Genomic DNA, 232,795 nt, shown 5'->3' with positions numbered 1-232,795 from the left:
TTCTGCCCAAGCAATCACTTCATTTTCCATGGCTCCTAGTCATTATTAAAATGGTCAACCTTATAGAATCCAGTCCTTAAAATATTTTTTTCTGGATAAACCTCTCTTAGGATCAGGCTTTTCACCTTTACCCAGATAACTTTCCTCCTGTTGTCTTCTCTACCCTCTTTTCACTGCCCACTACCAAACAAAGGTCTGGTCCTCAAGAGTTAAGAAAAAATAACAATCACTATACATACACAAATATTTATATCTAAAAAGCAGAATTCATAAGAAGCAGTCCAAGCCTATACAATCCTTCTATAAACTGTTCCTTCTCTTCCTGTAAGTAAGAATTCCGTGAGTTCTGTGAAGTTGTACAATTTTGTATGACTTCAAGATTAAGAACTCTGAGTGCAGATTGGAGTTTTTCATTAATTCTGCACAATTATCTTCCTGTAGCTGTAACAGTGGGCTTCAAAGTTTTACAGAGATCCTACAAATGCATCTTAGAAACAGAGAATCACATGAAGGAAGGATCCTAAGCCATCTTCCCTAGCAGTCTTGTGAAATTACAGAGCAGAATAATTTAGGCAATTGCTGCATTCATTTTGCCAAGATTACTGCCCCTTTTCCTCTCTCCTGCATGAGGAAACCTAAAAGGAATCTCTATGTATGTCTGTAATACGACCTGAAAACCCAAGGCATGGTCAGAAGCTGATAGGGAATAATAGCTGATAGGGCATCCTAATGTGCCAACTGATGCTGAGCTGGGAGTGCATCCTGGACCCCTGAATCTCTTTGGGTCTGAGAGCTCTATAGGCATTGGTGATGTATAAATTCACCTGGAGAAGGTGGCTTGAGCTGAATGTTGTTCTGTGCTGGCATCCGTACTGTAACTGCAGGAACAGACTCTATAAATAGCCCAACCCAGTTACCTTTTTCAGAACTTCAGGGATGGCTAATCCCCAAAATAGATGAATTACATAACTCTGTGCTCTAAACATCCTCATTCACTCTGCAAATTGGGTTCTTTGCACTCCACTTTAAAATGAGTGCATCCCTCTGGTTTACACTCAGCACTTGCTGGAGCAGCTCTTGGGTTGACACCAATTCAAAGGAGCAAATGCTAATTTTCAGTATCCAAGGATTTGGGCCTTGGTTGTAGATATTTGTGAAAGAACATTTTTAAAAGAACAGCAGGTCTGAAATATCAGACTATAAAACTGACTCTAAAGTGCAACTGGATAGGGTCAAAAAGGCATATTTTTGACGCACTAGGCTGGATGCACATGGTTGAGTTATATGAGGGGGAGCAACTATTCAAACAGAATGAGACACATTTGCAAGGCTGGCCTTGAACTTAAGGTTGCATCAGAAGCCAGAAAAGTTTTTCTTCCTCTGGAAACCATTAGTATTTAGTAAGCATCATATGCTTAAAAGGAAGATTTCATTCTGGAGCTCTGATATCTCCTTAAAGGAGCCACTGGACCTGGAGTATGCTGAGTGGAAAAGCTGTTCTTGGATGAAATTCTAACTCTCTAAAACTCTTAGGACTTTCTACAGTGGAGCTGTGTCTTGGAAGCACTTGCAAAGAGAATACCCCAGGAGTCCTTAGTTCTTGCAAAGATATGTCCAGTTTCTGCCTCCTCAGGCTGAGCAATCACAGTGGCCCAGCATCCTGATTAATGTAAAGAGGGGACAGGGCATTGGAATGGACAGATCCCAAATGGAGGTGGACATGCTCAAATATGACCTCATCACACTGAGGGCATCCTTAGAGAACAGCATCCTTCTGGACAGGGTGCCCTACAGCTGTGTTGTCACTAATGCCACGACAGGTCTCTTGCTCGTGGTAATTCTCATCAAACAAAACCAGGAAGAGCTATGTGTGCAAATTCTCAAAGATGAAATCTGCCTGCAATAATAGGAAATACCAGCCAAGGGTCCCTGCAGCCCTCCTGTGAGTGGAGAGACCTTTCCATGGCATCATGGTTGTGGAGACCAAAAACTGACCTGGTCTGGTGTGAGAAGTGGCATTCCAGCCATGGGGCTGCCAGTCTATTGCTGCTCTGCTATGTAACGTGTGCCAGCTTTTGGCACAAGGGGTCTGACATCTGCAAGAGGCACAGATTCCCCACTCTACCAGGGCTGCAACCTCATCTGGTCTTCTCTGTATTGATCTTCACAGAGGAGTTACACAAAATTTGCAGGCTGGATATTTAAGCTTCTTGAGTGTTACTAGATTTTCACTTTATGTGTGTCGTATGTTTTGTGCTCTCCAGACACATTTGTTTTCTTCCCATCAGCCTTCACTATTTTATCCATCTCTGTTGAGGTTCTCTCTGGGATTTTTATTCCTAATTTATAATCAGCCCTATGTCACCCTATATACTATATTTCTGGAGAAATATGAATAGATACTATTCTGCTTAATTTATAACTGTTCTTTTGAAGCATGATGTAAAAACTCCTCACAAAACTATGAACACTGGAATGATTGTCATTTTTTGGATTTCTGGAGAGTCTCACACTGACAGCTGTTATTTCTGGTGCCAATCCCACCTCCATGTAATAAAAGACTTCTCTGTATTATCTCACTGCACAAGTATGATAAGTACTTTGTCACAGGCATTTATTACATCCTAGTCCTCCTGTGATGGTGAGACACAGGTGTTAGCTCAGTTTCTGTGCCTGCATTGCAAATAGGATTAGACTAACTAGGTGATGATATCACATCAATATTTTGCATTTCTGCAGAAATGTCTCACATATTTATTTTTTTGAGTACAGACCATGGAAAAATGCAAAGGGCATTTCAAATTTATCAATGTTCAGAAGAGACCACAGTCCATGTAACATCTTTCAAAGAGGAGGCTTTCAACTAGCTCATGTTTCACAGAAACACTGAAATACTCCCATGTCCTGCAGCACAAGTGCTTGCTCAAACCAGGGTCAACAATTAATTCAGAAGACCTAGCATGCTTTATTCAGTTGGGTCTTGAAAATCTGCAAAGAAAAAAATCCTGGAAGCTCTCTGGGCAACATGTTTAATTTCCTTTGAGGCCAACTTTTTTTTTTTCCATAGAATCTTTCATACTTCAAACAGCAGTGTTTTTTCCTGCCAGTCCTTGCCCAGCCATTACTATTGCAAGGTTAATATCTTGCACTAGTCCAGCCCAAGCTGTGACTGAACAGGAACACTGAAAATGCTTGACCTGCAGTTTCTGGGCTCATGCTTCTTGAAGCAAAGGGAAAAAACATATGAAAGTCATGCAAACAACTCAGATTGCAGTTTCCACCGTGTTTCCACTGTGTCTCTGAAGCAATTGGTTTTTTTTAAAGATTCTAGGCTGAGGTAGTTACATAGCAGCATCCAAGGAAAAATAAAAAGCAAGGGAGAAAATAAAGCAAATATCATGTTTAAAGACATATAGAGTGAAGTTGATTGAAAATAATAATGTTTTAGCTGTACAAAAGAAACTGAACTCGGCATTTCAAATGCCATTAATTATAAGCTAAGTGATGCAGTAACTAGGGAAAGAAAGAAGTTACGTAAGGTGGGTAGAGGATCTTCAGTAGTTAGTTTTGTTTACACCAAGCAGAACATTGAATAGAAATAGCCTCTGTTCCAGGGAACAGAGAGCAGGTTGTATCACTCTTTGAAAAAGGCTCTTCGGGTGATCTGGTGTATTATACAACATTAAGATTTATTTAGCTACATTGGTTCCCTGAATAATTAAAATGGAAACCACTGCAAGAATAACCAACATAAACAAAGAAGTTCCTGCCTTGCTGATCTCTCAGAATTGTTTGAACATGCTAAAAAGTGGTAAATAGAGAAGATGGATCTTGAGGATGACCTGATTTAGAAAGTCCTGTATTCCTAAGAATATCACATGTCAAGAGATATCATCCACCAGTGCATGAGTTTCCCACAAGGATTTTGTCCCCTCACTTTCTGTTTTCATCAGAAAAGGAATCCAGACATGGAAAAAATATTTATGTGGAAGTATTTATGTAAAGAACACTTGTGCATTTAGATAGCCTTTCCATTGATGTGTTTTACCTCATTTAGAATTTTTATCATTTGTTCCTCTGTCTGTAAGTTGGCTTTGGCAAGTTTCATAGAAAATTATTGCAGCTCAAGGACTTTCAGCAAGCACTGGCAAAACATTCAAATACAAAAGCTTTTGAAAATCTGATGCATTTGCAGCATCTCAACAACAAGTGTTCCATTATAATTAAAATGATGCCATTAGTCATGAATATTTGCAATCAAGGGCGGATCTGCTGATGTGGAGGTATCACAAAGGTCATTTTTTGCCCAACATGCACTTTTCTTGCCTCATCTTATCATTACATCTGTACATCTAATTGATTTCCCCAGATATCTGTCTCAAAACCAGAAAAACAAAGCAAAAGTACAAAAGATTATGCGGGAGGATATGTCATTTGTATTTATCACACCAAATCACACACGCAACAAGGAGAAGCAGCCCTTCATAATGCTTCTCTCTTTGCTCAGTGTATGCACACAGTGCATGAAATGTTGAATAATTAAGTTTGCTGACCCAAAACAGCTGGGACAACACTTCCAAGAGTTGCAGTGGCAGTGACTTCCTTCAGTGTAAATTCAGTGGACCAAATTTTCCTGGGTGGTTCTTCAAAGCAGACTGTCAGGGTGTTGGGGTTTTTACTGGTACAGTTTCAAGAGCACAGACTCTCGTGTGAGGTTCCTCTGAGAGCACTGCTCCCACAAGCCAAACATTCTTGCTGGGAAATGTTCTCTGTGCCAGTGATCTCAGAAGGAGAACCTGGCCTATAGATCATATTCCCCAGCTCCCAGCTTTCTGTTTGGAGAGGCAAGCAGGCATTCCCTAGTAAAGACAGTTCTTTAAATGCTGGAGAGGCAGGGATGCACAGCAGGAAGCTCAGCCTTAGCAAAGGAAGTTTTTTAAGTCCTGATATCTGCTGCGAGTGTATTGACGTCACCAATGGATTCATACTTTGTTCAAAACCACGCAAGTTTAAATTTTAAAAAAAGGTCTGTAAACTGTGTGCCTGAAGAGCTGGTGACATTTGAGTGAGGCCACGGGTTTCTAAGAGACTTCCTCTAACTCTTGTAGGGATAAGTTCTGGAACTTTGAGTTTAACTGATGTTTGGCCTGGGGACTTTTCTTTTCTATGGTTGTTTCTTTTGATGACATCCACAGTAAAAGATACAAGAGTCCCATGTGCTACCAGCAAGGATAGGGGTTTGCTTACTGGGGAAATGAGAAAGAATGGTAAGAATATTGAGGGGAAATTGCTTAGCAGCTTTACATAGATATTCTTCAATTCTTGAATATATTAGGAAGATATTTTTCTATTACTGCTGCCCTCTCCTGGGCGCAGGGGATCAGCAGGTGCACAATGAAAGGGTTTTTTTCTTCTGCTGAAAATTGGATTCCTTATTCATGTCACTGAGAAAAACATCTGTCACATTTGTGAGAAGAAAATAGCCAAAAATCCTATTCCTAAGAAAAAAAATCTGAACAATTTGCTATTCAAATAATACGGAATATAGAATTATAGAACCATAGTATGGATTGGGTTGGAAGGGACTTTTAAAGGTCTCTAATCCAAGAGCCCAGCCAAAGACAGTGACACTTTCCACTATCACAGGTTGCTCAATGCCCCATCCAGCCCAGCCCTGAACTCCCAGGGATGGGCCAGCACCAGCTTCTTTGGGCAACCTGGGCAAGTACCTCACCAGCATCACAGGGAGGAATTTCTTTATAATATCCAAACTAAACCTGCCCTTTTTAAGTTTGATGCTGTTCCTCTGTGTCCTGTAAATAGTCTTTATCCATCTTTCTTGCAGGCCCCCTTCAGGCATTGTCAGGCTGCAAGGAGATCACCCCAAAGCCTTCCCATCTCCAGACTGAACAATCCCAGTTCTCTCAGCCTTTTGTCATAGGAGGGATGCTCCATCTCTCTGACCACCTTGGTGGCCTCTCTCTGGGCTGGCTCCAATGGCTCCATGTCCTTCCAGAGCTGGGACCCCAGAGCTGGGTGCAGCTCTGTAGGTGAGGTGTCACCAGAGCGGGATCACCTCACTCAGCCTGCTGCCCACGCTGCTTTTGGTGCAGCCCAGGCGTGACAGAACCTTGCCACAGTCACTGTGATAACAAAGAGAAACTGGGCCAAGTTCACCCTGCAGTAATCCTGATGATGTCAACGAGCTGTGGTTGCACAAAGGCTCGATCTGGACTGTGATGTAGCTAATTTCTTGTTGAATTGAAGGGTTGACAGGTGAACTCCTACAGATTTAGAAAGAATGCTTTCGGATGTTACCACCTTCCTGTTGGCTTCTTCTCCCAGCTAGGTCACTACCACAAACATTGAGCTGCATAAATCGAGCATATGAGTATTTCTAATCAGCTGCAGAGCAAAGACTGACAGATTCCTGGACAGAAAAAAACCAGCAGAAACTGAGCCTATATGAAACAACTTGTAAGTATTTGAAAGAAATCAGATATAAGAAGCAAGATGTAGTGGTAGTGATTCACACAGTATCTTCCTTACACAATAGCACTTAGGTTGGTATTCCAATGCAGTAATGAAGCCTTAACCTAAGAAACCAGCTATCTCCAAAGATCTGCTCAGTCTGAGAACAAACTGTGCCAAACTGTTCCTAATTCAGAAGTGTCACATGGTTTTCATGAAAATATAACTTGTAATACTTCTAAAGCATGCAATTAACAAGCTTTTGAAAAAGTTTTTCCTCCACTTTCTTAGGATTTGAGCTATATAACTTGATGCAGTGTAGAAGATTTGAGAGCTGCTGATCTATGTTAATTTTCCCATTTTCTTCTTAGTTCTTCCTTAGTTCCAGTATAAATAACACCCCCTAAAACCCAAGGCATGCAGAAAACAAATACCCTGACAGCTTTTTGTTTCCCAATAAGAATAAAATTTTAGTTGCATATCTTTGTGCTGGTTTCAGCTGGGGTAGAGTTAATTTTCTTTGCAGTGGCTGGTGTTGTTCTGTGGATGGATTTGTGCTGAACACAGGGCTGATAACACAGAGATGTTTTTGTTGTTGCTGAGCAGGGCTTGCACAGAGCCAAGGCCTTCTCTGCTTTTTGTGGACAATGCTGGTGAGGGAGCTGGGGGTGCCTGGGAAGGGACACAGCCAGGACAGGTGACCCCAGCTGACCAAAGGGAGAGTCCAGACCATGAGACATCGTGCTCAGTGTATAAAGTGAGGGTAAGAATGAGGAAAAGGGGGATGTTTGGAGTGATGGTGTTTGTCCTTCCCAAGTCATCATCACTCATGACAGAGCCCTGCTCTCCTGCGGAATGCTGAACTCCTGCCTGCCCTTGGGAAGCAATGAATTAACTCCTTGTTTTGCTCTGGTTGTGTGCACAGCTTTAGCTTTCCCCATTAAACTGTCCTTATCTCAGCCCATGGTTTTTGTAGCTTTTACCCTTCTGATTTTTCCCCCTGATCCCACTGGTGTGAGAGTGAGCAGGGAGCTGTGTGGGTTAAACCATGACAAGCTTTTATGTTGATTTCCCTGTGGAGAGTCACATATATCTTCAAGGGTATAAATTGATCCTTAGAAAATCATGGAATGTCCTGAATTGGAAGGGACCTTAAAGATCATCTAGTTCCATCCTGTCTGCCATGGGCAGGGACACTTTCCACTAGACCAGGTTGTTCAGAGCCCCATCCAGCCCTGCCTTGAGCATTTCCAGGGATGTAACAACACCAACTTCTCTGGGAAACCTGTGCCAGTGCCTCACCACCCTCACAGGAAGGAATTTCTTTGTAATATCTAAACCTACTCTTTTCCAGTTTGAAGCCATTCCCCCTTGCTCTGTCACTACATGCTCTTGAAATAGTCCCTTCCAATCTGTCCTGTAGGCTTCCCTCAGGAACTGGAAGTCCTTGGTTTCAGTGCTCTTCTGGTATCATCAGACCTGAAATTGTCCTTCAAACCTGTAATTATCCTTCAGGTAAATTCCAACTGCTATCCCAGAAAAGGCTTAAATCTCTTTCAACATTCAGAGGTAATTTTGTTCTCTGCTAGAATTACAAGGAGTGGGCACAAGCACATTTTGTGACATTTTGTCAGGTGCTGTTTGTTCCTAGCACGGGAAGCTAAATCCAGTTGAGCCACATATTGAGCTACCTCTTCAATCCTTTGCAGGTGCTGTGTGAAGGTCACATGATTTCCAGACATAAAACCTAAAAGAAAAAGAAATCCATGACCACTTAGATCTTATCCTCCTTAGCAAACGCTTAGGAACCACTAGAAGTACAAAGTGTAAGAAGTATTTTAATAATCAAATTAAGACCTTTCCTACCTTAGGGTTACTACATTACTTTGTGATGGCAGAAAAGGAGATACTGACATCTCAGAGAATGGAAACAAGAGGCTCAGTAATTCACTTCTCTGGTTTAGAGGAATCTTCATAACCACTGAGAACTGCTCTATCAGTGGGAATACACTGAATTTATAAAGCAGACTGTAATGCCATAAAATGTGTATCTAAAGCATCTCTGCACAGCTAGGTGAAACTGCAAAAGCAAATAAAGCTTAATTAAATAATCCAGCTACTTAATAAAAGAAGCATGATGAAGTCCTGGTGGCACAAGCTTCACCATGGCCTGGCAGCTAAAAAACAAAAAGTGCTCTGCAGATGTTCTTATTGATGCCACTGTGGCTTGAGCCAATCATGTATAGCTGGTGTGGATGGACCTACCAAGCTGAAATGACCCTTTCTCTGGGCTGAATAGGTGTAGGTAATTGGCTAATTGCAAATCTCGAACAGCATTGTAATTGTTTTAAGAGTGTTTGTTAATTTGGGAATATTTATTAAAAGCATATTGAACATAATTCTGAAGGCCCCTGGAATTCTGAAATAAAACATAATTACTTGAGGGATTGGTATGGGTTTATGCTACAGTTTATGTTATTTGCCTCTAGATGGTGCTCTCACTTCGGGATTAAATAGTCCCATCAGCTTTTTATTACGACTGTCAAAATTAATGAATAATAGCTAAACATTTCTCTCAAAGACAAAATTGTCAACATTTTCAAAAGAGCAAGGAAAAAAACTTGCTGGAATGCATACAAGTGTGCCATATGGTAGTTTCAGATAACTGATGTCCCTCAGATGGCTTAAGGAAGGGATTTTAATTCCAGGAAAATCAGCACTAGAGCCACACAATACTTCAAAAAAAGGTAAAAAAATTCTAGAAAAATTTAAAGTATGATCATCCAGCTTTACAAACTGGAAAACAAAGGCAAAGGGATTTAACAGTGAAGTTCAAGGTTTTATTGTAAGAATAAACCCCACTGTTCCCTATGTGGTTTGTGCATATTTCTACTCACCATTCTCCTTCACATGATGCAAGTATTATGCCAGAAAGAAGAGGTGATTTATGTGTCTCAGAGATTTCTCACCATGTCCATAGTCTTTGAGCAGGAGGGAAGCTTTTACATCATTTATAAGTTATGTGAATTCTTCTGGACTCTTTTCTATTTTCAACAAGCAAGTCACCTTACTCTTGTACATACATTTCCAGGTGTCCTTGAGCAGTAAGAGGCTCTCTCAGTCCCACCAGTTGCTTCCTAATTTCTCTGCCACGTGTAGCTGTGACACACACAGGAGCATTTTGGTTAGCAATGAAACAGGAAGATTTTGGAGGCCAGCACGGTCTTGTTGGTAAGTCTGAAATTTAAATTGACTCTTAGGGTGTGAGTAGTTTTGCCTATTCTTTGTAGTTACTTAATATCCATCCTAAACTTCTTTTTTGCCCTCTCAGCCCTATAGAGACAATCATGCAGGGTTCACCTGGTTCCTTTCCTTCTAGGCTCACATTAGGCTAAGCCCTATTGAGACACACCATTCTTTATTCCTTTGCTTCCTTTCCTTAGTTTAAGCTTCTGTTCATACCAGCTGTTCCAGTTCTAGGTAAAATGGAACACCCAATTGCTCATGATGAAGATCAGGATGTGGCTGTCACTGTTCCCACGCATAAAGAGTCTGTTTGTTTTCAGGCAGCACAAGATCAGAGTTGTATATTATACAAAGCTGGCATTTACTGTGCCCTTTACCTTTAACACACAAACGCTTTGAACAAAGCAACAGAGACTCCAGTCTATGCTAACCCTGGTTAAGAAAGAAAAGAAAGCTGAAACTTGGAGATTGCAATGTGAGAGATTCTGGAAAATACTGTATGAAGTGTTGTTTCCTGACAGAAGTTCAGGCTCAGGAGCTGCTCCTCTTACTCAATATGACACTGCTGGTGAATAAAGCTGTACAGAGAGAATGCTCAAGAATATTTGTTCTCTGTGGCTCTAGAATTGAATTTTTTTCCTGCATGGCCTGACATTAGGAATAATTTAACTTCTGTTCTCTAAGATCTGCTCCACTAGCCACTTCTTGAACAAATAGCTTTACAAAAAATCATGGAATCATCATAGGATATCCTGAGCTGGATCAAGATCATCAAGTTCGAGTTCTGGGCTTTTGCCTGCAATAACTCAAAACACTAAATCACCTCAACACAGTAGAATTGTAAAAGCATTCTCAGCAAAGCCTCAGACAAAGTTCTGGTGCGAGAAAAACTTTATGCTTCTTACAAACACAAAAGACATCTCCTTAAATCAACACACCAAATCTTTTTTATCTTTCAAAATTCAAACATGCCAGGAAATCAGTGCACACAGAATTGTGAAAATCCATGCTCCAATATTAATATTCAGTAGTGACTTTGATGTTGGAGCAGCTGCTACTCTGAATTCTTTGTTTCAAAAGAAAAATCAAACGGAAGATACAAGTCTATTGAAACATTTCCACTCCTCATATAGTCTTATCTGTAGAATTCCAGATACAATTAACTAAGAAATATTTTTTTTCTAGAACTTCACTAGAAATAGGGGTACAGATTAGATTTTTTTTTAACAGGAGTGTCTTTAGCATGGCAAGTGTTGCAGTATCCTCCATAAAAGAAATTTTATTAATCTTTCAAAAATGGTTCAATAGCTTTCTCTACACGTAAAACTGAGGTGGCAGACATTGTGCAGAGGGAGAGAGCAGGGAGAAAGGGAGCAGAGGTGAGAATGAAATGACAGGAGAAGAATGACTGTGCCCTGCCCTTGCACTCTCCATTCAGTCTGGCAGGTACAGAGCTGTAATCCCCTCCTTGTGGCAAAGGTGTGAAGCAAGCACAGAGCTCCCACACGGAACACTCATGGGCAGAGGGGGATTCATGACGTGGAGGTTTCAGTTGCAGCAAACACGGGGTCTGTGCACCTCTGCCACACAGGCAGAAAGCATTAATGAGCCAAGCTCAGCCAGAGCTGCTGCTCCAGCTCCTTGCCTTGAGGGATCACATTGTGCAAAATGTGCACCTCTCTCTAGGTCAGGGCACTGTGTTTGGTGCTGCCAGGGGCAGTTTCTGGCGAGTAACTGCTGTTAGGCTAATGAGGTGGTTTGAAGGCAGAGGGAACGAAGGAGCTGAGGCCTGTAAACCATGTCAGGAGTTGTACGAGCATGCTTTATGACATGCAGTCATTTTCTGAGTCAGCTTTGTGAATTGAAAGACATTTCTTTCCTCCTTTCTAAGAATGAGCTTCATTGTTTCCCTGAGAAGCATAACCTTAGTTTAGCATGACTCATACAAATATTCATGTATCCATTTCAGTGGGTTCTGTTTTCTAGGGTCAGTACCTAGTACAGAGCATCATTTGTTGTCATTGAGGTTTTCATCAGTAGCAATCCCACACATACACTTTGCTCTGCTTGTGGGCAGCTCATCATGAACATGACATGATAGTCCCTTGTGTGGATGGCTTTATTAAGTATACAACTTCTGGTCCACAGTAAATTAAATGGAGCAAAATGAATCAAAGAAAACTGACAATTCAGCTGCTTTTCTGGTCTCTGCCCAGCACTGTCACTGTTTGCCGGGAGACAGTAAATGTTTTCAAAAAGAGTCACCTTTCAGACGGAGGCAAACAAAAATGCATGCATTGTGTGAGAGTACACAAGGTTAGTTTTGATCCCACAGAGCATAAACAACTCAAATACCCCAGTAGCTCTTCAAAAGAGTTCTTAAACTATTACAATTCTTGAATAAGAATGCTACACATATTTCCTTATTCTAAATGCAACTTCTCTCCAAGGCTGTAGGACTTTCAACTGCAGCCTTTCTACATTTTCAGCTTTTTAGGATTCCTGGCTACATTTGCTGAAGTCTTTAGATAAACTTAATGCTATAATATTTTTATATGTACGTAGGACAGAGTCAGATTCAGTTTGGCTTAGAAAGAAGAGCAGCAGCCATGGATTTAGCAACCTGAATCTTATTCTTCCCAGGCTGCTTAGCCTTCAGCTGTGAAATTTTCTGTACCTCAGCTTCACAAGCAGTAAAACTGAAATATGAACCTCATCTTGTTGAGTCCAAGGAACCAAATATACTAGAAAGGATAAACATTTGCAAGCAGATATGTGCAGGCCATTGGAGTGAAGTACACTCTCCTCAACCTGCGATCCTGGCTCAGCCTTGAGGAGTCCAGCCCATTCCTGCAATGTGAGCAAACAAGCACACTCAGAAAAGGAATTTCATGCTTTTCCACTTGTCTCCTTGTCAGTATTCATTCTTTACTATTTAATGAGCAGAGCTGGCAAGTGGCATTGTACATAAACACAAACACAGACTATGGCCTTGCTTGTATCAGCCAGTGCCACTGCACAGCAGAAAGGGATCTGTGGAGGAGAACTGCTCATTCTGAGCCTGACTTCACTTCTTCATGTGGCTTGGGAACCTAAAAGTCACATGCCATCATCCTCCAAGTTGTGAAATTATGTCTGCAGCTCTTAATAAGAAAGTGGGCTTGCAGACATCAGAAAGCAAAGAGCTGAGTTCTAGCACACTGTAAGCAAATGTTAGTGAAGTTCCAAATGTGCAGCTGGGTTATCTCCAGTTTAGATCCTACAACATGGCTTTGGATGTGGTATATAGGATCCTTTCTGACTCAGTTTTGATATTTATCTTTTCCTTCCTGGCAGAAGTAGTCAGCTTACTCTTATTTTCTAACATTTCAAGCCTGCCAGGAAAACAAGGATCTGAGTCCTCCCTCTAACACTGTCACTTCTTCCTTCACAGAAGGGCTTAAACTCAGAGGAAACATTCTATGAACCAAAAACTTCCTTATCCTCATAGGACAACTTGAAATATCTAAAAAACCCAGCAAGTTCCAGTGACTTTGTGAGCTCTGTTATTGTTTAGAGCCTCCTGTATCAGTTTTTCTCCCCAGAGCACTCTGTGGAAAAGTAACATTTGTACACCTTCCTTCTGTATCTGGCAACATTGAGGATTTCTCTCCGCTTCCTTCCTCACACCTACGAGCAACTTCTCTGTGCTTCCCTCAGAGTGGACTGTGCTGATTCCATCACAAAACCATGAGCAAGAAAATACATTCTTACCCATGACATCTTCCTAAAGTCTTCATGGATTTTACAAGAAAATTAGATCAGGTCTTTTATTGAGATTTTTCTTTTGTTTGTTAAGAATTACTAAAGAAATGTTTTCCTTCTAGAGAAATCCACTCTGCAGTGATGAGTTTTCTTCTGTGTTTTGTGAGGTATTTCTAGCAACAAAATTACTGGTTTCACCCAAGATTATTTAATATTTACCAAACTGTGCCAAGTAACAACTTTCTGAGGCATCTGTCACACTCAAAGAACAAGTCTCTGTTTCAAGGCAGTAGTGCTTTATTTAATATCAGCAGCCATCTGGAGTATTCCAACAACAATTTTACACTTTCAAATCAAAGATCACTATCACAATCAGTTTCAAAACACAGCATTTTCCTTTCAGACAGGTGAACCATCACTGTCAAAGTTTTAAAAGAAGCCATCAGAGTAAATATGATCCAGATGGGAGTTTTTTAAACACGAGTTTTAACAAATGGGGGAATCAGTGTAAACACTTTAATGTGTTTTAAAATGTCAGTGGGAGCAAACAAATGCAATTTTATTACTTGAAATATGAACTCTTCAGCATTCAGCTGGGATTATATAACTTTGAATTGCATCTGAGAACAAGTCTTCCACCACTGCCTAGGCAGTGGAAAGAGAGGATAAAAAGGACAGACCCTGAATCCCAGAAGCACCATATTGCCCATCATGAGGAAACTACAATCAGAAAGGGTTCAGGACCTGCAAACAAAGTGGGTTTATAAACAATACAGTATTGTGGAGAAAGCTCTGGAATAATCAGCCTCCAGTATGTAAGAATCTGTGAAATTCAGACAGACAGACACAGCTCTGAAATAACACCCCAGAGAAACTGAGGATAGCAGCTCAGAGGAAGGACAGAGGGTGCTGATGGGTGTGGTGAGATTATTCCAGAGACTGGAGTAAATGAAGTTGTGAGGGTTGGCCATGTGGGTAACCTGGTAAATGCTGCCAAGTGAGGCTGACTAATCAAACACAGCAGCCTGCAGTGTAAAAGCTCCTAATGCAGCAGGACTGCATTATTTATTACAGCTAGGCCCAGCAAAGCAGTCCTAAAATGAATGTCCTGCAACAGGGTAAACCCTTGCAGAACTTCCAAACCAAATGCATTTGATGAAGAAATAAGCTGTGGCCCCAAACATAAATTATAAGCAAGATTAGCCTGCCCAAAAATAACATAAAAACAACAAGCAACAGCACCTTTGACTGGATGGCAACACACAGCACACATGAAGAAATACTGTGATGGCTGGGATAAAGAGCAACTGCAGGTTGTCCCAAAAGGAGATTAAAGAGCTCCATGAAAGAGAAGATGGGTAAAACTGTGTGTTGCATATGATAGGTGAAAGCCAAAATGAAAAAAAATACACCCTAACCAACACACAAACATTTTTCAGCCTGATGAAGCTGAAGTCATCTAACAGAAACTCAGAGTCTTTTGCATTAGAGCAGGGTTAAAAATAAGTTCTATCATGTTGAAAAGGTGCTCTCAGGTGTTTAAATAAGGGAAGAAGAATAAACACAGGTTTTCTCTTTATATCTTTGTACAATCCTAGGTGCATGAGAATAGAAATAGGCTTTCATAACTGTTATGGACAACAAAATTTGTCAAAAAATTTAGAAAGAACTGACATAAAGGAATGAGAATGTTAAAAAACACATGAGGGAAAAGCCAAGGAGTCTGTTTCAGAAGCCTTGAAGATGTGCACTGTGGTGGAGCTCAGAGTTCCTGCCCACTGACTGCACAGAGAAGCTAATGAGTGCTGCACTCTCACATCTGTACTTGTGAGCCCAAAGGCATTCCTAAACCATCAGTCTACACATGGATAGGAATATTAAGGATCAGCCAAACCCTCTGCATGTCCAGCAGTTAGATCAGTGTGGAAAGTCCAGCACTGTTTCTTGGCTCCAGGATGACTAAACTCTTGATTTTACCTGATTTTTCTAGATTCTGTCATATTGAAGAGAAAATGCATCCAGAGCACAGGCTTTTGGGAGTACAACTCTTGATTCTTTCTGCTGCAGCATTTAGAATTAAAAGACAGACAAAAGTGATTTTTTCAGACTTCCAGAAAAAAAAGTGCTCATTTGAGTTAAAAACTGTGAAGAGAGATAATTAGGCCACATCCCTTAGAAGGTCCTTGCCTGTTTGTGCTGCAGAGTGCTGAGCTATCAGATCCCCAGCACTGGAGTCGGTGTCGCTGCACCCTCACGGCACTGCACTCTAACTAATTAGCTGGGTGATGAGAGATAGGGCTTTTTCAGCTTGCCAGGTGGTCTGGAACATATTGCAGCTCAAGCTGTGTGTGTCTGCCCTGCTCTGCTCTCCCTGGCACACATCTTTCACCCTGCTGCAGCCTGCCCATGGGTCTCTGTGCACTGTGTGCGTGCCCAGGGACAGGGACAGGGATGGGCACGGTCCTGGAGTGGGCAGAGGGCTCTAAGAGGGAGGGCAAGAAGATCACAAAGGTGCCTGGGCCTCAGACTAGAGGCACAGTTCCATTTAGTGACTTTCCTAAAGCAGAAGAAGTGGACATTGCTCTGTGTGTTGTTGGCTGATGCTCTCCTAACTCTGACAAGCACTTGACCCTGGCAAAAAAAAGCCACCAGGTCAGTGCTGCTGCCATGCTTTGAGAACTGTCTGCATCCTTATCTTCCTCCCATCATGATGGATGGGACACAGGCATTTCAGGCTACACCTTGAAACTTAACCAGAGATCACAAACCCTGATGTGTCTTTACTGCCACTTCCATGGTTTCTGCCTAGTGTCACCACTGACAACCAGAGCTGTGTTTCTCTATCCTGACACAGTTTGTTTCTCTATTTTTCTGGGCTTTCTTGTTCTGTAATGCTTGGATTGAGTATTCATTTCAATATCTCTGTAAAGTATTTTGTCCTAAATTAGTGCTGCATGCTCTTACCTGCATTGTAACACGGGGCTCAGAAATTCCAGAGCCCACAGTGGTGTGGTTGTACATGGGTCTGTGCTCACAGAAGCTCATCAGAGTTCACCACCTACACACAGAGGCAAAGAACAAAATGAAACACTCAGGCACTGTGCTTCCAGTGTGTCTAGTTAATTCCAAAACAACTACAGCTCCTTTATCTTGCATTAACATTTACAGAAACAATAGATAGGATCAGTGTAAATCAGAGTAGCAGAAGGAGGGGAGTTTGCAGCCAGAGAAAACAGATTTTTTTGAAGCTGGTCAAGCTTTGGGGTCGCCTCTGCTTTCAGTGGGGGGTCAGACAAGACAAGGTCCCTTCCAACTAAAATTTTTCTGTGATTTTAAAATATTCCAAGAGATTGTAGCACCCAGTTTAGTAAGACAAAGAGAAGATAAGGGAATGAAGAAACAGGAATGGGACATGGAGGAAATGAAAGAAAACTTTCAGCCTTTTTAAGACAATATGGAGACTTGATTTATTTCACATTCTGTCTACAAAGTGGACTTCTGCCTTCAGGTAAAGTTAGTGAATCCAAGTGTTACAGCTTTCATTTCCATGAAACTCCAAGAAATATTAAGATGTTTAATTAATGGAAACAGTTAAGCTAAATGCAGCTGATATCATGTCACAGAAACCAGGATTTGACAGAAAATACTCAAGCACGAAATAATATTTTATGTCGTAATAGTTTTGGAATGAAACTTAAGCAGCGATAAAGAAAATGAAAAAGACATTAAATTCCAGTATGGCCAAAGACCAGAGATCCTGACCCACTGTCAAGTAAGAACAGCTATTAAAGTGTCTCACTGAAGAAATGTCCAGTTTGATTTCTGCTGCTGCTGAGCCTCAAAGCTCACCAAATCGACCTGAGTAAGGTTTACAGAAGTGTTGCCTTTCAGGCGTCTGACTGCCCCAGCTCCTGATTGCAAACCCTGGCTCTCTAAGCAATGCATTCAACTTTAATCCCACTGCCTGGCCCTGCCAAGAACAGAGATAAATGTAACTGACACCCCAAAGAGCAGAAAGGTGCTTCTCTCCTTAGGAGAGTGGGATTGGTTTTCTGCCCTAGGGAAATCCTAGTTAGAAGGAGAAAAGTGTTTTCAAACCCACATTCTGTCTCTCATCCACATCCTTGCTCTGAAGAATTTATTACATAGAGCCAAACAGTGAAGTAAGAGGTTCCAGAAGATTGGCACTCCGGGTGTATGGCAGCCTGCTGTCGAGGTCACTCTCATGGGCAATGGGACAAAGAATTAGCACTAAAGCCACTCATCAACCCGACTGAGAGCTGAAATCAGGTCTGTCAACACCACTCTTGGCACCTTAATTGCCAGATTACTGGATATTTAGGTTGCTCCAAAATGAGCTCAGAGTTGAGTCCTTCTGTTGGAGTAAGGACTCTTGCATTTAGGCTAATATTTTTAGGTGGGAGGTCTTTGGGTGCTGGCATGTATCCATTGAATTAGTGCTTAAACAGAAAGCCTAACACACTCAGGCTGCAGCAGGCAACCTCTGTGTATTCTTATGGGTGAACCAGGCATTTTTTCTACCTCCTACACATGGAGTTTGCTGGGTTTGTTGTGCTTTTGCAAGCGATAGCTACAGTGACAGCACATCAGATTTGACCCTTCTGAGAAGTGCCAGGGCTGCTGTGGGTTTGTTACAGTGTTTGGGATTTGTGAACACCCTGCTGTCTGCTGAGGACTGAATGCTGGGACCAGAAACACTTGACAGATGTTTAATATGTCCTTTAATTCTGCCCCAAAAGGCCGTATCCTTGGGACCCTGAAGGCCTGACTGCTCTGCCTTGGTTGTCAAGCCCTGTTGGAGGTTGCAGCAATATTGTAGTGATATTACAGCTGCAATTAAACCACAGACTGTAAATTCAAGTGTCTTAAAAAAATAATTTCATGGCAGTGAGTGTTACAACAGTGCACTTGGCGGAGTTTAAATTTACCGTGCGGCCAAGAATATTATTTTCTGTTCTAATAGGGAAAATGCTAAAGTGAATTTAGCAGCTCTCTAATAGTGGCTCAACTGAGTGTAACCTATTTGAACAAAGCATTTTCAGTGTTGGAATTCATATAGTGCATTTGTTGATGAGATATTAATTTTACAGGGGTGTCTCAACATCCATGGCATCTTGCAACCATGTCCCATAAACAGAGTACATTGCTCAACCTTTATAAACGTGTTCAGTGATATTAGTGAAGATAATGACTGCCAAATGAGCCAATATTTTCTTTTCTCAGTGCTACCCTAAGTGTGGCCAACAGCAGATGCTTAAGGAAGCAGTGTGTAAGAAACAAAAGCAGGGTGTTGCTCTCCTTGATATTCAACTCTGTCTTGCAGTGCTACTCACACGTCACCAATAAATTTTCTGGAAACTGCAGATGGCGCTAAGGTTGATGGCTCTAAATCAATGTCAAATATTTATTTGAGCTGTAGTAGCATCTTAAACCATGTGTGGTTCCTGCTCTGTACAACCAATGGCATAATGTAAAATGCAGACAAAAGAATATGCCACAGATGGGTTAATTACAGATACTAATCCTGTTTGTGGACCTTCACTTTCTTGTTTTGCTCTTGCTGAGTTGTGGGTCTCTTTAAGTAAATAAGTTACTTAGATGAAGTTCCACAGTTTCTGAGCTTGGTCTTTATCCTACTGCTACAACTTTTTTACTAATTTTAAATTTCAAATCACATCCCAGGGTATATCACTCAATGAGATTCAAGATAATAAAGTAAAAAATCTCAGAAAGGATCCTGGGACTGTGCCAAAGAACCGAAGGTAAGCATACACCAGACTGATTCTTTCTTCTTTGTGCTGCTGTATCTGCTGCAGATTTTTAGGAACAATTTGCAGGCTCTGGCCATAGATGCTGGCAGAATAACCCCATTCACAGGAGCAATAGAAATCACTTCAGAACAACATTTGCATTATCATGATGTAGTTTCCTACGGTAGGATTTGTATTTTTCCATACTTCAATGTGTGTTACAACCAGGTATCTTCAGCAGGAATCTCGTTCTCTTTCACCTTTGAAGCTGTAATTTGCCATGAGTCTGAAGCTGTTTCTTGCAGGCTGTTTGTGCTATGGCAGCCTGGAAAACTTGAAGAATAACAAAACTTTGTTCTGTAGTAACTACATGAATTGAGTGTTGACAGTGAAGCTGTGAGAGAAGATGTCTTTTTTTCCTCACCCATTCAAGGATTCACACTCAAAATAAAGGAGAGCTTACATGATTCTCCATGTCCAAGTCTGATGGGTTTCCTAAATACCTTCTCCATCTCCACAGTCCAAAGAAGTCAAAAACACATCACAAATTGATTCCATGGTCAAATGTCATTTTTACAACTCCATTTGCTGTTGATGGCCAGTCTTCAGCTCTTCCTCATCCACCTACATATCTTTGTGTTTGAAATCCTTCCCTGTCCTACTTTCTGTTGCCTTTCCCCCTCTCTTTCTTTAATTACTTTTCTTTCTTGGCTCTTTATCTACTTGCTTTTGCCATGTTGAGCTATCTTTCCAATTTCAGAAAACAGAAAAACACCGAAAACTCTGCAAGAGATTTGTCTTTAAGTTTCTCCTCCCCACAACCAGGATCAGCAGTTCCTTGTATCACCTGAGTAAAACCAAAGTAAGTGTAGCACTTTTTGAAATTACTCTAGGGTGGAAAGCATGGGGAAATTAGAACCAGCAATTAGTACAGGGCTGTGGAGAAGTAATGTTTCTGATCATAAAGGAATAGCTCTCTGAGCAGTCCCAGCAGGCAGGGAGCATTGCATGAGCAAACGGGCGTCCAGCAGTCACAATACACCTTGTCTGCATTCAAAGGCCTCACCCAGTCTGTCCCTGGGGTCAGCTGAACAAGCAGGAGTTTCTCTTCACTTTCACCTTTCATTCAGTCCAGGCTACAAAAAATAAGTGATCCCAATTCTCTAAACTCTTCCTCCTTTGCTGGTGTCTCTCAGATTCTGGATTGCCCTGCTGCAGGCACCCACAGGAGGCTTTGCAGCAGACACAGCCTCTTGGGTCACTGTGCCAGCCGTGGCACAAAGGTAACATCACTGTGACATGGATCATCAACTTCAGAACCTGGCTTCACCCCTCTCTCTCCTCTCAACAAGGCACACATAACTCTGTCCCAGTTCTTCCAGAACTGCTGCCCATCCTTGAGAGCATGGTCACTGCGGGGATGGAGGCCCCAGGCAACAGAAGAGTGCCCTGTTCTCACTTCTGCATCTTCCTTTGGCGAAGAGGGCCCTCATCACTGATTGCTTCAGGCTTCTGATCTGCCCCTGTCACAACAAGCTGCAATGAATATAATGCAACATTACCAAAAGGATGAACGGTACAATAACCACCGACAAACTGCAAACTTTTGAAACAGTGTTTATGTCTGAAGAAGGGATTATTTCACAGGTGAGAGCATGAAATGGCTTCCCTTGAAGAGAGCAAACATGATAAATGCATTAATAAGTCTGAACCTACAAAATCAGACAGCTCAAGGGAAAGTCTTTGGAGAAAACACCGTTGAGGCAGGGTGTTCTGCCTATATGAAGGTGTGTCATTAAACTGTTAATAGAACAACAGGAAAAATTGTGATGCAATCATCGTGAGCAATAACAAACTTGTAAACTTTATGTAGTTACCCAGAGGGAGAAATGATCACCCTTGTTTTTGGGAGCCAGATGTGATTGTGTGCCACCAGTGCTTGAGGACAAATCATGCAGCTTATGCATGAAAAGGGTAACTAAAACAGAAGGGAAAACTGACCATGAAGTCAAAAGTGTCGGAACTTGGGGTCTATTATGTAGTTACCCAGCAAAAGAAAGAAGCAGATTCCAACATTTTGATGTGGAAAACTAATAAATAGAGTGAAGAGGCAAATTGAAGCATGAAATGAGCTGACATAAAAAGAAATAGCTGCAAGTAATGTTGATGTTGGATACATGATAATGAAAATTCACTGATAAAGTGAAAAAACACTATTAACACAAATGATTAATGACTACCTATTAGAATTAATACTAAAAGAGACTAGAGCCTAGACTGCTAGAAATGAGAAGAAATTTTATTTATACACAAATGTGTCATTTTGTGCTTGGGAACAAATAGCACCACTATATACTAGAACCTCAGTTTGACATGACAGAAGAGGAACCCAAAATATACTCTTCAAAATCACACTTTTTATGAACTGCTGACATGAAGTAGCTATGCCAAAAACGAATATAAGCCCAAGCTGCCATCAAGAGATCAGATTTCAGTAGAGGTACAAAAATATTTTTGCCATGTAAGATCTCAGTGAAACTTTATCTGGAACACTGTATAAAATTACAAATTTAAACTGAAAAACATGCAAAGATGGGCACCTGGAATGGATAAGAAAGAGATTCTCTATGCAAGAGAAAATGTGCAGGTCATGGTTCTTCTAGCCCTGTAAAATGAGAGCTGAAATGGGATAAGATTGCTCTCCACAAATGTGTCACTGCAGGAGTGGTTTGTTGGCTAAAAAGCCAAGTGCTGGCACAGAAACAAAGGTGTGTATTGGCAAACACATTAGGCTGGAAATTGAAGGGCAATTAAAAGAAGGTTAGAGGAAGCAAAGTACAGCTGTATCAAAAATCACACACTGTCATTTTACCAAGGGGCTTCTGTGAGCCCATGCCTGGGACAGCTGAGCACCACGAGCCCGTTCAGCTCCCTTTAATCCTCTGTTCCTCACAGAGATACCTGTCTTATATTTTTTTCAGCCATCTGCTGTTTCTAATTGAGCAATAATTTTCACATCTTCAATACCTTTGAAGGCTCTTTCAAGAAATCTGTCCTGTACAAAAATTTGTTCTTTACAAACTGTTTTGTTTCAGTCATATGACCCAGACAGCCCAATTTTTAAATGAAGTGATGAGCCAAGCCTCACATGATCAAGTTATAACTAAACCTCCATCATTCTTCTGAAGGATCCCCTCCCCCTGCAGCAGTCCTGACGGATGTCAGCCTTTCCTAGCAACCGCTTCTATCACCCACACATTCATCAATATACTCAGTGTACTAAAGTATAATTATTATAACTCAGTGTATTGATATGCCAAAAGGCAATGAAAAAGAAGAGAGGAAATCTCAAACACAGAAATCATTAACAATCAGCTGGCAGGGCTTGGCACAGTGGCCAGTACAGTTAAGAGGTGTTTTAATCAGTTTTTTTCAAAATAAGATGTATGAAATTAAGTTTCATATTCAGATCTCATGGCGGGTGTTTCTGCTACTTTTAAGTGACGTGGCAAGGACACAAAAGCAGAAATAGTGTTTGTGTTTAGTCATGCAGGAAAAGATAACAATCAGCCAACAGGAAACTCGTAAAGTTCAACAAAGGAAATGCAAAGCCCTGCACTGGGGAGGAAAACCCCAATGCACCAGTACAGACTGGGGACAAAGTGGGTGGGAAGCAGCTTTGTGGGAAAGGCCCTGGGGATGCAGGTGGCCAGCACACACTGTGAGCTGTGTGGAAAAACACATGGGCAGGCAACAGCAGAGACACTTGTCTCAGTAGTGTCCGGTGATAGGATAGGAGGCTACAAAGAGAAATGTGGAATTTCCACCCAAACAAAAGAAAAACCCTTTTCTTATTAGTGCAAAGGAGGTCAAACACTGGCACAAACTGCCCAGAGTGGGTGTAGAGTTTCTGTCCTTGGATGCTCAATGCCCAGCTGGACACAAGCCTGATGAACCTGCTCCAGGCAGGCCTGCTTTGGGCAGGGAGGGTGGACTGAACAATCTGCTGAGAACCATTCCATTCTATGACTCAGAAATCTTTACTGAATATACATTGTAATCCTAACAGCTGCTCCCAACCCCAAATAATTAGCACATTATGAGGGCAAACATAGAAAACATAGTAGAATGTATTCAATTGCAAACCATATATTTGTTACCCACTCTGCTTGCACACTGCTATCTAATAAGCAGTATGTTCATGGTTGAATTTAAAATCACTTAGATCACTAAATAAGTATCCTCAATCAGTTAATTCATTAGTAAAAGACAAAAGAGGTACTTGACAAAAAACTGTATTGACTCTTTGGAGAGTAAAATCACAAATTTCCTCTCATGAGGTGTTTGCCCTGTTTTGAATCCAAAGACATCTTTAAATGCACTAACCAGCTTTAATCCATAGCTAAAAATAAATTCCTGAACTTTTCCCAGACTGGTTTAACTAGTTTTGGTCAGAACCTTATCTTTGAACCATAGTATCTCAAATTAGAAAACAAACAAGCTTTAACTGTGTTAGCTACTGCTCACACCGAGGGAGGTTCTGAGCTTCTGTAGGACTTTTTCTTTCTCACTGCATCCTGTACAGCAGTAAGTCTGCAAATTCCAGCCTATGTTGCTGTGCCTGTAATGCACTGCAGCTTGAGGACAAGCGCTGTTGGTGCTCATTGCATCACAAACACATCCTTTATAAACCCCTTCTTTCCATGTGGCTGTTAGCCCCTACCAGGGTGAGCACAAATGAAATATTACAGGAGTCTAAGCTCACTGAGCAGAACCTGCCTGTGCCCTTTCTTCCGGCAGCACAGAAAGTGACATTTCTCCTGACTAACCTTTAATTAAACGAGTTGCCTTCAGCAAGGAATTGAAGTGAGCATCCCTGTGCCCTTCACAAGTAGCAAGACAGTGATAAACACGTGCCTTGGTTTATGCAAAACACTTCGTGGTGTGTCCACAGGTGACTGAAACAAAGAAACACGACTGTGGCTTGCATAAAACCAGCTCTGTTCCTGAGGTATACAGTGTATATATGGGTACAGAGTGTATATATTTGTAAGAAGTGAAGAGAAACACAGTTTCCATATGAACACTGCTCCTGTAGCACGGCTGTACCTCCTGCTGATCCTTGGTGGCTCCGGTCTGGCATTCCTCCTCTCACACTTCTGCCTGTGACAGCTCTCAGTCCCCAAAGCAAGGAGATTGGGGAACCTTATCCAGGCAAGAGGTGCAAAATTAAACATTTCCATCAGCTGATCAACAAAGGACATTAAATGGTTACAATTGCTGGCCTTGCTTAAAACTGGAGAGATATAATGAAGCAGTCTGGAAAGCTCTAAAAGGTTCCTGTGAATTAAGTAACTTGCTAATACTGCTTAGAGAAGTGGATCTATTTAAAGATACAGTCTGAATATCTTTTTCTTTTTTTCCCCAATAGTGAGCATTTTGGTGTTTGTGTCACTCTCATGGGTAACAAACCAAGATTTTGCCTTGCAAGCACTTGCAGTTTTTACCTATAGATTTCCTGCGTCACACTATCTCTGTGCTGGGTAATAGAGTTTCAAATAGGGTTGGGTTGGGTTTGGGGTTTTTTAAATAATTTATTCAGTGTTCCCAGACTAGGCCACATTGGTGTTGATATCTTCTCTTTCCTGCAATGAAAAATTCACAATGCCACCTTGAATAACCTGTTTGGTAGGTTCTTTGAGAAGTAACCCTATGTTACTACATTAAAATGCAAATGAATCATGGTACTACGTCACTATGATGTTTTCCTGATAATAAATAATTTAGGAGGGATAAATTAATTGTGATTTTAAAAGAGAGATTTTGGAAAAAAACTCTGATTTGCATTATTATTATTATTATTATTATTATTATTATTATTATTATTATTATTATCCAACATTTATACTGAGAGCATCAGTTAATCTACTGTCACCGCATTATAATTTATCGTTAATGGACTCCAATGATCAGAGAATATGGTATTTATTAGAGACAAAGTTTAAACCCCCACCATTTTTTAGCTGTTTCAAAAACCAGACTGGACAAACAACACTGTTGTTCCCACCCTGAAATACTGCTGGGATATTCCCCATGACTACTATTTGGTGTCACAGACACATTTTACTGAGCAACTTCTGAAAAATGTACCTAAATTTAACTGCTGTAGTAATCTGAGAACCTTTAATTTGCATATATCAACTAGACATTAAAAAAACCCCACAACTTAAAAGTTTGTGTGCTCTGACTGCAATTCTGCATTTGTGCTGCAATGGACTCTTCTTTTCTTGGGAATCTGAAATGGAAAAGCCTCATCCCACAGTCTTTTGGGGTGCCTAATACATGTGAGGGTTTCAATACAACAAAAAAAGGAACCTTGGTGCATAACAGGGTACAGCAAAATGGTAAAACCTTTCAGCAGGACAGTGGGAGATTCAGATTCAAACCTTTGCCTGCCTGAGTTGGTTTTCCTGCATGGCTGAATGATTGGATGATGTCCCAGCCTCAGTGAGCAGGTGTTTTCCAAGGGATAGTCTGTGAGGTACTGTCCGCTAGACAGTTAGGATAAGGAGTTACGTGATTCTAAGTGCTCTGTCAAGAAGTACCTAGGTACCAGGTGTAACTACCATGGGGTGAATAAATCATGACAACACACCTAAAAGTAAGTATAAAGTAACTGTTGAGCTGCTGTGGAGGATCTGAGCAGAGCTTCCATTCTCAGGGCTTGGGTCAAGAACAAACCATTCTGAAAAACTAACCTGCCCTTGCACAAGCCAAGACTCTGCTTACAACAATTCTCATAGAATACCTTATTTGTACAGTAATCTGGATAGTACAGGTTGCACAAGTTTATATAGGCTGTTTCCTAACTTTTAAATGCCTCTCTTTTTTTTGTTCAGCTGATGCATGTCCATCTGTGCAACATTTAGTTGTGAAACCAATGGCATATGGTGGCAGGGCATGGCATCATGGCACCAGAGCACCAGGACATCACGTTGCACAGTTTGGAAACAAACAGTGAGGCAAGCACAGCGCAGTGACTTTTGCACACAGATACGGCGTCCATCAATAGCAATCTGATGGTCTCAGCACCGAGCTCAGCACTTCGGGGGTTGCAGCGGCAGTGCGGGCTTGGTGGCTGGGCCTGGTGGTCCCAAAGGCCTCTTCCAGCCTTGGTGACTCCACGGCTCTGTGATTCCACGTTCCTGCCGCCTTTGCCCCATGGGCTGAGGCTGCTCCAGTCCTGCAGTGCCACCGCTGTGGCCCGGTGGGTCCGTGCTCCGAGGGCCGGGCTTGCTCCATCTGCAGCCTCAGCTGGCTTTGGAGCTGTGGGGCCGGGTTTGGACCCACGCTGGCTTGTGATGGCTGCATCCAGCGTTTGGGACACGGACACACCCTGGGAGACCCAGGCACACTTGGGGACACTGCGGGGACACCCAGGGACACACGCAGATACTGCGGGGACACTCCCGGACCTTCACGGAGCAGCCGCTCTGTCCCTCGCAGGGCAAGAGCTGGCAGGGGCAGTGTCTGTGTGAGTGTGAGAGTGTCAGTGTGTCTGGATGTGTGTGTCAGTGTGTGCCACTGTGTCTGTGTGTCAGTGTGGATCTGTCTCTCTCTGCTTGTGTGTGTGTCGGTGTGTCCTTATGTGTCAGTGTGTGTGTCAGTGCATGTGTCACTGTGTCTCTGTCCCTGCCAGTGTGTGTCTGTCATTGTGTGTCAGTGTATGTGTGTATGTCACTGTGTGTCACTGTGTCTCTGTCCCTGTCAGTGTGTCTGTCAGTGTGTGTCACTGTGTGTCCCTGTCATTGTGTGTCAGTGTATCAGTGTGTGTCACTGTGCGTCACTGTGTCTTCTGTCCCTGTCAGTGTGTTTGTCAGTGTGTGTGTGTGTCTGTGTGTATCACTGTCTGTCTCTGTCAGTGTGTGTCACTGTATGTCACTATGTGTCACTGTGTATCATTGTGTGTCTCGCTACGTGTCACTGTGTGTGTGTCAGTGTGTGTGTCAGTGTATGTGTGTCTCCATCTGTCTCTGTGTGTGTCACTGTGTGTCACTGTGTGTCACACTGTGTGTCACTGTCTGTCACTGTCGGTGTGTGTGTGTCAGTGTATGAGTATGTGTCACTGTGCATGTCACTGTGTCTCTGTCCCTGTCAGTGTGTGTGTCTGTCACTGTGTGTGTCTCTGTGTGTATCACTGTGTCTCTGTCCCTGTCAGTGGGTGCGTTTCTGTGTGTCGCTGTGTGTCAGTGTGTGTTTCTGTGTGTCACTGTGTGTGTCTCTGTGTCTCTCTCTCAGTGTGTGTGTTTCTGTGTGCCACTTTGTGTGTCACTATGTGTCACTGTGTGTGTCACTGTACGTGTCACTGTGTCTCTGTGCCTGTCAGTGTGTGTCTGTCACTGTGTCTCTCTGTGTCACTGTGTGTGTCTCTGTGTCTCTCTCTCAGTGTGTATGTCTCTGTATGTCACTGTGTGTGTCACTATGTGTCACTGTGTGTGTCTCTGTGTCTCTCTGTCAGTGTGTGTGTCTCTGTGTGTCAGTGTGTGTGTCTCTGTGTCTCTCTGTCAGTGTGTGTGTCACTGTGTGTGTCACTTTGTGTGTCACTGTGTGTATGTGAGGGGGGAGCGCGCGGTCCCCCGCGCGGCGCCGTGTGGGCGGGGCTCCGGGGCTCCCACCAATCCGCGCCTCCTCCGTCCCGCGAGCGGCGGCGCGAGCGGCCAATGGGCGCGCGGGGAGCGCGCGCGCAGCGGCCAACGGGAGCGGCGGTGCGGGGCCGCCGTGCGGGACCCTCGGGGCGGCGAGCGCCGGGCGGGCACAGCCGGGGCCGGGCAGCGCCGGGGCCGCGCCGAGCCGCCCGCAGCAGGTACCGGCACCCCGCGCCCGGCCGCGCCGACGCGCCCGCGCACCGGGAGGGGGGCCACGGGGGAGAGGGCGGCCGCGCCTTTCCGGGAGGGAAGGATGGAGGGCGCCGGGGGGAGCTCCGGGGCGCGTCGCGGTGGCGGCCGGACCGGCGGAGCGCGGCGGCCGCGGTCGATGCTCGGCGAAGCGCGGGGCGTGGGCGAGGCCGAAAGCCCCCGCTCCGCCCGCCGCGGGCCCGGGCCTGGGTACCCCCATCCCCCTCGGCGCTGGGCGGGCCTGCGGCGAGCGGCGGCGCCCCGGCCCTGCCCGCCCGGCGGCTCCGGCTGGCCGCGGCCGCGGCGCCCGGCGGCTCCCCGGGGGCACAGCCCGTGCCGCGGCGGCCGGCGCACGGAGCGGGCTCGCAGGGAAGGCCACGAGTTCCTCCGCCGCTCAGAGGAGCGAGCGGGTGTGGGGACAGCCGGGATGGGCCGTGCCCGCAGCGCCGGCCCCGCGGGTCCGTGCGCTGGGAGCGCTCCTGGAGGAGCGGGAGAGCCTCTCCTCCGCCCGTGCCCTGCCCTGAGGCTCGCGGGCCCCGGGGAGCAGGAGCCGCTGGGTCCTCCCGAAGGCTTCCCTGGGTGAAGTTTGAAGTGTGGATGATCGCAGGGATGCAGCGGCTGGGAGAGAGCTTGTAATCGAAACCAGCTTGAATACCATGAAAATAGAAACCTTTAATTTCATTTAACCTACTTCAAGGCTTTAGCAACTGAAACTTTTTTTAAAATTTTAATAACTCTTTCGGTAATAATTAAGAAGTGGAGCATGTTTAAAGGAGTTTTATTATCTGTTACGTCCGTCTTTACTGGAGCAGGCTAGAATTTCTTGATCGCCAACTTCCCCAGTTTGTGTATGTTTTAAGTTAAATGTGGCTCTAGGTTTTGGACATGATAGATGTTTTTCTTCTTACAATTCTAGAATAACCCAGCCTGTCCGCATCTTAGTCCTATAGCACCTGATACTTGTCGATAAAATTTAACATCGAAGCAAAACTGTAACCATTCATACTGCCTCTCTTAGCTCCTGAAAGGCCAAACTGAATCTCCTTCTGGCTGCTACAAAATGAAGGGTTCTCTGCCATCCTCCTGTTTCTGAGTTCTAGCTCCTGGAGGAGCTCCCAGTTCCTCACAAGGGTTGTTGTTTCCGGTGCTTGGAAGGGGATGCACAACAACCTAAAATGTTATATAGCCATTTGGAAGGATTGAGTGAGTGCCTGAGAAGGTCCTGGATGTATTTGAAGACATGAGTAGTGGTGATGACTGCAGGCTTACTTGGCTTCTTCAGCCAGAAATTGTGTGTGTTTAGTTTTTTGTCACAAAATATTCAGCGTTTGAGGATGTTCAGCGTAGTTTGCTTGTTACTTGTCTGCAGGAAGCAGAGCTGCTGAGTGGCAAGCTAAAAACTACGAAAGGGAGCCAATATCAGCAAAAATTGTGCCTGGCTAGTTTGGTACGTTGTGTGGAGGACTTGGATTACGTAAACATTCTGTGTCTGGGCATGGTTTGTACCATCGTGCACATCCATGTGTTTGTCCCTGTTGCTGATTCCAAGCCTTGCAGTGATAAGTCTTCCAGCTCTGCTTTGTTTAGCCTCAACACGTGCACAGTTTGGAAGCTGCAAACTGTAGTAACAAATCCTGTCTATCTGAATAGACTAGGTATTCCTTTTTTTTTTTTTTTTTTTTTTTTTTTTTTTTTTTTTTTTTTTTTTTTTTTTTTTTGTCTTCTGAGTGTCCAACCCAGGGTTGGTAGTGAGCACAGTTCTTGTGTTGAGTTGGGACCCCAGGGATGTGCCCTGTCCCTTTCTCCCCTGGGTGTGGTGACAAAGGCCGTGCTTTTAGCACGTGTTGGTGTTGGTGTGTGTACACTGCCTCACGCCTTTCCGCGCCGTTGTTCAGCGAGATGTTTGTAAATTTGTAGAGCTCCTTGTGCAAGAGGTGTAATTGATAGATCCGAAGAAGACATCCATTAGCATAAATAGGAGTTAAGATTGGAGCTCTCACGTCTGCACAGGCGTCTACACGATCAGTATCGGCCGTCCTGCCGAGTAAATAGCTCCTCTCCTGAGCAGGAGGAGGAGGGACGCTGCCAACATCCTGTTGGGAAGACAGGTAGGCAATCTCTTGGTACAATTCGTTTTGAGTATCTGTTTAAGTCACTTCTAAAGATAAGAAAATTGTGGAAATGGGCTGTTATTTTTTTAGCTTGTTCCACATGTATTAGAAGAAAGGAAAGGTAAACTAGTGTGTTGGGTTTTTTTTTTTCTTCAGGTGATTATATTTCAAATACAACTTGGTAGAGCACTTGTCAGATAAATGAGTAATTTTTAGGTTTCAAAAGAATTATTATGAATTCCTGCAGGAACATAATAGAAGAGAAAATACCTTTTTTAACTGAAGAGATTTGGGAAAATATGGAAGGAGTCTGGAAGTGTGGATTCCTAGGACTTCAAATTCATCGTGTAATGTCTATTGTAAAATGGGATTCAAGCCTTCTGTGTAATTTAAAACATGAGAAGAATAAGAGCTGGGCTTTTTGTTCTTGATTAAGTATTCCAGTTGTAATTACTTCGTGAATAATAAGTTTGAACAGAACATAATTGCAGGTGCAGTTTTTGGGTAGTTATCCTTGTCTTGTCTGATCAATATGAAAAAACTGAATCTGGGTTTTAATTACCAAGATTAAGGTGTTAACCGTGAAATTTAAAGTGAAGACTGAAAGTCTCTTGTCACTGCAGCTTCACAAACTGATGAGCACTTGAATGTTGAGTGTTCCCCCACCCCCTTCCATGTACTTGATTTTTTGCTTTCCCCTCCGAGGAAAATGACAGTATCACAGTAGCAAGTGGAGCAATAACCCTGCTGCTGCTCGAGCTCTCCCTGGTGATAACCAGGGCTGGGTACCAGCAGGCTGAAGTGATGCTTTGGGCTGTTTCCCTAAGGCAGTGAATAACAACTGGCTGATGGAGAGTCGGCTGCTCTGCTCATTGTGTTGTAGATGTGTCCTTCAGAAAGGTTCTGTTCAGGGTTAACTCAAGAGTAATGATTTATGCAAAGTAAGAGCCATGATTTATGCAACTACCTGATAAACAGTGAGGCTTTATCTTGTAATCCTTTCATAACCAAAAGTGCAAGTGAGATTTCTAATGCAGATTTCCAATTAAATTAGATAAAATGATCTGGAATTCAGCTTCTGTCCAGCAAATCTTGAATCTGCCTGCCTCTTGATTTCCTAGAACTTGTTTAAAATATCCCTGCATTTGTGTTCAATGTATTTTCATGTGAACTGGGGATGGAGTACAGTAAATGTTCTTATGTGGGATATGCTTTCCTGGAATAGCCTAATTTCTGACCTGATCTGTGCCTTCTGTGCAATTTTGAGAAATGAGTTTAACTGTACCAAAAGATACTTTTTTTTCCTTCAGTGTGCACTTGATGACTAAGCTCAAACAGTGAACAATTTAGAAAACGTCAACTTATACCCTAATTATAAAAGGATAGTAAAAACCTTCTACTTTATTTTAATTAATTTCGGAAGAGGCACTGTCTGTAAAAGCAACATAGTTACGGCAAAGCAAGGGACTTGCCTAGTATGTACTTTGTGAACAGATTACTTACTAAGAAGTAATTACAAAGTCATCTGGTACAGAATCCCTTTGAGTAGAAGCACAAGTGAGTGGAATTTTGTAGTAAAAGCAGAACTTTGGCTGAAGGAAGGTGTGTGAACACATGCTTAAGGAAATATCTGTGTAACCTCATGCATTGAACAGCTCTAAGAGGGTCCTGCTGAGATCAACTCAACTCTGGCCCACATTGAAATCAGGTTCTGCTCCATAAGACTAAAGGATAAAAAGAGGTTAAATACTCCATGATTGCAAGCACAGCCCTCGCTTCAGACTCTCTTATTTCACAAGGGTTTCTTCTCCAGTGAAGTAGTTGGTGAGTTGGGCTGAATTCTGCTGGTAAGTTATTGGGTGGCCATGGGTTAGATGGTCCCAATTCAGCATCTTCCCAAAGCAGTCAAGTGAATACTGTACTTGGGTTTTGTCATGGCATTAAAAGAAAATGACAGAACTGCTTCCATGTCTGGTATCAATCTGGATGTTGATATTAATGTGCTGTAGTGCTGTTAAATAGATTATATGCAGTATTAGCTAAGTTTTACCTAAATCAGTTTAATAATGCTCCTTACCTTGAATGCATGTGCTGCCAGAGGTAATGATATATCCAGGAGGAATGTAGCTTGAGGAGCACACCCTCTAGGGCAAGCATTCAGTCTCCAGCGTATTTCAGTGGTTAAGAATAGAGAGGAGAACTGTTTGAAAAGCAAGTCTGCTTTATTTTTGTACATAGAGCTATACACTCAGCTATGTAAACTTTGACCTAACTGGATTGGTTACTCGAAGAGGTATTGTGTTTCATTAGATAAATGATTTAAAGAGGACAAATCTCTTCATTGGTAGTTGGGAAGTTTCTTTATAGTCTTCAATCCTGAAGATGTTCAACTAGTTTGAAACGCCTTGTTATTTTTCAGAAATTCTCTTAATTCACTGAGTGTCAGCCACAAGTTTGCCATATTCTTTGCCATAGAGTTTTGGGTCTTCTGGTGGCATTTATCCATGCTGCAGTTGTGACTTGGGCCTGGTCTTTCAGAATGATTTAATTTTGTTGTATTTCACGTGTAGAGAACACAGTATTACCCTGAATCCATCCCCATAATTTTGTGCAGTGTGAAGTGAGACACTTGAGGTCTGGCATGTTACCAGGGCCAAGCCAAAGACTGGCCAGCTAATGTTGGATTAGTTGGGCCCATTTTGATAATTCTTCAAAATTCTGAGCTGTTCTGGTTAGCTTCCAAGCCTGCCAGTGTGTTTTCCAGCTCCTGGAGGTGAGCTACATTTTCTTGGTCCCTGGCTTACAGCTAGTAAAGAAAATGCATTTGCTGAGAGTAGGTAAGAATGCTGGTGAAATCTAAAAGATGGATAAGCTTGTCTTTCTGCTAGTTGAGGGAAGAGTCCTAAGTCTTCCACGTGACTGGGAAGTTTGGAATAGGCTTTAAGGTTAACTTGCACCCAAAGCAGTTTACAGTCTCTATTCATCTTTTAAAGCGGTATCTTTCACAGATAAGGTTTCCCAATGGATATAACCTTGGACCACAAAGACAAACAGACTGTATCCTTTGGAGATATGCTGCCTAGGTATTGGCCACATAGGGGAGGTCATTGGCCCTTGTGGTGCTTGAAAATGTGGGCATTCTGCTGATAGCATTCACTGATTTACTTTTGTGGAAACAAGGCACAGATGAAATGAGACATGATGATATGACATGACCCAGACTTGTCTTTCTGGCAGGAACCTTGTTTAGATGAGTTAAATATTACTTCCTTTGTTGCCTGAGTCTCTTCGATCTCTCCAGTTCCCAGAGATGTATTTTTTTATTTTGGATTGCAATGGTGTCCTTGCAATGTGGCAGTTGGAGCTCTGTATGAAGAACTTCTGTAATAGTTTTTGTCTGGGGGATGTGTGTGGTGTTTGAACATACTTGGTGCACTCAGTTTTGATGTCTGAATGAATTTCATCTTCTGAATATACATAAACAAAATGCTTCTACCACTTTTTCTGCTTTTTACTTCTGCTAGTTCAATCTGTCAGAGGGAAGGGGGAAATAGATTTGTTGGGCTGTGTTTTTTGCAGAACTTTGTGGCTTATTGCTGATGTTTGAGAGATTGAGAAATGCACATTTTCTATTTCCTGTGAGCGATAATCTTGATAGGATTGAATTTGGAGGGAGCATGCTGTTGACCTAATGTTTGTCAGTGATAAAATAGAAGACAGAGCATTTAATCTCTAACAAGGACACACATGCACACTCTCTAGCTGCTGGATTTAGCATTTAAACATTCAGTGGAACTGCAGCAGGCTTTCCTGGCACTTGGAAAGCACATCTTTAACCATCTTGATCTGTGTTTGGACAAATCTGGGAACTGATCATTTTCCTGTTAAAAACAGAATTGTCCTTGTTTTGAGAATCAGAGCCCTCTGAAGCTGTGAGTTAAATATTGCTGCAGTAGCTGTGGAGGCAAACAGAGCTGCTGTTGTTTGCTCCATAATAGCACTTGCTCAGCCTTGGACACGAGAATTTTTTACAAGATGGGGAATGTTGGCTAGGATCCTGGAGTGTTGGTTTGGTGGTGGTTTTTCTTTCTTTTTTTTTTTTCCTGAAGTGTTTATGAACTCTTGATTTATCAGAGGACAGCACCCTTCACACAAGCACATCTACAAAGTGTCACCGTGGGCTTAGCCCTGAACCTGTGAATTCAGAAGGATCCCAGCAGCAGTTCTCTGTAGCAGCTTCACGTGAGATCCCTCTAGCAAAGGCTGTTTATTATACCTATGGGTAATGTGGGAATTTTGATCATTTCTGTTCTTTACAGAATTCTTTACAGAACTCTTATTCAGCCTTTCAGCTGTCAGATTGCTTTACTCTAGGCTGTTATTGCTTATTAGCTCAAAAAAGAGTCTATGATATGGGGGTTTAGATATTGAACAGTGTGCATTAGACAATTCTGTGTTTGGTGGGAGTTCTCTGTGTGTGTTTGAAGAGGTAGTTGTTAACAGATGATTGGATAACTGGTGACAATATGTATTGCTGGCTGACAGCTATTGTAAACATATAAGATGTACTCTAAAACAGATAGATAAAGTGATTGCTGACACTTAACAACCTTAAAATGTTAAATTTGGTTTTGTTGTGGTGTCTTGCAAGGTAGATTGGTTTTTTGCACCTGCACCAACTTATGTGTTAGAGACCAAACTAAATTTCTGATAGGAACTACATGTATTTCTTGACAGTTTTATTTAAAAAGAGAATTATAAAATAGTTCTTCCAAGCCAACTACTCCATAATAATTTGCTGCCAAAGAACTTTAAAAAGTAATGTATTATCCATGTGAGGTAAGACCCTTGCGGGTTTGAGATGAGGAGTTGCCAGCAGCGCTATGCTAACTGGCACGGGGAGGTGCATTCTCGGAGAAGGCAGGGAAAAGTAGGTGGAGAATGGGAACATTCTTTCCTTTCCCTGTGCTTGAGATAACCTTTCTTTCTAGCAGAGCAAAGCACAGGCTGCTGGTTTCAGGCTTTGATCGTTCACACCTAGATTCCATACATGGTTTTTATCCTTTAAATCCAATTTGGTGCTTTTAGGCAGTTCCCTCACAACCCCTGTGTTTGTTGCTGTGATGTTGACAGCAGTTTGTACTTCTGAAAAAGTCACCAGTGTCTTCTAGCTGGAATCTTCAGAGTAATGGAAGTAGAAGACAATCTCAGCGTGGAAAGTTGCTGTGAATAAGGTCTGCCAAAGTCTCATTGTTGGAGAACAGAGTAAAGAGAAATGGGATTGAGAGTTTCTTGAAGGAAACATTTCTCAATCCTTAAAAAAAAAAGGTACCTGCAAACATGACTGTTGCTGCCTCCCAAATGTAAATGTGAGTATTTGTGGATGTTCCTGGTTTTTTAATTGAACCCATTTCATCATTGTGGCTCATTGTAGCTCTGAATGTAAATGTTTTGTAGGCTTGGTGTTCTGATTTCAGCCTCTTACACAAAGGAATATGATCAGAAATTACTGAGGCAGGAAACTTTGATCTATTTTGTTCCAGTTCTCTTTACATCACATGAGCCTAAATATTGTCAGATTTTCCAGTCACTTAAAAAGCAAGACTACAGCAACACAGGTATTTTCACTGGCAGCATAGCTTTTCATTGCTTTAGCTTTCAGAAACAGATGTTGGAGCACAGCCATGTACTGGGTGTTGTCCAAGGTTCCTGTGTGGACAGAGCCAAAGACTCTGCCCATGTGAGCAGGTTTGCAGGCTGAGGTTGTGGCATTGTGTCATGAGCAGGATTAAACCTTTCTTTGAGGAAAGACAGGTGAAGGGGTAGTTTTAGATACTCTCATAGAGTCCCAAGGTGTGAAAAAATAGACATTATGGCTAGTTAGGTAAATTAGTAAGAAGATTCTGTAGGAACCATGACAAAAATGAATCTTAATGAGAAAATTGCTGCAGTAATGATTGCATGAGTTTTTGCCTCCCTCTTTGAGGGAACTGAGATCCTGTCTTATTTGTGAGAGTGATCATGCAGATTTTTAGGAGGAAAAGGAATTGAATGGTGTACACAAAGACCAGGAAAACAAAAGTTATGGGAAAGAAATACCTGAAGAGCATTAATTGTGACTTTGAGCCATGGTAAAGACAACAGGCCTGTATCTTAATTGAACAGGGAGAAATGACTCATAAGCATGCTGTGTCTTGCACTCCATGCTTTATGGCAGGAGGTAAGCTTTCAAATTTGCATTAGTCTCTTAACTGTGTGGTAAAAGTGGCTTAATGCAAACAGCTTTTTCTCTTGACCTTCAAAGAAACAATTCTGGGTGATGTACTGTGGTGAGTGGAAATAGTAGTGCTTGTTCTGCTCTAAACTTTCTGCTGTATCCTACTATCAGCTAGATGTTTCACTTCTCAAAGACGGGAGTCAAAATAAGGATTTGGAGTATCTGACATAGCACTTGGTACCCAGACTTGTGAAACCAGGACTTGTACAGGTAGTAACTCATTTCTAGCAAGTAATCATTTGGAACTTATTTAGAGACTGTTGAGATATGAGCACATGAAAAACAGAGCATAATTGCTTTGATATGGTGGGTACCTGACAAAACAGGTGTTCCAAAAATATTTATTTACTTTTCAGGCAAAAAGGACAAATTAGCTCTTTATTCCTAACATACATTCTGTGCATTTTCTGGTAAGTCCCTGCTTGCAGTATCTTGCTGTCTCGAAAGAACTGAGTGTATTTAGAAGTTGCACCTTTATTCTTGGGTGGCAGGTGAAGAAAGGTTCTCACCCTGTTAAGGTATTCAGTGCTGTAATCCTTATTTGCCTAAGAAACATTCCATTTGTGTTTAAAGATTCTCAATTTGGTTGGGTTATTTTTTTTTAGTACCACATTTTTATGGAATCTATCCCTGAGATGAGCTCAGCTGGTCAGAGCACGATGCTGGTGACACCAGGGTTGTGGGGTTAGTTCCCTTATGGGGCATTCACTTGAGAGCTGAATGATCCTTGTGGGTCCCTTCCAACCCAGAACGGTCTGTGACTCTCTGTGGCCCCTTTTGGGAGGGTTTCAGTTGTAACAGTTTGTGTGGAACTGCCACGGGGGACTAGAATTAGACATTCACTACATCAGCTCAGGATTTTGATGAGTCCAATCAGAAAGATCGGTAAAATGTGGTGGAAGTGTATCCATAATGCTACATTCTGACCTAGTGAAAGCAAGCTGGTTAAGGGTCACAGTGAAGATGTTGCTGTATCTGACTTAGAAGAGTGGCAGCTCTGGATGATGCCCTGTGACTGAGTCCTAGAGATCCTAAAGGTCATGCTCTCACCTTATTGTGGGACATACCATATTTGTCCTTAAAAAGTGTTTCAGTTTCTCTTAGCAAGAATGACATCATTTCCAAGAGGCTGAGGGAGGGGAAAGAATCGTGATTCTCAAGGTTAACTTACTAACTGAAGCAAAATCTAAAATACTTTCTTGCTTTGTGCTGAATTTGAGTAATAATCCCTTACCCTTCATTTTATTAGGAGGTGTATTTGTGGCTAACTCAGATCTTAGTTTGTTGAGAATGCTAATGACTTTGTTGTTTGGTTTTTTTTTTCCCTCCCAAATGACTTAATGGATGAAGAAGTTGGAAAACTCTTATCTGTGGATCTGTATGGGGTTTTTGTGTTTACATTTTAGTGATACAACCTCTGGTTTTCATAGAGCAGCCCCTTGGAGTGGTAAAGGACTGTGCACACAGAGGCAAAAATAGACTGGAGTTGAGCTATTTTCCTGGCTGGGTGGGTGTCTCAGTCCTTAAAACTCTGTTAACAGGGGCAGTTTACAAGAAGATCTGGTGGGAGTCTTTCAAAATGTTGTGAAAAAAGACAGCTTCAAGTACTGATTATAGGGAAAGAAATCCATTAAGAATTTCTTTCAGGTATAAACAGCACAGATGTAATTATTCAATCTTCTGCTGCTCTGAACTCTGTAAGTTCTTTAACATACTTTTTGTTTTTGGCTTTTGTAAAGGTCACAATGGTTTCCATTCCTGAGTACTATGAAGGAAAAAACATCCTCCTGACAGGAGCTACAGGCTTTGTGGGAAAAGTGCTTTTGGAAAAGCTGCTCAGATCCTGTCCTAAAGTGAAAGCAGTGTATGTGCTGGTAAGAAAAAAAGCAAGTCAGACCCCTGAAGCACGAATAGAAGAAATTACCAGCTCTAAGGTATGTGTCATATGCTCACAAAGTTCATTTTTGTCCTTCCTTATGATGTTCCCATTTGATTTCGAGAACAACTTCAGTTTGTCTAAAGCAAAGATGTTATTGTTAAATGACAGTTTTTTTCATTCTAACAGAAACACAAAAATCCTGGCAGAGCTTCTCTAGCTGCTTCAAGCTGTTAGTCTCTAGCGAAGCAAGTAGCTGAAAATTATCCTGTATTGAATTCGGGAGGAGAATGTTCAGCTGTAATGCAGAAATGAGAAGTAAAAACTTGTGTTAGAGCTTGTTAAGAGAATGTGGAATAAATACAAGAAGTAGTGGGCTGGGAGTTGTAAGATGGATTGAGGCCCTTTCTAAGATCTCAAGCAAGTCCCTTTTTCACCTTATGCCTTCTGTTTTTTTCTGGAATGTGCTACTGGATCTAGCAGTAAATAAGAATGTGTCACCTCAACAGGAACTTACAAATGTGAGTGGAGCAGAAATGTTTGGCTTAGCAGATTGTTACAGATTTCTGTTGGTCAGCCTGTGACAGCTGGAAAGGCACTGAATGTCTGTACTGTAGAATTGTCCAAATGGCTCTCCACATGATTTTCTGTGCATGTTGGGTCAAATACTTTGCTCCTGATAAAACTCATTACCTTGATATTCTAGTGAGCTAGGCTGGCCATCCATACTAAGTGTAGAATCATCCATCTCTGTTGCCCATCTTTCTCCTTAGAGAGTATCCTGATCATAATGGGAAGGATGAACAGGATGAGGAGAGATTTCTAGCAAGAACTTTGCTAAAGCAGAGTTTATTTCTATCTAAGCCTTTCTCTTATGAAACACAGGTGTCAGCAGTTTAATTTTTCGTTGAGATGCAATGTAGTCTGTACAAAGTGTGTTCTTTGAAGGTGCTAAGGAGAATCCATAAGCAACTATGGATGCACTTAGGTGCAAGTTGTTTAAAGTAAATGGATTTCTGTGATTATATTTAGCTGGGATTATAGCAGATAGGAAGATGCTGTTCCCTAGGTAATTATTTTCTGTAACCAGTCAAAACTGTGGCTCGGTTTTCAAAAGCATCTTCCTGCAGTCTTGTACTATGTCATAAAACACAACAGAACAAGTTACAGTGGGGTTCTGTCTTAAAACTCAGTTGCACATTCTCTCTACATAAAACCCTCAGTATGTCACTGCCCTGAAACAAAGAAAAGATCTCCAGACTAAGCTCTGAGATGAAAAAATTTCTCCATCTACTTTTTGTATTTGCTATTACCCAAAGAAAAGTGGGGAGTATTTGGGCAGAGAGAGAAATAGCACTAGTGTGGATTGACTTAAACTTTGGTAAGCTGCAAGGCTCAGTGTGGCTTTTAGGAAACCTGTTGTAAAAGGCTTTTAAATTTGAGTCAAAGTCTGCTTGTAGTCTGTAGCAGCTCCTGTCAAGATAAAAACAATCTGATGTGATTGGAGTCTTGGTGAGCACTTGCTGCTGGAGCAGGTTCACAGCAGAAGTCCTGGTAAGCAGAGATGCTGCTTGAGGCAGGAACATGCAGGGATGGAGTTGCTCATCTGTGCAGAGATGTAGAGTGGGGCCAGGTGTTTGTTCTGTCTTCACCAAAGGATTACACAAGACTGAAAGTCCATCATTTAAATGGCTTTAATGTCATCAAGATTCTTCCAAAAGTCTATGAAAATTTTAATAAGATCTGTTGTCTTAGGCTGTGCAGTTGCAAGGACACTGCCAGTAATTCTTCAAAATTTACATGGACTCATTAAGTGTTCTGTTGATGCTTGAAGGTTCTGTTTCTTGAAGAGTTTGAAATCTAAATGGGTGAATGTAGTAATAAATAAAATAAATGTGAAATAAACTGAACTACAAATAGCAAAACAGTGTTGAAGTTTCTACTTTCTTTGGACTTCAGATATCTAATTCCTGTGCTGATTTGCCACATGTATTGCATGTAGTCTAGGTATTTCTTCTCCTTAGTACTGGTGTCAGTGCTAGTGAGAGGTGTGTAGGAATAGTGCATGACTATGGATGTGAAAAGGGGTATAACAGATGTGATGGACCTATGAAAAATAAAAACTGGCTCTTTAACAGCTCATCCATGGTACTGCTTCTCTGTCATAGTGCAATATCACACATAAATATGGTTAACAGGCAGTTGCTTCAGCTCCCTGGAGGAAGGTGCCATCATTCCCACCAAAAACATAGCAGGCTTACTTTTCAAAATCACACAAAGTTTCTGCCCTTAGGTAAGAACTCCTTTCTGTACCCATAAGAGTTGCAAAGGCTTTAAATGCTGTCTTGGCAGCTTTGTCCTATAAAGTGAAGCTTCCTGTTTGCAAAGTCCAGTCAAGGCTTTGAAAAGTGGAGATATCCCATGTTCTCTCTGTAGAATTAGCACTGCTGCTTCAGGTGGCCACACAATGAGCTGCATTCGCTCATGCTCGGGCTGAAAAAACATCTCTAAAGAAAAAAGCTGGACCTGCAGCTGCTCACACAGCTCTGGAGCTTCTTGCTCTTGCCAGTATCAGAGAAGGAGCAGAAATAACGAAATTAGGAGAAGGACCAGTCTCTGTGGTAGAAATACAAACTTACATTGCCTGAAGTGTTGTGAAACTGCGCCTTTAGGTGACTTAATTTATAGTTTAAAATTAATTAACGTCATTCTGTAAGGAAATGTCTTTTGACTATTTGTATTTGGTATAACTGCATGCTTGGGAGGGGAAAGAAAGTACTTCTGTGATTTTAATACAATACAATTGACTGGCATTGAAGCAGTTGCAAGATATTGACCCCTGGACAGTAAAGAAGGGTCTGCTCTTCTGCAATTTCCAAAGGTATATTATTCCCTCAGTACTGTGTGGCTCAGGGAAACTTGCATATTAATGAGTGTAAATAAGATGATGCAAGAATTTTGATCCATGTGTGAAGACACCTGGTTAGAACTCAGCTATTTATGAGGAGAATTCCTGAGGGAGTATAATTTTGGTGAGATTTTTTTCAGGGGTAATTGTTGAACACTAATTCGATAAAACTTAATCACATGTTCTAATGTGGTATGCCTCTTTTCTTTGAACTAGCCAGAGAAACAATTTCTTGGTGTGTTTTTGTTTTTGTTTTTTAATAATCTGGAAATTCTCCAAAACTGTCATAAATTGAGGATAGCATTTCTTATCTAAACCTAAAATCCAGCATGACTTTTAGAAGAATTTGAATAGCTATTATCAAGCTTGGGAAGTGGGTAGCCTGTTCCCTTTCCTTATGTTGGAAAATAATATAGTTTACTTCATGAGGAGTCTGTAACTTGTTCTTATGGTATTACCAATGCATTGTTCCAACTTCCTGATGGTCTTGAGAAGTTAGGAGGTATAGACAAGGAATGTGGGATTTTTCTTCACTTAAGTGAACTGTTTTTCTTACCTTCACTGAGTTTATAGTCCTGTTATTTTTGACAGCTCTTTGACAGGTTGAGAGAAGAGCAACCAGACTTCAAAGAAAAAATAATAGTAGTTGTGAGTGAACTTACACAGCCTGAACTGCATCTTAGTCAACCAATCAAGGAAGAACTTATAGAATGCATTAATATTATATTTCATTGTGCTGCTACAGTCAGATTCAATGAAACACTAAGGTGAGTCTAAAATTCTGTTTATCCTGGTCTGGTAAACTGATGGTGCTGAAAGAGAGGGGGATGAATCAGGTCTGCCCAATGTTGCAAATATGGGTAGAGAGGCTACAAATAAGCTGTAGCTACGTGTACTGTGCTCCCTAGTAATGTTATTTTTTCTCCTGGTGTGTAAAGGGCAGCCCAAACTATTCCTTTGGCCTACTTTGTTAGAAAAGGAATGAACATTTTCAGAGGATGGAGTTTTGTGCGAAAAGTTGTGTGGGGGAGGTTCTAGTGCTTGCTCTCTTACCTGATTTAAAAAAAACCCAAGAGATGAAATACAGCTCAGCTTTTCTTCCTGTCTTTTAAAAGTCCTTATTAATAATGGAGGTTTGCACTGGAACAAGTGGGGAGAAGTAGATGCACAGGGAGAGAGATGAAAACAAGAAGTGGAAAAAGTGGTGCACCCAGCTGGGATTATGAGCTCCTTTGACTTGTTGAAAGAGGTAGCAAACTAATTAGACACCATTGATGTTAATTGCTTTGGGATAATGCTCCCCTTTCCTATCCCCCACTTCAGTAATAATGTGAGATAAAGCAGTCTGGAACTTAGTAATTTTGGGGGGGGATACTGATTTTGTTGTTAATGTCACACTTTTATTGCAAAGACTTTGAAGTGTTGCTTAGCTGTACTCTTGAAACTCGATAGTACACTGTGTACAAGGAAACTGGTGCCCACAGCAAGTCTGTAGGCTGGAGAGAAGATCTAAATTATAAAATAATCATAGGAGTTGGTCAGCAAGCTGTTATCTGCTGGGAACTGTAGAGATACACCTACTCTGCTGTGCTGTCCTTGAACATGGTAATGAGCAGCAGGAAGCTGGAGTAGGTGTGGTTCTTGCTGGTTTGCCTTTTTTTTTCCCTTCCTTCCATCCTGTATGGAGCCTTTTGCTATCCTACAAAAAGATGCCAGTCTCCAGCTTTCTGGCCCACTAAGCCTTCCAGGCCATTGACCTAACTCAGACTGAACTTGGAAGTTCAGAGGTGCATCTTATGGAAGCTTGGTGTTGTGTTGCATTATCTCCTTCATGTTTTATGGAAAATGTAACATTGGGATTCAGACTGAGGAAATCAAAAGATGCTGGTAAACAAAGGGTACAAGGAGAATTATCCTGAATGTTGAGAGGTGTTCCAGATTAGGACTGTGGTATGTTATTCTAAGCAGAAAGTTTGGGCAATCTCTATGCTGCTTTTTTGGGGTAGGGTGAAGAATTCAGGGATACTTTATATACCCAGCTCTGAGGCCTTTAGGAGTGAATTTCTTTTTGCTTGTTTTTGTCTTGCTTTCTACTAATGACATGTGTGTTTCATCAACAGAGATGCTGTGCAGTTAAATGTGGTTGCCACACAACAACTCATCTCCTTGGCACGGCGAATGAAGAATCTGGAGGTGTTCATGCACGTTTCCACCGCCTATGCATATTGCAATCGGAAACAGATTGAGGAAGTTGTGTACCCACCTCCTGTGGATCCCAAGAAACTGATAGATTCCCTTGAGTATGTGTTATATTTTATCAGTTTACCTGGGTAATCTGGATCCTTTTTGTTCCTGCTGTTGAAGTACTCAAAAATGGTTAGGAGTTGTAAAGATGAAGAGTTGCTCTGTCCTGTGGGTCTGACAGCACGACTGACACTCCCTTTTCTGTAAGGGAGATGGGTTAAGGTTTATGGCTCCTTGAGGCTGAGCTGAGTGTGGAGGGATGCTTATATCTATATCTCTATATAGATGCATATATCTATATCTCTATATATCTACTCATGGTGCTTCCTCTGTGCTGAGAGTGCCAGTCTTTCAGCTGCATGATTGGCTGAATCAGGAGATATTGATAACTTGTGCTGGTACCAGCGTTGTGAAGGAAAGGATAAAACTGAGGTGCCTTGAACAGCTGCATCTACTGCATCCACCCAAATGCCATTGCAAGCTGAGACTGAGATGCTCAAATGATATTACTGATTGTAGAAGTGGTTCTGGTAGTTATCCTGAGAGCTCAGACATTAAAAATCTGTTTTCTGTAGCTTTAAGCTTTGAATTGGGCATTATGAGTAGGAAAAGTGACTCAGTTGGTTTTATTTTATTTTCCGTGTATATTAACTGTCCTGAGGTCTTTCTCAGTAGCTGTCAAACTCTGAGACAGGTGATGTGGGATAGGTGTAATGTAACTCTACATCAGTCTCTTCCTTCTTACCTGTTGTACAAAATATCACCCTTTGGAAGAGAAGTATGAAACTGAAAAAACTAATGAAAAAGTAAAATACCTACTTGTTATTTTAGGTGAAAGAGTGCAACGTTAAAACCAAATGAGCTACCACCTAGAATGCACATTGAGCCAGACTTTTTCTATAATGTTGACTTTAAATACACTTAAAAATGAGAGATTGCAAAACAGTCATAGTTTTGAATATCTGACTTGTGAAGAGACAAATGTAACTTAAACTCTTTGCAGTGGGCTGTGACAGCTGTGTGTACTTTAGAACTCCTGAGGGGAGGCTTTTGTAAAGTTATAAAAAAGTGACTTCTAGCCTTCACTACCCCTCTTCCTACCCTCTTCATATCATGAAAGGAATCTGATGTGTGTCCACATTGTAACATGACATTGGTGGGAAAAAAACCCTTCCATTTCTGTGACTAAGAGACCAAGGCAAATAAAATTCAAGTCCTGTTTTGCAGGGAAGAGTACCAAAGTAGCAGTAGTTGCAGAGGCAGGTCTTTCTTACTTGTGTGCTGTGACTGAAGGTTATTATGTTTTTACTCTGAATTGGGAAACAAGATGAAATGGCAAGATTTAACTTATTTAAAGGGAGAAACACTGTGACCAGCTTGCTTCAGGGGTGGTGTGTGCTCACCACCACAAGGGTGGAGGGGATGCTAGTAACGCAGCTGGGACTCCATTGTAGTGGTATCACTTTGTAGATCATAATGCAGTGAGCCTGTGTTCCAAAGGCTAATTTGCTGTGTCTGCACTCCATCTTTGAGAACTTGGTTGGCAGAATTTGGGTTATTGTAAATGAGTGTATTGCTTGCTCTGTAGTTGGTGTGTTATAAATGAATTACCAGGGCAAAAAATAAATGCCAGTATGCTTCTTTTGATGGACACTGAACGTGCAATCCTCTGTTTTTCTGCAAAACTTATTTTCATTTAGGTGTGTGTCCCTTTTTCTTTAAATGAGGAAAAAATAGTCATGTTAACTTCACCGTTTCACACTCCACCTCCGCAGTGAAGCAGCATGCAGTAATTTACACTTTCTTCTGGTTTTGTTTCTTTAGGTGGATGGATGATGACCTAGTGAATGAGATTACTCCTAAACTGTTAGGCAAAAGGCCTAATACTTACACGTACACAAAAGCCTTAGCTGAATCTGTGGTGCAGCAGGAAGGTGCAGAGTTAAACATTGCCATTGTAAGGCCGTCCATCATTGGTGCCAGCTGGAAGGAGCCTTTTCCTGTAAGTCCTGAGTTGCCACCTGACCATCTTGCTGTAGACTGTAGTACACCCTGGGAGCCTCTTTATCCACTGACTTCTGTAGAGGAGAATCTCTTGGACAATGAAGTTGTGTCTTGGTTGCTTCTGGATGACTGATAACAGTATATAGTGTCTAAATACTGTCACCAAAGTTGAGCAAGAGTCTATTTTGGTTGAAAAATTAAAAACACCTGAGTTGCTAGTCTAAAAATACTTGACTACTTTGGACATCAACGTATTTTAATGGACAATTGCAGTTCATTCCCTAAGAAATAAATAAGCATGTCTCTCTGTAGGAGCATGGTGTCCTACACGTAGATCTTTTGTCTGAGTCACAGGAACTTGTTACATCACCAGAATTTGCCATGGAAAAACTTTATTTAGTTAAATGGAGTTCAAAATCTTTCTTCTCCTTGGTCTCCTTTTCCTCCAGCCCTTACACATGTAGAAACTGCTCAAATTTTCACTTGAAGTTGCTGACTTCAGTATGCTCTAACCAAATCCCTTCCCTCTTCCCCTTCCTCATAGGGCTGGATTGATAACTTCAATGGACCTAGTGGTATCTTCATTGCTGTAAGTAATGAATATACTTACTTTTCCCCCCTCCTTTTGGAAGGCAGAAAAGCTTCATATGTTTTACTGCTGGGTCTTGTGTCTCTCTTTGTTGTTGTTTTGTTCTTCAAGGCAGGAAAAGGAATTCTTCGAACGATGAGAGCTTCCAACGATGCGTTAGCAGATCTCGTCCCAATCGATGTTGTTGTCAACACCGCACTCGCTGCAGCCTGGTATTCTGCAATTAATAGGTATGAATGGTGACAGAGGAGAGTACTGAATATTTGGAAATGATGTTGTGTATTTAGTAAACCGGTCTTGTATTGCAATCCTCATCAGTGTCCTGCTGTTCCCTCAGACAAAGGAATCTAAGGTTCTGACAGTATTAGTCTCTCAAAGTGTAACTTGCTTATGCCAGAGGAAGACATCACCTACTGAGCTTATGAAGCTGTGTCTGAAAATTCTATCCTGGGTCTTGTTCATAATCAATACAATCTGCAGTCGTGTAGGTGATGCCTTCTCTGAAGTAAAAGAAATGCGATAATTAAAGAAGGAGGAAAAATACTGGAAGATGCTAAAGCAAAAAATCGACCATGAAACTGATGCTTTCTGCTTTATATAAATGATGCTGCTGAGGGAAAGGATAACTTTGGGCATCTCTTCTGTTGTCTGTGTTTTTAAAAGTGTCTGTGTTTTCTTCTAACTTGCTCTTTTATCTTTTTTCCCCCAGACCAAGAAAAGTCATGGTGTATAACTGTACAACAGGTGGCACCAATCCTTTCCACTGGAGTGAAGTTGGTATGCCGTATTTCTTTTTTTCTCATTAGCCTTAATAAAAAAAAATCAAGCAGGTTGTAATCAGTAAACCACAATGCATTTTTATTTTTGAAACTGCTATTTTAGCCAGACCTCTCAATTTTGCAGTGAATTGTGCTTTCTCTTTAGCTTCCACTGTTAATTCTCTCCCCTCCAGCCTGCTGCAGCATTACCTCCATTTCATTTGGTTCTTTTTGGGGTTTATTTTTTGTTACTCTTATTCCATTATAACTTAAACTATGGGAGAACTGATTTTTCTGTTTGCAGCTGCCATGACCTAATCCACAGAGCGTAGGCAGTGTGTGGTGAGAAGTGTTGCTCAGAGGAGCAGTAATGATGCTGGGTGAAATGCCAAAGTCAATAAATACATGTGAAAAAAATATTAATAAATAGCCCACAATTAAATGTGTTGTACATCTGCATAATTGAGAGGTGTGGTTATAGTTTTGCCATTGTGTAGTTCTTTGTGTTTGGCTTGAATGTTGGCTGAGGTGGAATTTTTAATATTCAGATCGTTGCATGACAGTTCAACAATTCATGTACAGGGAAGAGTAGCCTTTAAGGAAATAAGACTACCTATTATCAGCTCTAAGATATCCTGGCTAGGATGTAACCCCTAGGCCAACAACTTGGTAATAGTTTATGTTGTAAAGAACAATACAAGCTGTTTGGCACAGTAAAACCATTGATTAGTTTTCAGTTTTTTTAGAAATTGAGTTCTGAAGCTCAGATTATTTTGTTTTCTTTCGGTTAACCTCAATACTTGAATCTATTTTACTTGCTTTTGCCCATTTTTCATGGATCTGTTGTTGCAAACATTATTGCTTCAATTAAACTTGGAAAATTGCTGAATTCACCCAGTTTGAATCAGGGTGTTACTTTAAACAACAGTATAAAGTTTTAAGATCAAAAGGATAGGTGAATTTCCACATAACTTTTAAAGACCCTGCATCTGTTATGTACTGAATTTACAGGTGTTATCAAGAATTTCTCATGGAGTCCCACCCTAATTGCTTTTTTCTTAATGCCTAAATTTGGATAAATTGGTTGAAAATGTAATTTAAAATCGCTCCTGATGACTGCAGAGTCCTCAATCTGTTTTAAAATCCTTCACAGAAGCAATCAGAATAACCCTCTTCATGAAATATAGATGACTATTTAAATAGCTTTACATGCTTTATAAACTGAAATTGCTGTCAGTGTTGGAAACCACCGACTTCTAAGGTAGGGAACAGCAACAGAAAGAGAGAAGCTACAATAAAATGTGATACTGAAGATGAAGGCATAGACTACCTCTTGATTATAGTAAGAACCAGTTCAACAGTATTTTAAGTTAAAAACTTGTAACTGTTTTAGTTTCTGTGCATTGTAGAAGAGTTAAGGTGTTTATTTAAATAAGACACTGCTGTTGGTGCTGTACCCTGTAATGTACTTTGAAAAGCATTACATTTTACATGGTGATTATCAAAGCTGTTGTGCAACTTCTCTTTCTCAGAATACCATGTAATTTCCACTTTCAAGAGGAATCCTCTCGAACAGGCCTTCAGACGGCCCAATGTAAATTTAACTTCCAATCACCTTTTATATCATTACTGGATTGCTGTAAGCCATAAGGCCCCAGCATTCCTGTATGATACCTACCTCAGGATTACTGGAAGAAGCCCAAGGTAATGGTGACTGGCTCTGCCTTGTTTGTTGCTCTGACTTTCAAACAAAGCTATGCTTACGCTGTGATATATGTTGATTTTTTTTTTTTTTTTTTTTTTTTTTTTTTTTTTGGTATTTTTCTTACCCTGAATGTTTTGTGACTAAAACTCAACCTTTTTTTTCCTGAGAACAGGTCCTCAAATTCAAAGTGACTTTGAACTTTCTAGCAAAAATGAGAATGTTTTTTGTTGGATAGCTTGGGGTTTTGAGTAGTCAAGGTAAAGAGAATTAAAAGATATAGAGTAAGTGATGTTTGTTCTTGGACAATAAATCCTAAAGATGTGTTGATCCTTATTTTTTCCTACAGAAAACACGGTGATTAATTATTACAAGGTGTATCCATTAGAAAATGTAGCAAGAGTACCTCAGTTTAAGTTGTCCTGCAGCCCCCTCTTGTATCACTGTCGGTGTGCAGAGACTCTTACAGTGTGTTTTTGCCTTGATGTTTTGCTCAGATTGACAGGTCGGAAACCACGGTAAGAGGGACAGGGTTAAAAATACCTTCCCCATAAGGTGGTGGAGACTTGTAAAGAAGACGTGGCCTGGGCACTATCGAGGTTTACTAACTAAGCAATAAGAATCCAGTGGCTGCATTTTGAGGAGTTTAATGACTGGCGTAACAATGCTCTCCAAGGGATGCCTTGGATCAGAATCCCAGTCAGTCATTAAGCTCTAGGAAGTGGCTTGTGTTAAGGTTTTTGTTGCTTTTATAAACTGAAAATGGAATGAGGGACTGAGCCTTTAATTGCAGATTATTCCTGTAGATGATACAATTTGACCTGGTACATTGGTTTGTATCATCTCAACATTCCATTCAGTTTATAATATTTAGGCTAGTATTTAGCTAACTAAAGTGGTGAAAATAATAACTAAATCATGTAGATGGAATATAAGGTACCACTTTGATTTGTTTCAGATTTGCCAAGCCATATGCCCTTAACTCATTGCTTGTGTTACATTTTCACAATCATTTGCCTTCAGACTATAAAACCTCTCCTGTGTTGACAGTATATTAACACAAGTGAGTTATTTGTTGTCCTGTAGTCCAGGTCTGTCTTACAAGGAGGGTAAAAGCTGCTACAGCACTGGATGAGTAGAAAGGAGCTGTGTAAGTGGTTTGTAGAGGAAAACTTCTCAGCTGCAACAGTGGAATACTGAGCACAGCAGCAGTTGCAGTCGGCTGTGCCTATATAACAATCTTCCCACATTAAAAAGTTTTAAGATTTTCAACTCTAAAGAAGGTATATAAAACATCCTAACCTCTAGGTTCTCTTGCATTTTTCACTTTTTTTAAATAAAAATTGATAGAAATTCTCTGACAGATGTGAAAACTTCATCCCTCACTAAAATAGTTACGCAGTAAATGCCAAGGTCTTGTCTTCTGCATGGCTGGGAAGGAGTGCTGCCAGAATCTTGTCAGGCTTTGAAAAGCAGCTGGTCTGTTGAGTATTTGACCAGTGGGAGTAAATTGAGGCTGTGAATAATCATGCTGTTTAGAACATTTAGCTTACTTTTGTATTTTAACACTGTGAGTGTTGAATCTTGTTTTTGCTTTTTCCAAAGTTCTTACTTGATGTCTAAAGATGGGATTTAGGACTTTCATCACTACTGGTACAATTGGTGACATTAATACTTTACAGAATAGAAAATAAATTTTTACTGATACGAATATTCCTACTTAACTCACTATAACAGTGATTGGATGAGTTTCCTATGATGCACAAGATTCCAGTTTGGAGAAAGGATGGCAGATTGAACTAAACTGAGCTATTCTTCAGTCACAGCTTTTAAGTTGGCTACACAGCCCACTTTACAGGAATGCTGCTTTCATTAGACAGCACTCCTCTGTCTCTTTTTAAAGCATTTTAAAACAGAAGCCTGCAACAGAAGCAGTGAAAGTAAATGAATATCTAGATGCAAGGAAGCTGTGCAGTGTTAAAACCTAATGGAACAAGCGTGTGTTGTTTAATAATACAAGAATTTTGAGACAGATCTTTACTCTTGCACTTTTTTCTAGTACTTTGAAGCTACTTTAAGTGATGGGCTGGAAGGGTGTACTGCTGTTGCTGTGGTCATTCTGTCAGTTGATAGAATGGTATTAATTACCAGGTAGCATGTACTCAGAAACTTCTGAAGACTTGGAAACACTATTGGAACTCAATATAATGATGTTCTGAGTGAAGAGGTGCTGGCATAATTAAAAATGTGACCTTTTCCACTGTGATTTAGCAGAGCAACAGTATAGTAAAAATGTAATAAAATCAGCATGAGAAAATACAGATGTTCTGCTAACCTGCCTTCACGTAGGCAGGTGTTTGCCCTCTCTATGCTGGATATACTGAAGCCTCTGTTTTGTACAATGCAAGAAAAATAAGTAATGAAATCACTGTGCAGGTTTAACTGCACTGTTGGCATACCATCAGGATATTGTCCTGCAATTGAATGAGAATTTCTATCAAGTAGAAGAAAAGAAAGAAATTAGAAATAGATCAGGTCTATGATCCTTCAAAACTAAATGAGTATGTTAATAATAATAAAAATCAAAAAATCTTCCTGTTGTCAAAGCACTTATCTGTTGTAATCTTTCTGCAATGTGAAGTCATTCTTTTGCACCTCACTTGTGGAACCAATGTTTCTGATGAAATGGAAATATTTTTGCTGTTTTTGCATCTACTTGAAGGTTCTTGAATATAACGATTCTCTGATAATATTAAAAGGTAAGGAAAGGGCAGGAAGAAATATATAGTATTTCTTCCAAATTTGTATAGAAAGAACATGTACAAAAAGGACTGGCATAATGAAGATTTAATATTTTATACTAAATAATGCTCTAGCATTATGCAGTTATGTAAATAGTGGTGATAAAACTTAGCATTGAAGTTTATAGGTAGTGTTGTTGGTAGCTTGCCATATATACTTAGTTGCATAGCAAAGCTTATTAGTTGTCTAATTATCTTTAGTACAAGGCATAGTTTGTTCCTGTAACTTTGCATAGTGCTTAGCACGACAGAACCGTGTGTTGTTTAAAAGCAGTTTGGTATATTTGAAATGTTAAATCCTCTAAAAATGCACACCAAGCAGATCTTCCCAGTTGCTCTGAGAAAAGTGACATGAAATATTTAAAGTTGTCATTCAGAGATTACTGCAGCAATTCTTCTGTTACTGCTTCTTAGAATGCTAAAGGAAAGGTGTGGCTGATATATGGAGGGAGGTGTGAATTAGGTCTTTTTACATCTGTCATTTCAATTTAAAGCTTCTTAAAACTGGAAGCACCTTTCATGTAGCTACTGTCTTACAAACCAGAAATGAGTTAGGAGCACAATCAGGTTAAATAGATCAATACATTTTTATCTCTTCACAGTGCTTGAATTGTGTGCTTAAAGCAACCACAGAGCTGCTGGAAAGATAAGAATTCAGTAGTGTCTTACAGTTCAAAATTTACACCAGGTGAAAATTGAACAAAGACAAATCTAAAAGCTTGTTCTATGTTTTCTAGAGGAGCCTTCTTAAAAAAAGTAATCATCTATAATGTTTGTGCAGAGACTTGCAGACTGGCAGCCTGTAGATCCACTGAGGGATCAGTTTGTATTTGGCATCAGGACTGTTTTTAACCTGGACATAATAGGTTGTGTGTAAGAGTTCTTCAAATTGCAGTTACAGCCTTAAGGCAGGTTGCATTCAATTGTCTGGTGTAGAAACAAGCCCACCTAAGTTATGGATAATTGAATTAACTTGCTTAAACTTAAATTCCTGTGATGTGCTTCTCAAACTGCTGTGATGTGCTTGGTCTTGATGGCAGTTAGGACTGCAAAAGCAGGAGGCAAAATTGTACCTTGAATCTGGGTGAAAGTCACCCAGACTGGCTGCCTGCCACTAATGCTCAGTTCTGTGGGATGCTCAGCAGAGCTGGCTTTTTTTTGTCTTCAGCTGATGAGGAAGGTGTGATGCAGTGCTTGATCTTGTACTGACTGGTTATATTTGCTGTTGATATTTATGATTCATATCTGATGGCTGTCTTTGGAATATCTAACCTTTCAAACTTCATGTTGAGGGATGAGCTTCCATTGTGTGACTTGGTGCTGGGTTTTGAGCTGGGTGTGTTGCCATTGGCAGGAGGAATATGGTGCCATTGAAGTCAAAGCTTAGTCTGGCAGAGCTACACAGGTGTCCACTAAAGGACACTCCTTGCTGACATCTCTCAATGTCACCAGGCTGCTTTTTCTTCTCCTTGAAGAGAAGTGTAGTTTCCTGTTGATTTAGTGCAAACCAGCAAAGTGTCACAGAGAAACTTGGTCCACTTCTGCCGACTCTGGCCTTGATTGAGCAGCTGAGATAATGTGGAGAATTGGATTCTTTGGGCTGGTAGAGAAAGAAACTAACCCTACAAAGAAAAACAATTTTTTCCTTAATGGGTTGAATCAGCTGGTTCTGTGGTCAGTCACTGAATCAAATTTGACTCTGGTCAGTCACTAAATCAAGTTGGAAGGAGGGAGGGAAAAACCCCCTCTTTTAAGCTTTTTTTTTTTTTTTTCTGTAATCAGCTTAGCTAAGCTCTAAAATCATATCCATGAGCAGAGACAAAAAGAATCCCAGCAGAGTCTTTGCATTAATTTAAATTTGGTTTGGTTTTTTTTTAAGAAAAGAATGAAAACCAATGTCAGTGTCCAGAAACAAGTTCAAAATATAGACTTATCTAATCAGATATTCATTTGCTCAGTTAATATTTTGCAGAGGCATGAGGGTTTTAAACTGCAGCAGTCAAAGCGCTCTAAAATTCAGCTGCTCGTCCAGCTTAGTGTAAGGACACAGACTGGGACGGTTCAAAAGGGCAAGTCAGGTTAAATAATCTTCAGACTGTCAGTGGACAGAGCTCTGTAAAAAGGCTTAAATGCTGTTTGGCCCTAATTTCATCCAGGCATTTCAGATCTGAGGTCTTTTTGGCTTATCTGACCAGTGAGATCTTTGCTTTCTAAGTTTTGAGTTATTCTCCTAATTTTTTGACATAACTAATATCCCTTTTTTTCAGTTCAGTTTAGTCTTGCTTGCACAGGATATGTTTTGGATGCAGAGTCTATATTCCCAATTATTTAGGCATCAGAAGAGCTGCAGTTCAATTCAGCTCCCACTGGTGCCAGCTTGCCCAACTGGTGAAACTCTAAGCAGGTGTTTGAAAGCTCCTAGAGGTGCTTTATAATAAAATCAGCTGCTGATTTGAAGTCAGTTCTGAATTAGTAGACACATTCCTCTGAAGCTTAAAAAAATACTTGTACTTTTTGTGCTTTAGAGATGACATTTTTCAGTGGTCTCTGTGGTTTGTGCTGTTCCGTTCCATGAGAAGAAAAAGAGGAAATTTTAGTGTTTTAGAGACTGAGATGCCAGCTGCTAGTGACAGTAAGGGACACTAATGCAATGCAAAATACTTTCTTCAGAAGAGTTTCTGGGACAATGTGCTATATCCCTTCAACAAGTACAAATGCACTAAGGCAGCTTTCAGAGAAAAATAAGTTTGTTTTTATTGCCTCTATAATCTTTGTTGGCAAAATTTACCTTCAGAAAGCCATTTCCTGTTAGTACTGGGTTCTGCTTTCTTTGCCTCCCCCCTTACCATTGTGCTTGAAATGATCAGTGTCCTGCTATAAGGATCAAATTGGAAGCAGTTTTCAGTTTCTGTAAGATGAAAATACCTTGAGCACCCAAAGCAGGGATTTAATAGCATTAGGCCATGTGGTACTAGTTAGCACTTATTAAAATTGAGTGGCCATCTCTAGCACTGAGACACTTGAAACAATTTGCTTGTCATAAATGTGGAAGCTTTGCATCTGAGAGCCTGGATGACTCATACTCTTTTTTTGGGCCACTTCAGATGGTATGATCAAAGAGAAACTTGCCCAAATTGATCCTTATAACATAATTTCTCTGTATTCAAGTGATCGTTTTTTAGAGTTTCTTCCTCTGCATAACAAAGGATGATGGGAGGTATTTCTGCATATTTTGAAGTAGTGTAGAACACGATCTGCTGTGATCTGTCTGTGCCCTTAAATATTATCCTGCCCTTTGCTGCCTGTGGTTTTAAGCCTTGATCTCTTAGTAACCATAATGCAAACCTCTGTTCTGTTACAGAGATCTGGTCTTGCACAATGGGCAGGAAGATCAGGGCAACTTCCTCCCTTGTTTAAGGGGAGGTCCTGTACAGACCTTCTGCTCTGTGCAATTTGAGACTTCTGTCAAGTGAGACTCCTGAGTACAGCTAAATATTCCAGTGTGCTGAAGGGAAAGGGCTTCCATCTCCCTGTCCCAAACTAGGAGTTACCAACAGAAGTCAACATATTCTTCTCCCTAATAAAAGAGAAGAAATGCTAATTTGCAATTGCACTGGGAAGTAGGATTAGGAAGAAAAGGACTGTGATAATTTCTGCTTCTATGCAGAGATTGGACAGTCAAAGTTCACTACAATACTATGCAGAAATATCCTATTGATGTAATATAATATGCTTTAGGTACAGAGCAAGATGGGATTTGTTGAGATGGGGTAGGGGGTTGGAGGGTAAAAAATCTTACTATTTCACTTGTTTGAACTAATCTTTACCCCTGTGACCTGTCCATTCCATGCCTGGGACTGCAGGATGATGAAGACAATAACACGTCTTCATAAGTCCATGATGTTTTTAGAGTACTTTACAAGCAATTCTTGGACCTGGAACACTGAGAACATGACTATGCTGATGAACCAGCTAACCCCTGAAGACAAAAAGGCAAGTGGCTGTGGGCTGTGGCCATGGAGACTGGGACGGGGTGGCAGCTCAGCAGTTCAAGGTGGAATAAGGACCTGATCTGATGTGCAGCTCAGCACTGCAGGTTCCTGGGAGATCCTTTCAGATGTGTCAGGGCTGTGTGACAAGCCACACCAGTGACATGAAGAGATGAGAGAGGGCAGGGAGAAGGGAATCAAGGATGACAGTCTGTTGAGGGAGAAAGAAAAGTTATTTCTTCCAAGGTTTAACTTAACTCCCAATTTTCCGTATGTCCTCCACCAACAATGGCTCAGGTGTCCCAATTGAATTTAAATTTCCCTTCTGCTATGACTTTGTTAGTTAATATTTAGCAGAATAAAAATAACCAGTTACAGTTCTAGAAACTCAGATTCCCTAATGCACTTGGAACAGCTTTGTCATTCTTAGGTTGTCTTTGCTACTGAAGTGTTTTCCAGAATCAGTTCAGTAGTTACATTCCAGAAAAGCTGCCAAATTTCTAAATAAGCTGTCTAAAAGTAGGAAATAAAATAGCTTTTGATGATTTTTGTGTGGATGGTATTTGCACCCCTTCCTGTCCTCTTGCCTCCTCCTAGCAAATTGAGTTCAGGAAAAATCTGAAAATCAAAATGCCAGACACCAGAGCTTTGAACTGTTAGTGTTTTCAAATTGCTGCATTTGGTTGGGATTTAATCGTTGTTACTGTAGAATCTTGAGATGAGGAAATCAATACATCACTTAAATACTTGTGTATCAAATTCATCATAGTGATCATCTCTCCTGCAGAAGGCACTCAGATGGTTGTATTTAAAATATAACTGTACAACTCTAAGCACAGCTAACAGAACCCTGCACTCACCAAACAGTGAAGTTGGCACAGAGCAGTGTTTATTTTAGGGCATATTAGAATTATTTAGTTGCTGCAAAATAAATAACATACTAGAATATAGTTATTTTTGGAATGGAATTCCTTGCAGACAGTTGAAATGGGAAAACTGAGAAGTGGAGAGAAGAGTATTACTGCTGAGGAGGGAAAATTAGGCATGAAGTGATTGAAATTTGGAAGAGATGATGTCAGAAGCTGGTGAATGGAACCTAAATCTGGACTGTTTCTAGGATTAAGGATGACTTTTTTGTGTCAAAAGCAAATCGGATTAATCTGGAATAAAGACATTTATTTTCATTTGAATTATGTATAGGTGAATTTTTAGGCAACTAACAGTGAAAACTTTGCTCTTACGCAGACATTTAATTTTGATGTTCGACAACTACACTGGGCAGAATATATGGAAAATTACTGCCTGGGAACGAAGAAATACGTGCTGAATGAAGAAATGTCAGGCCTTCCTGCAGCTAGGAAACACTTAAATAAGTAAGTATAATCTTTTTTTATTTATTTATTTTAGGTATAATTTTATGTTTTCTGTGCCCTGCATTTGTTCAATTTTGCTTTTCCATGTAATGATTTAATTGTTCTTAGTAGCAACTGCTGAGGTTCTCCACAATTCTTCTGTTCCAGTCCAGTGGTCTGAAGCACTTTCTAAAGTAAATTTGTTGCTCCTGAGTTGCTGCCAGAATTAATAGTTACAGTGTCAGTCTGGGATTACTGGTGTGGATACTGTAATCCAGGTTTTTGATTTTACCCTAGGACCTTTTGGAAGGTCAAAGGTACATGGCTACACAGGTCAGAATGGCTTCTTTGTGAGGTTTAATGGAACAATAGCTGTTCTGGGAATGTGACCTTTGGAGGCAGGTGAATAATCAGGCAGAGACTCTGCACTTCAGAGCAGGACACTTTGGTGTTGGTGCTGTAGGATGATCTCCTTTAGCCTTTTCTCTGTGCCTTAATTCCTGCCTTTTGGATGGATTGGTACTGTCCAGAATTTTATTAGCACAGTTACCCTTGTTTTGTTTTTGGCTGATTCATCAAGGCAGCTGTAGACTTCCTGATTTGTCTCATTTAAGAGTGAAATGCTCTTAAAATGTAGCTCTGCAATGCTACATCATGTCTGCAATCCTGATATTGCACACAAAAGAACAATCCAGGTCGTGACTTGTGTTGTCATTCTAAAGACAAGGATTTGCAGCTGTGGAGGGAGTTGGTATATGTTAAAACAATAAATACATTTCTGAAAGATAGTATCTGTGATAACTGTGGAAATAGCTAAACAAGTGTTCCTTCTGGGTTCTTTTGTTTGGGTGGGTTTTGTTAGTTTCTATTTAGATGCCATTAAAAAGTGCATAGAAATTACATAGTTGCTGTTCTTTGTGCAAAGGATCATCGTGAAAATGACACGAGAAATAATCTTGTACTGCAGCAGCCTCTGGTTGCCCCAGCTCTAAAATTTGTGAGTGGGTTGTTCAGCAAAAGGTTTAGATTCTGACTTAAATTTACTCTGAGGTATTAATTTGGTCTCTTTTGTTGCCATCTATTCTTAAGTTTAATCTGGAGTCCACTGCTTTAGTATTAACCAGATTTGGCAGCCCAGGGGACATTTTTCTCTCAGGAACACTGGGTAGATTTGTTCCTCAAGTGGAAAATTGTTGCTTTTGTAACACACACATTTAAACTGTTTTTCTCTGCAAGTAAGATTTGTAAAGGAACCCAGCATTACCTGTAAACAAGATAAAGGCTGTACTTCTCTAAAAGATCTACCTTTAAAGTATAAATTGTCATGATCTACTGAGCCAAAGAGGTTGCTCTGTTTCTAAGAAATGTGAGCAAATTTTGGTTGCTGTTTTTCTTGAAGCTTCCATCTCTACATGCAAGAAGATTGCTATAAAGCACAGTTGGTCTAAAAGGTCACTTAGTTTATCCTTCACTTGAAATGCAGTTCCTTGAGAAGGAAGGAGTTTAAAATTGCAATGAAGAGGGTTCCTTGGCTGGAAATTTCTGGAAAATCTGAGTTCTTACGATGGGGTGGTTTGGGTTTTGGAAAATCTGAGTTCTTACGATGGGGTGGTTTGGGTTTTTTTCTTGTTATTGTTATCAGTGGCAGATGGAGTTACTTCTACATGTTTAAGAAGTTTTAAACACATGGTGGGGAGAGGGGAAGTTCAGAGTGTTAAACACTGTTTGGTTGGCAGCCTTCTCTAGGTAAGTTAAGTGCATGTGGTGAGCAACAGGGCTGACTCTGCTCCTTGGTTTTTCATTCTGCTTTTCAGCAGTGAAAAACCTTCTCTATTTGTTACTCTTGTCATTACTCATAATGTATCTTGAGATGAATAAACAAATTGTGTTCTACACCAGAAGTGAATTTTTAGAATGTTCTTTTTTCTTCAGACTCTTTGTACATCGGCCCTTGGTGATTGCTTTTGTTTTTCCCCAGGTTAAGGAACATTCGCTACGGCTTCAACACGATTCTCGTGATCCTGATCTGGCGTATCTTCATCGCAAGGTCACAAATGGCAAGAAACATCTGGTACTTTGTGGTTAGTCTGTGCTACAAGTTCCTCTCCTACTTCAGAGCCTCCAGTACAATGAGATACTGAGGAAGAGAATTTAGCATTAGGACATCTATGCATATGGTGGTCTAACTGCACAAACCCTGTAACATGTAGTCATCTCACGTTTCGTGAAGCATAATTTCATTTTTAATTGAAGTGCGAAATAACCGGTCTGGTATTTGTAACGTTAGCTGTGTATCTTCCTGGAAATGGAGCAAAGAAAAAGGCAAGTGCCACACTGAATTGGCTTAGAAAAGCTTTTAGATAACTTTAACTCTTTGACCTGGAGAAGACATATTAGACCACTGACCAACATAACTGTGCAATTCGGAACGTGTTTGATTGGAATCTGCCTTAACCTGATTTTTTTTCTATTAAGTTTTATTCCACATTGAGCAAGATAAATATTGGCATAGTAGATAGTAGTTGCTGTAGACTTATTTATTGGAAATTCTTCTAAATTAAAAGGGTTTTGCAAGTTGCAAAAGTGTACAAGTGACTCTGGATCTCCTGAAATAAAATAATTGAGAAGTTTTGTAATTTGTCATTAGGTTTTGCCACTTCTTCCCTTCCCCTCAAAGTAGGGATGCAATGATGGTGCCTCCTTTGCTTTAAAAGAAATTTAAAAATGAACCAACCTTCCTTACTTACTGAAAGGCCTTTTGTATATCTGGGCTTCAGAATGCACTTTTGTGATTCGGTTCTGTGCTTGAACCTGACTGTGTCCAACTTGCATTTGTGTCGGCATGAACAATTTGCTACTCTGAAAGCAGAATTGATCCTTGCATTGAGCAGATAAAAGGAGGTGTTACCCAGAGAGGGGTAAATAAAGTCATTGACTGTCTTCTTTTCAATGATTTTTTTGTTGTTGTTGAGCACACAGAGCCAGCACTTCTGTCTGCAAAGGGTAAATGTAATGAAAATGAATTTATTATGCTTGGTTGCTATTTATATTGCTGGTAGTAGTAGCTGGACAAACTGTAGACTTTCTTTAAGAGTTACACCTGTTTTCCAGTTGTAAGCAATCTTAGCAAATACTTCAAGAGTTAATGATTTTTTTTTTAAATCTCTGAGCTGTTAAATTTGATGCATGGACAACTCCAATGTACAGGCACACTTTCTCATCCCTGTTCTAGTAAAACCTCATTTCACTGGGCAAGCAGAGTAACATGCACCTTGCTCCAAAATGAATAGATGTTAACAGTTCTTCCAGCTATCTTTTAACTTAAATTATTAAGTTTAAACCTGAAGAAATCTGGGGGTTTTTCTGCATGTTACTTTGTTTCAGTAGGGAAGGCATTTGTGAAAATGGCAAGTTGTTAGAAAAGACTGAATGCTTGTTTCTTTAATCCAAGGCAATACATGAAGATCCCTTTAAATTTTGGTTGCACAGATTTGAGAGCACTGTAGTGTTCCTCTAATTCATGCACTGACCAGCACCCTTGCCCAGTGTTTGTTCATTCAAATCAGTTTATACTGATCAATTTGTTCTTGAATCTGCCTGGAAAGGCAAATAATGACTTAATTACACAAGAACTACATTATACTTGCCCTTGGTAATTTTTTGTCCTATTGAAATAAATTTGTAAAGAACTTATTTTGCTATTCTTCTAAAAACTTTTACTTTAAAGAGAACACCTTTCCTGCAGGTGTATATCTCATTTTGAAAATGTAATGGCTTCCTTGTTGAAGCTAAATATTCTGTAGTAAGTAGTGAAGCTGTAATTTCTTTTTAAAATTACTGGTGTATATATAAAGCTAGTGATGAAAAGCCTAAATGGTCTAGGACCACACCTTGTGTGAGAGATCTCTGACTGTGGCTGAAATCAATTAAGGCTTCTGTGCTTGGAGATGTTACACTTTACCAGATACAGTAGGTATATGACATTTTTAGCTGCCTCCCCAAGTATCTCACTAGACCTGAAAGTATGCTTAAGCATTCCTGAATTATAGATTTTATTTAGAGGGGCCTCCTGTCCAGTGACACCCCTTGTCCCATGTTGGCACGTGGCTGAGGTTTGCTAAAGATAAGTACATCATACTCTGAAAGTTATTCTGTGAAACAATCCCCTTAGCAATTTGGGTTGTTTCTGACTATAAACATAATATATGAACATTATAACATGATACTTCTAACGTTGATTTGTTAATACTGAGATAAACTATGAAGCCAATGCACCAATTACTTCTGATCCAAGTCAATGCTTAGAAATTTAGTCTTTCTGGATAAATAACAAAGAGAGGGATTACTTAAAGCCTAAGCTTATTGAACCTCTACATTAAACACTTGCCAATTTAGAAACCCATTTTTTCCCCTCTTGGGAGACTGTTGTTCTGTGCCCTGATGGTATTTTACACCAATTCATCAGTCATTCTGTTGACCTGACAGTAGATTCAGTATCACATTTATTCTGCTGGTCTTGGCACTTGCTGTGGTCAGTCTGGGAAATTCTGCCTGGAACTGTTGGGTTTATTCCCTGTGGGAGCCCTGTCCTCCTGCAGTTCTTCACACCAGTGACTGCACATGAATAAAGGATGTTGGTCAGAAATAGACTGGAACTGGATTTTGGTCCACCAAGGCAGACTCAGTGTTTTGACTGGCAAGTTACAGGAGGGGTATCAGCTGGTGAATAGGAAGAGGAACAGACTGAAACACCCTTATCACTGAACTGTTACTGGTATTTAAATTGGGGACCAGGAAAAAAATTACATTTTCCTGTAATGTTTTTCTCTGCTGTAGGAACAGACGTTTGGAAACAAATGCTACATCTGTGAGCTTTTATAAGACATAAACAGAAATATTGGGTGCCTTTGTTTGTAAACCAAAAATAAACAAATCCCTTGAAAGTGTTACAGTGTTCATTGTATTTTTTTATGTTGTTTAGTGTCACTTGTGGAAAATACCTGGATAATTTAAATGTCATCTTAATATACATGAACGTGCTCTTTTCCTTTGTGAGAAACTGTGAAAATCAAGTTATTGACTAATGTGCATTTTAAAAAAAGCAAAAAAGAAAAACTTCAATCACAAACCAAAACATAGACCCCAGGAAACCCACCAAAACCTCAGAATCTGAATCTTCATGAGCTGAAACCAGAACACAGGGTGAGGTATCCTTGGTCACGGTGACTTTTTTGTGTGTAATTGTCATTGCTTGCTAATTTGTACTATTAGTTTCAAGTTTATTTAAATAGTATGGACCAATCTGCATTTTCATATGGATTATAAAAGGTATTATGGTTTTGCAGAAGCTTTAAGATTAACATTTCAAGCAACTGCAGTTATTTTTGGCATCTGCATTTCATGGTGAGGGAGGGAAAGGTAGCATTAAGTAAGTGCATCACCAAAATGCTGTGGGTTTTTGGGTTTTAACCTTTATGTCTTGGAATATTCTGTTTTCACAGATTCCTCCTATTTTCTGTCAAGAATACAATCCTAAAGATCTGCAAGCTGTGGTTTGGGGTCTGCCAGCTTTAAGCTTAGCCCTTCCTTTAAGACTAAAAAACCCAACCGAGATGGTTTTTATTGGTCTGAAATTCAAACTTGGAAGCAAAGAGCAAAAAGGTTTTCAGATGCTGTCCCGTGTTTTGTGCTGTTGAACATTTTGCCCTTTCTTCATAGTGGAATATTAAATCCCATGTTTGTTGAGAAGGAAAAAACAGATTTTGTAAAGGTAACTTAGATTGAGAAGCACCGAGCTGGGAGGTATTTGTACCCATTTCCCAGCCTGTTGAGCAGACCTGAAAACAGAAATGAAGAAAAGCCACCAAAGAATCCCTGCTCTGAGGAAATGTGTTTAGGTGTATTTTTGTTTGTCAATCTCTTTGTGCTGAAGCCTGTGCAGTTTTTGTGTGTGTTTGAGTAAATCTCCAGAAACAGTGGCGCTGATGGGAATTGTCAGCTCCTATTTTCAAGACGAGCTGTGCCATCATAAATTGAGAAGTGCAGGTTGAGGGGTCTCACCACTTTCAGTTCCAGGTCTCCTTCCTCTCTTGTGGAGCACTGCTCAGCCCCTCAGGCAGCTCTGGCCTCCTTCCTGCCTGCAGAGCTCTTGGAGTTAAAGGTTGTGTAACCGAGCTGCTGCTCTGCCATCTCGAACTAAATTTAACCCCGCTTCCACTTCCAAGATATTTATAAATGCTTTTCTCCTTCGTGTTATCTCAGTGCTTCTCTTCGGCGCAGGAGCTTTGGCTTTCCCCGCTCCACAGCTATTGTGACTCACTGATAGGTAATTAGTAATTATGCAACTGTCTCTTCTGGGATGTGGAACAATGACAGCTCTGAGCAGCTTTTATTCCTGCTACCGGAAGCGGGAGGAACCGTGACTAATTGGTGAAAGCACAAGTTCCAACACATTAATGCACTGGGATGCTCAGAGCCCTAGGTAGGGTGAATGGGACTTCTAAAATTCTTGATTCATTTACAGCCATTAACCTCAAGTGTTGGGATTGTTACCATAAGCCTTTAATGTCATTCTAATTGAACTGTTATACCTTTGAGGATTGTGATTCTGTAGCTACTCTCACTTTTGGAAAATTCATGGAGAAGCAAGGCCTCTTTTGCCTCTAATGAGCATATGGAAAAAAGGAAACTTGCCGTAGATCCTTAGAAGTTAAAAAAATTAAAACCACCACTTGGCTACAATGTTCTGGGGTGTAGAATGAGCATTAAATCTTAAATTGCCCTTACTCCTTATGACAGGAGTTTCTGCTGTGTCCTTTGTGCAGAAACAGCAGTCCAGCCCACCAGCAGCAGAAAGGGGCTGTGCTATTCTTGTTTTCATTAACAAACATCAGATTTGCCACCTCAGTGAAAAGGATTCAGTACCTAGACAGGATTAACTTTTGTGTGGCAGCCTTAATCCACATTCAAGTGGCATCATGTAATTGAATTATTTTTGTCTTTATGAAACTCAGTCGCTCATCCTTTCTTCCTTCATTCCTGATGAAATTATCCCAGAACTGGATGTCCAGGACACAAATAGTTATGCTTGCTGTTTTAGGCACCTACTTGGGTGGAATTCAAGAATCTAAAGCTAGGGAACTTGATTTCCTCTAGTAGTATACAGCTTTCTCAGTATGATTCAGAATCATAAGGCAAATGCTTAAAATAAGCAGAGACTTTGCAAAAGCAGTCACATTGTGGGGTGGGAAAGAGAGACCTGTGGAAACAAAAGGAAATGGTTGAATTAAGGGAGAAGGAGGCTGAATCTGGCTAATATTTGTTCTCATGTATTCTCCAACTGTGAAATCACTTTTACTTTGAGAGAGACTGGTTGGGTTCTTGTTTGCCTCCATCTTTCAAATCCATCTTACCCTTCCTGTTTCATAAAGGCTCTCCTAATTTAGGTCAGAAACCTGCTATTTGTTGCATGATATACACAGCTTGTAGGTTCAGAATCTTGTGCCTAGTAACTAGGGGAAGGATTCAAGTGAACTTGAGGGCAGCTCTAATATAGGACTCACAATAATTACCTTTTTCCTCTGTGTTGCTTTGCAACAGTTCCCATGTTCTTGGCAGCTTCCACGTTCCAGCTTGGGTTCCATGTGCCCTTGCTGAAGAAGCTTTTTTAAAAAGGAAGACCTGAGCTCTGAATTTAAATATGCTGCAGTAAGTTCTGGTACTGGAGCATTTTGTGGAGTGTTAGATTGCACTGAGCAAACTAACTCTTCAAAACTCTCGCCTCCTTTGTTTTCCTTCCCCACCCCAGGTGCTGCCACTGGTGCCTCTGCTCTTGCCACCCACTCAGCTGACTTGAGACACAAAGGTTGGAGGCTCTCAGCTGCAAAAACTTCATTAATGCCAGGCACTGTGGGAAAAATGCCACTTTAGAGTTTTAATACTATTAAATTCTACTTCTTGGAAACAAATGAAAGGCTTCTAATTTGCCTGGGCCACCACATGCATTTTTAAGGTTATTTAGTAAGCAGAGCATGTTTCACCACTTTTCAATCCAGGTGTGTGGTTTTAAGTCACAGCTAATCTCTCCTTGTCAGTGACACCTGTGGTTTTCCTCTGATAAATATTTGATTTGGAAATGAAAGCACACAAGGTAACTCCCACTCTTTGCCACTCTAATTGAAAACCAAGTCTATCCATTTTTAATAGGAATGTGCTGCACTTAGCCCAGCCAGTCACCTTCTGGCTAGATCAGCTGCTGCTTTGCTGCTTCCTGCATTCCCTGTGGTTTCTGCATTTCAGGGCCAGTGGGTGCTTAGCACCTGTGTAGGAGTTCAAAGAGCAGGAAATGGGACTCAGAATTCTCTGGGACATTGAGTGGCTGAAGATATTGCAGGGAATTCTACTCCAATAGTATCCTGTGAAGGCTTTTTTTTATAGCAGTCCTCTGGTTAGAGAGACAGAACAGTTTCATGTTTTCAAATGTTAAGTGATCTCTGTTTTATCAGTCTCTGCTATGACTGTAGGGAAAATACTGATAGGAGTTAATCTGTTGATAGAAAATATTAGTTATGTCTGAATTAATGAACTAAAGTATTTTTAATATGGCTTGGTAAGAAGAAAAATGCTCTGAAAACTCAGAGACTCAGAATATGGAAGCAGTTGCTGCTTTTTCTTTAAAGGTTGCCCTAACACCTATCAAATATCTTCTAATTAGAAATGAACTTTTTTTTAACCAAGTGCAAAAACATCTGCCAGTTCTCCTTGGCACTTCTTTTTTTTCTTTGTTTCAGACTCTTGTCACTTTAGTCATTCTGGTGGAAACTTGGAGGTTTTGTTTCCTGTCTTGTTGAAATGTTCTTATCCTGGGAGCCAGCAGTGATCAGGGTTGCTGTCATGGAAGCTGAATGAACAATTTGGAAAAAGATTCTCATTTCACTTGTGGGAGCTTTGCAGGTGCCTGGCATGCAGGTTGAGCAATGAACCTTTTTATGGCAGGCATCTTTTGGGGTTAAGCTGGCAGTGTGGTGGCATGGTAGGATAACCTGGCTGAAAGAGCCATCTCCTCTGGCACTTCAGAGGCAGAAAAACACCCGAAGTGGAAAGCCAGTGTCACCTGCACACTCCCAGTAACACCCTGCATAATCCTGAGAGGCTGTTCTCACCACACTGAAATGTTCTTTGCATTTGCTGTCACAGAGCTATTAAAACATGACAAGTGAAGATGATGCCTTGCATCACGAGGGATGATTCTAATCTTTAAAGCATGAAATTTTCATCCAGGTCATCTTTCTCTTAATTCCTCTTCCCACCTATGCCACATTGGCCGGCTCCTATGTTGAGATCACCTGGTTATTTTTAGAAATCCAAGTGGGAGAGTTTAGGACAGGTAATTATTAGCATGTGGTGCTGCCAAAAGACACAGGTGTTGCACAGGGAATGCCTGGGGCTTCAGAGCAGAACAGGGAGTTCAGCTGTGCCTCAAGTGATGCTGAAAGAATGGGCTGAAACTGAGGGTGTCTCCTGGTTCATTCCTGGGGTTCTGAGAGCTGATGGCTGCTCAGTCACCCTTCTAGAAACTGGTTCCCTGCAGCAGTTCCACAGGATCCCTGAGGAAGTCAGACACAGGTGGAGGTGGACACAGAATGCAGGTGGGAGATGGGAGGAACCATTTCAGCCTTACTGCAGAAGTTACTGCTTGAGATTTGTCTAAAGCCTTCTGCCCTGCTGCCTTCTGATAGCAAGAAATAATTGTGCTTAAAAAGAACAGGTAAGTGATAAAAAAAGTGTCTGATTTTATACATGTGGGTTAAACAAAACTTGTAGGGCTTGTTGGTAGTTGTTTGCACCTGGCTGAAAGAAGAGTGGAAAATGAAAAGTTAAAAGGGAAGGTAGATGATGACTCACTGCTCTTAAAATCTTTCTACTGCTGTCCTTTTCTTTTGGGTGGAAATTGTAACTGCCTTAGAGATCGTGTTTGGGGAGTAAATACTTTACTAAGTTATTGCAAACACTGGTTTTTGTTCCTGCAGGAATTGATTTTAGTTAACTGTAAAATTGCTGCAGGGTGATGTCTCAGGCTGGTGAATTCTGTTCTGCCAAGATGAATTATCTGAGGGAAGAGGAAAGGTACAAAGGCTGTAAGTGAAATTTGATTGTGTTGCAGGTTTTGAGCAACAGACTCCTGGCCACTGTCTGGGATGTCTTTGGGCTAAAATAATTTAAATACACATGATGTGAATTGGTAGGCTCTGCTTGGATTTCACTGCACTAACATTTTGAGCTGTGTTATTAAGCTGACTAGAAAAGCGATATTCAGTATTCTGAAGAAGTGACATGCAATTACCCCTGATATGCACTCAGACTGTAACATTATCAGAGCAGATTTTCTGACACTGCTGTTCTTTCACTTCTTTTTCTTTGGAGAGGAATGACTGAGGATTAGTTGTTTGTTGGGAACTGAGATCCAGAGCCCAGGTCACTCTTACCTGGTAATTAACTTCTTAAGCAGAGTCTTGCCTCAGGGGACTGTTTGTAAGTGGTGCCTGGAACCAGTATTGTGCTTTAAAAGTACTTGAGTAAATAATCTATACAGGCAATACTTTTAAAATTCACTGAAGTTTGATACTTTGCAGACTACATGCCACATGGTGATATTTAGCCAGGCTGAACTGTATGAAAATTAAACATTTTCTATCTCATTATTAAGTAGCACAATAAATGATAGTGCCAACTTTCCAAATAAAAACCATCCCCTCTGAATGACACGATTTTCTCTTTTTTGGGTGTAAGTTCTGCCAGCAAATACGTGTACACACACAAATATGTGAGTGGCTTTCCAGTGGCTTTGTGGCAAAAGCTTAAATGTTGCAGTGCAAGGTGGACAAGAGGATTTCCACTGCTCCAAGGAGCCGGCAGGTTTGTCATCTCCATTTCACCCTTACAGGTGGATTGAATGTACTTTGGAGCCTTAAGTCCTGGGCTTGTTTAGTTACTAACAGAGAGCGTGTGTTGTCAGTAAGTTCTGCTCCAGGACACTTGACTTGTGAATAGAAAGGAGTAGTAAGGAGTGTGAAAAATCAAAAACTGTGCCATGAGAGCTATTTTTGTGGCTGCATTAAGAGGTGTGGGCTGTAGTTTGTTCCCTGTTGGGGTTGGAAGTTTGACAATTGAAAAATGAACTTGCTGAGAGACAGTGTCAGAGCTTAAAAGTGCTCTTGAGCAGGTAGCAAGAAATGGAGAGGTGAAAGTAAGAGCAGGTTCAGTTCCATTGCATGAAAGGCACTTTCCTCCTGCCAGTTAATGACAGCAGCCTGGGACCTTCGAACTGCACACATTTGAGGGGATTAAAAAAAACCCAAACCTTTCAGTTTTCCTACAGCTCTGTAGGAGCTGTGTTCTAGAGTTAATTTTTAAAGCCAGCTGGAATGCAGAGCTAAGCAGTGGTCGAGGGAATGTGCTGGTACCCTGTTAATAACAATATTGCAGATGCTGTTGCTCTGGTGTGGGTTTGTTTTTTTTTTTTTGGAGTGACAACTCATTTGAAAAGGGAGGATGAGCCAGAAGAGGAGGTTTCCCCACGGGGCTGTTGTTGCAGGCAGACCTTTGGGTAAGCAGAGAGTGCTGGTGGTTGGTGACTGCTGCCTGCTCTGCTCCTGAAAACTGAACTTGCACATTTTGATGGGTAAGGGGAATGTTCTGATTAAAGAGAAGTTTCCTGAAAGGAAAAAAGTGTCTAAACAGCCAAACCACCCAGCTCAGATGGATTTGAGGTCGGCCAATTGAAGCTACACAGCAGTAGATGATTTAATTTAAACTTTAATTCTAAAAGCAGCACTTTTTTCATCAAGAATCATAAGCTCTCTGTAGGAGAGAATTTTGCACGAGTGAAGTCTGCGCTGCTTGCTGGGATGTTTGGGTGCCAACAGCAATCAAATTATGGCAAAATGGGGCTTCCTCTGGGCTCATTGGCTTGGCCAAAAAGTCAGGATCATTAACCCTCAGCTGAACTTCTCATAACTCCTCTGTAGCTCCTTAGATGGAGTTGTACATACTGAAGTTTTTGAGTGTCCAGAGAGTCAAAAATATGTGTAAAATATGCAACAGAGGAGCAGCATCTCAGGGGTTCTGAATTGATTTGTTTGTTTGTTTATCTTGTTTTGAATTATTTCAGCCTTTCTGCTATTCTGACCTTTGCAGTGGCCACTCATGCAAGGCTAATTGATACGAAATCCTGGTTTTGTTTATTTAATTGTATCACTTAATAATAGAATCTTGTACTGGGGATTTCAGAGTGAGGAATGAATGAGTATAACTTAAAAAAAAAAACCAAGTTTAAGAAGTTTTAAGCCAAAGTGCACCCAAAATCTTTAGTCGAGGTTTTTCCACTTTTGTTAAGTCTGGACAGTTGCTCTGTGTGTGTCAATTTTATATTTAACTCCATCTGGGCAGGAGAACCTTGGCTGGACAGAGCCTCACAAGTGACAAAAGCTGTGAAAGCCCAGAAAAATCAGGCAGTAACCAGAATCTCCTTGTGCCCAGTGGTGAATTCTGGCCCGTGGGAGAGGCTTTGGGGCACTGCAGCCTGAGCACACCTTGTGAGTAACCCTTCCTTCCTCGTGTGCTTCTCTCCCATTCCTTCCTCGTGTGCTTCTCTCCCATTCCTTCCTCGTGTGCTTCTCTCCCATTCCTTCCTCATGTGCTTCTCTCCCATTCCTTCCTCGTGTGCTTCTCTCCCATTCCTTCCTCATGTGCTTCTCTCCCATTCCTTCCTCGTGTGCTTCTCTCCCATTCCTTCCTCATGTGCTTCTCTCCCATTCCTTCCTCGTGTGCTTCTCTCCCATTCCTTCCTCGTGTGCTTCTCTCCTGCCTGCAGCAAAGAAAATATAGGAGACTGCTTGAATCATTAACTCCTCACAGTCCTAATTCCAGCATCCTTCCTGCAGGCTGAGAGAGGGTCTGAAGCTGCAGGAACCTTTTGCTTTGCTTTCCTGCTGCCTGGGAGTAGTTCAGATTGCCAAAGACTCTCCTTAGCCCACAGAGGATCTCTAACATTGCAGGTAGAAATATTGGAGTGTGGCTTATCTGGTTTTCTTGGTGATTTTGTGTAATTTTTTTTTCCTGGTAGGTTACTCTGGAGGTAAAGGTGTGCCTCACTGAAGTTTGCTGTGCTGTTTTCCTATCCTACCCCATTTCCACTTGTCCACGTCAAACACAGAGATACCAACTCAAGCTTTCTGTGCTGAGGCTATTATTATTATTTTTAATAATAATAATAATATTAATATTATTATTAATATTATCATTACTTTTTGTTGGCATTAAAAGATACCAAAACCTACAGTTTACCCCGACCCTTGCTCTAGAGAAAGCAGAGTTCCTAAAGCATGAATCAGTGATGGAAGCCCATACAAATTACATTAGAGCAAGGACCAGTGCAGAAAGTGGTGTGTGCTAATTCAATGTGAACCAGCACAGAGTGCCACAGAACCACAGCATTCTGCAGTATTTGTGGCCTGCAGCTCTGAGGGCTTGACACGGCACTTTCCCACATAAAAAGGTTTGCATTGTGCACAAAGTTGTGAAAGAAACGCTGCTATTCACGGTGTTTCAGCTGGGTTTTCTTTTTTTTTTTTTTCTGCAGGGAGTTAGTATTTGCTGTCTACTTTGTTGTGTGGCTGGTGGGGTTTTTTTTTTGCTTTATTTAATTTTTCAGGACTGGCCAAAGCTCTTGCACCATCAGCACAGCGCTGCTCACAACCCTGTGGCAAACCCCCACGGCCGTGAGGTTTGCACTGAATTTGTAGGTGGTTTAATTGAATTGTTTACATCAAATTAAGAGCAAAGCTTGTCCAGTTTAAATAAACACTGTGTCTGGCTTGATTGAATTCACGTGTCTTTGAACCAGGAATAAAGGTGGTGACCAGTCTCGTGCCACAATGTCAGAAATGAGCGACCTCAGCAGAGAGGGCTGGCACTAAAACCTGCCTGCCTCCCTTAGGAGGACTCCACTGCAGTTGTTTCATACAGAATTCAGTGGTTTTAGCTGCTGCTGCTGGTGTGAATGTCCCACATCTGCTGAGGAAAGGCAGAAGCCTTCCTGTCCTGGAGCCTGGTGTGGTTTCTGTGGTGCTCTGTGACGTGGTCAGAGGCCTCCAGCTCTTGGCTGAATTGCTCAAGAGGCTCCACCAGTGGCACCCTTCAGTTTTCCACCCTCTGCAGTTTCACATCAGCCCTGGAACTCCTTTAAATCCATTTTCTTGCGCTTTTAAGACTCTTCTGCTGTCTTGACTCTGCTTCACAGCTTGCATGATCATGTTACTTACAAACAAACAAAGGGGGTTTGAGGTGCTTTTGTACATTTGGCTTTTCTGCTTTCACTCTTTTTGCCTCTTCCCTTCCCAATTGTTCTTTCAAAGGTTTCAGTCATGTTTGCACATTCAAAGTACTGGGTATTTTTTAAGGCAGAGCTTTCATTTCCTCCTCATTATTTACAACTACACCAACCATTGCAGGAACAAGGAATCCCCTTAATTTCAAGACAAAAGTTTTCTACTTCCCCTCTCCCCTCCTGCTGTGGTATTTACTGTAGATACATCTGTTCCCTAAAGGAATAAAACAGAGTTTCACTGCTGGTAATACCTGAGCCTTGAGTCTCCTGTGGCTGCAGGTATTGCAGGTGGCTGCAGTGGTGAGCAGGAGTCTGGTTATGGAAGTGAAAAAACAGGAATATGAATCCAGCTGCAGAATTCTGAGCTGTCCAAAGCTTAAACCCAGATGACTTTGTGTCAGTGCATGTGCTGGTGCCAGGGTGAATCCTGCTCAGGTTTGCTGTGGGGCAGGAAGGCTTTGCAAATTCCTGCCCCTTGGACCCTCAGTGACCACAAAATGGGCAAAACCAGGCAAAAACTCTGCAGCGAGAGCTGTGCTGGCTGTGTGTCACTGGTGTGCATCGTGTGGTTCCTCACTGTGGTTAGAGAACTCTGCAGATTTCTCAGTTCTCCTTAAGCTTTCTCTGCAACCATGAAAACAGAATGAAATTAATTTCTCCAGAGCCTTGAAAGGATCGTGAGCCAAACCTTTTGATGTGGCTTTAAACACCTCCCTGTGTCTGAATGAGTTTTGTCTTGCAGTACAGAGGGAAAACAATTCCTGCTGATTTTTCCTGCTGCTTGGCTGCTACCAAACCAAGGGATGGGATGTTAATAACCCACCCGGGTGCAGAGCTGGTGCTGATCTGCCCTCTGATGGATGTTCTGGGACAGAACAACGCTCCTGCCTTTGCCAGGGCAGGTGGCTGTGGGTGTATCCCTCAGCATCCCACTGGCAGGATGAATGTCAGTGCAGGGGATCCTGCTGCTGGCTGTATTTTAATGGAAAATGAAGGGAATACCCCATCCTTGTCCATTTATCCTGTTTGGCCTGGAATGGCTTGCTCTCTGTGCTTGGGCTGCCTTCGCTTCCCACACTCTCACATTGCTCTGGGAGTGTCAGGAGCAGAAGACAGAGTTCTGATTTTAACTTTTCTGCAGTTCCCCCCTCTGTCTTTCTTGTTCTCTGTGTCTCCATTTCCAGGTTTAAAAGTGGGAGCTGTTTATCTTGCTGTCTTGTACAAACCCAAACCCACTCCCTTGATTTCAGGCTGGAAATACCCCAAACTTAAAGAGTTTAAATCCACCTTTCTACAGTTTTGGGACAACATAAATAGCTTGATGAGGATGCTGCTTCTTCACTCTTCTCTCCTCCTTTCTGGCTTGATCTCCCAGTAACTGAGGGCTACGAGCCTGCTCTTGATTGCACTTGATTGTAGGTCCTGAAAATCTGTGATTTAGCCATGGAGACCGAGGCTGGAAGGGAGCAAACAGACCCTGGGCCAGTTTCCTGTAACAGGGAACCTGGTCTCACTTGGCTGATCAAGAGCAAACACATGCATTGCTCCTGGACTTCCTTCTCCTGGACTTTGAAGCCAGTTTGAGAGGTCATTCATCTCTTCCCACTCCTTGGACTCAGCTCCATCTCCTGGCAAGGCAGAGGGACCCACTGTGAAACAGGCTGTGCAGGGACCCCTGGAGCCACCTGCAGTTCTCTCCTTTCATCTCCTGTTCTTGATGTGATGTGCAGTGCAGACAGGACTGGCAGCAGAGCCAGGCTGATGTGATATATTTTTATTTTAATCATGTTTCTGAAAAAATCTGCAAGGATTCACCTCACTGCTGCCTGCCTGAGAGGGTGTATTTATGTATTTTGAGCATATTCTGTAAGCACTGTAAATCTTTACCCATGTTAAAAGCAGGCATTGAGATGTATTCACTGTGCTCTCCAAAAAAAAAACAGGTGATGCACTGGATTTATTATTTTTTATTTCTGTTTACCTTGAGGAGCTGCCACTGTGCTATTAAGGCTTGGCATTTCACAGAGTATTCCTGAGGGGAATTAGCTGGGAGTTAAATGACCAATTTGCTTCTGACTGTTGCTGATTTGCTGAATCCACATGCCAAATCTTAGCTGAAAATCATTAGTATTGATCTGTGCTTGCAAAGCTTTTTGAGATATTCAGGTCAAATACTTAAGCTAAGCACAGTTTTTTGTTCCCTCTCTCTTCCTTCGTTTGTCCTTTCCCAATTAATCAGTTTAAGGCTGAACTCCATCCAAGGGAAGCTTTGGCTGATGCCTCAAGGCACGGTGCTCTCCATAGCCTGCAGTATTGCTGCATTTGTTGACATTGTTCACCTGGTTTGGTTTGGGTCTTGTTTGCTTTGAAAGGTCAAATTTCTGTCCAGGAGCAGACTCGGCTGCAAAAGAAAAATTGCTCATCACAGGTGTAAGGAACCGAGCCCGTATCTGTAATTCTCATGTATTGGAAAATGGAAAAATGGGGCTGCAGTGAAGAGTGGGGAAAGGCCAGCAGGTGCTGTTTCTTTTAATTCTTGGTTACCAGTTACTTTTGGCTGCTGCATCAACTATTGGGCAGGATGAAAAAGTGCATTCTGTGTTAAAATTCCACTCCTTTTTTTTGTTTGTTTGTTTTGCACAGGGGATTCAAATAGGTCTTGGTGCATATCCAAAGTCCTGAGTTAAAGACCAAACAGTGGGAAACAGTGTCTGGGGGGTTTCTTAGGGTTATTATTACCCCAGGTGCTCCTTTGAACACTCTTGCCACTGTGCACTTTGCTGGGGAATTTAGGAGGGTGTGGAGAGCTGAAGAGAAAACACTATCAAAAGCCAACCTTTCAGTTTTACTGCTCCCTCTGGGTCCCTGCCTGAGCTAATTGGAGGCAATAAGACACAGCTCAGTGTCTCTCTGAGGCCAGAACCCTCAGCCCTTTCAGTGTTGGGGTGGGCTGTGAGGGAGGAAGTGTACTGATGATGAGCAGTATCAATATTCTTTGCTTTCCTTGGTCTTAAACTGATTTGGATGTGTGCATGATAACTTTTTAATGGCCTCACAGCAAGGAGCAGCTGTGCACATTTCTACAGCACGGAGCACACTTTGATTTACGTTTCATCCTCCCAGTGCACAGCAAAAGAAGGGACAGCCCAGGCTGACTGGCATTGATTAATGCCATTATTTTGGGGTCAGCAGGAGCAGGCTCTGCCTGCTAAAACACTGTTTGGGACAGTCAGTGATTTAATGGCTTTGTTTCTCTTAGTTACAAAGGTTTTGGACACAGAGCCAGCTCTGTACTGAGATTCAGATTTGACCTTTGCCTGTGGCCAGGAATGATGATGGCAGAGCTGCAGTTTCAGGGACAAGAGCAGCTCCCTGGTGTGTGTCTGGCTGCACAGAGGATAAAGGAAACTTATAGCTTCAGGAGAGCTACAAATAGGTAGCAGAAGAGGAGAACACAGAATAAGAGGATGAGAAAGCCTCCCCTGGTGTTCTGCCATCCCAGGTACGGTGCAGAAGGTGCCCCTGAGTGCTTTTGCTGTTTGACCTTCTTGGTGCTGCACAGAAAGTGATGCCTCTCTGGGAGAAATTGGAATGTGCTGATTGTTTTCCATCTGTCCACGGGCAGGATGTTTCCATTCCATACCAGTGGCAGCATCCCTTACGACCATGGAGATTGTTTATTCTTGTTTTTATGCCATCCTGTTGTGGAGGAGTGCAGGGCTCTGCTGCACACAGACCCCATGGTTTGGGGGTCTGGAGGGTTTGTTTTGTCCCTGCAAAATACAAATGCATCCCTGAAAGAAAGCAGCTTTCAAAAGATTTTGATTAGAGCTGGAATCATGTTGGTGGTACAGGTTTCAGAAGTTGCAAAAACAGAGATTTCCTCAGGACTAGTAGGAAAACTGCAATCATAATAAATCCTGCATCTATAACAGAAAAAAAAATCAGCTGCACCTCAAAGTTTCTAGGACAGGGTTTATATTCAGTTCTTATAAAACTGCATATTCAGAATAAAAGCTGGGGTTTGTTATCCTTTGACTGGCAGGGGAAAGAATGAAAAACTAGAATTGAACAAACACATAAAATATTGCTGGGCTGGTCACTGATGGTGGATTGGGGAGATTCTATTTCCATGTGTAGACCTGCCTGGGTAAGTGTTGCTAGCAAAGCATGCCATGGTAAATTCATTTTGCCTCAAAAAAAAAAAAGTTTCAGAGAGAAATTCAGTATCTTACAGCAAAGATTTCAGTGATGGTGTGTAGAAGACTCATGCTCTTTTAAATCTGGGAAATTCATGAGTGGAAGTCAGTGCTTTGTGGCTGGATTAATGTGTAACTTCCCCCTCAATGAGTTGGTGTTGCCCTGCAGGGCAGGGTTTGGGTCTGGATTTCCCTCCCCGTGTCACAAACTCTCGGTGCCTTCACTCAGCCCCAGGATGTGCCTTTCCCCCAGGGAGCTGCAGCTGCTGGGGCTGCTCTCTTACAGAGCCCTGCGCTGTGCCAGCTGCTCCTCAGAAAGGGAGGAGGGAAATTTTCCATCTTTGTCACCAGTTTTAGGTCCTGGGGGTTCTGCTCTAAGGCAGTGGCAAGCTTGGGAGGCAGTGCTGAAATCAAGAAACTGCACTGGTTTCACCCTCTAAGTTATCTATAGGGAAGTTTTCTTTCCATGGGTAATTCTTACAAACTTTTGCCTGATTCCTTGATGATTCAGAACAAGTAATGTTAAATGTGATTGATGATTAAATAAATAAAATTAAATACTTCCAAATTTGCAGCAAGGTCATGATTTATCATGATACCCATGGGGCACAAACAGAACACAGCAGATCCTCCCTTCCCTTGTATTATATCTTCAAATCCAGACTATCCTTTTTTTGGAATAATTAATGATAGCAATTGTTCCTGCTTCCTTCATGAAGATTTATTAATTTATAGAAAGCAAGAATGGAAACCAGCAGCCTGTAAAGCAGTCAGGAATCTCTTGGGATTACAAATTGCAAAGCAGAGGAGCTTTTAGAATTTGTCAAAACACAGAAAATAAGAGTTTAGTATAGCATTAATTTTAAAAAATAACATCTCTTTTAAACTAACCTTGCATAGGAGGATAAAATTATTCAATGCTGAAAGAAAGAGAAAAGAAATTATTTTGTGAATCTGATTTTTCTCATTTATTTATTTAGTTATTCCCATTTGCCAAGTACCAAATTCTTTCTGACAAAACATAAATCAATTTTTTAAAAAAAAATTTTGTCCCCGTTTTCTCTTTTCCCTGTCCTTGTGTCTTTGCACAAGGGACAAAAGGTGTGTGGAGTGATAATTAGGGAAGAATGGGGAAAAAAATCAGATAAATGAACAGGCTCACTTCCATAGAAAGCCTTTCTTATTTAAAAGCTGGTGTAAGTAGCATTGTGTCAGCAGCATTGTGTCACTGTAATTTTTTGCACCAGCCATTCTAATCCTGAGGTAACAGCAACTCCCTTTTTTGTAGATGTTGGACTCACTTGGTTGGAGAATCCCACATTTCCCAGAAAATTTGGAGTGTTGTCCCTCCATCCTTTGAATGCACCCTCCTATCTGCCAGAACAACAAAATGATCCATGGTTATGCATGGTATGTTTTTCACAATGGAGAGTTTACCAGAGTTTGTAGCAAAATCCATTAGAAATGTGTTTTCAGTGAGTTTTCATTGAAGGTTTCATCTTTAAGGAAAAAAAATTAAATTGTGACCAATGTTGGATTTAGGAGGTGCAGCAGAAAGAATTCTTCTTTTACAATCTGCTGCTGGGCAGAACTGGTGGCTTTGGTTCTGCCTTTCTTAAAATAGAACCAAATGAATAATTATCACTGCAGCTAATTATTTCTATGAATATTTTCCTTTGGGAACACATAAAGATTATCAGCTTCACTTAGCCAGGGTAGATGATGATAACAGTGAGTTAGGAAGTAAATTTGTCATAGTTACAGATGTTCTGGAGAGATCCAGAACACTGTTGTTGGTCACCAAAGTCTGTTGTGTATTGTGCATTTTGACTCTCTTTGTCAAAAGCATTTTCAGCACAAATGCTGGGTATAAAGAGATTTCTGAAATTGATAATGAAACAGTGATTTAATTCCAAAATTGTTCCAAAACTTGCTTGAAGGAGAACATCTGCACATGTTTTTCTTAGCTCAGTTTAGCTTTAGCCTGGGCAGTTTGTATTAGGAATGATGAGATCTGTTTCCTGACATGGCAGAGACACTGAATTTTGCACTAGGCCCTGTCTTCCAATTCTCTGTTACCAAAACAGAAGTAAAACTTGAATCCAGACTGAATCCTTCCTTCTTTTCCCCCTTTTCCCTCTGAATCTCTCACCCCAATTCAGCAACCCAAATCCAAGGGATGCCAAGCATCCTTGATTTGCAGTGCTTCCAAAATTCCCAACCTTCTGCTCACGTTCACAGCCTGAGTACCTCAGGGACTTGGCATTTATTACACGTGTGTTGCTTTTCTCCAGACCCCAAGGCAGAGCCCAGGGGAGAACAGTAAGGTTTAGGATCTCTTAGGGATCTCAGGGATTCTGAGAATGCCATGGAGTGTTGGTGCTGGGAATGTGTGACTGCTCAGAGAGCACCTGGCTGTGCTCTCCTGTCCTTCCCCAAAGGCAACCAGAGCAGACAAGGAGATTTTCTTTATTGGGAGTGTCTTCTGTAAATGCTGCAGGTTTCCCTGAGGAGAAGGCAAAGGCGTTTCTGTGGAGGCACCCGTGTTTCTGCTCAGGGGTGGTCACAGCAGCTCACTGCACCCTGGACACGTATGGATGGGGTATTTCAGGAGCAGGCTGCAGAAAACATGGGTTGGAAATGTGTGTGTGCTGCAGCATCTCTTACAGTGCTGCTCCTTTATTTCTAATCATTTTTCTCCCTGTTTTAACAGAAAGGGAGGAAAAAAACCCTTTGAACATCTCAAAATAATAAGTGAACTTATAGAGATTGGCAAAGATGGATTTTGGAAGTCTATTTAAAAAAAAAAAATCACGTGAAGCAGAATATAAAGTTTATACTCATAGCTTTTGTGTTCCTTTGCTGCACACCTGGTCTGGTACCAGGAGCCCTAAGGCAGGATTCACTGTGATTTTATGTTTGTTTTTTTTTAATAAACTCAGGATCCTAGAGAAATGACCTTATTTATTCTGCACTTTTCTGTGTCCAAATCTTCCCCCCCCCTTCAAAAAGCAATGTGGCTAAACCCTTGTAAACACAGTAAGAGGCCCTGGTTCCTTAGTGGACCACAACACCTTGGTCAGGTCTGCTGCGAAAAGGATTTTTCTCCTCACTCCTCCTCATCTCCCAAATCCTGCTACAGGGTTTACCCAGCTCTTGCTGACTGCACATCTTAAATGCTCTAAAATCTAGGATGAAAAGTATTGGGTACCAGAAGTAACAACTTCTCTGTTTAAAAGAAACTCCATTCTTCCCTTTCTCGTTGGAGGTTGCGTAGCTGAACTGGAGTTTTTCTGTTTCACAGGAACCTACAGCAATCCTTGCATGTCACTGCAGGAGAGCACGACTTGGGGCTCAGGGAGAGCAGTGAGCAGACCCAGCCTGTCAAATCTGTCACTCAGGTTTGACCCCAGGACTCCAGGGAAGTGGGACATTGCCCTTCTGAAGCTGCATGGCACCTTCAACCTCAGCAAGGCCAGAGGTAGCTGTGATCTTTCTCTCCATGAAGAAAAAGTTATGGTTCTTTGCATGCAGAAGATAAATTGTCAATGTGAGATTAACTTGACAAATTCCACAAAAATAACAACTTTATTTTTGTTGTTAAAAAACCCTCCAACACCTATAAAGGAAGCCTTTTGTAATTGTTCTTTCAAATACTTACCAATAAAATCCGTGCTCCTGTGTGGCAGGTTCCTCAGTTTTGCCAGCATGTCTTCCTCACCCAGGTGAAAAGTTGGAAGCAGGATATATCTGCACTGCTTGTGGCTGGAGTCATTTAAAGGAAAGGTAAGCCACTCACATTTTTTTTTTTTTTTCCTGAAACTAAGAGCTTGATTGCACAGGTCAGAGCCAGAGCAAAAGTAACCTTCAACTGGCCTTAAGGATTGTAATCTCAAAATGGGATTTTTTTCCATGCCTACCCGTGAGTTACCTCAAAAGGGTAATCATAAAATTTAGACCTGCATTTGAATTTTGAAGCACTTTGGAATTTTTTCAAGTAAAGGTGCTTATATACAAAAACCCCTGGCTGTTTGCCAAAACATGCTTGTAACCATAACACGGCTCTGAGCAGGTTTCCAGCTGATTTTTGTGGTGTGTTAACAGTGGCATTGTTTACCTTTCAGCTTTCCTCATGAGCACTGGTTTGTGTTTGAGCTGGACTGCTCCCTCAGGTGCTGTATGAAGTCCATCTCCCACATCCTAAAGAGCAGAGAGTGTTCCAGAGCAGTGTCAGCTTTAAAGAAACCCACCCGAGGTGAGACCACGACGCGTGCTGGATTTCAGAGGGAGGGAGAGACCAGCTGAACACAGGGCCCTGTGTGCTTGGGAGGGTTTCACACAGCTCTGTGTGCCAGAGTAAACAAATCCTCTGCAAACTGGCAGCTTTGGATGGATGGATGGATTCTTTCAGCAGTTCCCTATGGGGCAATACACTTAATGATGCGATTGCACATTAATTATTGTCTGCGTGGCAGGACAAGTTCCCCAGAGCAGTTTTGCAGTGTACCCCAGTGCCATAATGCTTGGGGTCTTCTAACTCCAGAACACTTGATAAATCAATTAATGGTGGAAAGATCCTGAGGATGAAAGTAGAAAGAATTGGATCACAGGAAGCAAAGGAAGTGGGATAAAGGTTAAGTGATTGTTCCTCACTCCTTTTGCATGGGCTCCAGCACGTCAGAGATGTGCTGGTGAGGGAATTAATCTGTCTCTCTCCTTCTTGACAATCCTGACTAAACACCCTAAAAGCACACGTGTCTTCACAGCTCTTTTAAAAATGACTCTCCCTTGTGTTGCAGGTTTTTAGGAAGGCACAGAAGGGACCTCCATGAACTCTTTAAGGCTTGCTCAGCTGTACAAGCTCTGGCTCCTGGGATTTTGCTTGGCGTTTTTTCCAGGGAGATTCTGGAGTTGCCCTTCTGTGTCAAGGCAAGGACGGGGCCTGGACCCTCTCTGGTGTCACCTCCTGGGGGATGGGATGTGAGTAAGGAACGAGAAGAAGGAACATCACAACAGAGGATCCCCAGGAATATCCACAGACCTCGGCGTGGTGCTATCCTGGCTTCAGGAGAACGTGAGTGCTGTAACCAAATCTCCACAGTAATTCGTCCCTGGCTTGTGACAAACCCTCTGTCTCAGAGCATTTTATTGAATTTTATCTTTTTTTCAGGATACAGCACTTATATGATTTCCTGTCAAAGCACTGCAGCATTTCACAATCCTTGAAGTGTGTGGTAGTGACTGGCAGTTGTCAAAAACCAAATTGAGAGCATTGTAAATGTTTCTCTTCCACTTCTCTTCTTCTCTTCCACTTTGCCTCCTACTCGGAGTCTTCCTTCTTTTCTTTTTTTTTTTTTTTTTTTAAGAATGATCCTTTCATGCAGCTAGCCAGTTAGCATGTTTATTGGATTTTTTTTATTTACTTTTTAGTGGAAATTCAGCTGTTGAAAGTATCAGAGATTCCATGTGCACTTCTTTAAGTCATCTGTCATTTTTCTCAACTAAAGCACGTTGGATCAGACATCTGACAACAGGGAGACAAGTCATGCTCAGAAGTGCTTTTGTTCACTCTTCCCAAAAGTCCACGAATTCCCTTTTTGCTGGGGAACGGGGTGTGACCACCAGGAACCTCTGCCAAAGCCATGGAGCTGGAGATACAAATGGCAGGGGTGAACTTTGCTGGGAGTAGTAAGAAACTGAATTGGTACGTTCTTCTAGTTTGGGATAATCTTGTTAAAGGGTCTTGGAGACTATGTTAAATCTTACACAGAGAACTGAAAAACTGAGGGAGGGTTATTTAAGAGGTTTAGTCACTGAGAGGAAAAAAAATTGGGAGGGGAAAAATAAAATTTCCTGTTAGAAACCACCTTCAACTGGTGATTCAAAAGAATTCCCATAATGTGTCAGAGAAAAATGAAAGGGGTTTAGCTTCTGAAAAAGTGCTGCTCAGACTGAATAGTGGCCTGCCAAAGGATGGCTCATTCTGGCAGGGGCTACTCCAGAACTGTTTATTCCAACATCAGCATTGCCTGAAGTTGCAGTTTTGTTTTGATTCCAAGCCCCAGTTTATTGTGGACATTGTGTCCCTGAAAACCACTGGGGTTTGTCTCAGTGCCAGCTGTATGGAATTGCCATTTCACGTGGGCAAAAGTAAATGGTGAATATGAAACTACAGTGACTTATTCTTCTTTTTCCACTCCCTATCCCTCCTTTATTAGATCTGAAAGGGAAGAGCTCCACAGTTGAGTACACTGCTTTTCCCCAGTATCTTGGATCTGTGATAGTGCATAAAAGCAGCCCCCAAAGTAGTTGTTAATATAATTTATAAAGGAAGAAACCTTTTTGAAAACACTTTTGCCCGTTTTTACTGGTCTTCCCAGGATGCTGCAGGGGAAATAATCCAATAAGTACTCGAGTCCTTAAATTTGTTTGTGTTTATACAGTTGTTGATAAATGCTGCTCTTACTGGGCCACCTTGCAAGCAGAAGGAAGGGCAAGAGGAGATGATTTTTTTGTGGTGTTGTGTTTCTGCGGACACTTGGCTGAAGAGAAAAGCTTCTGCTTCTTCTATTAAAGTAATTTTTAACAGCACATTGAAGGGTTGCAAAAGTCTCCAGCTGTGACATAAGCAAGGGCATCACTACAGATGGGCTGCCATGAACACTTCTGTTATGCTCTGGGGTATCCCTTTTTCCTCACAGGAAATTATTTGTACTGAAATCTTCATGTAGCCAGGAGTTTCTTTAATGTTGAAAAAAAAAAAGCACTGCCATTTTTACAAAGAAATGAGAGCCCATTGGCAGGGCTTCATTCTTGCTCCCAGATGATGGGGTTTAAAGTTGATTTAACCTAATTCCAAACAAAAGAGAGAGGACACAGCGTCAGTCTGCCAGCAGAAACAAAGTGCAGCTCTCACTGTCAGCAATCCTGTCTCACAACATCCTCCAGATGTTTGGTGGAACAGCTGATTGCATATGTGTCAAACCTAATTCCTTCCATTATGTTTTAACTCACAGCACTTTGCAGTGTTCAGGAGGGCAAACTCTGCAACAGTGAAGGGGAATTACATTTTCCTGGAAGGCCTGAACAGTCCTATCAAAACCACCAGTAAGTAGAGAGAACAAAGCCCTCCCCCAGAGAATATTCCCCTTACAAGTGCAGGTTTTGGGGTGGGTTTGGTTGCATTTTTTGTGAATGGGAACTGATTTCTTATTCCAGATTGTGTATGTGGACTCTATTTGTGCCAGAAGGGCACATGAAGCACATGCTGCTTCCTTTCTCCCACTTTGATGCAGAGCCAGAAATGTTCTGTGATGGATTCTTTATCAGCCTGTTCAAAAGATGACAGACTCGTGGGTGAGTTTTGTCCCCTTGCTCTTTGGAACAATCATTCAGGTTGGAAATGACCTTTAAGATCTATATCCTGTCTGAGCATTTTTTATTCTAACAGCAAGTGCACCCAGGGGGGATGTGGTGGTTGGTGGCTCCACTTGCATTTGCTTGATTGATACACATAGACACAGGATCTGAAATAAAAGAATAAGTGTGTGGGAGGTGAAGAGGTTGGAAAATGCCTGCTAGGGAAGGGTATCACATTTCTGGTGTCAATGATTTTCAATTTTTAATAGTGTGAGTCTATTTGGGCTAATGGATTAATAAGGAAAGTAGAGGGATGAATAGGAAATTTCCTCTTCATCCTAAAATTTTCACAGCTAAGTATTAAAAATGGTACATGCAAGTTTTCTCAAGTAACTGAAGGCTTTAAACCGTGATTATTCTCTAAAGTTATGTTCCAGGGAAGTTCTGTGGAGGAGATCTTCCAATCCTCCTTTTGAGTGGCTCCAGTGGCATAAGGCTGAAATTTGTTTCTGACTATGAGGATTATGGAACTGATTTTTCCATCACCTACAAGGCTCTTACACCAGATATTCTTCCTGGTAAGTTTAAGCCAAGTAATGTGCCTGTCAACACTCTTGGGTGGGCACCTGGGGAAAAAAAAAAAAGGAGAAAATAAATCAGAGGGAGGGAGCTCCTGTGGCATCTCTGTGTGGATGATGCTTTCATAGGAAGGCCTTGAGGGAGGCAGGTGGAGAATTGTGTTTGGTTTTGCTGTGCACAGCAGTTCACCCTCCCTGAGGATGGGCCCCAGGGCTGAGTCTTAAACAAGCTTCTGATGTTCCTGTTCTGGCAGCATTTCCAGCTGGTCCTTTCCTTTCCATTTCTGTCTGCCTGGGTTTCCAGGTGCTGGCTGTGAGTGGGTAGTGTCCTTTTTGAAGGAGGAGTGTTGGGGAGTGTGCAGTGCCCAGAGCACCACAGCAGCCTGGCAGGCTGTCAGGGGATTGTCTGTGCTCCTGGGGCCACCAGCTGAGAGGAAGATCCCAAGTTAGGGAGTGTGGGTTCTCCTCTGAGTGCTCTTGTTGCAAAATAAGGATAGTTGCTTGCCTTCTAGGTAAACTGAGGTCTAGTGTAATTTCTACTGAGAACTCTAGATGGAGAATGTTGATGAATTGTGGATTCCAAAGCCTCCCATACTGAGAACTATGTATTATATATTTATATGTAAATAACTGAAACATCTCTTGGTTGTGTGCAATTCTGTATGAGACTGAATGCCTGCTTTGCTGATATTGATATATCCTTTATCTGTAACCAGAAATACTTGTGCAGATTTATTCATCAATCTTTTTCCTGACCAAGAAAATTTGATTGATGAAGCAGAGGGAACAGCAACCTTATGCTGTCCTCCTAAATCATGTGAGCTGGAGGAAGGGTGGGTTCAGGAAGGGTGGGTTTGTGTGTTCCATGTCTGAGGACAGACACACTTAGCAGAGTAGGAATTGTTTGATTTTTATTTTACATAATTGACATCAAGAAATTATTTCTTAAATTCTGGTACCTGTTACTGTCAATGACTGTTCTGAACTGGACCTCTGGGGATTAAGTGGGAGAGGAAAAGAAAAGGGGAAAAAAGGAGCTTTCTCTTTAGCATTCCAGTGAATTGTAGATCATATCTTCTTTATCATATCTCACACTTTTTAAGTTTTCAAATGAGTTTATAATCTAGCTGATTAATTAGGGAGCATATATGTGTGTATGTTTATATTTTTAAAACTCTCCCTATGTGATATAAAGCCATGGGACAGATAAGTAAGGAGCATCACAAAAATTCATTCATGTAGCCAAGGCTACAGAGCTTGTCAGTGCCTCTACTGAGATTATAATTTGAGCTCCTGCCTCTTTGTCAGATTTCAGTCCCCTACAGCATGCAGCTGTTTATCCTTAAAGAATTGACTAAGTTGAAATTTGCTTTGCATTATAATGAGAAAACCAAGAAATTATTAACAAAAATTGCCATTGAATGTTCCAAATTTTTTCATTGCCTTTGTAAGTAGGTAGTGACTAGATCTGACACTACTCTTAATTGTAATAATTTAAATTATCATCCTAAACCCCTGATTCAGTGAAGTACTCCTAAGTTTAAGTGCTTTGCTAGATTGAGATTTGCATTTGTTTCAGGCATTACAGACCAGTTCTTTTTCAAGATACTTCTCCTTCATTAATTCTCTTCCCATTATTAGGCTATATTGTCCTGGAAGAAGTCTCATGTTTTACTAAAACAGGAAATAATTAAAAATAGTTTGGTTTTTTGTTCATGAAATGCAAACATGAATATCTGATAGTAATAAGAGATGAAGAAAAATGAATCTAGCAATGATTTTCAATGTCAGTTTATATAAGTATCCTATATTATTGAAATTCCTCTTGTAAATGTAAAAGGTGACCAGGCTTCAGTGGTGTGGTTTGAACATATCTTTGCTTTTGTCTAAGGCTTTTGCTTCAGAGTTTCAGGCATATTTGATCCACTGCTTCATCTCTTTTCCCTTTTATTCAAATTCTAAGACAAAATACATTGGTAGACAGTCCTAGAAAAAGTTCAAATGTGAGTAGCAACTAACAGCACTTGAAAAATTGTGAATTTAGAGTCAAAATCGTTTTCCAAGTTCTTTGAAACACCTACTCTTACACAAACTAACTCCTTATTTGACACGTGAAAATAATTTAAATCATTTGCTATGGTAAAGTCAAATACAAAACTATGTGAAATCATTTTTGCATCAAATTGACTGGATTTGGTAAATATCTACACCATTCCTCCCTCTGAACTTAAACTGATGTCATGTGTGTTTCCCCCTCTATTAGCAAAGTTAGTTACATGCCACAGGAAGCTTTCCAAAAAGAAAAAAAAAGGCAACATCACTTTCCTACAACTTTATTTGTACATTAATTTATCTAGCACAGAAAGAATGCTCTTATCTTTCCTGCTGCTTTTACATTGCCCTGTAATGCTAAATGTAATTTTTGTAGTTCAGTGTTAAAAGGAGAAAACTGGGAACAATTTCCTTTTTGTTGTATCAACTTCCCTGAGAGGATACTGCAATTTCTCCTGCTTTCAGACAGGACCTTTACTCTGTGCTGGGTTTATTCATCCAATGTGCTTCCTCAGTATCTGGATCTTGTACATTCTCCCTTGGGAAATTTACCAGAAATGTGTAGGAAAGACATCACTAAACTAAAAAAAGCTATTATAAAATACCAGTTATAAACATAAATGCAATGCAAAATATTAGAGGGTTTTTTTTTTTTTTCCCAGAGATCTTGTAACACATTATTAGGGGTAATAAGTTCTATAAGGTACAGGCTGACTTCATCATGCTGCATAACAGCTGAATAAGTCTGGAAGAGGAGACTTTCTTGTTATACATTTAAGGGGTAGCATTTTTAAGCATATTGATTTGAGATAATAACTATAAAAGACGTCTGATAAGACAATGCTCTCTAAAAAGTTTCCCTTGACTTTGTCAGAAATGACAACTGAATCGAAAGTAGCAACCTGAACCTCGGGTTAGTTATATCTTTATTTATTTCATGATGTTTTCTATTTGATAAATTTAATCTCATTGGTCTCCAGTGGCTTAAGTATTATTAGTGGTGTCCAAAGACTTTTGCACTCTGTCAGGCTTGGTGCTGGTGACCACTTCCCCGGGGAGCCTGTTCCAGTGTCCAGCCATCCTCTGGGTGAGGAACCTTTTTGAATGTACAACCTCAACCTCCCCTGGCACAATGTCATGACATTCCCTCAGGTCCTGTCACTGGTCCCCAGAGAAAAGAGATCAGTGCCTGATCTCCTCTCCTCACAAGGAAGTTGTGGAAAGTTTCCCCCCAGTTTCTTCTCCAGGCTGAACAGTGCTCTCTTCATACAGCTTCCCCTCAAGGCCCTTCATCACCTCTGTAGCCCCCCTTTGGACTGCCTAATAGCTTAATCTCTTTCTTATTTTGTGGTGTCCAAAACTACATACAAGACTCAAAGGGAGGGCATACCAGTGCAGAGCAGAATGGGACAATCTCCTCTCTTGACCAGCTTGATGCCTTAAGGTTTACCTTTCATGTGGTTCAGATTCTGTGCTGCCCAGGGGTGCAGTTCTGAGCCTCCCACTGAGTGCTGGTGAGCTCTTCACAGAGTAGGGAGACAAAACAAATCCTTTTCCTGCTGGAGACCAAGGACAACAAGGACAACTTTCAGGGCCAAAAGCACAAACAAGGGTGGACTGAAGAGCGAAAACAAGAAGGGTGGGACCTCATAACCCAAAGCTGTAACTGGACAATTAAACTCCAATATGCAAATGGACCAAAACTTATAAAAGTGTGAGACCTCATGACCAGTCATCCATTTTGTGACCATTCTTAGTCCATCTTGGGTGTAGCCCTGGTCAGGCCCTGTCCTGCCCAAGGTGCACCCTAAAGGCCTTTCAATAAATCCCTACTTTATTCTCTAGCGCTGTCCAGTCTCTGTTCCAGGCCAGCCCTCCCAAGGCATCAAGCTGGTGCTGCTTTTTGTGATGCCCCCCAGCCCTCCTGGCTGCCAGGGCACTGCAGACTCAGTTCAGCTTGCCCTCGACCAGGATCTCCAGGTCCCTCTTCCCAGCACTGATTTCCAGCATCTCTTCCCCAATCCAGGAGCAGAGTCTGGCACTTTCCCCTGTTCAGCTTCCTATAGTTGGTGATTTCCCAGGCACCATGGATCTGACTCTGGAGCACACTGACACGTGTTATCCCAAACTGGGTGTTCTTCCTGGCAAACCATTTTGAAGACCTTGCCGTTTGGTCCAAATCAGAAAGAAAATGAAAGTTATTTGAGAGGGTACTTCTGCATCACTGAGTCTCCCCCCTTAGAATCACAGAATCATCAAGGTTGGAAGAATACTTTAAGATCATCAGGTGCATCCATCAGCCTAGCAATACCCCTAAGCCTCTAAACCCCTAAACCACATCACTCAGCACCAGATCCAGACAGATCTTAAACACCTCCAGGGATGGCAACTCCACCAGCTCTCTGGGCAACCTGTTCCAAAGCCCAACCACCCTAACAGTGATTTTTTTTTTTCCTAATTGTCATGGTTTAGGAATGGTATTCTCCAATTCAGCGTTCCCACTGAAAACCACTCCAGACAATGCACTGCTTGCTCGCTCCTGCCTCTCCTTCCCCTGCCCTTCAGTGGACTCGAGAGGAGAATTGAAGGCACAAAAGGTAAAGATCATGGGTTGAGGTAAGAACAATTTATTGGAAACAGCAATGAGATAAAAAAATGAACAGTAACTGCAACCATACTAAAGACAGAGTGTACTCTTACTATTTCTTGGGGGTTAGATTTGTTTATTTTTTACTTATAGAATTGCTTCTGATAAGTTGATAGAAAACTAACTGCTGGGTCCTTGTAGGTACTTAAGCAGAACAAAGGGGCCAAGGAGAGGAGTTGTAGCACCTGGCTACACTTTTTTGGGTCTCTGGGAGTTTCTTTTGGAGGGGGTGGGGGATAATGCGAGTTTTTTGGGGGCAGCTTCTGGCTTTTGCTCTTGGCATCAGAGAGAGAGGATGGCCAGGCTGCTGCTTGCTGCAGGAGGAGTCACTGTCACCACCCTGTCAGTCCTGGGAAATCCACCTCCATCTGCTCGTGTGCCCAGGAACTCTGAGCTCACCTCCTCCTACCGTGCTGGAGCTGGGCCAGTCCTGTCCCACCACTGTTTCTCCAGCACCGCTTTGAGGCTCTTTTTTTGCTGCTCTGTACCCCTGCACTGCCCTGCCCTGCCAGGACATCCCTGCCCTTCCAGCTACCACTGCAGAGCTTCTGATTTGTCTCATCCACCAGCCCAGGATTTCCCACCCTTCCAGCCTGGTGCTCTCAGAGACCCTCAGGGGCACCCAGCTCAAACTGCCCCGGGCTTTGGGAAGCAAAGCCCCTCGAGGTTCCTGGTTCTCTTTCGTTGTTGTTTTTTGTTTGTGTTGTTATATGTACTAGTAAAGAACTATTATTCCTATCCCCATATCTCTGCCTGAGAGCCCACTTAATTTTCAGAATTTTAATAATTTGGAGGGAGAGTGTTTGAATTCTCCATTCCAAGGAAGACCCTGCACTCCCTAGCAGACACCTCTTTCTAACTAAGACAGAGGTTTAAGATGGATATTAGAAAAATGTTCCTCACCCAGAGGGTGGCTGGGCACTGGAACTGACTCCCCAGAATGGTGGTCACAGCACCAGGTCTGACAGAGCTCAACAAATGTTTAAAAAATGCTCTTGGGTACATGGTGTGACTCTTGGAGATGAGCTTGTGCAGAGCTGAGAGCCGGACTTGATGATCCTTGTGGATCCCTTCCAACTCAGCGTGTTCCGTGATTCTCCTGCGTTCTTGCAGCCAGACTTCATGGAATCCTGGAATGCTTGGTGTTGGAAAGGACCCTAAAGCTCATCTTGCTCCACGCCCCTGCCACAGGCAGGGGCACCTTCCCCTAGACCGGATCACTCCAACCTGACCTTGGACACTTCCAGGGATGGGACAGGTGAGCTGTGGTTTGGGTCTAAGGAGTTTGGAATGGGTCGAAAGGCGGTTCATCATCTCTGGTGACTGGAACTGCTGATGGATACTGGCTCCCATGGGACTGTGCCCCACCACTCAGCTCACTGCTGTGATAAGGCCAAACGTAGCATTTGTAGAGCTGAAAATCTCTGAGGTGCTCCCAAAATGGCACAACAGGTGGGGATTTGCACTGCAGTTGCTCTGGGGTGTCCCCAAAGCCCTGTAGCTTACTCAAGGTGAGATCATCTCCCCTGTGTAATCACCTCCAAGCTCAGAGAAGAGATAACAACCTGCTTTGGGCCTTGTCACTCTCCTGGGGCTCCAAGAGCCTCTAAACCCCCAAATTACTTGAAAAAAGGTCACTGCTGACAGTGATATATTTTTAAATTCGCCTGCAGAGCACCTTAATATCCACCCTGAAGAGCATCAGGAGGGAAGCAGCAGGAGTGCAGAGATGCAGGGGGGAGGATCATCCTGGAGAACCATGAGCAAGGACAGAGCATGCTGAGCCAGCCATCTCCTGTTGTTTTCTCTTGCAAAGAAGAAACAGCTTCTGCTGTTTCAAAATCTCCTGCCTGGAGGCTCCTGCACTCCAGTTCCTTGTTGGACTCTGGGCTTAGCTCCAAATCCAGGTGACCTGCAGCAGGTGTGGCATGCACACCCTGTTGGAATACTTGCTCTGGGAACCTCTCACTGACCACAAGGGGCTCACAGAGGAGGACTGGCAGCTTTCCTGTCAGGAACACTCATGGATCTTACTATTCCTGATATAAGGCACATCCAAAAGGGGATTTTTAAATTATTTTTTCCCCTCCAAAAGAAATAATTTCAGGAGGAGATTGCTCAGCTTCGGGTGTTGCATGTTTTTGTTTGCAGACTGCAGGAAGAGGGTAAAGAGCTGGAAAAATCTTCTAGAGCCAAACCAGTGCATCAGGAGGGAGGGGAGACTTCATAGTCAGGAAGTTTTGGATGCCCCTTCTCTGGAAGCATTCAAGACCACACTGGATGGGGCTTGGAACAGGCTGGTCTAGTGGAAGGTCTCCCTGCCCATGGCAGGGGGTGCAAAGAGATTCAATGAGATTCAAGGTCCCTTCCAACCCAAACCCTTCCAGGATTCTATGGAGAAGACAGACAAAGCAGGTGGTTGGCAGATGCCAACACAAGGATGAATAATCAATTCTGTGCTGTTTTTACAGCTTTTATTTGGTTTCTCCATGTTTCAGGTTGTGCTGGATGATTTCAAAGTCCCAGACTGAACACACACAGGGGATGAAGGGCAGCACCAAGGTAAAGCTCCTCAGGATTGTGTAACCTACAGCTTCTCCCTACCCATTCCATGACTTCCACCCAGCACTGTCCAATCAGTCTGTGCCTAAACTCTTGCTTTAGACCTTGTAGCATTGTCTCCAAGCAGATCCCACTGCAAAGAGGGTTTTCCAGCTGGAAGAAACCTCCAGCAGGAAATTCACACAGGCAACACACTTTGAAGGAATGCCAGGAAGCAATTGCACCCAAGCAACTGAGTTCAGCTTTGTGGGATTCACCAAGGACCCGGCAACTCAGGTCACTTCTTCCTGCTGTTCCTGCTCACCTGCCTCGTCACCATCCTGGGGAACTTGGGGATGATCACCTTGATCAGAGCCAGCCCCCTGCTCCACTGCCCCATGTACTATTTCCTGGGCAAGCTGGCTTTTGTGAACCTCTGCACTTCCACCATCGTCACCCCCAGGATGCTGGTTGGGGTTTTGCTGGGGAAGAAGGGAACAGCCCATGCCGGGTGCATGGCTCAGGTGTTTCCTTTTGGCCCGTTTGTGGCCACTGAGTGCTTCCTGCTGGCTATGATGGCCTATGACCCATACCTGGCTGTTTGCCACCTGCTGCTCTACACCCTTGTTGTGTCCCCAGGGCGCTGCTCCCGGCTGCTGGCCAGGTCCTACCTCCTGGGGCTGGCCAGCTTGTTCTTCTGCAGCTCCAGAGCCGTCCATCTGTCCCTCTGTGACATCTCCCTGCTGATCTCACTCTCCACCTCTGACACCACCCTCAGCCTTGTCATCCTGAGGGCCTCTTCATCTTGGCTCGGTGTTCCCAGCGTGCTGGTGGTCCCGGTGTCCTACGTGGCCATCATTGAAATATCCCCCCTGCAGCCCCCCAAAGTTCCTATGCTAGCTCAGATCCCAGAAGGCTTTGGAGGAATATCTCAGGGACAGGGCAAAGGATTCCAAATGAGGCTCTAACCCCCAGATGTAGTCCAAGACCTTTATTCCAGGTTTCCAGGGGGGGAAAGAGGAAGAATGAGGAAGAAGAGGGCTTTATCTAGGCTCCTGCTAAGGAGGGATGATTGGAACTCAGCCAATAAGGTCAGAAAGGGGAGGAAGGGTTAAACTACATGGTTACAGGCCCCAGGGGTCTCTGGGGAGGGACAAACCATTTCCCACAGAAATACAACACATCATCTCCACCATCCTGAGCATCAGCTCAGCTGAGGGCAAGGGCAAAGCCTTCTCCACCTGTGCCTACCCCTCGCCACTGTCAGCACCTTCCATGGGGCATTGATTTTCATGTGCTTGATCCCCAGGTCAGACACCTCCAGAGGAGATAAATGGGCTGCTGTTCTTTGCACTGTGGTGACCCCCGTGCTGAACCCCTTCATCTACAGCCTGAGGAATCAGGAGGTGAAGGAGGCTTGGAGGAGACTCAGGAAAATAAAATGAGCTTGGAGGCCAGGTACAACGGAGATCTCCGCAGTATCTTTGTGAAATATGTCAGAGGAGCATTTTTGGGGCCCTCTGCACTTTGATTTAGATGAGGTGCTGGCTGGTTTAATATCAGTTGAAAATAGTAATTTCACTCCAATTTTGGTGTTTGCATGAGGCTTGGAGCAACCTGGTCTAGTGGAAGGTGTCCCTGCTCAGAGCAGGAGGTTGGAATTAATGAGCTTTGAGAGTCCTTCCAACCAAAACCATTCCAGAATTCTGTGACATATTTGGTCTAAATGTTTTGGTGCACAAGCATTGCATATGTGAAAAAACCCCAAACCTCCAATCAGTGCATTACCTCATCTTGTGCCAGGTCCATGGTGAAATCCAGAGTGAAGGAGCTCTCCTAGAGACGTGGAATAACTTGGGATGGAGGAGAAGTTAAATCAAGGCAGGATTGAGGTAGTTTGCTGATTTATTGATTGCACATGACTCACAGGCACTCAGGATCAATGAGATTAATCCTTTGTTCCTTTATTATTAGTAGATGTTTAGAATAGAGACTTGACAAGGTAGAGGCATTGTCAAGCTTCTAACGGGGAGAATGATGCCTTAAGTTTTAGCTTTCATGTTTTTCAAATTCTGTACTCATTATTATATAATTCTAACACTATTTTAATAATAGTGTTAGCAAGTTCTCTTCACAGTTCAGTTAGACAAAACAATCCTTTTCCAGCCTGAGCACAAAGGACACCACAGCAGCTTCAGGCCTGAAAAGTATAAACAGCAGAAAATTGAGGAGAGCAAACTGGGAGGATGGGACTTCATAACCTGAAGCTGTAATTTGACAATTAACCCCAATATGTAAATGGACCAAAACCTATAAAAGTGTGAAAACACGTGACCCAGCGTCCATCTTGGGTGTAGCCTCAGCCAGGATCCTGTACTGCCCATGCTGTATCCTTTGAAGGCCTTTTTTATAAATACCTACTTTATTCTTTACTCTGTCTAGTCTTTGTTCTAGGTGGCCTCTTAAGGCATCACCAGAGCTTACTGATAATTCCCTGATTATTATTTAGTCCAACTGCCTGGATCAATCCCCCTGAGCTGTTTTGCTCCTGTTCCTCTCTTACCAGCTGTGCTGACCCCCCATGGCAGGGACCCTGGAGGTCCTCACCTCACACATCTCCAGGTATGGAGACAACGTCCTCAAGCTGCACCAGGGGAGATTTAGGTTGGATAGAGAGGAAATTCCTTCATGGAAAGAGCTGTCCAGCCCTGGATCAGGCTTGCCAGGGCAGTGGTGGAGTCCCTGGAGTGATTTAAAAGGTATGTGGATGTGGCACTCGGGGATGTGGACTGGTGGTGTTGGCACTGCTGTGGGAATGGGTGGACTTTATGATCTCAGAGGTCTTTTCCAGCCTAACCAATTCCATCACTCTGTGATCAGAAGCATGAACTGGGGCCTCTTTGTGTAACCCCTGCTGCTCTCCCACCTTCTGCTCCTGCCTGCCACCCTCAGGACACTGTTTAGTTTAGGTTCAGAAAAGATTGTACATTTTTTCTTTAAATAGGACTAAAGATTATTTTTAATGTTTTTATTTAAAACATAAACCCTTTGTAATTATTAATGTAATAAAACATTAAGACATTTAAAATACAAGCCCCAGAGAAACTTTTCTTGCTCTGGGGCCTTACAACCATTTTTTGGCAATAAAATATTGAATATTTTTTTAAAAATATTTGAAAAATATTCAATATTTGAATAATAGTTTGAGAAACCATCCAATGCCTTTGTCCAGCTGGTCTTGCCTTGACCATCACCTGACCCTTGAACAGGACCAGGAGCCCTTAGTGAATTAAACCCCAAGTCTGTCACTCTGCACATTGTGGCTTCATGCTGGAGCTGCTGCTTTCAAAACCAAAAGGTTTGGGCTCATTGTGCAAGTGGGAATTGTGGAAATGAGGGTGAACTGTGTCCACCATCTGTGGGAACAGCATCTGACCATGAGAGGAGTGGGAAGGAGATGGAACTTCCAGCATCGATGTTTCCTCCTGATGGACACATCCCCCTGAGGGGTCATCCTGTGTCCCTGCCTGTGGCAGGGCACTGGAATGAGATGAGCACCAAGGTCCCTTCCAACCCCAGCCATTCCAGGATTCTCTGCTGGTGCAGTTTACTCCTGGGGAGTCTCCTGGACCCGTTTTAAAGCACGCATTGAAAAATGGCTTTTCAAGATGAGCTTTCCTCGTCAAAAATGGGCAGATGGGACCCAGAAAAACTTGGAAAAGGGAAAATTATAAGTGTTGCCTATAGGGAATAATTGTCCCAGACACTGGGACAGGAGAGCAGCTGTGGAGGTTGTGGTGGCCACCAAGATAGAGATGAGCCATCAGTCCCTCGTGGGTGTAAGGGTGACCCCCAGCAGCTGGAGAAAAGCATTGACAGACCCTCAAGTGACTTGCTGCAATGAACCTCTCACTGAGAGCTGGAGGAACAGCAAGGAAAAGCTTCTTTGGGAGGCCGAGGGAAGAAGAGAAATATGGAATTAGAGAAGAATTTAAGCATCTTTCACATTCTAGCCTGTAGTAAAAATCCTTGTTTTGGTGTTTCCTCTTGGCAGCGTTGTGTTCACAAATGGCATCGCTCAGGCTCTGCAGGCATCAACTCTGATGTGCTGTGGGCATCCCATCCCTAAAACTCCAGGGAGAAACCTCAGGATGGAGCCCAGGGCCTCTGGGGAAGGCTCATTCTGTGTTCAGCTGCCTCAGAGACCCTGGGGTAACTGGTCGTGGGGGGATGGGGTAAAACTTAAATATTCCAGCCACGCTAGAGGGTGGAAATGGAAAACTTCCTGGGTTTGGCCAGGCTGATGGAGCTTGTGGACTTCAGCTCAAGGATCTGTGAGTATCTCGTTAATCAGAGAGGGTGGAATTTTAAGGGGTTTTGAGACAGTTTTTTGCTGGGTGTGGAAAACAGTCCTTCCCAAGTGTTTGCAGAAGTAGGAGCCTCTCCATGAAGGTTTTTATGGAATATAATAACTCCAGGAAATCGCAAAGGTCTTTCCTGATGGCAAAACATGTACTCCAGTATATCTGAACCTTCATCCTAACTCAGATTTTGGATGAATATTCCTCATATCAGCAGAGTTAGGAGGCACACTGTAGGCAAATTGACTGAAGGGTCTATCTGAGACTAAAAGTCTTAAATTCAGCTCATAGTTATCACCAGAAAATGTAAAAATAAATTGCAACAGGAAAGTTCCTGCAGAGTTTTCCTTTCATCCTGATTGGCAATTGCAATGCTTCTCCGAGCCCTGGGTGTCTCTCAACCCCTGAATCTCAATTCCTTACACCAGTTCTTTTTAATTCCCTGTGATTCCAGGAAATTCATTTTATATTCCAAATTTAAATATATATATAATTATATATAATATATAAATTTTAAATAAATATAATTACATATAACATATAAAATTATATATGAGGAAAATATTTATATGTGTGAAGTAATTATATCTAGAACTGTCTATAGAAAATAAACTTCTATATTAAATTTATATTAAAATGTTCATATGTTTAATTTTATATATACAGTGGGAAATAAATTCTCAAGCTGCCATTTAACTTCCTAAAACTAATTGAATTGATTTACCTGTTTGTGTTTATTTACCAGTGCAGGTCTCCTTCTTAAGGAGCTGCTTCCAAAGTCATCCAATCCCAAAGGAAATTTGCTCCTCCAGGGCTGGGCAGTGACAAACCCTTTGGTGTTCCTGTGAAGGAAGACTGCAAACAGTAGGTTTTTTGGTCAAGTTTTGATGGTCTTTGTGAGGGTAAATTATTCCTGTCTTCCACACTAATACTGGAAGAAATCTGGGTTTATTTCTCTCTGGCAATTTTGGTCTGGCAGGTAAAATCTGATCAAGAAAAAAGGGCCCCGAGATGTGAGGAAACAGGTGGATTTTAGCCAAAATAAGGCTGCAAGGAGTTGATCTGTTGCAAGGAAAGGGCTTTGAGGTGGGAGCTTGTCATCTAAGCTCAGGGTCTCTGAGGCAAAACCTAGGAAATTATCATGGAATCCATGGTTTAGGTTGGAAGAGACCTTATGGATCCTCCAGTGATGATCCACAGGCAGGGACCCCTTGCATCAGCCCAGGTTGTTCCAAGTCCTGTCCAACCTGGCCTTGAAGATCAATCATTTCATAGCAGCACCACTTGGATTATTTTCCAAATTATATATATTTATTTCTATTTATTTGAACTGTATTATCAGCATCTTACTCCCCGCAGTTAATCATGGGACCACATTTTTGGAGCCCACAGACTTTTAAAACCCTTTTCTTTCTCCATTTCATACTTCTCACAGGAATGACACAAGTATCACCATATTTAAAGTGTTTTTTAATACAAATATCCTGTTTGAACCTGAATTTCCATTTCACGGAAAGGAAGGGAATAAATTTGTTTTATTTTCATTTGTTCTGACTCTCCTAAAGAAAATTTTAAAGATGTTCTGATCTCTCACCAGTGCTTTGTTTCCTTTGGATCTTCTAAACCAATGAGGTTTGGGCTGTTCTTTGGGTGGTTTTTGTTGTTTTCAGGGTTTTTTTCAAATTCGTAATTCATAATAGGTTAAATTTCTGGGGTTAATGTTGTGAATCTGATGAGTAACAACCCCCTTAACTTCTTCAGGAGGTAGAATAAACCTTCAACTGTGCAAAGTGATTTATCAAACCCAGTCAGTGGCTAAACCAGATTAAAACCATTGAAAACAAACTCACTAGTGAACTCTGACTATTTTAAAATGTATTTTGAACCAAACAGTAAATTCTGAAATCCCTGCATCTCCAGGCTGTGTTTGCTGGTAAAGATACTGTCATTTTTAACACGTTTGTGCAGCAAACAGAAATCTCCTGACCCTGCATCTCGGCTTTCCTGCAGCACCTGCATTAGGATGCCAGCCAAAGGAAATGGAACCTCCAGTGCTCACTTTGTCCTCTTGGGATTCTCTGAGCAGGGCAACGTCCAGGTTGTCCTCTCCGTGGCGTTCCTGGCGATCTACGTGGTCACCCTGCTGGGGAATGTGGGGCTGCTGCTGTTGATCCGGCTGGTTGCCCAGCTCCACACCCCCATGTACTTCTTCCTGAGCAGCCTCTCCTTCCTGGACCTCTGCTATTCCTCCTGCATCACTCCCAGGCTGTTCTGGGATCTCCTGGCTGAGGACAAGGACGTGTCACGTGCCTCATGCAGTTCTATTTCTACGTGGCCTTCGCCACCACTGAGTGCTACCTCCTGGCTGCCATGGCCTACGACCGCTACGTGGCCATCTGCCGCCCCCTGCGCTACTCCCTCTCCATGTCCCCAGGGATCTGCGCGCTGCTGGTGGCCAGCTCCTGCCTGGCTGTGGCCACCAACGCCGCCCTGCACACGGGCCTGGCCCTCGGGCTGAGCTTCTGCAGCCCCAGCGCCATTGACCACTTCTACTGCGAGGGGCCGCCGCTCTTCGCCCTCTCCTGCACGGACCCCGCGCCCAACGAGCTGGGGATGTTCATCACGGCGGGCTTCCACCTGGCCGCCACCGTCCTGGCCGTGCTCCTCTCCTACGCCTCCATCCTGGCGCCGTCCTGGGCGCGCGCTCGGCCACGGGGAAGCGCAAGGCCCTGTCCACCTGCGCGTCCCACCTGGCCATGGTGGTGCTCTTCTACGGCTCCCTCGTGTCCGTGTACTCCCGGCGCACGTCCAGGAGCTCCTGGGAGCGGGACAAGGTGGCCTCCGTGTTCTACACCATGGTGGCGCCCATGCTGAACCCCTTCATCTACAGCCTGAGGAACCAGGAGGTGAAGGCCGGGCTCTGGAGGCTGATGGGGAGGAAACGCTGAGCTGAAAAATAGTATTTCCTTTTCTATTGGTGTTTGCTGCCTGGTGTTTGAATTTCAGGGATTTAAGCCCTTCCTGACCACTTGTGTAGAGCTTGAGGACCAGGGACTCTTCATCTGTTCTGATTAGAGCTACTTGGGATCATTTCCTTCTTTTAGGGAAGAAAAAAAAGAGAACTTTTTCTCTGTATGTCTGATTGTGACATTCTCTGGGTGTTTACACATCAGGATATTGCAGATAATGTAAAAATAAAATGCAGCAGGAGAGTTTCAAAAGTGTTCTCCCTTCTTCCCAATTAGCAGTTGCAGCACTTCTCCAAATCCTGAGCTGTTTCCCAGTCCCTGAATCTCCATTTCTTACACCGGTTCTTTTTACTTCCCTATTATGCCAAGAAGCCAATTATATATTTCAAGGACAAATTCATATATATTTAAAATTATATATATTTTAAGAAAAAAATAAATTCTATAAGCAAACTTTCTTTATATACATAAAAATATATATTAAGATCTTTATAAATATAAATTTATATATACAAAGAAGTGGGACATAAACCCGTAGGCTTCCATTGAACTTCCTGGAACTGATGGTGTTTACTTACCAGTGCACGTCTCCTGCTGAAGGAGCTGCTTCCAAAGTCATCTATTCCAAGGGGAATTTCCTGTGTGCTGCCACAGGGTGGGCAGTGAGCCAGCTCAAGGCCCAAAGCCCAACTCTCAGCCAACAAAGAGCTGAGAGCCCTCATCTGGCATCTCCTATGGATCATGGTGGAATTATAACCGCTGCTCCCTATCCTGGCATTTTGTTCATGTTTTGGTTTTATTATTAAATAGGTTTTGCTTAGTTTTGAGCAATTGTGCAATTTCCCCTCTAAAATAAACCATGAGAGACAGAGGAAGGAAAAAACAAACTTTCAGAACTGCAGTGAAACTGAGCACAGGAGGAGGGGCAGGAATGCTGACCAGGAGCAAATACGGAGTAGAAACAGTTACAGAATCCCAGAATCATTTAGGTTGGGAAAGCCCTCCTAAGATCAGGGAGCCCAGCTCTGCCAAGGCCAGCATGGCCATAACCCACATCTGAGCTCAGTCTGTAGAGGTGAGACCTGAGAGCCCCTTCCAGAGCCTAAAAGGGCTCCTGGAGAGCTGCAGAGGGACTCTGGCCAAGGGCCTGGAGTGTCAGGACAAGGGGGGGATGGCTTTACAGTGACAGAGTATTTAGATTGGGTATGGGGAAGAAATTCTTCCTTGTGAGGATGGGCAGACCCTGACACAGGTTTCCTGGGAAAGCTGTGGCTGCCCCATCCCTGGAAGTGTCCAAGGCCAGGCTGGGCAGGGCTTGGAGCAGCCGGGGATAGTGGAAGGTGTCCCTGCCCATGGCAGGGGGTGGAATGGGATGAGATTTAAGGTCTCTAAACACAGTCCCATGCCAACACGTGGGACTGTGTTTAGAGTCCACAACCCATCCAGCTTTTTGGCTCCAGGGCCTGGATCTGACAAACAAAGCCACTGGAGAAGTTCACTTTGTCTTTAACAAGGAAGAAAGTTTCTTCCTTGTTTTCCTTTGCTAATTAGTCTCTCATGGCTCATTAAGAAGAATGAAAGAAATTGTTAAAAAAGCCATCTGAGAAGTTCCATGATTAAGAAGTTTCCACATTAAGAAGTTTCTTGGCAAAGCCCAGAAGATCTTGTTAAGCTGATGATCCCCTGAAGGGTGTTTGGTCTCCCAGGACCACTTTTTGCTCTGGGAATGGGAGCAGCATCCCTTGTGGTGGAAATAGCTGTGAGCACCTGTATGGTGGGACCCTGGAGCTCAGACTTGCTGGTGGGCTTTCTCAATTCTTCATTTAGACCTGAAAATCTTGAACTGAAGGAGAGTGGGTTTACTCTGGATATAGGAAAGAAATCCTTCCCTGGGAGGGTGCTGAGGCCCTGGCTCAGTTTGCCCAGAGAAGCTGTGGCTGCCCTGTCCCTGGAAGTGTCCAGGGTCAGGTTGGACAGGCCTTGGTGTGGTGGAAGGTGTCCCTGCCTATGGCAGGGGTTTGGAATGGGATGAGCTTTAGAGTCCCTTCCCACCCAACTTTGATATCAGAAGTCTCTGTCTTGCCAAGCCCTTTATCATTTAATTCTGTCAATTCCAACTTCTTCATCCAGGTCCAAATCCACCTTTCCCACTTCCCCCCAGACCTAAAACATCTCCTCTCCTGTTGTTATTCTTTTTCCTAGAGAACAAGGAGGCTGCTCACTTTCCATTTACTTTTCAAATGGAAGTGAATTCTCATGTAACTCCTCAGAACACAACACAACGCCGAAGGGAAAAGTTTTCTGCCTCCACCTTTCCCTGCCGCAGTCAAGGCTTATCCCTCTGCAGTATCTGAACTCATCCCATCCCAAAAATGTGTCTACAGGTGAGGGACAAACAAAGTGAGGAACATGGGAAAGAGGGGGAAGTGTCTGCTGAGCTTTTCCAGACCACCTGAATTGTAAAAGAAAGTTGCAGGATTGCACCCAGTTTGCCCTCAAAAACAACAAATGTCCTTCCAAATTTGTCAGGATTAGTAGAAATTAGGAATTTCTTTTCCATTATTAGTGCTTGCCAGGAAAAATGAAGGACTGTTGGTCTCTCCCCATTGCTGTGGCTGTCCTGTACCTTCTTTATTGAGCCATAATTTGGAGAACTGTTGTTTTTGGCATTTTTAGGGTCTTTTCCAGATCCAAACAGCTCCCAACCATCCACAGATCAGGTGTTGAAGATTCTTTCACCTATGGAAACCAGGTCATGTTCTTAAAGTTTGGGTGAAATGCACCTGCTAGGTTTTCATTATGTGTTTTGTCATTTGGACACTTGTATTTCCTTTGATATTCCAAGGTGTATCTTGAGATCCTGACTCACATCAGCTTTTTATCCCTCTAAGTCAGAAAAAAATGCACTTTTAAAGTATTTTCTCTTATTCATTTATCTATCGAATTTAAAAATATTCCTATTCTTCCCTAATGCTCCCTCCCACCCCAGCAGCTTGGCTCTAATAAATAACTCACAGGTAACAATGAGGAATTTTATTGGAGTTTAGGGAAAAGGACAATAATCTTGCATGAAAAATACATATTTATCAGTCCAAAATAACTTATAAACCAATAAAACTGTGATTTGCTCTTGCTGAGAGAATTGGAATAATGCCCTGGAATAATTCTGTGTGATTTCTTCTGACAGTGTCGTGGCCACAAAGGGAATTCAAGTTTGAGGCTCCCACTCCTGTTTCTTTCCCAGGAAGATGTGACTGTTGAGGTCTGTTTCACCAGGGTAAATATTGTAATTGAGTTTTGTGAACTGTGGAACAACCAATATAACATTGTGAGGATCAGGGAAAAATCCAAGCAATTTTATTTTTTTATTCTTGCTTTAGAGGAACAGTTTGCTGCCACAAGGGCATGGAGCGGCAGGACAACAGGGAATGGCTTTAAGCTGAGAGTAGGTTTAGATGGGATTCTGGGAAGAAATCCTTCCCTGTGAGGGTGGGGGAGGCCTGGCACAGGTTGCCCAGAGAAGCTGTGGCTGCCCTGGATCCCTGGAAGAGTTCCAGGACAGGTAGGATGGGGTGTGGAGCAGCCTGGTCTAAGGAAGGTGTCCCTGCCCATGGCGTGTAGGACCAGATGATCCTTAAGGCCCCTTCCAACCCAAACCATCCCAGGATTCCCTGACGCCATGAGCTGCACCCCTCAGACGCCGGCAGAAGTTCAACATCCTGCACTTCCCCAGCGCCGCCTTCACCTCCTTGTTCCTCAGGCTGTAGATGAAGGGGTTGAGCATGGGGCTGACCACGGTGTAGAAGACAGAGGCCACCTTGTCCCGGCTGCCGTGCCGCGACGCCGGCTGCAGGTACACGAAGAACAGGGTGCCGTAGAACACGGACACGGACGCCAGGTGGGCGGCGCAGGTGTGGAAGGCTCTGGCCCTGCCGGGCGCCCAGCGCAGCCCCAGGACGGCGCGGAGGATGCGGCCGTAGGAGAGCAGGATGGCCGCGGCGGTGCCCAGCCCGTTGGCGCTGACCAGGGCGAGGATGGCGGCCTCCCTGCCGCGCGTGTCGGAGCACGCCAGCCTCAGCACGGCGCTGGCGTCGCAGAAGAAGTGGTCGACATGGCGGGGCCCGCAGAAGGAGCCCCCAAACGTGCAGCCGGTGTAGATGAGGGCGCTGAGGGAGGCCACGAGGTAGGACCAGGCCACCAGCTGCCAGCGGGCCCGGGGGGACACGATGGTGACATACCTCAGGGGGTGGCACACGGCCACGTGCCGGTCATAGGCCATGGAGGCCAGGAGGTGACACTCGGCCGTGGCAAAGAGGGCGAAGAGGTGGAACTGAGTCACGCAGCCAGCCCAGGAAATGGTTTTATTCCCAAATAACAGACCCGTGAGCGTTGTGGGGGAGATGACGGTGGAATAGCAGACGTCGGCCAGGGAAAGGTGGGTGAGGAAGAAGTACATGGGGGTGTGGAGGCTTGGAGCCACCCAAACCAAGACCATCAGCCCCATGTTCCCCACCAAAGTGACCACATAAATCAACAGAAAGAGCCAAAAAAGAGGGGCCTGTGCCCAGGGAGTGTTTGTAATTCCCAGGAGGATGAAGTTGGGCTGTGTGTGGTTTCCTCCCATGTCTGAGTTTTACCTGCTGAGGCAAAGGGAAGAAATACATCAAAATGGTAAAACCCAGAATTCTACTGTCTTTCATATTTAACTCCAGTCAATCACCATTTAAATTGCCATACTTTGAGATATTCCATGTATTTTCCAAACATAAATTCTATACTTTTTTATTTATCAGTTGCCTAGAAAAGAACATGGAGCTTGAAGAAATACAAATGGCAAGTTTGCTTTTCTGTGCTTGGATACCTAAAATTATGGATTTATTCTGGCACATGTTAATTAAGAATGAAGAAGATAATCAGATATTTATTCCCTTTTGGTTTGAAAGAAAATTGTTTCAGAAGACACCTTGGAGGAATCTCACTGGAGATAATATAAACCCGGAGTGGGAGAAAGTCCCAGTGCCAGTGAAATCCCAGATTACACCACATTAAGAATATTTTCCCTTGGCTTTTAATTATTAATCCAGTCCATCAAACTGTTATATTCACCCACAGTGAATAAAAAACACATTTTTACCTTTCTGAGCTCCAGCAGGCTGAAACATCCAAAATCCATGGGAATTAAGATAAAACTTACATGGAATGGAAATTAATTTTAAAGCAATCCAATTCCAGAGGCTGATTTGTTACCAACTGCATTCTGCTGAGAATTCTTTATAACTAAATAAGACTTGTCCTTAACACTTCCATAAATCTGTTTATCTTGCTTTAGCTGCCTAAGAAAAACAAAAACCAATTTTCAGAAGCCATTACTCCTGTTTATGATAAAAAATTCTGCTTTTGGAAGGCTGTTTTCCAACACAGCCCCAAAAAAAGAGGATATGAGGACATGAAGAAGAAAGTCAACTTCTTTCTCTTGGATTTACAGCTCCTCCTGTGCCCTCACTGCAGTGTGGGAGCCAAGGGTTTGTCCCAAATGCAGCAGAGAACATCCAGGCTGATGTGGAGAAGGATGTGCTCCTTCCCTGACTCCAGCTCTAAGCATGTAGGTGACAGGGCTGTAAATATGTTCCCTCTGCTCTCCTGGGACAAAGCCCTCAGGGCTCCTCATGGCACAGCAAATAAACAAAGAAAAGAGGGGGAGAATGGAATTCTAAAATCCATTGTACTTCAGGGATCTCAAATGCATCACGTGGATGAGCCACCACGTCACATGGACACACGGCACCAGCAATGACCAGTGACCAGAGGGTCCCCAGGGGTCACACAAAGCACCTCTGGCTCTGGAGCTGCTCTCCGTGGACACCAGACAGCCCAGTTTTCCTTCAAGGATGGGATTATCCTCGTTGAGGTACCTGCATCCCAGATGTCCACAGCTGAGCAGGTGGCTCTGGGCACTTTCAGACAGTGACTGATTGTCCCAGAGTGAACTAATTTGCATTAATCACCCCATCTGGGGCTCCAGCCACACCTTGACCCTCAAACTCTATTTAAGCTCAGCTCAAGGAGGTTGTTCCCCTCTGGAGTTACACTGGAGAAGTCCTGGTTGCCAGTTTAACAACATGTGCACATGCTTGGATCCCTTTAATCTACACCTTGTCTTGATCACTGATCCAGCCCTGGCCAGAGATTGAGTTGGTTTTTGGATGTTTCAGCCTGCTGGAGCTCAGAAAGGTATAAAACATGAATATATCAATGTGAACTTTATCCAGTGTGAATGATATATAATATATATTGATAGACAAGATTAATAATTAAAATAAATAATGGATCAATTAAAAAATATAGGATTTAGGTCAACCTTGGACCTGCCTCATTGTCACCAGCTCACCTGGTGGTTTGGAGTCTTGGCTCAGAGAACATCAGGAGGCTTGGAATAAATCTGGTTCTGATTTATGAAGCAAGCTGGAAGGTGGAAAAATAAGGTTTTGGGGAAGTCAGTGGTGGTTTGTTGCCACACAGTCCTGGAAAAAGATGAAATAGATCTGATTTGGGTCAATGCCCAAGAAATGGAGCAGAAATGGTCATGAAAGCAAAAATTGCCATTTTTCTTGGAAAATGCACAATGGCAGAGGAAGGATATGGTGATAAACAGTTCAAAGGTTTATACTTAATTACCTGATAATTATTGATCTTCTTTTACAAGTTGTTTTGCTGTCTTGGTTGTTCTTTTCTAAGTATTAAAAGTTTCTCATGGAAATAACTGGATTTCCTGGTTTTATTTATTATTTTGAGAAAAGAGGGGATGTTTGAAGTTGTGCCTGCGGGATTGGGAATAAAGCAGGAACTAATGGGAGTCAGTGGTGAAATTTGGGTATAAAACTCACCAAACTCCAGCACTGATGTTAAAATGTTGTTGTTTGCAGAGCTACACCCAACCAAAACATCAGCACGAGCCGGATGATCTTTAGGGCCCCTTCCAACCCAAACAATTCCAGGATTCTGTGACCCTGTGTGGGTCTCCTTTGGACATGGCACAACCTCTTCCAGCCTACCTGGAGTCTCTTGATCCCTCTAATTCCACCTAAGATAGCACAGGATGTGTTATTGATAACTGACAGATAAATCCCATCTGTGGATCTGAACTGTACTTTGTAGGCAGCTGATATTCCTAGGAATACCTGGAGCAGAAGAAGAAGGTTTCATGGACTCTGGATCATGTTCTGACAGGTGGGTCCTGCACAGACCCCCTGGTGCTAAATCAGGAGTAGCCTGGAAGCCTTTTGGGCTCATTCCTTACCTGGAGGTTTGGATCAGCCCTCACTCCCTGTAATCCCAGCTGGCTGCTCCAGGGATCCGTCCAGGACAGCCTAAGATGTTTGCAATGGATACCTGGCACAAACCCACCCACTGACCCTGAAATAAAGTGATATTCACTATAAAAATTAAATAATATTTCTATTAAAGGATGTTTTGCTGATGGAGAGGTTTCCTCAATGAACCTTCTGATCCCAATGCTCCTCTGGTGAGGTATGATTTGGATTTTTGTCTTTAATCCTTTTATTCTGATTTGTTGTGTTATCAGGGACAGGGAATTCTGGCTCTTTGTTTCCCTCCCTCATGCCAGGGCTCTCATCCATACCTTGTTTTCAGCTGGAAACGAAGTGGGATTCATGGAGGTTTGTGAGGGAGAGGAAAATCCAGTAACATGTGGGTGTTGGTGCACACATTTAACCCAAGAATGTTTTGCATTTTTATATGGGATAATGTACATTTGATATTGGATTTTAATAGATATTTATAATTTTGGATCAGAATGGACATCTAGGAGATGCCTGGCATCTCCTAGGATAGCAAGTTATACATTTATATCCATTTATATTTACAGATATGGGGCTTGGAGCACCCTGGGCTAGTGGAAGGTGGCCCTGCCCATGGCAGTGGGGTGGAAGTGGATGATCCTTAAGGTCCGTCCCATCCCAAACCATCCCAGGGTTGTGTGAAAGGTGTCAGGATCCCCTGCACAAAGGTTACGGGGGTTTAACACATGAGACATTCCAGACTTCTGTGATTTCTGGGATGGATCAAGGAGGCAGCTCCCATCAAAAAGGCAGCTTTCCTTTTCTAGGAAAGATGGAAGGACAACATTCTAAATGGATTAATTTGCAGTTTTAACGCAGTTTGGAGATAATGAGATATCACCCATAAGCCAAGTCAATTAATTAATTAATAAATAGCTCTACATTTGGAAACGGTAAATTTCCAGGTTCAATTGAACAAGTCACTTGTGCCCTGTCCTTTTTCCACCCCCAATTTCTGCTTCTCAAAACCTTCAAACAAAGCTCTAATTAGCTTTCCACTTTATGCCCCTGGTGGTGTGCTAAAAACAGTCAGGAATATTACCAGTGGAGTTTATATCCAGAGATTTGCACCTTGGCACTGGGGAGAAGGGACTGAAAAATAACAAAGCAAAGCAACAAAAAACCTGAACACCTGAAATTAAAAAATGAAGGGTGATAATTATTTTTAAAGTACAATTTCTAGGCAAGAAATAACTCCTGACAGAAATTGCAGCTCCCTCATTTCTCCCCATTCTGGATGAAAATTTGATGCTGGCAAGGATGACAAATCAACCTGGTTTTTGTTGTCAATAAAACCCATTCCTTGTAAAAAGTTGCATTTCATCTACTTCTAAATTAATTTAATTCCTGGTTTTAAATGAACAATTTATTTTTGTTCCTTTAGTGCACCATGGTGCTCCACTGTCAATCCCAAGAGCCATAACAATCCTTTTAAGGAATGAAATGGACAACTGGAAGGGGAAAAAGGTTCAAAAAACAGTATTTTCTGTATGTCATCATCATCTACTATTGGACATCGCTGGGAACGTGATCTCCTTTTTATTTTACATAAAACCTCCTTTTTTCCTGTAAGCCTTGGGTAGCAAAGTGTTCCTGCTCAGAAAACTGAGAAATAAAACAATGGCACGATGTGGCTGATCCCACCTGGATATTTTATTTTCCAAGCATCAGCTCCTGAGTTTGGTGAAAATACTGGGTGTTTGAAGTTCTCCTCACATTTGGAAATGATGCTTTAAACTGCACTTTATTTTTGTCTTAGGACAATTTTCAGCTGATGTTTCAGGTTGTCTGAATCCTCCAGGTGGGGTTAGATGGGATAGGAGGAAGAAATTCTTCCCTGAGAGGGTGCTGAGGCCCTGGAATGGATTTCCCAGAGAAGCTGTGGCTGCCCCATCCCTGGAAGTGTTTAAGGCCAGGCTGGATGGGGTAAGCTTGGTGAATCCTGGGGCAGCTCATTGGAAACTCTTCTACTGCTTTGCCCAGAGATTTTATGGAATTTGGGTGCCATAACAGAGATCCTCACCACAGGAGGACAAGGATGAACACTCTATTAGTTATTCCACACCAACCCCCTGCTTCTCAGCAGGAATAAAATATAACCCATGGGTTTTAATTGAATTTATTTCCATTCCAGGTGTCTGATCTGACACACAAAGTAAAGTTCATTGGTTGAGTAAGGAAAAGTGAGGCTGGAGTTCAGTTAAGTAAGAAATCAAGGTCAATTCTCTGATGGCAGCAGGTGGATTTTCCTCTGGGGGGCAATTCAGCCCCAAAAATAATTGGTTTTCCTTATTTTTAACACCTCTGGCATCTCCATGTGGGTGATGAAAAGCAGCTCTAAATCCTCCTTAATAACTCCAGGAGATCATGGAACACCTGAAAGATGTCAGGTTTTGGGGGTGAAACTCAGCCCTCCAACCAAGGGTCATGCAATAATGAGGATTTCCAAGTTTGGATCCATTTGTCAGGAGCCAGCAGTGCCTACTCTTGGTTTACTCTCTGGTGTAACTCTGTCAAGCTGTGATTATCCAGGAGAAAAATCCATATTTGTTTATTCTATCTGTTCTAGAGTGGGGTTTTAGGAGCTGCTGATCTCTTCCTGGTGAACATCAAGATGGAACATAAATTTATCTTTTACTTCCACATCAAGAATTGTAACTAAAGCAAAGTGAGGTAAGACAAATCCTAGCTCCTATTCCTAGACCAGGAAAAAATACACTAAGAGAAGTCCCATTTTCCAATGCTTTCACCTAGAAAATCTCTTCCTGGGATACAGGGAGCAGGCATTTATTCTTCAAGTGCTCAGACTGGATAGGGAATTGCCAAAATATGAAAGATAATTCCATTTTTCCCAGGAATTATCACAAAAATCATGGCATTCCACGTGTAAGTGGATTAAGAAAAACTAGGAGGAAACCTTGTAACTTATTTATGATTTATTTATTTTGGTATGGTATTTCCCTTCTTAAATATGCCCCTGCTTCCAAACACATTGGCTGAACAGAGATACTGGTGCTAGGAACTTGTGGTTTTTCCTCTTTCAATGAGAATTTACCTTTTACTGACTGAAGGTTTTGTAACTCCTTGACAAAAATTGACATTCTTACCATTATCAATGGATTGATGTGCATGAAACACTTCAATCTAAAGACAGAAAGCAGCTGAACTGCATATATAAAATATTCACTATGGCTGGAGAAAATGTTTGCATCTGAATTTGTTCTCCTGGGCTTCACCACCTGAGCAGACCCACAGGTGATGTTCTTTGTCGTGTTCCTTGTTTTGATGTTCTTTGTCTTGTTCCTTGCCCTCTATGTGGTCACTCTCCTAGGAAATCTGGGAGTCATTGTGTTGATCCAGATCGATCCATGCCTCCACACCCCCATGTACTTCTTCCTGAGCCACTTGTTGGACATCTGCCACTCCTCCACCACCATTCCCCAGAGTCTGAGGGGTTTTTTGGTGGAGAAAAAGGTGATTTCCTTCACGAGATGCATCACCCAGCTCTTCTCCTTTGCCACCTGGGCCACCACCAAGTGCCACATGCTGGTTTCCATGGCCTACAACATCTGCAGGCCTCTGCTTGACTCCGTGCCCGTGTCCCAGAGGATTTGTGCTGGGATGTTGGCCGGGACCCACCTGGCTGGAGAGCTCAGCTCCACTCTCCACACGGTTTCCATATTCCACACCCCATTCCGCCGCTCCCGGGCCACCGAGCGCTTTTTTTGTGACGGGGCCCCACTGCCGGCCCTGTCCTGCTCCGACACCCGCGCCAGCGAGGCCGTGGTGGGGCTCAACGTGCTGAGCACCACGGCCTTCACCCTGGTGTCCTCCTCATCCGTCCTTGCCACCGTCCCGCGCCACAGCAGCCTCCATCCTCACGTACCTGCGCGCTGTCCTGGAGCAGGACAAGTTCATCTCCCCGCTGGATTCCGTCACCGTCCCCGTGCTGAGCCCGTTCGTGTACAGCCGTAGGAAGGCGGACGTGAGGAACGCCGTGCGGGAAGCACCAAGCAGGATCCTCACTGCCTGGTCCATCCGTGGCTCCCGCTCAGCTGAAAGGAGAGGACAACCCCGCCGTGGTGAAGGGTGTTGGATTTCGGACCCTCGGGAAGAGAGGTTGGGTAGCAGACCCTCAGGATTCCAGGGTCGTAATCTGGACTCATCTTTCAAGCGACTGGTGCTGTGATCTCCCTGCAGCAGCAACGCAGGGAAGGGATGAGACATCTCCTGGCATTGTCCGGAGCGCAGGAACGGAGGGGGAACGTGGCAGAGCAGAGCCTGGGTGGGAGATGAGGTACCAGCACAGGAGCTGGGGAGACTCCAACCCTTTGGGGGGCTGCTCTGCCCTCTCTTGATTTCTCCCCCTTTTTTGGGGGGTGTCCATGTGGAAAGTGCTTTTATGGAAGCACCGAGCTGCTGGCCAGGGCACTTGGACTCGTTTTGTGCCTTCTCTGATGGAGAGGGAAAGGGAGATGGGGGAGTCCAGGGGGTGATGTTGTCACTTGGGACACCCTAATGTCTGTGGATGGGGAGTGGGTGAGTGAGGGATGAGGGGGGTCAGACGGGGTCCCCCCCAAAACCCAAGGGAGGTTATAGCCCAAAAAATGCCTCAAAATTCGTGAGTGGTTTGTGTGTAAAATACTTTAAACTGCAAAGATTTTCATTTTCTATCTATTGAGAAATAATCTTAATTTATATATAAATTGTCTAAAAATAAGCCCCCGTATCTGCTGTGTTATAGTCAGGATTTTAGACTGTAAGAAACTCCGCATATGGATCTGTAGTGTTTGGAAATAAAAATACAACGTTTGTGTATATAAATGAAACAATAAAGGGCTTGAAAAGGTAAGACAAGATGATCAGTATGAAGGACCTAGAAACAGCTCTGTGTACGCGGAGTTCTTTCTCCCTCCTCCCGCTGGAACAGCCGAATCCGGGATTTAGGCTGGGACTGAAATTGGGGTTCATGGGCACCCTACAAACGCTGCGCATGCGCGGTGGCCGCTACGCCCTCAGTGCTGCCGCCTTGTGGGCACAGCCGGGGCTGCAGCTGCGAGCGCTGCGGGCGCTTCCCGCGGCTCCGCCGGCACCGGGACCGGGACACGGAGCTGGACCGGGACAGCGACGGGGACGGGCCGGGCGGGGCCGCGGGGCCCTCGGCCGGGGCCGCTCCCGGTTGTGCTCCCGGCAGGACCCGCGGCCGCTGTGCCGGGAGCGCAGGCGCGGAGCGGGAGCGGCAATGGCGGAGCCCGGGGAGCGGCGGGGCCGGGCCGGGGACAGCGGGGGAGACTGCGGCGGGCTCGGAGGTGAGCGGGGACCGGGGACAGGGCCGGGGGAACGGGGACAGCCCCGAACGGGGAATGGGGGACACCCCCGGCGGGGAAAGGGGACAGCCCCGAGCCGGGAATGGGGACAGCCCCGGCGGGGAACGGGGCGTCGTTCCGGGGCGGATTCTTTAAGGGGCAAAATGAGTATCTGGGGGTAAAATGTGAGTTAAAGTGCGGGGAAGAGAATGAGTGCTCTGAGGTGAAAGTCAACCAATCAGTAGTGAAGGTGGGGGAAGTCCCAGACGGGATATAACGGATTGTAAAATCCATGTGTGAAATCTGAGCTGTTCCAGCAGCTTTCCTTCCCGGGTGTTTTCCTTGGTTTCTGGTTTTCAGGAGGGAACACCGTTTGGGATGACACAGTTTTGGGGAGTTCTGAGTTTTCCTTAACTATGCAGAGATGTCAGGATCTGGAGGCACTCGCGTTTTCCCGAAGGAGGATACCCTGGGGAATGTCCTTAGGTGGGATTTGGGCTCATTCCTCCCAGGATGAGCCGTGCAGGGCTCGGATCCTGTGCTGGTCCTTGCACTACCCTCATTCCGCAGACCCCGGGAGCTCCCGAGGTCTTTTCCTGTACCTGCCCAGATGGGTCAGACCCAATAGGCCCTCCAAGTGGAGGATTTCTCTCTTATGTCCCTCCAAGTGGATTTATATCTCTTGCTCTCATTGAAACTGAAGTTCTGTTTCGAAAATAGAATTGATTTCTCAAGAAAAAGGTACCACAAAAGCCTTTTTTTGCCATCTGTTTCTCAAATTTCCACTCCTGTTTATTTCTCTTGCAGCAACAATAATGAATGTCACAGAAGTAAAAATGGGAAAGGCAAATAAATGGAATGTGACTGAAAATGCTAATTTTTGTAATTTAGGCAGGAACCAGTGTTCAAAATGCTCAGGCAACAGCAATACAAGCACAGCCATAGGAAAACCCAGAAACTGCTGAGTTGAGTCCAGGGACACCGTCCACTATTCTAGGCTGCTCCAAGCCCTGTCCAGCCTGGCCTTGGACACTTGCAGGGCTGGAGCAGCCACGATTTCCCTGGGTTTATGGGCACAGGAGGGAATTCTCAGCAGGAGCTGAGCCGTTCCCTTTGCTGTGCCCAGCCCAGCAGGGCTTTGGGAGGCAGAGGATGTGGGACAGGAGCTTTGCCCACGGCCTCGGGGCAGTCTCTGATGTCCCAGCCCAGCAGAGCCAACGTTTGTGGTTTCCCATCCCGCTCGAGGAGATGCCAGGGCAGGACCAGGAGTGGGCGTGGAGCAGGGGTGGCACCAGGCAGAGGGGGGAGCGTGCAGAGGGCGCCTCCAGCCCGTCCCTGCTGCCCAGGTTTGGGGTGAGCAGGCTGGGACTGTCCCTGTGCTTGCTCCGCAGGGGGAGGAGGCAGCCGTGCCCAGGAGGAAGAGGAGGAGGAGTGGGAGGATGGAGACAGCGGCCACCAAAGGCTGGGGGAGGCACAGCTCCAGGTAGGAGACGCTGCCTTCCAAGGAGAGGGACTTGTGTGTCCCGTTGGAATTTGGGGTGTTAGGCCAAAGGAACAAAGGGTGTGATTCCATTTTCTTTTTCGGGTTCTCATGTACCTCAGGAGAGATTTGTGGAATGGGCATTTTAGAGAGTTTGCATTGGGTTTGAAGGAAGTGACCCCTGGGGCAGAAATCCCTGCACGGCTTCTGTGTCCCCCGTGGCTCATCTGAACACTCCTGGGCTGAGCTTCCTTGTTTCCTTCTTCTCCAGGCTCTAGATGAAGTCCCTCCTTTCCCAAGAAAGGGGAAACCCAGCAGGATGTGAACCAGAGGAGGTGCTTTAGGAAAGGCCCTCCAGCCTGGGAAGGAGCTTTTGGCTCCGGACACATTCCCAGTCCCCAGGAGCAGCAGGACCTGGGCTGTTCCCAGCAGGTGAGGCAGAGGGGCCTTTCCTTCCTTCCCTGTTGCACTTTGGCTTTTTGAGGGGTGTCTGGGGGTCTGAGGGAGAAGTTCTTTGTCATTCCAGGGCAGAATCAGCCCTGGTCCCACTAAAAGCAGGAGGAATCATTTTATCCTTGTTTTTGGATACACATTTTGTGCTTTCTCTCTGTTGCTGACACCGTGTGGTGAAGCAGCAGCTCCCAACCTTGTCAGTGCTGCTCCCAGTTTTGTTCCTAGCTGGTAAACAAGAAACAGTCATTTGCTGCCCTGTGGTAATTGGATTAAGGACAAGGCCTCGCTCTTTGTTTAATACTCCAGAGAAAAACTCTGGAGTACTCTTTATTGCCCAAGAACAAAGCGAGAGCTTCCCCCAGTGAGAACCTGCCCAGGCCACGCTGGGTTTGCACACACAGGGCTCAATCCCTGCTGGAATCCCAGTCACAGCCCCAGATCAATGAGCAGCCTAGGGTCTCACAGCCTGACCAGGACAATCTCTTGCCTCTGGACATGGAAAATCAGTTTTCCATTGTTACAACACAAGCTCAAGGTAATTATGAAGTTGTGTCATGGTTTTTAAGTTGTGCACATGGAGGAAGTTCACTGGAGCAGCCAACACTGCTCCACTTTTATGGACAATCCTCTGGGTTTGGGATTTTGATTTGTGGGTGTGAAATTTCCTTACAGAATCCTCTAAGGCTGAAACAAAGACAAGGAACCTTTTGAGATGGAAAGAGCCAGAGCAAGTTGTTTTGGGAAAGGAAAATTAAAGATGGTAAGTGCTAACACCTTTATTCTTCCCTTGTCCTGAGGGAATTCTGTACTCAGGAATGGGTCAGGTCTGGAAATTTCCTGGAGACACTGGAGAATTATCCCTGGTCTGCTGAAAAGTGGGAAATCCCACTGGCAATTGCAGCCCCTGAGGGAGGGCAAAAAGAGCAGGACCTCAGTCTGGGAGTGTGTGAGAAATAAGGGAGGGACAAATGTGTGGCTCATCCCGTGCCCCAGAGCCCCAGGAAAAGGCCTTGGCTGAAGAACTGAAGTGTTGCTGCTCCACAGGGAGCCTCTGCCCAGGCCCTGGGAATTGGGCTCATCCCAGCTCCCTTCAGAGCAGGAGGAGCACCCACAGCCTGTGTGAGCCATTCCTGGCTGGAGCTGGGGCCCGCTGGGCTCTTTCCCGTTTTCCTGCAGGCTGTGGCCGTGGCAGGGAATTGGCTCCAGCAGGGCCAGGTCACAGCGGGGTCTGTGGCAGGGACAACTCCCAGAGCTGACAGGGAAGGGCCCTTCAGCCATATCCCGAAAAGCTGAGCAGGGAAAACACCTGCCTGCAGTCCTGGAGTCCTGGAGCTCTGGGGTTTCTGCACACCCAGGGACATGGGATAATGCCAGAATCACTCAAACCTTGGGAAGAATGGAGTTAATGCCACCCCTGGAGGCTGCTGGAGGCTGTTCTGGGCAGGCTCCTGCCCACCTCCACTGGGTGCAGATGGCTGTGGAAGTGACAGAGGCATTCAGGGAATGCTGGTTGTGTTTCCCTCACTTTGGCAATCTGGTCAGTAAAAATACTAAGTGAGCTCCTCCAGCAGGGAAACGTTTAAGCAAGAGGTGCTTAACGTTGGAGAAATGGAGTTTCTGATTTTAAGTCTCCAACTTAAAATCCCCTTTGGATTGCCACTGGTCCAGTTTTCATGGACTGGTCACCTTGGCCAGGAGTGTCCAGTCCTGCTGGAAATGCACTGCACCAGGATGGCATTTTCATCTCGTGCTGGTGAAGACCCTCTGGGTGACCCCCAGGCACTGGGAGGACTGGCCTGGGCTCCCAGGGCACTAATTCCAGGAGTTGTGTTTTTGGGAATAGCACAGGAGCCTTTCCCTTGCCCAGAGGTGCAGCCAGTGCTTCCCTTAGACCACAAATCTCCAGGATGCAACACAAAGAAAATAACAGGAGTATGGAAATCCCCCACACTGGGAGTTTGTGGTGCTCTGGATTACATTTTGGATTTATAATGTTAAAGAAGGGGTGTGGAGGGGTTTTCCTCTCTCTCCTGTTCATTATTGTACTTACTGCTCTTGTTGCTCCTACTGTTACTATGTGTTGTCATTAATATCAAATTACTTTATTTGCCTTGGGTTTCCATTATTAAACTGTTCTGATCTCACCCCTTGCACTGGATTTCTGTCTCTGGTCTCTTCCCCATCCCCTGGGGCTGAGGGAGCTGTTGCTGGTGCCCGGCTGGGCTCTGCCCCTGGCCCGGGGCACTCCTGAGGGCTCCAAACCCGATGGACTGGTGCAGTTTTGGTGTTCACAGAGAGAGCCAGGGCTGCGTTTTGGGGCTCAAACTGGGCTCACTGGGCCAAGTGCAGACACAGACACTGAGCCCTGGTTCGGGGCTGGAAACCAGGGTCCCTCAGACAGCATTTGGGATCTCGGAGAGATCCAGTTCTGCATTTGGAGGCTCGGAGCAGAGCCCGTGTCCTGTGTGCGGGAGCTCTCGCACCGGGCTCTGCCAGCCGTGTCCGGGCTGACCCGCAGAGCTTTGAGCGCTGCATTTGGGGCCGCTCGAACCCAGCCCGAGCGCCGCGTTCAGGCTCCGGGCGGGCTCTCCCGGCCGGGGCCGGGCTGTGTCCCCGAGCTCCGAGCGGGGCCCGAGGCACAGCCCCGGCCGGGCTGCCCCGGCCCCGCGGAGAGCTCCGCAGCAGCGGCGGAGCGCCGCGGGCGGGGCCGGCGGCGGAGCCCCGGGGCCGCGCTCGGGGCTCGGCGCGGGCTCCGGGAGGGGCTCGGGGCTGGAGCGGAGCCCGGTCCGGCGGGCCGAGCGCGGGATCCCGGGGGCTGCCCGGAGCCCCGGCGGGTCCCGGCCCCAGCGCCCGTCCCGGAGCGGTGCCGGTGCCGCCCCGAGCCCGCCTCGGTCCTGCGGGCCCGGGACCCGCAGCGCGCCCGGCGGGGGAGAGGCGGCACCGCCCGGGACCCCCAGAGACAGCGGCAGGGCCCGGAGCCGAGGCCCCGGTGCCGGTGGCAGCCCCGGTCCGGCCCAGGTGAGAGCGGCGGGGCCGGGAGCGATGGTCCCGCCCCATCCCGGGCGGGGCTGGGCGGGACCGGGGCGGCCTCTGGGGCGGGGCCGGGCTCGGCTTCAGGGGCGGTCCCGGGGCTCTGGGGCGGGGCCGGGGTTGGTTTCAGGGGAGGGCTCGGGGGCGGTGTCGGGGCGGGGCCAGCAGTCGGTTCAGGGCCGGGGCCATGGGCGGGAGCAGGGCCAGGGGCGGTCCCGGAGCGGTCCCGGGGCGGTTCCAGGGGCAGGGCCTGGCCCAGCTCAGGTGCGCGGGGCCCCAGTGCGGCTGCGCGGGGCGGGGCCGAGGGGATTTAATTCCCGGAAGTCGCTCTCGGCGCCATTTTCTCCCTCAGAGCTCGGGGAGGCTGCGGCCGGGCCGGACGCCTCCGGCGAGGCTCCCTCTACCTCTCTTTCTTTCCCCTCTTTCTCCTGCCCTTATCCTCCTCGTTGTTCCCCCCCTTATCCCCTCATTTCTACCCCTCCCGCTTCTTTCTTTCTCCCCCATATCCTCCCTTTCCGTCCCAGCTCCCCTCCTGCCCTCCCCCGCTCCCCACCCTCCCCTGCTCTCTCCCCTGCACATCCCCGACCCCCCCCTCCTTTCGGCCCTCTCGCTCCCCTCTCCCCAACCCGACTCCCCTCTGTTCCCCTCTCCCCCTCCTGTGTCCATCATCCCTCTCCCCTTTCTCTGTCCATCATCCCTCTGCCCCTCCTCTGTCCATCATCCCTCTCCCCTCCCACCCGGCCTTTCCCTTGCCCCTCCTCTCCCGAACCCGCCCCGATCCTTCTCCCTGTCCCCCCTCATCCTTCCCTGACCTCTCCTCTCTCCCCTCTCCCTCTTTCTCCCGCAGCCGCGGGGCTCGGGGTGCCGGAGAATAAAGCCCAGAGGGCCGGAGCCGGCGCCCCCTGCCCCCGCTGGAGCCCCGCACGGGGCGGTTCTGAAGGAGTGCTCGACACCGCCGGGGCTCCGGCTGCCCCCACCGCAGTGGGGGCTCCCCGGGGGGGTCGGGGCTGGGGGTCAGGGAGGGCCCCTCCTCGGGGGGATCCTGGGGGAAGGGGGTCTAGGGAGGGCCCCCTCTGGAAGAGGGGTTCCCGGGATGGGCTAGGGAGGAAGGGCCCCCTCGCTAGGAGGGGGTCCCGGGGTGGGGGTAGGTTAGGCAGGGAGGGCCCCCTCCTTAGGCGGGGGTCCCTGTGGGAGGGTCGGGGCGGGCCCCCTCCTCCGGACCGGGGCCCGGGGGGAGGGAGGGGGGGTGGGTGGGGTGAGTGGGAAGCAGTGGGGGGTCACGTCACTCTGAACCGTGAACACACACGGAAATCACCGCACGAACGAACGGCCCCTCCCGTCTGTCCCCCCCACCCCACCCGCCCCCCTCCCTCCCTCCCCCCGGGCCTCGGTCCGGAGGAGGGAGCCCGCCCCGACCCCCCCACAGGGACACCCTCCTCCGGAGGGGGCCCTCCCTGCCTAACCTACCTCCACCCCGGGACCCCCTCCTAGCGAGGGGGCCCTTCCCCCTTAGCCCACCCCGGGAACCCCTCCTAACGAGGGGGCCCCCCTAACCCCCGCCCCGGGACCCCCTCCTAGCGAGGGGGCCCCCCTAACCCCATCCCGCCCCCCGGGACACCCCAGTGTGATGTAGGGAGAGCCGGAGCCCCGGCGGTGTCGGGCCGTGTGTTTGACCGGAATGGGGACACCCGCCGGGCGGGACTGTCCCCGTGTGGGGCTTCCAGGGAGGGAGGGGGCGCCGGCTGCGGCCCCGTGGGCTTTATTGTCCGGCACCCCGAGCCCCGCGGCTGCGGGGGAAAGAGAGAGGGGAGAGAGAACGGGGAATAGGGGGGCGGAGGGGCTGGTCGGGGTCAGGGAAGGGGCGCAGGTGAGGGGGTCGGGGTGTGCAGGACAGCAAGGAGGGGGGCAGGGGGAGGTGGGGGGCGACACGGGTGGAAGATGAGGATGGAACGCAGGTGGGGGATCGAGGAGAAAAGAGGGAAGGGGAATAGGGGTAGGTGGAGTGGAAGAAAGGGAGAAAGGAGAGGAAGAATTGAAGGCAGGTGGGGAGGAATTGAGGGGAAGGGGAGCGGGGTGAGGGGGCAGATGGGAGCCAGGAGGGAAAAAGGGTGGAGGAAGGAGGGTGAAGGTGCAGGAGTAGGGTAGGGCTGGGGGTGTAGGGGGATAAGGGAGGGGGGTAGGGGGGGACCGGCCGGGCGGGGAGAGTTAGGGGGGAGAGGAGGGGGGCGTTTGGGGGGGAGGGAGTAGGGGGTGGGGGAGGGGAGGAACTGAGGGGAGAAAGAAGAGCTATAGAGGAAAAGAAATAAAGAGAAGTATAAAGAAAAGATTTACATAGAAAAAGAAATAGAGAGCCAAGCCGGGCAGCATCCTGCCCCACCGAGCGCCGAGAGCTAAAAGCCTACAAAGTCGATTCCCGCGGTTTAAATCCCCCCCGGCCCCGCCCCGCGCAGGCGCTCTGGGGCCCCGCGCACCTGTGCAGGCCCCGCCCCTCACACCTGAGCCGGCCCCGCCCCGCCCGCGCCCGTAAATCCCGGCGGAGCCGCGCCCGCGCCGTTTTCTGCAGTGGAGGCTCAGCCCGGGATGCGGCGGGACCGGCGCTCGGAGCGCTGTGCGGAGCCCCGGGCTGGGGGGCTGCTCCCGGCGCTGCGCGGAGCTTGAGGCGCTGAGGTGGGGCCGGGACCGAGAATTCGGGTCCTGGTCCTGCCCGTGCCTGCTGGGGCTGTGGGCTAACCCGCTTCTGCCTCAGCGAGGGCGCTGCGGATCTGGGGCCGCATGACTGGGGCGGGATTGGGGCAGGGATAGAAACCGGGATTACCGCGGCCGGGAAGAGACGGCGGTGCCAGCGCAGCGCCCCCTGCCGGCCAGGACCGGCCCCGCAGCGGCTCCTCCCGCCCGCGGAGCCGCCCCGGGCCCGCCGCCGCTCCCCGGGCCCGCACCCCCGGGGGCTCCCGCCCGCCGCCCCCGGAACGAGCGCGGCCGCAGCGCCGCGGGCCGGAGGAGCCGCTCCGGGCCGGGCGCTGGGGCCGAGCCCGGCGCTGCCGCTACTGCTCCGACCGTGCCCGGGGCGGGAGTGGGGCCCTGCCGGGGCTCGGGCCGCTCATCTCCCACCTGCCGGGGGAGGCCTGATGCTCTCCCTCCTTTCCCGTACTCTCTCCGTGGCTCGCAGTCTCCAATGAAAAAAACCTCTGGGTTTCAAAACCAGTGTGTGTGGTGTGTCAGTGGTGTGACACTTGGTAGCTCAAGCCTCCTCTACAATAGCAAGCTGATGTTGGTGTTTTCACTTTGTTCTCAGGGAATAAATGACCCGAGGCTGTTCTTGTCTCTGGCAGATGCAGAGCAGGCTTGGATATGTGCTCCCGCTGTTGTGGTGTGTGTGCTGGGTGGTTTTTAGGGATGTGGTGGGCACTGGGCAGCATTCCAGCCTGGAGAGCTGCTCTGGCTGTGCTGCAGGGCTGTCACAAACTCCTGGGTTCCTGCTCTGCTTCTGTCCCAGGGCAGAGCTGTCCTGCCCTTCCTGTCTTGGGAAGTTGCTCCATCCTGTGCCGGAGGGAGAGATCTGGGTCGGTGCTGTGTTCTGCATGCCTGGACTGGCCAAGGCTGCGGCTGTGGTTGGAATATTGCCCTGGAGATCCTGGACAGGTGAGCGTCCCTCCCCTGGCAGGTGGGGCTGAGAGGCGGCAGCTCGGGGCGCCCCCGCTCTCCTCGGGGGCCGCGGCGCCGCGCCCCGCTCTCCTCGGGGGCCGTCGTTTCTCCTGGGTAACCCGGAGAGCATTTCCCAGTCTCACTGCCCGAGGCAGGCAAAGGAGAAAAGATCCCAGGGCAGCCACGTGCTCCTTTCTCCTGCCAGGTACCCTGCAGTGAGTGAAAAGATCACTGAGGATGGAGAGAGGCTGGGGTTGAGCTGAAGAGACTTGGAGAAAGCACTTTCCAGAGTGACACTTCTGCTGAAAGGTTTATGTAATATTGGGTGCTTTTGTCCCCCTTGGTTGCGTTCCCTGTTTTCGGTGGGTGATGGATTTCTGGGGCACTCCGTTCAAAAGCAGCAAACACCTTCTGGGCTATGGGATCTCCTGTCTGCTGGGTTTCTCTGTTTCATTTCTCTATCAAAGCAGTAGTTCATGCTGTGTACTTGGAATGCTCAGGACCTCCATGGACCCTTCCACAGCAAGCAGTCCAAGTGCACAGAAGTTAATTGGATTAGTTGGTGACTGAAGAATAAAATAAAACCTGTTGATGTTTCCATTGGTACATTGGGAAAGCTTGATGTTTTTGTGTGCGTGGGGCTTGGGCCACTCTTGTGGAGATGTAAGGAAGCTCTTGGATTGCTGTGGATGTGTAATGGTCACACAAAGTGTACAAAGGCCTGAACAACAGGCCCTGAGCCAAAGCTGAGCTCTTGATGAACCTTTGAACAAAATGTTACATTTATATTTGCTTCTGAATGAAGAACACAGGAGCACTGGTGTTAGTGCTCCTAAATGATTAAGTGTTTGCTGACTAGTGAAACATGGGTTGACCTTTCTCTATTGAGAAGCTGGAGAAGGCCATGAGATGAGAGCCCTGCTCTTGCTGGGAGCTCCATGGTCCAAGGCAGCTCCTGGGTTGCTCCCTGAGCCCTGGCCAGGCTCTGGGAGGAAGCCAGGAGGGGCTGAGCCCAGCTGTTCCCGGCCTGGCAGTGCTGGGAGCCTGTGGATGGCACCCAGGGTTGCCAGCTGGGCCCTGTGCCAGCCCAGGGGGAGCCTCTTTGCCTGCGGGTGGATGCACCCGTGGGAATTCCCAGTTCTGGGAGGGGCTCTCAGGGCTGGGCTGGGACAGGGGCTCCCCAGCTGGGGCTCTGCAGGCTGGGGCAGCCTTAGGGGCTCCCTGGGGCTGGCTCTCAGTCCCTGCAGGGCTGGAGTCTCTGGTAGCAGTGATGAGGGCATGGCAGAGCTTGTCTGTTTGGAGTTCTGTGCTGCTTTGAGCTCTGGTAAATGACACTGAACTCCTGCAGCTGCTCTCTGTGTCCTTGCTGCTGCTCCCGCCCACTGGCCAAGCACTTCTACTGCCCAATAAACTTCCTGGGAGCTGTGCTGCTTGGAATATTTACAGAAATTTGATCCTGTAAGTTTGAGATGAAATTTCTGCTTCTCTTTGGGTCTTGTAGGAAAGCAGGGCTGTAGTGTGGTGACTTGAGGGAGCTGTTCCCACAGCTGTTTGCATCTGTGCTGTCCTGTGTGTCGTTTTTGTTCTTCCTGCACTGCTGGAGGGGGCACTCATTTATTTGGGTTTTCCTTTTCACTCCCTGTGGACACAGGTGATTTAGGCTCAGCCTAAAGGAGATTCCCCATAGAGTTTGTGATAGCTGCTGTTGGGTTTCCCAGGGCTGCTTTATTTCTTTGCTTCCATGCAATAACCAGTTGAAAATGAGTTTCTTCCAGGATTTGGCAAGAAAATGCTGAAGCAGAGTTCCCTTCTTCTATTGCTGAGATGTTTCTGCTCCAAGTCCCTCAGTCCCTGAGGACTCCCAGGTGTTCCAAGGTAGCAGCAGCTGGAAAATCCTGTTGTGTGTGAGGCAGCCAGTTGGGAATGGTGCTGGGCTCTGGCTGTGGAGGGGCTGGCTGGGTGTGGGTCAGGGGATGTGCAGTGAGAGCAGTGTGCTGTGGGGTGGGCAGGGCCTGTCTCTTGTGTCTGCCAGGGGCACTGGGAGAAAACCTGCCGTGTGCCCTGAGCTGCTTTGGTGTGTTGGATCTCCTGTTTCCATGGCTTTTCCCAAAGAGTGGGAAGAAGAAGCCATTCCTCTGCTTTAGCTAAAAGGACACCTGGAATTTTGCCCTCCTACAGAACTGCTGAGTTCTGTTGCTTTTCCTGGTTTGGGAATACAGAGGATGGGGGCAGAGGATTTTGTCTCATTTTGTGCCTCTCTGTTGTTTCAGCTCCTGCTCAGAAGATGAACAGAACCTTGTCTGCTCAAGGCCCCTGGCAAGCAGGGGACAAAGAAGGGACCCAGAACCTCTTGGCCCCGTGGCAGAGAGAGAAGCAGCCGATGGTGCTGGCAGAGCTGCTGTGAGTCCCTGCTGGAGTCTGGTTTGGTGCTGTCTCTTTGTCCCCCTGCAGGCCCTGCTGGAGCATGTCCAGGCTGTGCCACGTCTGTCCCCAGCTGGGTGCAGGCGTTTGCCCTTGGCAGGGTGCCCTGGGGGCTGAGGGCTGCCCTTGCCCTGCTGCTGGCAGGGGAGGCAGGGCTGGCACGGGGCAGCTCCTGCACTCCTGGCTTCCACAGGCTCCCGTGGTTCTCTCCAGGCTGTTCCAGGCTGCTGCAGCGCTCGGCCAAAGCCCTGGAGCCCCTGGGCTGTGGATGGGCGCTGGCTCCAGGCAAAGGCCACTTGTGGAGGGCCTGGCCCCGGGGGCATTCCTGGAAGGAGGAGGTTTGTGTGGGAATGGCCGCTCTGCCTGAGACAGGGGGGAGCTCTCACTGCCTGGGGCTGCAGGTGGGGCTGGAAGGGTTGAGAGGCAAATCCTGCCAGGAGCTGGAGCCTCTTCTCCTGCCCATGGCCCTGCCTGACACAGCCTGCCCAGCTGGAGAACTTTCTTTGCCCTTCTATGTTTCCTTAAGTCACAATTCCATGCTTTCATAGTGCTGTATTCCAAGAGACAGTGAGAACCCAGTGGCTGCATGGCTGCTTTCCATTGCAGCCAAATGGTTTGAAATGAACCCTGTGGATATATCCATGGACGGATTTGCAAACAAGGTTCATCCAGTCCTGCACTCTGAGCCCCCCTAAAGAGATTTGTGAAAAGAACCTCAGTCCCTCTGCCCTTCCTGGGGTGTAACAACCACCTGTAAAATAACAAGCCTGTGTTTGTTTTCTCTCTTTGCTCCAAGGGCCCTGGGGTGAGAGCTGTGAGCCCTGAGGTTGGAGAGGAGCCTGGCATGGCACAGAGAGACTTGGAGAAAGCGTTTTCCAGACTCACACTTGTGCTGAAAGGTTTGTCTAATATTTGGTACTTGAGCCCATCTTGAGTGTGTTTTCTGTTTTCAGTGGATGTTGGAGTTCTCAGGCACTATGTTCAGAGCAAATCAGTGTTTCCTATGACATGATCTAACCTCTTGTGCCTTCTCTTCATGTTTTGTTTCATTTTGTGGAGACAAGTTGGTTTCTGTTTCCACGCTCTGTGTTTGAAGATGAAGAACCTCTGCTGAGCCTCCCACAAGAAGCAGTCCCAGTGCACAGTGGTGAATTGGATCAGTTGTTGTGTGAAGAACAATGTGTTAAATCTGTTTGTGTTTCTGTGGGTGCACTGAAAATCCGCTGCTGTTGTGTACGTGGGCACACACTTGTGGAGATGTGAGATGAGCACTGGGATTGCTTTGGAAACACCCCAGGAAATGTGTGCTGGTAAGAATCCCCTGTGGATGAACTGCTGCTCTCTTGTAGGTCTGCAGCAGGGCTGAGTTTTGCAGAGAGGTTATGAAGGGTTTGTGAGAGCAGAGCAGGAATGGAGAAATCAGCTCCAGCAGGGTGAGCAGTGTCTGCTTCTGTTCCCAGAAGGCTGAACCCAACATTGAGCCCACAGCCTGTGGCCATAATTAACAGTAATAATTGTGCCTTTGTCTCTCCAGGCCCCTGGCACGTGTGGGACAAGAACTGACACAGGATTTCCTGGGTCCCTGGCACAGAGAGAAGCAGCAAATGGTGTTGGCAGAGTTTCTGTGAGTCCCTGTGAGATCCTGGTCTTGTTACAGCTTAGGAAAGGATCTGAATAGGAAAACAGCTTGTTTGACATGAAACTCTCACGTGGGACACAAGAACAAGGTGATGGGATAAGACTTGTTGGAGCCTAGAAATAAGGTGATGTGGATATTTTGGATAGAGGCAAAGCATCTGCAAACACGTGGCAGAGGACTCTGAAAGGTGAGTGCAGAGCTGAAGGACACAAGCAGGAAAACATCTGGGGCTGTGTTTGGGTTTCTCAAGGCCTTGTAGAGTCCTGTCTGGAGTTGCCATTTGTCAGTAGAGCTGGGTCAGGATCCTTCCGTGGAAAGTCATGATTGTCTTGTGTTCCTGGCTTTTTAGCAGCTTGAGTTTTGCCAAGGAAGGGCATCCTGCTCTTGCTGTTGTGTTGGGACAGGTGAGTGCCCTTTTGGCCCTCCTCCAAGGAGCAGAGGAGCCTGGATTTGTGTCCCTGGGATTGTCCTGACCTTCCAGACAAGCCCCAAGGTGAGTGCCAAGGCACAGGGGGTGCTCTGGGAGTCTGGAGGGGTTGGGCTCTTCTGTCCTGGTTCTGCTGAGGGGATTGCTCAGGGCTGGACAACAGGCCCTGAGCCAAACCTTCCAACCACTGCTGTGTTTGTATGCACTCATTAACAAAAGACACAGGATCATTAGTGTGGGCTCTGGGTGTCTGCTCATTAGCAAACACAGACTGACCTTTCTGTACTGGGAAGCTGGAGAAGGCCATGAGATGAGAGCCCTGCTCTTGCTGGGAGCTCCATGGTCCAAGGCAGCTCCTGGGTTGCTCCCTGAGCCCTGGCCAGGCTCTGGGAGGAAGCCAGGAGAGGCTGAGCCCAGCTGTTCCTGGCCTGGCAGTGCTGGGAGCCTGTGGATGGCACCCAGGGGTGCCAGCTGGGCCCTGTGCCAGCCCAGGGGGAGCCTCTTTGCCTGCGGGTGGACGCACCCGTGGGAATTCCCAGTTCTGGGAGGGGCTCTCAGGGCTGGGCTGGGACAGGGGCTCCCCAGCTGGGGTTCTGCAGGCTGGGGCAGCCTTAGGGGGTCCCTGGGGCTGGCTCTCAGTCCCTGTGGACAGTCCTGGGTGGCAGTGATGAGGGGCAGTGCTGAGCTTCTCCTTATGCTCTCCAGAGAGGCAAATCAGAGGCTTCTTTCCAAAGCTCTTCAAAGGAAAATGGCAACTGAAATATTTGGAATCCTCAAAAATAGTTCAACTTCTTCCTGTAGTTAATGACATAATGAAAGTAAGCGGAGAGATAGAGTGGAGTTTGTGTCACTTCCAGAAGTATTCCAGGGAGTACAAAGTGCACAGTTGTGTTGGTGAGATGGCAGAAATGAATTTGTTCCCTTCAGATCACACATTTTGATCAGGAGGTTTTTGCAGGCAGTTGTTTAACTGGGAAGGCAATGAGAGTTTCTGAGGTGAAGCTGAGATCTGCTGTGACCCTTTGTGGCTCACCCCACTGTGGGACACTGGGCTGTCCATGATGAATGACTCTGACCAGTGCCCACTGTGAGAGCCAGGTCACTCTGCATGGCCCAGGCTGGCCTGGAGGGACAAAAAGAGGTTTGGGTGGCTCTGGCCAAGGTGCTGAGACAGAGGGGGAGAACTCTCAGCACCTTGGGGCTCCGAGCTGGGCCTGGAGGGAGCAGGAGACAAATCCTGCAAGGTGAGATGGTGCCTGTTCTCATACTGATTGCCCTCCTGACACAACTGGCTCAGGTACCAACTTTCTTTTCCCTTATTCACTTTCTAAAATAATATTTGTGTGCTTTCTTCTCACTGTACAGCTATAGAGAATAACTCCAACGTCTGCACAGCTGCTTTCCATTGCTGCCAAACAGTTTAAAAAATCAGCCCTACATCCATGAGTGTGTATTTACCAACACAGAGCATCCATTGCTCTTGGGTGCTGCTCCTCCTGAAGGGATCTGTGAAGGACCTGGGTAACTCTGGCTGTTCTGGGGGTGGAAAAACCACCTGTGAAATACAAACATCAGCCTGGTACTGTCACTAATCAGAGAAAAGAAATCTGATGCCATTCCTCTCTTTGGAATCTGCAGGGCAGGTACTGATCCCTGCTCCAGCCACTCTAGTGTGCAGCACAGTTGTTTTTCAGGGACATGGTGGGTAATGGATGGGATTCCAGCTGGAGAGCTCTGGTTTACTCTGGGTTCCCAGAGAGCTTTTCCTGCTCCCTGAGGTGGTCACAGAAGAGATCCCAGGGAAGCCGTGAAGACTCCACTTGCTCCTTTTTCCTGCCAGGTACCTGGAGTGAGAGCAGTGACCCCTGAGAATGGAGAGGGGTTTTGGGTGAGACCAAGACACTTGAAGAAACCTCTTCCCAGAATGACGCTTCTGTGGTATTGTTTAACATTTCAACCTTCTCTGTTTTCCATTTTTAATGTCTGTCAGAGTTTGAGGCTCTGCACTCAAAGGCAAGCCAATATTTTCTAGTGCATTTTTGTTTTTTTCTCCCGGTAGCTTCAGTCGGTCTCGGCTGCCTTGGTTGTTCCTGGATAGGGGTGCACCTACGTACCCCCCTGCCCAAGCAACTCTGGCAAAGCTCCCAGGCACAGGCAACACTTAGGAAGCTTAGTTATAGTGATATTCAGCTCTTAGCAGTGATCAGCTCTTGTGCAGTGATTGTCAGCTCATAAGCTTGCTAAGGTGCCTTGGCAGATGCAGGGAGAGAGAGGAGAAGCGCCGTATGAAGTTCAGTGATGATCCTTTATTAGCATCCTCCGTGAAGGGTTTCAGGGACAGCTCTTGCACTGAGCTGGGGGAAAAGTGGGGTTTTTATAGGGTACTGAGGTTTTGAGAAGTGGTCCAATAGTATGAGTCGAGGTAGAAAGTGACCTATTGTCTTACAGGGAGATAAGAGAGGGTCCGAGCACGGGAGAAGGGTTATTTTGGCCTAGTCACCATGACTGGGCATTTCTGCCCTTAGGCGACTGAACGCCAGAGAGGCCTACCAGGCCTCATGGCTGCAACAGTGCATGTTATCATTTTTGATCTCTTGGGTTTGGTGTGTCAAAATCGGTCTCTCATGTCACATTTGGTGCTTAAGATTACCCAGAAAGGGCATTGACCAACCAGTGCAAATGCAGAGTAGTTAACTGCATTAGTTGTTGTCTAGAGTATAATGTGTTAAATCTATTTTTGTTGATATTGGTACACTGTAAAACTCTGGTGTTCCAGTGTGGGTGGGGCTTTGGCCACATCTTGGAGATGGTGAAATGATCCTTGTTCTGGATTTGTAATGGCCCTTAGCCAAAGCTGAGCTCTTGATGAACCTTCCAGGCAAAGGTTGCATTTGTGTCCCCTCATTAAGGATCCCCTCACAGGATCATCAGCGTTAGGATGTGAATCCGCTCATTAACAAACACAGACTGACCTTTCTGTACTGGGAAGCTGGAGAAGGCCATGAGATGAGAGCCCTGCTCTTGCTGGGAGCTCCATGGTCCAAGGCAGCTCCTGGGTTGCTCCCTGAGCCCTGGCCAGGCTCTGGGAGGAAGCCAGGAGGGGCTGAGCCCAGCTGTTCCCGCCCTGGCAGTGCTGGGAGCCTGTGGATGGCACCCAGGGGTGCCAGCTGGGCCCTGTCCCAGCCCAGGGGGAGCCTCTTTGCCTGCGGGTGGACGCACCCGTGGGAATTCCCAGTTCTGGGAGGGGCTCTCAGGGCTGGGCTGGGACAGGGGCTCCCCAGCTGGGGCTCTGCAGGCTGGGGCAGCCTTAGGGGGTCCCTGGGGCTGGCTCTCAGTCCCTGCAGGCAGTTGGCCAAACCCAGCACCCACAGGAGTCATTCACTCGCTCTGCTGCCAGCGTTGGGCAAAGGAGAGGGGGGGATTAATGAAGAGCTCATGAGTTCAGAACTGGGAGAAATACACTCTAAGGGCCAAACAGGTTCCAATTTACAGGTGTAAGGTTAATTTATTACTAACAGTCAGAGAATGGTAGTGAGAAGTAAATGAAGCCTTTAAAACACCTTTTTTTCTTTCACCCCAGCCTCTCCCTTTTTCCTACTGACAGTGCAGGGAGACAGGCTGTGGGGATTTTGGTCAGTTCATGATTGGAGATTTTCTTCTGTTTGCTCAAGGAGAGGAGTTTTTTCTCTGCTCTGCCATGGAGTCCCTCCTATGGGTACAGACTCTTCCCAGAGTCGTTTTGGCATGGGTTCCTTGGCTGCAGGGTGCAGTTGTTTAAGGATGGATTGCTCTAGTTTGGAAGCAAGGGCTCTCTTAACTCTGCAAGCAGGGCCCTCTCTCTCTCTCTCTCTCTCTCTCTCTCTCTCTCTCTCTCTCTCTGGCATGAGCCCTTTTCCCATGGGCTGTGAGTGGATCTCTGCATCCCCCGTGGACTTGATGCATTCCAGGGCCACAGTTTGTTTCACCACAGTCCTCAGTGCAGCTTGCAGAGCAATCTCAGCTGTGATGTTCAGAGCTCTTCTTCCCCCTTTTTCCATTGGCCCTGGTGTCCCCACGTTGTTTTCCATTCATGTTTCACTTTCTCACTTCCTCCTCCTCCTCTCTGACTGGAGGAAAAGCTGCTGCTCATAGGTGCAGTGAGGTGCAGTGATGAGCTTCTCCTTTTGTACTTCTTGCTTTGAGCCCCAGTAAATGACAAAATTGCTGAATTTGGGGTCTGTTATTTAAACACTGGCAAAACAGTCCCCACCAGGAATCTGTGAACAAGAACCTGAATAGCTCTGTCCTTTGTGGGGGAGTAACAACCACCTGTAAAAAACCCACCAAGCTGATGTTTGTATTTTCCCTTTATTCCTCTTTGGGTAAAAAAGCCCTGCTGCTGTGCTCTCATCCCTGGCAGTTCATGGCAGACGTGGATCTCTGCTCTGGGGCCAGCACAGCTGCACTGCAGGGATGTGATGGGAATGGGCACCGTGGGTCGATGCTGCGTTCTGCCTGCCCGGACTGGGAAATGCTGCTGGGGTTTGAATATTGCCATGGGGATTCTGTGCACACAGAACTGTCCTTGCCCTTGCAGGTGCATCTGTGCCTCCCTTGGGAGCTCTGATTTGCCCTGGATTGGCAGAGAGAGAAGATGCCAGGGAAGCCACAAAGCCTCCACTTGCTCCTTTTTTTGCCAGGTACCCTGGAGTGAGTGCAGTGACCCCGAGGATGGAGAAGGGCTTGGGATGAGACAAAGAGACTGGGGGAAACCATTTTGCAGAATGACACTTGTGTGGACAGGTTTGTCTAATACTTGGTGCTTTTGTGCATATACTCTGTGTTTGCTTTTTTAAATGAATATTTAAGTTCTGGGACACTGCATTCCAAGGCAATCAGATATTTTCTAGTGCATGATATCATTTGTTCTATTTTTTTTTCTATTTGGTTTATGGAGCAGAACTGGTTTTTGGTTTCCTCCTCTGTACAGGAGGGCACAGGAACTGCACTGCCCCTTCCACACAAAGCAGTCCAAGTGCACACTGGTTAATTGGAGTGGGTGATTCAGGCTCAGCCTGAAGGAGGTTCCCAGTGGAGTTCTAAAGAGAGTGTGGTTGGGTTTCCCAGAGCTGGTTTAGTTATTTTTGTGTTGTGCAATAAACAGTTGAACATTTTTTTTCTTCCACAATGCTGCCAGGCAACCCCCCTGGGTGCTTTGCACATCACAGGTTTTTCCATCTGTTGTCACATTGGAACACCCTGGAGTCCTCAGGTACAGAGGGACTGTGAGAAAAGGATTCCCAGCGAGATGAGCAAGGTCATGCTTTTGTTATGGATTTGCTTGGAAAATTCTGCCAGAAAATGATTTTACACTGTTTTTTGCACAGAACCCAAATTAAACAAGGCAGCTCTGGCAAAGCCAGCAGCAGCTCTCACTGACTCTCCAGTGGGAGTCTCTCCCCCAGGCTGAGCCTAAATGCCCTGAGTCCCTGAGGTGCAGGTGTCACCTCAGCATGGAGCACACCTGGCCTGAGGCCCTGCTCCTCTGTGGATGTGCCCTGTGGATGAGGAGGGGCTGGTGTGGAAGAAGCAGGACACCAGCCCAGCCTTTCACAGGCTTTTCACATTTGGCTTTGGGGCTGGAGGCGCTGCCCTCCTCTGCTCTGCCTGCATTTTATCTGCTGTTGTTTTTCCAACACCCTCCTGTCCCACAGGTCAGACTTCCCCCCACATGGAGCTGTTTGGCTCCCTCTGGAATGGGGGCAGCCTCTCCCTGTGGGTGCAGGAACACGTCCTGTGCTTCCTGCAGTGTCCTTCTCTGGACCCTGGAGCCATTAGACCTTGTCCCCACGTGGAACACAGTGAGAGTTTGGAGTAGCCGTGGCCATTCCTGATCCTGGCTGTGTCCTTGAGGAGCTGTCTGTGCCCAAAGCCAGGGGGTTCTGAAGGTGTCCCCCTGTTGGAGTCCATGTTTCCATGGATCCTCCCCAGAGAGTGAAATGTGAGGGGATTGAATTAAAACCTTGAGAAAAATTAGAATATATAAAGCCATATATGCATAAAGCAGAAATCTAAGCCTCAGTTTTAAGCTTCACATGCCCTAAGTGCCGAGTTGTTAGTGTAGAAGTACAGAGCTTCAGGCCTAGTGATAGAGTTTAGACACAACAAAAATAGAGTAGAGTACTGTTTATGATTTTTGGTATGAATTTTGCACAAAGAAGATCAAGTTTTTTACGTGTGTTAAGATAGAGTTTTTCACATAACAAGATGTAATTTTTACGCACAATAAGATAGAACTTTTACACTAGCAAGATGGAGTTTTTGCACTGATAGACGTGCTATATGCATAAGTTTTTGATGCTGCTTTTCGTAGTTTTTTGTAGTTTTATGAACTTAGAGAATTGCACCTAGATTGGGTAGTGTGTAGATAAAGATATGAATGTGCGTTTGTAACATGTGTAAAAAGCCTCTGGGTTGGAAGTGAAGGTATTGATTGATCAACCCTATCTATGGATCCACCCTCCACCTTGTGCAGCCTGGGGAAGGAGCCCTGCCAGGGAGCGGAATGGGATTCTAAAGGTACCACCTATTGCAGCCTTTGTCGCTGGGATCAGGGCCCCGGGGTCCCGTCCCTTCCCTTTCCCCCTGGGTGCTTGCCTGGAACTCTGTTCGGGGCTGCCGGGGACTCTGCGAGGGTCCAGGACCCCTTCTTGGCTCTGCGACCCCGGGACCCCCTTCCTGTCCCTGTGATCCCTGCGGCCGGGAACTCTGCGTGGGATTCGGGACCTTAGGATCCCCTTCCTGTCACTGCAGTCCTGTGGCCAGGAACTCTGCCGGGTTTGGGATCCCTCACTGCCATTGCTGTCCTGCGGTTGGGAACTCTGCCGGGTTTGGGATCCCTCACTGCCATTGCTGTCCTGCGGTTGGGAACTCTGCCGGGTTTGGGATCCCTCACTGCCATTGCTGTCCTGCGGTTGGGAACTCTGCCGGGTTTGGGATCCCTCGCTGCCATCGCTGTCCTGCGGTTGGGAACTCTGCCGGGTTTGGGATCCCTCACTGCCATTGCTGTCCTGCGGTTGGGAACTCTGCCGGGTTTGGGATCCCTCGCTGCCATCGCTGTCCTGCGGTTGGGAACTCTGCCGGGTTTGGGATCCCTCACTGCCATCGCTGTCCTGCGGTTGGGAACTCTGCCGGGTTTGGGATCCCTCACTGCCATCGCTGTCCTGCGGTTGGGAACTCTGCCGGGTTTGGGATCCCTCGCTGCCATCGCTGTCCTGCGGTTGGGAACTCTGCCGGGTTTGGGATCCCTCACTGCCATCGCTGTCCTGCGGTTGGGAACTCTGTGTGGGTTCTGAATCTCGGGACCTTTTCTGTCACTGTCATCCCCATGGCCGGGACCCCTGTCTGGGATTTGTGATCTCGTGATCCCTTTCTGTTATTGCGACCCCACGGCCGGAAACCCTGCTTGGGATCAGGAGATTGGAGGTTGGTTTTACCTGGAGGCTGTTATGTTCTATTCTATGTTTGGATTGTTGCTTTACTGGAATTTGCTTGCTAAGACTTTGTTTGTAACCGATTGTAAGACTGTAACACCGCTTATTTAGGACTCTGGCACCTTCAGATACATGCTTTCATATAATAAACAACTCTGTTTAAGACCTTAAAATGTTCTTAGACCTTTAAGACCTATAACCCGTAGAAATGGCCTCGGCATCCCCCCACGGCTGTGGCATCCTGAGCGTGCAGGAGCTGCTGTGGGAGGGCTCTGCCACGGGCACTGATCCTGGGCTGGGTGGGTCCATGAACTCCCCAAGTGCAGAGCCAGGGCACAGCCCTGCCCTGTCCCCACACCTGCCGCACATGAGGGACACAGTGAGGACCTGCATTCCTGTCACCCTGACTGCTGTGACCTCTGACTGTGACATTGACCCTGACTGCTGTGACCTCTGACTGTGACATTGACCCTGACTGCTGATCTGTGACTGTGACAGTGACCCTGACTGCTGTGACCCCTACTGTGACACTGACCCTGACTGCTGTGACCTCTGACTGTGACATTGACCCTGACTGCTGACTTGTGACTGTGACACTGACCCTGACTGCTGTGACCTCTGCTGTGACACTGACCCTGACTGCTGACTTGTGACTGTGACACTGATCCTGACTGCTGTGACCTCGACTGTGACATTGACCCTGACTGCTGTTACCTCAACTGTGACATTGACCCTAACTGCTGTGACCTCTGCTGTGACACTGACCCTGACTGCTGCCCTGTGACTGTGACACTGACCCTGACTGCTGCCCTCTGACCTTTTGCTTTGACCTTGGTGTCTGACCTGAATCTTGACTTTCAGACCTGGCACTGTCAGTGACAGGCAGCCAGCCCAGTTCTGTGTTTAGGTGTACGACAGACACAGGATCTTTGTCTCGGGCTGACAGGGCAGTGAGTGGAGGATGTGGTCAAGAGACTGGAATGCAAAGAGAGTTCAAAATATGAAGAGGGGCTTAGTTTTGTGTCCAGACCCCAAACTGCAGTGACAGATTTCCTGAACATGGCAATCCCATGCACATGCCACAAGTGCACACCAAGCACAGACCACATTCCCTGTGCAGGCCAAGCACCTGCCCAGGCTGCACACTCTGAGTGCCTGCTGCACATGGACACTGCCTTTGATCCTGACCCTTCAGCTGCCCCTTGCCCTGTGACCTTTGCCTGGGATTTTTGATCTCTTGTGACCAGTGGGTTTTCCCACACTGTGGGCTGGACTGTGTGATCCCGTCCATGTTTTCCTGATTGGGGACTATGTTCCCTCCACTCCACATTTTCCCACATGCCAGACTCTGTGTGCAATCCAATCTGTGTTTCCCCAGTTCCTGAGTCCACATGTGATCCCATCCACATTTTCCTAATTCTGTACAATGCCTCGTCCAGTCCCTGCTTTCCCACGTTCCAGACTGCAGGAGGGCTCCTGTCCATTTTCCTGATTCTGGGCTCTGTGTGCAATCTGGGCCCTGTGTGCCCACCTTCTGCACTCTGTACACAATGCAGTCCATGGTTTTCTGATTCTGGGCTCTGTGTGCAGTCTGGGCCCTGTGTGCCCACATTCTGCACTCTGCACACAATGCAGTCCATGGTTTCCTGATTCCAGACTCTTCCCACGAGCTTGTCTGCATTTTCTTTCATTTCAGATTCCACGTGTGCGCTGGTCCATCTTTTTCCCCTCTGGATTCCACATGCCCTCCTCTCTGGGTTTGTCCCTGTGTGATCTGGTCTGGGATTTCCTCCATGCTGGGCTCTGCACATGACGTGATGGAAAACACATCCATGCCAGGTTCCAAACAAGATCCCCCTGCTCTTTCCCCTCGTGCCAGGCTTTGTGCACCATCCTGCCTGCTTTTTCCCATATCTCCTTCTCTGTGCCTGCTCCCACCAGGTTTTTCCCTATGCCAAGCTCCATAAGTGATCTTGCCCCATTTTGCCCCCGTGCTCCCTCCTGGCCCTGATTCAGGCTGGATTTTTCTCTCCCTCCAGGTTCCAGGCACAGTGTGATCTGGGTTTTTCTGTGTTCTGGATCTTTTAGGTTTTTGCCTGTTCTGGATTATGGCTGACTCCTGGTCTAGGCTTTCCTCCATCCAGGACATCAGGTACAATCCCACCCAGTTTTTCCCTCCACTCCAGACTTCAGGCACAGTCCTGTTGGAGTTTCCCCTCATGTTGGATTCTTGTATTGGATTCTGGCTTTGCTCTGGGTTTTCCCCTGTTCTGAATTCCAACTGTGACCCTGTTTTCTCCCCATTCAGGACTTAATGCACCCTGATGGGTTTTCCTCATTCTGGGTTCTACCTGTGACCCTTCCAGGTGTTCCTACATTCAACACAGATCCCCTCTACATTTTCCTTCCTTGTGGGCTCTGGGCACAATTCCATCTGGATTTTTCTCTGTTCTGGTTTCTATTTGCAATAGGTTGTCCCCTATTCCAGATACTGGGAATGAATCCATGTGGACTGTCCCCCATTCAGGATACTGAGTGTAGGTCTGGTACTTCCCTAATTCCAGATTCTGGATGCAATCCAGTGTGGGTTTCCTCACATATTGGATTCCAGGCAGGGTCTGTCTGGGTTTCTGCCTGTTCTGGATTGCAGACAGGGTCTTGTCTGGGTTTGCTTCCATTTCAGATTCCCAGCACAATTTGCTCTGGGTTTTTTCCCAGTATCAAATTCTGGTTGTGAACTCATTTTTCCCTTCATTTGAGAATCCAGGTGTGATTTAGTCCAGGATTTTCCCCCTTCTAGATTCCTGTTGCAGTCTGGTCTTGGTTTTCCCCTATCCCTGGTTACTGGACTGATCCAGTCTGGGGTTTCCCCTGATCCAGATTTCAGGCAAAATTCAGTCTGGGTTTTCCCCTGATCTGGTGTCTGGATAAAATCTGGCCCAGGTTTTCTCCTAGTCCATATTCTGACTATGATCTGGTCTGGGGTTTCCCTGATATGGATTTCCAGAGAAATCTGGTTTGGGTTTTCCCCCAGTCCTGTGTCCAGGCAAAATCTGGTGCAGAGTTTTTCCTGATCTGGGTTCTGGGAGAAGTTTGGGTTGGGTTTTCCCCCAAGCCAGTGTCCAACAAAAATCCAGTCCCCGTTTTCTCCTAGACCAGGTTTTCCCCTATTCTAACTTCTTGTCTGGGCTCACTGGGGATGAAAATGTCCTGGATAAAGTCACCATCCCAGAGATGGTGGAAAGTGGTGGATGTTTTTCTCCAGGGTGTTAGGAAGAGTTTGGCTCCTGTCCCTCACAGCTCTTTCTGGAGATGCTGCCAGCAGAATCCCAGAATGGTTGGGGTTGGACAGCTCCAGCTGTGGGATGAGCAGGGCCAGGCTGCAGGACTGGCTGGACAGGGTCCAGTGGGAGCAGGGAATGGGCTCCATGTGCCTGGAAAGCAGCTGGGACCCACTGGGAGGTGCTGGTGACTTCCAGCCAGAGATGGAGTCACAGAATCGGGACTAAAATCGTTTCTCAGCCCCAGCTGTGAACTTTGGAGCCTTGAGGTGATCCTTGAGGGAGGGAAGAGGCCTCACAAGGTGAACAAAGGAAGTTGTGAGTGGATGGGGGAGAATGTTGGGGATAAAATTGGAAGTGATCTGTGAGGACATGGAAGAAATCCCCTGGAGTACCAATACTGCTCCACCTTCAAGGACACCCTCTGGATCTGGAATCTTGAATTGCAGGTGTGAAGTTGTCTCACAGAATCCTCTGATCCTGAAAAAAAGATAAGGAACTTTTTGGGATGGGAAGAGCAGGAGTCATCATGGGAAGAGAAAATCTAAGGTGGTAAGCACTAAAATCTTTGTTCTTCTCTTGTCCTGAGCTCTGTACTCAGGAATGGGACAGCTCCAGGAATTTCCTGAGGACACTGGAAAATGATCCCTGGTCTGCAGAAAACTGGGAAAATCCCTCTGGATGCAGCCCCTGAAGAAGGCAAAAAGAGCAGGGCCTCAGTCTGGGAGTGTGTGAGAAGTAAGGGAGGGACAAATGTGTGGCTCATCCCGTGCCTCAGAGCCCCAGGAAAAGGCCTTGGCTGAAGAACTGAAGTGCTGCTGCTCCACAGGGAGCCCCTGCCCAGGCCCTGGGAATTGGGCTCATCCCAGCTCCCTTCCAGAGCTGGAGGGGCTGCAGCCATTCCAGGCCCCGATCCCAGTTTGGGGCTCCGGTGCGGGACAGGGAGCGGGGCAGGAACTGTCACTGCCAGCCCAGAGCCCCTGCACTCCCCTGGGTCAGTGCCACAGCAGCAGAACCTTGTTGTCACAGCACAGCTCGTCTGGAGCTGGGCAGATCAACCTGGCTGTAGCAGGGAACCCAGTCTGGCTCTCCCAGTTCAGTGAACAAGTCCCTGGGTGAACAATGACAGGACAGGTTTAACCTGGAGCAGACACCAGTCCCTTCCAGCCCTAAATGCAGGCGTGTCACTGGCAGGGAGCTGGGCAGAGCTAAGAGCCAGGCCAGGCAGGGTCTGGATCCGGGGGCTCTGAGCTGCCTGCTCCAGAAGGTTCCAAACACTAGAACAGGCTGGTTTGTCCTGTGGGCAAGAGGACTCGGGTCATGATTTCTGTCTCCAGCCTGCGACCCCACGTGACACCTTGTCCCAAGCCAGGATTGCACTGGAGGGTCAGAAACTCCTTGGGAATGGCCTGAAGGTGGGACTGAGCCTGGTTCTGCACTTCCCATCCTTTTTCCCACCTAAGCCAAAGTGTCAGGTCTGGGCCATGCAGGGATTGAGGTGCCGTGTGCCACCTCTGAGGGTGTTTGGAGTTCAGGTGGTGGAACTGCCTCTGAAAGTGTTTGCTTTGCTTTTTCATCCCTCAGAATTCCCATGAGTTTGATACAAAATATCTCAGAGTGCTTTATCTCTAAAAAAGCCCTGAATATCCCAGTAGGCTCAGCTGGGACAAAAGAGCTTCTGGGTATTTTTTACTGTCTGATGTGTTAAAGGCTGATTTAAATTTGACGTAAATATCCAAGCAACTTTTCCTTGCAAACAGGTTAAAAGAAGATTCCTAAACAGGGACACATTTATTAGGCACTTTATTAGAAATCCTGGTGAGCCATAGGATTTGAGCTGCCTTAGACTTGGGAAGAAGTCCCTGTTTTAGAAGCTTTCAGCAAGTTCTTGAAGTTGCCCTGAGATCCAGCCTGTAGTTGCAGCTTCCCATCCATCCTGGGAAAGTGGGCAGGGAGCTCCCTAAAGACCCTCTGGGCTGGGCACAGCTTTTTTCTGTGCAGAGAGGCTGCAGCAGCACTGGGCAGTGAGTGCTGGGCTTAATCCATGGCAGCAGATAAATCCACAATCCCTGCTGGGCTCTTTCCAGCACTGAATTCCAGCTAAGGGAGAGGAGAGGAGCCCCTTCCAGGCCAGCAGCTGCTCTGTGCCAGTGCCTGTGACCTGGGATTGGTCCTGCCTGTCTGACTCTGGAGTCCCTCAGGTGCTGGATCATGGAAAACATCCCAGCCATGGATCAACCCCTGGTGTCACCTGGTGGTTTTGGGCAGGGCACAGCCATTGGCAGTGGGTGTGTTTGGGGAGAGGAGCCCTGGGAAAGGCAGCCCAGAGGATGAGGCCTGGGGAGGGCTGTGAGCTGAGAAGTGGCTCCAATCAAGTTTAAGGAGCCTTAAACTCCTGCAATGGTCTGGATTGGAAGGAACCTTACAGATGATCCTGTTCCCACCCCCTGCCACGGTCAGGGACACCCTCTGGGCTGTCCATGGGATTTGCTCTGTGCCAGGCTGGGGCAATGGGTGGGGTTTTCTCCCTCAGCCCAGTCCCGGGCAAGTTTGGGGTGTCCATGGGCAGAATCCTGGGAGCTGCATTTCCAGAGCTGGGAGCTCCGTGCCTGGAAATGTTTCCAGTCCTGCTGTTTGGTTTTTTCCCCAAACTGGGCATTACATTCCTTCCCTGAGCGAGGTGGTGTTCCCTGGGTTGTTGGGATTGCACACCGGGTGTTTGAGGGCTCTGTTGTCTCTTTCTCCTGGGTGGAAGGGTGAGGAAATGGGGATGCTCCCGACTGTCCCAGAGATGTGGGAACAGCCCAGTTCCAGTGAGGAATGTGGTGCCCAGCTCGTGGGGTGCACCCTGAGCTGATCTTTCCTGTTGTTTATTCCTTAGAGCCTGTTGGAGTGCTGGCCTGGATTTGGGAGGAGCCAAGTATGCTGGAGCTGTGAGGTTTTTCCTGTCAGAAATCCCTGATGGGGATGTTTTCCCTGGCTGTTCCAAGGGGAAGGAGCAGCTCTGGAGTTGTTGCAGTCACAGGATGCAGTGGGTGCATGCCCTAAGAACCAGTTCAGGATTGTTCATCTGAGTCTGCCGCTGACCTGTGACTTCCAGGGCCCCTCCTGATGTCCTGGATATTCCAAGGCTTGCCTTTTGAGGCAGCAATTCCAGAGGCAGTAAGTCAGTCCCATTCCATGGGAGCTGTCTCAGTGGTGGGATGGGAGAGAGACCAAACACCCCACGCTGCTGTTTGATCCATTCCCAGCTGGAATTGGGGCTGAGCGCTCATTTCAGAGCCCTGAGGCCACAAGTTCAGCCTGGAATGGCATCCCCAGGGAATGCTGAGGCCTCCCATGCCTGGGGCACTTGGCAGCACATCCCTGATGTGGAGCAAACAGAGGAGGGGGAAGTGCTGGGTTAGTGGGAGGATGTTTCTGGAATTGGGATAGGCGCTGATCATACCGTGGAACCACGGGGTGGTTTGGCTTGGAAGGGACCACAGAGACCCTCTGGACTCTGTCATCCAATTCCATGGCAAAGAACACATCCAAAACTGCCTCCTCCCTCTCATGGAATGGGAATGGCTGCTGGGAGCTCTGGAGACCAGGTAAGAACAGCACTGAGATTTCTTTGGCTGCTGCTGGGTGTGGTTTTCTCTTTTGGAGAAGTTCCTTGATGTTTTCACAGCAGTTTTCTTGGGCACATTTGGGGGCAATGCCAAGAATTTGGAAATAGTTGGAGAAGAGCAGGAAAAACTGTGAAGCTGATCCATTTCTAGTAATTCCAAACTTCTCCCACAACACCTTTCTAGAGCAAACCTGGTGAAAGGATAAAGATGCAGAGGAACAAGTGTTGTAAACCCCCCTGGATTTGTGACAGAGCAAACCCTCCTGTAATCCCAGCAGAGGTCTCTGAGAAACTGTGGCATCCTGAGGATTTCCAGGAAAGAATAACAAAGACAGAGATAAGGGAATGTGCTTCCAGTTAATAATGATTTGATGGGCACAGGAATGATTCTTGTATGTTTGATGCTTCCCTTTTTATTCCTGGAATAATTTAAAAATTATTCCTTTAACAAATCATCAAAATACGGGAATTTGAATTTGAAAGGAAACAATACAAAATAGATGGATGGAGAAATCCCAGAATCATCCTGGAATCCCTAAATGATCTGAGTGGGAAGGGCCCTTAAGGATCACCTCATTCCACCCCTGCCATTCCATCCTCTAGCCCGGGGTGCTCCAAGCCCTGTCCAGCCTGGCCTTGGACGCTTGCAGGGCTGGAGCAGCCACGATTTCCCTGGGTTTATGGGCACAGGAGGGAATTCTCAGCAGGAGCTGAGCCGTTCCCTTTGCTGTGCCCAGCCCAGCAGGGCTTTGGGAAGCAGAGGATGTGGGACAGGAGCTTTGCCCACGGCCTCGGGGCAGTCTCTGATGTCCCAGCCCAGCAGAGCCAACGTTTGTGGTTTCCCATCCCGCTCGAGGAGATGCCAGGGCAGGACCAGGAGTGGGCGTGGAGCAGGGGTGGCACCAGGCAGAGGGGGGAGCGTGCAGAGGGCGCCTCCAGCCCGTCCCTGCTGCCCAGGTTTGGGGTGAGCAGGCTGGGACTGTCCCTGTGCTTGCTCTGCAGGGGGAGGAGGCAGCCGTGCCCAGGAGGAAGAGGAGGAGGAGTGGGAGGATGGAGACAGCGGCCACCAAAGGCTGGGGAGGCACAGCTCCAGGTAGGAGGCGCTGCCTTCCAAGGAGAGGGACTCGTGTGTCCCGTTGGAATTTGGGGGTGAGGCCAATGGAACAAAGGGTTTGATTCCATTTCCTTCTCTGGGTTCTGGTGTGCCATGAGAGAGATTTGTGGAAAGGTCATTTATCCCTGATGGAATCTCTGGAAAACAGGGATTGAAGCTTTCTGCAGTGGCCCAACCCTGCCTGCAGGTATCCAAATGCAGTCCCCAGTCCCTGTTTTTGTGTGCAGTTGGGATGAGACCTCAGCTGCGTCCCTTGGCAGCTCCCAAGCTGTGCAGCTCAGAGTGTGCAGCCCTGAAGGGCCGGGCTGTGTTTAACCAGAGAGCAGAGAGCTGCAGTCATTTCCTAGCAGGGAACCTGACTTGGAAGCTGCAATCCAATGATTTGTTCACATTTATTGTATCTCCCCCATGGAGGCACCTAAAGAAGCAGAGGTGAGGTGTTCCTGATAAAAGAACATCCAAACTGATCCGTGGTGGAGGGCTTTAAAATTAAAGTGTGAGTGGAGATGCCTTGAGGACACTTCCAATTCTTTAGTGTATGAATGGAATTTAAATGAGATACCCAAATCCTGACAAGCTCATATGAACTCCAAAGCCTCTGCAGGAGTTCTACAGCCAGGGAGGGAGACAGGAGTCTGGAGTGTCTCCCCAAAAACTGCCTGCTGGTTTGTTGGACTAGGCATAGGAAAAATTGTGTATTCCCTGGGGCTGTCCTTATGGAGAAAGGTTTATTTATGGGCCCTGGGTCTATTCAGTGTCTCTTCAAAGTGATGGAAACTGATGTCATTGGAATGCCAGAGGTGCCAAATGCTGTCCCAGAGCTCGGAGCCAGCCCTGTGGGAAGGGGTTCAATGCCCCTCTTCCCAACCCCTTGAGGCAGCAGCACTGGGGCCCTGCACCCAAACGTGCCCGAGGTGCCGAGTGCTGGCAGGAGGGAAATCCAGGGACTGGACAGAGGGAGATGGCTGCTCCTGGAATGCCAGAGCTGGAGCTGTGCTGCAGAGCTCCCAGGAGATGCTGCCTCACTCAAACCTCGGTTAAAGCTCAGCATCCCTCCTACTCCCCTGGAATTGTTGTTGCCTCTGTTGGTGCTCTTTCCCAATAACGTGAGGATTATTACTGTCAGTTCCCACTGCATTTCTTCCACAGCCCTTTGCTTTCCCCAGGTGGTGCTTTAGGAAAGGCCCTCCAGCCTGGGAAGGAGCTTTTGGCTCCGGACACATTCCCAGTCCCCAGGAGCAGCAAGACCTGTGCTGTTCCCAGCAGGTGAGGCAGAGGGGCCTTTCCTTCCTTCCCTGCTGCACTTTGGCTTTTGAGGGGTGTCTGGGGGTCTGAGGGAGAAGTTCTTTGTCACTGCAGGGCAGAATCAGCCCTGGTCTCACTAAAAGCAGGAGGAATCATTTTATCCTTGTGTTTGCATCTTTTTCTCTCTTTTGCTGGCAGTGTGTGGTGAAGCAGCAGCTCCCAGTCAGTGCTGCTTCCTGGAATGGTTTTTATTTGTGAAACAATGAATTCCCTGCTGGAATCCCAGCAGTCCCCCAGATCAATGTGCAGTTTAAGGTCTTACACCTTGACCAGGACAATTCCCTGTCTCTAGACATGGGAAATGGGGAAAACTGGACTGGAGTGGAGCCAGAATCCAGAATGGGGCCGTGAGCTCAGAGTGGAGCCAGGATCCAGAATGGGGCAGGGAGCTCAGAGTGGAGCCAGGATCCAGAATGGGGCAGGGAGCTCAGAGTGGAGCCAGGATCCAGAATGGGGCAGTGAGCTCAGAGTGGAGCCAGGATCCAGAATGGGGCAGTGAGCTCAGAGTGGAGCCAGGATCCAGAATGGGGCAGAGAGCTCAGAGTGGAGCCAGGATCCAGAATGGGGCAGGGAGCTCAGCACAGGCTGGGGTTGGCACAGGGATGTTCCCTGCTGGATGACACAGGTGTGGAACAGATCCTTCCCTTCCTCTGTCCAAAGTCTGATGGCAAAGGATTGAATAACTCACAAGTGGGGCCTGGAAGGAAAATGGTTCTGTTCAAATTAGGCAAAGAATGCAATGAGAAAAATTGAGCATCCTTTTTATGTATGAAAAAAGTAGGGAAAAAATGTTGAAAAGGGGCACTTTTATTTGATGTCACCTCTCATTTTTTATGGATAAAACCCTCGAGTGAGGAATCAGAACAGAAGTGGGGAGGCCAGGAGCCTTTGACTTCCACAGTGGAGTTAATTTCCCTTTTCTCCTGTCTTTCAGGACAGGAAAACCCACCTAACTCCCCCCATCTCTGCCAGAAGCTTTGGTGTTTGAGGCCCCGCTGGCCTGCCCTGGAGGGCCCCTGCTCCTTGCCATGGTGTGAGTGAGTCCCAGAGTGCTGCAAATCCAGAGGGATCTGCCCTGGTCACTGCAGTGCCCAGCCCCAGACAGAAAGAGCCCTGTCCAAGGGGCTGTGGCTCCTTGTCAGGAATGTGGCAGCAGCCCCGGGAGCAGCTGGAGGTGAGAACTGGGGCTGTGCTTGGGGCTGAGCCAGCTCAGGGCAGGGTTTACCTGGGCTGGGGGCAGTTGGCCCCACAGGCTGAGTTCCAGCAGGATCAGGGTGACAGATGCTGCATTTTCTGTCCCCCTGGAGATTTCCTGCCGGGATGGGGCAGGGCAGGGAGCAGCTGCACCTCCCGTGGCACTGCTGCCCTTGGTGTCTCTGCTGTGCCCTCAGCCCCTGGGAATTTGCTGCTGTCACTGCCACTGCCCCCCTGCCTGGGGCTGCATCCTCCTGCAGCCCCTGTCAGCCCCACACAGCTCCAGGGGTGCCTCTGGGCCGTGCTGGGAGTGTTTGCTGGGAATGGGCCCCAGCCCTGGGAGGATCCTTTTGTTCCTGGGCAGCTGCACAGAGCCTTGGGCCTGTCAGCCTCAGAGCTGGACTGCAGGAGTCCTGGAAAGGAAGAATGACAGTGAGGTGTGTCAGGGCTGCTGTCAGAGCCCCCTGGCAGTTGTTTGACACCTCCTGTGTGTTGGAGGTGTTGTGTATTGACACTGCAGGAAATTCATGGCCCCTTCCCAGTTCAGCCCAGCAGATCCCAAAGGCTTTTCCAGGAGTATTTATCTTTTCCTTCCCTTGGTGATAACTTCATCTCCACCCTGCCATGAGCAATTCCTGGATTTCTGCTGGAGAAAACCCCACTGCAGAGGCAGTTTGCAAAGGAGGCCAGAGCTGTGTGTGGAGCAGGGAGTGCTGAGAGCTGTGTCTGCCTGTGCTGGCCCAGCCTGGCAGCAGCCCCATGGAACAGCCTGGGCAGGTGGGATTAGATGGAGCCAAACCCCTCCATGGAAGAGGCTTTCTCCTGTGCAGATGTCCTGGGGTGACTTTATGCTGCTTGTGTCCCCAATTGTCTGTTCTGTCTGTGCTGTACAGTGAGTTCTGTGCCTTTAGGACTGGCTCTGAGAGCAGAGCAGGGAAAGAAGAAGCACCAGGTTTTGAAAACAGCTCTGCCCCTGCACATTCCTCTCTCTCCAGACTGTTCATCTGAGGCACAGAGCCTGTGACAGAGATCTTTTTGTGCTTTTTAGTTAGTTTAGCTAGCTAGGGCAGAGAAGTTCCCTGCACTGTTTTATTTTCCTTTTTCTTAGGACTCTGTGAATCTGCTCCAGGCTGAAAACCCCAGAGGAGCACCAAGGGCTGGCACCTGCGGCCCAGCGGGCCTGGACCTCCAGAGGGGCTGGGACTGATAAAAACTGAGTGAACTGAGCCACCCACAGAAGGATTTTTCTCAGGTTTACCATCTCTGTTTGCAGCAGTGAGAGGTTTTATTGTTTCATATTATTCATTCTTTATGCTTGTGGGCATTTTGTTGTTAAATAAATTGGTTTTTTCCACTTTTCTCCAAGGAATTTCTTTTCCTGGACTGGCTGAGGAAGGGCATTTTGGGTTTGCTTTCCAGAGGGACCCTACTCAGACATTTCCTCCCAAATTTGCCCTGAACCAGGACAGCAGATCAGGCAGGGGAAGGCAGGGAACTTTGGCAATGCTGCTCTGCCCCAGAAAGTGTCACTGCCACCTGCAGGGATGGCAGCACCCGTGCCCAGCGCTCCCCATCCACCCAATCCAAGGGAGAGCAAAGGCTGGGTTGGGCTGCAGAACTGGAAATAACTTGGGAACAGAAGAAGTCACCTTTTTCTGCTTCTTTCTTTCAGGTGCTGCCCTTGCCTCTGGGGGTGTCTGCTGAGCTCTGGCTGCAGGGGCCTGCCAGGCCTGAGTGGTGTCAGGTTGTGTTCTTCTCACTGGGAACTGGAAATCATTATTCATTGCAGAGAGGTTTTCTGAAGCCTTTCCCCTTTGCTGGGTCTTCTCTTTCTCCTTTGAATTCACAGCTCTTCCCTGCTGCCATTTGCCTGAATTCCTTGCAGCTCCTAACTGGATAAACCTGGAATAACTTAGAGGGCACAGAGGTGACATTTTTGGCTGAAAACCTGAGGCAATTGAGAGGGGACACAAGAACTGTTGGTGTCGGAAAATATGAGGGGATGTTGAGGGGAGCGAGAGGGCATTTTTGAGGGAAAACGGGAGGTGATGTTTAGGGGAGAGAGTGAAAATTTTTGGAGTAGAAAAGAGTTAATCAGTCTTGTAGCAGAGGGAAAATTTGGGGGGTAAAACTCAATGTCATCTGTAGGGGACAGAAGGAAGATTCTGGAGTAAAAATGAGGTACTCAGTAGTAGACAAGGAAGGAAATTCTTGGAGGCAAAACTTGTCCAAATCTCAAGAGTAGAGAATGAACACTGTGAGGGAAAAACAGGGTGATGAGTAGTGGGCATGTAGGGAAAATTTGGGGGCTAAATCTGAGCTCATCTCTAGAGCAGTGCATGAACATACTGAGGTGACATGAGGGAATCAGTTGTGGGCAGATGGGGAAATTTTGGGGTAAAAATGATACGAAATAATCTGTAGAGAGATCATTTTGAAGTAAAAATTAGTACAGATGGACAATTTGGGGGGTAAATCTTGACAACAGCTACATGGTAGAAAGTCAATAATATTGAAGGGGAAATGAGGGAGTCAATAGTGGATATACAGGGGAATTTGGGGGGGCAAAACTTGAAATAATCTAAAGGTTGAGAATGAATATTTCAGGTAAAAATGAGGTGATAAGTTGTGGACAGTTAAGGAATATTTTGGGGGTTAAACTTGAGGTAATCTCCAGGGAGAGGGTGAACACTGACATCAACTGAGGCAGCCACTGGGGGTAGGCAGGGAAATTTTGGGGGTATAACATGGGAATTTCTGTAGGGTGGAGAAGGAACACTGAGGTAGAAATAAAGTGATCAGTAGGTAACATTAGGCAGAATTTGGGGAGCAAACCCTGAGGTAATTATGTAGGAACAGTGTTTTTGGGAAAAATCTGACAGTTTGTAGGGGACAGAGTGAACATTTTGGGGATCAGAGACAGAACCTGTGTGGTTTTGGGTTTAAAATCTAGTTAGTATACAGGGGACAAAATCGACATTCTGGTAGTAAAATCTGAGTTCATCTGTAGAGAAAACAATGGATATTTTGAGGTAAAAAGGAAGCAATCAGTATTGGGCAGGTAGGGAAAATTGAGGGGGTACAATGTGAGATTATCTCTAGCAGAGAGCAGGAACATCCTGAGGTAAACTGAGGGAATTGCTGTGGATTACAGGTGGGTAAATGTGGGGATAAAACTTGAGGCAATCTGCACAGTAGAAAGTTAAAATAGTTCAGTTAAAGCAAGATGACCTTATCACTCCCTACAACTTCCTGAGGGGTGGCTGTAGCCAGGTGGGGTTGACCTCTCTCACCAGGCAGCACTGACAGAACCAGAGGACACAGTCTCAAGCTGCATCAAGGAAAATACACGTTGGACATGAGGAAAAAGTTTTTCATGGAAAGAGTGATAAAGTACTGGAATTGTCTGCCTGGGGAGGTGGTGGAGTCACCATCCCTGGATGTGTTTAAAAAAAGATTGGATGTGGCACTCAGTGCCATGGTTCAGTCGAGGGCAGGGAACAGCTTGGACTCGATGATCTTGAAGGTCTCTTCCAACCTTGTGATACTGTGAAGTTGAAAAAAAAATATTTTGAGGTAAAAATGAGGTAGTCAGAAGTGAAGAGGTAGGGAAAATTTCAGGGGTAAAGCCTGAGGTGATCTGCAGCAGAGGGGATGCACTTCATGGGGTAAACTGAGGTAATTGGTTATGGACAGGTAGGGAAATGACTGGGGGGTAAAAATTGAGAGCATCCCCAGGGTAAAGAGGGAAAATATTGAGGTGGAAGTGAGGAAATAGGTAGTGAACAGGCAGGGGAAATTTGGGGAGTAAAGCTTGTGGTGATCTCCAGAGTGGAGAAAGAAAGCTTTCTTGTAAAAAATGAGGCAATCAGAAGGACAGACAGGGAGAATTTGGGGAGAAGGTCTCAGGTGATCTCAGGGTGAGGGAGTGACTGTTGTGAGGTCACCTCAGGACTCACTGTGTCCTCCTTCCTTGGCAGCAGCTGGCAGGGAAGGGAGGAGAGGCCTGGGGCTGGAGAGGGCAGGAGAAACTCCCTTGGCATCACCAGGGCCCCTGTGGGGAACAGAATGGGCACTCTGGGAGCACATGGAGCTGCCTGGATTGTCCCTTTGGGGCTGCTGGGACTGAGGGAATTCCATCCCTGTGGCTGCTGCCATTTCCAGCCCAGGGCCTTTGGCTGGCAGGGCAGCACAGAGATTGTTCCCAGGGTGGGGCCCAGATTTGGGGTTCAGCTTTGCTGCTTCAGATGAATCAGAGCTCTGGCCCTGAAGTGCCTGCTGGACTGGGAGGGTGGAATGAGCTCCCAGTGCCTCCTGGAGTGTGGATATTCCTGTACAGAGTTACCATTGAACACCAGCTGTGCCAGGAACCAGCAGAGCTTCCAAGGGAGCTCAGCAGAATGGGGTAAGGACAGGCTGACACTGCACAGAATGTGCTCTTTAACCCCCTCATCCCCCAGCCCCACTGCTGTCCCTGGGGTCCCCTGGCAGAGCTCCCTGGAATTCAGCTGATCCCAGCCCTGAGCTCAGGCTCCCATGGATATTTTCCAGCAGGAGGAGGCGCTGGCCGGACGCGCTCCCTGTGCTGGGGCAGCCCCTGTGCCACGGGAGGACATCTCTGCCTGCAGGGGCTCAGCTCCTTCCAGAGCCTCAGCAGGGCCCTGGGAGTTCCTTTCCCTCAGGAAAGGGCTGCACATCCCTGCCTTCAGCACACCTCCCGTGGGACCCCCCTGCAGCAGCTTCCCATCCCTTCTGCCCTTCCAGCTGGCTCCATGGAAAACTCCAAACCTCATCCAAACAAACGTGTCTGACTCCAGCCTTTTATTTTAAGGCCTCTCTGAGGGCATTGCTTGGGATTCAGTTTCTGTGAGGGAATTCCCTTGGCTTTAGGACTGCTGACAGAGAATATCCCCAGGCTGGAAGGGAAGGGATGGGGCTGGCTGGGACATATCTGGGGGTGCCTGGGAGCTCCAGGAGGTGGCACTGGGAATTGCTGTCTGAGCTCCTCTGCAGACCCAACGTGCCAACATTCCCAGGCATTCCAGCTGTTCCTTGGGCTGTTTTTGGGATGTCCGTGGGCTCTGTCCGGGCTGCAGCATCTCCAGGAGCCTGTGGAGAGCAGCCCCTGGCCCGGGAGCTGCGGGCAGCCCCTCAGCTGTGCCCGTGCCCATCCCCAGGATGTGTTTGGACACTGCTGCCCTGGGGGGACACTGGGGCACAGCTCCTCCCTGCAGATCCAAGGACAGCAGGGGCTGCTTCCCTTCCTGGGGCTCCTGGGCCCTCCTGCCCACACTGCCAGGAGCTGGGACACAGAGGGAGCACCAAGGAACGTTCCTGGCAGGAGCAGGAGTCCCCCAGGGCTCCCTGCAGCTCTGGGCAGAGCAGCAGCCCCGGCCTCAGCCCCACCCTGATTTTGGGCTGGCAACACTGACCTGCAGCAAAGGCCCCTCTGCAGGCAGGAGCAGCCCTGGCACTCTCCAGAAGAACTCTGGCCACGGAGCACGGGAACCCTCAGGGCTTGTGCTGCTCCTTTCTCCCTAGAAAGGGACAGGGCTGAGCACCTTGCCAGCCCTCAGGGAAGTGCTGGAAAGGGCAGAAATCAGGGTTATGGAAGAGCTTTGTGCTGCACACAGCTGCTCACCTGTGTTATTCCACGGGCAGGTGTGGCCATGGAGCTCTGCTCTGGGGCACTCCAGGGGCTGCTGTGGGAAGCAGCACTGGCATAAAAGAAGGAGCTGCCCTGGCACAGGAATTCCCTCGCTGGCACTGGGCATTCTCATCTCAGGCAGGGCCTGAGATTGCTGAAAATGCCCGGGCTGTGGGTGCAGTCCCCAGATGAGCCATCCACACCTGGTGCGCTTCTTATGTCCCTTCCCACTCGGGCTGTCCTATGACATGGAAATAAAGAGTAAACAGTTTTCACCGGCCTTTCAAACCCAGTGGTTTCTGCATTAGAGAGTGCGAGCTGCAGAGAAAGGGGGAGAAAGGAGGGAGAGCATCGGGTCTCACGCGGCAGCTGTGCCAGCGGCACCGCCCGAGCCCCGGCACGGCCCCACTCCCGCCCCGGGCACGGTCGGAGCAGCAGCGGCAGCGCCGGGCTCGGCCCCAGCGCCCGGCCCGGAGCGGCTCCTGCGGCCCGCGGCGCTGCGGCCGCGCTCGTTCCGGGGGCGGCGGGCGGGAGCCCCCGGGGCTGCGGGCGGGGCCGTGCGCGGGGAGTGCGGGGGGCTCGGGGGCTCCGCATCCCCGAGGGGCCGCGGGCGGGAGGAGCCGCGGCGGGGCCGGGCCGGGAGCGCGCCCCGGGGCCGCCGTGCTCCCGCCGCCGCTCCGTGCCCGCCAAGGCCGCCCCGCGGGCCGGCGGCGCTGAGGGAGCGCTGGCGCTCGGAGCGTCCCGGGGCCGGGAGCAGCGGGCCACGAACCTCGGCAGTTCAAGCCGCGATCCAGCGCCTGCTCCGGGGAAGCGCCGTTCTCCTGGAAAGAACAGCACCGGCACAGCCCCGGTTCCCCGGCGTCGCAGCAGGATCTGCCCGGAGCCCCAGCGGGACCCCAGCCCTACGCCGGCCGCAGTCGGAGCAGCAGCGGCAGCGCCGGGCTCGGTCCCAGAGCAGCTCTTCCCGGCCGCAGTAATCCCAGTTCCGATCCCAGTTCCTGTCCCTGCCCCAGTCCCGCCCCGGTCCTGCGGCCCCAGGACCCGCAGCCCGCCCACCGAGGAAGAAGCGGCTTCGCCCAAAGCCCCAGCAGGCACGGGCAGGACCCGGAGCCGACCTCTCGGTCCCAGGTCCCAGGTCCCGGTCCCGGTCCCACCTCAGCGCCTCCAGCTCTGCACAGCGCCGGCAGCAACCCCCGGTCCGCAGCTCCGCGCAGCGCTCCGAGCGCCGGTCCCGCCGCATCCCGGGCTGAGCCTCCACTGCAGAAAGCGGCGCGGGCGCGGCTCCGCCGGGATTTACGGGCGCGGGCGGGGCGGGGCCGGCTCAGGTGTGAGGGGCGGGGCCTGCACAGGTGCGCGGGGCCCCAGAGCGCCTGCGCGGGGCGGGGCCGGGGGGGATTTAAACCCTGGGAATCGACTTTAGAGCTATTTGCCCCTCGGCGCTCGGTGGGGCTGGATGCTGTCCGGCCGGGCTCTCTATATCTCTATCTCTCTCTCTATTTCTTTTGCTTTTTAGTTCTCTTTATTTCTTCTTATTTGTGTTTCTTTTTATCTCTTTTTCTCTATAGCTCTCCTTTCTCCCCTCCCTTCCTCCCCTCCCCCACCCCCTACTCCCTCCCCCCTAGCCCTCCCCTCCCTCCCCCCCCGGGCCGGTCCCCGCCTGCCCCTGCCCCTCTCCCCCTACACCCCCAGCCCTGCCCTACTCCTGCACCTTCACCCTCCTTCCTCCACCCTTCCTTCCCCCGGCTCCTACCTGCCCCCTCACCCCGCGCCCCTTCCCCCCAATTCCTCCCCACCTGCCCTCAATTCTCCCTGTCCTTCCTTCCACTCCGCCTCCCCATATTCCCCTTCCCTCTTTTTTTCCTCTGCTCCTTCACCACACACCTCTGCTCCATCCTCATCCTCCCCCCGTGCTGCCCCCCACCCCACCTTCCCTCTCCGTGCTGTCCTGCACACCCCGACCCCCTCACCTGCCCCCCTTCCCTGACCCCGACCAGCCCCTCCGCCCCCCTATTCCCGTTCTCTGTCCCCTCTCTCTTTCCCCCGCAGCCGCGGGGCTCGGGGTGCCGGACAATAAAGCCCACGGGGCCGGAGCCGGCGCCCCCTCCCTCCCTGGAAGCCCCACACGGGGACAGTCCCGCCCGGCGGGTGTCCCCATTCCGGTCAAACACACGGCCCGACACCGCCGGGGCTCCGGCTCTCCCTACATCACACTGGGGTGTCCCGGGGGGCGGGACGGGGTTAGGGGGGCCCCCTCGTTAGGAGGGGGTCCCGGGGTGGGGGTGGGTTAGGGCAGGGAGGGCCCCCTCCGGAGGAGGGGGTCCCTGGGGGGGGGTCGGGGCGGGCCCCCTCCGGAGGGGGGGCCCCGGGGAGGGGGCGGGGCGGAGGGGGGACTTTCCCCCCTCCAGTCCCCGCCCTCTCCTCCGGGCCCCCTCCTCCGGACGGGGCTCGGCCCGGCCCCCTCCCCGGGACCCCCTCCTCCGGACCGGGGCCCGGGGGGAGGGAGGGGGGGGCGGGTGGGGTGGGGGGGAAGCAGAGGGGGTCACGTCACTCTGAACCGTGAACACACAAAAAAAAAAAAAAAAAAAATCACCGCACGAACGAACAGCCCCTCCCGTCCGGCCCCCCCCACCCCACCCGCCCCCCCTCCCCCCCCGGGCCCCGGTCCGGAGGAGGGGGTCCCGGGGAGGGGGCCGGGCCGAGCCCCGTCCGGAGGAGGGGGCCCGGAGGAGAGGGCGGGGACTGGAGGGGGGAAAGTCCCCCCTCCGCCCCGCCCCCTCCCCGGGGCCCCCCCTCCGGAGGGGGCCCGCCCCGACCCCCCCCCAGGGACCCCCTCCTCCGGAGGGGGCCCTCCCTGCCTAACCCACCCCCACCCTGGGACCCCCTCCTAACGAGGGGGCCCCCCTAACCCCATCCCGCCCCCCGGGACACCCCAGTGTGATGTAGGGAGAGCCGGAGCCCCGGCGGTGTCGGGCCGTGTGTTTGACCGGAATGGGGACACCCGCCGGGCGGGACTGTCCCCGTGTGGGGCTTCCAGGGAGGGAGGGGGCGCCGGCTCCGGCCCCGTGGGCTTTATTGTCCGGCACCCCGAGCCCCGCGGCTGCGGGGGAAAGAGAGAGGGGAGGACAGAGCATGGGGATAGGGGGGCGGAGGGGCTGGTCGGGGTCAGGGAAGGGGGGCAGGTGAGGGGGTCGGGGTGTGCAGGACAGCAAGGAGGGGTGCAGGGGGAGGTGGGGGGCGGCACGGGTGGAGGATGAGGATGGAACGCAGGTGGGGGATCGAGGGGGAAAGAGGGAAGGGGAATAGGGGGAAGTGGAGTGGAAGGAAGGGAAAAAAGAAAGGACAGGGAGAATTGAGGGCAGGTGGGGAGGAATTGGGTGGAAGGGGCGCGGGGTGAGGGGACAGGTGGGAGCCGGGGGAAGGAAGGGTGGAGGAAGGAAGGTGAAGGTGCAGGAGTAGGGTAGGGCTGGGGGTGTAGGAGGATAAGGGAGGGGGGTAGGGGGAGACCGGCCCGGGGGGGGAGGGAGGGGAGGGCTAGGGGGGAGAGGGAGGGGGGGGTTTGGGGGGGGGAGGGAGTAGGGGGTGGGGGAGGGGAGGAAGGGAGGGGAGAAAGGAGAGCTATAGAGAAAAAGAGATAAAAAGAAACACAAATAAGAAGAAATAAAGAGAACTAAAAAGCAAAAGAAATAGAGAGAGAGATAGAGATATAGAGAGCCCGGCCGGACAGCATCCAGCCCCACCGAGCGCCGAGGGGCAAATGGCTCTAAAGTCGATTCCCAGGGTTTAAATCCCCCCCGGCCCCGCCCCGCGCAGGCGCTCTGGGGCCCCGCGCACCTGTGCAGGCCCCGCCCCTCACACCTGAGCCGGCCCCGCCCCGCCCCGCCCGCGCCCGTAAATCCCGGCGGAGCCGCGCCCGCGCCGCTTTCTGCAGTGGAGGCTCAGCCCGGGATGCGGCGGGACCGGCGCTCGGAGCGCTGCGCGGAGCTGCGGACCGGGGGCTGCTCCCGGCGCCGCGCGGAGCTCGAGGCGCTGAGGTGGGGCCGGGAACAGGACCCGGGACCGAGAGGTCGGCTCCGGGTCCTGCCAGTGTCTGCGGGGATTTGGGTGAAGCCGCTTCTCCTTCGGCGAGCGGGCTGCGGGTCTGAGGCCGCATGACCGGGGCGGGATTGGGGCAGGGATCAGAACCGGGATCGCCGCGGGCTGGAAGAGCCGCTCCGGGCCGGGCGCTGGGACCGAGCCCGGCGCTGCCGCTGCTACTCCGACTGCGGCCGGCGCGGGGTTGGGGTCCCGCTGGGGCTCCGGGCAAACCCCTCTGCGGCCGCGGGGAGCCGGGGCTGTGCCGGTGCCGGGCCCGGCAGGAGAGCGGCGCTTCCCCGGAGCAGGCGCTGGATGCCGGCTGGAAGCGGCGGGGCCCGGGGACCGCCGGTACCGGCCCGGGACCCCCCGGCCGCCGCCGCTCCCTCAGCGCCGCCCGCCCCGCGGGTCGCCCCCTGCCGGGCAGGGCCGGCCCCGCAGCGGCTCCTCCCGCCCGCGGAGCGCCCCGGGCCCGGCCCCGCCCCGAGCGCCCCGCGGCCCCTGCGCGGAGCCGCCCCGCGCCCGCCGCCGCTCCCCGGGCCCGCACCCCCGGGGGCTCCCGCCCGCCGCCCCCGGAACGAGCGCGGCCGCAGCGCCGCGGGCCGGAGGAGCCGCTCCGGGCCGGGCGCTGGGGCCGAGCCCGGCGCTGCCGCTGCTGCTCCGACCGTGCCCGGGGCGGGAGCGGGGCCGTGCCGGGGCTCGGGGCGCTCCTCTGGCACACCTGCCGGGGAAGGCCTGATGCTCTCCCTCCTTTCCCGTACTGTCTCGGTGGCTCGCACTCTCCAATGAGAAAACCTCTGCGTTTCAAAAGCCAGTGAAAACTGTTTACTCTTTATTTCCAGGTTGTAAGATATCCGGAGTGCAAAGGGACACAAAAGGAGCACCAAGTTGAACCCTTATGTGAATGGCTCATCTGGGGACGGAACCCCCAGCCCGAGCATTTTCAGCACCCTGCTCCACCCAAGCCAATCTCGGGTCATGGCAATGTCCTGGCTGCGATGGGAATGCCACGTGCCAGCCAGGGAATTCCCATGCCAGTGCGGCTCCGTCTTTTATGCCAATACTGCTTCCCACAGCAGCCCCTGGGATGCCCATTAGGGCAGAGCTCCATGGCCACACCTGACCATGGAACAACACAGGTGAACAGTTGTGTAACAGCACAAAACTCTTCCCATAACCCGAGTTCCTGTCTCATCCAGCACTTCCCTGAGGGCTGGCAAGGTGCTCAGCCCTGTCCCTTTCCAGGGAGAAATGAGCAGCACAAGCCCTGAGGGTTCCCGTGCTCCGTGGCCAGAGTTCTTCTGGAGAGTGCCAGGGCTGCTCCTGCCTGCAGAGGGGCCTTTGCTGCAGGTCAGTGTTCCCAGCCCAAAATCAGGGTGGGGCTGAGGCCGGGGCTGCTGCTCTGCCCAGAGCTGCAGGGAGCCCTGGGGGACTCCTGCTCCTGCCAGGAACGTTCCTTGGTGCTCCCTCCGGGTGTCCCGGCTGGCCGGGAACGCGGGGCCGGAGGAGGCCGGGAGCCCCGGGAAGGGAAGCAGCCCCTGCTGTCCTCGGTGTTGGCAGGGGAGGAGCTGTGCCTCAGTGTCCCGCCCGCGGCAGCAGCGGCCAAACACAGCCCGGGGAGGGGCGCTGGGATGCCCGGGCAGCGCCGGGATGGACACGGACCAAGGGCTGCCCGCGGCTTTTCGGCCGGGGGCTGCTCTCAACAGGCACCCGGAGATGCTGCAGCCCGGACAGAGCCCACGAACATCCCAAAAACAGCCCAAGGAACAGCTGGAATGCCTGGGAATGTCGGCACGTTGGGTTTGCAGAGGAGCTCAGACAGCAATTCCCGGTGCCACCTCCTGGAGCTCCCACACCCCCACCAGGTATATCCCAGCCAGCCCCATCCCTTCCCTTCCAGCCTGGGGACATCCTCCAGCAGCAGGGCTAAAGCCAAGGGAATTTCCCTCCCAGAAACTGAATCCCAAGCAATGCCCTCGGAGATGCCTTGAAATGAAAGGTCAGAGTCAGAGAAATTCGTCTGGAATAAGGTTGGAGATTCTCAGGGAGCCAGCTGGAGCTGCAGAACTGCTGGGAAGCTTTCCCAGGTTGGTCCCAGTGCAGGTGCCCTGAAGACAGGGATGTGCAGCCCTTTCCTGAGGGAAAGGAACTCCCAGAGGCCCCTCCCGAGGCTCTGGAATGAGCTCAGCAGCTCCTGCAGGCAGAGATGTCCTCCCGTGGCACAGGGGCTGCCCCAGCACAGGGAGCGCGTCCGGCCAGCGCCTCCTCCTGCTGGAGAACATCAGCTGAGCCCAGCTCAGGGGTGGCACTGCTGAATCCCAGGGAGCTCTGCCAAGGGCCCCAGGGACATCTGTAGAATGAACATTTTGAGGTAAAAATAAGGTTATAAGTAGTAAGCAGATGGAAAATTTTGGGGGAGAAACATTTGGCTGGGGGATGAGGGTTATAAATAGCCAATAGTATGAAATAGAAATCTGTCCTTGTCCTGATCCTGTTGAGCTTCCTGGGGACCTCTGCTGGTTCCTGGCACAGCTGGTGTTCAATGGCAGCTCTGCATGGGAATATCCACACTCCAGGAGGCACTGGGAGGTTATTCCAGTGGGAATTCAGCAGGTGATGTTGGGCTGTGGGTATAATTCCTATAAACTAGCAAAGCTGATACTGAACCCCAAATCTGGGCCCCAGCCTGGGAACAATCTCTGTGCTGCCCTGCCAGCCAAAGGCCCTGGGCTGAAAATGTCAGCAGCCACAGGGATGGAATTCCCTCAGTCCCAGCAGCCCCAAAGGGACAATCCAGGCAGCTCCATGTGCTCCCAGAGTGCCCATTCTGTTCCCCACAGGGGCCCTGGTGATGCCAGGGACGTTCCTTTGCCTACAGTGCTTTTCTCCTGCCCCTCTCCAGCCTGAGGACCCTTCTCCTTCCCTGCCAGCTACTGCCAAGGAAGGAGGACAGTGAGTGCTGAGTTTACCTCAAAACACTCATTCCCTCACCTTGAGATCACCTGAGATTTCCCCCCCAGATTTTCCCTGTCTGTCCCATTCTGATTTCCTCATTTTTTACAAGAAAGCTTTCTTTCTCCACTCTGGAGATTACAAGCTTTACTCCCAAAATTTTCCCTGCCTGTTCACTACCTATTACCCCATTTCCACCTCAGTATTTTCAGTCTTTATGCTATGGATGCTTTGCATTTTTACCCCCTCCAATAATTTCCCTACCTCTCCATAGCTGATTACCACAGTTTACTCCATGAAGGGCATTCTCTCTGCTACAGATCACCTCAGATTTTACCCCTGATATTTTCCCTACCTCTCCACCTCCGAATGCCTCATTTTTACCTCAAAATATTCATTTTCTACTTTGGACATTTCCTCAAGTTTTATCCCCACATTTACCCACCTGTAATCCACAGCAATTCCCTCAGTTAACCTCAGGATGTTCCTGCTCTCTCCTAGAGATAATCTCACATTCTCCCCCCTCAATTTTTCCTAGCTGCCCCATACTGATTACCTACCTCCTTTTTACCTCAAAATATCCATTTTTTTTCCTCTACAGATTGACTCAGATTTTATTACCAAAATGTCCATTATGTTCCCTGTACGCTAACTACATTTTGAAACCAAAACCACACAGGTTCTGTCTCTTATCCTCAAATGTTCACTCTGTCCCCTGCAAATTGTCAGATTTTCTCCCAAAACACTTATTGTTCCTACCTAATTACCTCAGGCTTTGCTCCCCAAATTCTACCTAATGTTGATTCCTATTCACTTCTACCTCACAGTGTTTATTCTCTACCCTACAGATCTTCCCAAGTTTTACCCCCAAAATTTCCTTGCCTACCCCCAGTGACTGCCTCAGTTGATGTCAGTGTTCACTCTGTTCCTAGAGATTTACTCAAGTTTAACCCCTAAAATTTTCCTTACCTGTTCACAACTTATTACCTCATTTTTACCTTAAATATTTGTCAACCTTTAGATTATTTCAAGTTCTGCTCCCCCCTATTCCCCTACCTGTCCACAACTGATTCCCTCACTTTTCCTTCAATATTATTTACTTTCTACCATGTGGCTTTTGTCAAGATTTACCCCTAAAACTGTCCATTCTGTACCTCATTTTTACTTCAAAATGTTCACTCTACAGATTTTTTCATATCATTTTTTACCCAAAAATTTCCCCATGTGCCCACAACTGATTCCCTCACGTTACCTCAGTAGGTTCATACTCTCCTCTAGAGATTAGCTCAGATTTAGCCCCCAAATTTTCCCTACATGCCCACTACTCATCACCCCATTTGTTCATTCTCTACTCTTGAGATTTTGTCAAGTTTTACCTCCAAAATTTTCCTTACTTGTCTACTACTGAGTACCTCATCTTTACTTCAAAATATTCATTCTGTCCCCTATAGACAGAATCAAGGTTTACCCCCAACATTTTCCTTCTGGTATTGATTAATTCCTTTCTACTCCAAAAATTTTCACTCTTTCCCCTAAACATCACCTCAGCTTTTCCCTCAAAAATGCCCCCTCGCTCCCCTCCACATCCCCTCCCATTTTCCTGCACAAACAGTTCTTGTGTCCCCTCTCAACTGCCCCAGGTTTTCAGCTAAAAATGTCACCCTGCCCCCTCTAAGCTATCCCAGGCTTTCCCAGTTAGGAGCTGCAAGGAATTCAGGCAAATGGCAGCAGGGAACAGCTGTAAATTCCAAGGCAGAAGGAGAAGATCTATCAGCAAAGGGGAGGGGTTTCAGAAAACATTTCTGCAATTAATAATTATTTCCAATTCCCCAGTGAGAAGAACATGAACTCACAGAGATTAAGGCCTGGCAGTCCCCTGCAGTGAGAGCTCAGTGCACATCCACAGAGGCAATTCCAGCATCTGAAAGAAAGGAAGGAAGAAGAAAAAGGTGATTTCTTCTGTTTCAAAGTTATTTCAAGTCCTCCGACCCAAACCAACCTTTGCTCTTGATCTTGGCTGGTGAATCCTGAGCAGTGGGCACAGGTCTTGTCATTCATGCTGCTGTCAGTGATGCTTCCTGGGGGAAATGAGCTGATTGCCAAAGTTCACAGGAGAAAGCCTCTTCCCTGCAGGGATTTTGCTCCATCAATCCCACCTGCCCAGGCTGTTCCCTGTGGATGTTGCCAGGCTGGGCCAGCACAGGCAGACGCAGCTCTCAGCACTCCCTGCTCCAAACACAGCTCGGGGCTCCTTTGCAAACTGCCTCTGCAGTGGGGTTTTCTCCAGGAGAGATCAAGGAATGGCTCATGGCAGGGTGGAGATTATCACAAAGGGAAGTGAAGGATAAATACTCCTGGAAAAGCCTTTGGGATCTGCTGGGCTGAATTGGGAAGGGACATTCATTCCCTGCAGTGCAAATGCACAACAGCCTCCAGCACAAAGCAAACACTGTTAGGTGGGCTCTGAAAGCACCACTCTGACAAACTTCACTGCCATTCTTCCTTTCAGGGACTGCTGCAATCCAACTCTGAAGCTGACAAGCCCCAAAGCTCTTTCTGTCTGCTCTGGAACAAAAGGATCCTCCAGGGCTGGGGCCCATTCCCAGCAAACACTCCCAGCACTGCCCAGAGGCACCCCTGGAGCTGTGTGTGGGGCTGGCAGGGGCTGCAGGAGGACACAGCCCCAGGGGTGGCAGTGGCAGTGACAGCAGCAATTCCCAGGCTCTGGTGGCACAGCAGGGACAAAGGCCAGCAATGCCCACGGGAGGTGCAGGTTTCATTCTGCTCCCTGCACTGCCACAGCCCAGCAGGAAATCTCCAGGGGCACAGAAACTCTCAGGGTGCCCAAAATGCAGCATCTGTCCCCCTGATCCTGGGTGAACTCAGCGTGTGGGGCCAACCCCCACAGGCAAACCCTGCCCTGAGCTGGCTCAGGCTCAGACACTGCCCCAGCTCTCACCTGCAGCTGCTCCCGGGGCTGCCCCCACATTCCTGACAGGAGCCAAAGGCCACATCTTCGATGGCAGGAGCACAGGCCCTTCACTCCAAATCCTCCCAACCCTCCCCCAGGTTCGTGCCGTGGCCAGTGCCTGCCCCGAGGCTGTCACCCAGCCCTGCAATTCAGGAAGTTTTAAATGCAAATTTTCCCCTTCAGTGTTATTTTCAGGAAGAAACAAACCCACCACAGTGCAAAGGAAAAAAGGTGTTTTAAGGAATGTTTTACTCTCACACTCCTCACTTTACACCTCACAATCAGCCCAGCATGAAACAGACATTCAGGAATTAGTGTTTAGTAGCTGCCATTAGAATTTTAAGGGATATCAACAAAGCCTTGATAAATATGTGGGGAATTCCACAATATGTTTTCCTTCCCCATCTGTGTCATCATCCAGCACAATTCCCTGTTCCTGTTTGGTCCCCAGGAGCTGCAAGAGGAATGTCAGTTGTCGGCGTTGCCTCGTTAGTCCAGGAGATAATTAATTCAAAGAGAATTAATCTGGTCAGTGGTAGAAGATCATCACAGCAAAACACCGTCTTTGCCACAAGATATTCCCACTCCTGTAACCTGTTCTCTGGTCAAGAACTACTTCCCAAACTCAGTAATTCCATCTAAACCACAGCAGCACAGTTTGGAGGGACAGAAGTTTTCAGCCTTGTGTGAGGGAAGACAGAAACTGGGAGAAAATCTTGAAGTTGAAAATCCTATTCCTCATTTCTTTGACTAATGAACCTCTTAAAATCCAGTCTGGATTGTACAGAAAAGTTCCTTAGTCCCGCTTGGAAACTGATCTCTCAAAAACATCCACAAAAGGCATTTTTCAGTTACTATAACTCATTCCATTAATTACTATAGAAAAGAGAATACAAATAAACTGGAAAAAAATTTGGCTCAAGTTTTCCTTTGGAATGAATTGGAAGCTCACCAGCAAAGCTTTCCAACAGGCAGAGTGTGTGATATAAAATATATATGTGCATATATATATAATACAAATAAATATATATATTTATACACACATATATAAAAATATATAATACATATTTATATCACAAAGTATCTATCTCACATATATCTGCCATATATATATATAACCACAGATATTTTTATATCACTAACTCTACCTATAAACCCCCACATTCTCCCCTTTTTTAAGGAATGTAACATTTTTAGGGATCCTAAAATCAAACATATGCAGTGCTGCACAAAAGAAAATAAACCACGATTTTATCCATTAATTCCAAGATGTTTTCCTGGATGTGCTGCTGGGTGTTTTCCTGCAAGTTCTTGTTGCTTATCCACGAAGTGTACTTGGAATTGTCAGGATCATGAAATCCATTTGGAATTTTACTGTCTCTGCAGTGGGATGAGTTTTCTCAAAATTATTCCTCCCAGTTTGAGCGCATCTCCTCAAGCTCCCTCTCACTTTCTACGTCCTGGAAATGCAAGAGGGAAATAGATAGATGTACAGCTCAATTAAAACAAGTAAGAAATACCTTTTCCCTTCTTTTTCTCCAACCCCAAACCAGGTCTTAAGCTTATCATGGAGTCCTGGAATGGTTTGGGTTGAAAAGGACCTTAAAGGCCATCCAGTTCCTGGGCACGGACACCTTCCACTATCCCAGGTTGCTCCAAGCCCCATCCAACCTGGCCTTGGACACTTTCCAGGGATGGGGCAGCCACAGCTCCTCTGAGCAACTTGTGCCAGGGCCGCCCCACCCTCACAGGGAAGAATTTCCTCCTAATACCTGAACCAAGCATAATTCTTTCAGTTTGAAGCCATTCCCCCTTTTCCTGTCATTCCAGACCCCTGTAAATTGTCTCTCTCCATTTTCCCATCACTGGAAGGCCACAATTAGAGCACCACAAAGTTTCTTTATTCCAAGCTGAACAATCCCAATCCTCTCAGCCTTTGCTCACAGCAGAGGTGCTCCATCCCTCCAACCCCCTTGCTGTCCCTCCTCTGGATTAGCCCCCTGTCCTCCCTGTGGATGCAGTGATCCAGCTGGGATCTCAGGGGAGCGGAGCAGAGGGGCAGAATCCATTTCTGCTCCCTGCTGAGCGTTACCTCTTTGGTGTTCCCTGGCAGCTCCGAGGCGAGGTCCATCCACAGCACCGCCGCCGAGATGTTCCCGAGGTCCTTGTAGCACTGGGAAGGGAAAATGGCAACGGGAGAAGGGTTAAATGGGAACAAACAGGCAGCAAATGGAACTGGGCAGCTGCTAAAAAGAGCTGTTTGTGCCTCTTAACCTTTTGCACTGGCATTTCCTGCAGTATCCCTCAGCCACAAGGCCTCAGAAGCACCACCAGATCTTGGAATACCCAATATGACTCCCTTTCATTTTGGGCAAGGAGATTGGGTTTTGCTTGGACATTTTAAGGTGTCTCTGTGGTTTTCACCCTTTCCAAAGCTCTGCTTCGATTTCCAGTTGCTATTTGCCCTCTTCCTCACACCATTTTCTCCACAAAACCTGTCCTGGGAGCACATCATTCCCCAGCCTGTTGAAAATGTAATAAATATTATGTCCAGAAGTCTCAGGTCCCAAAACAGGTATGAAATATTCTCCATGTGACCACCAGCTGAGGCACCATGATCCCTCTGGGAACAGGAAGATTTTGGGTGCCCAGAGAGTCTTGGAGGCTTTGGAGACCATGAAATACACCCAGGAAAAGGAAATGGGTGCTAAAAACCCCTCAGCAAGAGGGCTCAAGACTCCCCTGCTGGACAGGGAAAGAGAAATACTTTATCCTTTACTTCTCCCCATGATTCCCTGGCTGTATCACCACAAAAGTCGTGGTGGGGAAGGATTAAACCTCCAGTTCATGGCTGCCAAGTCACCATTCCTGCTTTATACAGAATTTTATCTGGTAAAAACCAGGGATGCTCCACTGGGTGACTCAAAGGCAAAACCCTTGAATTTTAAAGCTTCTGCACAAGGTGATTTGGCCTAAAAAGATTTAAAAGATAAAAGGAAGTATTACCATCCTTACTGCATGGAGTATTTTCCACCTGGTCAGCACTTTACAGGCAAAGGTGATTTCTAATACAAGTATTTCTTACCCTCTGAACAAACAAGAAGTGAGTGGTTACCTTGGCAATGTAAACTCTTCCTGCTTTGGAAAACCCTGGGCTCAGCTCCTCGACCTACAGGAACAGAAGGAGGGTGTGACAGGGAAGAGCAGACATTAGGACATGCAAGGACACAGTTAATTCTTACACAAGGCTCATTGCAGCTTTTAAAGGAAAAAAAATAGATGGCAGGAAGGAGAATCCTAACAAATACATAAAGCACTATGCCCCTGAAACCTTCAAGTGGTTGTCTAGAAAAGTTTGAAATGGAAAGGTCAGCCAGGCTTTAAGTAAAATATTCTCAGGGAGGAGCTCCAAGCTCCCAGACCCTGGAAGCACAGATGTATCCAGTACTGAGCAAGGAATCACTGTGCAGCCTTAGAAAGGAAAACCAACCCCCCCAAACCAATTCCCAACACTTTGGGCTGTAATTCTGACATCTTCAACATCCCATTCTTTTGTCTGGGAACAGGGGTGCTTCACAGCTTTCCCTCTCAGCAGTTTCCTTCCATCCAGTTCCCAGGCCATGGGAAGCACCAGGGAGGATGCACAGCACTCCCATCCCTGTGAGCTGCACAGGTCACTGAGGCCCTTTCCTGGCGGATTCCCAGATTTCCTTACCCGCAGGAAGTTCTGGAGCGCGTCCTGCACCGTGGCCGTCGGGGGCACCTCAAACAGTGCCGACACCGTCCTCTTCTCCAGCCAGCCCAGGTGGGCAACCTGCACAGAGAAAAGGGCAACCTGCCCCATCCACCCGACAACAGCACAGGAACAAGGGCCTGCCCAGTCCCTGGGAGCTGCTCCTGCACCCGGGAGGAAGCCAAACTCCTCGGCAGTGTCAGAATATTCTGATGGAGTATCCAAGTCCGGCCACAGAATTCAACCTGATTTGCTCGCCCTTGTCCCAAGTCAGCTTTTGCAGTTCCATGCATCTGGGATTTGGATGGCCCCAAATCCCAACCTGGCATGCTGCAGCCACACCAGTCCCCACCTGTGCCTTCCCTTCTCCCAGCCTAAACCTTCCACAAGAACCTGCTCCCTCCATCCTGAGATTCCTTGGGAGAGACAGGCTGCAGCCTTCCCACCAGATAATCATGGGATCACTCAGATTGGAAAAACCCTCCCAGCCCTTGGAGACCAACCTGTGACAATCCCCAGCTTGTCACCCAGCCCAGAGCACTGAGTGCCACCTCCAGGCATTCTCTGAACACCTCCAGGGATGAGGAGTCCACCACCTGCCTCTGACAATACCTTGTTTAATCCTGTGTAATTCTAACCACGCAGACTAGATGATGCACTACCATACTTCTCCATCCACAGTTTTATTCCACAGCTTCAGCAGCTCCGGGCTGAGCATGAAGGAAGGCTCTTTTTCCACACAGGAAAAGAGCCAGGAGTTCCCAGCAGTTCAGCTCAGGGCTGCTCTGTAATTCCCACTGTCAATTATCTCACTTACAATCTCTGCACTGTGGCTCCATTCCCAACAAAGTGCTTTCCAATGGCACAAATGGAACAGCAACAGTCACTGAAGACTTTTATTCCCTTTTTTAGACTCTAAATCTGATTGGTGGTATCTGACTCCAAGCTTTTCCCTATCAGGAAGCATGAAGCAGCTGGCACATGCTTCCAGTGCCTCCAACTCTGTGTGTGGCAGGGGGACACATGTGACACGTCACACACCAACACTGTGAGCAGAAGCTCCTCAGATGGCCTTGGCCACACTCCTGTGTGCTCACAGGATGGAAGGAAGGTTGTTTTTACCGAGTAAAGCACTGGGAACAGGAAAGGAGTTTGCAGCTTGGGCTTTTCCTGACCCACTCTTTGCCATTTCGCTCCCCATGCCACCAGCAGTGACTAAAAAACCAAGGCTGGAGCTCTGAACCCTTCAGAGTCCTGCCCAGGAGGTGAAAATAAACTCTGTTACCTGGTAACACCACCTGCCCAGGAGATAGTGGAGCTGTGGGTCCTGTGGCTTCAGGGCAATGGCTTTATCAATGTGTTCCTGTGGGAAAGCATCACCAACATTCATCACATCTTTGTCAAAAGCAAATAAAATACCCATGAGAGCAGGTGGAGAAAGAGGAAAGGAAGAAACCCACAATTTAAGTGTCAAAATCAATAAAATTACATCTACAGACTCTGATTTTTCTTAGAGTGGATTCAGTGAGCAAGGAAAAGCAGCAGTTCTCCAGCCTCTGGGACAGGAATTATTGTACACACACACACACACACAAAGAAGCTGCCCTGCATTTTATTCTTGCTCCAGAGCTTTGCCATAACCTCACTGATCACATCAAAGGCTGAGGGGGAAACAGTTACCTGTGGCCTGTTCCATGTATATCCTTCTCCTCTGGAACATCCACAAGGCATCATAATACTAGGAATAGTAATAGGAATAAAAAAAGGGAATCTGAGGCAAATGAAGTCCTCTTTGAGCAGTAACTGCATCCTGGGAGGATGAGGGTTCTTTACAGGCAGCTACTGCAGACAAACTGGTGCTGTATCTTGTCACCACATAATAATTCCATGTTTCAAGCTCTAGGTCTCATCCTTTACCTAAATTCATTTGCATGATTTCTTTTTTTTTCTGCAATTATAGTGTGTAAAATTGCAGGTCATCCCCAAAAGGCACAGCTGGAATCAGCCTCCTCACCCCAAACCACCCATTCAGGGCATCTCTGAGATCTACTGCTTCCCTAAGAAGAACTGGAGCCAATTTTCCCCATTTCCTGCTGCAGAAATGAGTGTTGTTTGATACTCACACAAAGCCCAGCACCTCCTGGCCACTCACCTTGAAAACATATCCAGCCTGGATGCGCTTGGGAATGCTCTCGTATTCTGACACCTGCCCACAAAGGATGGCAAACCTGCATGGGGAGACACCTGCATGAGCCAGCTGGGATTGAATCCACACAAAATCCACACGTCCCTGCTGTCCATGGCTGCAGAAGGAAGGTCTACAAGTGCTCAAAGCCAGGCTGGAGAGAGTTTGGAGCAGCCTGGGATAGTGGAAGGTGCCCCTGCCCATGGCAGGGGTGGAACGGGATGAGCTTTAAGGTTCCTTCCAACCCAAACCATCCCAGGATTCTGTGAAGTGCATGAAAGCTTCACACCTTAGTGGGGAAAACAAGGAATACAGCACATCCCTCACAGGGAAGAGACACAAGCAGCAAAAATGCAGCACCCAGGAAGGAATGGGCTCGAAGGATGAGGCAGCGGGAGGGGCTGGCTGTGACACAAACTCACTGCACTGCTAAAAACCAGGAGCAGCGCAATTCCACAGTGCAACTGCTCCTCTGAGCAGGCAAAACTGTGCCACAACACAGAGCAGTGCAGGGTGAAGCTACTGCAGCAAGAGGCACAGTCCCAGCAGCTCTAATGGACTACGGGGCACAGCGAGCTCCTTACGCAGCAGCCCAGCTGCAACACACGGGGTTCTACCTCCAGGGAAACACTGGAAAACCTACCCACATCCTGCAGCTGGGAAACAGAATGACATGTTCAGTGTTGGAGGTGCAAAGCCATTTAGTTTTGTCCAGTAAGAGACCGTGAGTTGTGAGCCTGAGAAGCAAGGCCCCAGCAAAAGCAGTTATTGCAGGAGCCGTGAAATTCAGGATTGATTCCCTGTGGATTTGCGCCCTCCCATCTCGCCTCCCTGCATCAGAACGGTTCAAAACCTCCCTCCCTGCATCATTTCCCAAGAAACAACAACAGCAAAGAGAGCTCTCAAGTGGGACAGAACATGCAGATGGAAGTTTGGCCTCTCTTATCCTGCTCAGGTGAGAGCTCTGGGAGTGGAGGATATTTCCATCCCTTCTCCGAGTCTGGCTCAAAAAATATCAAATGGAACAGACAGGCAAATAACATGGCTCATTCTTGCAAAAAATACAGCTGAAAAGCAGAAAGATGCAAATAAAAATCCCCATTTCCTACACCCACTCCCCAGTACTGCCACAGATACCAACATCAATCTCCCAAAGCATCCTTTGGGATGATTAACCACAGCAGATGTGCAGGAATCTGTCAGAAGACCTTTAAATCTCCAATTACACTTTCCTCAGAGTCACAAAATCCCACAAATCCCCTCACACGTCACTGCTCCAATGTGTAAGTTACAGCACAAAGCTGCGTCTCCTGAACAATTTAGCATTTTGCCTTAAATCTCTTCCTTTCATTTGTTAACTTTCTTGTGGAAAAGCTCTAGATCAGCTCTAAAATTCTTACTTTTCATGTTAATGGCAAGGATTACCAGACCAGTGTATTATGGGACAAAATACACTTTTCCTGCCAGCCAGAAAAAAAGCTCCACTGCCCCACTATGTTGTGTGGAGATGATGGAGTAAGTGTGTTTAGGATCTTCTCCAGTTTGTATCCCAACAAACAGCCTGGACTAAACATCCCTAACCAGAATACGACAGGGGTTGAGAAATAGAAGCCAATAAAAAGCTTATTTTCTAAGATCATGAGATAAAATATTCCTAGACAATAAATCACACAGTTGTCTCACGTCAAATATAAATTCCAGGGTTTTTTAACAGCCTGGTGAAATGTTGACAAAAAACCCATAAAAGCAGCAGTAAATTAAATTCTAGTCCTATTTTGGTGCCATGAAATAAACTAAAAAATATATATGGGAAGAGACGCCTGATCTGGTTTTTCACTGTACTCCCAGGAAAGATGATTCTTCCCAACCCAGCTTTGCTGATCCCAGGTTCAGGGCCACTGGACTGTTGGGGATTTTCAGACCCACAACTCTGCACTTCTGGGATTTTAGGCTGTGCTGTCTGCTGTTCTCTCCCCTGCTTGCTCAGCTTGGCATTCATTCCAGCTCATTCCATGGGATGCCTCGGGATAAGCGCCACCAGAGGCACTAGGGACGTGCAGGAGGGCTGAGCAGCAGGACCAGGACAGATTAAAAATCATGATTATGCAGATTTTTACCCCCAGTAACCAGCGGGTGTCCTGTGCATTACTGCTCAGATCCATCCAGAGCTTTCCTTAGGATATCTCTTCATTAAGCAGTAGCCAGATTCCTCTTTAAGCTGCTGACACACCAATTCTCACAGGAATCTCAGCTCAGGATTTCCCCATTTATTAGAAAATAAACTCTGTGGAAGCAGGAAACCCCAGCAGAGAGAGCCTGATCTTCCAGCTTAAATCCCCAAGCTCAGGACTGTGAAGGATTTCTTGGGTTCTGCACCCTGACTTCCCTGGAAGCAGGACTCTGCCATGGAATACAGAGCCTCCAGCACGTCCCCTCCACAGTCAGGGTGCTCTGCTAGCCCAAACACAGCTCTTAGCCCTTTTAACCACCTACAAGACAGTTCTCCCACTATTTTATGAGCATTCCCAGTTTTTCATCCTCCTGTGCACTGGGCAGATGTATGTGAATCCCTGCACTTGAGTAAGGGGACAGGGAATTAGCAGGCAGGTATTTAGACTGCAAGAACCAAAAGTTAAAATAAGAATTTATTTGGGAATTAGTACTTTGGGACAGACAGCAGAATTCCCAGTGACTCAACCTGAAATTAATGACCAGCTGATCCTGCAAGGGTTGGGAAAAAAAGCTTAGGCTTTTCCAAAGGGGAGACAAGATGGAAGGAAAAAGTGGGAAAGGCTGATGTTCCCCCTTCCTTATGGCCCACAAACATCCATATGGGAGAGCTCCTGTATTCTAGATGTTCATATTTCTGAATTCACCTTCCAAGGCAGACAAGTCAGGGGGATGCATTCAGACAGCTCTAATTCCATGCCATTTTCCCTCCACTACATTCTGAACTATCTCCTAACAACTATTCCTAGAGTTGCTCCTGCCCCATGTCACACTGACAGCAAATTCCCCATTTCATCTGCCTGCAGAACAGAAAATGCTGGGCTCATATATCCAGAATCTGGCTCAGAATTGGCCAGATCAGGGCAGTGATGCACCAAGAGTTAAATCCTGAAGCACTGCCAGGTATTAAAATAAAGCCATCTCCCAGGCATATCCGCAATGCTGTGACTTTTCAAAAATCCAGGATCTGCCCACGGACAGCCAGATGTACCCACGGAACCGAAAAGGGCTGGTGATCAAGATGTTCCACCAAACTGCCAGACTCTCCAGGAGAAAGGGCACATTTTGGAGACTCATCCAACCCAATCCCACTTCTCCATAACACACAGGGTAACTCCAAGGGGGCTGGAGCTTATTATTCCATCCACAATGATGGCTCTCAGCAGGCAGTGCTTTATTTCCAGGGCAAAATGTCCAACTCAAACTACAGCTCCTGACACAGCACCTGCAGAATTTTCCTCAGATTTCTCTGAAACCCCTCTGGTTGCACTTCCAGTATTACTTTTAGCAAGAGGAATGGAAGCCAAGGCAAATCCACAGCTCACTCTCCTCTCCTGATCCCTGAAACTGCTGCCTTGTGCTTGCAGTTGTGCTGCAAACACCCACAGGGAATGGGCTGGGAATTCTAAAAGGCCACAGGTGTTTCTCAATTCAATTCTGAAAGGTCTGTGCAACTACTGATGCTCCATCCATCCATCCATCCATCCATCCATCCACCCACCCACCCACCCACCCATCCATCCATCCATCCCTAAAAGCAAGAACAGGCCTGGGAATTTGCTCTCTCCTACTCAACAGCTGAAATCAGCTCATGGAGAAATCAGTTTAAATGGACAAAAATTCTACCTGCTTAGGGATCTTTGACAATCAGAGAACAACTCTGGTGTCTAAATCCAAGGTAAAAACCAGGTAATTTTAGGTCAGGAGCAGAGAGGCTCTAAGATCATTCCCTGTAAATCCTTCACTTCCCATACACAAATCTACTCTTAAGGCACTAAATGCAATTAATGCCCAACACAACTCCCACATTTCCCAAGGGCAACAGGGGCAGAGATCAGTCCCTCTGCACAAGGCTGGCTTGTCTGTGCAGCCCTGACCAAATTCCTGCTCCACTCTGCCCAGAGATGGCTCCCTTGGGACCGGCCAGCTTCCAACAGCAGTGACTACAAGGAGAGCTTTGTCCCCCACTCCATGGCCACAACAGAGCCATGAGAGGCCTCTCCTCTGTGCCTGGCAGATCCCAAAGCCAGGCCAGACACAGCCCCACACACTTACTGCTCTCCCTGTCACTCCTGAGAAACCACTTTTCCTCCTGCTGCCAAATCCTTCCAACCCCAAAAGCAGCTGTAGACAGCACTGACTCCCCAGCAGAAATACCTCCCTCCCCCAGTTATTTTCTTTCTTTGTTTCTTTAAAATGTCAGTGATGACTGAACAACAACGAGGCACTGAGGGGAGAAAGCTTCCTTGCAATGATAACTGCAGGCAAAGCACCTCTTGTCTTCCTCGGCACCTCAGAAAACTGGGAATGATTTGGACACAAGAAGGAAATAACAAGCACAGAAGACAATGAATAAGCATCCAAAACCAGCACAAGGAATCCACAAACTTTTAAGAGGCAACTGATAAAACAGAAAATCAACATGAAATGATGCACACACAGAGAAAAAACGCAGCCCGTGAGACCTGCACCATCAGGCCTCACACAGCCTGTGTGGAGAGGCAGCAAAATAACTGGGAATATTTCTATTAAAGTGGCAATTCAGACACAGTGGGAAAGATGATGTTTATTGCTGTGTGTAGAAGAAAGAATGCAAAGGACCATCACACCAACACAAAGCCATGCCACTCCCCCAGCTTGTGTCCTGCACTGAATTCCTCCAATTTTCTATGAAAAACTATAAGGAAGACAGAGAAGAATATTGGAAAGACAATACATGAGTGGTGAGAGATAAAAAATTATTCCCCTATGACAGAAGATAATAAAGGATTAGGGTCCTCAGCCAGGGAATTAGTCACTAGAGAGAAATATGACAGAATAAAACTGTAATTTAAATAAATGTGAACAATGTTCTCTGATCGCTTCTCCCAAGAGCTGGGGCATCAAATCCACCCCAAAAAAGCTTTAAAATCTCTGCTGTTTTTTCTCCCCAGGGTAAATTCAATTAGCATAAAGAAAGACTGCAATTAAGCCAGCTTGTGACCACTTCAGAGCTGGGAAGGGAATAATTTCCTGTTCTATTCATGCCAGAAAATAGTAATTTGTGTGCTGATAAAGGGAATTACATATTCATTCCCAAGAAATCCCACGCCTCCCACATGCTGCTCTGCTGTTTCCTTTCTCCAGCTGCCCTGGAGAATTGGAAACAAGATGTAGCTGTGCAGGAAGAAACCTTATCCCTGTTTGGGAAAGGGGTCTGAGGGGCCAAGAATTGTCCCAAACTTGGAATTCCAAGGCAAAACTGTCAGTATTTGGACACTGGAGTGGAACCTGGCTTTGTAAAATACAAATTTTAAGATTCACCCTGGCAACTAAACCCCATTCACTCAAAGATGTTAAGCCAGCAGACAGAGCCCAACACCATGATCTGCTGGAGATTTTACTGCTCCCAAATTCCTCCTTCCTATCAAAGCCTTAACTGAGAGCAGTAATTCATTACCAACAGATGAAATATAGTTCAAGATAATAAAGGCATTTATTCAGATGCCAGTAGTTGAAAACAATCCTTCAAGCAAATTTACTCATTGCAAAAGAACAGATCTTGTCTGGTAAAGACACTCAGCAACCTATTTTCCCAATAATTTTCATTAAAGAAGAAAAAAAACCCCTTTTATTCTAATTTAAGTGTTGTCAGTCCTTCAGAGAGACTGCTGACAAACACCATTCATGGAGGAATTCATCAGAGTCACAGAAAAGCACATTTCCTTATCTCCACAAATATCTGTGCCACTCCTCCAGCTCTCTTCTGGAGTAGCTTTTATAAAGGACATTTAAAAATCCCACACACGAGCTGGAAGAAGGGAGCAAGGTCCTTCCCCCTCTCCTGCCTCCTCCTGAAACCCTGTGCAGAAATGTTGGTCACAACTGCTTGGCTGAACTGCAGATCATCTCTTCTTCCAGCAAGGAACAAATATATAAAATATTTTTGTTTAAATAAAAAGATGTGCTGCTGTGTCCCTTCATTTCCAGGTCAGGGGCCTTGCAGGGTGATGGGAGCAGAGCCAGCAGTGCCAGAAAACACTTCCAGGAGACTCTAAAAGCCTGTCTGCTAAGAGTGATGGATCTCCTTCCTCCAGAATTAAGTGGAAAACAGGGATTTTGGCACAGCACCAAGCCCACACTCCTAGGCCTGGCTGATGGAAACACACCCCCTCTTGCCTCAAAGCAGCTCCACTTGGGAGCTTTTCCTCCAGAACTCTTCAGGGAGAAACTCATAATTAAATTGGTGTAAGAAACCCAAAATTTATTCCCACCATCACAACCAAACCTACTGTCTGTCACGTTATTCCTTACACCAAGTAAGCAAAGCTGTTAAAAATGGAAAAACACCACCAGTGGGGCACAGTGCAAGTAAGAGCAAATGAGTTTGTGGGGGGGGTTGTATTTGTTATTTTTAACTGCAGCTCAGCTCACAAGAACCTCGAGGTCCTTTCCCTACACTTCTTAAAAGCAAGAAGTAAAAAGTCACTTACCACTGGTGGCACTCAGCACTTTGATCCCATTTCGGCAAGGCGAGTTCCAGCTCTTCCTTCCCTGGAACAAAAAAAAGGAGTCAGAGGTAAGAAATTCAGCTGCTTTCTTTCTCTGAGGCTCTCAGAGTAACAGAACGGCATAAAAGTCACGTATTTGTTAATTTGATAATGCATTTGGCTTGAAAACATCCCATATATCATTCTATCCTCTGGCAGGTTCAAAAAGCTGAAAACTAAGTACCTATTGATGGGTAAAAGGACAATATAAAACTCAGAATTCCATGTTTAAATGGCTCCACTGATTCCCAGAAAAGAGTAATTGTATAAGCTACAGTATTATCTAACTATATTTAGTTATGTGCATAATAAACAAGACAAATTATTTAGATTAGTATCTTTTGTTGCACATCCTAACTGTAATAATAAAGATGATTTTTGTTCTATTCTGACTCACTTAAAACCCTGTAGACACCTTTGACGTAGTCAAGAAGAAGGAGGGAATAAAATTAAAACAACTCCCCTAAGCAAATTTATAAATAGGTGTTGTTTTTATATCTGCTCATGCTGGCAACAGAGCAAATCGACTACAGCCAAAGCTTGTTTATTTTACATGCATTTTATGATTTTAGTATCACGGAGAAATGGACAATAGGTTTGAGAAACAACTCTCCCAGCTCTAAGTAGCTCTCAGTCTAAATAGACTCATTCTGAAAGTTCAATTCTTAAACACACAAAATTTTGTTTAAAGCACGGCTTCCCACTCCCTTAAAAACCAGATTCTAGGGCAAACCAATAAATCCAGGGCCCTGCTGGCAGGTGGAGATCTGAGTGCCAGCCCTGCTGTGGCCAGCAGGGAACTCCTTACCGCTGGTGGCGTAGGATCTCCTCTCGTCCGCGTCGTCCGTCAGCTCCCACATGTCGCTGTGCGCCCGCGCCAGGCGCCACAGGAACTCCTGCTGCCCGGCGTACTGCAGGGACAGACAAGCCCACAGGGGAGTCAGGAACCAGGGCTGGGCACGCACTCGCAGCTCCAGTCATGCAGGGGGGTTTCTAAGCCTTTAAAAATGCCTCGGTTCCAAAGGAACCTAAGCAGAACCCAGCAGAGGGAAGTGAGGGCAGGTTTGTAACTCGGTGTGGGGGCAGGGTGTGGGCCTGGTATTTCTGGGTCTGAGATACTTCAGCCTGCTAGCAGCTGCTAACTTTTTTCCCAAGGGAAAATTTCTCAAGAAAGCTTCTTCTCAAAGCAATCTTGGCAAACAAGTACCCTTTCTCAAAACCATCTTTCTCCACGTGACGTTTTGCCTTTCTAGTTCTCAAAGAAAACATTTTAGCTGTTTCTCTAGTTTAACCAATGGGATTAGAGAGGTGTCATTCCTATTCACCCATCATGTTAAGTCTGTATCAGAACACCTTATAAAAAGCAGTAAGAAGTAACAAATAAAGCTTTTTCTATACTCTTCGCCTTCTGAAATATTTGGAGTCTCTCATCTTTTTTCGTGTCCTACAGCGACAGCAGGGATTGACCCCCTCCAGTGCTGTGCCCAGCTCTAGGCTTCTCAAGTCAGGAAAAGCAGTGAGGGAGGGGATGGAGCATGTCCAGGGAAGGGAATGGAGCTGGGAGGACTCAGTCTGGAGAAAAGGAGGCTCAGGGGGGACCTCTTCCCTTCTCCATAACTCCCTGACAGGAGGGGGCGGCCAGCGGGAACCCGGCTCTGTTCCCAGGGAGCTGGGGATAGGACAAGAGGAAATGGCTTCAAACTGTGCCAGGGCAGGTTCAGGCTGGACACCAGGAGGAATTTCTTCTCGGAAAGGGTGGTCAGGCAATGGAAGGGGCTGCCCAGGGAGGTGGTGGAGTGCCTAAGGGATGACTGGATGTGGCACTAAGTGCTCTGGGCTGGATGACAAGGTGGGGATCAGTCACAGGTTGGACTCTGAGTGAAGAAATCCCTCCTGACATCCAAGCTGACCCTCCCCTGGCGCTGGAAAATACAAGGCACCTTTACCGCGAGCTTGTTGTTGAGGAGCAGCTGGAACCCCTCTCTCCTGTCGTGCTCATCCCCGTTGTGCAGGCGGTCAGCCTGCTCCAGGAGCTGCCCCAGCCCCTCCTCCAGTGAGGACTCCAGGGGCAGAGGGCCCTCATCCTCGGAGAGCAGATCCAGGGAACTCCTGCGCACAGTCCTCACGGTGTCGCAGCTCACGTCGTCCTCCCCTTCCTCGCTCTCCCGCTCCGACTCCCGGTCGTAGTCGGACTCGGCGTTGGCCGTGCTGTAACTTTGGGGGGAAAAAACATCACCAAAGCAGTTTGAGGAGCTACTCCCCAGGAGAGGGAGAGTCTTAGCTTCTAAGTCTTAGCTTATCCCAGAGAAAACTGCACAAACCAAGCGTCTCGCACAACCTCACTTCAGGTATCACCCTCAGAAAGCTGAAGGATGAAGGTGGCAACAAAGATAAGTGCCAAATCAGTTTGGAGCAATCTGGTCCATGGAAGGTGTCCCTGCCCAGGGCAGGAGGTGGCACTGGATGAGCTTTAAGGTCCCTTCCCCACCCAAACCATCACTGTCCCCACCTCCCTTGCACACCCTGTCAGCTCCTCCCTCTCAGCCTTTCTAACTTCAGGATATGAGAATTAAACAGCTAAAACCAGAGCCAGGACAATGCAGTTAAATATACAGGTGATAAAAGGGAACTTCAGCAATCCCTGTGCAAAATATAACACCGGAGGGTTTTAGCCTGTTCAGAATTTCAGGCACAACAGCTGTCCTGGCAACACCTCACACCTCCACCACCCTGAACATCAAACACTACACAGCCTGCTCCCACTGCCACCTGGAAGGCTGCACAACAGCAGGAAAACCACCAGGACCATGCCCCACGAGCAAGGAAAGCAGCAAGGGGTCACCACATGTGCAAAAACCCAGGGAATGACCAGCAGCTGAAGCAAACAAACCAGGACACGAGGGATTATGGAGGTCCTGGTGGGACTCCACGACTTTTTTTTCTCTCCCACCTCAGTGATTCTGCAAAGCTCAGATCAAAGCTCCTGAAAATGGTGAAAATTAAGCTGCCCCAGCACTCAAGCTGGGAATTTAAAATTTAAACCAGCATTACACAGTGGTACCACAGCACAAGGGAGTCTACTTACAGAGCTGATTTCTTTTCAAACAAGACTATCTGTGCCCCTCACTTTTACCTGCAAACTCTTAACTACACAACAGGCACAAACTGGCCAGTCATTTCAAAATTTGCACTTCAACACAGGGATTTTGTTGATTAAAGTCAGTAACTGCCCAAGAGAACTTAAGCAGCTCTGCTGGAACTGAGTTCCCTGCACTCCAGGGACACTGGGTACTTCCAGCTGTCCTTCCCTCTGTCTTGGCTGATTCCTCCTCCCAGGGACAGCCCTGTGGCCCTGCCTTTGCCTGGGGACACAGATATGTGACACAGCCCTTATCTGAAGGAGGCAGTGACAGGGCTTTGCCCACACTCAGATAACAAGACACATTTGGCTATCAAAGCTTCCCGAGACCCATCCCTAATTCTAAAGAATTCCCCTCTCTGCTCCCTCACCACAGCCTCCAACCCTCACCCAGGCATTCAAAACCCCACCACGTCGTCCTGAAACACTTTAAGGCAAGAAATAAAGCACCAGCCTCACACTGCAAAGATAGGAAAGCAAGGATGTCATGCTGGAGATGATGTTGAATTAATGGATAATGCATCAGTCACAAGGGTAGGTGACACTGGCATGGCTCTGTCTCAGATTAAACCCCTCATTTATTTACATTTCTTAATATTAATGACATGATTAGCTCTCTAGACCACCTCCAATTTCCAGTAATTACACACAAACTCCTCGAATTTCCTGATTTCCTCATCCTAACCCCCAACATTTTACTGGCAGCTGCCAAGGTTTTGGTCCTTCAGCTCAAAAAACAACTGTTTTCTGCCAGTTCAAAGCAACAAGGAAACCCCAAGTTTTCAGGGAGATTAAGGGATTTAGGTGTTACCAGCCTGTTTTCCTGACTCCACAATGATGGAAAGCTCGGGAATGCCTTAATATAGCAATCCTGAAGGAAAATAGAGCCCATGGAAAGAGGAGGCGAAGAAGCCCAAAGCCACGCGGGGAAATTAAGCAGCACAACCCCCCTGAAAACTCCTGGGAGATTTTTGGGGATGTGGTCTGAAATTGGAGAAGCTGCTCATGCCCATGTGGTTTACAAAATAAAGCTGAAATGGGGGTTCTTGGTTCTGAATTTCACTGAGAGAATTCAGCTGTCAGCGAGGAACACCTGCCTGAAATCCATTGGTTGGCAGCAGGCTCATTCTTCCTCCCAGTGCCTGCTCCAAAGCTTCAATGTTTTTTTTTCCAAAATTTACATTTCCTACCCTGAAAATGTTACTTTTCAAGCACATTTACATCCCTAGAAGACAACACTGCACACTACAGGCAGCAGCTGGTCCTAACCTGACTGACATTTTTATACCTCTCTGTGTAGGACCAGAGTGAGGCATTATCTAAGATTCCAGTTTTAAATCAGGTGAGAGCTGCTAATCCACCAATCCCCACACTGGTCATTACAGCTAATTACAGATGTTAACTAAAATGTAAGGACTCCACCAACCACCACTGGATTCCAAATAAATTAATGAGGTTTTGCAGTAAAATACACCCTGTCCCTCAGGAGGTGCCTTTTCTGTAACTCTGAACTCTTGGTCTCTGTCACAATTCACAATTTTCTGTGATCTGAGGACAGCCAGGGCTGGGATGTGTGGACAAAACCCCCTTTTCCAGCAGTTCTACACAAACCATTCTCCCCCTGGTGACTCAGTGCATCTGCTGTTACCCAAATACCCAGGTCCTGCCTTCAGAATCAACTCCACAGCTCCAAAATCTGTTCTGCAGCCTCGTTACCTATTACACCATCGTGAATCACTCCCTCCCTAATTTCCCTCTCATTCCAACACCCACTTGAGCTGAATGAAGCTCTACAACCCCAATGAGATCACAGCAGCTCCCTGCTGCCTCACCAGCTCCAGCTTTTAGAGATAAACACAAGTTTAGGGCAGTCACAGATCCCTGTCCTTTGTCCTGGGAGGACAAATCCCTGCTAAAATGCCAGCTGGCACCAGCCCCCAGGTCATCTGGCTGCCCAAATTCCCCCTGAAATGCTCCCACTGTTCTAAAATCCCTCTTCATGTGACATTTCATCCCAACTGCTCTGGGAAAACATATATAGGAGCACCACCTGTTTTGGGACACACTTCCATACCCAAAAAGCTACAAAAGTGGTCAGATTCAGGGACAAAAGAGCAGCATTTCCTCAGAAAATCAGCAATCACAGATGCACGAGAGCTTGTTACCTAACAAGAATAAACCTGCAGCTATACTGCCATTTTTAATGACGTTCTTACACCACACACAACTCTTCTGTCATGTGCAGGGCCAGGAGCTGGACTTGGATGATCCTCGTGGGTCCCTTCCACCTCAGGATGTGCGCTGATTTGATGATTTGATCACTTTAATATAATATACGTTGTCCGGAAATTTGATTTCCAAACACTCTCGCTCCATTGCCAGGTTGAACTTGCACTTCCCTTCCTCCTGCAAGGTTCTCTAATCAAATTATTTATTTAAAACCCCTCAATTTTTTTTCCTTTCTCTAAAAGTCAGGATCATTTCAGATCTCTCAGTCTGGCCCTGGCAGTAACACACTTACTATAATAAAAGCAAACTGAAACCGTCTGTAGGGGAAGAAAATTCCCTTCTTTATGCTCTAAACTGCCCAGATGTGGCACCAGATCCCCTAAAACATCTGTCCCAGTGCTCTGCTTACCCCCCTTCACTCTCTCCATCATCTGTGTTGGCATTCCCTGAGCTGGCTGTGAAATAAATGGAGCTGGAGCCTGTGGAGTCACTTCTCTCCCTGGAGAAGATGATTTTCCTCCGGCGGGTCATGCGCTGGGTTTCTTCCAGGTGGGTCCTGGAGGGAAAGGAAGAGAAATCAATATCTGGTAGGAAAATGGCTGTTATTCCCCTTCTCCTCTCCAGCAGACTCCACCCCATTTCCTTTATATCCAAAGAATTCACAAGGTGGTTTACTCCTGTTTACACAAACTCAAACAGAGCTAATGTATTCTGCAGCAAAAAAGCAAATCCTCCTCCACGGACAATCCATGGACAATCCATCCGGAATCCATAGATGTGATGTTCATCCAGCCTCTGCATCAGGAACTGGAGTGACAGAACGGAAGAGGGGAAATTTAGGTTGGATCTAGGGAATGAATCTTTCCCTGGGAGGGTGGTGCAGCACTGGAATGGATTTCCCAGAGGAGCTGTGGCTGCCCCATCCCTTGCAAGTATTCCAGGACAGGTTGGATGGGCCTTGGAGCAACCTGGGATAGCGGAAGGTGTCCCTGACCGTGGGTGGGTGGGCTTTGAGCTCCCTCCCAGCCCAGGCATTCCCAGATGCTGGGATCCTGAGGCTGTTTCCCCATGCCAGGGAGGGACTGCTGTGAGCCCAGGAGAGAGGGGCAGTACCTGACTTCCCCCACGATCTCCAGTGCCAGGTGCCGGAGGCTGTTCCGCAGCTCCTCCACCTCCTTCCTCAGCTCCAACACGTTCCTCACCACGAAGTCCAGGCGCTCCAGCACCTCCAGCTGCTGGTCCTGCCTCAGCAGGAGGCTGGGCACGGCTCCATCGCCCGCTCCCGCCGGGATCAGCGCTCTGGGCACGGACTGGGCTGCACCAGAGCACAACGAGGCCGTTAGGTCTGAGCAGGAAAGGATTCCAGTGGGGAGGGAAATCTGGCCACAGTTCTGTTGCCAGGGGATATGAGGCTTGATCTTGATAGGGACATCAAGGTGATCAGAGGGATGGAGCAGCTCTGCTGCAGGGAAGGGCTGGGAGAATTGGGATTGTTCAGCCTGGAAAAGTGAAGGCTCTGGGGTGACACAGCTGCCCCTTCCAGTGCCTGAAGAGGCCTGGAGGAAAAATGGGAAGAGACTCTTTACAAGGGCCTGGAGTGACAGGCCACAGGGGAATAACTCCAAGCTAGAGAAGGGGAGATTTAGGTGGGATATTGGGAAGGAATCTTTCCCTGTGAGGGTGCTGAGGCCCTGGCACAGGTTGCCCAGAGAAGCTGTGGCTGCCCCATCCCTGGAAGTGTCCAAGGCCAGGCTGGACAAGGCTTGGAGCAACCTGGGATGGTGGAAGGTGTCCTTGTCCAAGGCAAGGAGTAGGACTGGATGAGCTTTAAGGTCCCTTCCCACTCAAAACATTCCAGGATTCCATTATTCCATAACCACTGAGAAAAACACAGTCTCACTTTCTGTTCTCAAAGTTTTGCACAGACGTGGATGAAACCCAGCAAGTTCGGGGTTCTGAATCAGCATTTCTAAACGCCCAACACCCCAAACTCACTTACCCCTATCCTGGCCCCATATTCCCCTATTCCAGCCCCACTCCCTCATTCCATCCCATCCCCTGCATTCAATCCCCATACTCCCCTACTCCAGCCCCATTTCCCGCATTTTTCCTTTTCCAACCCCATTTCCCGCATTACAACCCCATTCTTCCTACTCTAATCGCGTTTCCCCCTACTCTTCCTATTCCAACCCCATTCTCACTATCCCAACCCCATTCCATTTCCTCCACTACAGTTCCGTACCTCCCTATCCCTTTTTCCCCATTCCAGCCCCATTCCCTCTATTCCAACCCCAATTCCAACGCCAGCTCCAGCCCCATTCCCCCCGTCCCCACCCGGCTTCCCCGCCGCCCGATCCCTCTCGCACCGTGGCGCGGCGGCCTCTCCGGCTCCTGGGAGCGGCGGCGCATGACCCAGAGCACGCCGAGGCAGAGGCCGGCGCCCGCCGCCAGCCCCAGCGCCATCCCCAGCCGGGGCCCGGCCCGGGCCGGCTCCGCCACCGGCACCGCCATGGCCGCTCCGGGCGCGCGCACCGCCCGCGGCGCGGCGCGATGACGTCACGAAGATGCGACACCGATATGGGAAGGGGCGTGTCTCTGGGCATGTGACGTCATCGACAGCGAGGCCACGCCCACGGCGCTCGTGTGGCTCCATCCGGGCATGGCGGGAGGGGACACGGAGCGGGCTCTGTGCCACCTCCGCAGGGGTCACCTCCGTGCCCCGGGCGCTGGATCCGCGGAATGTGCCCGGGAAAAACCCTCCCAGGCCGCCGGCTCTGCACCTGCTGCCAGCTCGGCGCCTGTGCCGTCGTGGTGACACCTCGGCCCGGGTGCCTCCGCACGCTCTGTGGGCACAAACCCCGCTGGGTTCGGTGTTCGGATTCCAGCAGTGAGGGACAAACGTGCCCCCCAAAAAATGGGAATTTGGGGTGCCCAAGGGAGATGAGTGGGACAGGGTTACTGTAGTGAGGGGCTGGCTGTGGGATTGTGGGCACAGAGCCACCGGTTTGTGGGATGAGATGACGGATTTTAAGTGGGATAGGCAAAGTAGACAGGAATGGCCAAACACTCATCCCAAGTATTAGGAGCTGGAATTCTCCCTTCTACAGAAAATGTGGTGGGCGGTTACATTCCTGCTGCGATCCCCCAGGAAGAACTTCCTTTATCCCAGAATCACTGAAACTAGAAAAAAACCCCAACTTTTTCTGGAAGAGCCAAAGGATTCATTAGGAGAAGGTGCCGGCCAGGAGAGGGAAAACCAAGCCCTTTGTGTGTTCCCTGCTCCTGGGGGTTTGGGTGACAGCAGGATTTGGGCAAAGCCAAAGAACCTTCTTCCCTTTATGTGAACTATTGGGAGCAATTCCGAGCCAGTCCAGTCCAGGGAGGGCTGGGAGCAGCCAGCTCGGAGCCAGAGGGTGGTAAACTGCTTTGGGATGATGGATGAGATCCATCAGCGCTCCAGCTGCCTCCCACATTTCGGTATCTCCTCAAGAAATTCAATATTAAAATGTTATGTATAGCTCTGCTCTCATTTCCCTCTTTTTTCCTCACTATCTCTTTTCCCCAGGAAAGAGCCACATAAGAGTCAGACCCAGAGCTGGGCGAGCTGCCAGAATCCTGGCTAGTTTTCCTTTAATTTCTGGAAAGGTCTGGATTTCATATCCATGTTATTCCCTGCGTAACCACAGACCACACGTGCCCAGCAGAGGTCCAGAGGGGTCACGGATTATGGGAATTCTGTCAAAATCCAACGCTACTGGGTGAAATGTGCCCTTGGTTCATTGGGCAACAGGTTTGCACTGGGACAGGAGAGCAATGAGCAAACATTCCAGCTGTTCCAGGACCTGGAGAGGAGGCTCTGCTGAGGATGGGGATGATCAAAACAAGCTGATGTTTAACTCGTGGAGGAGGGGTGTCCCACAGAGAACTCCAAATGGACCTACTGGAATTTGTGGGACAGGCTTTAGGAAGAGACCCTTAGCCTCGGGTTTCTTGTATCTCACCAAACCAAACCAATGGGTCAATGATAATGTCAGTAATAACAATTAACAACAAAAATTATGACAACAACAACACCACATTAATAATAATGGAAATGCTGCTCCTCAGCCTGTGCCAGTCCCAGGATATGGGACTTCTCAGATTATGAAGGGATTTAAACCTGCCATGTTCACAGATAATAACTCAACAGCCAGTAGAAAAACAGGTTTTTTCCCAAAAAATATTGGTAATGATGGACATTCTGCTTCAGGGGAATGTTTGGGCAGACTGTGGGGCGGGAGTGGGAATGCTCTGCAGGGCTCACGGCTCCCCACCTGCCTGGCTCCTGCTCCATCATCTCCCAGTCCTCATCTCCCTGCTATTATTCCTTGGTCCTTTATCTCCCTGCTTTTAATTTCCGTTTTCTTCGTCTCCCTTATCCATCATCTCCCTGTCCATCAGCTCCTTGTTCATTGCCTCTCTGCTCATCATCTCCCGTCCTACACTTCCCTGTCCTCCACGTCCCTGCACCTCATCTCCTGCTCCGTCCTTTCCCTGCTCGTCATCTCCTGTCCTTTATTTCTCAGTCCATCATCTCCTGGTCCATCTTCTCCCTGCTCATCACCTCCTGCCCATCCCTTGTTGGGACGGCAGCGCCAGGATCCCGAGGGATCCGTCGGAGCCCCCCAGGTGCCCCCCGACCCCTTTGGGAGCCTTTTCCCCGCCACTGCCCGGGGGCGGCGGTGGCGGGGCGGGACCGGGGGCGGCCCCGGGCACGGTCCCCGTGGAGCGGCGGCGGGAGCGGCGGCGCCGAGATGCCCTACGTGCTCATCAGCACCCAAATCCGCCTGGTGAGTCCCGGCGGGACCCCCGCGGGTGGGGAATTCCGGGGGGCGGGCAGGGACCGGCCGGGGCGAGCGGTGAGACCCGCTCAGCCCGCGGTGCGACCGTCACCGATGCCGCCGGTGCTCCGCTGGGATCCCGGGATGGGCTGGCCCTGCTGCTGAGGAGTCGGGGTTGATGCAGGTTTGGGGGACCCCCAGCACGGCCAGACTGTGCCCAGCGGCCGCTGTGGCGTGTGGGGGGTCCGGCACAACTCCGTGAGAGCCCCCGGTGCCCTCATCCCAGTTCCGCTGCCCCCAAACCCTCCTGTCCCAAACAGCGACTCACTCAGAAAACTTGCGGCGGGATCCCTCGAATGCCAAAGGGACGGCTCCGCTTGTCCTCGCAGTTGGTTTTCCCTCGTCCCCTAAGAGCCATTCCAGGGTGGAAAATGCGGCCAAGGCAGTGGGCACGGCTGGGGCTGACAGGAGCCGCGCAGTGCTTGGGATCTCAGGCTGGGATCAGGTGGGATTGCTGGCTTTCACTATCAGATAAAGCCACAAAGCAAACGTTACTCTCCGGCACTGGCAGCACCCACATCCTGCAGGACGCTGTAGCAGCTCTGTGTGTTTATTTGGGGTTTCCTTTTTCCCGACAACCACCCCTCCCGAAGCCTGGAGCTGCCGCTGTGGTTTGGGGCAGGAAGCAGAACAGTGAAAACAGCAAATGAGCAAAGGGAGGGAGTTGTGATGGACACGGCTCCTGCTGCCACTGGAGATGTCCCAAAGGAAGTGGCAGTGGACTGGGGATGGGGATGTGTGGGGAAGCACCAATGCATCTACTGGCAGTGGCATTTGGGATAGTACAAGCTGATTGAGTGATTATGGATGAGGCACAGGAAGGGGGACATGGATCATGGCAGTGGAGGGAACAGCCTGGAGCAGTAGGGCTCAGTCTGCCCTCCTGAGACTTTGGAAACTCTGCTCTTTGCCAAAGGGGCAAAGCAAACATTACCAGCATGAAACCTGGCATCGAGGTGAGGCTGCAAACTTCCCATCCTGGCCTTGCAGGGGTGAGCACCTTCCTGGCAGTGGCTGGGACTGAGGGCCCCTCCCAGGATGGGATGATGGCAATTCCCTTCCTTAAGGGCTCTCACTGGAGCTGTGCTGGGAACAGGGGGGTGGCTGGGTCACCACGTGTCACTCACCGCTCTGTGCCTGTCCCACAGGAGGTTGGGCCCACCATGGTGGGCGACGAGCACTCGGATCCCCACCTGATGAGTATCCTGGGGGCCACAAAGAGGAACACGCTGGGGAACAACTTGTAAGTCCTCCTGTCCTTTTTTCCCCAAGAAATGCACAACATTTTCACTCCTGGAATTCCCCACAGCACCTTCCAGCTGTACAGTTAATACCAAGACTCGCATGTGTCCTGTTAATGAGGAAATGCTGCCTGATATTTCACTTGGTTCTTTATTTTCCCTCGCTCTGACCTGTTTTAGCACCTGAACCTCCCTTTTCCTCTCTCAGTGCCATCCCTGCCTTGCTTGGCCTGTGGCCTTTCTTGGTGCTGAGACACCCGGAATGCTCACCCAGTTCTGTCCATCCCGTCCCGTCCCGTCCCGTCCCGTCCCGTCCCGTCCCGTCCCGTCCCGTCCCGTCCCGTCCCATCCCATCCCATCCCATCCCATCCCATCCCATCCCATCCCATCCCATCCCATCCCATCCCATCCCATCCCATCCCATTATCCCATCCCATCCCATTATCCCATCCCATCCCGCTCTCCAGTGCAGCTCGAGGTTTCACCAGAGCCAGCCCTTCCCAACAGGTCCCAAATCTTTTCCATGAGCAGCTGAGCCCTGGGATTGGGGCTGCTCCCAATTGTGTTGCCCCGACTCCAACCCCTCCACTGCCTGTTCCCAAGCCGTGGATATTTGACACTTCTCCATGTCCCTACCTCTGCCCTCGCCAAGCTTGGCCCCAGCCTTTCGCCAAGTGCCACTCAGAGATGTGACCAGCGTCTTCCTCATGGTTTGGCCCACTTTTTTTTTTCCTTTCTTTTCCTCACTTGATATCCCACTTCTTGGTTTTCCCTGCGGGGAAAAAAAAATACAACCCACAATGGCAAAGCAAAACAAACCCCCAAATGCAAAACAACTTGACAGAGAGGAGCAGCTCAATTCCTGCTGTATGCCTTGTGCCATGGTGTGGAGTAGGAGAAGGAGGAAAAGGAGGAGGAGGAGAAGGATGAGGCATTAAAACAGAAGGTGCATCTCATCCCAAATGTTCCCAAGCTTCCATCCATGGAGCTGGGAAAACCCTCCTACACAGCACCAGCCTGGCCATCACCAAGGGCTGGATCTTCAGCTGCTGCAGTGTTAAAAATCTGAGCGGGGTGGGAAATTTTAATAGTACGGAGATAAAATACAAGTATTGAGCCCCCCCCGCTCCATCCCAGCTGAATTCCTGGGGGGTTTGCTGGGCTGATCCGTCTCTGTGTTGCCATTTCCAAGCCCGTGGGTGGGCAGAGATTGGCAGCAGTGCCAGTGTCGTGCTGCCACCCGCCGTGCGGAGCCCGCAGTTACGCAACGGGATGGGAGCAGGGAGAAACACAACAGGCTCCACGAGGGAACTGGATCCTGAGAGATTTGGGCAAGGATCCCTGGGATTCAGGTGGAAAAGGAAGGCAAAGACAGATAAAAGCCTCTGTGGGGCCTGCCCCAGCAGGTGCAGGAGACACAGCACTGTAAGGAACAGAAGAACCACCTTCTGCTTGTTTTGAGGAAGGGATGTGAGCTTCCTACGGGATCTCCCTGGTGCATTCATCACTCTTCTCCCCTCCCTGTGGCCCGGAGCGTTTTGAGCTCCTCTTGCCCCACCTGCTCCTTGGCATGGCGTGTGTCACAGCTGGGAACTCCGCTGTGTCCCTGCGGCACATCCCTGCGGCACAGCACGTCCTCCCCGTGTGTGCCTGAGCAACAGGCAGTGGGGAAAGGCCCCTGGCTGGAATGTGGCTGCTGGCACCCCCGAGGGCACAGCCACGTGCCAGGGGGGCGAGCCTGCCCGCCTCCTCCAGAATCCCTGGGAGCTCCAGGATCTGCACCATGGCTGAGCAGGATTTTCCATTCCCAATTCCTTCATGAGCAGAGCCTGGCTATGGATGCTACAAACCCCCTTCCTGTAGCCCCAAAACTTTAGCCTTGACCTTGTAGGGAGCCTGAATAAAAAGCGTGAGCAGCACAGACCTGCTGGAAACTGGGATGTACAGGTGAAGCTGAAATCCCTGTAATGAGGGAGAGCACAGATCCTGTTCTGCAGCTCTGCACAGACACATGGCCCCTCATTAAGTCCCACAAGGTGTGGGGAGCAGGGATGTGGTCCCTGCCCTCTCACTCGGGGTCAGAGCCCTTGAGGCAGCCAGGTGGGGCAAGGGGTGGGGTTTACCTGGAAGGAAAGGCTTTGCAGGTATCCCAGCCCCTCCATCCTGACTGGATGCACACGGAGAAGGCAGCATATCCAATAGCCACAGTGTGCAATCTTCATTTCCCTCAACACACAGCTGGAATAAAGCCCTGGGAACTCTTCCCTCCTGCTTTTAGCTCAGCTACTCCGTTTTTTAAGGTTCCTACAAATCCCTACCTCTGCTACATCCTCTGAATAATGGGAATAATATTTACCAGCTCCCACTGCGAATCTGAAGGGTATGTGGCAACCCTTCTGGAGAAAGAACAGACTTCAAAGACACTTATAATAATGCACATTATCTTTACACCACATCTATAATTACAGTCAAGTACAGTCTGTCTTGAGAAACTGGAAAATCTCTCACATCTCGGGTTATTTCACACTTTAAAGCACTCCCAGCTCCAGCACAGCTCCAAAATACAAGCAGGAGCAGCTTTGGAAAGGCTTTTGGATCTTTTTTAAAATCATTATTAGTAGGAAAAGCAGGAGAGGCTTTGTTCAGGTGCCCAAACAGGATACCCAGTGATCCTGCAGCCCATCATTATCTGCTTATCCGGCACTGCGAGTCAGCTACAGCTGAGCTGCTCTGGGCCTTATCCCAAAAGTCATGACAAAGGAGAGGCTGGCACATCCAGTGCCAAAGGTCCCACTCACCTCAGCTGTCCCCACCCAATTCGGCCCAGCCTGGGCCTGGTCCCTTCACTGGGGAGCAGTGTCACAGCCCTTGAGCTTCTGGGATGGAGGGGTAGGAAGGTGGGACAGCTTCTGCTCCAAGCAGAGAGCCAGCACAAACCAACGGGGAATCAGAGCTGGACAAGAATCCCAGCATCAGCTCCCAGGCACTGCTGGAACAGAGGAGCCTGGTCTCCACCTCGCCTGGCACCTCCATGCAGGATGGATGACTACTGGCTTTCCAAAGGTTTCCCACCTGGCTGAAAGCAGCACCTTGTTCCAATCCCCGAATTCCAACAGTCTCTCAAACCCTCCCGTCTCACAGACATGCTCTGACATAGGCAGAACGTTGGGATTTCATTCCTCAGAAACACCTAAATCATTCCTCTCCTCCTCCATGTATTCCCAGGTATGTTAAAAACGTGCTCACTGTGTTTACCTGTGAACCCTCTGCTGCAGTGTCAGCCCAGTTACCAAGCAGCATGTGCCTCTGGACACCAGCCTCCCTGACCCCATTCCTATTCTACCTGATCCTTCCCTCCTGGACAGGATTCCCATAGTTTGGCACCTTGAGCTGTGCCTTCCCTGGGGTAACCAAGGCCCTGTGTCACACACACCTGTGCCAGGTGTGGCTGCTGGTCTTTCAGGGATCAGGAGCAAGGCAGGCTCCCTTCCACCAGGAAATTCCCACCTCTTCCCCCCCAGCTCACCTTATTCCTGTCTTTCCCGGGTGCAGCTGCGAGTACTACGTGAATGACGCTCCGCGCGTGGTCCTGGACAAGCTGGAGAGCCTCGGCTACCGCGTGGTCAGCATGACTGGCGTGGGCCAGACCCTGGTCTGGTGCCTCCACAGGGAGTAGCCAGGGAGAATCCTGCATTCCACCCGAACAACATCCTGCTGGAGATCATCTTACAGGACTGGCAGCCAATTAGTCCCCCTTAATTCCTCCTGTCCCAGACTCCAGGCACTCGGGCAGGGGGAGGAACGGAGCAGAGGCAGAGCTGGACCCAGTGGAATTTTGCCATCCCTGTTCCATTTCCCAAGAGCAGGGGGAGGAAGGTATGCCCAGAATCGGGAACAGATGGCCCCAGCTCTGCCTTGAGCAGGATGGCAGTCTGGCAAATTCCAGCTTTTACATTTTAATCATGTATTCAGCATGCCCTGGAGGAAGCTCAACAATAGCCCTGTTTGCCTCTTCGTCAGGCTGCCCCTGGAGAGCTCCGTGCCTTCTCCTGGGTCAGGGGGTTAGGGAGGGACACCAGGCCTGGACACCATCCCATGTCATCCCTGAAATCCAAGAGGGAACCACCAAACCTAGTCCCAGTGCTCCGAGAATCCCTTCCCTTGGCAGCAAGGCCCGTTTCCATCTCAGCAGCACCACCAAACTTCCAGACCCCAGACTGCTATCCAAGCCTAGCACAGGATTCCCAAAATAACACAGGAAGGTTGTGTGACTATTCCAGCTGCAGGCTCTAATCCCAACACTGCTGGAATGTTTGGGACTGTGCACGGATCCTGCTGTGGGGGTAACACCAATAAAACATTGCTCCAAACAGACCAAAGTCTGTTGTTGTTGTGGTTGTGGGTTGTTAAAAGTTGTCAAATCCCTGTGGATGCATGGCTCCCGAACGAGCTTTCAGGATTAAAAGCTCCAAGGTTTGGTGTTTTCCTGGCACCTTTCACATCCTGTCCCATGGGATGGGGCAGCTGCTCTGGGCACACACACTGACAGGGTAACACCTGCACTCTGTGACTCTCCATTCCTTCCCCAAAACTGGAAAGGGATAAGGTCCACAGTCCCCAGGAGTTTCTATTCCCACAACACCTTTAAAAAAAAAAGAGGTTTATTGACTTAAATTAAGAAACAGCTCTGAGGGGATGGAGGGGTGAGGAGAATCCATACTCTGATGCTAAGTGTGGGACTTCTCCTCCTCATCTTCCCGCTGGAGCTGCTCGATGAGCTGCTGCCTCTCGGCTGCCTGGCGCATCCTCATCATCACCAGGCTCTCGTAGTCCCGCTCCGACACCACCGATGCCTGGGAAGGAGCAGGAAACACACACAACCCGTCAGGGCCAGCACAGGCTCCCAGACCTTCCCCAGATCCCCCTCACAACACCGGCATTCCGGGCGGGAAGCGGTTTGATCCCACAGAAATTGGGTGAGGTGGGTGAAAGCTGCCCGGCTACAGGAAATAACCAGAAATTGTTATTAAAATGATTATTAAAAATAACCACCAATAAGCGGGGTCGATGAGGGAAGAGGGACAGACATGGAGCCAGCATTCCACGAGGCTGGATAGGGCATTATTTTGGATGACAAGACTACTCTGCACCTACAACGTTGGTGCCCAAGTCCAGCGTACACTTCACCTGTTATAAAGGTTAATGCCATAAAAATCAAATCTTTGTGGATTAGTCATGGAAGTGACTAAATTCCAACTGTCTGACAGTGCTGAGGCCCTGGCACACATTGCCCAGAGAAGCTGTGGCTGCCCCATCTCTGGAAGGTTCCAGGCCATGTTGGACAGGGCTCGGAGCAGCCTGGGATAATGGAAGGTGTCCCTGCCCTGGGATGGAACTGGATGGGCTTTAAGGTCCCTTCCCACCCAAATCATTCCAGGATTCTAACAGCTGCAATCAAAGACCTTAGAGTCTTTTCCAACACAAACCATTCTGTGATTCTAAGCGGCTGCAAGAAGAAAACCACCAGGGATGTTCCCAAACCTGACACAGGAATGGAACAGTTTTCCAAAGCTCCCAGAGCCTTCCTGCTGCGTGTGGCAGCAACTGTCACATCAAGGCAGTTGACTGCAGACTGCCTAATGAACGTGGGCAGCAGATGACAGCTGCTCCAGTGCTTTGGCGCTGCTTCCAAAGCCATTCCACACTAGTAGGTGGCCGTGCTATTTTGGATGAATGAAAGCATGTATGCAAGCCTTAGAAACATCCAGCTCATTCCTTGACAGTTCAGGTGGAAATAAGAATGTCTTGACAGAAGGTGAATGGGAAAAAAAACAAACCTTCATGTTCATTTTTCTAGGAAGCAGGTTAAGTGGTGATCACAGAGAATCATGGAATCCCAGAATGGTTTGGGTGAGAAGGGACCTTAAACATCATCTGGTTCCAACCTCATGCCATGGGCAGGGACACTTTCCACAAGCCCAGGCTGCTCCAACCTTGTTTCTAACACTTCCAGGGATGGGGCAGGCACAGCTTCTCCAGATATTGAAGGATTTCTTAGGAAGCAGAAGGGATACAAAGGCAATAGAACGTGTAAGTAAGTCTCTGCATGGAAACATGGGCGAGTGCAACTCCTTATCCCGTGCCAGCAAAGTGGTTCCTCCGGCTGTGAGGGCACAATGAAAGCCCACAACAGATAAGGAACATCAAGGGGGAAATTAAGAGTCTAATTGGTGTCTTAGGAGCCACCTGAGCAAAATGACCTTTGGGTACTAGCAGCAGCAGCGTCTGAGAAAGCATTGATGGTATCAGCCCTCAGCTGGGATCCTTCCAAGTCCCATCCACCAACCCCAGGCATTTGCTGGGCTGGATGGAAAAGGCTGCCTGAGACTCATGCATATGAATCACCCACACAAACCTGAAGCCCCACCTCGCACTGGGATTGAAATTTAAAACAGCCAGGAGATTATTTGCAGCCTGATTTGGGAGCTCTGCTGACACGAGGAGCCCTCGGAGTGGCGGGAGGGAGAACAGCCTGATCCAGGTGGGCTCCCAGCACGTGCCCCCGGGTGCCTGAGCGTGGGCTGAGGCTCTGCCACTCCACACACCTACTTCCTGCAATCCTGGCAATTACCAGTCGAGTAAAACCCAGTTCCTGACGTGGCTGACTCAGCAAGGGCTTGGCTCAAAACAAACACATCCACACAGGGAGCTGCAGCCCGGGAAGCAGCGACGGGTGGCACATGAAGGGACAGCGGCGGCAGCGCTAGGGAGCTTTGGCATTCTGAGTCCAGCCTGGCTGAACTGCTGCACTCCTGGCTGAGCTCTCCCTGGACTTGCTGCTTCATCCTGGTGGCCGTGGCAGGCCCAGTTCTCCGAGTGCTCCAGCAGCTTCTCCTCTCCGCTCCTGGACTCCGGGCTGCTCCAACAGGGCGTAAGTCTCCTCTGCACTCCGTTCTCCCAACGTTGTCTCCTGTGTTGTGGCTTTCTTCATCCCCCTTCTCCTGTACTCCCTGGATTTCTCCTGTATTCCCTGGGTTCCTTCAGTGGGACTGAGTCACCGTCTCGTTCCCAGCCACCCACGACGCTTTTCCGGCAGTGCCCCTCTGCAGAAGGTGCCTGGTTACCATGGCACCCGAGTGCCCTTCTGTTCTAGATGCCAGATTAGATCTGTTCTCATGGTGACTGTGCCTCTGCTGTTCCCCACCAGCCCCGAGCTGCAGCACACGTTTGACGAGCTCACTCACACACCCGCCGCTCCTCTGCACTCCAGGGGGAGACTCCTTGAGATCCAAGACAAGCCAGGTGCTCCTTGCCACGGCGTGGAGTTTGCATTTCCTGCACTACCAGCCTGTGTTTTCCTTGCAGCTCCGGGAACGGGGCAGGAAGAGGCTGTTCCTGTTGTGTGGCTCTCTGCTGATCCCTCGACTCCCGCCCGTGAGGAGTCAGCATTCCTGCTCCTTGCTGCCTTTCCTCAGCATGGATACTTGGCGCAGGGGCTCCATCAAGTCCACCACCTTCTTCCGACGCTTCTCCCTCAGGAGGCACAAAAAGCTGGGCAACCAAGTCATCATCCTGAACCAGAACAGCCACACTCTGGACACGGACGGCCAGAAGAGAGAATGCTTGAGGGATCTGAAGGACAAGTCTGAGTACCTGTCCTGTCAGAGTGAGCAGAACCTGGCCAAGGCACAAGCCCCTCCCAAGCCTCCCCGGCTGTACCTGGACAGTTCCAGCTGCCCCAACATCATCGACCACACAGACTCCGACCTCTCCTTTTCCGACGGTGCTCCGTACCACAAAGACACTCCAACGCACAAGGACCAGGCTACAGAGCACGGCACCTCAGAGGCAGGTCTCCCGAACAGCACCACTCTTCCCGACCTGGCTGACCCCTTCCTGTCCTTCAAAGTGGATTTGGGGCTATCGCTCCTCGAGGATGTGCTGCAGACCCTCAGGAAACAGAACCCGAGGGATTACGCCATTTGAAGGTATTCCTTGTCCGTCACATCCCAGTTACTCACTGCTGCTGCCGGTTCCTCCGATTCTGGCGGGAGGAAGGATGCTGGAGCATGCCTGTTGTGTGTGGCCTGTTTCGTTGTCCTCGCCTCACCCACCACAGACCATCCCTGTCCTTGCCAAGGAATCCTCTGGAGCAGAGCTCACGGGCTCTGTGCTCAGGTGAGAGCACTGTCTGCTGTCTCGTGGGCAACTTTCCACTCTCCACCCCAGGAACTTCCCACTCCGAACTGCGCATCCCCTCCTCAGGGAAGACTGGCATTTTTTTGGGAAAGACTTATTTTGGGGATGTGACACTGTGGGGCAGGGACACCCAGGGATTTGGCATGGATTACTTGTGGAACAGCAGGCAGCCTTGCAAGGAGGCAGCAGCACTGCACCCCAAAGCCAAAGCCTTGAGGGCTGAGAGACGAGAACTGGGGCTTCTCCTCCCACCATGTTTGGATGTGAAAGCTCAAAGCTGTTCCTCCGTTTTTTCTCTTCCTCCTTGTGGGTTTCTTTTCCCTTAACTCCAGTGCAGGTGGCGCTCCCAGCCTGGAAACAGGTAAGCATCCAAATAGGCTCCTGATACAGCACCAGCAGTGGATTTATCCTCCTGGCAGGAGAAGAGATGTCTCTGACACTGCTGCCTCACGCATGCACTGAGCTCCCAGCTGTACAGACATAGAAGAATAAATGTATCTGTGACTGGAAGTGTCTGGTTGCCTCATTTCATTGGAACAAGCCACAGAAATCCCAGGCACCAGGAGCACAGGGTATCTGGAGTGGCCCAGGTCCATCCTCCCTCGCACTGCAGGCTTTTATGATTGGGGGGGAACCAGTGTGGCTCTGAGGGAAGGACAGAGCTGCTGGGAATTGATTTTCCCCTGAGGAGAGCTCACTCAGCTCAGGGCAAGACAGGAACAGCTCCCCACCTGAGCTGGACAGTGGGAAAGGCTCTGCCAGGCTGAGAACATTTTGGGCAGCACCCGGATAAACTGTTGAAAGAAACTACCAGTTCTTACCTTTTTGACTATTAGAGCGCTTTTAAAAAATAACAATAATAAAATTTCTGTGTCCCCAGCTAACCAGGAGCTTTCGAGGTGGCCACAGCAAAGTGCAGGGACATTCCAGGGAAGGCACAGCTGCCTCTTACCCTGCAAGATGCACCTCCCCAAATCAGATAATAGGAAATAAACCCTCTGAAACCTCTGAAGGAGCTTAGAACAGGTACAACAACACCAGGCAGGAGGCTTTTCTCAGGGCTGAATGGCTGAGGAGCACTGGCAGGGAGATTCCACTGCAGGAGCAGGGAAAATCTTCCCAAAACTGAGCATTGCACACTGTTGGAGTGGCAAAACAAGCTCTCTGCAGCCGCTGTGTGCTTTGAACCATCACACAGCCACTGCTCTCAATAGCCTGGAGTAACACTGGCCAAGCCACAGCTTTTGAATTCCAAGGGGAACTGGAGCCTGCTTGGCTCCAGCAGCTCTCCAGGAACTGCTAGACAACGTGCACCTGTTGCTGTAGGAGACAACAACGCTGTGGAAGACGAGCAGCCTCCTCACAGCACAGCTTCCACCTGGGAACTGCTTCCAAACCCCCTGGTGGGGGTCTGGCTGTCCTTTACCTGCGGATTTTGGCACTCAGGTCCTGGCTGGCTCTCCCAGGCAGGCAGTACCCGGCTGCCTGTCCCAGACAGGGAGCAGAGGATGAGTAGTGAGCGCGTTGCCATGAGACCGCTGCAGGCTTGGGCTGTTTCCTGAAGCAGAGCAGCGAAGGAGCTGCTTTTGCATGGAGTGGGAACAAACCGGGGGTGGATTCAGACAAAAACAGAGGGGGGAAGTGAATAGGAAGCAAGGGCAGCTTAAATCAGAATGAGATAAGTGCAGCCTGGAAGCAAGAACGTGGAGCCTGGTGGCTGGGAAGCCAGGCTGGGTGTGAAGGGAAGAGGCAGAGAGAGCAGGAATCTGGGAGCTCACTCTGCGGAGTCTTGAACTGGAGAACACAAGCTAAGTCAGATGGAAGCAGATCAGCCAAGAGGGGCTGTAAACACTTTCCAGGTTTTAGAAGCATCCTCGTGGATGCAGCAGGAGGATTTGGGGAGGGTCTGGAGTAGGAACAAGGAAAAATAGGAAGGAGAGCAGCTTGGAGATGCAATCTCAGAAAGTTCAGCTACAGCTTACAGCTAAAAGCAGCAGAAAGGACAGCAAAGCACCAGCTGTGCAGCTCCTGGGAAGGATGCAGGTCCCTGGCAGCAGCTGCTCACCATTCCCAGAGCCAGGTGGGATTGAGGAGGCTGTGCTGGGCAGAGGTGAGTCACCAGCATCGTGTGCTGCTTTCCTGCTCTCCCTGCTGCCCCACCACACTAATCCTGCACCGCAGGCAGACGCTGCACTTCCACACTAACAAGCTCTGGGCGTGGAAACAGGCCAAGACAAACTCAGGGATTGGAACCCACAGAGGCTGGAATCCACTACCAAGCTCCAACTGCACCAGCAACCCCCTTTGGTAGGGATGAACCAGTTCTCACTGTCTGCTAGTGAGAAATTCTCAAACAGCATGCTTTGGATTCTGCTTTTTGCCCCAGTTTCCTTCCTAACACTCTGGTGAATCTCCTGTGGCTGTAGGACTCTCCCTGGTCCTACATGGACAGGATAACAATCAGGCATTCTGATGCATAGTTACAAATAATATAAATAAAGTACTTAATAAAAGATCAAGAGAGTGAATGCACTGACCCATCTCACAAGCTTAAATTATTTAGGGAGTGAACACACAAAAGGGTATTTAGTTTGATATTGCTGTTTCCTGCCTCCTGCAGACCCTAAGAATAGAGGTTTGCTTCCACCACTGAAACTTCCTCCTCCTAGGAATGCAGTGAGTAACCTGTAAGACTCTCTAAAGGAACCTTTCAGCAACTCTCACTCAGAGGATTCCAACAGCCAAGACGTACTAAAAAATCCCATCAGAATGGCACTGGAGGCTTTGGGCTGAGCAAGGGAATGAGTGAAGATCCAGCCATCCAAACAGCTCCAGTTCCCAGAGTGCTGCTGCCCAGGCAAGAGGTCCTTTAGAAAGCCACTGATCCAGCACAGAAAGGCTGCTGGGAAAAAGCCAGGCCTGGCCCCAGGAGCTTCTATCTAATCACAGCCATAGAGCACACTGAGATTTGGGCTGTTGCAGCATCAGATTTCCATTCCACAGCCCATTCTCCTTACCTGTGAGGTCCTGGGCTGGCCAGTGCTGTCAGGGAGGACAGTGCTGGGGTGGCTCTGGGGCTGGCCCTCCAGCCAGGAAATCTTCAGGGGGTTATTTAGCAGGCCAACTTCATTCTTCACAGCCATCTCCTGGCACAAAAAACATCCTTCTGTCAGCACCTGAATTTCAGACCCCGCTCCCTCACAGGTCACTAAGAATCATGTTCCCATCTCAGAATGGCCTCAAGGCCAAATAGAGCACAAACAAGACCTATCCCTGGAAGTGTCCAAGGCCAGGCTGGATGGGGCTTGGAGCAGCCTGGGAGAGTGGATGGTGTCCCTGCCCATGGCTGGGGGCTTGAAATGGATGGCCTTTCAAGGTCCCTTCAAACCCAAACCATTCTATGATTCCATTCTGTAGGATTTTAAGGACCTTTCCAACCCAAACCGTTCCGTGACTCTCAGATTTCACAGCTGCCCTACATGAGAAGCACCTTTATGGTCCATAGCCCTGCCAGTACTTTTGATATACAGGTTGCACACAATTGTGGGGGGTTTCATTATTTGGGTATGAGTGAAAGAAAAGCTAACAAGGAAACTGTCATGCAGCCCAAGTTGATGGAACTACTAAAATTTAGGGTAACTGATGACTTCTGCTCCCACAGCCACATGAATTATTGTAACTCACAGTGAGTCAAGACATTTTGGGTTGTTTTTCACTGCAAATGCCTGGTATCACCTCCAAAACTCATAAGCCCAACTCCAAGGCATTTCACCTTCAGAGAGAGCTGAGTAAGTGCTCAGTGCCTGATTTTTAGGGTTGCGCCTCTTCCCTCAGCCTGTTCCATGCACAACCTGTTCATGTGCCTGCTCTCTGGGTTTGTGCCTCCGGCTGTGCCACTCCCTCCGTGCCTCTGTGCCTTTAGACTCTCATTACCCTTCTCCACTGCCTTAATGACAGGGCAGTGTCCTGGCTGTCACCCGTCCTGTGCCACCCCCAGCACACCCAGCAGGGGCTCTGCACACTCACAGCTGCCTTCACCGTGGCAAATTCCACCACTGCACTCCCGGTCTTCCTGCTGGAGATCAGCAAATTGAGCACATCCCCATACTGTGGAAAGAAAGGAAGGAGGGAAAGTTAATTACAGAGCCAGGAGAGATGTCAAGTTCATTTATCAAATGAACACAAAGAGAAAACATGTGTTTTCACAGACATGAGGCTTGAGCTGTCACCATTTCTGTCCTCCTTCCACTGATCCCATCATTTCTGTTCCTCCAGGAAATATTCTGGGAAGGCATGGAGCTACATACTTAGCTCCCAGCAAGCCCCAGTGCAAGAGGGCTGCTGAGCTCAGAGTCAGAGCTCAGAGGGAAAATAAAGATGCCAGGCTAGAACTGGTCAGATCAAAGGCTTGTCTGTGCCTGTCTCTGCACTTCCCACAGCAGGGATGGGGAGTGACTGAAGTGAAGGATAAATGCACCACAACCACAGAGCCAGACTAAGCGGGCAGGAAGCATCCAGTGGAAAGAGTCTGCAGTTGCTCTGTTTCAGGAGGAGTCCCTGCTGGGAGCCAGGCAGAGCTGCTAGCTGGGAAACAGCTCCCAGCTCAGGGATCAAAGGATCCAACTTGGTTCAAAGGCTGGATTTGATGATTTAAGAGATCTTTTCCAACCTTAATGACTCCACGATCATGCTGATGAGCTCTGAAAATGGCATGAGAAAGCTGAACAGAGAAGGACATGACCCACTCCAGTTTATAGCTTACCAGGGCATGGAGTGATAGGACACAGGGAATGGCTTCAAACTAGCTGTTTAGATCACATTATTAAGAGAAAATCCTTCCCTGTGCAGGTGCTGAGGCCCTGGCACAAGGTGCCCAGAGCAGCTGTGGCTGCCCCATCCCTGGAAGTGTCCAAGGCCAGGTTGGATAGGGCTCGGAGCAACCTGGGTTAGTGGAAGGTGTCCCTGCCTGTGGCAAGGGGTGGAGCTGAATAATTTTTAAGGTCCCTTCCAACCCAAACCATTCCATGGTTCTGTGATATGCAGCTTCCCAGAATTCACTATTCTTACAGCACTGAGAGCAGGGGAAGGCCCATAAATAAATGGGGAAGAGAGTCAGACAGGACCTTTTGCAGGATCTGCAGCAGCACATCTTTGGAGTATCCCCCTCCCGTCTCATCCTCCTTCCTGCATTTCCACCTGAGCTGGGAAACAAACCAGGAGTTAATTTTTCCCGTTTGGATGAGCTGTCTGCTCAAGCAGCTCCCACTCCCCTGCACATTCACCACGTCTGCTATTTCCAGCCACGCTCCCAGGCCTGCCAAGACAGTGATCTCAGCATGGCAATGAGCACAGGGAACAAACTGTTTGGGGAACAGGGAGAAACTGCTGCTCACTGGAATAAAAAAAGATCACACTTGAGAGGATGCTAATGGCTCTGCAAGGGTAATTAGCAGATGTTTCCCTGTGCTTAAAGCACAGACAACTCAATCTCAGGCTCAGAAATCTGAGGCAGACAAAGGAAAGGTAAGTGAGGAAGGAATTCTAACAGCAAGGACAGGAGCTGTTCACCTGATGATGCACATTCCATGGAGGAATTTCATCTCCAGTATAAAAAGGGATGTGCCAGCTCATCAGGGTTGAAATGTTCCTTCTGTTTTCAACCATGTTCTATCAGTTTTCACCAAAACACAGCTTTTTAAGGATATCTTACCTTGAGCTTAGGAGTTATTTTGCCTTCTGCTCCATTTCTTTCCTGCTTGCCTAAAGAGAGAAAAAGAAAAGAAAAATATAGAAAAGACACGGGTGAAAATTCCTCAGCATCTTGCACAAATTTTCTTCCCTGAGAACATACATATGATGAAACACTTTGGGATTTCCACTGGACCATTCCAGTCCCAAAAATCTCGTGTAACAGGAACTGCAGCACAGACTGAATACTCCACGGCAGCACTTTTCCCTTTTAGGAAGCTCAGACTTGCTGGGATTGAGGCTAGAAACAGGTCAGTCCAAAATACAAGCAGGAGACATGTTCTGAGGCATTTTTCCCTGCAAGAAGGCTGTGCTGGGACAACTGGAAAAGCTAAGGGTGGAGAGCTGCCAAAGGGCCTGATGCCACCTGCAGGTGAGGGCTGCAGGCTGCCTGTGCTCACCTCGGCTGTGCTGCTCCCTTTCCCGGCGGATCTGCTCCCTGACCAGCCTCTGCTGCTCCTCCAGCTGCCGGGAGCCCTCCTCACGCAGGCGGATTATCTATGGCACAGGAAACACAGCACGGGCACCTGAGGCACAGAATGTCACCTGGAATGTCACCTGGACACTCCCAAGGACAGCCTGGGCCTCACACCCATCTCCTGGGACACCCTTCCTGCCAGTTCCCCTGGGAGAGCTCCAAAAGGAGCAGCCTGGTCTGGTGGAAGGGATCCCTGAGCATGGCAGGGGCTGGAACTGGATGGGCTTTAAGGCCCCTTCCAACTCCAACCATTCCAGGATTCTCTGATTCAGAGAGACTTTTAATCCCAAAGGTTGAAGGACTGCTCTCCAGAGATTTTTTGCACCTTATCCCATGGATTTCATCATGAATGGGAATACTTCCAGGAATTCTTCTCAAAAACAGCAGAGAGAACTAAGAATTTATCCTTACTTCTTCTTCTAATGATCTTGTTATCCTGATCTCCTCCTCTTCATTCTCCTGAGCCTGGGCTTCCCGTTCTCTGGCTTCAAGATCTGCAGAGAAAGAAACAAAATCAAAACAATCCCAAGAGAATCTGAATTTTCCCTGCTGACCAGAGGAAGATGGATAGATCACAAACTTGGCTACAGCTACACCAATACCCTGATAGCTCTGCTGCCTCTCCTCTGCCCCCACACACCAAAGGAGTCTTAATAGTCCTCAACCCCCTAATTCCCAGAGAAGGACTTAAGTCCCTCCTTCCCAGAGCAGGAGATTCAAGGTGGCTCCTGCACTGTACTGGGCACAAAGAAACCAGAGTCACCCCACATGGATTGATCCCTGGGGAATTCCTGTAGAAGGAGAAATGCAAACAGCCAGCTAAAGGGAGACTTCAGGGGAACGTGAGGGTTTGATGTTTCTTACCAAGCTTTACTTTCTTCCTCTTCTCATCGAGTTTCTGTGTCCTTGCTGCAGCCTCCTTCTTCGCCCTCCTCACCCTGTCATAGGCTGCCTGCCAAGGAACCAGCACAACAGTGGGAAACTACAGAAACCAGGAGAGAAACTGGAAAACAGGGAATACAACGACAGCAGGGATTGAAACCCTGTCAGCAGGGGTGAAGCATCTTCTGCTTCTTGGATTACAAGAAAATCCAGTACCTGAAAAAAGGAGTTCGTGTTTTTAGCTTTTATCACCTGGAATCAACACTTTTCTAATCTGGAGAGAGCTCCTTGCTCATTTCTTGGTTTGTTTTTATTCTTTCCAGTGAAATTTCCAGGTTCTTTTAGGCCTTGGGCAGTGGGTTCTCAGCCACTTCCTCACAGCTCCAGAAGGATCCAAGCTCTTTTATGTCCCACAGACAGTAAAGCCTGGAGGCTCATGAATTGTATCCAGGTATTACTCATTTGTCAGCCCTTGACTCGATGGGAATGGCAGATGCATTGTTGCCATAGGAATTCGGTGTTCCTGAATCAGGGATGGTTATCACTGGTGTAATTAAATAGGATATACCCCAATCCAGTGTGTTATTAAAGGTAGAATCTCAGGGCAGATCTGCTCTCAGCAACAAATCCCAAACACATTTCCCCAACCTTCTACCTGGCACCTGAGATTTGATCTCATGGAGAACCAGGGGGAATAACAGCTGAGATTTGTATTCATGGAGTCTCTGTCGGAGCAGAGAGCAGGACAGGCAGGACCACAGATCCCAGCACCACCCCAAAATCCCACCCCTCCCAAGGGAGCATCCTTACCCTGGCTGCTGCATCTGTGAGCACAGCCAAGGCCTGGGACAGCTGGTGGAAGATCTCCGCTGGGAACGAGAAGAAATAAGGACAAGGTGAGGGAAACCACGTGAGGGACCTGGGGAAGAACCAGGAAAGACAATTCCTGCAGGAAAGTCTCTCCAAGGACAAAAAACTACCTATCCAAGAGATTTGTAAGCCAACCTCTAGCCAGGGCCACCTCAAATGAGTTACACGAACTTGAGAGCAAATAAAGAAACAAAAAACTGGGATTGTTTCATTTTAAGAGAAATCTTGGAACACAAAAACTTAATTTTTCTTACTGATTCTTTTTAATTTTTGGGTTGCAATATCTCCTTCATGCCAAATTTAGCTGCAGCTCCCAATTTCCTTCTCACTCTCAGTCCTTTTCCTTCAACAAGAAGTCCTGCTTATGTTGTATTGGAAGTTGTTGCATTACACCCATCTATCTATCCTTTAAAAGTCTTTCATCTTGTCCCATTACAAGCACTGGCAATTTGTATTTATTTTTTAGAAAGGTGAATTATCAGTCTCGACACACAAAATACAAAGTAACTGCTAATTCTACAGCCTCCATCCTCAGCAATCACTCGCTGCAGGCAGCTCAAATTCCCTGTTTGCCCTGCCCACAGATAATAGGATTTATGGAGTGCTGGTGAAGTTTGGACTGTGAGAAACACAGATCAAAGCAGTGTCCAAACAGGCAAAGGTTGGGAAGGTTTGGAGGAGTGCAGCTGTAATTCCAGCACTGACTTAAGGCCGGTGCTTCTAAACCCAGCAGGGATTGCTCAGCCTTAAAAAGCAGAGTTGACACCAACAGGAGCAACTCCCAGCCCTGTGTGCCTTCCCAGGGACACACACCCAAGCACTCCCTCAGGACTTAGGGAGGCAGAGCCACTTCCAGGAGCCTGGAGAAGTGAAAACTCCAGCAGGAAGAGCTGCCCCATCTCACCTGCCCGGGGGTTGTCCGGGTTCTTGTCCGGGTGACAGGTCAGGGCCTTCTGCCGGAACGCTGTCTTCACCTGCAGGGGCCACACTGGGGGTTACTGGGGGGAAACTGGTTTGAGTCTGCCAAAAAAAACTTCTTGGAAAACCAAAATAATCCCTGTGTTCAAGGGTAACCCACTGGGCCCAGGGCATGGCCATGTCTGGAAGGAGTTGGAGCTTTTAAAAGCTGTTTTTACTCCCAGGTGTCTTGTGTTGCAGCAATTAAACCCTCGGGTAAAAAAACAGGAGAGGGGGAAAAGGGGGAGAGGGAAAAAAAAAAAAGGAGAGAAGGAAAAAAGGGGAGAAGAAAAAAAAAAGAGAGAGGGGGAAAAAGGCAGAGAGGGGGAAAAAATGTTGAAAGGAAACCGAGAAGGGGATAGGAAAGTAAGAAGAAAATGAGAGGCGGGGAGGAAAGGGGAGATGATTAAAAACTGGGGGAAGGGAAAAAATCTAAAAAGAGGGAAAGGGAACCAAAAAGGGGAATAGAAAAAAGAGGGAAAGGAAAACAAATGGGGAAAGGAAGAAAAGTAGAAAAGGAAAAAAAAAAAAAGAGGTAAAGAGAACGAAAAATGGGGAAGTGGAGGAAAAAGAAAAAGTGGAAAGGAAAAAAAGGCGGGGTGGGAAGAAGAAAGGAAGCCAGTCTCAACTCCCAACCAATTCCCTGCTAAAGCAAGTGGAAGTAGTTGTGTCCCGGCCCCACCTGGTGGACAAAGCTGCCGGGATTGAGAATGTGCAGGAAAAGCCCTGCAGATGACCCCATCTCCCGCCTAAGAGTCAGGCTGAGGGAGAGGCGTCTCCTCCATCCTCCAGCTTCCCATCTCAGCAAAGAACTCCTCCCCAATGCCCATCCAACCCTGCTCTCTGCCAGAGGGAAGACATTCCCTTTTTATCCTGTTGTTCCAGGTCCTTGCCCAGAGCCCCTCTGCGGCTCTGTCGGAGCTTCCTTCTTGTGCATGGCACTGACTATCCAACTAAATTCAACTAAAAACCGGAAACTTATCATTCCAACCCCACAAAATGAACTACGTGACTTTCGGGCACTCGGACAAACCTGTAACAACTGGATGTCTGGATCAACATGGGAATTTCCCTTCTGGAAGCACATAACCAAAGCAGGAACAACAGTGTCCCTGACCAACCCCGCGGCGGGTTTCGCCCCGCCGGATTGAGAAGGGACAGGGGTGAACTGAGGGGATGACGCCAATTCCAGTGGAACCGGGATATGACAGAGCCAACATCAGTAAAACCGGACCTTTCCCGTTTGACAGCCCCGGTCCCACAGCAGCGCTTGGAGCAGCCCCTCAGCTCAGCACTGCAGGGCAGAGCGCGCCGCGCGCCGCTCCCGAGAGCACCGGGACAGCGAGGAGAGGAGGGGAGGGGAGAGGAGAGAAGGAGCCCGTCCCGAGCCGCCCGCGCCCCTCACCTCCTTCTCGGACGCCTTCTCGCCGATCCCCAGCAGCCCGTAGAGGTCCCGCTCCAGCAGCTCCTTATCCACCGCCATCTTCGCGCTTCCCGGTTCCGCTCCTTGCTGCGCGGTCGCTGGGAAATGTAGTCCTCATACGCCGCCGCGCCGCGCGCCGCCCGGGAAGGCTGGACTACAATTACCGTGATGCACCGCGCGGCCCCGGAGAAAGGGACAGTCAGGGTGCGCAGCGCCGTCCTGGGTGTTGTAGTTCTTTGGCGGCGGTTGCGAGCGGGGAGAAACGAGAGGAAAACTACAAGTCCCGTGGGGCCGTGCGCGGGCACGGAGTCCTTGGGGGAAAGCACGTGGGTCCCGCTGTCCTCTAAGGTCACCACTGATCGTGTCCCCGAGTGCTACGGACAGATCCACATCCACGCGCTAAATCCCTCTAGAAGTGGCACTCCACCACCTTCTCGGGAAGCCTGGGGGAGTGGGAAGTGGTGCGGCCCAGCTAGAGCCTGTTCCCAAAAATATGTTTGTTTTTGTTGTCCCCAAAAAGCATCCATGTCGGCCCGAGGCACAGCTCCTTGGGAAATTCTTGTCTTCTTATTGAACTCCGTTTCACCCCAATTGCTCTAAGAAGGGAGCACTGTAGAAGAAAGCCTATCCAATTATTCCCATGCACAGGACACGGAAGTTTTCGGCCCCTAACTCCTTTATTCTAGTAGGATTTGTGTCCTCATGGCTGAAGGTTACTTAACTTACCTTTATCAACAATAGCAACAAACCTGAGATAAACATGTGATCATGAGGAAAACTGGATAGTCATGATTCCAGCAAAATGGATTGTTTCAGAGAGCTGTTCTTAGCCAGTAGTGAAACAAACTGAAAGATTCCTGGTCTGTCTCCATGAAGCCTCACCCAAGCAGAGCCTCAGCTCTCAGGGTGCAGACCTAAGTCATCGTCAGTGTTGTTCCAAGCCCTGCTCCACTGCCACATCCTTCTTCTTGATGAGAATCCTGGAATGGTTTGTGTTCAAAGGGACTTTAAAGCTCATCCAGTTCCACCCCCTGCCATGGGCAGGGACACCTTCCACCATCCCAGGTTGCTCCAAGCCCCATCCAACCCTGGCTGAAAAACTTCCAGGGATGGAGCAGCCACAGCTTCTCCAGGCACCCTGTGCCAGGTCCTCACCACCCACACAGGGAAAAATTTCTTCCCAGTATTCCTCCTAAATCTCCCCTTTTCCGTTTTGGAGCCAATCTCCTTGTCCAAACCCTGCAGTTCCTGATGAGCTGTAGCCCTGGGTATGTCCAGGCCCCCTGTGGCCATCGTGGTGCCACCTTGGGGACCTCCTGTGACCTCTCCCTGAGGATCCCCTCTGGGTTCCTCTCCTGTGACACCGTCTCACCCTGCAAGACACAACATTCATCCACCGACACCTGTCCCTAAACCCAAGCACAGCACCTCAGCCCTTCAGGGCTGTCCCACGCCTCAACAGTGGCCCTTTGTGACAACTCCATCAGTGACCTCACAGCAGCCACAGGACACGGGCCACGTCACAGAAGCAGGGCAGGGGGCACAGAGCCGCAGTCCCGTGGTGAGACCCGTGGGGTGCAAACACTGCTATTCCAGCCCCACCACAAGCCCCGCTGCTGAGGTGTGGGACAGCCCCTGAGGGACAAGGAGCTGTGGGGTTCTGGGGAGAGGGACCTGCAAAACAGACTTTGTGCCTCTTGCAGGGCGAGATGTCATCGCGGGAGGACACTCCAGAGCCGGGCACCTCCGCTGCCAGCACCAGCCAGGCTGTCCCCGCCACGCCACAGGACAACACCCAGGAGAGCGCCGCGTGCCCGGAGTGCCGGGACATCAGCACCGTGTGCTCCAGCTCGTGCCGGCACTGTTTCTGCCAGCTGTGCCTGTGGGACTGGAGCCTGGGTGAGGCCGTGTGCCCACGGTGCCGGCGGCCCACGCGCCACCCCTACCCGCAGCACGTGGCCCTGTACCACGAGGTGCAGGACCGTGTGTACGACAGCAAGCAGAGGCGGCGCGGCCACTCCGCGCGGCAGCCGCAGAGCAGCTCCGGACACTTGAGGCACGGCAGGCCCTGGGAGAGGAGGAGGAGGAGGAGGAGGAGATCCATCAGGTGGCCCCGCTATGGCAGCTGGCAGTCTCAGCACGCCCGAGGCAGCGAGTCCCCGAGGAGGAGGTGGTGGCAGCAGCAGCAGAGAAGGGCTTGGGAGGACACGCCTGAAGAGGGACGGACGCCAAGGTTTGAATGGGCCATCCCGGCCTCCTCACGGGGAAATCAATCCTGGCACAGGTCCCGCAGGTCGTGGAGCCAGCAGGAACGGCCACGAGGCCACCGCAGGTGGAGCAGGGGCAGGGAGCGTTCCCACGGCTGGGACAGGCGACAGACCTGGCCCTCCTGGAGAGACCAGGACACCCTGGCAGGCTCCCACAGCCGCCCCACGAGGCAGAGGCGCTGGAGGAGCTGGGATGTTGATGACAGACGCGCTCCAAGGCCCCAGCACAGTGTCTCCTCAGAGAGGAGTGAGACACACCACTGGGAAGACTCTGATTTCTCCAGACAATGGCACACAAGAAGGAGGCGAACCCGGGGCAGATCCCACAGGAGAGGCCAGAACTCGCAGGGACCCCACGACCACTCCACAAACCAGAGGCGCTGGAGGAGCTGGAATGCTGACAACAGACACGCTCCAAGGCGTGACTTCCCCTCGAGGAGGAGCGAGAGACACCAGTGGGAAGGCTGGGATTCCTCCAGGCGACGGCACGCGACAAGGAGCCGGACCCGGGGCAGATCCCACAGGAGAGGCCAGAACTCCCGGCCAGCCTCCCGGGGAATGGTGCCCCGCAACCACTCTACAAGGCAGAGGCAGGGGAGGAGCTGGAATTCTGAGCAGGGACGAGCTCCAAGGTCCCAGCGGGGCACCCGGGGCTCCTCAGGGAGGAGCTGGCACTGGCGCTGGAGCCGTGCCAGGCGCAGGGACACATAGCCCACCCTCCCAAAATGGGAATTGCCGCTCTCAGGCTCAGCCCAGGGTGTCCAGGCAGGCTTTGGTAATCTGCGAGGATTGAGCCACCAGATCCCCCCTGGACATCCTGTTCCGGGGCTTGACTCATTGCAAATAAACTAATGCCACACGGGGCAGCATTCCCTTATTTCTTTTTGTGGTTTTGACACCTCAGGAGCCTCCACAGATATCCCAGGGATATCCAGCATCCCAGGCCCCTGAGTTGCCCTCATGAGCTTCATCCTTTCCCTCTGTGAGCTCCCCCCAGCATCATTAAGTGCTTCTGTGGATCAAGGAAGGAGCTGAGGGGCTCTTCCTCCCTCCATGCCCTCACAGCCTGTCCATGGCTGAACCTGGCTTGGATTTTGCCTTTGCTTTCCCTTCAGTCTTATCCAGGGGAGCTTTGCTGGGAGAAGTTAGTACCCCTTAGCACTTTTTCAGCGGAGCCACCGCTTGGTACAAGATGTATTTTCCCTAAAAACCCAAGGTGTGGCTGATCCAGTTCAGTGCTGGAGATGCCCAAGCCCAGCTCCAGGGCCAAAATTTGCTGTCATCCAGCCCCTGTCCCCAAATGCCAGCCTTTGGAATCACCCCACTAACCTGCAGTGTCCCATTGATCTCTAGTTTGAGGTATCAGCATAGCTGATCGTCTCCCTAAATGCATGTTCAGCATGTGGGATGTAGACTTTGCCCATGGATACATTCTCTGCTGGATGGAAGGAGGCTGCTCACACCGGATCCCTCTTGCACTGCAAGAAATATTTGGAAAAAAATCCATAAAATTGAACAAATGGTGAAGAGCAGGAGCCTGGGCACACAGGAGGTGGGCAAGGATCCTCAATATCCACACCATTCTCTGGTAGAGCCACTCCTCTGCTTGATCAATTTTATTTTTCTTCCACAGAAACCTGCTTCAAATACACCTGGAATCCACTCATTTTCCCAAATATACTCAAAAGGTGGACTCTTGCTACCTGGAAACCACACACAGCCTCAGGTGGGAGAAGCATTGCTCAGCACAGGAGGTGGCCACACACAGCACCAAAACTATCCTGGTAGTTTTCCCCTAGATTTAATTTTTTCCTTAAATACAAAACTTCCCCTCGGGTATAAGCTGATGTTTGTTTATCTCCTGGAAAATCTCCTCCCTGCCTCTCTGAACGTGGTGCCAGGGGCCTGGAAATGCTGGATATGCCCACCTGAACATACACACACAAACATTCACCAGGAAAACCCTGGAAAGAATGCAACATTCAGTGTGGATGGGTGTTGGTGGCAGAGCCACTATTTTAAGATAACAACGAGTAAGAAAATTCAGACAATTTCTGCTAAAATTAATAAAATTTAAAAAAACCAACAAAAAGGATCTTGGAAAAGTGCAAAGAGGCTGAAAGTCTGAGGGGAGAGTGAGCACCTGTGGCCAGCACTGCCTTTGGAGGTCTCTGTCCCAGAGCTGCCCAGCCTGGATTCAGGAGGTCTTTACAAACACTGGCACCTCAGCCAGGCTGGCAGAGTAATTCCTGAGGGTGGTGCCACCATCAAACACTCGGGCAGTGTTGGTGTCCAGCCAGAGGTGCCCCTCTCCTGGCAGGTAGATATCCCTCCACGTTTGTCCCTTTTCTGTTATTGGAGCAACCAGGACCTGCAGGGAAAAGGAAAATAAAGAAACAAGAACTTCAGCAGAGGGAGGATTAGCCAGGATGTTCGTGTGGAGATGAGATGGTCATCAGGGAATTCTGGAATAATTTGGGTGGGAAGAGACTTTAAAAATCATCCAGTGCCACCCCCTGCCATGGGCAGGGACACCTTCCACTGTCCCAGGTTGCTCCAAGGCTTGTCCAGCCTGGCCCTGGACACTTCCAGGGATGGAACAGCCACAGCTTCTCTGGACACCCTGTGCTAGGGCCTCCCCACCCTCACAGGGAGTTCCTTCCCAATCCCATCTATCCCTGCCTTCTGTCAGTTTAAAAACATTCATGCAGTGCAGTGACCTTCCTTTGACTGGGATTGGGATCATCCCTGCCTGCAGCTGCCCTAAGATTCCATCCAGCTTATATTTTCAAAAAACAGAATGAAAAAAGCCATCAGAAATGTGTGCTTCTTGCAAAACCTCCTCCCCAGTGACAGAGCCAATGTAATCCCACCTCCAGGGAGCAATTTTCCCCCTTGTTTTATGGGAAAAGCAGTTCCCAAAAGCAGTTCCCAACATCCCAAACATATTTATTCCTGCTAAATCATTTCACTTCCATAGCTGATAGAGGGGTTTGGGACCCTAAATAAGAGTTTCATGAGGAAAGCCAAGCTTTTCCAAAAAGCAAAAAACCCCAAACCCCACAAAACTCAGCTGCTTTGGCCTGGATTTAAATCTGCTCAAACCCAGTTCCTGGTCTGTACTTGTGCAGAGCGGGATTTACAGGAATAATGCAGAATTCCCACCTCATCTCCAATGAGAAACTCATCCTCAATGGTGAATGCAGCTGGGTCTGTGGGGCTGAGCCACCAGGCGGGGCGGAAGATGGGGTATCCCAAACTCTGCCACTCCTCGCTGTATTTTAGGAGCAGTGGCACGACAAAGTCCCGGTGCCTCTGGATGCACTGGCGGGTCAGATTCAGGACCTGCAGGTGGGGGACAAATCCATGAGGGGCCCCACAGCCAGGAAACAGCAAAGCAGGCAGGGAAAAACCAAAAATAAATAATTAAAAAATTAAAAGTAAAATGTATATTCCCTTGGGAAGAGAAATTACTGAATGGGAATGTCCTGATCAAGTTATGGTGCAAATGGGGTTGATGTTGGATATTAATTGATTTGGATGTAAATCCATTGGTAATACATTTAAATCCATTGATAATGGACATAAATCAATTGGATTTCAATGGTTTTAAATCCATGGGTAATTGTTATAAATCCACTGGATTTAAATCTATTGATAACAGATATTAATACATTGTATTTTAATAGATTTAAATCCATTGTTAATGGATTTAAATCCAGTGGATTTAAATGGATTTAAATACACTGCTAATGGATACAAATCCATTGGATTTTAGTGATTTTAAATACATTGATAATGGATATGAATCCATTTGATTTAAATGGATTTAAAGCCAGTAATAATTGTTCTAAATCCATTGCATTTAAATCTATTGATAGTGGTTGCAAATGCATTGGATCTAAACGGATGTAAATACATTGATAATAGACACGAATCTATTAGATTTAAATGTCCTTAAATCGATTCATATTGAACATTAATCTATTGGATATAAATGGATTAAAGTCTATTGATAATTAATATAAACCCATTGGATTTAAACAGATTTAAACCTATTGACAATGAATATAAACTCACTGGGTTTAAATGGATTTACATCCATTGATGAAGTATATAAACCCATTGGATGTAAACAGATTTAAACCCATTGATAATGGATATGAGTGCATTTGATTTAAGTGAATTTAGATCCATTGACAATGAATATGAACCCATGGATTTACATCTACTGATAATGGTTATTAGTTAATTGGATTTAAATTGATTTATCAATGGACATCCGTTGATAAAGGACCTTATTAAATTTGATTTAAATTCCACTGATGATGCATATGAATCAGCTGAATTGAAATATAATTAAATCTTTTGATAACAGATACAAATCCATGGGATTTAAATCCATTGGTACTTGAATCTAAACCCATAGATAATGGATTTATTCCCACTTCAGAGCAAAGCTGAGGACAGCAGCTGGCAGGAGACCTCTGCCAGGCCTTGCATGGCTTTTGGGGGCATTGGCCATGTCAGAATCCCGGTGTCCTCCCATCTGGAGTGTGGGATACCTACCCAGGTGTCACAGCAGAGCCAGGGCGGGGTCCCAAAGGCCATCACGGGCAGGAATGTCACAATCTGCAGCCACCTCACAAACAGCTCCGGGTCCCCTGGGGTGGCTCCAGCCTCGCTGCCTCCTGCAGGAACATGGGGCTGGAATGAGGGCCTCACTTGGCATGACAAGGTTCTTGGGAAACCTCAGAGCTCCTTCCAGTTCCCAAAGTGCCTCTAGGAGCCATCGCCCTGAAAACCTGGCTCAGCTTCCCTGCAAATGGCACAGCTTCCCTGGAAATGGCACAAACCCCCCAATGCTGAGGGCTCACCCAGCCATCCACAAGTTCCCGTTTCCTCCAGGGGCTTTTCCCAACTCTTGCAGCTCCCAGGCTGTTGGGACACAACCCCTGGCAGCAAACTGCCCAGCTCTCTCTGTGCTGGAGGATCTGCACTCCTGTCCATCCAAGCCAAGGACTCCAGCACCTCTTTGGGAAGCAAACTCCTATGCTGGGATTGCTTGAGCCTCATTTTCTAAGGAAAACCGGCTAAAAATAGAGGCCAAATTGAAAAATTGCCCTCAATCCCTATTTCAGGGCTGTTTAGCTCAGCTGTCCATGTTTGACACTTCTGCACAGCCTCTGCACACTCAGAGCATGTGTTAACCACCACTAACTCCACCAGCTCCAAGAAAAAGGGAAATGGATCCACTTGGCCCTGATTAAAGTTTGTTTCTTGCCCTTTTACAATGCTTTTATTGCAGGATTTCTGCAGCCATTTTGCTTTGAAGCAGAAATGCAGACTTGGAGCAGAGCTGCTGGAGTTTTAGGAACATCCATCCCCCAGCCAGGAGCCTGGGGATGCAGCTCCTGGCTGTGCCAGGTGGGATTTAGCCCAAGCCAAGCCCCACAGGGGTGTGCTGGGGTGGAACTCTGGGCAAGGCATCCCCAGAGACCTGGCTGCTGCTGGAGCTGCTTGGCAATGTTTGCAGCACATTCTTTTGGTTTCAATTCCTCACTTTTTTCCCTGGTAACATTCATCTCAATCAAGCAAGCACCACTGAAAACTGGGAGCAAAATGCTCCAAGCCTCCCCATAGCACACCTAAGGTGCAAATGTACCTCCCTTGCCTGGAAAAAAGCTGCAAAACTCACTGCAGAGAAGCCAGAAACAGGAGGAGGAAAATGGAAAATCCTTACCTACTGCATCAGGGATGAAGAAGTTGTAGCCCAGGAGGCTGTAGTGCAGCACGGAGGGGATGAGCCCCTTCAGCCCGGCGTGGCTCCAGTCCGAGCGCAGGGGGCTCATCTGGACAAACAGCGGGAGGTAACTGGATCTGGAGAAACAGCACAAACCCTTCAAGGTGCTGAGAGGGCTCGCAGGGGCTGAAATTCCATGATGCCCAGCTGGGACTCACTGGGGCCCGATTATAGTCCCAGAATGATTTGGATGGGAAGAGACATTGAAGTCCATCCAGTCCCACCCCCTGCCATGGGCAGGGAGATCTTCCACTATCCCAGGTTTCTCCAAGCCCCATCCAACCTGGCCTTACACTCTCCCAGGGATGGGGCAGCTTCTCTGAGCAACTGAGGCCACACCACCCTCAGATCCCACAAGAATCGCTGACTCCAACACGCTGCCCTAGCCCACTTCCTCACCCCTTCCCTGGGCACCAAGAAACATCTTGGAATACCAAGAACGTGTTCCAAGCACCACTTTAGCCATCCCACAGCAAGCTCTTGTGCCAGTCAGCTCCGGCCAAGCCTCGCCCTGGTGCCCACCTGGTCCCGGCGCTGATGACGGTGCCATTGCCCAGCGTCGCCAGCGCCGCTGCCAGCACCTCGGCGTATCCATCCCCCGCCAGCTCGGCGGGGGCAGGGACATCCTGCTCCAGGAAGGAATTGCCCTCGACTCCCTGGAAGGCCACATAGGCTGCCCCCAGTGCCTGCTGCAGGCGCCGGGCACGAGCCAGGAACCAGTGCAGCGCTGCCTCGCTGGTGACGTTCAGGCGCGCGCAGAGCTGCCCCTGCCAGGTGGTCAGCAGCGGGATCTGTGGAGGAGGATGCAAATCCCTGTCAGATCCATGGGATATCCTGCTGAGTCCGGGGTGTGAGGCTGGGTGATGCCACGCTGCCCCCATCCCACCCTGCGCTGTCGTGGTGCAGCACATCAAGGTCTAAACTCTCCCTCAGCCCCTCCAGAAGTCCCTGAGATGGTGGCAAAGGGATCGTTAAAATGACCACACAAAATGGAGCTGGGGAACCTTCTGAACACTGGAAGTGGAAATCTTAAAGCTGCTTCCGTAGGAACGGCTAGAGATGCTGTGTCCCAGCACAGTGGGATCAGGCTGTGTCCCTTGATAAATGATGAACCTGAGGGGGTTTATTCAGCTTTCATTTTGGTTTGGGGGCTGAGGTGGGTCCCGTACCGAGCCGCCCCCAGGTCGGGGCTGGCGGCTGAGCCAGTATCCTGCGGCCTCGCCGCCGCGCAGGGAGCGCAGGAAGAGCGGGGAGGTGACACTGGCGTACGGGGACAGTGTGATGGAGAGCTCCAGAGGTTCCACCAGGGCCGGGGCCTGCCTCTTCCCACGCTCCGAGGGCACCAGGTCCTGCAGGCGGGAAAGGCGGGAATCAGGGCTTTGTGGAAGAGGAGCACCACACTCCCCATGTGCCCCCAGGGTGTGAGGATGGCCGTACCGCGGCGGCAAGGATGGCAGTGCCGCGCTCCCCCAGGGCCACGATGCCCTCCTGAAGGCGATGCCGCTTCAGCCTCCTTGCCAGCGCCCTCAGACCTCGCTTGATTTTGGCTGCAGAACCCTCCGGGCCATGGTACCGCCAGATTGGAGACCTGCAGGGTGGGAAATGCCCTGTGAGGTGCTCAGGGCCGGACGCTGGGAAGGTTCCCACCGCAGGGGAAGGAGCGCTCACCGCAGGAGCGCAGTGTCCGGCGGTGTCCGGGCCGCTCCCGCCGCAGCGCTGGCCGCGTGCCGGCGGGCGGCTGCCACGTCGGCGCTGACGCACAGCTGGTACTGCAGGGGCTCCGCGCGTCCCACCGGCGTCTCCAGGCAGAACTGCCTGTGGCTCTCCAGAGACAGAAGCAGGGACACGTCGGGAGCCACTGTCACCGTCACTCCTTTGGGGGAAAAAGTGGGAAAACGCTGTCTCAGCAAGAGCCCGGCTGCTCCCGGTCCTGGGAGCCACAGGGATGAGCGGGGCAGAGCCTGACTGGTGCCAAGTCCTCCTGGGTTGATCCCACCATGTATCCAGCCATGCCAAGCATCCCCACCCTGCTCCTGCTGTTTTCTTGTAGAGTCCAAAATGTCTTTCAAGGGCTGGATTTCTCCCTTTCCTGGCCTTTTTGCTCAGCATTCAGTGGCCTCAGCAGTGCAGGGCAGCTGTAGGTCAATTGGATTAATTTGGGGTAATAGCTCAAGTTTGATGTTCTGCAGAATAATCCAGATATACCCCAGAAAATGACACCAGCAGCAGAACCCCTGCCTGAGTCCAGCATCCCACAGCGGTATCAGGGAGCCACGAAGCCGCTCGAGTGGAGCTGGGGATGCAGCAATGGGCACAGATCTGGGCTTAGAAACAAACCAGGCATGCCAAGAGCACAGGATGTCCCCAGAGTAACCTGGGCCCCCCCATCCTCAGGCACTCAGCTTCAGTGTCACAGCCTTTCCCACAGGGGTGAGGCGGTGTGGGATCCATCCCACGTGCCCCGTTGCTGCTACACTTGCGGGATATTTTACTCCCAGAGACATTTACACTGCTCTTGAACCATCTGCTTTAGAGGTGAGGAGAGGGGCAGAGAAGCACAGGGATTGAAGCTGTTGTACTCTGGACAGGGAAGGAGGTGGTTACCTGTGGATCCCAGGAAAAACCTCTCCAGGACAGGCCCGAAGCCATCGGGGTTTGTGCTGAGGTCGCCGCTGACCAGGGGCTGCGCAGGGCTCTCAGCACCATTGAGGGGCCAGCGCTGGGCACGGATGCTCGGCCCTCCATACCAGGAGACATTAACCATGGAAAAACAATCCTGCAGCCAGGAAAGCATCGTCTAAGAGCAAGGGATACTCAGGGGGAGCGCAAAGGCCAGGCTTGGAGAAAACTGTGCTGGTGGAATGTGTCCCTTTTACAGTGTAAAATTATGGTTTCATTAAAAAAAAAAAAAAAAGGAAAAGCAAGACATGCTGCCCAAAGCCTGCCAGTTTTTGCTGGAGGAGCACAAATAAAATCAAATTCCCATGACAGTCACACTTCTGGCACCCCACCACAGTTATCAAACACCTCTGAATTGGTGAAAGGATGCTACAAAGGTTTGAGCAAAGAGACTCTGCAGGCGTGAGTGGCTGTGGGACAGGACAATGGAGGGGGAAATTCAAGGAAACAGCTTTAAAATGCACTGAGGACACTGTGAGAAACCCAGCCGGAAAATCGGTGCATTTTGGTTTGTTTGGGGTTTTTTTGTTTGATTTTTTTTGGTTTGGTCAGGTTTCTTTGGTTTGGTCAGATTTTTTATTTGGTTGGTATTTTTAATTTGGTGGGTTTTTCCTCTTTTTTTTTCTGTTTTACCTAAAAAACACATTAAGCTGCCTTCCCTGGAGTTTCTGGGGTGACTCTGCACCCACCTGAGCTCTCACTGAGAACTTTTAGCCCCATCTTGAGCCCCCACCTTGATGACACCTGTGTCCTGAGGGCGACACATCCTCACTCTCAAGGCACAGCTTCCCTCTTTCCTGAGGGCTGATAACTACAATTTCCCTCAAGAGACTCAGTTTGGAGATTTGGGGCACTTCTGGTAGGCCTGACAGGGCCCTGGGATGGGGGACATACCCATCCTTGACCAGATTTTCCTGCCAGAAATGATCAGTTTTCACTTCAAAGCTTCTCAAACTTTCCTCTTTCTGCCAAATCGAGGGATCAGCAGGACTTAGCGTCCTCGTGACTTCCCAGGCAGGATGGGCTTCCCCCAAAGCCCAGAGATCTGAGGCCGTGAAGGGGGCCTGGGGTGGCAGAGGGGGACGCAGGGACCCCCCACTGAATCCACTCCATGTTTATTCCCAATCCCAAGGCTTCAGAGCCTCCTGGAGTCCTGAGCTCGGGGTCACAGAGAGGTTAAGTCTCTCCAAGGGGTGGGGAGAGGAGATGTAAATTATTAAAGTGGAAACCGTGGAGGCTCGGAATAGCTGTACCAGGTGTCAGCTGAACTCGTTGCACCAGCTGGGAAAGAGGGAAAACAGTCTGTTCTTAACTCAGATTTCGCTGGATCATATTTTCCAATGGTTTGGGTTTTTGGGGTTTTTTTTAAGGTGGGGGAAAGCCTATTCTGTCTCTTGGGGGAAAGCCTTCTGTCTCACTGCTGTGAGGCATCCTCTGAAATACCTCACACCAGTGTCAGTGGAGGAGACCCAGGGTTTGTGCTCAGGCAACGCCTTCCACCCACCCAGAGCAGTGCCAACAGGTGATTTATGGCTAAAGGGGAACAATCCTCCATCCCAGAGAATCCCATCCTGCTTCTCTCCCTTTTCTGAGGGCTCCCCCCAATTGGATACCCTGCTCTGACAGCGTTTCTCCTAAGGCTCATTCCCAGAGTCTGCTTTTATTTAACTGAGGGAGAAAACAGGGAATGCTACCAAAAATGTTCGCAGCAGCAGACACGGATTATTCCCATCCCACGGGAGCTGCCCATTGTGTCTGTGTTGGAAGAGCCCTTCCCGAGGTTCTCGCCAGCATTGTTATCTCAGTGGGTATTTACTCCGTCTCCATATAAACACAGCTCTCCCACCCCGGCTCCACCAGCGTGGCCCCACAGCGCATTTTGGGGCTCAGCTTCAGAGCACCATGCTCCCAAAAGGTTCTTCCCACCGGCCATGGAAGACAGGGAGCCACGGGCACGGTGCGACCCCATAACTGAGCTGGGGGATTATGGTCGGGCCAGACCCTCCCTTGCTGGATCCCAGAGGATCTGGAGCTGGGCAGAGGGGTCCCCGTTACCTTCAGGGTCACGTCGGGGCGCAGCGGGCTCCAGCGGACGCCGTAGCACTCTGTCCCGGGGGCTGCCGGCGGCTCCAGGGAGAGCCGGAGCTCGGCGTCCTCCTCCCAGGAATAGCAGAACTGGCCTCCGTCGTGCCAGCAGCGGTCCCGGGGCGGTGGGGGCTGGCTGGCCGGCACGCTGCCCACGGCGATGGCCAGCACGGGCCGGCCGGCCGGCAGCGCCCGCAGCAGCAGCGCCCCGCGGCCGCGCTCCCACAGCAGCCCCGCGTCACGGCCCCGCAGCACCCACTGCTCCGGGGGCTGCTCCAGAGCCTGCCACGAGATGATGCCGATGGTCATGGCGAAGAAGACGGCCACGCCGAGGCAGCCCAAGGCGCCTTTCCAGGGCTCCGTCATCTCCCTGAAGCCCAGGGTCCAGGTGGACTCCGGGATTTGGCCGGTGTGGCGGGAGAGGGGCATGGTGCGATCGCAGGGATGCCGCGGCTCCGCTGCTCTCCCCTCCTGCAGTGGCACAGGGAAGAAAACCCTCTGGGATAGCTCCAGAAGATCTTCTGGGATAGCTCCAGAAGATCCTCTGGGATGGCTCCAAAAGCATGCACAAAAAACCTAATTAAATTTAAAAAAAAATAGTTTTAAAGGAGGAAAGCTGCAACTCTGTTCTCTCTGCACTGATCCCGAGGTAAGGGGAGTCCCGTTCACAGCCTCCTCCACAGCAAATCCCACTGCTGGGCTCGGTGACGGTGGCTCAGCCCCCAAAGCCAGGGGCTCAGCCCCTTGGCACAGCCAGCGGCACCCAGTGACACCGAGGAGGAGGAGGACGCACGTGGCCCAGAGCCCGGGAGGGAGATGGGGCCATGGACAATGAGAATCGGGGCCTCCCTCCAGCCTCTGCTGCTCCGTGGGGTTTGGCATCACTTCTCTGCTCTGTTTGGAAGCAGCAGCAAAGAGCCAGGGGTGCAGGAAAACATCCCAGGGCGGGTCGAGAAAGGAGGGGATGCAGCATCCTCTCTCCATCTCCTTTCTCTCTGCTCCCTGGAAAAGCACAAACCAAAACTGCCTGTGGGCAGGGGCTGGGCTCTGGCTGAGCCCAAGGGAGCGGGCACCTCCTGTTCCTCCAGGAGAGGGGTCACCCATGGTGACAGCTTCACGGGGTGGCACTGGCTTGTCCCTGCATCCCAGGCTCCATCCCGCTCCCCGATGGCAGGTTGGGAATGGTGCCACCTCCCCTGGCACAGCGCAGCAACCCCTGCGCCCCCCATCACCCCCTCACCTAAAAGCCGGTTCGGAGATGCCGTCACAGCCCCCAAAGTGTCCTCGGTGTTTTCCCCAGTGGTTTTCCCACCAGCAGCAGGTTTTCCTCTGCTGTCCCAGGGCAGTTTTCCCTCCTGGCCGTGTCTGAGACCCGTGGAGCTGAAGGAACTTGATCCAGACTAACCCAGGAGCGTTATTTAAGCCAAGCTCCCTCCCTCCCGCCCGCTCCCCCGCAGTCCTCACGTAGCCACAGGTGGCTGCACCCCCAGCAGAGGCGGGACACGAAAAATATTAATTTTTGGAGGCCTTTATCTATAGGGGGATAATTTTAAAGGGTTTTTTTGCCAGTTTGCTGAGGTGGCTCTGGCTGAGTCTTTACTCCACACCTGTGAATGAACACATGAAGCCCTGGGAGTGCTGAGCCTCCTCAGTCTCCTGCTTTGGCTTTTGTTGTTGTCATTATTCAAATTTGGGGGATTTCATCCCTGTTCCTGCTTCACATGAGGCAGTGGAGCCTCCCTTAGATTAACTCCAGGGCTGCCAAAATGGGTGCTGCAGCTAAAGGTGCTGCCTGCGCCCCAATCCACAGGGAAAGTAGCCACTTCCCAGGACACTTGCAATCCCCACTGCTCCAAAAGCTCTGTAAATCTGAGATTTCCATTGACTTTTCCGTGCTCCAGTCCCCATTCACCTCATCTCACCCTGTCTGCAGGTGATCAGAGAAGATCTGGATTTTCCACGCTATATTACAACCTGTTGGCTGCCAAGATATTAAAAAAACCTTGGGATTCAAAAGTATTTCCCCATCCTGCATCCAGGCAAAACCCCAGCAATCTCAAGGCCAAAGCCCTGCTCACCCCAGACTTCAGGAGAGTCCCAGGAGAGCCAAATTCACCAGGAAAATTCTCATCTGTGGCCCAAATAAGCCCCTGGATGGGCCTTTCCTCTCCAGGATTAATTTTTCATTGCAGATGGACAATATCCAGTGTTGGATGGAGGGAAAAATGATGGGGCACATCAGGATGAAGAAAGCAAGGGTGAAAAAAGCTTGGATATGAGCTAGGAGACTGTGATGTCCATCCCAAAGGAGCTGGGGATCCCTGTGGGACACAGTCAGGAGAGGTTTAATGCAAAACTGTAGGTGATGGACCCATGGGACCCCAAATCTAGGTAAAATAAAAGAGAAAAAACCTAAAAAATAAGGAAGAAGGGATGTTCCTTCCACCAGGGATGTTACAGGCATTTGAGTGCCCAACACTCCCCCATGACCTGGAAAAGGAGAACAAGTACAGTGAATAAACCCTGTGGTGATCCAGAGCTATTCACCCACAGCATCAGCCAGAGCCAATGGAATTACTTGTGAGGCTTCATAGATCCATGTGCCTCAGGGAGAGCTCAGTTTGGCTGCAAAACCTGCAGAAATGGGGCAGAGGAGAGAAGAAAAGGAATCTTTGGTATGATCTGGGACCCTGGTACTCCAGGGAGGTTTAATCCTTTGTCCAAGGGAGAGAAAGGGACATGGCAGCAGCACCCAAAAGCCACAAAAACTGCCCAGGGATTGGCAATTCCCTGTTTCCCACCACTAAATGGGCTGGGAGGGGGGCAGCTGATGAGATTGTTTGGCTGCAGCAGCTGAAGGCAAAGCTCTGTCCCATGGCACAAGATTAAATCACATCCATGGAATGGCAGAGGGGCCCCCAAGGTGGGATTAGGGAAACCCCGGGATGGCGCGGATGCAGTGGGATAAGCAGGGACAGGAGGCCATGCCTGGGTGGGATGGCAGGAAATGGGGGTGGTTTTAAAAACCTTTTCTTAAAAAGCAGCTCAAATCCCAGGGGAAAATCCTGCTGGAGCTTTCAACAACTCAATATTTGGCCAAGTTTGGGCCCCCCCCAACTCTGCACATGGCCTGAGGGTTTGGGCCGAGCCCTCTCCCACCCTCCCAGAACTCCTGGTTTTTGGGAGGAGGAATGGATCTATGACTTTCCTGCCCATTAAAAATCTCAGCATGAACTGGCTTCCATGAGCAGAGTGAAACCTCCCTTCATCTTCCTCCCACTGCCAACAAAAACCTCTTAGCCTTGACCAGCCACAGGGAAAAAAAATATTTCGGGGTGGCTCCCTGGATTCCAGAAGGGTGTCCTGCCCCTCTGCTTCCAGAGGGATTTTTTTTAAACATTTAAAAAACTCCTATACAAAATGGAGCATCTTTTCTCTCTTCATGACTTTTCAGGGTTGAAAAGACCTTGAGGTCGCGTTTTTATATCCAGTGGGGTTTTCCAAGCTCCAAGGTTGCTGAGGGACCCTGATCTGGTGGCAGGTGTCCCTTCCCATTGGCAGGGAGCTGGAACTGGACGGGCTTTAAGGTCCCTTCCAACCCAAACTGTTGCAGGATTCTGGGATTTGCCAGCCCCCCAGGTTCTCTGGGCCGTGTGGGATGTGGCACCTGCAGGGTGCCCAGGGAGAGGATGGAGTGAGAGGCTGGAAAGACATTTGACTCACCAGCATCCATCAGCAGAGTTTGAGGATCCAAGCTTTTTGGTGAAACACCCAGAAAACAGGGACCAAGGGTTATTCCCACTGGGATTTAGGGTCACTGTCCCCTAAGGGAGGCTTCCGGATATCCCTGTGGGTCACACTTGTTTCCAGAGTTCTGTCATCACCTTTCAGGCTGGCTGGAAAAAGGGAGAGCACGGAGAGCCACAGGGATTTTCCACTTTTGTGGGGTTGCACTTGGGAAGGCCCAGCCCTTTCCATCAATATTTTCCTACAGCCTTTAAGCACCAGCAATTACAGCCGCAGCTTCCCAGCCAGACCCTCCTGGGGTTTCTGGTTTGGGGTTTCTTAAATATTATGATTTAAAAAAAACATACAGGAAAGCTGTGTGGGTTGGCCAAGAGCAAAGGAAGACTGGTGGGAGCAGCAAAGTGCTTCCAGGATTTGACATTTTTGCTCCATTTTCCCCAGTGGGGAGCAGCCTCATCCCAAAACTCTCCCCATGGGGGTGGATCCCACAGCACCTCAAAAGCCGACACCAAACTCTCATTTTTATCCTTTTATCTGTGATATCTATAAGCTGGGAGACACAGTGATGAACCAGAAGCTGGTTCAGCTTTCCCTGAAGCTGGCAGCATGGATGGATATGGATATCCCATCTTCCTGCCCTCCCAGAGTTTATCCAAAGGGAAAAGATACCATCAGAATCCATCCCGGGAATAAACCAGCCAATGTGCCATGGTGGGCGTTCTCCTTGGGTTTTCCTTCCCCCTGCAGTTCCCAGCCTTGCCTTTCAGGGCCAGCAAAAGCCTTTGGCTGTGCTGGAATTCTCCGTGCCTTAGAGAGCTTTGGGCTCCTTATTGGAGCTGAGCTGTTGCTCAGTTTAAAAGGAAAAGAAAAAAAAGGCAAAAAGGGTGATATGGTTCCTAAATCTCAACCCAGATTTCCTCCTGGAAAGCAATCCCAGATTTCCATGAACTCCACAGCTATTTATAAAGCCAAAAAACGAGCAGCAGGGCTTGCACTGACAACGTGGCTTTATAAACAGGAACAGCCCTTGGAAACGACCATTGTCCCTTCCCATCCCAACTGTGTCCCCTGAACCAGAACTGGATTTGGGAGCTCTGTGAGTCCATCCACAGCCCATCTGGGTTTTCAGGAAGGTCTCATCTCAGGCAGCAGATTTTAGACAGAGGTGGGCTGGGAGACAGCCTGGAGCACCTGAAAGAACCCATGGATGGATAATTTCCTAGCTGGAAAGTCGCCAGCTCCAGCTGCCAGTTTTGGCTGGTACTGATGGGGTGGGAACAGCCCCTCTGTAGCCCTTGCCCCCCTGTTGCCTTCAGGGAAAGCCTGATATTTTGGGGACACCAAAACCAGGTTCCTGGTACACATTATTCTGTAAAATTTGTAATCTGGGCAGAGAGGAGCCCACTGTGCTGAGGAAATCCCCCTTCATGAGGTACTTACCCCCCTGCATCTCCAAACCCCGTCCAGGTACCTTAAATCCAGGGAATATTGCAGCAGCTGGACACCCTCAATGTTCCTGCTCCAAGCTCAAATCCCTCAGAGGGAGGTGAGGATGCTGATTCGGGATCTCTGAAGGCAGCACCTGCTTGGAGAGGGCTGTTGGCAATTCCACTCTCGCCACCACTCCCAAGAACAGGGCTGTGGTGAGGCCGGATCCAGGTGCTGCTCCTTCAGGAGAAGCCTTCAAAAAGCCCCAAACCTCTGGGGTTTTTTCAATTAAAACAAGGCACAACTGATGATAAAAGCTGTGGCTGCAAAGAGAGAGCAGCTGCACCCCACAACCTCAGGCCACGATTTTGGTTTTCCTTGGCAGAGGGGTCAAAGGGGGATAATCAAGGGGCTTGGCATGCCAGGGAGCTGCTGGGGGTGAGCACAGCGAGGGAGCTCTTGGAAAGGACCTTTCTGCTTCATCTGCCTCTCCCAAGCTTCCCAGAAATCTGGTGAGCAGATTTGCAGCCTGCCTGCTGCCAAATTCAATCGCGGCCCTGGAGATGCTGTTTGGATAATGATGAGACCAAAATTCTTCAGCTTCTCTCCGTGGAGCCGAGCCACCACAGGCTGGGAAGGCACAGGACAACCTTCAGGACACCCACCTGTCCCCAGAGAGGTGGCACTTCCCAGCCACACTCAGGAACATCCGCCCAGGTGATCAGCCCTGGGTACCCAGGCTCCACCCATCCCTGTTCCCTGGGGGAGTTCTTAGCAGCCCTGAGGCCTGGTGCTCCCCAAGGACTGGTGTGGTTCTTTTTGGAGGGCTCCAAGGCAAACCAAACCCCAGCCCTCATTCCTGGCTTCCATTCCCAAAGCCCCCCTGAAATGTTGTTTTAGGGGCATTGCCCTGCAGGTCCCACATCCCCACAAAACCACGTGTGCCTCCAAGGGGCTCCGAGGAGGCTCTGAGCACCTCCTTTCCAGGGACCTGGCTTGGACTCACCTGCCCGGGGCTCTGAAACTCCTGGCTCTGTTCCAAGGAAGGCACGGGCCTTCCTCTTCCTCCTCATCTTCTTCCTCTTCTTGTTTTGGTTCTTCCTCCTCCTCCTCCCTTGCCCAACCCCTGCACACCTCTCACCACAGGAATTTGGGATTTATGCCCCCCAGAATCCCCCCCTCCCAAAACCTCTTCCTGCTGCATCCTCAAGACCTTCCTTTATAAGGGAGAGGAAACTGTCCCTGGAGAGCCATTAGAGGCTTCCACTAATTAGCAATTACCAGTCCTGAAGAGCTGCCTCTGCGTCTCCTAATGAGGTTTGGTGCTAATTATAGCAGGCAGGGCCAGGAGCCCTTGTGAGGGGCTGCGGCAGCGACCACACGGAGCCTTCTGGATTCCTTGGGATATAAAAACGGGCCGGGGTTACTCCAGGACAGCGATCCCGGCCGTGCCGAGTGCTCCTCCAGTGCCAGGAGCAGTGGGGATGCTGTTCCAGCACTGGCCTGGCTTCCTGCTCATGAGCTGGTCCTGTCTCATCCATCACTTGGAATAAATCCTGCTGAATATTGTGGGATTCCACCATGCCCGGCTCCAGCCAGCAGCTAAACCCATCCCCTTGGACAAGCCTTGGGGATATTTGGGAACTGATCAGCGTGGAATGAGAGCACCCAAATCCTTCATGTGACAGGCTCAAGTGTGTGTTCAGTGTCCCAGTGCAGTTCAAGCCCTCCTGAGCTCTTCTCTCCCCATCCCAGCACTTCCCAAACTGGATCTTCTTCAGCCAGGGCAGCAACAGCCACACCAGCTGCTGGATCACAAACCCCCCAACCCAGCTCCCGGTGTTCAACTCCCTTGGGAATGCCATAAACCCCTAAAAATAAACAACCCCCCCACCCTTGTCCAGCCCACTGAGGCATGTTAGCCCATTCTGGGCTCTGCCCATACACAGAGCCCTGAGGGAATTTTAATTCACTAAATTAAATTTAATTCAATAAAAGTGGGATTTTAATGAAGCTGCTGAGAAGGAGCAGCCACAAATTGCTTTCCCAGCCCAGCTCCTTGATGGGGCTCATTTTCCCTCCCACGGGGGAACGTGGGTGTATGAAGAGAAATGGAATACAATGAATCCTCTTCCTTGGAGGGAAACCCCTGGGATAGACACAAGCAGCACCAGGAAACACCTCTGGGAGCTGTAGGAGGGAAAAGGGTGCTTGGCTGGGTTCTGGAGCAGGCTGGGGAGGTGGGATAAGTGGCTTCCCAGGCTGTGATCCTCCAGGGAAGCCTTTTAGGGGTGGTGGGAGCCAGGAGGGTGTGTGGTGCCAGGGCTCAGGGGGAGGATAAGGGGAATGCCCAGCCCTAGTTTAAGGGTGATCCCACACCAGTGCACTCCTTTCCTTAAGCTCCCTAAAATAACCTATCCTGGGAGTGCCACAGGCAGTTGGGAACTCAGCTTTTATTGTCACAGGACACAGCAGCAGACAATGGGGTCGGTCACAACAGGGGGGACAGGGGAGTCACACCACGGGGTCCCAGCACAGCCAACCCGACCAGCCACACATCACCCAGAGGGAGGGAAGGGTGTGAGCCATGAGCCTGGCTCCTCCCCACGCCTTCCCTGCCCCATCCCTGTGCTAAAGGACAAGTCCTCAGCCCACGGTGATTTTCCCTCTGGGAACAGGGCAGTGGATGAGCAGAGGGGCACCTGCAAACAGCTTCTGGAATCACCTCTGTTGTGTCCACGCTACTGAGCACAGCCAGGATGGGCTGGAAGGGTTTGAGGATCCAGGGGGTTTTACTCACCAGCCACGCTGAGGAAGCCACAGCAAGGCTCCATTCCCAGGGAACGGCTGGTGCCAGCCCAGGAGCCAACACAGCCCTAGGAGTCACCCAGCTTGGTGGGTGCTGGATTTGGGTACAGACACACCCAGCCAGCTCAGGGGAGGGGGAAAGCCCCCCCAGACATGTCTGTGCTGGGTCTGAGCCTCCCTCCAAACGTGGTCCCAACACCACTGGAGTCACCAGGGCAACCTCGGCTACACTGCAGCCATGCCAGAGGGAGGGAGAGGAGGGAACAAAGGGATCAGGTGGATGAGGAAAACATTCCCCGCTGGCACAAAGCCCCTTGAAGAAGAAGAACCCACAGGCTTTTGTACCTCAGTGCCACCCTCTCCACTCCTGACCCTCCCCTCCAGAGAGCCGGCACAGCCCCAGCAGCCGCCCCCATCCCGGGCTGGAGCCCGGCCGCTCACTCGGGAATGTAGTCCCTGAAGGAGTTAAAGCTGAGGCTCCGGCCTGTGGAGTTCAGGGTGGAGCTGGCTTGCATCTTGGGAATCTTCTCCATGAGCTTGGACACTGTCCTCCTCTTGAAGGAGCCTGGGGAGAAGTGCCCCTGCCTGAGCAGCTCCTGGTAGAGGCTGCTGAACACCGCCACCGGCTCCTCGTAGCTGTCCCGCGTGGAGATCTCGTAGAAGGGGATCTTGAGGGCTTTGGAGAGGTTCTCCCCGTCCTCGGTGGACACCATCCTGTCGAACTGCAGGTCCTTCTTGTTGCCCACGATGACGACGGGCGGCTGCTCGGCAGCGCCGCTGCGCTTGGGGCTGGCGTGTAGGTGGTTGATGAGGAAGCAGAGGCGCATCACCTCGTCGAAGCTGCAGCGGTCGGTCACCGAGTACACCACGGCAAAGCCGTCACCCCACTTGATCTTCTCCTCGATCTGCAGGGAGTCCTCCTCCTGCCAGGGCACACAGGCTCCTGTCAGCGCTGCTAGAATGCCAGCACCGCTGGATGCTATCCCTGGAAAACCCCCCGAGGGTGCAGCACCGTCTCCATGAAGGGTTTGGGGACAGCCCAGGGCAGGGATGGGGTGGCTTAGGCAGTGTGGCAGGTGGGGACGGCCATCAGCCCTGTCCTGGTGTGGATACTGGGGGAATCAGTGCTCCCTTAAGCTGCCAGGGTGCTCCACTGGCACGGGAAGCAGAGCTATGCCCTGCACAGGAATGGGGGAATACTCACCTGAAGCCACACTGTAACTGAGGTTAGACATAAATGCACCAAAACACCCTTTTCCTGAGATAACCACCATGGGGTTCCAGACAGCAGGAATTAGGCCAGTGGAAGAGCAGGGACTGCCTTCCCTGGCATGCCGTTCTGATCCCATGGTGTTTTCCCAGCTGAGCTCACCTGTCCAGCCGTGTCGAGGATCTCGAAGTGCACCATCTCCCCATCGATGACAGCCACGTGCCTGTAGATCATTTCTGGGCAGGATACACAGGGAAGGTGTGTGAGAGAAACCCCAGGGAGCAGCCACAGCCCAGGTGGCCTTGGTCACCAAAGTGACCAAAGTGTGGGAGTGACAAGGGAGGGAGAGGGACTCTACAGGAGAGTGGGGGTAGGGGACATCTCTGGGACATTCCAGAAGAGACATGGCTTCAGTGCTCAAAAAATAACCCAAATGCAAAAAAGAAAAAATCTCCAAATCCTAGAATTTAGGAGAGCACAGGCTCCAGGGGCTTAGATGTCTCCTGTCCCTTAAAAGCCACCCCCTAGCAGATTGGGAAGGAATTTGAGGAACTGAGGAGGAACTGTTGGTTCGATGGTTGGACTCTCAGAAGTCCAGAAACCAGGGCAACAAACCTAAATGATTCTGTGTGATCCTATGATTCTAAATGATTCTAAATTATTCTATGATCCCATGACTGAGCCTGCAGCACTTCCCTGTGCAATCCAATGGCTCATCCCAACAGATTTTGCCTAAATAACACCAGAAAGGCAAAAAGGCATGCAGGACCCGGGGAGGTGTCAGGATGTCCACTGTCTGGTTGAGGAGGAAGAAGAGGGAGTATGGTGAATTTGGGAGAAGAGTTGGCTCTGCCACAGTGGCAGCAGCAAGGAAAAGGAGTTTTCCTACCTAGGGTTGGGTCATAGTCTCCAATGAATCTCCTGGTGATGAATCGTACGGTCAGTGCTGGAAAAAAACATAATGAACCCTGTTGGAGCTGTCAGTCCTCTGGACTAATTTTTCCTCCTTGCAAGGGCAAAGGAGCAGCAGGAGCAGCCACAGCTCAGGCAATTAAACCCCCTCATCTGATTACACTTCCCCCTGCACCAGAGCCCAGTAAGGCAAAGCCCAAATTGCTGGCAAAACCCTCCCTGGGGCCTTTTTGGCCCTAGCATCTTTTCCAGGAAGCTGCTTTGGAAATGCAGTGCTGATGCCTGGAGAGGGAATTTCTGGACAAAGCCATGGCTGGGAGGTGAAGAGAGGGCAGGAGTGGAGGGTGGAAATGGTGCTTGAGCCCTTCAAGGCGTTGATGATGATAATGGGGATGAGAGTGAAAGGTAGTGGAGAGGTTGAGAGCTGGCTTGGAAAGGCAAGAGAAGTGGGAAGTGAAATTAGTGGAACAGTGGAAAAAAACGGGGGGAAAAAACCCAAAAAGAGCTAGGCAGGAGCACAGAGACAGGAGGGAGAGGATGAAGAGAAAACAGACTGGGAGCGGGACAGGAGGATAAAACTCACCAGAACTAAGATGTGATGAAAACCCCCCCAGAAACAAAAGGGGAAATGAAAGGCCAACCCCAAAGCTGGAGCAACACTTGGAGCTCCCTTTCCCTTGCAGCCCAGGGTCAGTTTATCCCAGCTACCCAGCAGCAGATTTTGCTGGTGTCCTGCCCTCACAGACCCACACCAAGTCAATTAGGATCTGTGTGTTTATCCCAGGAATGCGGCACCACACATGGGCCAGGCTTAAATAACCACAGAAAGGGAAAGAGGGATGCAGGAACTTCTACTGCCTCCCACACCTGCTTGGCTCCTCTTTGGGGGGGGTCACCATCCTCTCAGCACCCCCCCCCGCCCTCAGTCTGCCTCTGGGTTAAAAACCTGCCCAGCAGGGAAGGGATTTGAGGAAAAAAAGCAGGTAACTTAGCCAAACTGCTCTGAGGAGATAACCAGGGATCCCGCAGGAGGCACCTACAGGCACCTTCAAAGAGGGCAAAGAATTATCGGGGGGAGCAGGACGAGGCAGGCTCGGTCTCTAGAGAGCACCTGATTGTGTGTCATATGTCAGGCAGCCACCCAAAGCTGGAGCACATGGTGTGGGATGAGAAGAGGAGCCAATTAGATTGATTAAAAATTGGCTGGAGCACAGGAACACGAGGGGAGCTGCCAGTGGGGGAAGCAGCCGCAGGCAGAGTGGCCACGGCCACCCAGCCTTATAAGGAGCTTTTTTTCTTCTCATCCTGAACATCAGTCACCTCGGGAAGGGCTTTCCTTGGAGCTGGAAGGGTTAATTGTGCTTTAAAATGTGGGGTGGGGGGATGGCTGTGGGCTCAAGGGGGGATTTACCTCGGGATGGCACCGAGTGCGTGCCCACATGCTGCCCTGTTTGTGCCGCTGCCCGGCGGCCCCAGCGCCGATCCATCTTCACTCCACGTGCTGCAGGCAGAGCTCTGCTCTGGATTATGGCAAAGTTTACTCTGGGCAGCAGCAGCAGAGGATAGCACAGGCCCCAGCTGGGCTGGATTTCCAGCCCACACAGCTGATTCACACAGCCCTGATCCTTAAACCACACGGCTGCACCCAAACCCATCCCTGCTCGGAGGGACTGGGACCTCTGGTCATCAGATCCTGAACGTTTCCAAAGTGCTCCAAAAATCCCAAACTCAGGTTATTTTTCCCTCTTGCAGCTGCCCACATGAGATTTGCCCTTTGCTTGTTCCCTTCCCTCAACTCTCCCGACCTGGCCCTATGTCCCGTGGATGCAGCAGCTCTTCCCAGGGATGCTCCGGAGTGGGACCCACTCACATCTTGCCAGGATGAGAGCTTGGCAGCTTGGGGATGAAATCCACCTTCAGCCTCCCCTGCTTCACACCCTGGCCAGGAGATGTCACCCCCACCTTGGGGACACAGCTGCCTCCCCTGTCCTCCCCACAGGAGCTCAAGCGATGCTGCTGCTGCTCTTGGCTCCCTCCTCGCCTCTCCCACACTCCATCTATCACTGGGATGTCACCTGGCAGCTGGGCAGAGACAGCAGGACAGGTGTCCTCGTCCCCAGCGAAGGGGGTGGCAGGCAGCAGGACCCGGCAGTTCGGGCACAGCCCCCGGGGAAGGTGACACGATGTCCCCTGGCAGGGGAGGACGTGCAGAACAACACCCAGGGGACACAGAAGGGGAGGGATTCACTCAGCGGGGCTGCGTGCCTGCCGTTCCCGGGGGCTGCTCCCTGGTCCTGGCACGCTCCAGCTCTCCTCTGCACCGGCCACCGATCAATTACCTCTCTGTGCCCCGATTCCACGGCCTGTGTCACTGTCACACTGCCACAAACCCCACTGCTGCAAGGCACACATGCTGACAGCCCCCTGGCAGGAGTTTTTAAGGACCCTCGGCACGATCCCAACCCTAAGGAGGAGAAGGAGGCACAAAAACCCCCGCACCTGCCCACAGGAAGGGCCCAAAGCTGCCGGGAATGTGCTGAGTGCCGGGTGGGGTGCCCAGCAGCAGGGAGACCCTCGTGTTTGGGGTGGGGGCGAGCCAAAGGCTTCCTACACCCCGTACATCCATCTGCTCCTTCGGGGCCAAATGCCGCCAGGGACCCCTCGGGGCTCTGGGCACCCCGGGGCTCAGCCCCATTCCATGCTCCAGCATTGCTCGGGGACAGCGGGGAGGTGCTTCCTTCAATTTAATCAAGGGAATTAGGATTTTTCCTTAACGCCGGTTACTGTACGTGGAAACGCAATTCCAGTGGCTCCGACAGCCCGGCACAGGTGGCACTGCTGTGGTGCCTTCCCTTTTCCAGAGGGGCAGGACTTTCCCTGTCCCCAAGGGCACGGCAGCATCCTAGAAGGCTTTGCATGGATCATGGATCACTGCCAGGTGGATCCACAGTTTTCCCTGCCTCTGACCCCAGCCCTGGCACTCTGGGGACACAGGGAACACTTTTGCCCCCAAGTGCTCACAGCTCGGGATGGAGGAGTGGGAAGTAGGGAAGGATAATCCTCAGGAAGGAATGGGGTGAAGGAGGGAGCTGAGGTGCTCCCAGCAGAGTATCCCAAACCCTCACCTCAGCAGGCACAGACGGAGAACGCTGAACAAGGCACAGGGAAAAGGAGTTTTCCTGAAGGAAAACAGTCCGGCGCTGTGGAGGAGGCTCCACAAAGCTGCCGAGGGTGCTGGGAATGAGGAGCGAACTCCTCATACCCGGGAAAACCCAATCCCGAGCCCGGCTTTTGGGAAAGTTCTCCTGGTCAGTGATGTTCCTCCCGAGCCCCCACGCAGCTGGGGACCCCTCGGGCAAGGGAAACGAGCCCCGGCTGCGAAGTGTCCATGTGGGAAACTCGAGGGGAAGGAAACGCAACGCCCTTAAACCCCGCCGGCTGCGGGCACACCGGGAGAATGCCCCTCGTCCCGGCTTTCTAAGGGCCATGGGAAGGTTGGTCCCGCTGGCCGGGAGGGAGATGCTAGGGCAAAGCAGAGGGAGGCAGGAAGATGCCAGAGGGATGCAGGGGACACCGGGGAGCCCCGTCCTACCTGTCTTGCCCACGGCGCTCTGTCCCAGCACGACGAGGCGCAGGGTGCGAGCCGGGCTGAGGCTCACGGAGCGGCGCAGGGGCCGCGGGAAGCTCATCCCGGAGCCGGCCGGGGCTGCCCCGGGATCCGCCGCTCCCCGCTCCCCGCTCCGCCGGGCGCTGCTCCGCCGGCTCCGCCCCGGGGGCCGGGCTGGGCTCAGCCCCGGGCGGGGGAGGCTGATGCCCTCCTCCTCCTCCCTCCTGGCCGGCGGAGGCGGTCCTCATCCCGTCCCGGAGGCGGTTCGGGAATTGTGCCTCAGTTTCCCCGCAGGGAGCAGCGCCGGGCGGCGCTTCCCGGACCGGGAAAGCTGCTCCCCTCCAAGGGGCAAAGCCACGCTTGGACGGGGCTGTGGAAGGTGTCCCTGTGCATGGCAGGGGGTGGCACTGGATGCCCTGTGAGGTCCCTTCCATCCCGAACCTTCCTGGGATTCCCTGAGTCCATAGGAGTGAGGAAAGAGGGAGGAGGTGCGACACCTCCCCAGCCAGAGTAACACAGCCAGAGCGCTGCCGGCCCCCAAACCGTGCCTGAAATCATCATTTCTCCCATGTTTGTGCACCGAACAAGTTAATAAAGACAAGAGGAGCTGACTTAGCCCCGGCCTTCCCCCTTGCCCCAAGGAGGGAATCCCGGCTCAGCACAAACCAGCAATTAAATCCCCGTGGATATCCAAGAGAAGGACTCCACAGCAGGCCTGGAACAGGACTCTGTGTGTTTTGGGGCAGCAGCACCACGAGGCTGTCAAGCAGCAGCGTGAGGGTGTACCCCAGGTGTGCAGGGAACCTGTAACAGCTCAGGGCAGAACCTGGATGTGCCTTGGGCGTCCTGGGAAGAAGGGACAAGCCTGGCAACACCTTGAGCAGCATCTTGCCTCTCTCCATCAGACCCCAGAACGCTCCTGACACGTGGGATGTGGATCCCAGGTGACACCAGTGCTGCAAAAACAGAAGCTGGGAGAAGGGACCTGGCCAAGGGTGTGGAGCCTTCCAGCGCCCACATCAGGGACTCAGACCCTTTTCCAAAGGCTGCAGTCATTTCTCGGGCACAGGAATCTCTCAGCCTGACCATCTGGGGTGACTTGGCACAGCCCACCGGGTGCTTGAGGGAACATGAGCCCACCTGGTATTTATAGCCCCTATCAAGTGTCCAAAGGGAATATCCTGGTGCCCACAGGGACATCAGCACTCAAGCAGCCACAGGGTTATCGGGATCACAGCTGCTGCCAGCAGGATCAGTGCTGGAGAGAGGCCCCTGGATAACACAGGGACTGTCGTGGAGAGCCTGGAGAGCCAGCAGACCTCTCCCAAAAACTCCTCTTATCATCACGTGTGTCTTCCTTGTGCATCAGCCCCTGGAAACAGCCCGGCTCCAGCTTCTCCAAAGCAAAAAATCAGGCTCATGGCTACATCTGGGCCCCAGAAAACAACAGCCAGGCAATAAACAGATTTTGGGACAAAAGCTGATTCCCAGCTGGGGAAAGGGGGAGCTGGGGGCAACAAGAAAAAGAAGTCTCCGTTACATTCCTTCCCTATTTTTAGCCCCATTTCCTACGGAAATGAGATGTCTGTAATCAAGCCCTCTTCTTGCCTGATCCTCTCCAAGACCAGTTTTAATGCATTGCCTGATTCCAGGCAAATGAGGGAGAAGCCACAGAGAAAACCGTTTTCCTGCGAGTTGTGTGACAACAAATAGGCAAATTTCATGGAAAATCAAGCCTTGCACTTTGGAGGGCAGGAACTGGCTGGGGGAATGCGGAGTAACAATTCCTGCTGCTCCAGGTTCCTGCTGTGCTCACCTCAGGTGCAGCACCCTGGCATCTGGGCAGTCACACTTGCCTTAATTCCAAGTGCATTAACAGCACACGGATTTTTGGGGATGGGGGAGCAAAAGGACAAGGAGGATGGAGTTAAAATGGAAGCACAGCTGCACTCATGCCACAGACTTCCAAAGTCACCTTGTGAAAATCAGCTCCCTTCCCACCACCTCCATGACCACTCTGACCTTCCAATCCAATACCAGCTGCTCCAGAAAAATATACCCCTGGATTCTTTAGGAAAAGGTCAGTGTGAGTCCCAGAGCTGGGGAGTTTGTGTTCCTGACAGCACAGCTGGGAGAAACTCCTGCTCCTCAGGCACAGCTCTCCTTGGCGTGGTGAAAGCCACATGCGTGTTCCCACAAGAGTACTCAGCACCACGTCCCACGTTTGCCAGGGAATATTTGGCTGGATGACAGTGGAAACAGGACATTATCACCAGTGATCAGTGGATAATCCACCCCTGGCACTCCACAGCAGAGCCAGGTGGGAAAGGTGCAGGAGATACTGTGTCCTGGTGAAATATTTGTGGTCAGGCTATTCCATACTTGCTGGTCCTTCAAGACACGGAGTCTGCTCTGGGAACCAAGCCAGAGGCTCCCATGAATCACAGCCCTGAAAACAGAAAATCAGCTGAAATGAAAAGCTGGCCTAAAGTAAAGAGCCAAATCCCCTCAGGCTGTAGCCTCAGATCAGGGGGGACCTTGTTCCATGGTCCAAACCACTTCCCTACTGGATCGTCAGCTGGTTTGAGAGCTGCCCAGAAAATGAACTTTGAGGCTTTTGAAACTGGGCAATGGTGGTTTTTTACTTAGGAAAGGAAGATAAAATAACACCAGTCCCTTTTCTCTACATGAGATGATCCAAAGGCATGGAATGCCAACAGATCCATGGAGGAGCCAACTCCAGTTCAAAAATGACTGAAGTATCTCAAACTTTGGTTTCCCAAGGTTTAGCTCCTCTCCCAAGCCTCTCAAAGGGCTCAAATCCTTTTCCAGCTCACCCATCATATTTAATTGCCACTCATTAATTACTGCACAGATGTTCCCATCTGCAGCTCCATCAGGGACTGCTCTCCAAGGATATAACCAAAGCCACACTGCCCTGTCCATAAACATATTTTGGGTTGCTGCAGCAAACCCAGCATGCTCAAGAGTCCTCCCAGTCTTCTGCTGCTCACCTTCCTTGATTCCTGTTCCTTCTGACACCAGTCCTGCTGTGAAACCTCTGCATTCACATCCAGGACAAGGCACAGGGACATAAACTCCAGTTGCTTCTCCATCTGCTATAAATAGGGAGAGGGAAAACAGATGAAAAGCCCCGTGTCCAGGCATGCTGGCCATGGCCAGACTTCTCCATGTGGGATTCGCATCAACATGGACCCACTGGGAGCACATTCCCTTTCCTTTTTTAATAAAAGGCTGGCTTTTTAGGTCACAGGAGATAATAAAACCTCTAGTGCAAGAGAAATCCAACCAACACAGTTTCCTGATGCCCTGTTCCTGTGTGCTGCTGAAGCAGATTCCGACACGCGGCCGGATCATGCTGAGAAAACAAATCTGGCTCCACGTCAGAGCTCAAAGACTCCTTCCCAGAGCTGTGAGGGATAAAAAACACAGGGAAGGGGCAAATTAACAGCATTTCCCTCTTGCCCCAGGGCCTGAACAACATGTCCTGAGAGCTTTCCGAGCTGCTTTGCCACTGGATAAACGCCAGCAGCTCATGGGCTGGCAGAGCGCGTGATCCCAACGCCCCGACAGAGCTGCTAAATCCCTCTGCTGCCCCGTGGGCTCCAAAGAGAGTGTCCTGCACTTTGTTTTCCCGCAGGAGCTGGCTGTTGGGAAGGAGCACACTGCCACAGAGCCCGTCTGTCAGGCTCCATCAGACTCCACAAACAGCTCCTCACGGCGGGAAGCTTCCCGCCGCAGGAATGGTTTGGCTTGGGAAGCTGATTTTAGAACACCGTGCACTGTGCTGAGGGAAGGAAGACAAATCCCATCGTGGAAGTAACTGAAACCTCCAGAAACAATCCTGTGGGATGACCAGCATGGGGCTGTCCTACCTTCCATCACAAGAAGGATTTTATGTGAAACACAAGTCCAAGCCCATCAAAGCTGCAACATCCAGAGTATTGAGAGGTTTGGAACAGCACCAGCCTTTGAAATGATGGAAACCTCGCTCCAGAGTGCCTCCTAAAAGCAGCTGGAGCTAAGGGGGAGGGAAAAACCTGGAGCCACAAAGGAATTCTGGTGCCATAGGCCACTCTTGAAAGGGCAGAGGAAGAGGTCAGGGCTGGGCTCAGTGCATGCCACATAGAAATTAGGGTGTGAGGGGGCAGGGAGGGGTCTCGGGGGACACACACCTGGGATCCAGGGAGAAGCAGGGCCAGGGATCCACTTGGCGTTCCTGCCCAAAACAGAGCAGCAAGAGCACCTCCCGAATCATTCCCGCCAGCTATTCTCGAGCAAACCTTGCAGCTGGCAAGAAAACAACGCTTCCTTATGATGGGAAATGTCAGGGCTGCGGAGCCAGCTGTCCTGCTGCCGCGGAGCCCCGCCGGCATTCTTGGAAAGCACAGCAGGAGCAGCACAGGCAGCAGCTTTGTGGCCAGCAGGCAGGGATCAGCGCTGGAATTCACTCCCAATTCCCAGCACATGCCCTCTGCTCCGGCTCTCCAGCCTCCCTCCCGGGGGGGACAGACGCCACAGGGGTGGCCGGAGCCCAGGCCTGCTTCTTGTCTGACCCACGTGGATCTTCAGCTCTGGGCAAAGCGTCTCAAATTCCACCCGGATCTGTTTTATCCTGGCAGATAAATTTCCACCATCAGTCAGTGCTTAGGGAAAAAAGCACCAAACCTGTTTTGTTGAGAAATTCCTGCTTGTGAACTGTTTCGGTGCTATTTAGCACCAGGAAGGGTGACAAGGATCACTCCCCTGGCACACAAAGCCCCATGGAGACCTGGACTTCACCCATGAGAGCTGGGCGTTCCTGCTTCCACTTGGAATGACAACAAGCTTTTGATTTAAAGTCTCCTGTAGAAAATATTAAAATAATCCCTTTTTACCTTGGTCTGAATAAATAATTCCAACAAAACCTACCTAATTTGCATTATAAACTTTTCAAACCAAAACCTTCCCAATACTGGTTGGATTTTCCCTTCCTGAATTTATGTCCCCCTCAAAATGCTGTGAAACCACCCTAATTTTGTGTAGTATCTCACTTGGATCAGACCTACATTCCCAAGGGCTTTTTGGGGGATCAGACTTACAGAACTTAAGCCCTTTGCTTTTCCTTTGACTCCACAGCAGCCTCTGCCCTCCGTATTGTTGAGCCCTGAATCTCGTGTTATTTCCAAGTGTTTCTTCCTATTTGGGAAGGACAGAACATTCCTGCTACATCCCCTTAAAGCCAAGACATGCTGTTTCTTAGCCCCAGCACTCAAACACAGAGGGACTGAGGGTTTCCAGTCCAATTCCTTCGGCTGGCAATGCTGCTTTCACTGAGGACCAGGAACAGCCCGCATCCGGAGGCTGTGGTCCCTGTGCCAGCCCACAGCACACTCTGCCTGCTGCTGGGATCTGCTGGTCCCAGCATGGAACTGCAATCACCTGTGGGAGAAGGCGAAGAGGTGGGAGATGGTTTTTGGAGGGGCCTCCCCACCCTTTCCCTTTGGAAGAGGTTGGGAACAAGGATGCGACGATCTGAGCTGTCCCTGCCTCCTCGCTCCATCAGCTGCTAAAAACTGTGTTTAACCTCAGCAACAGGGAAGGAGCAGCATTCCCAAGGGCTATTTGTGCCAGAGGATCTGAAATGGGAAGGGCTGAGTCCACCCCTGCAGATCCAGATGCCAGCTTGACCCTGGCACAGCTGGATCCTTCTCCAGGTGAAGGTGAGATGCCACCTGCACAGTGGTGCCTGAAGTGATCTCCCAAAGGAATCGTGAGATTGGACAGCCAGGACCAGCTCCAGATGGAACAAAACTCCCATTCCCCTCAGCACAGGGTTGTGGCAACCTTTGTCCCAGGAGGAGCCATGGTGGGAGTGCAAAGGACACCCAAACGTGGTTTTACTCCCAATTTGAAGCAAGGTACTCCCTAAGGAAATGACAAGGTGAGCAGGGCCCCTTACCCTTTCCTATGGTGGCTGTTAAGAACCCCACAGTACAAGAAAACTCCAGGAAACTTCAGGAAACTCTCCTCCTGGTGGATATCCAGGAAACACCCATGGACTTCAGCTGGATCCACCTGGCCTTGTATGTGCTGCTCAGGAAAGGACAGTGCTCAACATGCAGCCACAGAGGGAAAAGACCAGGACCTAAACATGGAATACACTCAGCAGGTCAAAACTCAGCTCTGAAACAGGCAGAGAATCCCTCCTGCGCCACCAGTGTCTCACTTTGGTGGTGTTACACACACACACACACACAGAGTTCATTGCTGCTCACCTTCAAGAGGGGATTTTTTCAGCTTCACTTCCCAGTGCTAATCA

The 232,795-nt window shown here is 48.4% G+C and overlaps 13 protein-coding genes and 4 long non-coding RNA genes across 37 annotated transcripts; 9 read left to right on the top strand and 8 right to left on the bottom strand.

Annotated features, from left to right (window-relative positions):
• The first annotated feature begins 27,938 nt into the window (after nucleotides 1-27,938).
• FAR1 (fatty acyl-CoA reductase 1) lies at nucleotides 27,939-61,683 on the top strand. 2 transcript variants are annotated; one of them, XM_063397888.1, is made up of 12 exons: nucleotides 27,939-28,095; nucleotides 38,254-38,448; nucleotides 41,890-42,065; nucleotides 43,419-43,598; nucleotides 45,367-45,544; nucleotides 46,091-46,135; nucleotides 46,247-46,365; nucleotides 46,845-46,912; nucleotides 48,426-48,597; nucleotides 55,260-55,389; nucleotides 56,631-56,758; nucleotides 58,716-61,683. In XM_063397888.1, exons 2-12 carry the CDS (start codon nucleotides 38,260-38,262, stop codon nucleotides 58,876-58,878), a joined length of 1,548 nt encoding a protein of 515 aa, XP_063253958.1. In that variant the 5' UTR covers nucleotides 27,939-28,095; nucleotides 38,254-38,259; the 3' UTR covers nucleotides 58,879-61,683. The 2 variants fall into 2 exon arrangements, with proteins under 2 accessions (XP_063253958.1, XP_063253959.1); XM_063397889.1 differs by lacking the exon at nucleotides 27,939-28,095 and adding an exon at nucleotides 30,096-30,234.
• Nucleotides 61,684-66,240: 4,557 nt separating this feature from the next.
• On the top strand, nucleotides 66,241-98,081 carry LOC134550939 (olfactory receptor 5B21-like). Its single transcript, XM_063397886.1, is given in 20 exon segments — nucleotides 66,241-66,503; nucleotides 69,185-69,330; nucleotides 78,627-78,803; nucleotides 79,012-79,108; nucleotides 79,447-79,577; nucleotides 80,221-80,396; nucleotides 80,753-81,026; nucleotides 82,339-82,429; nucleotides 82,541-82,678; nucleotides 83,108-83,259; nucleotides 87,784-87,908; nucleotides 89,072-89,216; nucleotides 89,632-89,865; nucleotides 90,457-90,520; nucleotides 93,066-93,258; nucleotides 94,554-94,833; nucleotides 95,606-95,724; nucleotides 96,871-97,160; nucleotides 97,163-97,540; nucleotides 97,543-98,081. Coding segments are annotated over 3 exon segments (921 nt in total). The 5' UTR covers nucleotides 66,241-66,503; nucleotides 69,185-69,330; nucleotides 78,627-78,803; nucleotides 79,012-79,108; nucleotides 79,447-79,577; nucleotides 80,221-80,396; nucleotides 80,753-81,026; nucleotides 82,339-82,429; nucleotides 82,541-82,678; nucleotides 83,108-83,259; nucleotides 87,784-87,908; nucleotides 89,072-89,216; nucleotides 89,632-89,865; nucleotides 90,457-90,520; nucleotides 93,066-93,258; nucleotides 94,554-94,833; nucleotides 95,606-95,724; nucleotides 96,871-96,883; the 3' UTR covers nucleotides 97,809-98,081.
• LOC134550941 (uncharacterized) lies at nucleotides 74,351-79,573 on the bottom strand. The gene is made up of 4 exons (XR_010080490.1): nucleotides 78,984-79,573; nucleotides 76,624-76,696; nucleotides 76,214-76,242; nucleotides 74,351-74,896 (listed from the first exon to the last, which is right to left on the bottom strand). It is a non-coding gene; the product is annotated as an uncharacterized LOC134550941 (long non-coding RNA).
• Nucleotides 90,586-91,778, top strand: LOC134550940 (olfactory receptor 5G3-like). The gene is given in 2 exon segments (XM_063397887.1): nucleotides 90,586-90,797; nucleotides 90,800-91,778. Coding segments are annotated over 2 exon segments (741 nt in total). The 5' UTR covers nucleotides 90,586-90,724; the 3' UTR covers nucleotides 91,468-91,778.
• A 2,894-nt stretch (nucleotides 98,082-100,975) lies between the features above and the next one.
• On the bottom strand, nucleotides 100,976-104,739 carry LOC134550938 (olfactory receptor 5B21-like). Its single transcript, XM_063397885.1, has one exon. The coding sequence runs from the start codon at nucleotides 102,451-102,453 to the stop codon at nucleotides 101,464-101,466; it is 990 nt and encodes a 329-aa protein (XP_063253955.1). The 5' UTR covers nucleotides 102,454-104,739; the 3' UTR covers nucleotides 100,976-101,463.
• Nucleotides 104,740-108,445: 3,706 nt separating this feature from the next.
• Nucleotides 108,446-110,043, top strand: LOC134550662 (olfactory receptor 5AU1-like). The gene is given in 2 exon segments (XM_063397393.1): nucleotides 108,446-109,047; nucleotides 109,049-110,043. Coding segments are annotated over 2 exon segments (930 nt in total). The 3' UTR covers nucleotides 109,377-110,043.
• An 86-nt stretch (nucleotides 110,044-110,129) lies between these two features.
• LOC134550933 (methyl-CpG-binding domain protein 2-like) lies at nucleotides 110,130-143,347 on the top strand. Of its 15 annotated transcripts, XR_010080473.1 has the most exons (6): nucleotides 110,130-110,496; nucleotides 138,954-139,044; nucleotides 140,232-140,331; nucleotides 141,305-141,544; nucleotides 142,673-142,816; nucleotides 143,237-143,347. XR_010080473.1 is itself a non-coding variant. In XM_063397878.1 (5 exons), exons 1-4 carry the CDS (start codon nucleotides 110,157-110,159, stop codon nucleotides 141,356-141,358), a joined length of 585 nt encoding a protein of 194 aa, XP_063253948.1. In that variant the 5' UTR covers nucleotides 110,130-110,156; the 3' UTR covers nucleotides 141,359-141,403; nucleotides 142,673-142,918. The 15 variants fall into 15 exon arrangements, 2 of the variants coding, with proteins under 2 accessions (XP_063253948.1, XP_063253950.1); XR_010080472.1 differs by lacking the exon at nucleotides 143,237-143,347 and having other exon boundaries at nucleotides 142,673-142,918; XR_010080475.1 differs by lacking the exon at nucleotides 143,237-143,347 and having other exon boundaries at nucleotides 140,215-140,331; nucleotides 141,305-141,403; nucleotides 142,673-142,918.
• On the top strand, nucleotides 117,864-131,479 carry LOC134550936 (uncharacterized). The gene is made up of 10 exons (XR_010080487.1): nucleotides 117,864-118,123; nucleotides 118,749-118,823; nucleotides 118,950-119,095; nucleotides 119,304-119,407; nucleotides 120,874-121,857; nucleotides 122,316-122,418; nucleotides 122,869-122,952; nucleotides 123,054-125,523; nucleotides 128,265-128,367; nucleotides 128,762-131,479. It is a non-coding gene; the product is annotated as an uncharacterized LOC134550936 (long non-coding RNA).
• On the bottom strand, nucleotides 142,827-148,451 carry LOC134550660 (collagen alpha-1(I) chain-like). Its single transcript, XM_063397391.1, has 4 exons — nucleotides 148,257-148,451; nucleotides 147,574-148,113; nucleotides 147,206-147,452; nucleotides 142,827-147,101 (listed from the first exon to the last, which is right to left on the bottom strand). The coding sequence occupies exons 1-4, from the start codon at nucleotides 148,449-148,451 to the stop codon at nucleotides 147,076-147,078; spliced, it is 1,008 nt and encodes a 335-aa protein (XP_063253461.1). The 3' UTR covers nucleotides 142,827-147,075.
• Nucleotides 148,452-150,818: 2,367 nt separating this feature from the next.
• LOC134550935 (uncharacterized) lies at nucleotides 150,819-158,119 on the top strand. Of its 2 annotated transcripts, XR_010080486.1 has the most exons (6): nucleotides 150,819-151,242; nucleotides 152,125-152,421; nucleotides 152,528-152,632; nucleotides 152,989-153,147; nucleotides 156,068-156,183; nucleotides 156,744-158,119. It is a non-coding gene; the product is annotated as an uncharacterized LOC134550935 (long non-coding RNA). The 2 variants fall into 2 exon arrangements; XR_010080485.1 differs by having other exon boundaries at nucleotides 152,528-153,147.
• Nucleotides 153,154-156,736, bottom strand: LOC134550937 (uncharacterized). 2 transcript variants are annotated; one of them, XR_010080488.1, is made up of 3 exons: nucleotides 156,234-156,736; nucleotides 156,088-156,155; nucleotides 153,154-153,632 (listed from the first exon to the last, which is right to left on the bottom strand). It is a non-coding gene; the product is annotated as an uncharacterized LOC134550937 (long non-coding RNA). The 2 variants fall into 2 exon arrangements; XR_010080489.1 differs by lacking the exon at nucleotides 153,154-153,632 and adding an exon at nucleotides 153,641-153,906.
• Nucleotides 156,758-178,439, bottom strand: RMDN3 (regulator of microtubule dynamics 3). Of its 2 annotated transcripts, none has more exons than XM_063397873.1 (12): nucleotides 177,616-178,439; nucleotides 176,363-176,564; nucleotides 175,659-175,805; nucleotides 171,822-172,095; nucleotides 170,690-170,792; nucleotides 169,825-169,885; nucleotides 163,091-163,166; nucleotides 162,224-162,301; nucleotides 160,921-161,019; nucleotides 160,321-160,374; nucleotides 159,298-159,378; nucleotides 156,758-158,665 (listed from the first exon to the last, which is right to left on the bottom strand). In XM_063397873.1, the coding sequence occupies exons 1-12, from the start codon at nucleotides 177,758-177,760 to the stop codon at nucleotides 158,612-158,614; spliced, it is 1,374 nt and encodes a 457-aa protein (XP_063253943.1). In that variant the 5' UTR covers nucleotides 177,761-178,439; the 3' UTR covers nucleotides 156,758-158,611. The 2 variants fall into 2 exon arrangements, with proteins under 2 accessions (XP_063253943.1, XP_063253944.1); XM_063397874.1 differs by having other exon boundaries at nucleotides 156,762-158,665; nucleotides 171,828-172,095; nucleotides 177,616-178,423.
• A 764-nt stretch (nucleotides 178,440-179,203) lies between these two features.
• On the top strand, nucleotides 179,204-185,749 carry GCHFR (GTP cyclohydrolase I feedback regulator). Its single transcript, XM_063397877.1, has 3 exons — nucleotides 179,204-180,078; nucleotides 181,278-181,372; nucleotides 184,923-185,749. The coding sequence occupies exons 1-3, from the start codon at nucleotides 179,503-179,505 to the stop codon at nucleotides 185,044-185,046; spliced, it is 795 nt and encodes a 264-aa protein (XP_063253947.1). The 5' UTR covers nucleotides 179,204-179,502; the 3' UTR covers nucleotides 185,047-185,749.
• Nucleotides 185,750-186,019: 270 nt separating this feature from the next.
• Nucleotides 186,020-200,058, bottom strand: DNAJC17 (DnaJ heat shock protein family (Hsp40) member C17). Of its 2 annotated transcripts, none has more exons than XM_063397875.1 (11): nucleotides 199,910-200,058; nucleotides 198,452-198,521; nucleotides 197,488-197,546; nucleotides 196,660-196,747; nucleotides 196,207-196,289; nucleotides 195,719-195,815; nucleotides 195,280-195,329; nucleotides 194,693-194,770; nucleotides 193,596-193,676; nucleotides 192,587-192,715; nucleotides 186,020-186,223 (listed from the first exon to the last, which is right to left on the bottom strand). In XM_063397875.1, exons 1-11 carry the CDS (start codon nucleotides 199,985-199,987, stop codon nucleotides 186,098-186,100), a joined length of 939 nt encoding a protein of 312 aa, XP_063253945.1. In that variant the 5' UTR covers nucleotides 199,988-200,058; the 3' UTR covers nucleotides 186,020-186,097. The 2 variants fall into 2 exon arrangements, with proteins under 2 accessions (XP_063253945.1, XP_063253946.1); XM_063397876.1 differs by lacking the exon at nucleotides 186,020-186,223 and adding an exon at nucleotides 189,904-190,039.
• On the top strand, nucleotides 187,849-189,356 carry C5H15orf62 (chromosome 5 C15orf62 homolog). Of its 2 annotated transcripts, none has more exons than XM_063397882.1 (2): nucleotides 187,849-188,301; nucleotides 188,736-189,356. In XM_063397882.1, the coding sequence occupies exon 2, from the start codon at nucleotides 188,847-188,849 to the stop codon at nucleotides 189,354-189,356; it is 510 nt and encodes a 169-aa protein (XP_063253952.1). In that variant the 5' UTR covers nucleotides 187,849-188,301; nucleotides 188,736-188,846. The 2 variants fall into 2 exon arrangements, with proteins under 2 accessions (XP_063253952.1, XP_063253951.1); XM_063397881.1 differs by having other exon boundaries at nucleotides 188,578-189,356.
• Nucleotides 200,059-204,020: 3,962 nt separating the features above from the next.
• LOC134550562 (SITS-binding protein-like) lies at nucleotides 204,021-213,904 on the bottom strand. Its single transcript, XM_063397304.1, has 10 exons — nucleotides 212,732-213,904; nucleotides 210,602-210,773; nucleotides 209,666-209,870; nucleotides 209,435-209,585; nucleotides 209,167-209,346; nucleotides 208,520-208,788; nucleotides 207,938-208,074; nucleotides 206,764-206,885; nucleotides 205,360-205,539; nucleotides 204,021-204,565 (listed from the first exon to the last, which is right to left on the bottom strand). Exons 1-10 carry the CDS (start codon nucleotides 213,188-213,190, stop codon nucleotides 204,392-204,394), a joined length of 2,049 nt encoding a protein of 682 aa, XP_063253374.1. The 5' UTR covers nucleotides 213,191-213,904; the 3' UTR covers nucleotides 204,021-204,391.
• Nucleotides 213,905-220,371: 6,467 nt separating this feature from the next.
• Nucleotides 220,372-226,741, bottom strand: LOC134550927 (ras-related and estrogen-regulated growth inhibitor-like). Its single transcript, XM_063397870.1, has 4 exons — nucleotides 226,459-226,741; nucleotides 222,844-222,900; nucleotides 222,117-222,190; nucleotides 220,372-221,667 (listed from the first exon to the last, which is right to left on the bottom strand). Exons 1-4 carry the CDS (start codon nucleotides 226,553-226,555, stop codon nucleotides 221,182-221,184), a joined length of 714 nt encoding a protein of 237 aa, XP_063253940.1. The 5' UTR covers nucleotides 226,556-226,741; the 3' UTR covers nucleotides 220,372-221,181.
• Between the last annotated feature and the right edge of the window lie 6,054 nt (nucleotides 226,742-232,795).

The sequence above is a fragment of the Prinia subflava genome, chromosome 5 (genome assembly GCF_021018805.1).
Source record: "Prinia subflava isolate CZ2003 ecotype Zambia chromosome 5, Cam_Psub_1.2, whole genome shotgun sequence".
NCBI lineage: Eukaryota > Metazoa > Chordata > Aves > Passeriformes > Cisticolidae > Prinia > Prinia subflava.
The sequence above is the reverse complement of the archived record's forward strand: the minus strand, read 5'-3'. Positions and strand labels throughout refer to the sequence as shown.

Coding starts and splice junctions, on each gene's coding strand:
- FAR1 (XM_063397888.1), top strand. CDS start 38,260: ATGGTTTCCATTCCTGAGTACTATGAAGGAAAAAACATCCTCCTGACA. Junction 42,066..43,418: donor AGATTCAATGAAACACTAAG/GTGAGTCTAAAA, acceptor TTTCATCAACAG/AGATGCTGTGCAGTTAAATG. Junction 46,366..46,844: donor TGGTATTCTGCAATTAATAG/GTATGAATGGTG, acceptor TTTTTCCCCCAG/ACCAAGAAAAGTCATGGTGT.
- LOC134550938 (XM_063397885.1), bottom strand. CDS start 102,453: ATGGGAGGAAACCACACACAGCCCAACTTCATCCTCCTGGGAATTACA.
- LOC134550933 (XM_063397878.1), top strand. CDS start 110,157: ATGGGCACCCTACAAACGCTGCGCATGCGCGGTGGCCGCTACGCCCTC. Junction 110,497..138,953: donor AGACTGCGGCGGGCTCGGAG/GTGAGCGGGGAC, acceptor CTTGCTCTGCAG/GGGGAGGAGGCAGCCGTGCC. Junction 140,332..141,304: donor ACCTGTGCTGTTCCCAGCAG/GTGAGGCAGAGG, acceptor CCTGTCTTTCAG/GACAGGAAAACCCACCTAAC.
- LOC134550660 (XM_063397391.1), bottom strand. CDS start 148,451: ATGCGGCGGGACCGGCGCTCGGAGCGCTGCGCGGAGCTGCGGACCGGG. Junction 148,114..148,256: donor TCTTCCTCGGTGGGCGGGCT/GCGGGTCCTGGG, acceptor CGGCCGGCGTAG/GGCTGGGGTCCCGCTGGGGC. Junction 147,102..147,205: donor CTGCCCGTGGAATAACACAG/GTGAGCAGCTGT, acceptor GTCCCTTTCTAG/GGAGAAAGGAGCAGCACAAG.
- RMDN3 (XM_063397873.1), bottom strand. CDS start 177,760: ATGGCGGTGCCGGTGGCGGAGCCGGCCCGGGCCGGGCCCCGGCTGGGG. Junction 160,375..160,920: donor CGCTCCAGAACTTCCTGCGG/GTAAGGAAATCT, acceptor CTGTTCCTGTAG/GTCGAGGAGCTGAGCCCAGG. Junction 159,379..160,320: donor GAAGAGTTTACATTGCCAAG/GTAACCACTCAC, acceptor TTCCCTTCCCAG/TGCTACAAGGACCTCGGGAA.
- GCHFR (XM_063397877.1), top strand. CDS start 179,503: ATGTTTGGGCAGACTGTGGGGCGGGAGTGGGAATGCTCTGCAGGGCTC. Junction 180,079..181,277: donor TCAGCACCCAAATCCGCCTG/GTGAGTCCCGGC, acceptor CCTGTCCCACAG/GAGGTTGGGCCCACCATGGT. Junction 181,373..184,922: donor AACACGCTGGGGAACAACTT/GTAAGTCCTCCT, acceptor TCCCGGGTGCAG/CTGCGAGTACTACGTGAATG.
- C5H15orf62 (XM_063397882.1), top strand. CDS start 188,847: ATGGATACTTGGCGCAGGGGCTCCATCAAGTCCACCACCTTCTTCCGA.
- DNAJC17 (XM_063397875.1), bottom strand. CDS start 199,987: ATGGCGGTGGATAAGGAGCTGCTGGAGCGGGACCTCTACGGGCTGCTG. Junction 196,748..197,487: donor TCACAGATGCAGCAGCCAGG/GTAAGGATGCTC, acceptor GTTCCTTGGCAG/GCAGCCTATGACAGGGTGAG. Junction 196,290..196,659: donor GAGGAAGAAAGTAAAGCTTG/GTAAGAAACATC, acceptor CTTTCTCTGCAG/ATCTTGAAGCCAGAGAACGG.
- LOC134550562 (XM_063397304.1), bottom strand. CDS start 213,190: ATGCCCCTCTCCCGCCACACCGGCCAAATCCCGGAGTCCACCTGGACC. Junction 210,774..212,731: donor GCCCCGACGTGACCCTGAAG/GTAACGGGGACC, acceptor TCCTGGCTGCAG/GATTGTTTTTCCATGGTTAA. Junction 209,347..209,434: donor CTGCCATCCTTGCCGCCGCG/GTACGGCCATCC, acceptor TCCCGCCTGCAG/GACCTGGTGCCCTCGGAGCG.
- LOC134550927 (XM_063397870.1), bottom strand. CDS start 226,555: ATGAGCTTCCCGCGGCCCCTGCGCCGCTCCGTGAGCCTCAGCCCGGCT. Junction 222,901..226,458: donor GAGCGCCGTGGGCAAGACAG/GTAGGACGGGGC, acceptor GTTTTTTTCCAG/CACTGACCGTACGATTCATC. Junction 222,191..222,843: donor AGACTATGACCCAACCCTAG/GTAGGAAAACTC, acceptor TATCCTGCCCAG/AAATGATCTACAGGCACGTG.